General features: G+C 41.4%; 1 protein-coding gene and 1 long non-coding RNA gene across 3 annotated transcripts; one reads left to right on the top strand and one right to left on the bottom strand.

Moving 5' to 3' along the window:
• Nucleotides 1-67596: 67596 nt before the first annotated feature.
• LOC141983118 (uncharacterized) lies at nt 67597-83596 on the bottom strand. Its single transcript, XR_012638303.1, has 3 exons — nt 83094-83596; nt 71683-71815; nt 67597-68868 (listed from the first exon to the last, which is right to left on the bottom strand). It is a non-coding gene; the product is annotated as an uncharacterized LOC141983118 (long non-coding RNA).
• On the top strand, nt 83245-250882 carry NXPH1 (neurexophilin 1). Of its 2 annotated transcripts, none has more exons than XM_074945853.1 (3): nt 83245-83926; nt 84680-84841; nt 248812-250882. In XM_074945853.1, the coding sequence occupies exons 2-3, from the start codon at nt 84788-84790 to the stop codon at nt 249571-249573; spliced, it is 816 nt and encodes a 271-aa protein (XP_074801954.1). In that variant the 5' UTR covers nt 83245-83926; nt 84680-84787; the 3' UTR covers nt 249574-250882. The 2 variants fall into 2 exon arrangements, with proteins under 2 accessions (XP_074801954.1, XP_074801953.1); XM_074945852.1 differs by having other exon boundaries at nt 83618-83983; nt 248812-250881.
• Nucleotides 250883-288358: the final 37476 nt, after the last annotated feature.

Raw genomic sequence — 288358 nt, 5'->3', positions numbered from 1 at the left:
GAGAGATGCAGGTCTTTGCCCAAGAGAGGTGATGGCTGGGGAGCTAGGAGCCTAGAACAGATGCCCTTGCTGGACCATGGAGGGGAAATACAGGTGCAGATGCCCTGAACTATGACATAGGCATTAAAACTTTTTACCTTCAGATTCAGCCTCTTAATTCACTGTCTGAAAATAACTAACTTTCTCAACCCTCACACACACTTTTGTAAAGCTGATTCTAAATATCCACATCAGTTTCTGGAAGTATACTAGTTTGCCTTTTTGTTGGTTTAGAATCATAGAATCATAGAATATCAGGGTTGGAAGGGACCTCAGGAGGTCATCTAGTCCAACCCCCTGCTCAAAGCAGGACCAATCCCCAATCAAATCATCCCAGCCAGGGCTTTGTCAAGCCTGACCTTAAAAACTTCCAAGGAAGGAGATTCTACCACCACCCTAGGTAACGCATTCCAGTGTTTCACCACCCTCCTAGTGAAAAAGTTTTTCCTAATATCCAACCTAAACCTCCCCCACTGCAACTTGAGACCATTACTCCTTGTCCTGTCCTCTTCTACCACTGAGAATAGTCTAGAACCATCCTCTCTGGAACCACCTCTCAGGTAGTTGAAAGCAGCTATCAAATCCCCCCTCATTCTTCTCTTCTGCAGACTAAACAATCCCAGTTCCCTCAGCCTCTCCTCATAAGTCATGTGTTCCAGACCCCTAATCATTTTTGTTGCCCTTTGCTGGACTCTCTCCAATTTATCCACGTCCTTCTTGTAGTGTGAGGCCCCAAACTGGACACAGTACTCCAGATGAGGCCTCACCAATGTTGAATAGAGGGGAACGATCACGTCCCTCGATCTGCTCGCTATGCCCCTACTTATACATCCCAAAATGCCATTGGCCTTCTTGGCAACAAGGGCACACTGCTGACTCATATCCAGCTTCTCGTCCACTGTAACCCCTAGGTCCTTTTCCGCAGAACTGCTGCCTAGCCATTCGGTCCCTAGTCTGTAGCTGTGCATTGGGTTCTTCCGTCCTAAGTGCAGGACCCTGCACTTATCCTTATTGAACCTCATCAGGTTTCTTTTGGCCCAATCCTCCAATTTGTCTAGGTCCCTCTGTATCCTATCCCTGCCCTCCAGCATATCTACCACTCCTCCCAGTTTAGTATCATCCGCAAATTTGCTGAGAGTGCAATCCACACCATCCTCCAGATCATTTATGAAGATATTGAACAAAACCCGCCCCAGGACCGACCCCTGGGGCACTCCACTTGACACCGGCTGCCAACTAGACATGGAGCCATTGATCACTACCCGTCGAGCCCGACAATCTAGCCAACATTCTACCCACCTTATAGTGCATTCATCCAGCCCATACTTCTTTAACTTGCTGACAAGAATACTGTGGGAGACCGTGTCAAAAGCTTTGCTAAAGTCAAGAAACAATACATCCACTGCTTTCCCTTCATCCACAGAATCAGTAATCTCATCACAGAAGGCGATTAGATTAGTCAGGCATGACCTACCCTTGGTGAATCCATGCTGACTGTTCCTGATCACTTTCCTCTCCTCTAAGTGCTTCAGAATTGATTCCTTGAGGACCTGCTCCATGATTTTTCCGGGGACTGAGGTGAGGCTGACTGGCCTGTAGTTCCCAGGATCCTCCTTCTTCCCTTTTTTAAAGATTGGCACTACATTAGCCTTTTTCCAGTCATCTGGGACTTCCCCCGTTCGCCACGAGTTTTCAAAGATAATGGCCAATGGCTCTGCAATCACATTCGCCAATTCCTTTAGCACTCTCGGATGCAACTCATCCGGCCCCATGGACTTGTGCACGTCCAGCTTTTCTAAATAGTCCCTAACCACCTCTTTCTCCACAGAGGGCTGGCCATCTACTCCCCATGTTGTGATGCCCAGCGCAGCAGTCTGGGAGCTGTCCTTGTTAGTGAAGACAGAGGCAAAAAAAGCATTGAGCACATTAGCTTTTTCCACATCCTCTGTCACTAGGTTGCCTCCCTCATTCAGTAAGGGGCCCACACTTTCCTTGGCTTTCTTCTTGTTGCCAACATACCTGAAGAAACCCTTCTTGTTACTCTTGACATCTCTTGCTAGCTGCTGCTCCAGGTGCGATTTGGCCCTCCTGATTTCATTCCTACATGCCCGAGCAATATTTTTATACTCTTCCCTGGTCATATGTCCAACCTTCCACTTCTTGTAAGCTTCTTTTTTATGTTTAAGATCCGCTAGGATTTCACCGTTAAGCCAAGCTGGTCGCCTGCCATATTTACTATTCTTTCGACTCATCGGGATGGTTTGTCCCTGTAACCTCAACAGGGATTCCTTGAAATACAGCCAGCTCTCCTGGACTCCTTTCCCCTTCATATTAGTCCCCCAGGGGATCCTACCCATCCGCTCCCTGAGGGAGTCGAAGTCTACTTTCCTGAAGTCCAGGGTCCGTATCCTGCTGCTTACCTTTCTTCCCTGTGTTTATTTTTTGTTGTTTTGTTTTCCAATATGTAGGATCCACCTATCCTTTTACAGATGTTGCCTGCTAACTTTTGTTGGTTTCTCATGATCTTGTCAGTGATATGTATCATTTTAGTTTATCACAATAGGCTACTGCAGTGAAAGGTCTGTCAACATTTCCACTATCACTTCCTGTTTGGAGACATTTCTAATTCCTTCATTAAATCCCCATCAAAATAAAAATAAGCTTGCAGTATATATAGATATAGCTAGAGCTATTTTGTAGAGTTTGATTTAAATTGTTTTGAATTTGCAGATGTGAACTATATCATACTCCCACAAGTTTAATTTATTTCTTGCACAGCTGTAGAAATAATCCAACTGAATGGCAGAAAATAAAATATTTGGGGACAGATTATGCCTTTCAGCACAGCCTTGAGCAAAGGATGATGTGTAATCTGCACCACCCCAAAAACAGACCTGGAAGGCACTGTGCTTTTAAGACACCCTTCTGAGGCATAAATTACCTCCCTGATTCCTTCTAGCCTAAACCAGCAGCAAATTATGACTCTCGCTGCACTGGGGGAATGTGTCCAAGGCTCCCCCATTCCATTCTCCATCTTGTCGACTCCCTGCCCACTTGCTCTGAGCAGGGAATAAGTGAGAGCACACATACTCCTACATGCCTGGACCCAAGTGGTCCAAGGGGATTCTTATTCTCCCCCCCTCACTCCCACTCTGAACTCTGGGGTACAGATGTGGGGACCCACATGAAAGACCCCCTAAGCTTATTTTTATCAGCTTAGGTTAAAAACTTTCCTAAGGCACAACTCCACCTTGTCCTTGAACAGTACCCTGCCACCACCAAGTGATTTAGACAAAGAATCAGGGAAAGGAACACTTGGAGTTCCTGTTCCCCCAAAATATCCCCCCCAAGCCCTTACACACCCTTTCCTGAGGAGGCTTGAGAATAATATCCTAACCAATTGGTTACAAAGTGAACACAGACCCAAATCCCTGGATCTTTGGACTACTGAAAAAAAATCAATCAGTTCTTAAAAGAAGAATTTTATTTAAAAAAAAAGAAAATGTAAAAATCCCCTTTGTAAAATCAGGTTGGAAGGGTAACAAAAGATGCACAAAACAAAGAGGAACCCCCTCTAGCCTTAGTTTCAAAGTTACAACAAAACAGGGATAAACCTCCCTCCAGCAAAGGGAAAATTCACAAGTTGAGAAAACAAAGATAAACTAATACGCCTTACCTGGCTGTACTTACAATTTCTGTAATATGAGAGACTGGTTCAGAATGGTTTGGAGGACATGGATTGATGTCCGATCACTCTTAGTCCCAAGAGCGAACGAACACAGAAACAAAGAACCCAAAACAAAGCCCCCCCCCGCAGATTTGAAAGTATCTTTTGTCCCCATTGGTTCCTTTGGTCAGGTGCCAATCAGGTTATTTGAGCTTCTGAAGTAGGAGGAATTTTAGGCTACCCTTATGGTTATGACAGGAGTGTAGTCCCAAGTCACAATTTAGAGCCTTCGGTAACAGCTACTCTCCAAAGTAAAATTATGTTAGCTGTTGGTATAAACAAACAACTAAAGCTACAATTTACTGATCAGAAATCAGCTAGTGTTGTTTCAGAACTCCTTTTTACTACACATCTTGATTCATATTCAGTATGACAGATTGTAGGATTCATGATTAGTATTATTCTTCACCATGTAGAATCCTGCCAACTGGATTCCTGTAGCTTGTTACTATGTAAAGACGCTCAACAAAAGGTGTTGAGCCATTAAATTGTCACTTTTAAGAATTTTAAGGGACTGATATACAAGGTCACTTGGTCAATGGAAAGACACCCATTGACTTCAATGGGCTTTGGCTGAACTCTATACTCACTTCATTTATATCATCTCTGTCCAGTAGTCTACAAGTCCAATAGACTAAATTCAATCCTTGAATTTCAATGGAATTGCACCAGGGATGAAATTGTCTTGGTAGGTCAATGTAATGTTGCTTTCCTGATGAACTCTTTGAAACCAAAATTAGAGTTTAATTAAACTCTAAAAAGTATGAAAAAGAAGCTTAAACTAACCAAGCAAGATGTTCAGAGGCAGGCTTTTTTCAGGCCTGTGTGAACCCACAAAAATTGCATTTCTCTCACTGAGCAGGAAGGGCTACATGGAACCAAACATTCAGGTGGTATACTGGGCAGGATAGGAGAGTTTTCTCTAGATAAAATTCTTTGTATGAAGTTATATGGTCATAAACAATAAGGTGGCTCAAAGACATCACTATCCCCTTTAATAAGTTCTTTACTTATCTTTGTAAAGCATTTTTGAGATCTCTAGACAAAAAATGCACATAAGCACTAAATATGACTATTTTTAAAAAGTACTTGTGGACAAATACCAAAGATGGCTTGAAGAAGAATAGACTTCTGTCCTCTGTCAATGCAGAACAAAGCATCATTGTACACTGCCTCATAATCTGTGATCCCGAACAAGGACTTACAGAGGACAGCAGCACAGTCTTACACTATAATGAACACAAATAATATGCATTATTTAGATTTTCACCTTGTGGTGCATACTTAGAATTATTTCAACAAACCTGAGGGTTACCAAATGAGTTTTCAATCAATTAAATTGCCAAATTATTCCTTCCTTGACACAAAATTCAGTGCAGCTCTGCCACATACACTATGGGTCCTTGGTCACAGAATTGAGGGCTGATATACTGCATAATATACAAGGCCCTCAGGTGCAATATATAAAAGGTACATACATTGATACCCCTAGAGGGCTGAAATTACACAGGAAGTGTTATTTTTTCTATTCCAGAACATGATTTCATTAGAAAAACGTGCTTCAGTAGGAGAGAGAGAGAGAGAGCGAGAGCTGTCACTCAATGAAGTGATGAAAACCTCTGGACATTACCTGGGACTGCATGGCATGACAGAGGTGAACAGGAACACCAACCCTTGACTTAATCCCAAAATGGCTGTTGCATTTGGATGTTGTCAGACTTAATACAGAAGGGCTCCCCAAAAGGTACAGCAAAGGTGAAATCCTGGCTCCACTGCAGACAATGGGAGTTTTGCCCTTGACTTCAGTTGGGCCAGGATTTCACCCTAAATAGTAGATTATTCAGTATATCAGCCCCAGGTAGAGGACAGTGCAGATTCACCCTGTCCCAGGGTGCCTAAGTCACAATTCAGGGACAATCTGGTGCCACACAAAGTATGCTCAACTCAGTCCTCAAGGGATCTGTGCTGGTAACTCCATGTACATTTTGGGCCAAATTCTGCCTTTCCTTACAGCAATACAGTGGAGTAACACCACTGAAGTGAATGGATTTTCTCAGACTCGGGTATAACTGAGGCCAAATTTTTTCCATGGTTTTTAAGGATACCAGAGAAAGAGAGGCATGTCTTTAGTTTCTGGGTTTCCTATGTGGAGACTAGTGAAAAAGGAAAATATGTTTTGCTTTTCTAAGAGATATGCTCTAGTTCAGGGATCGGCAACCTTTGGCACATGGCCCATCAGACCAATGGGGCTTGCAGGAAACGGTGCAGGCCGAGGGATGTGCTGGCCGCTGCTTCCCGCAGCCCCCAGTGGCCTGGAACAGCGAACCGTGGCCAGTGGGAGCTGCAATCGGCCAAACCTGTGGATGCTGCAGGTAAACAAACCGGCCCGGCCTGCCAGTGGATTTCCCTGATGGGCCACGTGCCAAAAGTTGCTGATCCCTGCTCTAGTTGAAGCAGGAATTAATGTGGGAAAGTCCTGTGGCCTGTGTTATATAGAAGGTCAGACTACATGATCACAATCATCCATGCTGCTCTTAAAAATTTATGAATCTATGGGGGTGATTGGGGTGGGAAAGGAGAACTTCACATTAACCCCTGATTCTGAGCTAGGGACAGAATTGATAGGCTCTGAAAGAAGTCCTCCTGGCCCTCTTTGGCCAAGGAAAGATGCTGTTATATGGGAGGGAATTTGCTGCCATGCATGAATAATCCTTGTTCCCCAATGCTGATAAATAATCCCCAATGCTGGATTATTTAACTGCAAGTTGTTGTAGTTCTCTAAATACTGTTTCAATGCCAGCATATTATTATGGGCCTATTCTTGTAGCAGTTATATGTTACTTTCTCATCTACCCTTCCATTCTATATTAGCTTTGCAAGAAACAGTTAGGCCATTCTGATATGACCATAAAGATATCATACTCTAACCCTTTCCCTGGGAAGGATGTTGTAATATGCTTAAAGGAATGATTAACACTCATTGTATACGGCCTCTTTGAAAACATATCTGGCTAGCCTTATTCTGCATTAACACAGAACACAACATTATCTATGAGGACAAGCATCTCATCATTTTAGGTGTTTTCAATTAAGACAATAAATGTATAGTCATTTTTCTCCCCTGGATGGTATTCATTATAAGACCTGATAATTTCCAACTCCATTCTACTGAAAATAATTAAATTAGATCAACACCCTTATGTCCATTGGGTTGTATTATGCAGCTGATCTGAAAGGGATGCAAATATACAATTTCATAAGGTCTGCATTATTCAACTCATTGACCAGAAATATGCCAATGAGCTAATATTTTTATTTTTAGTGTCTGAAAGATCCATTAAAGGCACCTTAGAGATAAGGAGCTGGAATGAATGACTACACCGAACATGGAAGGAGAACACAGTGAAATGATTTTTAAATTCTGTTTGTGAGAAGTGAATGTTACTGAGACTGGAATCATGTTGTAACTAACTAATCAGTTTTACGGGGGTTGGATTGCTGCTTGTTTCCATAGCAGCTGTGTATCTGGTATAGGAATTGCCATGTGGGATCAAACCCAAGCTCAGTCTAATCCTGTGAGGCTCAAACTTTTCCAGTCGTACCCTGCTTACCGTTAATGGAATCTGTCCGCGACCCACCTCCATTACTGCCAAGACTTCCTCAGCAGTGGACCTTGAGGCTGAAGGTAGAGCAGGAGATGGGGGAGGAACTGGGGTAGAGGCAGAGACAGTCTAGGGGTGAAGAGGGACTGAGGGCAGAGCAGGGCCTGGAGGCAGAGCAGGACTGGGAGCTGAACAGGGTTGGGGGAGGAGCAAGGCTGGGAGCGGAGCTGGTCTGGGGGCAGAGCACAGCTGGAAGTGTGGCACTTCCTTCCCACCTGCCCCCCCCCCCCGCATGGGGATTGGCCCCAACCCCACTGTGCGCCCCCCCCCCAAATGTTTCTCCACACCCTCTTGGGCGGGCACACGCTGCAGTGTGGGAAACACTGGTCTAGTCTAGTCCAATATCCTGTATCCAAAAGTGGCTGAAACCCGCTGATTCAGAGGAAGGTGGAAGAAACCCGCAGTATCCAGGTATAGGATAATATGCCTCTCCTGAAGGTCTCATCCTAATCTACCATATTTGCAACCAATGTGGAGACAGGTGTAAGGGGAACATGACCAGCACCTTTTGAGGGAATTTGTGCACCCAGGGTACCCAGAGTGAGTCCCTTAAGCAGGACTACTTGCAATCATGTCCTATGTGTCCTACGGTGCAGGACAACACGAATCTGACAGTTTATGGTTCAAGAGCACTTCAAATGCCATTGCATCTACTAACTGATGATTAGACAATACAGCACTGAAGCACTTGCATAACTTCAATCGTGTGAGTAGTCCTGCTACATTTAAAGTTACTCACACGCTTCAGTGCCTGGAGCATGGGGGCTGGAGAAATGCTGCCACTCTGGATGGAGTTATGTATTACAATTCCTATGGCACTTGTGTTTTAAAAATATGAATATTAAAGATTTATATTGCCAGAGGCATCAACCAAGTTGGGGCCCCATTGTGCTAGGAACTAAACTGATACATAGTAAATGATAGTCCCCAGGTGTTTACAGTCTAAAGACAAGATATAACAGGTACATAGGCAAACAACTGGGCAGGTTGTCAGTGGTGCATATGGCTGGTCAGTGGTGCATATGGTTTCTTTTAGAATGATATCCAAATTAATTAATAAAGTCACTTGGCATAGCCTACCAAGAATCAACTTTGCAGTTGACAAATCCCACTCAGTTAATTGCTCATCTAACTTCCAGCAACTTTCATGAAAATCTAGGCTCTTTATCTCTTAGATAAAAAATGTATTTCTCTCTCCCCATCCTCTGGAAACCTAACTACTTGGTGGCTTAGTTGATAGGAGTTCATTGTTTTTCATTTGACTTTCAAAATATGCTGTGCAAATATTTGAGTAACAGTACCTCAAAAGGCAGAAAAGGGCAAAATAAAACATGGTTGTTTTTCCATACTCAACTTTCAAAATCATTTTCTTTCTTTGTGAATTTTTAACAATATTAAAGTTAGTAAAACAAGACTTTTTAAAAGATGTGATGGTCCAAGTATAAACAAACTCACTTTGTATAAACACATTAAAATACTTTATATTTACTCCTCAGCCATGTAATTGGTCTTTTTTTATCTGAAATCTGAAGAATATTCCCATCTTGCATGATAAACTATAATCTAGGCAGGGCTTCTTCTGAATTCTGTGCCATTGTTCTGGAATGTAACCAAGATTTTCAATGGTGAACACAAATCTGCTTTTCAAACACAAAACACAAAAAGCCAAAAATGCAATGTGATGGGATATCAAGTTATTGAAGAACCCTAAATATGCATTTATGCGCCAGCCCCCGTGCACCCCCCGGCTAACCTCGCCATGCTCGGGCTCTGCGGCTCCCGGGCACGTGAGCTGCCGCTGGGGTGCGGGGCTCTGAGCCCCCCTCACACTCTTATTCTATTCTGTTGGTTCTTATATCATGCTCAAAATTTACTATAGAAAATGGAACCTGTTTATATGGTTAAATGTTAGTGCCCTTGAAGCCAGCTTCCTTTGACTTCAGCAGCATTGGATTTGGTGTAAACTCTGTTTATAGTAAATTAGAATGGAAGTATTTAACTGCTTCAGTGGAATGTGCAAGTTATAATTCTCTTTCTATGGATTCTCCCCTTAAAAATGAGGTAGTTTTGTGAAAAAATTATAAATTGGTTCCATGTTATTCCTTCCATTATTAGAGTGAAATGAAAAAGAAATCATGGACAAAGTTTACCAGTACTTCATCAAAGATCTGAAGCAGTATTACCAAAGAACTAAATTTAAGAGATCAATATATTATAGAGCAGTGGTTGGATTGTAAATCTATTTGCAGCAAGTCATGAAATTTACTAGATTGTGTATTAATAATTAGTATTAATTATAGTACCTAGAAGCCCCAACCAATACTGGGTCCCCATTGTGCTAGGCACAATGTACAAACAGATAAGACAGTCACTGATCCAAATTGCTTACAATCTAAATAGACAAGACAGACAAAGGATGTGAGGGAGAAAAGAGGTACAGAGAGATTAAGTGACTTACGAGGTCACATTGAAGATAAGTCTCCTGAGTTCCAGTGCAGTGGTCTTTCCTCTAGAGTCCATGTTGTCTCTCACATGGTAAGGCCTTGGTTCTTTAAATTTGGAGTCTCTTGACTCTGCATCAGAGTAAATAAGAACAGAATTCAGCTGTTTTCAATTTTAAATAAGTTTTTAGCCTTAGTTTCACAGAAAATCTTCCAAATGCAAAGAACTGCAATAATTAGGTAGCACAAGGATAAGCCACTGATGAAAGTGCATTTTTCACTGGGAACACAGAAATGAAAAAACACTGATATATATTTAAGTGTGAAACTATCAGACTGACATGCACAATGTGAAAGTCTGAGTAATTAAATGCCCCTTTATTAAGGAAGGAGTAATTAAATGCCCCTTTATTAAGATAGTTGAAGCCACCAAAGCCATAGCCGAAGGCATGGACCAGTCTGGCAAACCTAAGTAGAACTGAGCCATATGGCCCAAGGGGTTTCCCTGGAGCTGGTGTGAATATGCAGGGGTTGGTTACAGCCGTCTGTGAGTGCATGTGAAATGAATGAGAAAGGGAGCATACAGCAAGACCAGCAATGAGAGTGTGGCCCTGGGAAGAAGCCAAGAGAGCTTCTTTTGCTCAGAGCGCTGGATAGAAAGACAGACTTGAAACTTGTGAGCAGGGAAAGTCCCAGCTACTGTTTGTGCCTACTGTGTTCAGGGAACTAGGACTTTATGTTCATCCTTTGTAAATAAATAGGATTGTGCCAAAGAAACACCTGACTCCTATAACCAATTTCTCCTCCCAATGAAGGCAACCTGGCAAGGCCCTGAATATTGGCTAGCCACTTAGGCCAAGGGGCAATAGTATTAAAGAAATAACATTTTAGTTTTTTGATTGAAGAAGAGTAAAGGATTCTGAGACATAGAATACAAAGGATTCTGGGATATGCAGTTTCACAAGAAAAAAAGGTGATTTGTGGGGTCTCAGATGAAGAAGGTTGAAAACTTATGTTTGGCCTTCGCACAGGTCCGCTAATGGAGAGGCTGCGAGGACTCTTCCCTTTCCTTTGTGCACACCGACTCAGGAGCCATCCACAGTCACATCCCTGTTCCCTAGAAGCACTTTCCCAGATGCAAACAACCAAAAAGGGGCTTAAAGCCACAGAGCTCATAGGGTCTGCTCCTGTTCCCATTGAAGTGAATGGCAAAACTCTCATTGACGTCAGGGGGAGCAGATTCAGTCCCACAAGGAGGAAGTTATATCCGATCAGTAGATAAAAGATGTAATATCTTACTGACAAGCAGACCAGGGGCAAGATAACCCCCCAGAACGTTGTACAGCAATGAGGCAACAAAACTCCCTAGTTGCAGCCTCCTACTGCCCTGTCCTGGGAGTGCGTTGTTTCTGCCCCCTCTGGAAGTATCACATGATACAGAAGACTATGTTGAGAGTGTATAGGAGTTGTGGCAGCTCTAAGAGAAACATCTTAGGGTATAGAAAAGGAGTACTTGTGGCACCTTAGAGACTAACCAGTTTATTTGAGCATGAGCTTTCGTGAGCTACAGCTCACTTCATCAGATGCATACGAAAGCTCATGCTCAAATAAACTGGTTAGTCTCTAAGGTGCCACAAGTACTCCTTTTCTTTTTTCTTTTTACGAATACAGACTAACACGGCTGTTACTCTGAAATCTTAGGGTATGTCTGCACAGCAAAGAAAAACCCATAACTGGTCTGTGCCAGATGACTTGGGCTCACAGGGCTCGGGCTGTGGGGCTGTTTCATTGCAGTGTATACTTCCAGGCTTAGGCTGGAGCCCAGGCTCTAGGACTCCATGAGCCTGAGTTGGCTGGCAGGCCAGCCATGGGGTTTTCTTTGCTGTGTAGACACACTCTAAGCAGGATGCGGAAAGATTATGTTACACCTTTGACATGAATAGTGCATTACAGTTTTATCTAGCTAGGATCCTTTGTTCATTATGGTCAGAGAGTCTAAAAAAGCTTATAGCCTTGAGTGTTGTGGTCAAGTGACTTGTGATGTATTAGAGAAGTTTAGATTGGGTATTTTGGAGCAATTCAGTGTGTCTGGATAGATCAGTGGAGTCAGTCCAACAGCAACAAAGATATGGTTCAGTGACTTACTAAAACTGAATCTTTAATATAAATATTGTTTTGTATTTACAAATAAGTATTTTCACAAGGTATATTTCATGTATCATTTAGCAAAATAAATAAAAACATAGAAAAATACTCTGTGAATATTGAGATAGAGCAGGGTTATGTTCTGTATTTAATAATCCAGGTTACTACTGTGGAGATCTGAGATCTCATACATGCAGAAAAAATGATTTCACCACACCCCTGATGCAATTGTGTAACACTAAATATTCATGTGAAGAGTATTAGACCCTTTTCAAAATGTCGGGTTACATTTTCAAAAGATTCCATTCTGTTTTGACTTCACAACATTGCATGTGCAGTTAGTGTGTTTGTGTAGGCACACATTCAGTTAGGTGTGTTGCTGCCTCTTTTGTGCCTGCAGAATATCATTTGGGCTAGATTCTGCAGTCAGTTTCACTGGTGAAAATCCAGAGTAACTCCACGGATATCTGTGGTTTTATTCAGGGTTTATTCAGGTGTACAGGAAAATAAAATCTGGCCCTTTGTGTGGAGCATTTTGTGTAGGCAAAAGTGGTGGCCAATCTATAAGTACTGACACTGTAATTGAATTTTCTGATCAATAATTTCTTCCAAGCTCCTCATTCAGCTAGTTATGGTCTGTTTCATGTGGCAGTTGCTATGGTAACAGATATTTAAAGATTGAAACCTGAATTAATACTTCTATATATAACCTGCTTTTGTAGCAGTTAACAATACTTCCACAAGTTCCTTGTAAGAAAATGATTGCCAATATTAATAACCAGATCATACACATTTTCAAGGAACTTGTCCCAAAACCAGAGAAATGCTATTTATATAAAGCAATAGTGGCATCTGGTGGCTATTTTGTTAATCACAACTCTATATATGGAGTATAAATTGAATTTCATTCTTTAAGATATGGCCTTTTAAATTTGTCCTAAACACTGCAAGGGAATTTTACTTTTCTAGCATTGTCTTCTGTTTCTTTTCTCTCTCTTATGTGTATACAAGGCTCTTTTGAAGGGATCACATTTCATTTCCATATATCATACAAAGATTCTTAGGAACAAGAGTTCAAAACTCAGACCTTCAGTTATCCCCCACTCCTCCCCAAATCTCGTATTCACAAACTTGTGCGTCAAGAACACATCTATTTGTTGGATAACTGTGCATGCCAAATGAACTACCTGATGTGGGTGCAAATGTGGGTTTTATACAAGCAACTGTGCATTATCAATAAGGCTAAGGTTTTGTCTTGGATATTTTTAGTAAAAGTCAGGGACAGGTCACGGGCAATAAAGAAAAATTCACAGAAGCTGGTGACCTGTCCCTGACTTTTACTAAAAATATCCATGATAAAATGGGAAGGGGCTGGGCAATGCTGGGAGCTTGGGGGCCCACTGCCTCAGCTGGCAGGGGTAGCTCACAGCTCCCTGCTGTTGTGGGAGGCTGCGGGACCCTGCAGCTCCCAGCTGTGAGGGCTGAAGTCACGGAGAGCGTTGGAAGTCACGGATTCCATGACTTCCATGACCTCTGTGACTAAATCATAGCCTTAGTTATCAACCATGTTTATTATGGTAGTACCTAAGGACCAACCAAGAGTGGGAGCCCCATTCTGCTAGGTACTGCACAAACAGAGTAGCAGACAGTCCCTGAAGAAGACAGATGCAAGGTGGGGGGGGGGGGTCAAACATGCAAGCAGAATGAACAATGTGATTATAGCAAATATCATGTTTGTTCTGTACCTATTGAGGCTCTCAGGATGGGCAGTCCGTCCACAGCTAAAGGCCCTCACTCTCATCCCAAGGGGAGGAGCTACCAGAACCAGGTCTCAAATGATTCTGGGGGACAACAAATGAAGAAAAAAACAACAGGACTGAGAGTGACGATTACAGGGACAAAATCAGAGATCCACAATGGGACATCGAGCAGAGAACTCCAGACAGTGCCCACTGCTCTTCGAAGGTGTCCATGGAGCCAGTGGAGATGGCCCGGAGGAACTCTACCTGGAGACATGACTTCAGTTTGTTCTGTAACGAGAATATTAACTGTATTGTACTATTTAGCCACTAGGTGGCCCCATGTGTAACATACCTTAGCTGTTCAAGGCCAAAACCTTGCAGTGTATTAAAGTGTCTTAAAGTTAATACATCTCTTTGGGAAGGAAGTTCTGTAGACAGTCCCTGTCTGGTACAGATTTCTGATCTGCTAGCAGCAGCCCTGTACCCCACCATGTACAAGGTGTACATGACGTGGTGTCAGAAGCAAACTAGTGCCAGAGGAGAATAGAAAAGAAGATAAACAGTGCAGGATTGAGCTCATCAACATGCCACTCTTCAATGCCCCAGAGCACTTTAACTTTAATGGTCCTTCAGAATGGTTGGACTGGAAGCAACTTTTTTCATTTCTACAAGACTCCACCAGGAAACTGGAGATATTCAGGTATCATCTTTATTTTATGCTATGGGTAAGCAGGCATAGCGTATCTTTTACCTTACTGAAGGCCGACAAAGATGTCTATGAAAGAGTTTTGGCTATATTTGATGAAAACTCAAGAAATGTGGTTTATGGGAGAGCATATTTTCAGAGAATTCAGGAACCAAGAAAAAATATGTTGAATCTTTTATAAGAGCTCTGCATGCATTGGATGAAAATTGATTTTTGGAACTGCAAAACATGAAAATATCAGAGACAGGCTGGTTACTGGGTTAAAAGACAAGAACCTGTCACAGCAACTACAATCAAAGACCGACTTAAATCTACCCAGAGCTATACAGGTAGCAAAGCAATCTGAATTAGACAAACAGCAGAACAAAAGGCAGGATAAACTTTAAAAACCTGAAGCTAGTTTAGAAGTGGGAAACAGATACAGCATGAATTCTAAAAGTCATTACCATAAAAGCCCTGAGGCTAATGAGGAAATTCCAGGCAGACTAAATAGCCTTTCAAACTAAGTATGCAAGATGGAAAAATGTATAGCCCAACAGTTGTATGTCCTGCTAACAGTGCAAGTTGTATAAATGTACAAAATATGGACATTTTGCAGCTGTTTGCTGTACCAAGGGGGTCAGGGAATTGACTAATATTATAGACAGACAATCAAGAGACATTCTTTCTGGGATCTATCATGTGTAATGACACAGAGCCTGCCTGGATAGTGAAACTGAATATTCATTGAAAGACTATTAACTTTAAAATAGACTCAGGAGCAGATGTGACCATCATTTCTGAAGGGGACTTACAATCACCTTCAACCCCTTCCAGAGCTGAAGTCACCTGACCCATAGTCTTGACTTCCCTGGAGGTATTCTGAACTGCATGGGCTAGATCACCACAGAAACAACTTACAAAGACAAAAGCTCTGCATTCAGAGTATAGGTGATCAAAGCCCAACAACCTTCTCAGCTGCAGTGTGGCAGCCATGACTGACCTAGTGAGAAAGGTGGAAGAACTCGATGGAGGATTAGGTGATATTGGCCTTTTGAGAGAAGAACCAGTATGAATAACTGTTAGAGACAATGCTGAACCATATAATGTACATATACCTTGCAAGATTATTTTCCTGTTACGTCATAAAATGGAAACAATGGATTGGCATAATCAAGAAAATTTGAGCCAACAGCATGGTGTGCCCCAATGGTATCAGTTAAAAAGAAAAATGGAAAAATACCAACGTGTGAATCTTAAAAGACTTAATGACTCTCTTTCTTGCGAGACAAAAATGTATCCTCCCAACACTGGATAACTGCCTCCCCAGTTTGAAAGGAATTACAGTATTCTCCAATCTGGTTACCGTAAGTGGATTCTGGTAGATTCCTTTAGCCCAAGAAAGTTCTAAACAACCTACATTTATCGCTTTGGGAGATTTTTGCTTTAGAACAGGGGTGGGCAAACTTTTTGGCCAGAGGGCCACATCGGTGTTCCAAAACTGTATTGAGGACCAGGTAGGGAAGGCTGTGCCTCCCCAAACAGCCTGGCCCCCCTCCCATCTGCCCCCTCCCACTTCCTGCTCCCTGATTGCCCCCCTCAGAACTCCTGACCCATCCAACCCCCTGCTCCTTGTCCCCTGACCGCCTCCTCCCGGGACCTCCCACCTCTAACTGAGCCTCCAGGACCCCACCCCCTATCCAAACCCCCCGCTCCTGTCCACTGACTGACGCAACCCCTATCCACACCCCCACCCCCTGACAGGCCCCCGGGACTCCCACGCCCTATCCAAACCCCCCTGTTCCAGAGCACTGGCGACATGGCGAGCTGAGGCTACGGGGGAGGGGCGACAGTAGGGGAGGGGCCAGGGGCTAGCCTCCCCAGCTGGGAGCTCAAGGGCTGGGCAGGACGGTCCCGTGGGCGGGCCATAGTTTGCCCACCTCTGCTTTAGAAGATTACCTTTTGGGATAATTAGTGCATCTGAAATTTTCCAAAGAAAGATGGCAGAACTGTTAACAAACACAAATGGAGTTGTAGTCGTCAAGGATGGTATTCTGATATAAGTCTTCAATGGAAGACCACAGCAAAACCCTCAACAACATTCTAAGATGAAGAAGAGCTCTGTGCAAGCTTAAAAGCTTGCTTCTCTCATCAACATAAGTTGGTCCAATTAAAAAAATATTACCTCACCCAGCTTGTCCTCGGACCAACACAGCTACAACAACACTGCAAAGAAGCTTAATCAGTCAATCTAAACAAGGAAAAGTTTATGGGACAGACAATAACCAGAGCTGGAATCAGTCTTACCCTTGAGAAAGTAAAAGCAGTTTGAGAATTGAATGTACCAGAACTGAGATGCATACTGGGGGACAGTAGATTACTTTGGTTGATACCTTTCTACAGTGACCAAACTAGTGAATGAACTGTTAAAGTCCACCATACCTTGGCTCTGGGGGCCAAATCAAGAAATTACCTTCAAAAAGGTAAAATAAATTATCTCAACAGCTCCAGTTCTCACGTCTTATGATCCAAACAAACCCACAATGATCACTGCAGATGCAAGTGGCTATGGCCTAAGTTGTGTATTATTGCAACAAACATGGCTCTGAGTAGAAGCCAGTTGCATTTTGTGCTCTCACACTCACAGAAGCAGAAAAATGATATGCGCAGATTGAAAAGGAGTGCCTGGAAAGCACATGGATATATGAAAAGTTTTACAGATATCTGTGGTATATTGGATTCTTTTACATTGAAAACAGAGAACACCTGGATCAAGTACTGCTGAGATGCCAATGTCTACTGATAAGGTTAATGTGATTTAACCCAATTGCTCAATATGTTCCTGGGAAAAATCTGGCCGTAGCAGACACTCTGTCATGGAGCCCAGCATCTCACGCAAACTACCCATGAGCTCAAAGATGGCATAAAGTTGTATGTGGATGCATACAGACCAGTGTCAGAAAACTGACTACACCAGCTACACAAAGTAACCTTGACAGATACACAACTCCTTGAAGTTGTGTAAGTTACACTATGGCCAGCTGGCCCTAATATCCAGAGGACACTAAGGAAGTGACAAGAGACTATTTTGCAGTACATGGACAAATAAGTGAGTCAAACAGACTCATGATTATAGGCAATTGCTTTGTAATTCCCACTGAAATGAGAAAAATCCTAAACCTCACCCATGAAGGACATCAAGGACTAAATGCTGTGAACAGGCCAACCAATCAGTGTGGTGTCTGAGGTGTCATGTGGGAGGAAATGCGGGATCACATGGTGCGGTCGGGCCCCCTCCCTACGGAGCAGCTGAGCCAGTGAGCTGCAGGAGGCAGGGAGAGGCAGAGGCAGGAGCGGAGGAACAGCTGGGAGCTGCATGGAGTGGCTGCTGCCTTCCTTGGGGGTGGGGGGTGGGGCGTGCTGTTTTTCGGAATGGGGAGGCTGACGGGAGAGTCGTGGGGCGTAACCTGAGCTGTTCAGAGGTTGAGCCCCCCCACTGTCAGCAGGCACCAGTCATCTAGTCACTGGGCATTAGCAAGGACATAAAGAAAGTATCTGCATATGAACATTGCGTAACTAATGGATCAACAACGAACCTTTAATATCAAATCTACCAGACGGACTTGGAAGAGACTAGTTACAGATTATGTAAATTCAGAGGCCAGCATCAGTACCTGGTCATGGTGGACTATTTTTCCAGGTATACAGAAATAGTGTACTTGAAAGATATAACTTGTTGCTGTGTTATAGAGAAATTGAAGTGAGTTTTTTTGCTTATTTCAGTGTGCCAGGACAACTAGTGACAACAGCCACAATTCACTGCAATGGAATTCAAAGAAATTCCAAATGAAATGTGATTTTGATCATATTACTAGCAGCCCACATTACCCAAATGAAGAGGCTGAGAGAGCGGTACAGACATCCAAGAAAACCCTATAGCAAGAAGACCCGTTCCTTGCTTTTCTGAGTTAGAGATAAACACAGATAACACCTACTGGATCTAAAAAATGGACATAAAAGAAATCGGAGTTATCCAAGTCCAAGGCTTTGAAAATATGGGTCAGAGCAATCATGCCTCACAGCCCCTTATTGAATCACCACCACATCATTATTTTAATGTCGTCCTTGAGGATACTTTATGCATGGGTCTATTGCTCAACTACATAAATGTCTCTAAAGACACTGGTAATATTTTACCAAGTGCACTCACTCATCCATAGGGGCAAAGGCAGAATTGTCATCACATCCACTGCAATCACATTTTCAGCTGAACATGTGGTAGGCACCTGTGGCTTCTTGGCAAAATGCTTAAATGCAGTGTGAGACTTCCAATTTCAAAGCTAACCCCTTGTGTCTGTGTTACCCTCTAGTTTCATTTGCACCTATGAAAGCTCATTTGGCTTTTTTAAAAAAAATATGCCAAATATGGAGGTGAAGCACAGAATGTAGTTAGGGGTTATTTGTACTGTAGGTATTCAAATAGCTAGTGGGTTGGGGGGAGAGGATTGAGAACCCCTTGGAGGTGTGAACATGGGATAAGAGTCCCTGGCCTCCCCCCTCATCTTTTAGTACCTAGCATAGCTGTAAGAAGAGAGAGGCTCTCTTTTCAATCTGGATGCGAGCGAGACCCTTGACTGGGGGCATGATTGGTTCCTTCTTTTACTCCTCTTTTCAAATTCCCTATGAGATTCCTAGGTCCTAGTCTTGGGGGAGGGTGGGGCTAGGAAACAAATGATCATGGACCCCATCCCTTCTTGGATGTGGGAGCTCCAGTGCTAGGGTAGGTTGTATATGTGCCATTCTGGGGGGGAATATGAGGCAAGGGTGGAGTGGGGAGAGTGCTTTTTGGGGAGGGGACACTATGCAGGATTGGACGTGTTTCTTAAAAATGAACTTTGTGGCTCACTCTGGAGTTTTTTACTTGGGTGCCAAGAGGTGGCCTTTCAGTGATCACTGAGGGTGGTCAAAGAAGGTGGAGCAGCACCAGCACAGGTAGGGGATATGGAGGCATCAGGTGAGAATTGTTAATAGTAAAGCCAATTGATTGGTTACACTTGTGGCTCATTATGAAATATGTTTGAGACAAATAACCAAACAGCCATTTATTTGATAAAAATCAGTAACAGTACAGTACAGGAAAGAGTCAATATGATACCAATCCTTCTGGGAAGCAGTTTCTTGCACCACTGTTCAGTTTACCTTACAGAGAAGGTGTACTCCCAAAGTATGACCCCCAAACTAGATCTATTTGTAGCAAAACCTATTTACAAGTTAAGAGCACGCTATCCATCACCCAAGACTAAAACTCCCCGATTACCTTGTTTTTGTGGTGCCATGGTGTACCCCTCTTAGCTCTTGTTTTGAACACAACACTCCAAATTAGCTGGGCCATGAAGGCAACCCCTACCGTGTACCTGGGTAGAACACATATGTATCTTGATTTTATTGGGATTTATATTCATTAGTGCCAAACGATATATTTGGCCTTGCAGGATATATATCTCTTGATGTAACTGAGCAAGAGTGAACCTAATAGCACAAAGCTATGGTAAGTTATAACATTCACATAAAATAGAATGTACATAATGTTAATGTGAGGTGCAATACATATTGATATAATATGCAATATGTATAACATATAAATTGGCTAACAGAAGGAAGAAGGGCCCTGGATCTTGGTGTGATGGTGGGCAGAGGGAGGCAAAAAGAGATAGGAGAAAGGTGAACTTAAGTGTAGGTACCTTGCCATGTGCATTTACCTATATCCAGGTGCTGGGCAATCAGTTACCTGACTCCACTAAGGAAACTTCCGAATCCCTCAAGGAATCGGCCATGCTACTCAGGGTCTCTTTTGGAGCATGCAGGGAGATAGCCAGCCCATTCTAGTGGTCTGCTCTCATTTGATCTAGTTGATCAATTCTCTGGTGAATGCCAGCTCCTCTTTGGCCTGTGCATGATACTCCTGTCTCAGTACCTGAAGTTCCTACAGCACTTCACAATTGCATCTTCTACACATGGGTTAAAGCCTCCTGGGGATGTGGCGTTGTGCCCTACTTGACAAAGTCTGGAGGCCTAGAGGCCTTGTGTTCCTGGCCGTGGTGGTATATAGAGAGATGTTGGATGGAGGTGACTATGCTGAAGAACACTGGTACAGATGTTGTTACAGGTGGTGGTGTAGTATGTTGGTACAGGGTGATGTCACTGAGATCACACCCCTCACTCCAATGGCCCATAAATGGGAGAGAATAAATACTGAGTGTGGGATTTCCAAAGCCACGGAATTAGAATGCACAAAATTCCCATTAATTTCTATTGAAAATTGGTCATTGAAATCCTTCAGATGCCTTTGAGAATTCCACACCTACTGTCTCCACACACAGGGTGTTGTCTCTCCAGAGCTATTTCAAGAGAAGGAAAGTACACATTTAACTACACATAGAACCAAAGGGTCATTAGGCAACTTTGTGCTATTTCTGCTACACAAAGAAATACAAAAGCCTATGGGAGTTCTCTGGTTCCAAGATTCAGCAGACCTTATTCCACTCAAAGGCCTTGAGACTCAGCTAGACCAATTATGGCTTTTCTTCACTTCAGGGGTAAGTTGACGTAAGTTATACTACTCCAGCTATGTGAATAACGTAGCTGGAGTCGATGTAGCTTAGGTTGACTTACCCTGGTGTCTTCACTACGCTGCATCTATGGGAGATGCTCTCCGGTCGACTTCCCTATCCGGTGGGTAGTGAAGACATACCCTTACTCTTCTCCGAAAGCTGAAGTACCAGGGTCCAGCACTGCACACTTCACTAGCAGTTTATGAGAAATCGGTTTAAACTACATTCACATCCTAGAATGGTTCAGGTTTTATTAAAAGTGCATCTCAGAATCAGCGTATTCTGTATTCCCTCAATCCTGTAAGAGAAACATACACTTTGAAGCAGTCAGTCCAATTGCCAAATTCTTAGAGGTGTCAATATCTTTCAGTTAGTACCCAAATAAAAGCAATCAAGTTATTATGTAGAGAAGGAAGTGTACTCCTGTTGTCTAAGGCACCGAGCTGGGGATTCAGGAGATTGGAAGTCAGATCTGGCACAGCCAATCTTGAGCAAATCACTTCGGGTGAAATTCTATGCTTCATCTTTAGGAGAAGCAAGAACGGGGAGCCCAGTTCGGAGGGGCTAGGGTGGCTTTCAGACCCTGAACCATCGTTGAAGCTTTTCCAACACCCCTTTGGAACATGCGAATACCACAACTGGACCCCGTATTCCAGCCGAGGACTAACTGGAGCTGCATCTGAAATCTGCCCGGATGATGAAGTTTTTCCATTTCCAATCTTGGGCTGCTATGGCAGTTGGAGAGGCCCCTGGAATTATTTGGTCAACCTGTCTATATTATGGTAGCCTCTCCAGGCAGCACTGCAGTCCATGGCACCGCCTTGGGATCTCCACAGTGCTATGTGCTGCAGACCCATCCCCAACATGTCCCTCCTGCCCTCAGTCCCATCCCAGCATACCCCTTATGCCAGGGCTTGTGAAGGAATCCTTGGAAGGCAGATTTATGGCTTTCTTCCACAGGGTCAGCACCAGGGCAATCCTTCACCACCTGGAACCTGGAGGTTTTAAGGTCCTTTTATGTCACTCTGGCCCTTTTATCTGGTTTAAAGGGGTCAAAGTAGAGGAACTCACCCTTAGTCTCATCTTGCCATGCCTCAGGACCCCACCTGAAAAATGTGGTTATTTCCTTTATCTATATTGTCTTTAGCTTGCAAACTCTTTGGGGAAAAGACTTTCTTTTACTGCATGTTACTTCAGGGCCTAGCCCACAGGGGCCCCAATCTTGGTTGGGGCTTCTAAATACTGATGTAAAATAAATAATAATTTGTTTGACTTTGTATTAGGTCATTTGTGACTTCTGAACACATTCCGTCATCTCCTCTGTTAGTTGAATGGCTATTCTGTTTAGACTAACTGTAGAATGCTGTAAGTGTAAGGTTCTATAACCTTTCCACTACAAACCCCTGCTTTTAGAGGCTTATAAGTTAGTGACAAAAGTTCCCTCTTAGCACACATGACTTTAGTTTGGGATTACATTTTATTCTCCTACCAAATTTGTCAAAGTGCACATTGGCAATTTTTGAATGAAGAGAACGTTAAGAAAATAATATCAGAGACAAGGTGGGTGAGGTAATGTCTTTTACTGGACCAATTTCTGTTGGTGAGAAACACAAGCTTTCAAGCTTACAGAGAGCTCTTCTTCAGGTTCTGAAGAAGTCAAAGGCAAAACTCACGGGGCTGCTTTGCTTTTTCATTTTTATAGCCTTCTGAACCATTAACATGTACATTTAATGCACATTTAAAACTTTGTGAAATCCCTCAGATCTGCAGATCAGACACTACAGAGATTGTTTCATTTCAGCACAATGGTGTGATCTACCCTAACAACATTCCATGTTATCTAAGATGTTGGAGAAGTTAGTGTATTGACTTTTTGGAACAGAAGGATATCTTGCATCTTGCCCCACTAAGGCTTCTGATTACATTGTCATAACTTCAGGGTAGCTGCATCTCTATTTCTCCCATGGGCAGTCAGGCCTTGTGCTTCTACCTTTCCTGGGGTGGAATCATTGGGGTTGTCTGACTGGGCTTGGCACCTATGGTTCTTCCCTTCAGGAGTTTGTGACCAGTGGTGAACAGAATAGACCAAGTATTGTTAAAACTTAACACTAGAAACAAAGCATTCAGAGAAAAGGAGTTTAAAACAACAAAGTGGACTACACGCACCTATCTCACCTAAAGACAAACCATCCCGTGATGATGACCCCAGCAGGCCTAGACTCTTCAGACCCCTCAAAGGGTGCTGGGTGTCAGTCTGAAGAGCTCCCCCCAAAATGATTGCTGCCCATCTATGGAGAGTCACTTTTAATCCAGCCAGAATTCCTTTGTCTTCTCAGTTTCTGAGCTTTGTGGGTTTGGTAATCAAACCAGTTTGTTGGGATCAGCAGAAGGACAAATTAGTTTCCTCAGATTCAATGGCTCTCCTATTGTCCTGTAACAACCCTCAAGTATTTGGTAAGGGGACAGTGTTACATCAAGCCATTATTTTGCTTTCCTGCCTGTTTCCCCACAGGCTTGGTGATTTAACCCACTATAACCATAGGGTGGCCAAGCGTCCGGTTTTGGACCAGAAAGTCCAGTTGAAAAGGGGACCTGATGGTGATGGTCAGATCTACTGACTGGACACCCCCAAATCTGGTTACCGTGGGCGGGGGAAGCATGGAGGCGCTGAGTCATCACCCGCACCAGCCCTTACTCAGCCAGGGCCACCTCCTACCTACATTGGCGGGCTGCAACTCCCAGCCCCAGCTCTGCAGGCAAGATCCTCCCAACCCATGCAGGGACGGGGGGAGAGGGAAAGAGGAGCAAATGCGGGGAGGGGCCTCAGGAGGAAGGGGCAGGGCAGGAATGGGGCCTTGGGGGGAAAAGGTGGGACAGGGGTGGTTCTGGCACGCCTGCTGGAATGTCTGGTTTTTAAATATTACAAAAGTTGGCAACCCTAATCATACAGTAAACATAACCACCACCACGTTAACATACAGTATTAATAAATTATTACAGCAGCCCTACTTTTGTCACACAAGTCATCCACATAAGCCAGGTTTTCTTAGAAAGGCCTGATCCAAAGCCCACTAAGGTCCCAGATCAAGCTTAAAGTTCTACTCTGAAAAGGGAATATGTAAAAACAGCACCTTCTTAGTTAGCACATGTCCTCAGGAAGGGGTCCACCGACCTCACGTGCACCCTCCTTGTGGCTGTGTCTGGGTATTAGCTCTCACCCCATCTGGTGCCCCCTTCCATTGGTTGCTCACACTGTGGCCCTCTCTCTCTCTGTGACTCAGGATTCTCTCTCTTCATGACTCATCCCTCTGACCAGGTCACTGTGTAGTTCTCCCTTTTGGGGTAACAATAACAGCCCACTGGACAAGCTCTCCGGACAAGCTGCTTCAGACAGTCTTCTGTTCCACATCTCCAGCTCCTGTGCCACCTTCCCAGGGTCTGGTAGGGGAACCCAGGCCCTCCCTCTGCACTGGGTTCCAGCCCAGGGATCCTATAAGCAGCTGCCAAGGTCTGCTCACTCCCGCTCCTTCCCTGGGTTTCTTCCTACCCAGACTGTCAGGCTCTTTCCAGTCTAGGACCCCAGGGCTTATTCTCCCAACTGAGTTTCTCACTCACCACCTGTCTGTACCCAGAGACTGACTGCAGATTCCCTCCCTGCAGCCTCTTCCTACTTTCATTTTCTGGTTTATAATCCTAACCCAGCTCCTTCCCAAAATGGGTTTCATCTGCCATTAGGCTTTACCATTCTCTGGTGCCCCTCCAGGTGTAACGTATAAGGCTAATTAGCCCCTTCTGGCCCACATTAACCCCAACGGGGCTTGTATGGGGTGTAAACCCATCAGAGTCCTTCATATGACCTAGAGTATAGTTACTGGACCTGTGAGCAAATGCTCCAGTGCTCTGCATATTCTCCAAGGCTTTCCCTATAGATTTTAGGACAGTCATAAGTATCAGAGTTCAGGGCAATTGCACCTGAATTTTCCCTTTATGGTCCACCTAAAGTACCCACTCTTAGGTTTCTGGATCCCAAGCTGTCACCTCTCTTGGGAAGAGACGTGTCTCTCTCTTTTAACCAGGATTTTTTCCAGCTGCTCAGTTTCCTGCCTACTCTGTGAATTCCCCAGCAAGTCATACTATCTAAGCAGGCCTGCTTTGCCTTCTCCTCAGAGCACAATTCCCCATGGATATAAGTTACCACACAGCCTTTTCTAAGCAAGCACATTTATTTGTAAGGTGAAATCATTACAGAGGCTGCAGATTAAAACATCCTAATAAGCTTACCATAGATCACCCCAGCTCCAACAAAGGCTCTGGGAGGAGTCAGTTCTTTAAACCCCATGAAGGAGGTTTTCTGTGGTTACAAGTTCATAACCGCCTGGCCTCAGAACAAGCACTCTATGAATCTGTGAGTCACTCCTTTATACAGTTTGGGCCTCTGATCCTGTCCTCGTGTGACAGGTGATCAGTAGACAAAGGTCCTCTCCCTAGGGTGAGGCTTCAAAAGGCCGAGTTCTTGCATAACTGGAGCAGGTACTTTGTTTCAAATAGTCCTTTTTGAAGGTCATAAGACTTCCCATTAGTTACGTCTCTCTCCTAGAGACATTACATACAGTTCCACAATAATACATACACATTTGCATTTTTAATACAATGAACTCCTAAAATACTTAAGCTAAATTCAGTAAAGTTTGTCCAGGATATTACAGGAAATTACTATATCTGTCACAATGGGTTCTATTCCATATAGGTTCTTATACCATGCTCATCTGCATAGTATCTGATTCCCTTACAGTAATGCATTAAGCTATCTGACTGACATCTGTCATTTGTTTGTTCTCCCATCCTCTCCTCAGAGGAAGAGTGTGCAGTGGAGTGTTTTGTTTTGAATTTTTTTGAATATAGTATGCATGTAAATATATGTTGATATATGTTTATATGTCCATGTTAGAGAAAGCAAAGTCAAAGAAATGTACCTTGTACTTTGAGTGGAAGGTGATATGTTTGTGATGGTCCTTAGTTCCTGTAGGAGATAATTTCTTTTACTTTAACACTGTTTCTCCTGTTAAACTGGTATTTCCAAGCCAAATCTCACAATATTTACCCAAGAAAAATTTCCACTGATTGTATCCTTAGATTGTATTTTCTGCAGCAGTATATCATGAAATGCAGAACTGACCTATACTTAGAATGGGCCAGATTGCACCCAGGTGCTGCATGGGTGCACAAAAGCACCAGAAAACTCCCACCTTCTCATTATGTCTTTCATCCATGGAGTGTTCCCACACAATTGCAGACCCTGCACTCCCACAAAGACACTCATCTCTCCTAACACCCTTAGCACTGTTGGTTGGCTATAGAAGGAAATACGCGATGGTGCAGAATATTCATACAACACATTCGTGCCCTCTTTAGGTACTGGAGGACCAAATAGTCTATGATTTTACATAACTCCATGAAGTATGAATGCTGATGACCTTCAGAAGGAGTTGCATAAATAAGCCCAATCTTACCAAGAGCTCCCTTCGGGAGTGGAGCTCTTAAACATTCTGAATACAGGTCTATGATTAATAAGCACAATCCGGTATATCAGTATTAACTAACTAGTAGTAAGTTGATTTCTGTATTTCCAATGGCCAATAATGATTCTTTCTGGAGTGAAATATTCAACATAGCCGAGTAATTATGCAGAATTATCTGGGATATCTTTTCAAGGCAGCAGCTCTTATGCACTGCTTTGAAAAATGAACCTCTGTATGTCTGAAAAGGACCATTTCTGTCAATTCACCACAGATTACAAAAGATTATTGGGTTCTAGTTTCACCCCATAACAGTTGTCTCTCTGAGCTGTGTTGTTTTAGAAGATGAAGCAGCAGAGTTACAGAACAGTAGTTCTAATTCATATCCACTCTACTTTCCCCAACAGCTCATTTACCTCTCTCTCCCCTTCCTTGCTGCTGCTGAAGGCAAGCTAATTAGGCTGTTCCCTCAAGAAATATTTATTCTGAGCTATAATAGCCACATCAGATAGACTGCTAGGATAAAACTCTCCATAATATAACCTTATAAGTGCCTATCAGCTTCTCATAATGTCTCCCTGTCTGCTTTCCTCTCATTCCTCACTTTGCAGGAAGAGTTGTCTCATCCTGTTTTCTATTTGAGTGTTAAGCAAATTCACTTCAAAAATTTATGAAATAGGTTTCTTTAAACATGTTTTATATTTCCCCCTTCCCCCCGAGCCTCCTTTTTATTGATAAAATTTCCAAGGCATGAAACATCAAATGTTAGCCAATAGAAATGCAGGATATATATCTATCGCTTTCTTTTTGTGAATGCTTAACCTTCTGTTAACCCAATATATTAAAATTCTTCAAACACAGAGTAGCAATGTTCATAATCTCCAGTTCATTATCTTAATTAGATCTGTCCTATATTATCCCACAATTTATTCTCATTACTTTAAAGGTGATCAGCCTTAGAAAGGCATGTGAGAAGAATTCACTGAATTCTATTGTGGCAGCATTTCTCTGATCTGCCTTTGAATCTTTCAGGTGCAATAATGATAATGCTACTGGTATGTTTAATTAAAAACTGCATTTGAATAATATGAATATTCATTTGGGGGAATGAACTCGGGATTAACTCAGGGGGTAAAATGTCTGTAATGGCCCAAGGAGGTGAACTAAGCTGGGCTCCCCATTAATATATAAATGAATAATTAAAAATGATGAAAAATCCAACGCATCCCACCCCACAATGCTTTGCCTAGGTGGAGTGTCTCCCCTCAGGTAACATTTTGCCTCATAAGCCATTAGTGTTCATCCCTTGATAACAAATTATACCACATGTACTTGACATACAGCCCTGCCCATAAGCTAATACCCTGTGCTAAATCTTCATTACATAATTAAGAAGGGTCATTGGCCTTTGAAAAATCTCAAGTCAAAGTGTTATACCAGGAATAGTCAGGTTCCCTTTAACAGCGTTCTAAGGAAGAAAATAGCAGCTAAGATTAAAAGTGGTTCTCCCAAAAGTTAATATGGCACACAGGAAACTACTCAGGAGGATATGGAAAGGAAAAGAGAAGTTCAAATCTTTGATAATGCAGCTTTCGATATCCAAATCCCTCCTGGGAAAACCCAGCACTTCAGTATTGTGGGCAAGGATGTTAACAACGTAGCTTCTTTTTGTTCTGTGAATAACACCAGCAAAAAATATCAAAATCGCTCCTGGTTGTTTATTGTCATTCTTTCTGAGCACAGGAAACATCAAATAATGAACAGCTCTTGTATAGCTTATCTGCCATTGCAGGATGCTTTTTTTGTTAAATAAGGCTACAAAACAAAGATAAAAGCTCTTTGGTATAGGAACATTGTGTGAAGTTTAATGGCCGTTTGCCAGAGAGTGTTTTGCCGGCTGTTAACAAGTTGCCAAGGAAATTCACAGGATGTACATTCTAGAAGATTTTCCGAGAATAAAATGAAGTCAGTTAAGGAGGCTTTGCTTGGAGTGGAAGTGAAGTTCCAGGCTCATTAAGTGGGTGGACAGAGATATCTGACTTCGTGTATACAACCACGCTGTGGGAAACATGCACCTCTCCTGCTCCCTCGTCACACCCTTGGCCTTCTGTTATGAAGTCTGTATCTGGGACAGCCTCATCCCCATATATGTTGTCTTTTCCTATGAAACACTGATTGTGGCCCTTTTTGCACAATCTCCTTGCAGTCCTACCACTGAATAGAAGTGGAAGCATCTCACAGATAGCTCTCCCATGTGCCTTCATTACCAGAGAGGAGATGCAGGAGTGAGAGGCTCCTCCTGACTCAGTCTTTCCTCACTGCTGCTGAAAAGGAGAAGTCAGAGGGTTGGCAGCTTCTATCAGCCACTCTATGCTCCAGGACAGGAGATGCAAGGGGATAGATAATCTTTCAAGACAGATTCTTCCTACACTGCAGCAAAGACCTGGGAAGGGGCACCTCAATTAACCTAATCCTCCTTGGCACTTCAATTGTCTTCATTTAAGAGAGAATTGCTTTCACTAGAGGTCTAACGGTGTCATTTTGAACTGTCCTATGACCTGAAAAAATACGATACATTTATGTAAATAAGGACAAGATGAAAAAGTAAATTAATATTTAATTAATTAGATAGTCCATTTTTTGCTTATTAGGCAATAGAGCTACAATATGTAAGGGAGAGCTTGAAGTCACAAGATATAGCATAAACACAGGCCAAGAATATCAAACGAGTGATTTTGAGACCCATCAAAAGTTGAGACATTAAAAAGAGCCTGATTTTCAGAGGGTGGTGCACAGCACTGTCTGAAAGATTCCTTCAGGGTATCTCAAGTTGGGCACCCAAATACTAATCGCGAGTCACTTATGAAAATCTTGACCACAGCACATTGGTGCAAATTTATGGCATGTGTAAACTCCACTGAAGTCACTGAATGGAGTGGCACCAGAAGTAAATTTATCCCAGTACTTCTTTCCGAGAGTGGCATAGTAGCCAATTCTGTGATACTACAGAGCAGAATACACCAATTCAGTGTTTTGTTGTGCTGGTTATGCTTTTTGCTGTTGATTGACTATTTTGGAGTTATTTTACATACGTTTGGGTTTAATGTGGGTATTTCACAATAAGATTTATCCTGCAGGTGCATCTAGTAGGTAGGCAGCTGCGGCTGCTTTCCTCCTCTTGCAGTTTCACCCCATTGTGGCATTGCAATGAGCTTGCATTCGTGCCAAAGATTTTCTTAAGACTTTAGCTGGAAGACTAACGTTCCATGAATAGATCAATGTGATTAATGGGCTCTGTTCTGGGAAGGGGCTGATGCTTGCTTTTTATACCCTGCATATGTTTTGTACATTTTTGTGTAGTCTATGTGCCCATTGCCTGATAGTTAATCCCAACTGTGTCATTTAATAATATGCAACAAACAGAGAATGAAGTGGGACATCCTGCCTATTATGTCCTTGGAAGAAGGATTTTATTCCCCATCAGATGCCACTGATAAAGCTCGTTGGCTTGCTTTCCTCAAGTGACAATTGCAGTTGTAAGAGTACAGCACAGAGTGCCACTTTAAAACCAAACATCTCAATTCACAAGTGAGAGAAGGATAAAGTTGTGCAGCTGGAGGATGCTATTTCTTTTCAGCAGCTGTCACTGAAAAGGCACGTGGAGGCTCTACATGTCATGTGTCACAAAAAGCTTCATCCAGGGTTTGTCACATGCTTGGTGATAGAATGAAAAGTGTTTGGCAGAAGTTTTAAATAAAGTGTAATTATTCAGGTGGCCAGATTTTGCCTTAAATTCTACTAAGTTAAAGTCAGTGGAAGTGAGAAATCGATGTACATGAGATCCAAATCCAGCCCTAGGTGTTTTGCGTCATTTTATGTCACTGAAAGCTACAATGCAGAGAGTTTGATGCTGGTGTGAAATCTCTTGTTACTGAGACATTTTCAGTGGCACTTTTCGTTTCATCAGCTTGTGGGTTGTTTGGTCTTAAGGATGAATGAATGTGGGGGTCATCCTGAACCTGAATGGGGAAAAACGGGAGCTGTAAAATTTGCCTGCCTATATTAATTCCGAATCTTTAGCTTAAAAAAATGTTATATGCAATGTCCTCTGTACACTATACATACAGGACACCCAAAGGCTTCCAGAGCCCAAATTCAACAAGGCACTTAGGCACACACCTACCATGTGGGTAGCCCGATCATAGTCACTAATCACATGCTTAATGGTAGGCTCATACTTAAGTACCTTGCTGAATTGGGGCTCAAAGCAGTATGGCTGAATTACAAAGCCTTGATGCAGTTGGCTACCAGAGGGTAGGCAGTACAAGTGAAGGCAGACAGAAATGTTGACAATGAGCCAGTGCTGAACAACAGGCTCTTAGTGATCATCTGAAGAAGAATCATGGTGGTAGCCAGAGATGGGACAGGAACTGCAGCGGGTTCAGTGATGTGTCTGGCCTAGGAGTTATGTTAACTCGCACTTATGGCGACATGAATTTCCCCCCAATGTCTTGCTCCCTTTGTTTTGGATTTTAGTCAGCATTCTCCATGTATTAGCCTGTCACAGGATGGCAGTTAGAAAGTCCAATTCCAACCTGCAGTTTTTGAAACCTATGTGAAATAAAAATGGATCCCCTGAAGAACACTGTTACCTGCTATTATGACAAGTGGAGATGTACACTAGAAACACAATGCTGTTAATTGATGCAGGGGCCACCAAACAATGCTTTGACACTGACATTTTGAATAGCATTCAATGGAACCAAATGGTGTGGGAACAAAAATCCCTAGCCATCAAGTGCCATGTAATTGTAGGTGAGTTTGAAGAATAAGAGATGACATCTCTGAATGTCCCAGTACATTAGTGCCTTTGCACAAGGACTCTTGTGATGAAAGGGAAGCCTGATGGCTGTGGTCCGTGGTTCATTTAATGAATTTTGCATCTTTTCAGATGGAGATTAAAAAAACATTAGTTACAGTGTGCCTCCCTGGATTGTGCTTATGCCAGATTTTATAAGGCAAATTGAGTTGGGTCTAGTCAGTATTTGAATGAGAGACTTCTGAAGAACTCAGGATTCTAGTGGAAGTAGTGTTGGTGCTTAGGAGGGGGAACTTATTCCCTCACAATCAGGATGGAATTAATATCCCAGCATGATGCTAGTGGTTCCTTGTGCTGCTATAGGTGACATAATTTAGATCAGAGATAAATCCAAGGTCTTAGCCTCTTAAAAATTAAAAAAAAAAAATTAAAAATCCCATGGCACTTTTCTCAAGAGAAGGGAGTTAACACCAGTTCAGGTTTCAGCAGTTCTTCAACAGAAAAACTTCGAGGGAAGGCTCCGACGAGAGACTGCTGAGTTGGAATTGATTTGCGGGCTGGATGCAGTTGACTTGGGCTTGAGTAGAGACTGGGAGTGGATGGGTCATTACACAAAGTAAAACTATTTCCCCATGTTTATTCCCCTCCTGTCCCCCCTGCTGTTCCTCAGACGTTCTTGTTAACTGCTGGAGGTAGCCCACCTTGATTGTCACTGCAAAAGGTTTTTTCCTCCCCGCTCTCCTGCTGGTAATAGCTCACCTTACCTGATCACTCTCGTTACAGTCTGTATGGTAACACCCATTGTTTCATGTTCTGTGTACATAAATCTCCCCACTGTATTTTCCACTGAATACATCTAATGAAGTGAGCTGTAGCTCATGAAAGCTTATGCTCAAATAAATTTGTTAGTCTCTAAGGTGCCACAAGTCCTCCTTTTCTTTTTGCGAACACCAGGTCAGGAGCTCACCAGTGCAGTTCACCTCAAACTGCAAAAGTTGTCACCCTCAGTCTGGTTCAGGTTGCAAATGAGATTTTGAAAATGGGTTTATTGAGATGCAAACCTTTTTGACCTTCAGGCCTTGGAAACCCATATAAACTGAGTTTCACACAAAATCACCAGCCTTTTGAAAAAAAATCAAACTTGGAAGATTTTTTCACCTCTTGAAAAATTATTTATTTTTCTCCTTTATTCAATCATTCGTAATGATGGATTTTCTTCACTTCATGTTCTTTGTATTCCGTTGTGAACTATTGTTGTGGCACAGTGTTAAAACAGCTGCTGAATTGTCCCTTCCTACTATCTGAGATACAGCTATATTTCGGTGCTTTGAGAAGCACAAATAGCATGTAAAGTGTTTTGGGATCACACATGATGAAATGAGTTAGTATAACTCAATTGCAAACTGAAGCTATATTTAAAGTTGAAGAGTTTTCATTAGAGATCTTTTTTGGTTTTGTTTTCAGTCAGTCATAGCTTCCCAAAATGCTCACCTTTTGGAATGAAAGTTTTCCGGCGTAGTTTTTTTTTTTTTTTTTTGAAGGTGACTATTTTTTGGAATGTTTGAGGGGAACATAGTTCAACTGTTTTCAAGTGAGAGAAGAATGGAATGGAAAGCACAACCTATTCAGAAGAAAATCTTAATCCCTTGCAAAGTGCCTCTTGTATGGTGCACATTGAATTAGGCTGGGTTCTGCAGAAGACCTTTATTAATTCATTGCATCTTGTATATAGGGGTGTGTCTACACTTTGAGCTGGAGATGTGACATAGCAGACTTACATGGATTCAATTTTCCTGGAATACATACAATAGTACACAAGATGTTTTACTTGTAGAATACATTGTATATTAATTATATTATAAGGTCAGGCTTGACAAAGCTCTGGCTGGGATGATTTAATTGGGGATTGGTCCTGCTTTGAGCAGATGACCTCCTGAGGTCCCTTCCAACCCTGATATTCTATGATTCTATATTATATTATTTGGGAAATAGTATCTGATCATCATGTAATTGAAGTTTATCATAAGAGGCAAAGTTAAGGTTGTACATTCAAACTTAGTTTTAGCATTTCCTGAATACTTGAGTACTTAACCATGCAACATTACTGATCTGTTAATGTGATGTTTTGATGGAGTACATAAGTATAAGATCAGCCTTCCAGATGAAGTGTAAACAAGCATTGACCATTTTGGCATTATATTTATTTTTATCAAAATCTATGGAGAGAAATTTGTACGGTGTGCACAGAGCATGTCCTGATCGGATGAAAAAATGGTTTGAGTTTCATGCAGGGGAAACATCAGGAAGAAATGAATGCAAAGATGATCGCAAAATGTCAATCTTTGGGATGAAATGAGAATGGACTACATTTGTATTATTTCCAGTACTCAGGTCTCATTACAGTCATTTTCCCAATGAATACATGAATAGTATGCTATTTCATCTCCTCATTACCATCTCTGTCATGAAAAGGAGGTTATCAGAATCTTAATGATTCAGTTATTTAAACCTTTTTGAAAGTCTCTGTCTTTTGAATGACCTCTGTGTTTCACCTCCTCCTCACAGGTTACTAAGGATGAGAGTGGGAATTGCCTTCAAATCAAATTACTAAACAATGAAAAGGTCAAAGTAGCACAGATTGCTATTATCTCTATGACAAAGATTATAACAAGAATGGGAAAAAGCCCCTATCTGAATCATTCAATAACGCCCAGCCTCCACCCCATCCAAAAGCAAATGACAGTAACTGTTCTGCAAGGGCTTGATCCAAAGATCACTGAAGTAAACGGAAAGACGCCCAAGGATCCAGATAAGCTTTAGACTAGGGCTTGGGATTCACATGAATCCAAATCAGGGCTAGGGGCAATGGCAGACAACTGCACTAATGTGGTTGTTCCCATGAGCATGTTCTCCATTTCATGCCAAAATATTTTATGATTGGCAGTTTGTGATAGCAGCCTCGAGCTGGAAGATAGACCTCTTCCAATTTAGGATCAGACTTTTAATTCAAACTGTGGTGGCCAGTTCAGATATGAAAATTCAAATCTGAACCAACCTTTGAATTTGAAAGGATTCAGAATTAGAATTGCTTGTTTTTAGCCCCTATCTAAAAGTAGCACATGACTAAAATAGAAACAAAATCAGCATCCTTAACCTAAATTCCATATAGAATGGCAAAAAAATTAAAAAAAATTTGGTGTTTGCATCTCTTAATTTCCTACAGCCACTCTAAAGGGTACAGTGAGGTTCTCAAACAATCCAAAACCTAGCAAAGAATTTACACTTTGATGAGAGTTGTATGTGCTTGGCAATTCTCAAAATGTGTCCCCAAGAGGTTTATACATAACTTGTGACAAACAACCTTTTATTGAGTCTTTCATAATCTTGAACAAATTATTTCATTTGCTTGCAAAGCAGCAAATCCTGTCCCCTCCTTTTTTGACCTGGAAGACATTGACCTTAGAGGAAGCTGTGAGGTTCTGTTGCAAAAAGCATGGGGAGGAAAGGGAGGGACAAAGCAATGGGACTACGCCCTATGAGCCAAAGAATTCTGCTCTGCAGGTGGTTCCTGGGCCTAGCTTACAAGGTGTGGGTAGAAAGGGGTAGAAACAAAGCAGGAAAGAAACATGGGTAAAGCCCATGGATCCAATGACTATATCAGTTTGCTGACCTCTCTCCCACAGTGGAAGACTACATTCACTACAGCAGCCCTGAGTGTCTGCTACAGGCTTGTGGCCTGGAGAATAGGGAAGGATTCCTTTGCTGCCTAACCCCTGCAGATTTCCTGAAGCACGCTGCTCACCCATTTGGGCTATATTCTGGTTCCAGGAATGGTTATTGGGGAAAAAATAAAAATTGAAAAGTATTCTATGAAAACAAATGTTTATTTTGCATCAGATTTGGAAGCTACCTCATTACATGGTCTAGCTGAAAGGATTGTCTTCTGCCAGGCGCTGTTTAAAAACATTTCTGAATGCTCTACGATGCTTCACAGACATTTGAGACACTCAACTGGGAACACTGTATGATAGAAGCTGAGATTAGGTATTTTCCAATATCGTTATGACCCTGCGTGTGTTCACTGACCATTTTAAATGGTAAGCACAATTCACAGGCATAGACCCTTCACGTTTAAAAAACTGATTTTTCTACGGTAGCCAGTAACATCGCATGAGAGCCTCATGAAACATGCCCAAAGAACAAATACAGCAAAGGATTTATCTACAAAGAATTTTTGAGTCTAAGGTGGCTGTGTTTACCCACATTCTCCCATCTCCATCTGAATAAATAAAGCGGTATCATGGGATATGCTGGAATAGTGATAATGAGTTTTAAACCCATTCGCCCTGAGAAGTTTCTGCTGATAGTTTGCCTATCAAATGGATTTAAAATTGTATTGTCACTGCATTGTTTTCTGCACTGATTGCTTTTGTATTGTAGTTCCATGCCTCAATAGACAGTTTGATTGTATATATCAGCCACATTGTTCACAGGAGTCTGTCTGTAATGACTTGTAGTCTGAAACCCTTCCTTTTAATAATAAAACTCCACATTTTCTTCTAAAATGATTTTTAACTTGGGGATGCTACATCTTAAAAAAGGATGTTTCACTTTCTGGGTTTTTTTTTCCAGCAACGTTGCATGTTAGGAGACACTCAGCTTAGTTTTATGAAAGAATATTGAAGAAAATATTTTAGAAGGTAAATACATGTTGTAGTTATAGCTGCAAACATTTCCATGCTTTACACTAGTATAACGTAAACCTCAAGTATCCTGTGTTTAGCTTTCTATTCTTTTAAGTTCATAATGCGCTCATCCCGACTCCTGAGGCAAAAATATGTTTCAACAGGTGTGGAGTCTGAAACACAGGAGTAGTCCCATTGGAGTCGATGGGATTACTAACAGTCTTAAAATGAATCACATATTTAAATGCTTTGCCTAACTGAGGCCTCAAAGATCAGTTTTGAGCCTCTTCATCCCGACTTTGACAAAACTGAGCCAACCTGTTTAAAATTTTTTATATATTCCTCTGCCAAAGGAGGCCTTTTGGGGGAAAGTTTGGTGGGGAGGCTCAAACATATTTTTGGGGAAACAAATATACACAGGTATTTTACTGTTTGAAAATTATCCTTTTTTTTCCCCCCAAAGTGCTCAGGCTAAAAACGCCATATTTTTGTTTTATTTAGCTGGCTTCCATGATGACTGATGCACCGGGTTAATTTTGGAAAGGCTGGGTGGTTACATTGAGAGTTCTGCAATTTAGATTTTGCTAACCTGAACAGCACTGCCTGGTCCAAAATGGAGATGAAAATAACTGCAGACTGTGTTTGTGGACATTCTAAGTTCTGAACAGACCGTGGGTGAGAGAGATCATGCAGGTGATGAGGGACTTGGAGCTAAGAATTTCTGTTCCTCACTCTGCGACATTGCATGGCCCCAATATATAGCCCTGCGATGGGGTGTACAAACCCCACAACAAGGGGTAAAGGAACTGCTCTGGGCTCAGCCAGCCCTGCCCTACCACATCTGTAGGAAATGCTCCAACTGGAGGAGGAGTGAAAAGGCAGGGAAGCAGTTCATTTGGTGGCAGACCACTGGGGAAGAGAGCAGACCTGCAACTCCAGGAGAGGTGAGGGAATGACAGAATCTATCTCTAAGACAACTGCCCAAAGTCCCCCTCCCTAAGGGAAGGGACGAGCTGCTACAGAGACAGCCTGAGAGGGAACCTTTCCCTCTCATATGGACTCTGAGTTTTGTTAATTCCCTGTCATGTGGCTGATACGCCTGTCACCCTTTGTGGGTTGGGGAAAGGTGCGTTACAGCCCTGCTGTTGAGTCTGTAGGGCTGCTCCCGCCCCGATCTTGGGGCTGCGTGGCACTGGGGCCTTAGTCAGTAGCCCAGCTGTTGCTAGCAGGGCAGTGCAGCCTAACAGCCAGAGTCAGCAATACAGCCCTTGCTAGCAGGGCAGGGTAGCCTAATGGCCAGAGTCAGTAGTATTGGTGAGCTAGGCCACCACGCCGGGGCAGGCAGTGGCCAGGATAGGGGGACCCAGGCCCACCATCAGCACCAGGTCCTGATCCAGGGCCCTGTTGGTGGCAGGGTTGCCCACCACCAGCTTGGTGGTGATCCTGCTGAAACACACTGTGCCTGTCTATGGTTCTAGAACCATTTCCCTGCAAAGTTTCCCTGGGACACTTCCTACCCAATTTTCTGTGGTTCGCTGTCTCTGGGTCTCCACGGTCTCTCCCTTCTCTGTGGCATCCTGAGCATTTGTGTCAGGGTCTGTCTCCGTAGGCAATCCTCCCCCAGGAGTCAGCAGCACACCTCCTTTCTTGCCAGCAGTCATCCCAGACTGAGCTGCTCTGCTGCCTTTTATATCCTGCATCCAGCTGGAGCATGCCCAGCAGAGCTGAGGGGGTGTGGCCTCCTCAGGCAAGAGAGAAGGGTTAACCCCTGCTGTACCAGTGCGGGGCTGTTACACTCCATCACATTCCCCTTTACTTTGTTTGGACTACCCCAGCAGGGGAAGGCCCTAGGACTGAGCTGTCCCAGAAGAGTGGTCCATGCCATGGGAGGAGGCAGTTGCCACCCAAGAAAGGAAGAGAACTACTGTCAAGGTTCCTTCCCCACTCTGAACTCTAGGGTACAGATGTGGGGACCTGTATGAAAAACCCACTAAGCTTATTTTTAATTTTTATTTTTAAAACTTCCCCAAGGTACAAACTATTTTACTTTTTGCCCTTGGACTTTATTGCTGCCACCACCAAGCGTCTAATAAATATATAACAGGGAAAGAGCCCGCTTGGAAATGTCTCCCCCCCCACCCAAAATCCTCCCAAACCCTACACCCCCTTTCCTGGGGAAGGCTTGATAAAAATCCTCACCAATTTGCATAGGTGAACACAGACCCAAACCCTTGGATCTTAAGAACAATGAAAAAGCAATCAGGTTCTTAAAAGAAGAATTTTAATTGAAGAAAAAGTAAAAGAATCACCTCTGTAAAATCAGGATGGTAAATACCTTACAGGGTAATCAGATTCAAAACATAGAGGATCCCTCTAGGCAAAACCTTAAGTTACAAAAAGACACAAAAACAGGAATATACATTCCATTCAGCACAACTTATTTTATCAGCCATTTAAACAAAACAGAATCTAACGCATATCTAACTAGATTGCTTACTGACTCTTTACAGGAGTTCTGACCTGCATTCCTGCTTTGGTCCGGGCAAAAACAACACACAGACAGAGAGAACCCTTTGTCCCCCCCATCCAGCTTTGAAAGTATCTTGTCTCCTCGTTTGTCATTTTGGTCAGGTGCCAGCGAGGTTATCTTTAGCTTCTTAACCCTTTACAGGTGAAAGGGTTTTTTCCTCTGGCTAGGAGGGATTTAAAAGTGGTTAGCCTTCCCTTTATATTTATGACAACTACCATACTACATGCAGCTGTCAGAAGATGCTGTGTGGTGAGTGGATACCCTTCAAGCTGCCTTAACCCAGATGATGACCTAGGAACAATCACAGGAGGGTGGCCCCGGGAGGGCAGCCTTAAGCATCCCCTGGCTGTCATATCACTGATAGCCCTCAAAGGGCCCTGGGTCGGAGTCCAGTTGACTGGGTTCCCCTACCAACAACCCCCCTGCGAGTCCAGGCCCAAGCCCTAATCAGTAGGTGATGCTACCATACCAACCAACCCCTGATCGAGGACCGTCACAAGCCCTCTTCATTCAGGAATTTGATAGCATTTCACAAACATGAATTATGTGTCTCATATACTGAGACACATAATTCATGTTGAATTAGCTGAGCGGTGGATATCATTATCTCCATTTTTGCAGATGGGAAAGCAGAGGCAGGGAAGTTAAGTAGCTGGCTGAAGGTCTCACAATGAGTCAGGGTGAGGATTAGAATTTGAAGTCACTGGGAGTTTTGCCATTGATTTTAATGGGGACAAATTTCACTCCTAGGGTATGTCTATACAGCAGCTGAGAGGGTGCTTTCCAGAGCAGATAGACACACTAGCTGTGCTCTGCTAGTGCACTAAACTAGCCAGGTGTCTTTGGTGGCATGGATGGCACCTTGGGGCGTAGCCACCCTTGTATTACCCACAGGGTTGTGGTCAGGTAGGACTGCACGTGAGCAGTTAGCCCGTGCTGCTGCCTCTACTGCAGCAGCTACCCTGCTGTTTTTAGCATGCTGGCTCAAGGAGAGCTGGTGTGTGTCCAGCTACCCGGGCTAGGAAGTACCCTGCCAGCGACTGTGGACGTACCCTTACTCTGTTAGAACACATTACCGCCTCTGCAAGTATTTGTTAAACTAGAGTTGGGGTTTGTAAATATGCATCACCAGAACCTTAACATGACACTGTAGATGTCAGCAACCACGAACCTTGACAGTGAAGTGACATTTAAAAAAAATCCACATTTGTACATTGGAATGTGAATGTGCACCAGCAACCTTTATTCTCAATTTTAATGCTCCCATTTTTCAATGTATGCCAGTTCCATGGTCAATTTAATGACATTTTTAAAATTAATTATAGCATATTATTTCTCTGTAAGCAGAGGAACAGCCATTCCTGTTTCTCTTTGAAATTACCATTTCTGTGTTTTTGTTTATTCTCCTGATTTTCCACTGAAAATACCAAATATTAAAGTTCTTAATACCAAGTGAGCCTGTTGATGTCCAACGAACTGAAATTGTACACATTAGTCCTTTTTATTTCTAAAGTGAGAGTGTAAAACTTACTAGTAAGAAGGCTAGAAAATGAGAAGAAAAATCAATAAATCACTTATGAGAAAGGATTACTTTCCCCAAATTATCCTAACGAAGCATTTATCATTTTTTAATCCTTCACTTTCTCCTCTAAACTGAATCCAATCATCTGTTTAACTCATGCTTTAGAACTTGCATTTTAGCTTGATGGCAATAATAATCAAGTGCGATAAATTAAATTAATATCCTAACAGATACAATTAGTTTAATAACTTTGCCAGCTCCTTTCCCTTATCATCCAGTTTATCACAGTTCAGTAACGTATTACAGTGCACCAAAGGCTCATTCTTTTTCTGTACCCACAATGGATCGATTAAGATTTTAAACATTGCTTGTTTTATTGCTCAAATTAAAATACTTTGCCTTTATATAGCACCTTTAATCTCAAATGGAAACTAAAGTGCCTTATATGAAGAGGAATATTTTTTGTAGCGTTGAAATACATGAACTGCTGGAGTAGAACACAATGTTCATTAATTTTCTCAACAACGTTGCTAACTGTTTAGGACAGGAAGTGAAGAATATTGTACCCACTGAAACTGCAAATAAATTTAATAAGAGTGTTGCTAGCACACTGGAGCTTACATTACATACAAGGTACATATGCGTACACAATTATTCATGCTTGTATTCACACAGGCTAAAATCTATTCTGCTTGTATAACCTGAGTATTTGGGCTTTAAAGAGGTGAAGTAGGAATTGGCTAGGGAGATGAAATAGAGCCATAGAGCCAATGAGTGGGGCCACTATTCCTATGGGCTTAAACAGCAGCTGCAATCCCTACACATCAGTTGCATAGGGTATGGAGGCCAGCAGAGTCCCATAAATGCAGATTTTATGATCCTTCCTCTAGCCAGCCTCCACTGGAGCCTTCTATTTTGACCTACATTAGGCTAGCACGAAGACCCTTCCTGCGATGCATAGGGAGTACACTGGCACTGCAGTGTGACTGCTCTGCCACCAGTTCCCTGTGCAGATGATCTTGCTCTCAACTTCTGCACCAGGAGTAAATTCCATCCACACAGAATAAGTTGCTTGAGATGAAGTAGATTCCAGATGCAGCTGTACTTCCAAGACAGTACCAAATGACAAGCTTTTGCATAGATTATATATTTTTTTTCTGTCCAGTTTGCTACTGAGCCAGTATCCTTCTGAACAAAGACCCAGCTGTCCTAGGGTTGGGGGTTCCACGACCACCGCTTCCAAGAGAAGGAGGTGGGTGGTGGTGGTCGGGGACTCTCTCCTCAGGGGGACTGAGTCATCTATCTGCCGCCCCTACCGGGAAAACTGAGAAGTCTGCTGCTTGCCAGGAGCTAAGATTCGCGATGTGACGGAGAGACTGCCGAGACTCATCAAGCCCTCAGATCGCTACCCCTTCCGGCTTCTTCATGTGGGCACCAATGATACTGCCAAGAATGACCTTGAGTGGATCACTGCAGACTACGTGGCTCTGGGAAGAAGGATAAAGGAGTTTGAGGTGTGAGTGGTGTTCTCGTCCATCTTCCCCATGGAACGAAAAGGCCTGGGAAGAGACCGTCGAATTGTGGAAGTCAACGAATGGCTATGCAGGTGGTGTCGGAGAGAAGGCTTTGGATTCTTTGACCATGGGATGGTGTTCCAAGAAGGAGTGCTAGGCAGAGACGGGCTCCACCTAACGAAGGGAGGGAAGAGCATCTTCGCAAGCAGGCTGACTAACCTAGTGAGGAGGGCTTTAAACTAGGTTCACCGGGGGAAGGAGACCAAAGCCCTGAGGTAAGTGGGGAAGTGGGATACCGGGAGGAGGCATGAGCAGGAGCGCGTGAGAGGGGAGGGCTCCTGCCTCATACTGAGAAAGAGGGGCGATCAGTAGGTTACCTCAAGTGCCTATATACAAATGCATGAAGCCTGGGAAACAAGCAGGGAGAACTGGAAGTCCTGGCACAGTCAAGGAATTATGATGTGATTGGAATAACAGAGACTTGGTGGGATAACTCACATGACTGGAGTACTGTCATGGATGGATATAAGCTGTTCAGGAAGGACAGGAAGGGCAGAAAAGTTGGGGGAGTTGCACTGTATGTAAGAGAGCAGTATGACTGCTCAGAGCTCAAGTATGAAACTGCAGAAAAACCTGAGAGTCTCTGGATTAAGTTTAGAAGTGTGAGCAACAAGGGTGATGTTGTGGAGTCCACTATAGACCACCAGACCAGGGGGATGAGGTGGACGAGGCTTTCTTCCCGCAACTCGCAGAAGTTACTAGATCGCAGGCCCTGGCTCTTATGGGAGACTTCAATCACCCTGAAATCTGCTGGGAGAGCAATACAGCGGTGCACAGGCAATCCAGGAAGTTTTTGGAAAATGTAGGGGACAATTTCCTGGTGCAAGTGCTGGAGGAACCAACTAGGGGAAGAGCTCTTCTTGACCTGCTGCTCACAAACTGGGAAGAATTTGTAGGGGAAGCAAAAGTGGATGGGAACCTGGGAGGCAGTGACCATGAAATGGTCGAGTTCAGGATCCTAACACAGGGAAGAAAGGAGAGCAGCAGAATACGGACCCTGGACTTCAGAAAAGCAGACTTTGACTCCCTCAGGGAACTGATGGGCAAGATCCCTTGGGAGAATAACATGAGGGGGAAAGGAGTCCAGGAGAGCTGGCTGTATTTTAAAGAATCCTTATTGAGGTTACAGGGACAAACCATCCCGATGTGTAGAAAGAATAGTAAATATGGCAGGCAACCAGCTTGGCTTAACAGTGAAATCCTTGCTGCTCTTAAATACAAAAAAGAAGCTTACAAGAAGTGGAAGATTGGACAAATGACCAGGGAAGAGTATAAAAATATTGCTCGGGCATGCAGGAGTGAAATCAGGAAGGCCAAATCACACCTGGAGTTGCAGCTAGCAAGAGATGTTAAGAGTAACAAGAAGGGTTTCTTCAGGTATGTTAGCAACAAGAAGAAAGTCAAGGAAAGTGTGGGCCCCTTACTGAATGAGGGAGGCAACCTAGTGACAGAGGATGTGGAAAAAGCTAATGTACTCAGTGCTTTTTTTGCGTCTGTCTTCACAAACAAGGTCAGCTCCCAGACTACTGCACTGGGCAGCACAGCATGGGGAGAAGGTGACCAGCCCTCTGTGGAGAAAGAAGTGGTTCGGGACTATTTAGAAAAGCTGGACGAGCACAAGTCCATGGGCCGGATGCGTTGCATCCGAGAGTGCTAAAGGAGTTGGCGGATGTGATTGCAGAGCCATTGGCCATTATCTTTGAAAACTCATGGCGATCGGGGGAGGTCCCAGATGACTGGAAAAAGGCTAATGTAGTGCCCATCTTTAAAAAAGGGAAGAAGGAGGATTCTGGGAACTACAGGCCATTCAGCCTCACCTCAGTCCCTGGAAAAATCATGGAGCAGGTCCTCAAGGAATCAATTCTGAAGCACTTAGAGGAGAGGAAAGTGATCAGGAACAGTCAGCATGGATTCACCAAGGGCAAGTCATGCCTGACTAATCTAATTGCCTTCTATGATGAGATAACTGGCTCTGTGGATGAAGGGAAAGCAGTGGACGTGTTGTTCCTTGACTTTAGCAAAGCTTTTGACACGGTCTCCCACAGTATTCTTGCCAGCAAGTTAAAGAAGTATGGGCTGGATGAATGGACTATAAGGTGGATAGAAAGTTGGCTAGATTGTCGGGCTCAACGGGTAGCGATCAATGGCTCCATGTCTAGTTGGCAGCCAGTATCAAGTGGAGTGCCCCAGGGGTTGGTCCTGGGGCGGGTTTTGTTCAATATCTTCATAAATGATCTGGAGGATGGTGTGGATTGCACCCTCAGCAAGTTTGCAGATGACACTAAACTGGGAGGAGTGGTAGATACGCTGGAGGGTAGGGATAGGATACAGAGGGACCTAGACAAACTGGAGGATTGGAGCAAAAGAAATCTGATGAGGTTCAACAAGGACAAGTGCAGAGTCCTGCACTTAGGACGGAAGAATCCCATGCACTGCTACAGACTAGGGACCTAATGGCTAGGCAGCAGTTCTGCAGAAAAGGACCTAGGGGTTACAGTGGACGAGAAGTTGGATACGAGTCAACAGTGTGCCGTTGTTGCCAAGAAGGCCAATGGCATTTTGGGATGTATAAGTAGGGGCATTGCTAGCAGATCGAGGGACGTGATTGTTCCCCTCTATTCGACATTGGTGAGGCCTCATCTGGAGTACTGTGTCCAATTTTGGGCCCCGCACTACAAGAAGGATGTGGAAAAATTGGAAAGAGTCCAGCGGAGGGCAACAAAAATGATTAGGGGACTGGAACACATGACTTATGAGGAGAGGCTGAGGGAACTGGGGATGTTTAGTCTTCAGAAGAGAAGAATGAGGGGGGATTTGATAGCTGCTTTCAACTACCTGAAAGGGGGTTCCAAAGAGGATGGCTCTAGACTGTTCTCAGTGGTAGCAGATGACAAAACAAGGAGTAATGGTCTCAAGGTGCAGTGGGGGAGATTTAGGTTGGATATTAGGAAAAACTTTTTCACTAGGAGGGTGGTAAAACACTGGAATGCATTACCTAGGGAGGTGGTGGAATCTCCTTCCCTAGAAGTTTTTAAGGTCAGGCTTGACAAAGCCCTGGCTGGGATGATTTAGTCGGGGATCGGTCCTGCTTTGAGCAGGGGGTTGGACTAGATGACCTCCTGAGGTCCCTTCCAACCCTGATATTCTATGATTCTATGAAAGTAATTGTGTTGCATCAGCACAATGTTAACACTGACAGTTTAAACCCCTTCATAGCTGTCTATTAGTATGTTTACAGAAGAGTTTAAAATATAGCTGTGAACTTTTCTGGCATATGTGTGGGCTAATTAATCATTTACCAAGGGTTATCAGTTAGCTTCTTCCTTCCACTTATCTATTCTACTGCTGCTGAGAATACCTACAGCCATTTCTAGTTGAAGCAATATTCATTATTTGAACAGCTAAAGACTGGGACACTGGTACCATGCTGTGTAGTGCTACATGAAAGAGTAACACATTTCACTTCATTTGAGAAGAAGGGTGATCCAGGAACTGGGGAGACCACAATTCAGTTTCCTGCTCCACCAATGACTTTGTGTGACCTTGGTCCAATCTCTTAATCTTGCTTTACATCTGTACCTGTAAAACATGGCGTATAGCACTTCTCTCTCACAGGGGTGTTGTAAGGATAAATACCTTAAGGATTGAAAGGTCCTCAGATAGTATGGTAGTGGGGGCCATATAAGGACCACAGATTTTTCAGGAGGCTTACTGTACCTGGGGGATTAACTGTAAACTGGACAAGGTCAAAGTGTGTGGCAAAGACTAACAATGAGACAGACAAAAAAGTTCATACAGGAAATGAGCCATACTGTAGGATTCCTTCCATTAGTGTAAACAGGTTTTACTAAAACCTTAGCATCATGATTCTGTAATTCTGATTAAAATAATTTTCAGCAATAAAAGAGAGGGGGCATCAAACATGTATAGAACAGCAGTAAGTTTAGCTCTAACATGAGGGACTTTTAAGTGTCATTGCCTTCTCAGTGCCTTAATTTCCCCTCGGATAAAGTAGTTTTGGGTTTGGCTCTCTAGCCAAACCTCAATAAGAGTCCCCGCCTGCTTTGGGCTTCAGCAGATCATGAATGTTGTTGATACAGGGGAGTTTCACACCTTCTCTACCTGTGTGGTAACACAAAACATCTTCATTAGCCTTACCTTTATCTGCCCCATTAATGTAGGGTTTCTAATTAATTTGCCTTCCCCTGGGTCTATCAATTGTCTTTCTCCTTCCTGTTTTTCCTAGTATTCACGATGCAGCAGGACTTCCTCCTACCCTCACCCAGCATGGAGCCCTTAAAAGAGGACTGCTACCATCTCTGGGTCTCCAGTCCACACCAGTATTATATTGCTCCAGGTCTCTTCCTTCGCCTACTTCAACCCTTCCTGGGGTGCTACTATGTTCTGCTTCCTCTCAATATCTTTCCATAGTGGCCTTCCTAGGATGAGTGCTTCCCTTCCTCAGGTCTCTCCATCTCCTCCTTAAGATCCCTCCAACCCTCACCTCACCCCTTACAGACCTCTCCTAAACTGAACCCAGAACAGCTTTTTTATAGCCTGGCAGTCACATGATACCTGTGTAACATGTATACCTTTCATCCATCTCTCCTGAGCACGACATATCCCAGAAATCTCTTGCCTTAAAGGGACGAGCCCCATTAACAGCTGGCTGGTGGTGTCAGCTCTTAAAGGCATCAGGATGCTCTGTTACAGGAAGAAGCTCTCTGAGGCTAAATAACCAGGGCTCAAATTGGTCCTCATTACATTTGGTTAGTTAGGGTATTTTTTTTTTGGACCTTGCTATATTATTCAGAATAGGAACTTTCATTTTTTTAAAAAAGTAAGTCTCCAGGCTTTATAACTGTAGAGAAAACCTTGAAAACATGAAGTGTAACCAGTGTATTGACTCTTTCCTGCATCGGCAGAGAGCCTGAAACAATTGCTGTCAGAGGTATGAACTGTTCTGTTCATTTAAAAAGGGATAACTCAAAAGTACAATGATGATAAATTAACTTATTTATTATCTGTTTCACTGCTGCTCAAAGCCCAAAAAAAGGAAAGGGAGGATCACAGAACTGCACACTGTCATTCTGGTGCCATGAGTGGATGGTGTTTGGGAGAGAATTACCATTCCTTTCCCGCACTCAATCTTATCTATGGAGACAAAAGGCCAAAAGGGAGGAGCGGAGCCCTTGAATACCGAGACCTGCCAAGACGGAAAGAATCTCAGAGAGCACAGCAAGACCTCCAAGGTATCTCACCAGACAGTCCCATGCCCGGAGCAGGGGGTGCTAATTAGCTTCTTTAACTCTAGAGGCTGCTGCTTCTCTCCACTAGAGTCTGTCTGCAGACTCAGACAGACGTCACTGCATCAGTTATACTCAAATCACATTTTCTAGCTTTTCTTTGAAACCATGAAACACAGTTTTGAAGAAAATGAAAGCTGAGATTCTGAGGTCGTCACATGCGACTGGGTCCTAGGCCCCAGGCCTGCCCAAGAGAGTATCCAAACCCCAGTTAGGGTGAACTAACTTGGGGAGGCCACCAGAGCCCACGTGATCACATTTTGCACATCTATACAAACTGCTGTGAGTGGTGCCTCGTTCTGGCATCTTAAGTGGGTGGAGCTTGTCTTGTGGGTGGAGCTGTTTTCCAGTTTTGGCCCAACAAATAATTAAGTGTTCTCCTGAGCTGTTTTTTGGTGACAAGAGGAGTAAGGTCTCTTTTATGATGTGGGAGCTGGAAAACTTAATTAAAAAATAACCAATGACATAATAGCTCTTTGCAGTTATCTATCCCCTTACCTCTGAGGATCTCAGAGTGTATTACAAAGTTCAGTTAACGTAATAACACCTCTGTGAAGCACATAACTAGGTGATACAGCCCTGGATAAGTTTCTGTGTTGCTGTTTTTGATGCGATATTTGGATCTCAGGCGCTTCCAATCCTACTGAGTCTGAGCAGCACCCAGACACTGTCTCTAAGTCCAGCCTATCAGGCACAATCCATGTCTGATACCTCTTCTTGGGATGGGGTGCAGCGACCCATCTGACTGAGGCCCCAAGGCAAGTACTGACCCCTTCAAGTTTCCTCATTGTCTTATGCATTTCTTCCCCAGAGTGCCACCCCAGATGGGCACTCTGTTTTACAGTTTAACCCTTTGAGGACTACATGGCAATTAAAGCTAGGAACATACAGGCTTTTCAAAAGACCTTATTAAACACACACACTTTACTCATGAAAAAGAACCAGAGATTTTACAGGTCAATGGAAAAATAACAAGCACTTGCATGCAAACCCCTCCCTCACCACCACTGGGAGTCTGGCTTTTGGTCAGTGTCCTTCAGAGCATTCCAGTCCTTCCTGTTCCCTCACTCCTCTTGCTCAGCCTTCTTGTTCTGACAATGGTGTGTCCCTTTGCTAGAAAGCATCTTTTAAAAACTAGTTTCTAACACCGGGTTTCCTTTCTTTCTTTCTTTCTTTCTTTCTTTCTTTCTTTCTTTCTTTCTTTCTTTCTTTCTTTCTTTCTTTCTTTCTTTCTTTCTTTCTTTCTTTCTTTTCTTTTTCTTCTGTTGGGGTTTTTCCATTTCATTCTTTGTAAGCTCACTGGCAGAGGATCGTTACCAGTTAATGGATTGGGCAATAGCCTCCGCTGTCCTGCCAGGGCAAGGCTATCTAATTGCTGATAGCCCTTGATGGCCTTTTTTCCATTTCTCAGACATTTGCTGTTTTCCACCATGAAATGGAAGATTTAATCCACACTGAAGGTTATAGTCAGAAATAGATTTCAATAAATCAAATGTCAGGTTTCAGAGTAACAGCCGTGTTAGTCTGTATTCGCAAATTGGTTAGTCTCTAAGGTGCCACAAGTACTCCTTTTCTTTTTGCAATAAATCAAATGGAATTCATGGGTTTACATAGACGTATTCCCCAAACCATCACACTAGGGCACAAAGAAGTTGCATAACTTGCTCAAAATCTTGAGATGAGTTGGTGACAAAGGCAGGAATAAAATCTAGGCATCCTTACTCCCAGACTCCTGCTCTGACCCCCAGACAACAGTCTCACTCTCAATATCACATTGTTATTTCATGTCATAGTTTGTATTTCAAACCTTTCATACATAAAAATGGTTGGTGGGTAGAAAGGAGAAGATGATACAACACTACTATGTTGGGCAGCTCCCACAAAGTGTCTCTTTTATCTATGGGCAGTCACAGAGCTTGATGGGTGTGATATCTGCTTTTCATTCATGCTAAAGGATGAGGGAGCAATCAGATGCTCTTTTGTTCAGTAATAGCTAAAACAATGGAAACTGGGACTGATAACAAATGTCACTGACCAAAGACTAGACTGAATGTCAGGACAGGGGCTGAGGATTAACTGGATGGAACTATGCGTGTCTTTCAGTCAGTAGCAATTAGAAGCAGCCAGAAAGTAGGCAGAGAGGACCAGGAAAAAATGAAGAGACAGCAAGAGAACCACTTGTAATATGGGCCTGAGAAAAAGCCAGGAGAGAGAGCTTTTTCGGCAGAGTTCCTGTTGGAAAGGCAGGCTTGGAATTGTAAGCTTCTTGTCTGTCCTGTTGTTGTGTTCAGGAAAACCAGGCTTTGTACATTCTTTTAAAATAAACAGGACCACAGCAAAACAAAATAAAACAAACAACCTCCCCACCCAAAAAACAAACAAACAAACAAACAAACCCCTGACTCTATCAACAATTTCTTCTCCTAAAGGCAATCACCTGCCAGACCCCAAATATTTGCTAACTGCTTGGGTCAAAACGGGTAACCAACACAATTCAGCAGTGGAATTCTCTAACTAGGCAGTAAAGCATGTTCTTCAACTGAGTTTTGAATAATAATTACATTTATGTTGCATGCCTAATTCAAGTTGCCTATATTTTACAAGGACAAAAAAAAATATTCAAGGGCCTGATTCTAAACCCATTGAAATCAACAGAAAGATTCCAACTGACTTCAGTGGACTTTGGAGCAGGCCTGTACTACCCATGCACTAAAAAACCTCCTCCAACTTACAATGAATATATGGAAAGAATCCACTTCAGAAAGCCTGAAAACTGCAAGTATGCAGCTTAGTAAGGAAGCTAGTATCAGTTGCCTAAAAATAGCGTAGATTTCACTATTCAAATCCAGATGCCTGACGGTGAAGGAGCTGCTGCCCTTGCATATTCTATCTAGTTTTTAGTGGTTTGAACATAAGTGGCAGAAGACTATGTTTAAGGAAAGACTATAAGTGCCTCCTTTTATCAAATGTTCTGTACACCAAAATGGAACTACTCAAGGAGTTTGATTTCATGACATTTTTTCAGTGAACTGTCTGGGGACTGATTTTAGGAACAGTACGGGGAGACTGATGAAATGATCAGTGAGTTAAATTCACTCAGATGGATCTATAAAAGAACCTGGTACACAGTCTAATATAGTGCGAGGGTTCTTTCTCTAATACTAACTGAACAGGGCCACTTGTTCCTGAAGAGAGTTAGGGCCATATTCTGTCCTCATTTACACCCATGTAAGCCCACCGACCCATGCAATCTTGTGAAATTCATTGCTGAGTAGTTTTATATGGAGGTTGAATTTGACTCTACGATGCTAGAGGCAATTAATGGGCTCAGTAGAGCAGAAGGTGGTTTGAAGCTCACAGAATTAATTGAGAAGTCTGAGGGGAAAACAAAATGTAGAGGGTAGAGATTTGATTGTGTGAGTCTGTGATGGGAGAAAGGCTAGAGAGTAAGCTGTTTGGGGAATCTGGAAGGGAGGAGAGAATTGACTAATTAAGGACAGAGGATGTATTGAATGGGTAGGGACCAGAGAATGGTCTGGAAGTGTCAGTGGACAGAGAATGGACTGATGGAGTTAAAGATGGACTGATGACGCTGAAGGGGGCACAGGAATCATTGGGGGCCAACAGGAAGGCAGAAGAAGATGATTGGGAAAAGAGATCTTTGATTTATTGATCTGGGGAGGCAGATAGTTTGGGGAGTTGGAGAAAGGGAAGAGGATGGTTTGGACAGGTATTATATTTGTGTCCTGAGCATGACATTAAATTGCATCCTTTACTGCCTTGTGGATACTTCCCGGTTGAAGAAAGGCTAAGAGATCTCACCCCAACAGAAAAGGTGCTCACGCTGAAACAGTAGGCAGTTAGCAGCTCTATTTAGGTTGCTCTCTGGCAGAAGCTACAATGTTTATGTCATTGAACGTCCAGACTCGCTCTGGCCTTTGGATTCTGGCTCAGTGTTCTAAAGGGGGACGGCAGATCTATGGCAGCCTCTGTTCCTCTATAAATTTGCCTAGGCATATGCACTGAAGTTCTCTGCAAGGTGGTCACAGGGATCTGAGAGAAGCATAAGGGTCCTGGGGGCAGCTACCAAGTTTTCCAAGCAGTCCTGTTTAGGAATGGTCTCGTATGACGGTGGCCTTAGAAAAGGTGGGTCAAACAAACCCTGCCTCATTGTTTACATCCTGGTTCAACTGTTTTTATAAACAGAATTGCTTGCTGGAATATTTGCACTTTGACTCCTGGATATGACTTTGAGGAAAACGGCTGTGTTTCAGAACTGATATTGCAGCTCTTTCAGAAACTTGGCTCTCAGACACAGACTTCATAAAGGAGAAAGACTACACCATTTACTGATATGGCAAACCTGAAGGAGTAAGGGGAGAGCATGGTGTAGGTTTTGCTAACTGAAATGAACTTATGTCATCATGTGAAGCTCCAATTGCAGTGTCCATACCTATCAGGACACTTCAAGTTAGTCTACAGAAGGGATTCATCAACCTCATCAGTGTCTATGCTTCAACTACGCAGGCTAGCAATGAGGAAAAGCGTAGCTTTTACCAACAGCTGGAAGAACTGATCAGCAGGATTCCTCAGAAGGAACCCATCCTAGAACTTGGAGACTTCAAGAGTTGGGTCCAATGCTGAGATCTGGCCTGGGATTCTGGGTAGGCATGGCACTGGACATATGAATGACAATGGTCTGAGAGTTCTCAAGCACTGTGCCAGTCAAGGCTTATCAGTGACTAACACCTTCTTTGTTGGTAACATCAGAAGAACAACTTCGTGGAGACACCCGAGGTCCAAGCACTAGCATCAGATGGACTTGGTACTGACAAGACGTACATATTTGAAACATATCTTGCATACATAATCCTTCCAAAGTGCAGACTGTAGCACAGACCACTATCTTGCCTGCTGAAAAGTGAAATTTCAAGCTAAGAAGATTCACTGTAATAAAACTGCCATACAACTTCATATTGACTTGTGCCAAATCAATGATCCTGTCAAGAAACGGCTTTTGAATGAAGAAGTAGCAAAGACAGCCAGAAAGAATGAAACTGCTTCAGATGCATGAGAAGTCTTGAAGACAAGTATATACAATGCAGCAATCAAGAGTTCACTGGTTCATAGACCATTCGGAGATACTGCTGCCACTCACTGAAAGGGAAAGATCTGCCCTGATCATCTACAAGTCTACTCCTACTACTGATTCGCTCAACAACCTAAGAGAAGCTTGTAAGGTTGTTCAGATAGGTTCCAGGAGGTGTGTGCAAGAATTTTGGCCAGGTCTCTGGAACAGCATCCAATAGGCGACTGACACAGGTGACAGTAGAGGGTTGTATGACGGCTTTAGAAAGGCCATTGGGCTGATAAAGAACAAGATAGCCCCGCAGAAAGATCTGGATGGCAATATCATAACTGATAAAGAGAAGCAACTGGAGATGTGGATTGCGCACCATGGAATGATATACTCAAGGGAGTCTGTAGTATACTAATGTGTGTTAGACAAATTGCCTGGGTTTGAAGTTATGACTATGCTGGATGCCAAACCTACACTAGAGGAACTTGAATAAAGCATCAAAAAGATTCCTAACAAGAAAGCTTCAGGATCTAACTGTTTACCTGCTGAAATCTACAAATGTGTAAACAAAGACTTGCTGCAAAGATTGCACGAGGTATTGCCACTCTGTTGGAAGGAAGAAACTCAAGATTTCCACAACATTTTAAGGATGCTCATTTCATCCAACTCTATAAAAACAAAGGAGACAGAAGTGATTGTAATAACCACAGAGGTATATCTCTTCTTAACATCATGGAACAGATCTTAAGCCATATTTTTTACCTAGACTTCGAACTTTAGCTGACAGAATCTATCCTGAGAGCCAGTGTGGCTTCCACTCGGGAAGATCTACCACAGACATGGTCTTCTCTGTAAGACAACTGCAGAAAAAGTGCAGAAAGAAGCATAATCCACTGTACATGTCTTTAACAAAAACTTTTGACATGGTTAGTCAGTCAGGGCTTTACACTGTTCTGAAGAAGTTGGGTTGTCTACCTACTGCTAAACATTATGAAATCCTTACACAATGGCATGAAGGCAACTGTAAAGTATGGAAACCAAGAGTCTGACTTTTTAACATCAACAATGGAGTGAAGCCAGGTTGCATACTGGCTCCTACATTGTTTAATATTTACTTCTCATTGCTGCTTGAACATGCATTCCGTGATGTTTGAGAGGGTGTCTATCTTAGCATTGGACATAATGAAGGTTTGTTTAACATTGCAAGGTTCAGAGCTAAGACAAAGATGAAGGAGATCATCACAAGGGACCTGTTGTTTGCAGATGAAGCAGCCCTTGTGGCTCACAGTATTGATGCCCTACAACATCTTAGTACCAAATTCTCTGATTCATGCAAAAATCTTTGGGCTAGTAATAAGCTTGAAGAGGACTGTTATTCACCAAGGCTTTTCTGAACTCTTTTCAGATATCACCCTTAGATGGTATTCGTCTGGATGTTGTTGACCAATTTTGCTCCCTTGGCTCTACTGCAGGGGTTCCCAAACTCGGTTAGCGGCTTGTTCAGTGTAAGCCCCTGGTGGGCCATGAGACGCTTTGTCTACCTGAGCATCTGCAGGTACGGCCACACACAGCTCCCAGTGGCCACAGTTCACTGTTCCCAGCTAATGGGAGCTGCGGGAAGCGATGGCTCGACCCGTGCCACTTCCCGCAGCTCCCATTGGCTGGGAACGGTGAACCACAGCCACTGGGAGCTGCGACCGGCTGTACCTGCAGATGCTTAGGTAAACAAAGCGTCTCGTGGCCTACCAGGGGCTTACCCTGAACAAGCCGTGAGCCATATTTGGGAACCCCTGCTCTACTGTTACCTGCAATGTAGTTCTTGATGCTGAGCTCACTAATAGAATAGGCAAAGCAGCCAGGAACAATAACAAATTGTCAACTAAAGGGAAAATCCCTATTTAGGAGACATGTGTTTTATCCACTCTTCTGTATGGCTCAGAACCATGGACAACTTATGCCAAACATGCCAAAAGATGAAACCACTTTCATATCGGATGCTTGCATAAAATTCTTTGAATAAGATGGCAAGACAGGGTGACATGTGGAAGTGTTAAATCGTGCTGGTATGTCATTCATGGGAACACAGATTAGTAAGAAAAATTGCCTTGGACATGTCAAGATAATGCCGGATTACAGAATCCCAAAGAGTGTGCTGGAAACTGACGCGCACAAAGGGTCTCGAAAGAGAGGCAGACCACTGCGCAGGTTTCAGGATGCTTGTAAAGATGAATTAGTATCCTTTGGAATCTCTGTGGATGATTGGGAAATGAGTGCAGAATGCTGCTCTGGTTGGTGGAGTCAGCTTGTAGATGGATCGAGGCGTTGTGACGCAGACTGGATCAAGCTTTGTGATGACCGGCCTCAGAGGAGAAAAGAATCTGCTGCTTGGATTCAGAGCATTGCTAGTGCTTGTGTGTGCCCTACGTGTGGACGGGACTGTCAGTCATGTAGTGGACTCAGCAGCCATCAAAGAACTGATAGGCACATACACCATGCACGACAGTGCCATTGAATTGATTGTATTTGTGTGATAAGGAACACGTAAATTGTGTGATGAGGATGCGTAATCACAATATAGTGAGTGGCAACAATGAACTCTTATAATTTTTTTTTGGCGGGGGGGCAGGGAAACTACGACTCATTGCCTTGTAGCATGGAGAAGTCGCTGCAGGGACTCCAGCTGGGTGACTCTTTTTTTTTTTCAGACAGCAACTCACATAGAAACTAACAGCAGTGCCCTTGGTGAGCACATCTGCGAACACGAAAAAATTACAGCACCCCCTATGCATACTTAACAATAGGGAAAAGAGATTAATGGATTGATGGAGCTGGGGCAGGGCAGAATATTAGATAAAACCACACATTTGTGTGCATGGTACCTTTAGATGAGGAACAATGTGGGGCTACAGGAATCCTGATGGTGGTTGAGAAGGGTCCTGGGAGTCTCATGCTCCCACAATCAGTTTTCTTTGACAGTCAGTTCAAGCACATCACATAAAGCCCTTACTGTGAACAGTTAAATGGATTAGGAGAAAAGTCAGTACAAACATTGATGAAAAAAATCCTTGGCAGATTCAAGGGCTCCATATCTCACATTATAAGAGTGTTGCAACAAACCTTACAAAGAGAGTGTCACTTCAAACAGGAAGTGCTTCTCATCTGCCAAGGTAACAGATATCCCATCAGCACTAAGGCTAACAATCCCTGAAGGTCAGGCCTACAAGAGGAGCAGAATACATCCAGACAAAAGTAGGAGGACACTGTCTCTATTTCTTGAGGACAACCAGAATGGTATTGACAGAAGTAACTCATGCTCGTTCAGGCACTGACAATGAAAACATATGGAGCAGCAAATCTAAGCTCAAGGTGTTGGATCTACCTGGACAGCTGAATACACAAAGTCAATGAGGTTCACAGATAGTGGTTATTGGCAGTTGCCCAGTCAGAGGCAGAATAACCCTCACTTTTGTCAAAGGTTCTGACCTCTGTCCAGATGTCTCTATTTGTGAGTTTCATTAATTGGCTGTGTTATTTGTGGTTGCTATTTCTGATTTGTATCTCACAGTAGCACACAACAGGGGTTTAACTGTTTATAACCTTGGTTGATGTGATGTGTCTGAGGCCAGAAAATAACCCTCTTGCCAGCACTCTTGGGCCTCACACTTTTATTAGAGAGAGGATTGGAAACCTCCAATCCCCTCACACCCCTCCCATTCCAATGGTAAATTTTTGTGTCATTCCCAGTTGCCAAGCTCTCTTTTTCTGATTCCATGGTGCTTGTGTCTGAGGACATGCTTGAGCTGGGACCATTCTATTTCTTATCAGTGTTCGGAGGCTGCATCTTCTCCTTCTATTTCTGTACTGTTCTAAGACCCAGAAGTTTTTTTCAGCAGAAAGGTGTCCTAGTATGTTTGTACCATGGTGAAATCCTATGTTGGTTCAGTATCCTGCTGTTTTAGATGGCGATTTTATCAGATCAGTGGGGAATTGAGCCAGAGCCCAGTGCGAATGCATCTGCTAATTAAAGCTGCAGCTCATGCTTTCCTCCCTCTTCCTGCCACCCCATCTTTCTATTTTTTCACATTCACAAGCTGTTGATCACAGAATCCCAGTGTTTACATATTCAGCTCTGCAGATCAAGGAAGCTAAGGCTATGTCTACACTACACAGCCTATGCTGGCAGAGTTATGTTGGCATAGCCCCCTAGAGCAGATGCAGCATACACTGACAGAAGGAGATTTTCTGCTGGTGTCAGAACATCGCCTCCCCCAATGTCATTAGCTAAGCAAATAGGAAGCACTCTTCCATTGGCATAGCTGTGTCTACACTGGGTATTTTTTGCCATAGCTATGTCGCTGGTGTGTGTGTGTGCCTTTTTCACTCACCTGACTGATGTAGCTAGGGTGTGTAGTTTTCTTCCACACCCTGACTGACAGAGCTATGCTGGTATAAGATATAAGTGTAGACTAGGCCTTAGCTGGCTCTGTGTGCATTAATCATGTTCACAGTACCCAAAGAGGGTGATCAAGTAGGTACATACCTGGTGTTCGTATAGGCACCCTTTAGGAACTAAGGCCTGGTGTACACTACTAGCTACATCCCTCAGGGCTGTGAGCAAATTTCTCTCCCTGAGCATCCTAGTTAGGTCAATCTAACCCCTGTGTAAGTACAGCTCGCTCGGCAGACGGATTTGTCTGGCAACCTAATGACCTCCTCTCAGAGCGGTGGATTAACTGTATTGACAGAAAAATCCCTTCCCTCAATATAGGAAGTGTCTGCTCTCCAGTGCTACCGCAGCGTGGCGCACAGCACAGCTGCAGTGCCACAGATGTGCCGCAGTGGTGGCTGTAGTGTAGACATACCCTAAGCTTCTGCAGCGCCAAAACATGTCACTATGAGTCGGTATTTTGGTGGGATTACATCATTATGTAGCTTGTGCTATGAAACATTTAACAACTGGTAGATGAAAAATAGTACATACAGACACCCACTATATGTTTACACAGGGTGGGCCTTATTCTTGGTCTCCTTTGATAAAAAAAAAATTAGACCTACAAGATGGTTGGCAGTGTCCCTTTGGGAGAAGGTAACTTTTTAATAGAGGAATATAAGAAGAAGCTGTATTAGAGAAGTTTGATTTTTCCCTTTATTTTTATTTTTTTAAATGGCACTTCATCCCCACATCTGTTCCTTCAGGGCAGTGGAATCCTGCCATAGGCTGAACCCTGTGTCCCACACATTCATGTGCGGATGCTGATAGCCAAGCTGAGCCCCAGCTACGGACTTCTCCTTTGTTCCAGACCAGATGTTGTATTTCTCCTTGGTAACAGTTAGCATGGTGGTACCTTATTATACATCTCTCTCTGGAAATTATGCCAGTGCTACTTCAGAATCGGCTAAGAGCTGTGCTGAATCAATGAGACAGCTGGCACCCTCTCTGGGGACTGAACATTTTACCTTTTGGATTCATGCAGTCTCCGCTTGCTGAGATGTAGGATGCCATGAATGATTTTTCTCAGAGACAGGTGAGAACAAAAGAGCTTTGTAAACCTAATTCAATAGAAGCTGGAGACATGATGGTCTATTGATTACAAAAAGCCCACATACACAGTCCAGTTGCATTTTCCCTGTAATTGATTTTTGTATGAGCTGGAGGTGGGAATTCTATCAAACAAAAAAATGCCATGTCAGGACTTTACTCGATATACTTGCATGTAAGTAGGATTTCAGCACATATCAATGTCTGTATGGTATTTACAAAACACATAAATGAGCTTTTTGATCATCTACAGACCATACAGATCATATCCAATTGAAACTGAAGGGGAATATGGATAGGCAGAATGTAATAATTACAGGTGGGATCTGACCAAGATACAGGAAATAATGCCCCCCCCCAAAAGTGGCATATTGTCTTTAGTGACCACAAGTAAGGAGCTCAGTTTTATTTTATCTGAAAGATAGCACCCTCGTCGGTGGGCTGCATCCTAATCTCATCCTGAGATAGTTAATTGATAGTGAAAAGAAAAGGAGTACAAGTGAGCTGTAGCTCACGAAAGCTTATGCTCAAATAAATTGGTTAGTCTCTAAGGTGCCACTAGTACTCCTTTTCTTTTTGCGAATACAGACTAACACGGCTGCTACTCTGAAACCCTTAATTGATAGTGTCTTTGATGGATAACTGCTACCTACTGAATCACCAGTATCTCTTCCTAAAGCCTCAAGATATGCCTTGGAGGGTTCCTGTGCAAATACTGACCAGGCTTAGCTTACGAGATATGACAGGATCACAGTACAAGGTAGCAAGGATGCAGCAGTTGTTTAAAGCTCCCTGTTCAAGGAAGAGTTATCCACAAAAATGTCTTGATTCCTTTTCCATAGGATCCCCCAGCCCATATAACTTGCATTTCTATTTGTAGAATACATACTTGTTTCTGCAAGGTTTCCTGGTGACTTCCATAGAATCATAGACTCATAGAATATCAGGGTTGGAAGGGACCTCAGGAGGTCATCTAGTCCAACCCCCTGCTCAAAGCAGGACCAATCCCCAACTAAATCATCCCAGCCAGGGCTTTGTCAAGCCTGACCTTAAAAACTTCTAAGGAAGGAGATTCCACCACCTCATTAGGTAACGCATTCCAGTGTTTCACCACCCTCCTAGTGAAAAAGTTTTTTCTAATATCCAACCTAAACCACCCCCACTGCACCTTGAGACCATTACTCCTTGTTCTGTCATCTGCTATCACTGAGAACAGTCTAGAGCCATCCTCTTTGGAACCCCCTTTCAGGTAGTTGAAAGCAGCTATCAAATCCCCCCTCATTCTTCTCTTCTGAAGACTAAACATCCCCAGTTCCCTCTGCCTCTCCTCATAAGTCATGTGTTCCAGTCCCCTAATAATTTTTGTTGCCCTCCGCTGGACGTTTTCCAATTTTTCCACATCTTATAGAATCATAGAATCATAGAATCATAGAATATCAGGGTTGGAAGGGACCCCAGAAGGTCATCTAGTCCAACCCCCTGCTCGAAGCAGGACCAATTCCCAGTTAAATCATCCCAGCCAGGGCTTTGTCAAGCCTGACCTTAAAAACCTCTAAGGAAGGAGATTCTACCACCTCCCTAGGTAACGCATTCCAGTGTTTCACCACCCTCTTAGTGAAAAAGTTTTTCCTAATATCCAATCTAAACCTCCTCTTCTTGTAGTGTGGGGCCCAAAACTGGACACAGCACTCCAGATGAGGCCTCACCAATGTCGAATAGAAGGGAACGATCACGTTCCTCGATCTGCTGGCAATGCCCCTACTTATACATCCCAAAATGCCATTGGCCTTCTTGGCAACAACAGCACACTGTTGACTTATATTCAGCTTCTCGTCCACTGTAACCCCTAGGTTCTTTTCTGCAGAACTGCTGCCTAGCCATTCGGTCCCTAGGCTGTAGCGGTGCATGAGATTCTTCCGTCTTAAGTGCAGGACTCTGCACTTGTCCTTGTTGAACCTCATCAGATTTCTTTTGGCCCAACCCTCGAATTTGTCTAGGTCCCTCTGTATCCTATCACTACCCTCGAGCGTATCTACCTCTCCTCCCAGTTTAGTGTCATCTGCAAACTTGCTGAGGGTGCAATCCACACCATCCTCCAGATCGTTTATGAAGATATTGAACAAAACCGGCCCCAGGACCGACCCCTGGGGCACTCCACTTGATACCGGCTGCCAACTAGACGTGGAGCCATTGATCACTACCCGTTGAGCCCGACAATCTAGCCAACTTTCTATCCACCTTACAGTCCATTCATCCAGCCCATACTTCTTTAACTTGCTGGCAAGAATACTGTGGGAGACTGTGTCAAAAGCTTTGCTAAAATCAAGGAACAAGATGTCCACTGCTTTCCCCTCATCCACAGAGCCAGTTATCTCGTCATAGAAGGCAATTAGATTAGTCAGGCATGACTTGCCCTTGGTGAATCCATGCTGAATGTTCCTGATCACTTTCCTCTCGTCTAAGTGCTTCAGAATTGATTCCTTGAGGACCTGCTCCATGATTTTTCCAGGGACTGAGGTGAGGCTGAATGGCCTGTAGTTCCCAGGATCCTCCTTCTTCCCTTTTTTAAAAATGGGCACTACATTGGCCTTTTTCCAGTCATCTGGGACCTCCCCCGATCGCCATGAGTTTTCAGAGATAATGGCCAATGGCTCTGCAATCACATCCTCCAACTCCTTTAGCATTCTCGGATGCAGCGCATCCGGCCCCATGGACTTGTGCTCGTCCAGCTTTTCTAAATAGTCCCGAATGACTTCTTTCTCCACAGAGGGCTGGTCACCTCCTCCCCATGCTTTGCTGCCCAGTGCAGCAGAATGGGAGGTGACCTTGTTCGTGAAGACAGAGGCAAAAAAAGCACTGAGCACATTAGCTTTTTCCACATCCTCTGTCACTAGGTTGCCTCCCTCATTCAGTAAGGGGCCCACACTTTCCTTGACTTTCTTCTTGTTGCTAACATACCTGAAGAAACCTTTCTTGTTACTCTTGACATCTCTTGCTAGCTGCAACTCCAGGTGTGATTTGGCCTTCCTGATTTCACTCCTGCATGCCCGAGCAATATTTTTATACTCTTCCCTGGTCATTTGTCCAATCTTCCACTTCTTGTAAGCTTCTTTTTAGTGTTTAAGATCAGCAAGGATTTCACTGTTAAGCCAAGCCTGCCATATTTACTATTCTTTCTATACATCGGGATAGTTTGTCCCTGTAACCTCAATAAGGATTCTTTAAAATACAGCCAGCTCTCCTGGACTCCTTTCGCCCTCATGTTATTCTCCTAGGGGATCCTGCCCATCAGTTCCCTGAGGGAGTCAAAGTCTGCTTTTCTGAAGTCCAGGGTCCGTATTCTGCTGCTCTCCTTTCTTCCTTGTGTCAGGGTCCTGAACTTGACCATCTCATGGTCACTGCCTCCCAGGTTCCCATCCACTTTTGCTTCCCCTTCTAACTCTTCCCGGTTTGTGAGCAGCAGGTCAAGAAGAGCTCTGCCCCTAGTTGGTTCCTCCAGCACTTGCACCAGGAAATTGTCCCCTACACTTTCCAAAAACTTCCTGGATTGTCTGTGCACCGCTGTATTGCTCTCCCAGCAGATATCAGGGTGATTGAAGTCTCCCATGAGAACCAGGGCCTGCGATCTAGTAACTTCCATGAGTTGCCGGAAGAAAGCCTCGTCCACCTCATCCCCCGGTCCAGTGTTCTATAGTAGACTCCCAACACAACATCACCCTTGTTGCTCACACTTCTAAACTTAATCCAGAGACTCTCAGGTTTTTCTGCAGTTTCATACTTGAGCTCTGAGCAGTCATACTGCTTCCTTACATGCAATGCAGCTCCTGCATCTTTTCTGCCCTGCTTGTCCTTCCTGAACAGTTTATATCCATCCATGATAGTACTCCAGTCATGTGAGTTATCCCACCAAGTCTCTGTTATTCCAATCACATCATAATTCCTTGACTGTGCCAGGACTTCCAGTTCTCCCTGCTTGTTTCCCAGGCTTCTTGCATTTGTGTATAGGCACTTGAAATAACTCGCTGATCGTCCCTCTTTCTCAGATCGTCCCTCCCCTCTTGCGCGCTCCTGCTCGTGCTTCCTTCCGGTATCCCACTTTTCACTTACCTCAGGGCTTTGGTCTCCTTCCCCCGGTGAACCTAGTTTAAAGCCCTCCTCACTAGGTTAGCCAGCCTGCTTGCGAAGATGCTCTTCCCTCCCTTCATTAGGTGGAGCCCGTCTCTGCCTAGCACTCCTCCTTCTTGGAACACCATCCCATGGTCAAAGAATCCAGAGACTTCTCTCCGACACCACCTGCGTAGCCATTCGTTGACTTCCACGATTCGACGGTCTCTACCCAGGCCTTTTCCTTCCACGGGGAGGATGGACGAGAACACCACTTGTGCCTCAAACTCCTTTATCCTTGTTCCCAGAGCCACGTAGTCTGCAGTGATCCGCTCAAGGTCATTCTTGGCAGTATCATTGGTGCCCACGTGGAGAAGCAGGAAGGGGTAGCGATCTGAGGGCTTGATGAGTCTCGGCAGTCTCTCCGTCACATTGTGAATCCTAGCTCCTGGCAAGCAGCAGACTTCTCGGTTTTCTCGGTCGGGGTGGCAGTTAGATGACTCAGTCCCCCTGAGGAGAGAGTCCCCGACCACCACCACCCACCTCCTTCTCTTGGGAGCGGTGGTCGTGGAACCCCCATCCCTAGGACAGTGCATCTCATGCCTTCCAATCGGCGGAGTCGCCTTCTGTTCCCTTCCCTCAGATGTATCATCTAGTCCATTCTCCGCATTAGTACCTGTGGAGAGAACATGAAAACGGTTACTTACCTGTATCTGCGTTGCTGGTACATGGACACTCCCCTTTCTTCTTCTGGAGATCACATGCTGCCAAATTTCTTCACCATCCTCCTGTCCCCGCAATGCAGCCTGCTCTGAATCTTCAGAACGTTCTGTCCGTAGAAGCATAACCTGACGTCTGTCCAGGAAATCTTCAGTTTCTCTTATGCAACGCAGGGTTGATGCCTGTTGCTCCAGACCTTGAACCTTCTTTCCAATATGGAGACCAGCTTGCACTTTGTACAGACAAAGTCACTTCTGTCCTGTGGAAGAAAGACAAATATGGCACATCCAGGGCAGGTCACAACAGCTGAACACTCCCATAGCTAGAGATTTTTGCTGAGCTATGACAGTCCGAAGACTCTGTCTATCTATGAGGTGCTGTGCGTTGGTGTGTCAGTGCAATGGTGCCCCCTCTGGCCAGGCATGGTGTGGCACCTGAGCTCACTCAGTCTGATGGTGCTGTTGCATAATGTCATTCTGTACCAAAAATCACACCTTTGTTTCTTTGTGTTTGTGACACCTTACATCCAATAAAGTGCCTTGTTTCAAGTTTAAAAAAACCCCAAACAAACAAACTAACAAAAAAATCTGAAAACTCTCTCTGCTTTTAAATCCATTGGAAGGAGGGGTGTTTGTAGGGGAACCCAAGCCAGCCCACTCCATTGGGTTCCAGCTCAGGGCCATCGAGCTAGATAAGCTGGATCAGCATTTGTTGACTCTGGCTGTGCGCTGAGCTCCTTCCTGCCTTCCCCCTGGGTTTCTGCAGGCTCTTCGGCTAGTTGGTCTGGTCGCCTCTTTCTAGAGCATTGTCCTTAGCGGCTCTTCAGGAGCTTTCTGAGAGGAATTCCCTTCTCCAGCCTGCACACTCATCTGGTAGCCACCCCAACCCTCTGCTTCCCCTCCCTCTTATCCTCCCAGCTGCTGTGAGTCTGCCAATGAGCAGGGGCCAGCAGGGTTTATGTTTACCCTTTAGTTGCTGGGTGGCGTGGGTGCCTTTGCACCCAGGGATGCATATGAGGATGGAAGAATGGTAAGTGACCGCAAATAAGCATTTATAGAGAGCATTTGTAAGTACTCAAAAGATGTAATAGCAAGTTAGGCAGCAAGAACAACAACAAAACCATATGGCTGGGTCATGTTTTATTGAATGGGATAGGTCCATGAGGGGAAGGATCAGAGAAAGAGTAAACACTTTCTGCATTCTGGTTGTGTTTGTCTTTTCTCTGGAAAGAAACCTGAGGGGCTGCTGGGCTGAAAGCAGAATTACTTTTCTTTTTTCATCCTCACATTCCTTCCTGCTTGACAAGATTTATCAAACAGCTTGGTCTGGGTGTCGTTTTTTGGAGCAAGTCAGGAAAAGTGTCAGTGCAGTGCGAAGGTCAGTTGCAAAACTGTTACTCAATGCTGCTGAACAGAGAAACAACTACAGTCACAAACCAAAGCTTGTTTGTCAGGGCATGCATTACTGATGAAGGGGAGCAGGGCAGGGGAAGGGAAACCGGAACTCAGGGCTGAAAGCCTGAGCCTGTCAAAATCAATGGGAGTTTTGTCGTTGACTGTAGTGGAGCCAGGATTTCACCCCAATGTTTCTTTTGGGGATATTTTATTATTATTATTTTTAAACTGCTTAATTTCCTCCTGTTGGATACTGCTTTTCTAGCATGCTTACCTCTGAATGATCATAATCCTTTAATATGCAGTTAGCACCCTATTTTAACTGCTATAAGGAAGGGTGGGCAGCATTTATAAGAACTCTGTAGTGCATCCTTTCTCTAGGAAGAACATGGCAGTAGCTTTGAAAGAGACCTTTTAAAATAATTGTTCAGTACTCACAGCAGTTACATTAAGAGCTTGAATGGTCTCTTTTACGCACACCTGTTCCATAAATTACGCATTTGATTTTGACTTCACTGGTAAATTTGTATAAGCTGCTGTGTTACTTGCAGGAGGCATTCATGTCTCCCACATCAGGTCACAATCATTTCTGAGTATCATGGGGAGAGAAAGGTGTATGTGATCACACTATTTCTATACATTCCATACAGCTGGAAATGGTCACTTATGAATACATTGCCTTACTTTGTAGATCTGTCTGCAGACGGTAGCATTATATTTCCGAATTTAAGGAGCACAACAGAATCTATACCTCTGGCATTTCAAATACATAGTCACCATTGAATTACACGAAGAAGAATGTGTTCTACACACTTCCTAGCAGAAAGAAGCAGGCACTGAAATAGCCAATGACAGATAAAGACAAGATCCCCTGAGCACCAGGACATAGGTCCAAAGCTCAGAGAGGGCCTCCAAATTTAGGAGTGTCGATCGTTCACCCCCAAGAAGCCACTACTAAAGAAGTAGAGGTAGCAGCTTACCCTGTTGCTCTCCCAGCCTCAGTCACTTAGGTTTGTCTACTTTCCAAAAAAAGTCATTTTGGTTAGCAGCTAGAGTTGAACACCAAGCTGCCTTGTAGACTTGAACTTGAGCTGCTAACCTGCGTTCAAAGCTGAGGGCATGTCTACACTTATCTCCGGAGTGATCGATCTAGGGGTTGATTTATCGCGTCTAGTGAAGATGTGATAAATCGATTGCTAAGCGCTCTCCCGTCGACTCCGGTACAGCACCAGAGCGAGACGCGCAGGCACAGTCGACGGGGGAGCGCCAGCAGTCAACCTACAGCAGTGAAGACACCATGGTAAGTAGCTCTAAGTACGTTGACTTCGGCTATGCTATTTTTGTAGCTGCAGTTGCGTAACTTAGACCAGCTTAGCTTGCCCCTCCCTCCCCCAGTTTAGATCAGGCCTAAGTTGCTGTGTCTTCACTGCTATTTTAACATGGGTTAATTAATCTGAGTTAAGAATGCAACTTTTTTTGCAGTGTACACAGACCTTATGTGAAGAGGTCAATCTTGAGCTTCTTTTACCTGAAGATTCTGGCAGAAAGCTGAGCCCAAAGTCACTAGGCATTTTAGAGATGCAAGGCTTTCTTCTACCCATGTGGGAGATATCAGTCTCCTCTCTTTTTCCCTCAAGCAAGTGAGAGTAGGGAGAAGGAACAGCTTAGACCCCACTATAGTGAAGCAGTGCAGGGAGATGAAATGGTTGAGTTGCCCACCACCATTCAGTGTGGGAAGCCTTCACCAAGAAAAAAGAATACAGCCTCACTGCCAGGAGATGTGGAAGGGAAGGAATTATCTCACCTGCTGCCTCCAGGAATGGGGATGGAGACAAGGAGTATGTGGGGCTTAAAATGTTGGTGGATCTAGGACCTGCAGTTGTCAAAGGACCAAATAGAAAGGTTGAAAAGATGAAAAATGACGTGCTACTCTTAATCTGATTTCAGTGTTATATGCAGGAAATTATTGACAGTAAAGTAGCCATGGTAGGTCTCCAGCAACAATGACAATGTAGAAGATTAAGCTTGTTGTCATTCTTTTGTCTCTTAAATATTGTGTTCTGAAATGACACACTGATGTGGGTAGCCATCTCATTTTGAGTCATGTGACCATCATCTTGTGTTGGACATGGAGACTCAAAGCCCAGCAGTTTTGCCACTGGGTAAAAATTAGGTCTTTTTCAGAAACCTACCATTATTTCAATGGAGTTTTGCAGAACAAGCAAACCTACTATCTATTACAGGTTTGTCAAGTGACACCTGGGGTTAGCATGAATCAAATCTCCTCACAGTTTCTATGATGTATCGTTCCATCTCTTCCTCTTCTTTGCTGTTCTGTGAGCTACTTTATCTCCTATGCGGCCTGGTACTTAGTCTCCCTCCACTTCATGGAGAGAGACAGGAAAATAGTCTGAGGGCTCACTTATTTTCTCCCCAGGGCAACACTGGGATCCAGACAAAGAACTCCATGACTCAAAAGTCAGTAAATGGTGACATGTAATGAGAAACACATGCAGGGAGCGCCAGCTAATGCCCACAACCTCTGTAAGACCATTGTAATGAAAAGAATCTTGCATTTGTCACAACCTGTAATCCTAAAATCATCATATTACTTAATAAAATGGAAATTTACATCAGCATATTTCTACTGAAGTTTCATATCTTGCACCCGACTGAGAACACAGAAGCATCCAGTGCATCACAGCTAAATGAAATTCATGGTTAAGACTAGGAAAAAATGCACCACATGAAAATACAAGCTTCATGTGTCTATGAAATCCCATTTCATGAAAATAAGAGTAAAAAGTATGATTTAATTAGTACAACTATGTTTCCTTGCTGTAGTCCCCCTTTTAAAGTAGAATATATCATCCAAACATTGATTGGTTAGTACAAGATTCACATTTTACTTAAATCATACATCTACCCAATAAATGCAGATACACATGAATGTTGAAGTGTAACACTGTGAAGTCAATGGGTTTCCTCTGTGTAATTCAGGAAAAAGTCATGGTACATCCATGGTGAATATCTTAAATATCTTAAAATGCTTACTTGTTTATTAGCACATTCAATTAGCTGAAAGGAGTATGGGTTGCAAAAATGCTAACTACATGTTCATTTTTCTCCATATTCTTGGCCAAAAGCACTCTTGCTGACAATTGCACTTTTCAAACAGTCCAGCTTCATACTTAGCATTATTTATGATTAATTTCACTTTACCTTCTATTGGGGTTCTGGCTACAACATCTCATTCTTATATCTCATTCAAGACAAGAGATGCTGCCCAGACTCCGGCTTTCTGTTTTGTATGTGCTCACATCTGTGTGCACTTGAGCTGGTCAAAAGTTTTTTTGGTCAAAATGAGTTTCCAGTGAAAAATATCTTTTTGGCCAAAATCAAAACATTTTTCAAAATGTGTCTGTTTTGACAAAGTTTCATTTAGAAAATAAAATGAAACAAAGCATTTTAACCAGAGTGAAATGTCCCATTTTGATTTTTTTGAGTTCAACAGACTTTTAAAAAAACACATTGCTTTTTTATATCAAAAACGTTTTTAATGTTTTAAAAGGTCAACATCAAAATGAAACAATTTGATTTGATTGAAATGAAATGTTTTGATTGACCCCAAATATTTTTTTTTCCAAAATGTAATTTTGTGGGAAATTTTGAAATTTTTCGGTTTTGTTCTTTTGGACTGGAAACTTTTGAACTCACAGAAGTCCGATGAAAGAGAAAATCTGGTTCCTGCCCAGATGGAGTGTGCACACTGGCTGCACTAATAATTGCATGCACAGATGATTGTTTTTGTACACAAAAAGTCCATTTATCAAAACAGATTTTGTGTGTGCAAATTTTACCATCTGCACATGCTGTCTGAATTGTATCTAAAGAAGCATGAACATTTGTCTGGAATTGTCTGTCTAATCTATCACTGTTCTTATCACTGCACTATTTGAGTGCCAATGCTGATAGTTGCTCATGGTTCAGTTATCCTCCATATGTTTACAACTTCATTCTTTTCATATTTATTCCAGTATTTTAGTAGGGACTTAAGCTAAGTGCAGGAGTGCTATCCAAAAGTAGCCACAACATCAGCTGGAAACAAAAGTGTTGTACTCAAGATGAAGCTGTGTTGATATTTCACTTTTCTTCCTCCCTAAAGTCTTCATAACTCCTTCAGCAGTTTGGGACTATTAGCTATCGTATTTCACAGGATAGCATCAGTGCCTGGACATCATCTTTTCCCATCATTATATGGCAAAAACATTTGTATAGAGCTTTTCTGTACTTCAGTTCTTCCTTGATCCTCTTCTGAAGCCACAATGATGTTCATTACACAGCGTTCCCACAATTATCTTTGTCTGTTAAGGAGCTGGTTAGCAAATGCTTTCCTGGGAACCCTGAAAGACTCTTGGCCCTTAATTTCTTACAGTCTTTTTTCAGCAACTACTTAAGTCTTCTCATGTGGAGGGATTAAAAGGTTGCTTTTTCTCTCAGATTTTCATGATGACGTACAGAGGTGAGTATTTTTCACTCAGTCACTAGGTCTTTAAGCAGTATACATACCTGAGGCTCTTCTTCCGTTCATCTTCCTTCCTATCTGTTTCTCCTGTGTAATGTCACTTTCATCTCAGTTTTTTGCTAGCAGCTCATCTAGCATCAGCTGGTACATAGTAGTACAGTATCCCATTTTCAAGAGCCTGATGCTGTACATAAAAGGATGCCTTTCATACTACAGTACTCTTTTTCATCTTTGTCAGTCACTGGTTCTAGTCCAATGACCTTTTCACTTATCTTTACAATATGCCTTTTCAAAATCACAAACAATTTCTTGCCACCAGCTTACTGCCTCTTCCATTTCCACTCTTTTCCTTTGCCAGAACTGTGTCATGTCACATCTTGTCACTGGGTTGTCACCGCTTTATTGAGAACTGATCTTGCATCTCGTTTTTATTTTCATTTCACTTGTATACTACAGTGCCTATAGCATCCTCATTTAGGGTTTCGAATTCTTGGCACCATTCCTTCCAACAGAAGAGAAAACAGGGTGAGGAGATATGAAGCTAAGCCAAATGACAAAATCCTACTACAGCTAGAGTAAACACTCATTATTGTGGGATCCTTCTTAAACACCTTAGTGCCTTGCTGTATAACAAGCTCACTTTTACACGGGACAGCATTAAAATGTTTGTATCTCATGATAAAATACTTTTATTATGCTAGGTACTAAATACAGCCATGGGTTGTCAATGTACTTTGGTTTCAGTGATGAACTGCAGGGTTCATGCATCTTTAATGTCAAGAAGGAGAACACTTACTGAAGAGCTGCTCAATGTGCTGTCCATGTTACTAAACATAAAGACTCAAAAACTAATTCAGAAATGTCTGAATGCCTTAGAATATAGGGATGTTGTGAAAGCTGTGATTTCTGTCAGAGTTTGTTTGGGGAAGGACCAAAGGGAGACAAAAGTAACATTTCTCCCAGCTTTGAACAATGAGTATAAGTAGCAACAAATATATAATATGACATAGCTGGCATGCAGGTCTTTTAATTTTTTCATTTTCTTGTCAGCAACTGTTAGATTTTGGGGGAGCCTAAACAGAGCCATTGCACTTCTGGTACTAACCCTCCTTGACGACAGGCCAAATGTCAAGTGAGTCAGAACGGCTGCTATTCTCACCCTCCTCAACTCCCCATCACTATAATCTTTACTCCTGTGTATAAGATCTGAGAAGGGGAAAGCCAACACTAAACGAACAGACAAATGTGTCCCCTTATAGAAGGCCTCCAAACTAACTCCACCCAGCAGAGTTCCGGTCGGGGGAGGAGTCACTTAACCCAGTCCGTTAAGCCCCTTATCTCAGAGACTTAAATCAGAATAACCCACTTTACAGTCAGAAAAACAAGTTCCTCGGGCCTAGGTTAGACTAGTGACCTGGGGCCTGCAGCAACCAGCATGACTTCTGATGCACTGTCTAACCCCCATCAGCATCCTTTTTTTCGTATATATAACCTAGCCTCAGGGCTTGATTGTGAGCACCAAACTGTCCCTTAAAGGGATAGCACACCCTTCACACCTTGTTAAAAATGGATGGGATGTCGTTTTAGCTAGAAGTAGAGAAGCACATCATGGGAAATGCATAGAGCAGTGTTTCCCAAACTTGGGATGCCGCTTGTTCAGCGAAAGCCCCTGGCGGGCTGGGCCGGTTTGTTTACCTGCCGTGTCCGCAGGTTCGGCTGATCGTGGCTCCCACTGGCCGCGGTTCGCCGCTGCAGGCCAATAGGGGCTGTGGGAAGCAGCGCGGGCTGAGGGACATACCAGCCGCCGCTTTCCGCAGCCCCCATTGGCCTGCACCGCGAACCGCGGCCAGTGGGGAGCCGCGATCAGCCGAACCTGCAGACGCGGCAGGTAAAGAAACTGGCCTGGCCTGCCAGGGGCTTTCCCTGAACAAGAGGCGTCCCGAGTTTGGGAAACACTGGCATAGAGGATAGGTCTCTGCCCCCAGGAGATTACAAACTAGGTGCCAGATTCTGCAACTTTGCTTTCATTGAATAGCACTTATACATGCGAGCAGTCCCATTGGTGAAGTCAGTTGGGCTGCTCCCAAGAATTCATCTTGCTCTGTGTGAGTAAGTGGTGCTGATTCAGGCCCTGCATGGGTAATGGTAAGTGCACCCACACAGAACATCTGAACAAGGTCTTTACTTCACATCATCTCTTAGACAGCTTGTTATGGCTTAACAGCTCATTCCCTGGAGATGAAAAAGCAAAGGGGCAGCTCAACAGCAGAAGAGGAATTTCAGATTGACGTCTAGGGCCACCTTTTTAAAAATAGCCTCTGCTTTTGCACCAACAATTAATTGTGACTAGTTGATGCATCTGCAGATGAAATCAGGGAGAAAGTTGTCTAAATGATATCATTTGCACAGGCAGTTAACTGCCACCACATTTTTGCATCTGCAGGTGATAGAGGGCCCAAAATTATGGAGTCAAAAATATTGAGCAAGTTGAAGTCCCTTTAAATATCTGGTCATCAGTGCTGACAACATGATTCAGAAGGGGTTGATCGACTGGACAGTTCCTCAGGGAGACTGTCTTTAGCAGCAGCAACATTGTGAATGTTTCCCTTCATTTTGGTTGATATTATAGGATCAGTAAAGCCTTCAGGAATGGAAGACATACTACTGGCTGTATCCACTGGTTCAACGATGCCCCAATACGCTCCGATACTACAGATTTACTTATGACTGTGAAAATGAATATATTGTGTTTATAACACTTGTATTATTTCCCTCAGGCACAATAGGGGAAGGTTCTGACAGCCAGGCCAGAAAGAAACACTGACCAGGAACTCCTGAGGCCCACTCCCGAAAGTCACCTATGGCCTAATCCTGAACCATTGAAGTCAATAGGAGTTTTGTCATGGTCTTCAGCGAGAATAGGCTCAGGCCATTAACCTCTCTGCGTCAGATACCACATACGTTAAAAGGGGATAATAATACTGATCTGCTTCAATGGGATATTGTGGGAATGAATTAGTAAAACTATGTACGTGCTAAGTATTAAAAAGTGCATGGAATTATTATATTGACTCATTTAATTAACAGTGAAGTTATAGTCCATTATATTAATTATATATATCTATGTTTAAATACATGTGTGTGTGTCAAATAATGGCTGAAGCTATATTGTGAGGGCTGTATGTTATAGCAAATGATTCAGCGTTTGCAATAAGTTTTCAGTGTAAGCCCTATTTAACCCTTAAAGAAGCATGGATTCCATTTATTTTAAACATATGCCCAATTCAGCATGGTTCAAGAAGGATGTCCAGCCTACCTTGCAATAAAATGCCACCTCAGCGTGGTTTATAGACGATGCCTTACAGGTATGTGTTGGCTTGGAGAAGGTGTCTGGTACAGCATGATGAAGAGAACAGTACGTTCATAGCAAAAATCCCATTTTGGAGCAGCTGTACGGAGCAAATAGTGTGAAATCAATTTTAACAGTGAATATTAAGTTTTACAGCATTATCAGAAAAAGATGCTATCACTAGTCCACAGATTTTACACTATTTTGTCTTAAATAAGGGTTCAACCAATTAGACAAGAAGTTACAATTCAAGCCTTTAAAATAAATATACAAATGTAAACTCTCTCTCTCTTTCTCTTTCTCTCCTTCTCTCAAGGTTATGCTCCTGCAAACATTTGTACACGTATATATTCTATGGAACTGCTCACATGATTAATGTTAAAGCATAAATGTTTGTAGGATCAGGATCAGCTAAAATGGCACTCTTTTCCTGCACGATCTTGCACGGAGGAGGGACATATTCTGCATAAATCGGAAACCTCCATTACAATAGAAACTTCGTAAATAGAAACCACCATTACTATACATCTATGCCACAAAGACATACAAAAGGATGATACCCACAAGGACTTTAATTATCTCTTATCTGCTTGAGGTTTAGTGGTGGAGTTTGTATGGTTGAGCTGATACTATCTTTGTTTATATTCCAGCAGTGCCAGGAGGCCTCATTCAGGCCTAGAGTCCTGTTGTTCTGAGCTTTGTACAAATACATAAAAAGCCATAGTAAAGTAGGCTTCATCATCGGATTGGATCCATCTTAATTACAGAAGCCCATTTAGTTAGTATTTATAGCTGAAAAATTTAACCATTTGATGATCACATTTTAAAAATAAAATAAAGAGTATGAATTTCCCAGTTGCCCCAGGGTAGGTATATTGATGTACCTTGTGGTGCTGAGAATCAGTAGAGTATGCCAGATATATGTTTTACTGAAGAGGGCTCAGTGCCACTGATCACTATAGGATGATTGAAGCCATGTAACACAGAATTAAGCTTAGAATAATACTGTAATAAAATGTTTTTGAGAAGTTGCGTTGTATTTTCACAGTGCTCTCCTCAGCCCACGGATGCCTCCTTCCTTCTCTTTGCAAGAGTGGCTACTGGGGTGAGTTCCTGTTTGAACTCCTCTGCTTTCCACTCTTCAACAGTATCCCCAGGTAGTGGATCTTCTCCTGTATACTTTGCATTAGCAATTTTCTGCTTCACTGCACCTCCACTATGAGACAAGCTTTAAGATTTAGTGATCTTACAGCAGAGTTGAGTAACAGCACTTCCATTTCCTTTTACAAAAATTGGCATCTCTCTTGCCTTGTGAGAGCCTTAGCCACTGTCACTCAGACGACAGAGGCATCTAAACAGAAATAGCAACAGAGAAATCCAAGGAAAGAGCAACATCAGCCATTTGAACAACAGACATTTAGCTTTTGTATTTCTTCACTATCCCCTGTACATTATGGAGTAATTTTGTGCTCTACATTTGAATCTGAGCATACATCAAATTGAATCTTGGAATTATGGAAATGGTATCTCAGTTCCTGTGGGTGCATATATATTGTATATACACATCTATCTAAGTAGTGTGCATTTGGTTAAGAAGCATAATTTCATTGAAGATGAGGTCTGTCCTTCAGGTTTACAGGCACAATTTGTGCCCATGAAATGAATGATGTTCACACATCTGGGTAGCTGCAGTCTTAAGGCAGGTTTCCACAGTTCAAATGTGGGTGTAAAAATGTGGACATAAGTTGTGCCCACAAAAGGAAAGGCACCCTTCCAAAAGCTTACTCCTAACACTTGATTTTTTATGAACTGATGATTTTATTATTGATGCATTGCATAAACTGAAGAAATTCAATAAATGCACAACATAGGACAACCTACTTGTGAAATAGTAGATGTGTTGGCGGTTTGCATGACTGACAAAGTAAATGATGGAGATGTAAGTAGGACAAGTGACTGACCCCCAGAAATGTGAATCTAAATTTTAAGGCCTGTTATGTGATGCTTGACTGATGCTGCATAATCTGATGAGACGTCAGTGGACAAAAAGGTGATGTTCATCTTTTTGGTTTGGGCTCATTATGCAATTCTGGTTTAGCAGCTCTGAAACCATTTTTCATTCAAAAGAGATCTCTTCATTTCTGGGTTGGGTGGAATCTTAAATGCATAAAATCAAATACCCTGATTCTCCTCAGTCTAATTTGTTATGTCCCCTAAATGTAAGGGGAATAGTTGTCTTTCTACATAAAACATACCTCCTTCATCATCAGATTTAAGACAACCAACTATTTAATTTCTTAAGGCCCTGCAGGCATGCACACAACCAACTTACCAACCACAGTTATTATCATTAATTATTATTTGTACTGTGGTAGTGCCTAGATTATAAATCAGTGCCCCTTTGTGGTAGGTGCTGCACAGAGCCACAAGCTTGATGACAGGTGAGGAGTAGACTGGATTGTACCCACCAAATATCATTTCACATAGCGTCTTGCAAAACCTAGAGTTGGCCATGATCTCCTTGCACATAGCTTGGGTGTAATAGTAATGAAGCACTGCTAAGCAGGCTAGGCACCTTAAGAATATGCAAAGTGAAACTATTGATTAGTTAGGGACCTATCGTGTCTTCACAGGCCCATGTCAGGGCCAGTGCAAAAGCACATCACCCCAGTAAGTGTTTCAGCAGACATTGTGTCTTAAACATGCACAATGCTTTCTGGAGCTCACTGGCACACAGGGAGCACATATCTGTTGATGCAGCATGAGGTCCCCACGGCAGCTCACTAACACTGCTGAAGGGCTTAGATGTGAGGAGTAAAGCCATGGCTCAGCCTTCTCTTCTTCCCCCCATCCCTTTATGGTAGCTAGGGCTGCTATCACTATCCTATCCTTACTCTCAGTTATGTATGGGTTGCGGGATGAGGAGGAAATCTTTGGCTACAAACATTCATAATGGTTTATGTTACCACTTATACTGTGACTCCAATTTTATTTGGAAATCAGCATCATATTGACATTAAATATAGGTCCTCCATGGATTTACATAGTGATGAATGTTGTTAAATTGGCAAATTGAGATTCCATGTTTTAAGCAAAAATTATAGCCCTACTGTATAATTACATAGCACGCTTTTGTAACAATGCTAAAACTACTCTATAAGGGTCTGATCCAAAGCCCATTGAAATCAGGGGGAGTCTTTCCATTGACTTCACTAGGCTTGAGATCATGGTTACCACATAAAAATTAGCCTTAGGTACAGGTTGGAAAAGAGACGGCTAAGGGGAGATATGATTAAGGTCTATAAAATCATAACTGGTGTAAAGACAGTAGATAAGGAAGTGTTGTTTACTACTTCTCATAACACAAGAACTAGTGGTCACCAAATGAAATTAATAGGCAGCAGGTTTAAAACAAATAAAAGGAAGTATTTCTTCATACAATGCAGTCAACCTGTGGAACTCCTTGCCAGAGGATGTTGTGAAGGCCAAGACCATAACAGGGTTCAAAAAAGAACTAGATAAATTCATGGAGGATAGGTCCATCAACGTCTATTAGCCAGGATGGGCAGGAATGGCGTCGCTAGCCTCTGTTTGCCAGAAGCTGGGAATGAGTGACAGGGGATGGATCTCTTGACGATTACCTGTTCTGTTCATTCCCTCTGGGCACCAGGCACTGGCCACTGTCAGAAGACAGGATACTGGGCTAGATGGACCCTTGGTCTGACCCAGTAGAGCCATTCTTATGTTCTTATGTTCAGTGTTTACCATCCTGTCAGAGCGAAAAAAGACCGTTTTGCTGTATCGCTGACAGAACACTGTTAAATGCAAAATGTGAGAAAAGTAGAATATCTAGTCTCATTTTAAACATTGTTCTAGCTCTTTGCCTGTTATTTTAAATTTATGAATAGCTGTGTGCATAATTGTCAGTTTATGCTTGGGAAATGTCAGTTTAACGTAGGATTTATATTGCAGTATTATATGAAAACACAAGGTGGCACTGGAGGATTGTACTAATGCACTGTAATTAAGTCCCCTTGTAAATCACATCATTGTCAAAGTCAAGGAAACCATAAATTTTTACATTAAATGATATAAACCATGAAAATTGGTCATTTCTCTTTCTTCTGATTTTGGCTTCACTTCCTAAGAATTTTTAGTAAAGTTTTGTCAAAAGGGAAATGGTGAGGAGGCAGTACATAGCACAGCCATTACAAGTGTACAGCAAAGTAATCTAACAAATCGACATTCCTTTGTTTTCAAAACATGTATTTGCTAACAGTGTTGATCCTACAGCTGTCTCTTTTTGTGCCACATGCCCATACCTCAGTGATGACTGCACACAAGAAGACACATTTATTTCCTCAATAATTTATTTGCTACATTGATTGAAGCTTTCTTTCACATAGGTGTTTCCCCACCCTTAAATCACTCTAAATACAAAAGCTTTAGTCTGCATTTGGTTAAGGGGTCTTCCGGGATTCACCTGGGCTCTAAAAAGTTTTCACAACACACAGATCAATCCCAATGGTCATTCTGATATTTCACTTTTGTTCTTCATCTTTGAAAATCATTTACCCAAGAAATTCATTATTTATCTTCTTACAACATATGAAATTTGGCAACTTTCCCCATCTACATAAGGCGTGGCCCCTAACCACAATCTAATTTTTCTATTACATCTCAAGAATACTAAATATATTGCTCCAGATTCTCTCTTGGGGTAAATTTGCATAGCTCCATCAACTTCAGTGAAGCTATGCCAATTTACACCAGCCAGGGATCTAGTCCATTGCACATATTAATGTATGTAGCATGTATAATTGAAGTGTCCAATGCAATTATATTTTTGCTTATGGCAATTTGCCATAAAAAGAACATGCTGTACATAAACAAATAGAAAATATAAATGTAACTTCAAAGGCAGACTGAAAAAGAACATAGTATAGTATAACCCTATGCCAGTGTAAGGTCTGCCCGTGTGGAGTCACTTGCAGGATTGGGGCCTTAGAAAAAAGACTGCCTAACTGGAACAGTGCATGTCATGGCAAAAACTATCGGATAAGGACCTCAGTCTTGCTTCAGTTGAAGGTAATGCCAAAACTCTTATTGACTTCAATGGGAACAGGAGCTGGCCCCAAATTGTATGGGGCATACAATGCCATCAGACTTCAAAAGTATTTTGAACTTGGAAGTTACTATTCCACACACGGTTTGTATTGTAATGAAAAACTATGTCAAGTCATTTTATGACTACAGAAGAAATAGTTCAATGAAATAACTCATCATTCAAGTGCCGTACATCATGTGCTGTCTGTTGAGTTAGCAGCAAAATCAGGATGCAGTAGGTGGAACTTAGTTCACCAACTCATCATACAGTAAAACAATTAAAAAAACCATGGAGTCTGAGTTTCTCATGCTATTTAGTATAAGGGCCATTTCCCCTTACCTGTACACACCAGTGATTGTACTAAACATGAAGGAGATTGACAGATGAACCATGCACTTAGTCTGTTCCCTAAAATATCTTTGTTCCTTTATTAGAGGCTCCCCTAAGAAAAAATTATCTTAAATGACTACTGGAGCAATTCTATTAGTTTACAGATCTGAATATTAACTTAGTAGCTGGCACAAAACAGTTCCTTTGCATATGTTAACAGTTGTATCATTAAACATGGGAACTGAGGCTGTTTGTTGCTCTACATAGAATGTGTGGCCTCTGTTCAATTCCCAGTGAGAAAGGGATCACATGACAAAAACCAGCACTAGTTTTCAGTCTTGCTCTCATGTGGATGGTCAAAAAGACAAGGACGGGATGGGCTTGAAGAATGATCTGTCCTCTCACCTCTCAAGATGGTTGTTTCAGAACAGAGCTAAGTAACACTGATGGGGCAAAAAGTGGAAACTTGCCCGGCTTTGTCTTTACTGTGCCTGTTTTGTAGATAAACAGGCAACTTCTGTCCCCAGGTTTGTAAGCCCAGCGCTATTCCTGAGCATGAGGAATTCCCGTGAAAAGTAATAAGAAGGAATGACAGAAAGAAAGACACTATAAGAGTTCTCCCCAATTATAGTAATATCAGGACAGGAAGCTTATTCTTCCATATGGTATGAATGGATGGCACTTGACCACATTCTTTGGGAAAAATCTGACATTATGGGCTATACTGTACTACTTAGGCACTACCCCCAGCAAGTACGGGCCAGAGCTGTGCCACCCTAACCTCAGGGAGGGATTTTGCCTCAGAGGGATACAATCTGTTCCCCAGCTCTCCACTGCTCAGTTACTCTCTATGGAGCAGCCTTCTCAATGGGGCATGCCTGGCCTGCTCCATGGATTGATATAGTGCAACACAGCACCTCCCCCCAACCATTATGAGGCAATGTGCACTCCATGTAGTACATGGGAGGAATAGTTCTTGCCCTCCCCCAAGTTCAGGGACTGTGATTTTCCTTAGCCATTGTATGGGGCATGCAAGGGCCACAAGGGATGGCTTCTCAACCTTTCTACTCTCCCTGTGCAGTCACATGAAACCCCAGAGACAGCTGGACCTGTTGATTCTCCCCTACTTTAATTCCTTCTGTAGTGCAATTTAACGCCTTACAGCTTCCTAACTGGTGCTATTCCTAACTGGTGCTATTGCTAACCACGGTTGTGGTTTTTGCACACACACTTTAAACAGAACTTTTGTTACCAAGTTTTCTGTCTTCAACACATTTGGTCTCTGGGGAGTTATCACTTAATAATCTCTAGCGTAACCATCCTGAAGGATCCCAGTACCTGGATATTAATTAAGAGGTTCACTTAGACAGACTTTTTTTGTTTGTTTGTTGTTGAAATCTTATTCTGTCTTTAGGAAAATCACTCAAGTCTTTGTATTTTCTGGACAGACTATGCTCACTACACACTTCCTTCCCATTACTTTTCTTTACGGTATTTCCTGGTTTTCTTGTGGGTGTAATTAAAACTATTGTATCTTTCAGATAGCCACAGTATAACACTTCAAAGATCTAATAAATGAAATATCTGTGAAATGTAAATACTAAGATTTATTACACAAATTACAGTTTAGAAAAAAAGGCCTCCCATGTCAAGAAGATTAAAAAGCTCTTTTACTTATTTTTATTCATGATCTTGACAATTATTTTTTCTCCTTGAGTTCAATGGTCTTGTTATTAAGCAACTGCTGAGCATAATCCTTGTTGTAAAGAAGTATACACATATAAATATACAAATTGCATTCCACTGAACTCAAGCTCACTGCTCAAGATTCTGATCATATACACAAGTGCAAATCTGGAATAACTCCACTGAAGTCCATAGAATCATACCAGATTTACACTAGCATAACTGCTATGAGACTCTGGTGCACCTTTGTACACTACAATCTACTCCATTCACAAGCTACTGAGAGCCAGCCACAGCTCCCACTGATGGCATGCCTCCTATTGAATTCAGTAGGAACTGGATCAGGTCCTGAAGCAGAAGGGGAAATTATAAAAATGTATCTCAGGAATTCAAGTCTTCTCTGTGGAAGTGGTTAAAATGTCTTTGTATTTTTATATAGAATGTAGCAAAGTGTCACTTGAATGGTGTCTCTGGCTGTAATCACTTATAGGTCAATGGAATAAAAAAACCCCTCACAACCATTTTTTATGAAAAGAAATACAATTACTGCAATAAAATCAAATCCTGACCTTGCAAGATTATATAAATAAAATGTAAACAAAGAATGAAGACAAGGAACTCAGTTTGTACAATAATTATAAAAACTTGGTGAAAATACGCACAGTTCCATGGAACAACAACAACAAAAAATCTATTAAATATGTGAAAGGGGTCTGTTTTAAATGGACCAGAGCATGGACATTCAGAGTTCATTTCAATGGGACTATTCGCATGAGTGACGTGAACAGGATTTGTCCCCATATACTCTGTAGTGCAAACACACAGAGGCAATGAAGCTAACGGGAGGCCACAATCTGTCTTTGTTGTGCATACAAAACACCAATTGTATTCTTCAGTAGTTCAGCATGCAAACTGATAGAAAGATAAAGACTGTTTTGGTTTTTCATTTCAAGACAGCCACCTTGATATACTAATATAGCTTTTAAAGAGATGGAGCAAAACTTCCATTGACTTTAATAAGAGCAGGATTTCACCCATGGGCACTAAGTGTAACTCTGGATCCTAAATAAGCTGAACTTTGGGGAAAATTTAGATCAGGTCCAGATCCTCTTCTGTGTAAATCTCTGTAAGCTCCATTGATGCCAGTGGAGATATGTCCATTTACACAAGGTCAGAATCTGGCCTCAGGCTCTGACCTCTGGCCCTCCTCTATTTTTTTTCCGGTGCATAGGTGTTTCCTTTATTTTTATTTTTGCAATGCTGCTTGACAGAAGAAAATAATCATTTGTGTGAGTTTTGTCATGAGGAACTGAGATCTACTTAGTATATACATTTCTTACACACTTATGCACATGAAATATAGTTTGCACAGCCAGCAGGTATGTTTAGGACAATACCTTGATAGTTATTATTAAATTATTATTGTGATTTTCTTCTAATACCAAAAGTAATTGAACTACATGACTATATGGACTAATCACTTGCCATTGTTTTAGCATTCTTTTTGATCTATTTGAGTCTTCTAAAACTATTTTTGTAATATCCACCCTTATAAACCCTTAAATTGGGATTTTTAATGGGAAAAACTCAGTGACTGAGAGACTGTCCTTTTCCTCGAACTGTTCTGCTAAGGACCACTTTATTAAACAGCATACAAATGGCTGCAATTAAAATGCTCTTTTGAAAAAATCCAATACTCCACCCAGGCTGCAGTACTCATATTATATAGACTCACATAAAAGTCAAATTATTTTGTAAAAAGTCACTTGTAGTTAATGTCAGATACTCAATAGCATCACATTTCATATGAAAAATGTCACGTGTGCATATAACAGGAATCCTTTGGAACATTTTGTTTTTTTAAATCAATCACAGCCAGCTTCCTACTTGCTTCTTTAGCATGCTGTTTTCCTTCCATCAACCCCTCTTTGCCAACAATATAGATAAGTGACATTAGAAACAGCCTTTCTGAAGTAAAGCCCAATTCTACTCCAACTGAAGTCAATGCCAAAATTGCCATTGACTTCACTGGAAGCTGGTTTGGATGAACAGCACCTGATCCAAAGTGGATTGAGGAGAGTCTTTCTATTGACTTCAGTGTGCTCTGGATCAGGCTCAGCATGTGTAGAAGAGAAGCCATTTCTTTCAAAAGTATATACAGCCAAAACCTCTCTCTTGTCCCTGTGATTAGACAACTACCCAGGAGTAGCCAGGAAGTGGAAAAGCGCATTCAGGGCCAGATCCTGCCCTTCTTATTCAGGCAAGACTTTCATTTAATTCACTCAGGGTGACATCCTGGCCCTGTTGAAGTCAATAGGAGTTTTGCCATTGATTGCAATGGGACCAGAATGTCACCCTCGGGCTTTTACCTGGATCAGGACTGTGGGATTGGGCCCTCCAGTGTAATATCCTCTTAATGTGCCTGATTTAACACACATAAAGAAGAGTCGTCCTCCTAGGAACCCCTTTCAGATTTCCTTGGTGCCCAAGCACGCTGGACAGAACGTGGCATGTCCGTCAGTGCTGGGCAGATGCTCAAAGAGCACAGACATGGTCACTAAGGCTCATAACCCCTTTCCTGGGGTCTGATCCAGGGAGATGCTGAGCTCCCTGATCTCCCATTTACTTAAGATATGGGAACAGATCCTTTGACAGTAAGTCTTAGTACATGCGATCTCTGGACATATCAATGCCCAGAATCCTCTTCCACAGCTCACAGCTATCTGACATCAGAATTTGTGGCCAAACACTTGGCCAAACTGAAAGGATCCTATGGATCTTTTCTGCCTTCTCTACAAGTCCGTTCTCCCTCTTATTGAGCTCCTAGACCTGCAAATGAGAGACAGAGGGCTAGATTCTGCCCCCTTGGTCACAATGAGTAATATTTTACTCTGTGAGTCGCCCCATTGAAAGCAGGGGGATTTATTTGCAGGGTCAGTTACTACTCAACTCAGGGTCAGGTTTCAGTGGTGGCCGTGTTAGTCTGTATCAGAAAAAATAAAAAGAAGAAGAAGAAAAAAAGGGGGAGTCCTTGTGGCACCTTAGAGACTAACAAATTTATTTGGGCAGAAGCTTACTGCTCAGTAGTCATACTACTGCTAACACTGGGAGAGCGGTGGAACCTGGCCCAAGGCAAGGGTGGGGGTTATAGGATGTGTTCTTACAACAGTAACTGGTTAGAGGCTGGGTGTGTGGGATGAAGCTCCTGCAGTAGAAGGCCGCACAATGGCGGTGCTAGTTCCAGTTGCCAAAGGGGCAGCGGTTTGCTTTGGGGTAGGAAGATTATGTGGCTATTGATCACCTGGGACTGTTTCCCTCCTACAATTTCATCCCTGTTGGGGAAGGTGGCCAGGGAGCTAGCTAGTCCAATGAATCTCTTCATCATTATTCATGTATATTACAGTAGCCTCTTGACCAGAAACCCAAGCCAGGTCTGGGCTACCCTGTGATGGGAACAGTTTCTGAAGTGGCAGAATATTGGGGTGATTTCTTCCAGGCTGCAAGCTTCATCGTCGATAACCAGAGAACCCTACATACACGGGGGCAGCTGAGGCTGGAACAGGGACCTCAGACGCCTTGAGGCGTCCAGCCTGTGGGTATCGTGAGGAAAGGACATTGTGCCTTACTGGCAGCGTTTATCTCAAAGCACTAATCACAAATCACCTTTTTATGGCCATGTTCCAAACGCAGCCCCCCCGAGTTTACACAACATTTTGCAGATCAGAATGGAGCCGTCGGGTTGCGGTATTAATCAGCGGGACGTGCTGGGGTGGGGAGCAGCAGGTATCTGGCAGGACAGCTGGAGCCCTGGCTTTTCCAGCCGACCATGCAGACAGGCTGGCTCTTGGTTTCCCTTTTGTCAAACGCTAAATCAAGAGCTTCGGCACGCGACCTTTGGCAACACACCCGGAGAAGGCCGAGGGCTTGGCTAGGGTTCTCCGGAGAAAACAATGCCCCTCCCCGCATTTCAGAGGACCGGGTGACATTTTTAAATAGCCCCCACCCCGTTTTTTTTGTCCCAAGACAAAGCCCCGTGGGACGATCGCTGCACAGAAGAAGGCAGACAAGGGCGATCAGACCTCGCTCCTAAGTCATGCCAGTTAGCAGCACCGCGGTGGGTAGCGGGGAGCCAGGCTTCCCAGCTCAGCCCAGAGGGGCTGCAGCGCCCGGGGCTGCTCCCGGCGCCCCCTAACGAGGAAACCCTCCATTAAATCCAAGAGGCTGGTGGGCGGCTCCCCCAGCACCTGTAACCCACCTCTTCGCCTGGCTTAGCCTGTCCACGCCGCCTGTCTGCGGTCACCCCACGCCCCGGCTCGCTGGAATTCGTCAGCCGGAAACGATCCACAGAACGAATCGTACCATTCAAGGGGGGTTGTGTGTGTGTGTGTGTGTGTGTGTGTGTCGGGGTGGGGGGAAGCCAGCGGCTGAACAATTCTTTATTGGCGTGGGATATTAATTGCTGCTGAAGGGGAAACAAATAGTCTCCTGGTGCTAATGCCGTTAGAAGGGCCGGCAGGCAGCGGCGTGTCCTGGCCGGGACCGAGGAGCCCGGGAGAGCCCCCTGGTGGCAGGGCAGGGCCAGGCACAGCGCCTTGGGCGGGCTCTGATTCGCCGCCCGCTTTGGAGGGACTGATGGGATGCTGCTAAACTCGCCTTTCTCTCCCCCCAGCAGGGACTCTCGGACAGTCCGCGGCTCAGACGCTTTATTTTAAAGACGCGATCGGCCAAGGTCTTTACAGCTAGGTTTGATCAGGAGTGAAACAGCCTCGTGCCCCCCCCCCCGCACCCTTCCCCCCCTGAGCTCCAGCCAACAAGTCCCGTGTAACCGAGACAAACAGCCGGGAAGGCTTCGCAGCGCGGCGGCCGCGGCGCCTGGCTGCCAGACGGGAGCTGGCGGTCCCGGCAGCCTCTCGCTTCTCCCCCTTGTAAGTTTCCTGCGACGGGGATCGAGTCGGGTCCCAGCCAGCGGCGTCTCCCTTCCCGCACGCTGGATTCACGGCGGCACCTGCTTCCACGGGACATCGACGAGCGTGACATGGAGAGGCGACGCGAAGGGGACCCCCGGTTCCTAGGAGGCTGCCAGCCCCTGTAGGTTTACATGGAGCATTCCTGGCGCGCCCTGGCTGCGGTCGGACCCTACAGGCAGTACGTATGGAGAGCAGCGCCGGGGCCCCGGCTTGCCCCAGGATGCGGTCCTCCGGGGGGCTAACTGGGGAGGGGGACACCCGCTTAGCCACATGTCTTCGGGCGACCTGCGGCACGCTCGGCTCGGGGCAAAGCCAGGCACGAGTGAGCAGGGGCAGAGTCAAGGCAGCTGCTTTCTTTAAAGTGGGCGGGTGGGCGCGTGTTTGGCTTGAACAGAGCCCGGTCGGGAGGCGAATCGCGTTGCCCTGATCGTAAGCGTCTAGGCGCCTCCTAGGTCCCCAATCCTGGGAGCTCCTGCCCCCCCTTTCCCTCCCTTCTCCAGCCTGCTGCTGCGTGGCGGTGGCGGTGAACTAGCAGCCGGCTGGAGCCCGGATCCTCCTGATATAAGACAGCCGGGCAGGTCTGGCAGCCAGTGGCACCAAAGACTCCTGCCCAGCAAGGGTGCGCTCCAGCCACCTCCCTCGCCAAAGGGCTCCGCTCCCAGGAGCGCCAGCCCCAGCAGCGCGCCAGCCAACCCCGGACCATGCGATCATTTGGCTCTGACGCTGGATTAACTCGATTTTAATCGTTATTTGTCCCCCACCCCTCCGCCTCTCCCTCCTGCTTCCCCCGCCCCCTCTTCCTCTCTTCCCCCCCTTGCCTCGAAGTCTAACCTTGTCTTGTGGTCATGGGGTCTATAATTTCATTTTTGTCTAGGCTGGTGAGAGCTCTGCTTGTTCTGTAAAGTGGATGTCAGGTGGATCTATGGTCTCGAAGGAACAAAGAGCAAACGAAGGGAAAGCCGCGGAAGTTTGAGCCGGGAGGATGCAGGCTGTGTATTGGTACGCGGTGCTTCTGCTGCAGCCTACTCTCTACCTGGTAAGTTTCAGAGGTCCTCTTATCTTGGGGGGGGGGGGGGGGGAAGCGGAGGGGGAGAGGGAATCGGGCATCACAGAAAAAAACAACCAACCAAAACTCATCACCCCACTCGGATCTCGGGCGGGAGCTCTCGGTTCCAACCGCGTTGTCAGGTTCCGGGGCTATTTCTGCTTTACTTTCCCTGCGTGTGTGAGTGTAAAGCCTGTAGGGTTTGTGCTGGGGCTGCAGCTGCACCTGCCGGCGACTTTCTGCTGGCGGGGGGGCTTGTGACACTAACCAGGAGGGGGAACATCTGCGCCGTCTCGCTTTGACAGCTTTCCCCCGGTGGTTTGGGGGGGGGGGGGAGGGAGTAGGGGTCTGTAACTTTCTCTCCGGATTGAAGTGTAGCTTCCAGAGCAGCCGATTCGTTCAGAGGACAAGTGTATGCGCTGCAGGATACTCAGAAAGTGTATAAAGCAGGCGGGGAATCATCGCCCCAGAACACGCCCCAAATAGGTAACGGCTCTAAAAAACATCATTTCCCCACACCCAGGAAGGTAATAAAAGCTCAGGCTTTCTATTCCGAATGCACATTTTCCGGGGCACGTTTCCCCCGTGCCTCTTCTCTGAAGGGTGTGCTTTGAAATACCCTCTCAGCGTGTCTTCCTCGCTCATTCTGTACGGTAGGCAGGTTCTTGTTTACTACTTGTTACTGCTGCTAGAACCCCTTCCGGGTGGGGATCACTGTCACCGAGCCACAACAGAAGACATTCCTTTGGCAATTGAATACAGTACCGTCGTGTAAACACTCAGTGACAAGCGCAGCTAGTGTTTTCTGTATGAGGTGTCATTGACTTCCGTAGCAAATCCCCTTTAAGATTACCAGGGGAACACAAGTAAGCAGGAGTGTTATCGCCTTTAACGCACACTTTACTCCCTATATAATCACAAAGAACAAAGCAGGGTAGACGGCATGTCTTCAGTTCGCATCCTTTCCTTCCTATGGTGCATAGCAGGCAAATCAAGCTCTGGGGATCCGTTCTCGGGTCGGAAAAGCAGTTGAAGCTGCTTCTAGGCTCAGGCTGGGTGAAAAGAAGGAAGAGCTGCAACCACTTAAGTGTATTTTCATAGCTGCACACTTAATGTTCAGATTGGACGAGAGGTGTCTTTAACCGGTCACAGGTTCAATGCAAGGGTTCCGGGCTGCTTTTCTGTGCGCTGCTTCCTACCCTTGCAGCATGTGTCCGCCGGAGGGCGCTGCGCGTCAGCCTCAGCCCAGCCCGGGGCACGTTGGGGGTAAGCAGGTCAGCAGAGGGGCACAGCTGAGAACGCACACGTCTGTGTGGCGCCTGCCCGGACACCCTCCCCAAATGAACAGCAGCAAGTCAAGAGGCATAGCTTAGAAAAGTGAAACCACCCCAGCTGGTCTCCTTCCTCCGCAGGAGGAAGCAGACAGCGGGGTGTAGAAGGAGGCAGGTCTGGAAGCTTAGAAACGGGAAATGGATAAGGCGGACTATGATGTAAAACGTAGACATGACAACTATAGTAGACGAGAGGGATGCTCGGGTACCGCTCAGCTAACCCGAGGCAGGACTCGAACACACACACTCCCGACACGATTCACGCCCCTCGCGTCACAGGTCGGCGGCACATCTGCAGCAAACGTTGCTACTTTCCGTGAATTTTATAGCATATGGCAAATAATCTATCAAACCCAGGCGCGAGATCGATCCGTTGTGCTACATTTTGAATGTGTTTGCTGGTAGTTAAACTGTTTTGCACTCATTACAACAACAGTGCTGGATTTATTCTAACGCGCCGCAGTCTGAACAACAAGCGCATTAATTCTCCTTTAATTGTAAACTGGGAGCATTTGAAAACCATTCAGTGTGCAAATTATGCTGATTCAATTACCGTTTAGTTACAGACTTCATTACCTGAATGCCTTTTTTTTTTTGCAGGGCTTGGCATTACAGAGGGAAGGACACAATTTTCCAATCTCCCTCAAAACAATGCAAAAATATGATACAATAAAATAGAGAATAAAAGACAATTTAGGGGGAGGGGACACTCTTCAGCCGGGTTGCATCTTCTGCCAAAACACTCAGGGAAAAAATAAATCCAAAGGATTTTCCCCCTCTAACCAGATACTTATTTCTATCATGTCTATAAATGTCTTTATACATTGATTCCAACATCTTGCTATAGATTTAACCTGTTTTATGAGGGGCTTTAAAAGTTCGAATTAGGCCCTCATGTAATAACAATCGGATAGTAGCAATGAAGCAGGACGTTTTGATTAAAACTTTAATGCAGTGTCAGGAACCAGCAAGATGCAACGTTGTGCTATGCCTCTCCCTTGTGTGTGTACGTGTGCGTGTGTATAAGCCTTACACAAACGCATACAACTGCATAGAGCAGTTACAACCAGGATTTAAATGTTCAGCCCCCAGCCATTTAGGATGTGAAAACAACTACATTCGGATTCTTACGTAGTTTGTTTAAAGTGCAGGGCGGATTTTTGGGGAAGGGTCGTATAGGGAAAAGAGTCTCCTTACATCTAAAACAGACAATACCCAATGACAGTGTACTTATCAAGCTTGGGCTGCACCAAGTTAAACAAATATAAATATTTGCCAGCCTGGACTTCAGCTCAAGCCAGTGTTCTCCCTCTTCTCCCCCCACCCCCCGCCGTTTCCAATGAAGTCTTGTAAAGTGCAGTTCTGTTTTTATGGAGATATATAACCAATATTCCATCCGGCCTTATGTCAAATTTATAGAGGTCACTGCTGATACAGATAAATCTTAATGAATAGGAATTTCAGGTGGAGACTTTCCTTGCGAAAACGGTTTCATAAATAAGGGGATACTCCAGATTTGAACAGACATATGTTTCTCTCTCTGTTTTGTACTATATTTCTGTACAAAAAGGTGAATTGCTTGATATGGTTAGATTTGATTTGCACAGTAGATGCGTTTCCTTTGGCCTAAAGGAGTACCTTTTTGGTGGAATTAGGATTTAGTCTTTAAGGGCACACGTTTCCTGTTTCCCCAGTCTGGAGGATATGATATGAGGCACATTGCAGTACAGGAAGTATTTAAATGCTACACTATTAGCCACGATTTTAACTAGCGAGCCTCAGGTTCACATTGTTCGTTCGAAAGCTTCTAGTTGCAATTTTCTGATTAAAGTTTTCTTAACTGATAGTGCTGCATCAAAACTCAAAATCGCCCCTGACCTATCACTAAATATAACTCAAGAAAGAAAACATCACGCATATATGTAGTCTTAGCACTTCTTAATTTTGAATGATATATATTAAAAGGGCATTTTAGCTTTACCATAATTGCTAAATAAAAAGCTTATTCTCATTTAATTCCTGCACACTTCCAATATGATGGAATAGAATAATAAAAGTCTAGTCAGACACTTTGTACTGAGTTGAAGCAACATGCTGTAGAAGTAGCGAAAAACAGATGGTTCTTGGCAAAGAGATCCTAAGTGGACTTATTTCTCAAGGATGGGCCAAAGAGAGGGGTCGTACCATTTCCACACAAATTGCTAAAGCAATCCACTGTAAGAGTGCAAACGACTGGAGTTGGTGATCACGGCGCAAGTATATCCACGGGAATGTTACATTCCAAATGGAATAACAACTTAATTATTATTAATAACTGGATTAGTGCTGGAAATGACCCACCTTGATTATCATGCGCATTATAAAGAGAGGTTTCAAAGAGGGATGGGCTATTACCAGCAGGAGAGTGAGTTTGTATGTGTGTCTGTGTGTGTGTGTGTGTGTGTGGGGGGGGAAGAGTGAGAAAACCTTGATTTGTGCTGGAAATGGCCTTCCTTGATGATCACTTGATGATCACTTTAGATAAGCTGTTAGCAGCAGGACAGTGGGGTGGGAGGAAGTTTTGTTTCATGGTCTCTGTGTGTATATAATGTCTTCTGCAGTTTCCACGATATGCTATGCATCCGATGAAGTGAGCTGTAGCTCACGAAAGCTCATGCTCAAATAAACTGGTTAGTCTCTAAGGTGCCACAAGTACTCCTTTTCTTTTTTCTTTTTACGAATACAGACTAACACGGCTGTTACTCTGAAACTTAATTCCTGTGCAGCAGTTAAAGGAAACACGATTGATTTGATAAAGTAAGATGACAAGCATAATTTCACACAATCAGCCTTTTAGAAGGCTTGCATGCAGGCAGTTAAACCATTCCTACTGGAAAATCTTTTTGTCATTCGGCGGTAGAATGATGTACATTCTTCCTGGAAATCTCAAACAGTGAAGGCGAAGTGTCTGTTGGTCGCAGGTTTCTATATACCTGTTTTCACAATGCACATCTGGATAGACGATCCGAGTTCGATTGTTTTATTGTGAACTTCCAGTGCTTTATATTAAACGAACAGGGTGTATTTGTTTCACTCCCTGGGTAAAAGTGACCCATATTCACTGCCTAGTTCTCATCTGGCAAGAGTAGCTGGTGGAGTGCTAAATACAATAGCGGCGCTGCGGTGGAGGTTGCTGGGAAAGGGAAGCGTATTGTCGCCTTTGCCAAGCTAAAAATGAAGTTACTCGCTACTGTTTTTTCTGTAAACTAAGCTTTATACTATTTTTGGTGGCCTTTGCGTTTTCCATATATTAAAAGTTACATAGCAAAAGATTTAAATTAACTTAAGCAGGCACCACCTTTGGGGAGAATTTTCTGGTCCAGAGCAGGAAGAAAACACTGGTAAATAGCTTGTTTGATGGGAATTCTTATCAGGATGGCACTTGTAAAAAAGAGAACTTGTGGCACCTTAGAGACGAAGAAATTTATTTGAGCACAAGCTTTCGTGGGAAGTGAGCTGTAGCTCACGAAAGCTTGTGCTCAGATAAATTGGTTAGTCTCTAAGGTGCCACAAGTCCTCCTTTTCTTTTTGTGGATACAGACGAACACGGCTGTTACTCTGAAACCTTAAAAAAGAGAGGAGATCCTGGCTTTCGCAAGACAAAGGTTCGCAGAAACCATTTATTCTGAGGAATGATTACGCTTGCAAATGGTTTTCAAAATGTACTGCTAGTTTGTCCTTCGGTGCTTCACCGGGTTTTTAAAATCATTCCCCAACATTACTGAAGTTTGGGGGTCTTCCGATAATCCGAGTGTAGCTTTCCTGGTGCAGATCGGCTGTTTAAAATTGTCCTCGGTGTACGTTATTTTCGGAGGGGGAGAAAACATGAACTGAATGGTTACAGAGTTTGTGTACCTCTCTGATTTCTATATGTGTCGCATTGTTTGCGGTCATTTCTGCCGGTTTAGTGAGAGCAATTGTTGCTGTGAAAGAAGATGTGGCTGTGAAAACAGGATGATTTTTAAGATAGGTCCTGATGTCCTACTTTTCCAAACATTTCTCTAGGCTGCGAAGGAAAAAAAAAAGATAGGCAGCATTGTCCCGCAATAACCACTCTACAATATTTTCAAAGGGGTATTTTGAGCTGAAAGCACCTGGGTATTGCTTTTTCAAATAAGCAATTTTCTGCCTTTGGTTTATTTGATGGGGGACGGGGGTGGGAGGGTGAGCAGAGGATTGGGAATGTTTCTTAGTGAGTTCACATCATCTTGAACTAGACTCTTTTCGTTTTCAAATGGCGTTTAAATACCTAAAATGCTGTCTTTTATATAGAATAGCTCCTCCCTGGAAGACACTGCACTCTGATTGCGATGGGAACTGGCTTGCTTGCAGTTGGCAGGTTTCCTAGTAAGTGAAGAATGGTGATTTCTGTCCAGGGCTTAAGTTCCTAACTCGTGAAGAGGCATGTGCAGCAGGTAGAAGTTTAAGGAGGTTTTCTCTGCACTTAAAAGTCCCTTTTGCATAGTTCTTAGCACACAGCTAACTCTTTTCAATCGCGGAGGGAAGCAGTTTGGAACAGCTTTCGCCTTTTAGGAAAGGCACCTGAATGTAACCCAATATCCCCGCCTCCGTGTGATTAGCCAAGTCAGTAGCTAGAGGTATCCATTTTAAGCTCCTTAATATTTCCCTGTCCCTCTAAACCGCCATTTTAATTAATAAAAAGACAATTTCCCCAGTAAATTCGAAATTGCAGAGAAGCTGGTTAGCAAATCAATTGCTCGGAATAAACAGCGCCTTGAGAAAATGACTCCATGACCCACCCTTCCTTTCCTAGGATTGGCTTCTGCCCTTCCGATTGCATTTTTGTTAAGTTACGATTGTGATTTATCAGATAGTTTAACTCACAGCTCGCTCTTCTTGTAAGTCAGCATTAAACCACCTCTTGGGTGCTTTGTAAATACGTCTGTCGCAATTTTATGCAGCAGATTGACATGTTGACGACTCTGCCTAAGGAATGTGACAATAAAGTGGGGGGGGGGGGGGAAGCCAACCCAAAGCTTGGCAAGCACTTCATCAAGGATAAAAAGGTTCTCCTGTAAGGATGTCACTCAATTTATTGTGAAAGTCGAATGAATTACGTTTAATGAAAGTGCTCCCCAGATGAATATTACCAGCAATTTCCTGAGTTGGCTCTGTCAGATTGATATGAGGAAATGCCAACCTATATCAAAAAAGATCTCCAATCTCAATTACTATGCAAGCTTTCGAAGAGCTGCTTTTATTGATATGCTATATATTGGCGGATATATTGCAAACTGCTTGCCGTTCAGCAGGACTGCACCCCCCACAGTTTCTTGTTTAACCCTGCGGATTGTTGGCTGTTGTTTAAACTTCTATCGAGTGCCCTGCCTTCGGAGGGGGAAAAACAACCCACAGTCCTGAAAAGAGGAACAGAGACAACAGCCATGTATTTTACATGGGGGTCACAAACAGAATAGATCTTATTCTAGTTTTAGAAGGTCCCTTCAGCACGCGTGGGCCTAATCGAAGGTCAGCCTAAAATGACTAACTTGAGCCACTGCAACACAACAGTGTCGGATCACCCCATTGTTAGTGTATTTATAGGAGACAATCCATAGCATTATAATATTTGTTACTATTCGCAATAGCAATGTTCCCCCTTTCTGCCCCGGCCCCCTAGGGCCTCTTGGGACAATTTAGAATTTCCTTAAACCCAGGAGGAGACAGAAAATCTCTTTTGTGTTGTGAGACGCTTTTCTGTTCTATATACTTTACCTGCAATGACAAAATGTGCTGCTTAGAAAGACAGTTCCTTCCACACAATCCATCTTGCTGGGTTTCTCTGTGATTCAAAGAGGGATTCAAAATGCCTCTTCCCTCGCACCACATCCTTTCAGTTTTCAACTCGCAGAGACTGAGCAGGAGGGTGGGGGGGCTGCCAGAGAAGGGCAACCTACTGATCTATGAACCACAGTCAAGAACTCCTGACAGCAGGGATCAGGGCCTATGGAATCTGCATAAATGGAAATTCTTAGCAGGCATTATAGAAGAGGCGGGGGGGGGGAGGGGAGATAACCGCCCACCCTTTCCCATTTCTGGTTATTTTTGATTCCTGATTTCATATTCTTTATCGGAGCCGGGGAAAAACTTTATGCAATGCAAGATGAAGCTACTTTTTTTTTGAAAAATACCCCCCCTCCCTTGGAGATGTTGAATAGAGCCGAAGCAGTTATTTACATCCGTACAGAAGTAGGGGCTGAGAGCGCGGACCAGATGTTTTACCTTCAAGCTTAATGGCGTGCACACTTACAAAAGTGACCTGGGCAGGCTGTTTTTAAAACGTTTGCCAGTCGCTGGATTCCAGGAGAGCTCCAAGCGTCCTGCCTTAGTTTTCAACCGGGAGTGGTAATTTGGAGCAGAAAGGGTTTTCACAGAGCGCCGGCCCTCTGGTAATAACTGGTGGTGTTGTATCGCCGCGGATTTCCCTCTTGCCCAGAGTTCAGCCGGGGACCAAGGCTGGTGGAGGTGGACTCTTGTCGTTCTTGTCAGTACCCTGGACAGACCCAGTCTGAGAATGGCCCCTCTCCCGCCCCCAGAACACACACACACACACACACACACACACACACACACACACACACACACACACACACACACACACACACACACACAGAGCTTCTGGGGCAGGATCCTTATTGCTTTTCAGAACATCTCCAGGACTTCCTTCACCTCTAATGGTTACTTGTTTCAGACACCCCAGCACTAGAGTCACTGGATGCCTGCTGCTTTTCAGTACCCTGGACAGCTCCTGGACACCCTCCCCCCCCCACCTCTGACCGCCCAAACACCCGACCACCAGTCACAGTTCGGGGAGCCAGACGCCTCCTGCTCTGAAGCACCCTGGACAGCTCCCCACTCCCACCCCACCGCCCTGGCACTGAACCAGCCGTCACCTCTAGCCCCAGTCCGCGCTACCGGAGCTGCAAAGTGTGGGCGGGGAGTGACAGCTGCTGTACACTGGTGGCTTCAAGGGGCAGCGCTCCAGCTCCATCTGACTCCAGAGTGCAATTCTCTCTTCCTCGCTGCGGAAACAAAGAGACCGAGCAGCTGAGATTGATGTCTCGTTAACGATCGATGCTACGTTATGCGAAACCACTTGACTAAAACATTTCTCTTTAAGGCTCCCCGCTACTTAAACGGAGGCACCTGCCTTTTAAATCACTGCTAAAAGGACGCGACCCCCAAACTGGGAACGAATTCCTTGTCCGAGTCACTTAAAAAAAATCCCACTTAAAATGACTCTTTACATTTTTAATTATTCCAGCTTTCAGAGGGGGCAGTGATTATTCACGGGTAACAAAAGAAAACGGCTTAGCAAGCAAATCAATATATTTACTATCATTACTGACTGGGTCTCTCTTAACTGATGCCAAGCCAGACTCATTGTTTTCTATGGCTAAACTGCCCAGGGTGAGGACTTGCGCGGGGGGGGGGGGGGGGAAGAGAGAGAGAGAGAGAGAGACCTTGAATTTATCATCATTAGATCGGTGGGAAAAGTAACTCATCTTGTTAGGAATGCTTTCATTTGCGCCTCAGTCTTGTCTCTTTCCAGCCATCGCCTCCCGCAGCACTACCTTTGGTCGGAGATATTCACGTTAAATGTATCCCAAATGGACCCTGGCACATTACTGATGTTGAGAAAACCACACTATAGCAAATCCACTTTGTGATTAATTAACAAAGGCACGTCACGTTCCTGCGGACCGACCTAGACTCACTCTTTTGTTTAGTCAAGACTTGATTTTTTTTTCTTTTTTTTACGAGCACCGCCCATTTGATTGAACTCTAAACTGTTTCGTACTTAGGGATTGGAGCAGAGCAGCGATAGTGCTGGCGAGGAAACTTTCAGTGTTTGCTCACATGTGAAATAAGCGATCGTGTGGAGCGCCCACGAGCTGCCGTCCTCCTTTAAGTAAGAGATAATCATTAGCTATGTCCTCTGATCGCATAAATCCCAACTTACTATTGACAGAGCTGTCCTCTAGGGGTCTGCTAGCTGAAAGGTGGTTGTCAATAAAACACAGAGTTGACAAGAAAGGTGTAACTGGATGACTGATGGCAAGCCCCTTCAGTAACGGGCTGTGACGGGAACTGCCTGGGTTGGAAAAGGTTTAGGTCAGTCTTGCATTGATGTTTGCACCAGTTAGAAGTAGGCGAAAGCATTTGGCGGCAGAGGCAGTCCCGCATCTGCTTAGAAGTGAGCCATTGAATTCTCCATGATCAAACTGTTACACCAGGTCCTGGGGACTGTATTGTCTGATTCGTAGAGATCGTTCTACCTACCAAATGCCATCTTCATTACTGTCTGTGTCTTGCAAACAATCCAGACACAGACAAATGTCTCGGGGAAGGGCGTCTGCTCAGCCCATTGCACCCATCTTCAGCCTATTGCATCCATCTACCGTCTCTTCTTCTTCAGACGATAGCTGTTTCCCCTCTCTATCGTATTGTGACGCAATTTGTCTACCAGCTGCTTGGCTTTCTGTTGATATGCCCTGTCAATTAGCACACGTGCCTGTCCAGCTTCGCCAGGGCTTGTTGGTTTGGCACCTCTCCTCTACCACTCCATCCTTAGATGGTTGGTTGACCGTCTGCCTGGAGAGATGATCTGCTTTGTATATTTACAGATTTCTGAAACGAGAGAAACTATATTGTTTTACATTGTATTCCGGACGTCTATGAAATGGAAAACTCTAGTGCTTTGCTTTCCTCCAACCTCACTTTCTCATCCATGCTCAATCGGTGCAAAGATTTTCTAAGAATAAAAGCCTGGGGTATTTTCTTTTTGGAGGGAGGGGCGTTCTGATTTTCTGTTGAACTTTTAAAATCCACATAATGCAAATATGACTGCACACTGTTTCTTTGCATATTTTCTAAACTTTTGCAGCTCCCTGGGAAATGATCCCTTGAGTCTTCCTTTTAGCAGCAGAGCTGACTGCCAACATAATGCCAGGAGTGCAGTGATCTAGTAACATCATTTCTTGGAACCACAACGCCTTTTAGAGCGTCTGTAATTACAATCTATGAGAGATATGTAAAACATATTAAGTGGAGTGTCTTTTAAAAGCTATATTTATGTAGCTTGCTAACAAAGAAAATTAAGGAAGCACTTACTATGTATGTTGTACAGTTTCCTTGATTCAAAAGAAAATGTACTGATTATTTAACTTGCTAGTTATAAAGTCTGAGGATTATGGACTTGACTCAAAACCCACTGAAGTAATAGGAGTCTTTCCATTGACTCCAAAGGGCTTTGGATCATGCCTTATATGCAAAGTGATACCCATAGATACCTATGTTAGACCCAATTTCAAGAAAGTTAAAAAATATTTATTGACTTCTAACTTGCAGGAACAATCTCCCTAATTGTTAACCACTGACTCTGAGTTTGAATGTGCAGTTGGCACAATGTTTTTAGCATCGGTCCTGGAGCTGCATGCAAATCAGTGGAAAGAATTAATAAATTCTAATATTTAGAATTAATTAATAAAGTAATATATATATACTTTATAAAGTATATATATTATATAATATTAATTATACTATTAATAAAGTAAATATATATATATACTTTATATATATATTAAATATAAAATTAATAAAGTAATATATATATATACTTAGATGGGTGATGAAAAGGCAACGTGTGTAGGACAAAACTGGGTTCTGATCTTTCAGTATTAGCTGAGGTAAAGTTCCTATTTAAGTCAATGGAAGATTTGCCTGTGCCAGGGCTGCAGAATTAGTCTCTTGCTGATCATGTAGAGCTATTTGTCATTGCAAATTTTTTGTTGCTGTTTAGACTCCAGCCTAAATGGAATGCATACTATACTAAACATCTATGCAGCTCTTAAAAGTTTTTAAGTAAAAGTTTTTTTATGACAAAGTCTGACAATGCCAACATATTTATCTTCATATTCATTTTTTTGTAAGTCTTTAATGATTGAACTGTAGCAAAACAATTCTTCAGTGAGGTTATCTTGTCAAGAAATGCTGTAGGCCTTCAGGTATATAAAACTGCTTGTATGAAGTTAATGGACTGCTTTGTATATTTACAATCTCATCAATAGTGTTTGCATGTATTTAAAATGGGAATAATATAATCTGGATATGCAGGATTGCTGCACAATCAATAGCAATATACTATAAAATTTTGAGATGTTTGAATCAGAGTGTTAGTTTGATAATTTAACACTAATTTAGAGTCATCCTTGGTGTCATTACTAGTTGCTACAGAATGCTTTCTCATACAGCAAAGTTCTCTTTTAACATTTATTTGGGGAATGGTTGACACATTCAAGAAGGTTTTATACGAAATATTACTAGGTAAAGCATAACAATATTATATTTTTATGAAGGATACAGCTTCTGATTTAAATGATCTTTAAAGATCACTGGAACTAAGATGTAGATGTAGAAAAAATAGAGAGATAGGACATAAAAAAGATGTGCATAGTAAATAACACAATAAACTCCTAGCCATTTGAAAACCATGGGCCTAGTTCTACCACCTTCATTCTTACTAGATATTACCTTACTATGGGATTCTGAGACATTTACTCACATTGAGTGGCATTTTACTCCAGAAGAAGTCCTGGTTACTTCAGTGGGACTACTCATGGTGTATGATACCGGTCATAGTAAGGGTCTAGGAATCTGTCTCTGTGTGAGTAACTCCATTTATTTCATTGGCACTACTCAGCTACGTATAGATTGTAAACCACTTTTTTGCACAGGTAGATAGTTACTCAGATGAGGAGTCTCATTGACTTCAGTGTAAGGGGTTCATAATCTGGACCTTAGTAAAGCAGTAGTCAGTGTTAGTAAGTGTAGCAGAATCAGACTCTAAACATTTATATGGGGTCAGGTTCTGATATCCTTACTTATATTGAATAGCAGCTTACTCTGAGAATAGTTTCACTGACTAATAGGACCATTCCATCATGTAAGATACTATTCAACATGAGTAAGAATATCAGAACATGGACCAAATAGTGTGTCTTTAATAACATTTGGGAACTATAGTACAGCAGATGTCCCGTAGAAGTTAATGGGTGGGTTCAATGCAGTTTTGTTGTAGCTGAGTTGGTCCCAGGTTATTAGCAAGACAAAGTGGGTGAGGTAATATCTTTTATTGGACCAATGTCTGTTGGTCAGAGAGACAAGATGTTGAGCTTACACAGAGGCCTTCTTCAGATGGTTCAAGGCTGATTATAGTGATACTTATGATTATAATGATACTTTTTAGTCTTTCAGTTTGTCATAATCAGAGTTTATAAACAGAATGTGTAAATGTGTGACTGGAGTAAGTTAAAGGCATGTATGAATGCTACTTATCTTCATCCCCACAATTTATAGATAGCTATGACATTGTAAAATTATAGCGTTGCATTCCTTTGCAGAGATTACATGTTGGAGAGAGGAAGGGTTTGACATCATGTGGTCATAGGACTATGAATAAATGTTAACAGCAGGAGCCAAGATCAACTATAGATAACAGGCTTTTGAGGATATAGGCCTTGAATCAGTAAGCACTTAAGAATGTGTTTGAACTGAAACACATATTTAAGTTAAGTATCTGCCTTTTTGGAGAAAGATGGGATTATTCATATGTTAAGGATTAAACATATTCTTAAATGCTTTGCTGAATTGGGGCCATATCGAATTAATGCTACCTGTGTTTTGCACTTTTACAGGTAAGTTAAAATATATTCTTCTCCCACCCCAAACAAAACTCCACCACATTTGCTATAAATCTAATAAGGTTACAATGTTGTAGAACAATATCCTTGCCGCAGATCTTGCTGAATTTATTGCCACCTGTTAAAATAATGTATTATGCGTTGCATACAACCTCTTATCCCAAATATATTCCATTCACGAGTAATATATAGTAATTAGCTTCTATTTTTGTAAAACACTTTTTCCGACTCATGAGCTGGGAACTGATCTGGCTGCCGATTCAACATCTTAAGAAATTTGCTGCTAAATATCTTCATCTTCTTTGAAATTAAATAAAAAAATGACTTTTCAAACATCTCATTCTGTTGCCTTTTATGTAATATGGCAATGCAACATCAGGGGCACCATCATTTACTGTTTCAGAAAATTACAAAAAGATGCAAACTGCGGCATATCTGAGGAAATCCTTCATGGTCAGTATACAGTAGTATTTCTCTGTTTTAGATTTGAAGTTTAATTACTATTGATGTAGAGATTTTTTGCTTCTTTCAGAAGAAATATGAGTTTGAATGATGAACATAGAAGGCTAGATTTTTAACCTTACTTATTCTAGCATAGGACACTTGCATATTGATTTAGGGCCTGAGTCTGTTCTGTTGAAGTCAGTGAGAGTTTTATCTTGTCTTCTATAGAAGAAGAATTGTGTCCTTAGCTTGAGAAGTATCTTACTTTTCAATGAACATTTTGGAGCAATATTTCATTGCCATTTTAGAGTCACATGCAGCTGAATGCAAAACAAGTCCCTAGGCTATTCTTGGTCAGAGTTGGAAGGAAAAGAAAAAGAAAGAACCTTTTGGCCTCTCTAACAAATGTAATAAAACAAATATACATGGGCATGAAAAAGCTTAGAAATGTTACTAATGGTAAACAGTGGTCAGTATGAAATCAGTCCCACAAGGAGTTGAGCAACCTCCGCTCACAGTGAAGTCAATGAGAGCTGAGAGTGCTCTAGTCTAGTCCTGTCTAGTTTATCCTTCTTATACTGCACACATCAATCTGGTAGTGAGTCTAGCAGAATCAGGTCCCAGCGTTGTTCTACCACAAGGCTCCTCTTTTAGAGCCCAGTCCTTTTTATCCTTCCACTGGTAAAGCTGCCATTGGCTTCAATAGAATTTTATCCTGAGTGAGGCCTTTAGTCTCAATCTCTAATTTTTCATCTTTTCAACTCTGAGCTTTACTTATACAATTATAATATTATGAGTGAATCACACCTAACGATACATAATGAATCGATGCTGCTGACAGCCAGTGGAGTGTTTGCTTTAGCTCAATAGCCTACAAAAAGCTTGACAATGGTTAGGCTGCCAGTGTGAACAGACAACTCCATATGATGCTGATCAATATTGTCTCATTGTTTCCTTACACTCCCCCATCTGTGTATATCCATCTGTTGTCTCTTGTGTTGTACTTAGATTGTAAGACAGGGAGCAGCTTTTTGTTCTATGTCTGATGGGCTCTTGGTCCATGAAAATGGCCCTAGGAGCTACAGTAACACAAATATAATAATAATAAAATAATAAAAGAAGCAGCTACTACTTTGTTAGCTAGTGGACTCAAGTTCACATATTCATTGAGGTTGAGGACTGATGGCCACCGGCACAGCTTACACTCATACAATTTGCACCTGCATTTTTATGCCCTCAGAGTAGATTGATCACTTGAGCTCCCTAACCTCCCGACTTGCAAAGTGCACTCAGGAAATTAGAGGCATAAGTGCACCAGCAAACAGGGACGTTACCCAGCTGAAAACATACTTCATAAAATATAGATCTTTGGCTCAATTGTGCCTGTTAGGCATGGCTGTGCTTTGGGAGTGACCTGATATCACTGCACTCCAGGCTAAGCATCAGAGCTATTCTGCTTCAGACTGCCCAGCATGTAGGGGGAGCATGCTTTCTCCTACACTCCTTTATGGGATGCAGCCTAGTCCCTTTCAGAGTCACACACTGACTGAGATGGGGCCATGACCCTCCTTATGAGTTCCCCACCACCTCTGAGGTGTTGTGCACCACCCAGTGGAATAAAGAGACAGCAACTCCTACATTCTGGGGAGCACAGGGATTGCAATTGTGCCCTGCCTTTATGTGGGCCATACAAAGGTTTTGGAAGAGTCCTTGAACCCATCCCCCTCAAAGCACACCCAAGCATGGGCCAAACTAATGGAGCCAAATTTGTAATGTATGATGGTAAAAATAAAAACTCATTAACTGGTATATTTTGTAACCACTTATTTATCCAGTACTAGTGTCTACCTATAGGCTGTGTCTACACTAGCCTTTTTCTCAACATTTCCCACCATTGCACTATCACTTGGGCAGGTCCCACAGTGGGAACCATGATGAGCGTACAGGTGTAGACTGGATGCAGCTGTTTTAACCCACCATGTTGCCTAGCCCTGCTCAGAGGCTGGTAGGGAAATGGTGAGAAATTCTGAGGAAAATACTGGAGTACAGAAAAGATCATAGGGCTCTTTACATCCCATATTCATCTCAGTAGGTACTGACCTGTGAGGGTTCCATAGACTCCCAAGGATATGCAGCCACCGAGACTGACACCCAGGTTGCTACATTTTTCACAGAAATAAGGCATCTGCCTGAATCTGAGCCATGCCCAGGGCCAAAGTCATGGACTCTGGCCTGCTTAGTTGCCACATATGATGACCAGATTCACAGAAATGATTTTAATGTTATTCAGTGTTCTAATGCTGTGAGCATGTGTGCGTGCATGATCTGTTCTTTCACAGAAAACTGATATTATTCAGCAGACAATGGATGCAAGGGGGAGTTGTGAATCCAAAATTGACATCATGCTTGTTGATCTCTAACCAAAGCAAAGAAAACAGCTTAGGCCCAAAGATTTCACCGTGCAATCAGATGGTGGTCAGGGTCAGTGGAGGAAGGAACCTTCCATGCTGGGAGAGGATCTCATCACACAAGTCATCCAGTCAGGGAGGGGGATCAATAACATGTGATACAGCTGCCCAATCACCCTATGAATAAAGAAAAAACACTTGTGATTAGGTGAAGCAAATGCTCCAGAGGCTGGAATATGCTTGCCTAAAGTGTTCCTTGGAAACCTATGAATAAATCAGCAGAAATCAAATACATTCTGAATGGATAATACATGAACAGAAAAATGGCCTTATTAATAGCAAACAATGTGTTTGATTAATTTATCTGCCCAGCTATAGTAAGATTTCAATTCCAGGCCCTGCAGGGTGGAAACCCTACCCAGTTGAAAGCATATCTATTTTTTATAAGGCTCCTGGATCCAGACATCCTTTGTGTTTATATATAGAGAACACAAGATGTCTGAGCTTGGCTCCTTGTCCAAGCTTCTTTGTTCATCCAACCCCAGTTCTTCCTCTGAACCCTGACTCCTCTTCACATCTTTCTCTCCTTCCACTCCCCTCCTTTCTCCCACTCCGCTGCACCTCTTTTCCCAGTCTCTTTGCCCAGCCAGACCCAGTATCCCTTCTGGCTCCACATTGTATCTCAGTTTCCATCTCTACCTTGTTCCCTGGTTTCCAGTCGTAGTCTCCTTGCCCAACCAATCCCTGTCCCTCCTCTCAACTCCCAGTCAAAGTTTCTCTCTCTCCAATGATGCCAGTCTCTAGTTCCAGTTTCCCCTCCCAGCTTCTATCTCCAGTCTCCTTGCCCACCTAGTCCCATTCCCTCTCTCTTCACTCATGCCAGCCTCCAAATACCAGTATCACTTTCCCACGCTCCTTGTCTTACTCTACTCGCCTGCCTTCTCAACCTCTCAGGTCTGGCTTTTATCTCCTCTGCATTTAAATCAGGTAGCTTCCTCCTCCACACTGTCTAGTCACCAGGTGCAGGGTCCACTGAGAGTACAGGAGAGACAGGGTCTCTGCTCTCACTTCTGCATTCCTGGGCTGGAGGGAGCAAACTCAGTCACTGTGTGGAGATGGCAGTGGGTAGAGCTATGAGGACCTGGAGCATGCTCAGTGCGCACAGAATTTTTGGAAATGTCAGCTGCCAAAGTCAAAGAAGTCTCTACTGAGCATGTGCAAACTGAGATTTTTGAAAGGTTTTTAATGTGGCCAATGTTAGGCAGATTGTCACAGGAAAAGCCAAAGCATGTTCTTGGCACAAAGGCCAGGCCCCTGCCAAATTTCAAGTCCTTGCTCCAGAGCTTGGGTGCACTTGGGCTTTTCTAAGAAAAGGTCATCAGTATTTTTTTTTTTAACATTGCAGAGCAACATGTTTTGTGCCAGCCTTGTTCGCGGAATTATTTTGGCTGAAATTTTCCACAAACATTCAGCCTGAGGTAGATACCCAGCATGGAAAATTTCAGCACAAATGGTGAAAGTTTGGCAAAGTTATAAGCAACTGAAAACAAGGTCTTAAGATGAGAAGAGTCAGGCAATTTTAATAATAGGCTGGGCTACCAGACTCGCCCATAGACATGCACATCCTACTGAGCATTCATTTGAGGGCAGTCTATATAATGACAGTGTTTTATAAACATCTCCTGTCCTTATTAACACTGTATCATGGGAACCACACAGGTGCTAACCGGACATGCCAAACCTGTGAAAAAAATGCCAAAATTGGGCTTGTTTTTGGCTTAATTGGTTTGTGAGTAGCTTGTTGGCTAGGTTTTGGCTTGTAGCTTGTGTGTTTGGCTTGTAGCTTGTTGCTTCTTTTTTTTGATCGGCTCCTGGCAAGCCGGGGCAAGGGGGGGAGAGAGTCAGGGGTGCACAGTGGGCCCACCACAGTCCCAGACTGCACGCCAGGGGGATCTAGTCACATAGAGTGTTGGGGTTCTTAGGGATTGTTTTGGCCTTGTTTTGAAATGGGATTAGCTTGATTTTGGCTTATTTACCATGTGAAAGTTGGCAACTGTGGTGCTAAGTAAAATGTGAGAAAAATGTGCACTCTACCTTTTTAATGTTTGCGTCAATGTAATTATTAATATAGTGATTATATTAGTGCCCACTATGTGGTAGGCACTTTCAGGAAGAATGTTCTCTGCCTAGAGGAGTTCACAGTCAAAGGACAGAGAAAGTGGACAGTGATTATGGGTGGGAAACAATAAAAATAATAGTTCAAAATACTAACCAGTGCCATTTGCTGTAGGCAGCACGGAAGAAGTAGGATTTTAAGAAGGTCTTAAAAGTGGACAGAGTATCAGTGTTATTGATCAACTATTTTCTAAATGTACATGACATGATCTTTGGAACACAGGCATTATGACATTGTTGATCCAGGTAAATATTACATAGTCTTTTATTTATCTCTCTCTCACACCTATAAGACCAGGTCTTTTTTAAACAGCCCACATGATTTAGCCTGTTACTGTAGCTGCAAATGTAATTAGTGACCAGTTTGTACATAGGAAGTTAAAGAACATAAGAAACAAAGTCTATCCTCATTGTTTCTTGTCTGACCATCATAGACGATGGGGATTTTTCTTCATCTGGAGAATGAAAATTGATCACTAGTATCACCAGACAAGGGAGAACTACACTGACAGCATGATGGAGAAAGCCTTGCTTCATTTCAGTCTTGTACTACATTTGACCTTGGGAGAGTTTAGTTATGCCTGGGGGCAAAAAATAAAAAATAGACGTTCAATTTTGTCGCAGTATCATCTTTCACCTTTATGTGGATTTAAAAATGTAAATAAAATTGCCTTCTGTAAATGGTATACATGAAGGTCATATTCATATTCTCCACCAGGATTCAAAATGCCATTTGACCCATCATCGGTTCAATAGACAATAATGCATTCTATTAGTTTCTAGTAATCTACTTTTTAAGCATTTTATAGGCCAATATTTTTATGCTTAGTTCCCAGTTTTGAAAATAAGAAATAAACGTTTAAGCACTTCACTGTAGATTTATTTATAGAATGAGCATAGAATGTGTATCAAACATTGACTTTTTAAAATGCCAGGCCTTCCTGGATGACATTCTTAGCTGCAAAAATGGCTATACTGAATATTAGCAGAGACAGGAGAAACCACTCAAAAGGATTTTAAAGACTCTCACCTACTTTTCTTTTTAACTTCACTGTACCTATCACGCTTAATTGTCTCATGGATCTTCTCTGCAGCATGTTGGGCATATTAGTATTCCTATAAAATTCAATACAAGCAAAAGCCAGTGTATTCATTTCTACAGAGAGTGTAGGTGGGTTGGATAATAGCAATAGGAGTTTGAAGATACTCATACCTTTTAAGAATTGGAATAACTGTTGGAGAGATTTGAATAGTATTGGACTATATTAGCTGCTCTATGGCGTTGTAATTTTGATGGAAAACACCTTATGTTAACTCCCCACTAAAAATCTGTGGGTACATAACAAGATTCTACCTTGCAACATTGCTTTAAGACACTATGGACCAAATCCTTAGGTGCCTTACATATCTGCAGAAGGGTTTAAAATCTGTGGATCTTCTTCACTGGGAACAGAAAGAGTGTTGACTCTACATCTCCTGCTTGAAATGGAGGCGACTTCTGTAGAGGGTCATCTCAGTTCCCCATGGAGAATATAAATGTTGACATGTGAGGTTTGCCATGGCAAGGGTATGGAGATGTGTAGATCCAGGTGGCCACAAACTCACATGTGGGACATCAGTGAGCAATGTTTCTTAGGTTATTCCATATATAGCAGTAGGTAGTCTGTGTGGGTGCTCCAGGTTGGAGTGAAGATTCCATTCTCCTCAACTGCCTCATAGTTCCCATTGGCAAACACTTTTTCTTGGTCTTTGCTTGTGGGCTTAGGGTTGGATCCAGTGAATATAAGAGGGACATGGGGGAACTTATATTTATGGAAAGTGGAATTTGTTTGTAACATTCACACTAAATATATGCTTGTAGAAGAGGGTGGGAAAGGAGCCATATGACATGATGCTAAAGGAAAACCTGTCTGTGTTTATTAACCTAGACAGAGTATTTTAAAGAGTGATTTTTTTTTGAGAACTGATATGTTTAAAATTAGACTCCTGTAATTTCTGTCAAGGTCAGTGAGATCTAAGGATATGTGTTGAATAACAGTGGGTGATAAAACACCATTTTGTTTTTTTTAGGATTGCTGTATGGTTTGGAGAATTACCTATGTATAACTTGTTTTGATTTTTTTCTTCTGCTTCTTTTGTGACATGTGCATTCTACTTTTGCATAGTTTTTGAGATATATATACAAGCAGAAGACAGCGCCATAACCCAAATTTTAAATATATATTATAAAAATTATGTGACTAAGGATAGCAAAGCACACACTAGCTGGTGATATTAATATTTCGGTGCATAGACCGTCTGATCCAAAGCTCATCAATTAAGTCTTTCTATTGGCTTCAATAAATCTTGGAGCAGGCCCAAAGTGTCCTTCATCCAAAGATTTCAAAGCTCTTTACAAAGGTGGATACATATTATTATTCCATCTTACACAGGCACAAAGATGTGAAGTTGTAAGTTTTCAAAAGGATCCCTTAATTCTGGGTGCCCAACTCCAAATCTCTATATCACTTGCCTAAGTGACTTGCTAAAGGTCATTTGTGAGCCTATGGTGAAGCTAGATTTAGAACCCCGTTCTCCTGACTCCCAGTCTTGTGCTGTAACTACTATACCACAACCAATAAAGACAAACAGCAATATAAAGACAAACTTGATACCAAAGCTCTGATGTCTCAATGTGAGGCAATTGTCCTATGTGCCATAAACAGGGACATTCATATACAAATAGCAATATTCCACCTAACGAGAAAAAGTAACAACTGAAGCTGCAGAGACCATCACAGAATAGAGCAATAGGGGACAGAAATACCAGGAAAAAGTATATGGATTTTTCACTAATGATTTTTAAAAATTGACTTTACTTTCTGCTCATTGTTTCATTTCCAATCAATTTTTTCTGTAATATTATGTACATTTGCAACTAAGTCCTTTAAAATCAAACTTGTTTATTTCACATTATGCTTTGAGCCAAGAGCAGAGTGGTGTGACAATGAACATAGTTGAAAAGAAAGCCAAACGAAACCAAATTCCCAAACGCTCCCCTAGAAAAATATTCAGCATTCATCACTGTTAATTAAGACTTCACAGAACAGTGGCAAACATCATTCTTTTTGGGTGCAGCCAGCTCATAAACTTTAAACAGCCCTAGACTCTGCTTTATCTAACCTTGCTTGCACAGCTGCACCAGACTTCTCCAGAAATCTTTAGACTTTACTCAACCCCTCCAGCCCTTCTTTTGCAGATAATGGCTTATGTACCAAAGTGTGGTAATTACAAAAGTCCATTGTGCTAATACAAACAAAACCAGTCTGGGATTTACTGTTAATTAATAAATTTTTCACTGGTTTCGGAGAGGATTCACTCAGTATTATTTTCACTGAGATGGAAACCACCCGCTACACTTAACCAGTCCAGCAAAAGCAATTAAACACACGCTTAAGTATGCAACTGGTCCTATTGACTTCAGTGAAGCTATTTAAAAAAATAAAGTTAAGCACCTGCTCAAGTGCTTTTCTGGCTTGGGGCCTATGTGCTGCAATGGATGCTGCGAGATCCTCAAGTAAATATAGGGCTAGATTTTGTGTATCCTTAAAATGGAGTCTACTATGATCCACTATTAAATGGAATTCCCAATTCCTGTGCAAATCTTCCTTCCTGAAATTTACCTTCTATCAAGTCCCTTAGGATGATGTGGTGCCATCTTCTGTATTATACCATGAAGACTAAATAACAGGGAAGTGTCCACATTCACAGTCAGAATACATTGCCTGGACAGCGTGCAGTGTACTTAGATGGGGGTTTAACTAGAAAATAGGGCCAACCAAAGGTAACTGTTAATTATTTTACATTTTTGTATTATATCTTGGTGATGGAACCCGCTGTATTCACATGTGACAGGTTAGGAATGTCAGTAATTTTGTATTGTATGGTAGAGAAATTCATCCCTTTGCAAAGTCCTTGCACCAGGCTTATGCCCTACTTCAAACAGGGCTTAATTAGGATGTCAGCAGTGAATAGGTTTAATATTGGCCCTCTATACGTTGCTGGATTTCACCCAGAGTTATTTTCACTGTGGATATTGGCAGACAAATTGAGCCCTGGGGTAAGTGGGTGAAACTCCATTGGCTTCCATAGGGTGACTCCACACCTGGCTTTGATGTTAAGTCTAATGTAAAATATTAATAGCATAAGAAAAGGAGAAAATGGTGAAGTGTACAGTTGCTGCAAATTGATGTAGACAATGGCTGTTGCATTGCCCAGCTTCCCAGATGTATTTCTGTTTAGATGTAGGCTTTGGATCAGGCCCGTGAAGCCAAACCTTTTACAGGGACTTTGCTCTCTAGTTCAGGACTTGGCCTTTGGTTCATGGAACTCCCATGAAGTTTTACATATATATATATATATATATATATATATATATATATATATATATATATATGTTATAAATGAATAAAAAACCCAACCCAACCCCAACAAAAAGCCCACCTCTCCCAATAACCCCCCCCCATTTGTTTCTTACACAATCACTTCTTTGACAGTAACCACACTTTGAGCAGATCCTATATTTTAAAAGTTCATTACCCTTTAAAGATTGAAAGGGCCCAGCCCTACTCTTCTTGAAGGCAATGGGAGCGTTGCCTTTGGCTTCAGTGAGGGCAGGACTGGGTGACTAAGCATCTTAGAAAAATGGATGAAAATTTTGCATCTGTCTGATCTATTTTTCTCTCTGCTATTTAAAAAGTAAACGAATGTGAAGATCATGACTACTAAAGAGTTAACACATGGGCCTAGGGTAAAGCTTTATCTGCCTATCAAGCTGTCATGGCTCCCAATAAAGAGAAGCTTCTCTTCTTATGCAAACAGTTTTAACAATTTTAGAAGACTTTGTAGGCCACTCTATGCAGGAAAGTTTGTATTGCCAAGTGAGAATCTTAATTTCAGTCATATGCAAGGCCTACAATGCCAACATTCATAAGCAGTTTATGAATAGGAATCAGCAGGAAATTACCTACTTCTTATCAACAGGCACTGTTTGTTCTGTCTGCCAAAAGGTTGGGGGAGAGTATTTAGTATCTTTAATACAGAAATTGCAAGTTATTTCCTATTTGAAGTGCATTTGCTATGTTACAGCACTAAAATATAACATCCTTTGCACGTAGAGAGCACAAAGACTATTATACCTTATAGTACTGCATACCATATGTAACAAAAACAATGTGCACTCACATCCTTTCAGATGCAGATACAAGGATCAATTGTGCTCAGCCCTATACAGGTGCATAAGGGAATGGAGGATGGGGCGTTGGAGAAGACTGAAGGAGCCTTCTGACCCCCTGCACAGGAGTCAAATGCAGACTAATGCTCAGTGCACAAGGAGGATTAGGAGAAGCATACGCTGGACCCTCTCAAAGTGTGTTCCCTTTGCCCTACCGAAGACCATTTCTTCCACCACAGAAGGACACTACCATTGACTATGTCAAGTAGGGCCTTTGGAAACACTGGGTCATATTCTCTTCCCACACTAATTTTACAATGTGCTTAATTTACACCAGTTCAAATGATAGACTCATTGTGCTTGCCCGAGGCAAAGTGCTTTCCAGCTCATTGCATTACTTCTTCCCATGGGTTGTGATTTTAAGCTGCAACCAAGCCCAGATAATTTTGCCAGCTAGGACAGCTGGTGGCTTCCTTATTCTTTGTTTGCCTGAAGAGAGTAATGAGCTGTAGTCTCCAGAGTGGCACCAAGTGGCTGCTTTCTGGCTGGAGGTGGGGAGCAGAGAATCTACCTCATATCATGGAACTCTCCTCTAGTGTAAAACTGGTACAAAGAGATGGTAGAGGGGTGACAATCTATAAGTAGCTATGTGGGGAACAAAAATATAATAAAGGCTCTTCAACCTACCAGAGGAAGGTATAATATGACTCAATGGCTAGAAGTTGAAGCTAGACAAATTCAGACTGGAAATAAAGTGTAAATTTTTGACTTTATCCAATTTATCCAATTATCCATTGGAACAATTTACCAAGGGTCAGGCTGGATTCTCCAAGCAAGATTCAACATTTTTCTAAAAGATATGTTCTAGGAATTATTTTGGAGAAGTTCTCTGGGGGAGGTCAGATTAGATCATCACAGTGGTTCCTTCTGGCCTTGGAATTTCCAAGACAGTGTAGCTGCCTCTTGTGCCAGCCCCACGCCCAACCTCCACTGTCGGGACATTAGAGGACTTGGGGGAGCAGAGCTCTGCTACAAGGAATTTCCCACTGGCAGGTCTCTTAGGGATCTTATGCTGGTGGCAGAAGTTATAGCTGCTCTTCCGCGGCTCTAACTTATGCCAGGACCAAACAGCACAGGGCCAGGGAACCATAACCAGCTCCAGCAAGCACCCGTCTCCTCTGGGCCTGAGCTCATCTTATGCAGGATGGAGAATCTAACCCAATTTGACTATATTTGCCAACTTAAAGGAAACTGGTTTCTTATCACAGAGACATCTGCTTCCATTCCAGAGATGACATTTTCTGGTTCAGCTGCTCAAGGCAGAAAATAAAATTGACACGATTTATAAAATCAGCTTTTTTCTGTGGCAAACTTGAATTTGTCTTTCAATTGGAGTCTGTGCAGTGCTTAACCTGATGAAAATGGCAAATTGTCCAGGACCCAATCTTCGTTTAACTAATTTCTTTACTGTTCAATTTTTTCTCTCTTAACTTTAATTTTTTTAAAGTAAATCTATTGCTGGCTTGACAGCAAAGGAGACTGAAACCTGATTTTATCCAGTGACCCATGGGCTAAAAGCTACTTATCACATTATCAGTCTCCTCAGCCGCCCAGTTACATGTAGCTCTGCTTAGCATTTACATTCTCAGTGGTTTTCGAAAACCACCATGGGAATTTGCAACTCTACAAAGTTACATGCAAAATCTACAAGACGTTTTTTATTTTTCAGCTCCTTGACTGTAAATGGAGATTCCATCTTTTGTAAAGCATTTTCAGTGCGTAAAATTACTTCTTATAAATTCCCAGTTTTTTCCATACCAGAGACTGACATACAGTGAGGTTAATCTAACCCATGAACTAGAAAATACAAATATGTTAAAATAGATTAACTATAATATACATAGATATTGTGACAGGGTCGGGCCAGATGGCTATAGGAGAGTAATAGAAGGCAGATATATTAGCCCCAGGCTAAGCAGGTCCCTTTTCCCTGGGTAAGGTAACAGGGAAGGTTCCAGAACAATCAGGAACCTTCTGGAGACAATTAAGACAGGCTGATTAGAACACCTGCAGCCAATCAAGAAGCTGCTAGAATCAATTAAGGCAGGCTAATCAGGGCACCTGGGTTTTAAAAAGGAGCTCACTTCAGTTTGTGGTGTGCATGTGAGGAGCTGGGAGCAAGAGGCACTAGGAGCTGAGAGTGAGAACGCGGACTGTTGGAGGACTGAGGTGTATAAGCACTATCAGACACCAGGAGGAAGGTCTATGGTGAGGATAAAGAAGGTGTTGGGAGGAGGCCATGGGGAAGTAGCCCAGGGAGTTGTAGCTGTTGCACAGTTGTTCCAGGAGGCATTCTAGACAGCTGCATTCCACAGGGCCCTGGGTTGGAACCCGGAGTAGAGGGCGGGCTCGGGTTCCCCCCATATCCTCCCAACTTCTGGTCAGACACAGGAGGAGTTGACCTGGTCTGTGGGTTCAGAAAAATGGCCAAGCTGAGGGCTGCCGTGAAGCTCCAAGGTAAGCAAATCCGCCAGTAAGCGCAAGACACACCAAGGTAGAGCAGGAACTTTGTCACAATATATAAACGTATAGCTACAGAGGTAAAGAGGCTGATATAGTTACATATAGATATAGCTATCTAGATTGCTTAATAATACTCCTATGGTGAAAATAAAATAAATGGGCTAGATGCTCCACTGCTTTGCATCTTGTGTTGTCACTTACAGCTATGCAAAATGAGTGGAAACTGGTGAAAAAACTGCGAAACCAGAGTGATAGTGTTTACACCTACTTTGTACAAGCATAAATGACTACATAAAGTACAAGCATGTGTTGGCTTAAGCCCAATGTCATCTCTTGCATTTTTATGGTTGCAGAACTGCTGATCATTGTGACCAAGACTTTCAAAATTGGGAACCTAAAGCTAGGCTCCTGAATCCATCTAAATAAGTAACCAGATTTTCAAAATTGCTGAGAACCCACCAGTTCCTGTTATCATCAACAGATACTCAGGGGGTACAGTGCTTTCAAAAATAGGACTATTGGGTCAGGTGTCTTTGAAAATTGGGTGCCTAAATAGGTTCTTAGGAGCCAAATTTTCAGCTCCTATTTTAAAAAAAATCTTGGCCTACTTGTTTTTCATGGTGTGGGATTAATCACTTAAGTCACACGGTATTGTTCCAGCTGCCTGGTTGGTTGACTGAAACTGTTTGAACATGAGAATAACAAATAATGAACAACTAATAAGTAGTAAAGCTTCAGCAATTTATTTTGTCTGCATATGGTATTTCTATGAGGATATGGTATTTTTATGCGGAACAGCTATCCCCAAAGAGTTGCATGAACTAAAAATCTGTTTGGGAAAATATTTGCAAAGAGGGAATAAAAGGAATGCAAACTTCGATGAAGAGAACAGCCATTCTGAATTAGAATGAAGTTTGGTGAACATTATTTTAGCAGTATTCATAGCTCACGAATACATGTGTCAGTCCAGTGGCACAGCTGTTTGCCCCATTCTTTGTTTTCTTGTCTTCTCCTAATTAAAAGAAATGTTGAGTTTGCTAACAGTGTAGAGGTTTAATTAGGACCCGACCTCAAGTGGTGCTGAGCACTCATAATCTCTCTTGAAATCAGTAGGTTTGGTTCTGAGTGGTTCCACTACTGGCCATTAGTGAAGACAGAGGAGTTATAACAAGTGAGATCAGAAACAGGCCCAGCGCTTTCACAGCAAGTTGAGGGCATTCAGCACCTTGCAGGATGAGGTCCTTGAGCCATATATAGGACCCTTGATTATCTCAGGTGATGTGGAAAAGATAGATCTTCCTTTTATATGTATTTTTTTTAATGAAAAGATATGAGAAAAGAATGATTGATTTTCAACATGTGTACAATTTCCATGTTTTCACAAATTAAAGTAAAACACCCTTCATGAAAACTATTGAAGATGTGATGAGCCTATTTATACTCTATTAATTTAACTCTGTTAAGGATGAATCACAGATCTTAAGTAATAAAACACAAAATTAATTAGATTGCTCAATAGTGTAATTACTGCTTGATCAACAGTGACAACAAATCGTAGTGCTAGAATCTTCACACGGTATTTGAAAGAGTGTCTGAAATTTAGGGCCAAAGCCAGTCCTTTCCTAATGGGAGAAGGTTTCAGAGAGGAGAGAGGAACAGTATTGGCTGAAGAAAGCCCCCAAAAGTCAGACAGCTAACATAGGGCAGGCTGACTCAGGGCAGCCAGGGATGGGGTGTGAACGTGCAGTAAGGCACACGTTACCGCCGCCCTGAAAAGGAATAGTATGCACCTGTCTGCTTGCGTATATTGCACAGGATAGCACACATTGCTGGCCCTCTGGGTTATGTCCTCCAACTGGCAGACCACAGACTTTGGGACTGTGACACATTAGTGGGCACTGTTGCAGGGCCCTCCTCTGACTGCTCCCTTGTAGGACAATGTGCTGTCTTGACTGCTAGGTGAGTAACCTTGCTGGGGCGGTATCTGGGTGTGCTGGGGAGGAGAGGAAGGAAGTGGCTTCCTGCAGCCTCGTCCCTACTGTGCAACAAAGGCCAGGATTTGGCTCCTAACCTGGGGAATGGTCTAACTGTGTTTGGATTTGGAGCACTCTTGCTTTAGACACGTTGGTACACACATATATTAGTGTTTTTTTTTGTATTCCTAAACTACTGACACCAGAGACCAAGGTTTTGTTCTGCAGCTGTGGCTGAGGAATGCGCAGCATAACTCAGGAGGGGGTGGGGGTGCTTTTAAATCACCCTTTATGCTCCCAAAATCCTGGGAGACTCTGTGCTGGGAAGGTCCCCTGGCACAAAGGTCCCAAGGGGCCATTACCATCATTGAGGTGAGGGGTGCTCTGGTCGTGACCCTTACTGCAGCAGCAAGGGGAGGGTGAAGATACCAGGGCTTTAAAACCAGGGCTTTAAAAAGCCCGCTCCTAAGTGACCAGAGGAGCTAGCGAACCGGAGTGGCTAACAGGGGAGTTTTGCGAGGGAGTTCTCCAGTGGGAGTGGGGCTAAAACTCAACATTCTTTAAACTTAAAAGTCAAAACCACCTCCTTGATATAAACAAAACAACAACAAAGGAACCAGCTGCAGGAGTAAAAAGAGAATGCAGACAGAAGTCCAGCAACAGAGTGAGGGCTACCCAGTTTAATGCACCTAATGCAGCACGTACGATTCCCTGCCTTATGGGCAAGTGGCGTGTGTGTGCATTCGGTTCAAGGAGCTCCTGACCCTCAGAAACCATGTACAGGTTTTGGAAACCAGAGTGGCTGAACTGGAGGAACTGAGGGAGACAGAGAGGTACATAGATGAGACTTTCTTGGTCACAGTAAAACAGTCCCACCCCCGGTCTGACAGCCTCTGTGCTGTTGAGGAGGATGAAAGTCCTAGGGAAGGAGAGCATCTAACTGGCACAGAGGGAAACAATCCCATAGTTGGGACCCTCCTTCCAGATGATGTTGTGGTATCCTCTCGCACTGAGGATACCTCTCCGGGGGAAGGAACTCTAGCTATTAGGAAGAGATAGATATTAGTAATGGGCGATTCGATCATTAGAAACATAGATAGCTGGGTTTGTGATGACCGGGAGAACCACATGGTGACTTGCCTGCCTGGTGTGAAGGTTGCGGATCTCTCAAGACATCTAGATAGACTTATGCGTAGTGCTGGGGAGGAGCCGGTGTTCGTGGTACATGTAAGTACCGATGACATTGGGAAGGATAGGAGAGAGGTTCTGGAGGCCAAATTTAGGCTGCTAGATAAGAGATTGAAGTCCAGGACCTCCATGGTAGCATTCTCTAAGATGCTCTCAGGTCCACGCACAGGGCCAGGGCAGAACTGCAGAATCTCAATGTGAGACAATGGTATAGGGAGGAGGGGTTTAGATTTATTAGGAACTGGGGAAACTTTTGGGAAAGGGGAAGCCTATACAGGAAGAATGGGCTCCACCTAAACCAAAATGGAACCAGATTGCTGGCACTTAACATGAAAAAGGTTGTGGAGCAGTTTTTAAACTAAGAGCTGGGGGAAAGCTGACGGGTGTGGAGGAGCACGTGGTTCGGACAGAGACATCCCTTAGGGGAGGATCTATTAATAGAGAATCTCTATGTCCTAGTGAGGACGAGAGGATGGAAAATGATAAAATACAGGCAGGGTCCGATCAGAAACAGTCAAATAAAAAAGAGTCCCATTCAATTACATCATATAATGGCAGACAGCTAAAAGGAGACAAGTTTTTAAAGTGCTTATATACCAATGCTAGAAGTCTAAATAATAAAATGGGTGAACTAGAGAGCCTCATATTAAATGAGGATATTGATATAATAGGTATCACAGAAACTTGGTTGAATGAGGATAATCAATGGGATACAGTAATACCAGGGTACAAAATATATCGGAAGACAGAACAGAACAGGTCATGCTGGTGGGGGAGTAGCACTGTACGTGAAAGAAAGCGTAGAATCAAATGAAATAAAAATCGTAAATGAATCAAACTGTACCATAGAATCTCTATGGATAGAAATTCCATGCTCTAATAATAAGAATATAGCGGTAGGGATATATTACCGACCACCTGACTAGGATGGTGATAGTGTCTGTGAAATGCTCAGGCAGATTAGAGAGGCTACTAAAATAAAAAAAACTCAATAATAATAATAATGGGGGATTTCAATTATCCGCATATTGACTGGGTACATGTCACCTCAGGACGGGATGCAGAAATAAAGTTTCTTGACACCTCAAATGACTGCTTCTTGGAGGAGCTGGTCCTGGAAACACCAGAGGAGAGGCAATTCTTGATTTAATCGTAAGTGGAGCACAGGATCTGGTCCAAGAGGTGAATATAGCTGGACCGCTTGGTAATAGTGACGATAATATAATTAAATTTAACATCCCTGTGACAGGAAAAACACCACAGCGGCCCAACACTGTAGCATTTAATTTCAGAAAGGGGAACTACACAAAAATGAGGAGGTTAGTTAAACAGAAATTAAAGTGTATAGTGCCCAAAGTGAAATCCCTGCTAGCTGCGTGGAAACTTTTTAAAGACACCATAATAGAGGCTAAACTTAAATGTATACCCCAAATTAAAAAACATAGAACCAAAAAAGAGCCACTGTGGCTAAACAACAAAGTAAAAGAAGCAATGAGAGGCAAAAAGGCATCCTTTAAAAAGTGGAAGTTAAATCCTAGGAAAGAAAATAGAAAGGAGCATAAACAATGGCAAATGAAGTATAAAAATACAATTAGGAAGGCCAAAAAAGAATTTGAGGAACAGTTAGCCAAAGACTCAAAAAGTAATAGCAATTTTTTTTTAAAGTACATAAAAAGCAGGAAGCCTGCTAAATAACCAGTGGGGCCACTGGATGATTGAGCTGCTAAAGGAGCACTCAAGGATGATAAGGCCATTGTGGAGAAACTAAATGAATTCTTTGCATTAGTCTTCATGGCTGAGGATGTGAGGGATATTCCCAAACCTGAGCCATTCTTTTTAGGTGATAGATCTGAGGAACTGTCCCAGATTGAGGTATCATTAGAGGAGGTTTTGGAACAAATTGATAAATTAAACAGCAATAAGTCACCAGGACCAGATGGTATTCACGCAAGAGTTCTGAAGGAACTCAAATGTGAAATTGCAGAACTACTAACTGTAGTCTGTAACCTACCATTTAATCAGCTTCTGTACCAGATGACTGGAGGATAGCTAATGTGACGCCAATTTTTAAAAAGGGGTCCAGAGGTGATCCTGGCAATTACAGGCCTGTAAACCTGACTTCAGTACCAGGCAAACTGGTTGAAACTATAATAGAGAACAATATTGTCAGACATATAGATGAACATAATTTGTTGAGGAAGAGTCAACATGGTTTTAGTAAAGGGAAATCATGCCTCACCAATCTACTAGAATTCCTTGAGGAGGTCAACAAGCATGTGCACCAAGGGGATCCAGTGTATATAGTGTACTTAGATTTTCAGAAAGCATTTGACAAGGTCCTCACGAAAGGCTCTTACACAAAGTAAGCTGCCACAGGATAAGAGGGAAGGTGCTTTCATGGACTGGTAACTGGTTAAAAGATAGGAAACAAAGGGTAGGTATAAATGGTCAGTTTTCAGAATGGAGAGAGGTAAATAGTGGTGTCATGTTCTGGGACCTGTCCTATTTAACATATTCATAAATGATCTGGAAAAAGGGGTAAACAGTGAGGTGGCAAAATTTTCAGATAATGTAAAATTACTAAAGATAGTTAAGACCCAGGCAGACTGCGAAGAGCTACAAAAGGATCTCTCAAAACTGGGTGACTGGGCAACAAAATGGCACATGAAATTTAATGTTGATAAATGCAAAGTAATGTACATTGGAAAGCATAATCTCACCTATACATATAAAATGATGGGGTCTAAATTAGCTGTTACCTTTCAAGAAAGAGGTCTTGGAGTCATTGTGGATAGTTCTCTGAAAACATCCACTCAGTGTGCATCAGCAGTCAAAAAAGCGAACAGAATGCTGGAAATAATTAAGAAAGGGACAGACAATAGGACAGAAAATATCATGTTGCTTCTATATAAATCCATGGTACGCCCACATCTTGAATACTGTGTGCAGATATGATCGCCCCATCTCAACAAAGATATAATGGAATTGGAGAAGGTTCAGAAAAGGGCAACAAAAATGATTAGGGGTATGGAATGGCTTCCATATGAGGAGAGATTAATAAGACTGGGACTTTTCAGCATGGAAAAGAGACGGCTAAGGGGAGATATGATTGAGGTCTATAAAATCATGACTGGTGTAGAGAAAGTAGATAAGGAAGTGTTGTTTACTACTTTTCATAACACAAGAACTAAGGGTCACCAAATGAAATTAATAGGCAGCAGGTTTAAAACAAAAGGAAGTATTTCTTCACACAATGCACAATCAACCTGTGGAACTCCTTGCCAGAGGATATTGTGAAGGCCAAGACCATAACAGGGTTCAAAAAAGAACTAGATAAATTCATGGAGGATAGGTCCATCAATGGCTATTAGCCAGGATGGGCAGGAATGGTGTACCTAGCCTCTGTTTGCCAGAAGCTGGGAATGAGCAACAGGGGATGGATCATTTGATGATTACCTGTTCAGTCCCTCTGGGGCACCTGGTACTGGCCACTGTCAGAAGACAGGATACTGGGCCAAATGGACCTTTGGTCTGACCCAGTAGGGCCATTCTTATGTTCTTATGATAATTTAGGAGCCGTTACCCTGCTCTGTGCTACAGGTTGTTCCCTTGCATTGGAATGAACCTTCCACTGGATGGCCATGCTGGCCTTAGGCCTGCTTTGCACTATTGGTGTAGCAAGAGCATTTCAGGTACAGCTCTGGATGGGGTCCACATAGTGACTGTCACACATGGATTCCTTACAGAATTAAGGAAAAAAGAGGACTTTGATCACATCGTAAACACAAGAGCGAAAGTTCTCTCTGGTCATGTTAATGTCAAGCTGGTTTCCATTTATTTTTTAATCCAAGTTGTTTCTATACAACAATGAAAATCCTTATCCATAAATAATGGAGCATTAAGTGGCTTAGTATGCATTCCAGATGGGAAGCACTTGTCTTTTAATTTCAGAATATTTTAAACCTGCATCTGGTGGTTCTGCCCTGTAATGATATAAACTTTCCACAATGGAGACCTTTCTACAGTTGCTTGTTCTCTACTCAGGAGATGCTGGGGATGGCATGTTCCTGGAGGATTAATTACCACAAGGAAGATTTCTCATGGGTTATGGTTCAGCTCATCAGCAGAGCAGGGTGGGAAAGTTTGTACTTGGGCTGCCTGAAGTGCTGTTGACATGTAGTTAGATGGAGTCTAATTTTCAGTATCCTGCTACTAGATCAGTAAACTTCAGAAGTTTGTAGTTTAGCAGAGGGTATAGGTAAAGCTCTGCAGAGCAGGAGACACTGTACAATACCAGTTCTAGCTCCTAGCAACATCACCCATTTCCATCCCAATGCTCTGTTCCCTCTTGTGACAGACGTACAAAGAAAACATTTGATGTAGATATTTAACATCAAAATTTGCTTTATAATTTCCCCAAAGTCAGTGTCATTGGCCATTTGATCACTGAACTTCCATTTTTCTTGGGATTACTAAAGCCCTGCATGTAGATGCGACAAATAAAATATACAAGCAAATGTCTTTAGTGTGCTTTCAGCCTGCAGCTTCTGGACTAATGGCCAAATTCTCCCCAATCCAGACTAAAGTCTTTGACTGAGTAGAAAAGCAATTTCTATGGGCTATTCTTAGGTGAGTAGGATTTCAGGAGATTTTTTTTTTGCTGCATGAAGGCTTGACACCATTCACTGCATGTCTCAGAAAACAGGGCGGACTGAGGTTTTGCAGAGCTCCTGGCAAATTCCAATATGTGGGGCTCCAGGGAGGATTGCCAGAAGATGCACATCTTGGTGAGTGAAGGGTGGCGCAGAGGTGTTTTCATTGGTTAGGTGGGGAAGCTGCAGAACATCAATGGAGCAGACACCAGTGCCCCCAACCCTGATACCATACACTGAGTTGTATGAGAATTTAAGCTCTGATCCTGCAAACACTCATGTACACATGAACATGACTAAGTGTAAGCATGTGTCTAAGTGTTTGCAGGATCAGGGCCATAACAATAGACATGCATGTGCATATGTATTTGTGTATGTACCCACACCCCTGTCCATACTACTAATAATGATTGATCTGAAATTCTCATAAAGTAGAAATAAACAATAATAGAGCATTGTCCCTATAGCTTTTTGTTTTTCTTTCTTTTCCATTTCTCTTCCTTCACTTATTTTTCTTCTGTATCTTGATTAATCTTTCCCACAGTCTTTATCAGCATCTGTGTTTTCTGTTCTCTTAATTTCTCTCATTTCATGCCTTTGAAATGTCATCTTCTCCCTTGAAAACTCTTTTCAAGGCATTTTTCCTTTCCTAGTTCTCTCTCTTTCACACCAGTTTTTCTCTTTTATCTGGTGTTACTGTTTACACCTTTGTTTATTCACTCTGGCTTTCTTCTCTTCTCTTTGTAGAACTTCTCTTTTTTTTGGTCTAACCCATACCAACCCATCCTTTCCATTTTCTCCACCAATTTGAGCCCTTCTATTTATATTTCTTTCCTCACCCCTTTGTGCACTCTGGCCTTTATTCTCCACTCTGGGGATACCGGCTTCTCCAGTCAGCTCAACTAAACAAGAAGGAACAAAAATAAAGTCTCCCTGAGAAAGCACAACATGGGTAACATGCTCTGTGACATGCTCCATCAATTCTGCCTTCCAAAAGGGCAGCTGGAATCAGCAGATTCTAGAAATTTAAAGGAGCAGTACACCAAAAACAAATGCTAGGAGTTATATAGCTATGTGTTCCATAGAGCAAAGTCCTGGAATCTGCATTCTGGTTAGGGGAGCAGGAGTTAGCAGCCATACAGTGTTACATACTCAAGATAGCAGCTGTATTCCATGATGTGAAGCTAGGTTGTAGAGGTCTGATTGGCTTTGAACTACTGACCATGTCAAGCCCAGATTTGGCCCTACATATAGGGGAGCAACAGAGGCACCAGACTGGATGGAAGGGGATTCCATAGTGATGCAACTCTCAAGGCAGGGAAGGGGGAGTTAAAATGGCTTTTGCAAGATTATTATTATTTGTATAACAGTAGTTCCCAAAGGCCACAACTGAGATTAGGACTCTGAGCTAGGCACTATACAAATACATAATCAAAATGGAATTAAGTTAAAGCAAATTAAGCGTGTTTATACATCAGCTTGCACTGGTTTAACGGAATCAGTTTAAAAACACACCTTTAGTTAAAGTGGTGCAAGTATTTGTGTAGACATGGCAAACATAGGTTGGGAGGGGAAACAGAGGCACAGAGAGGTGAAATAACATGCCCAAAATCACATAGCCAGTCAGAGGTGGTGCTGGGAACAGCACACTAGTCTCCAGATTGCCAGTCAAGTACCCTAGCCTCTAGACCGCCTTCCAAATATGGAAGCCACTGTCTGCTAGGTGGGATATCTGTAAATGCCAGGAGAAGACCACAGATGCTAATATTCTGAGCTTAGACGTTTTTATACAAAAGTGACTAATCAAGCCTTATGGAAGGATGAATTACAATCTGGCTTTGTTTGTAATCAGGCTTTAATATTGAATCACACAATTTTGTGACAAATCAGAAGTGTTTTGACATCTGATAAAAACCGGTGTTATTTACTGCACTTTGTATACATACCTATAATTTGTGTGTAGCCCCTCCCTTAGGGTGTGGCTCAAAGCTCGTCCCTGGCGCTTACTAATTGGAATGGCTTCTCCCCCTCCTCATCCTGGGTTATTTAGTTCAGCACCTGGTGCCACCATCCAAGGTGACTCCTCTCTGTGCCTGGGACACAAAGGGTGCTGTCCCCTGGGAAAATAACCAATTCTACTACTTTATTCCCAAGGAATATACTCGAATACCCAAACAACATAATACATTAATTCAAACCCAACCAAAGAGATGCCACACTAAAACCGAACAATATAACACAGGGTACTTTAGTAGGGACAGGAAACAAAGGCTTTAGGATAGGAAAGTATTAAGATTAAATAAATCACCAGCAATATAACAAATCCCCCACCTCCCTGCATTTCCCACTGTACCCCCCCAGCTCCCTCCCTAGCACCTTTCCAGCCCAATTTCAAAAGTGACAGGCACTTAGGAATCCAAGTCTCATAGAAAGTCAATGAGACTTCACAGCATTTGAAAATCTGATGTAAGTTCCTAAGTGACTTAAGCACTTTTGGAAAATGTCCCCATAATTTCTCTGTGTCTCAATTGTAAATTGTGTCTTGTCTCCACTATGTTTTATTGTAGGATAGCTAAGGTGCATTAGTTATCCTGCAGTAAAATCACTGGTTTTTTTTTTTTACACAAAGCTTCTAAGGGTTCACCTGATTCTGCAACGTGATATTATTGGTGATAACGATACTTCCTTTCTTCCACCCTGGTCTGTCTTTTCTGTTTAGACTGTAAGATCTTCAGGGCAAAAATTGCCTATTGCTATCTCGCTGTATAGCATGCCTAGCCCAAAGAAGGCCCAGTTTTAGCTGGGGACTCCAGGTACGAATGTAATAAACATGAAAAAATCCCCACCAATCTGTTCTGGAACAGGCTCTAGAATAAAAACAAAGATGTACAGTGGTCCATTATCCAGCATAATCAATCATCAGAGTTTTCCAAAACACCATCAATAGGGAGCTGTGTCTCACAAGAGCCAAGTGTAATTACTGTTGCCAATATGGAAGTCCTGGAACCTAGGATTTTCATGGTTTTTAAAATTGTATCCTGGACTTCTAGTATATTAGGCTTATTTTCAGGAGGACCTCCACACATATGCATCCAGCACTGTGGACACACACATACAGTACCCAGCCTGAGACAACGTTACACTTGTGCACTCATTTGCACTCATGATGCACATTTTAGAATTTGCACCTAGAAAGTGGGGCAATTGTTCCTGCACATGCGGGTGGGTCTGAAAACATTCAGCCTTTTGGGATTCTTGAATGCATGTGTGTGTTTTTTGATGGGGGGGGATCGTGAGTTAGTAGCTGAGTTTAAGAGAATGGTTGACGTCTGAGTCCTATTGAGTCTTTTAGGATTGCAGAGGCTGGGGTCCAGTAAAGAGCAGGAGATGAGAGACAACCCTGTGGGGATGCAGACGTTCAGAATAGATTTGTCAGGGGCTTGTGGTCACACTGTGACCATCACCACTAAGGGTTTTCTGGTGGTCTAAGAGCAGGTGCAAATCCTCAGCACATTGCAGAATCAGGTGAACCCTTAGAAGCTTTGTGTAAAAAAAGAAAGGTGTGATTTTACTGCAGGATAACTAATGCGACTTAGCTATCCTACTATAAAACATAGTGGAGACAAGACACAATAGTTTTACCACAAGATAAACGAGGTGACATCAACTCCAAGGGGGGCATTATAGCGTTGACCTTGCCTAGCTACCTCATAGTAAGCTTTTCTCCACTATGTGCATGACTATTCTGCACTGGTTTTGTGCAACGAAATGCACCACGAAACCAATGATATAAGTGAGATATGTTGATGATATTTTCATCCTCTGGATTGACGACTTAAACTCCCTGATAGATTTCCACCACAACTTCAACAATCACCACCCGTCCATTGAACTCTCTCTAGAACACACCTACACTACCACCAGCTCCCAGGACACCACAATCAGCTGCAACAATGGAACCCTCCAGACAACTACATACAAGAAACCCTCGGATCACCACACTTATCTTCATAGATCCAGTAACCACCCTAAACACATTAAGAAATCTCTTATCTACAGCCAGGCACTCAGTTACCACAAAATATGCTCTGAGATACACACCATAACACACTCAAAACTGCCTTTACCAAACAAGGACACTCCACCAGAGAAGTAGATCACATTATGGAACAGGCCACCCAAGTACCCCGAGAGAACCTGCTTCAATACAGAAATAAACCCCACTCCGACTGCACACACCTAGTTTTCACCTGTCACCCCACATTGGAATCCATAGAGAGTGTATCATCAAACAATTACAACCCATACTCGATGGGGACCTCCCCAGCCTGAAAGATATTTTTCTTGAACTCCCTCTTCTGGCCTTCAAACAACCCCTGAGCCTCTCCAAACCTGTCATCAGAAGCAAGCTCCCCACAGACCAGGACACACCAACTCAAAGCGGCACCAGGCCCTGTCAGAACAACAGATGCAAAACCTGCTACCATGATTAGCATCCCCCACAAAAACACCTTTCAAGATCCATGGGTCCTACACATGCCTATTACACATATGGTGTACCTCATCTAGTACACTAAATATCTCAATAGCAACTATGTGGGTGAAAGTAGACAATCACTATGCTCTCAAATGAACTCGCACAGGAAAAGATAAAAGACAAAAACACTTGGGTGAAAACTTTTCACAAAGCAATCACTCTATATCTGACCTCTCAGTCCTCATCCTTAAAGGAACCCTGCACAGCAGTTTTAACCCTATGATTACAGGGGTGTTAATGGACCACTTCACCTTGAATGGTCCATTGAAATATATGTTAACTACTTATGCTAAACTATCTGCTTGATCTTGTATTTAGCTGTGACACTCTAAGTACCTTTCCCAGACCTGAAGAAGAGACCTGGGTAAGCTTAAAAGCTCGTCAACAGAAATTGATCCAATAAAAGGTATTACCTCATCTACCTTGTCTCTCTAATAACTATTGTGGCCTTAATTATTTCACTGTAATCAACTCCCTTTCCGCCCCCACCTGCAACCTTTTTTGCAGTGAGGATAAAGCCAAAGTGTTCATGACAACAAAATAGTGATTGGAACATGGTTAGAGTTTTCTGATATTCTAAGTCTCTTTGTTAGTTTAAGGAGATGAACTTTAAAGAGAGATGAACTATAATAGGAGGAAAGCAGCATCTACCCTCTAAAGTTCCTGGGGCTGGGCCTACTAATCTGAATAATGTATAAAACAAGCCTGGACATTTTGCCTTTGAATTTTTGTTATAATGTTCAGGATTTAACAGTTTTACAATGGTTAATGGGGAGGGAGGATAGCCTGGTGACTGAGGCATCAGCTGGGAGATGGCTGACTTGGGTTCAATTCCTTGCTCTACTACAGACTTCCTGTGATTTTGGGCAAATTGCTTAGCCTCTCTGTGCCTCCTTTCCGCATCTGTAACATGGTGATGATAATGCTTCCCTACCTCTCAGGGGTCATGTTGGGGAAACTCCTAGTACTGCTGGGAGGAAAGCAACCACCCATTGAAATTTCATGAAATGATGCTCCTGCAATTGAATCAGTCATGTGAAAAGAAATAATGATCCATGACTTTTCAGAACTTACCGTGGTGACATTACAGCCCTAAATCATGAGCAAATGCATCATAATGATACACTCTTTCTTGATCTTATGCAGAAACATAATACATACCATTCAGCAGAGCCCAACCAAACAAATTTGTAATTAAAGTTGTTAGATTCTAAGAGTTACAAACAACAGGTTTCTTATGTCCCAATTATAAGAAGATCAATGCAGGCTAGTGCAGTCTGAAATTTTTATGCCATAAAACAAAACCAACTTTTTCATAATTTATAGCCTCTAGTACAGAGAGCTTGTAATAACTGAATGCATCCGATGAAGTGAGCTGTAGCTCACGAAAGCTTATGCTCAGATAAATTTGTTAGTCTCTAAGGTGCCACAAGTACTCCTTTTCTTTTTGCGAATACAGACTAACACGGCTGCTACTCTGAAACCTGTAATAACTGTATAGTGTCTAAACCATCTAACAAATAGGATTAACTTGAGCCTATTGTTTAGGTTTACAAATCACATAAAAAACAGAGGAGATGGAGACATTTTAAAAATTAAGGAAGAATTTTTGTTGAAAGCCTTTTAATAAGGTATGAAATATACATTTTCTGATTTGCTGGACTCTGGTGCATTTTACTGCAGGTCTGGTTAGGTGTGAACTACATCATTAGTCTTAAAAAATGGTCAGTTACTGGAAATTGCAAATTAGCTCTCCCTGTCAGTTTTTCCAAACTGAAAGCTTTGTTAATCTACAATATATGAAACAATAGAGGAACCTAGTGTCATGGGAATCTCTAAAGCAGCTAGGAAACAAGCATATCTATCTTCAAAGAAGACCAAGCTTATGGTGCTGCATGCCAGGGCAAGAAGCTTAAAAGGGAAAATGAGTGAGCTGGAAACCTTAGCAATGGGAAAAGACCTTGACATAATTAGCAGAGCTGAGAAAAGGTTCAACTAGAAACCAGAACCCACGTGATTCCTTGTGTTCTAGGCAAATGCCTGATGATCAAGCCAAGGTTTATGAATTTACATAGACCGGTGCGCACAGCTCATATGCCTAACCCCCAGGTGACCACCCTACCAGCTACCTGCATCCTTCAGCTGCTGTACCCACGTCCTTGCAGAGTTATCTTTGCTGTTTTCAGGGGGGGCGGTGATCTGATAACCACAATGTTGTAGCTGAATGGCCCAATCTGGAAGACATTAGGGGGCATCTGGTGGTTGCTCCCCACATTTTCTATCTTCAGGAGACAGATGTCCCTGGGAAACAGCACTGACTTCCCACTACCCTAACCATGCAAAATGTTTTCATGGGATCAGAAGTGTCCTCAGTCAGCAGAAGTTGTAGGGAAAACACTCCTGGCTCCTGCTGTCTTTGCTGCTAGGCTACCCCCACTGGAGTTCCATAGAAGCTTTATGTACTATGCTAAGTCTTGTGGGCAGCTATGTCTGTATCATTTAGTGTAGCCATGGCTGTGTTTTTTTTGCTTCTGTTGTCTATTAGTGTGTGTGTGGGTGGATTAGCAAACACTTCCCATCTCCTCAAATTCTGTTGCGCAAGGGATACAGCTGGCTCTAGACAGGGGTGGGTGTCATGCTCAAGGACAACCAATGTAAATTTGGGGTCCTAGAGATGTTTGTGAGAAGTTATATCCTGAATGGGGAGACAACTGGAAGGATGGAGGAGTGTATGTGTGCATGTGACTGAGGAGTACCTTTGGAACTTCTGCCTGTAGAGGTTAGCCAAAGTAACTATATCATATCAGCATAAATCCAACTGACTCTCCTGGTTTCAGTGGAGTCTCATAGACTCATAGACTTAAAGTTCAGAAGGGACCACTGTAATAATCCAATCTGACCTCTTGCACAATGCAGGCCCCAGAACCTCACCCACCCACTCCTGTAATAGGCCCAGAACCTCTGGTTGAGTTACTGAAGTCCCCAACTTATTTGTTTAAAGAGTTCACATTACAGAGAATTCACCATTTACACTAGTTTAAACCTGCAAGTGACCTGTGCCCTATGCTGCTGAGGAAAGTGAAGAACTCCCCAGGGTCTTGACCAATCTGACCTGGGGAAAAATTCCTTCCAGACCCCAAATATGGTGATCAGTTACACGCTAAGCATGTGGGAAAGACCCACCACGCAGATACCTGGAAAAGAATTCTCTGTAGTAACACAGAGCCCTCCCCATCTAGTGTCCCGTCTCTAGCAGTTCGGGATTTTTGCTACTGGCAGTCGCCAATAGGCCACATGCCATTGTAGCTCAGTCAAGCTCAGTCTTAAAGCAAGTTAGGAGTCACTGCAGATTTACACAGATGTAGTTAAAATCAGAATTGTGCCTGACAGGAAATCTGAAGAACTGTCAAAGGTATCAAAACAAATACTGATGAGTCCTTTAAATCCATCAAAAGTAGGGCACCTGAGGGAGAGTGAGTGGCTCTCCCAGACCCCCCAGGCTTCGAGGGTGTACTCAAGAGGGCAAGCAGGAACATAAGAATAGCCATACAGGGCACGGGCAGAGTTTGGGGGGGCATGAGGGGTGTTGTCTCCCCAAACTATCTGTGTTGACAGTGGGGATTGACTTGAAAGTGGACTGCTGAAAGAGTGGTGACTGGTGATGGCCCCAGCCCAGGGCTGGATGAGCCCAGTGCCCCTGGCAGGCAGCAAAGGGCAAAACAGAACCACCAGGCAGTGGGCAGAGGGCCAGGAGAAGGGGCCGGCCTTATGGGTGGGTGCCACCCAAGGTGCTGTGGTCTGGGGGGGCCCCTGTGGTGAAAAGGCAAGGAGTGGGGCAGTCTTGGAGTGTGAGGCCATGGAAAGGAGCTCAGGGCAATGGGAATGGGGAGGCAGCAGGTTCCAGGGGGCAGTGGGGTGGGTGGGGAGCCTGGGGAAGCAGCGGGTGCCAGGGGCAATGGGGGGTGGAGGCAGTGGGGAGGCAGGGGTGACGGGGGGATGGATGGAGAGGTGGCGGGCCAGAGGTGATTGGGTGCATAGGTGGGAAGCCCAGGGAAGCAGTGGAAGTACAGGGACACGGAGTTTGCCCCCCCCCACACGTGCCCCCATTGGCCTGGCTGAAGCTGCCCCCCCAAAATAGAAGTCAAACTACGCCTATGATACTAGGTCTTCCAACAGTGGCTGGTGCCAGCTGCTTCAGAAGGAATGAACAGAACTGGGCAATAAATATTGAGTGATTCATCCCATGTCATCCCATGCCCAGCTTCCCGCAGGCAGATGTTTAGGGACACCCATAACATGGGGTTATATCCCTGACCATCTTGGATAAAAGCCATTGGTGGACTTATCCTCCATGGACTTATCTAATTCTCTTTTGAACCTTCACAACATCCACTGACAATGAGTTCCACAGGTTGACTGTGCATTGTGGAGACTGCAAGAGATTGCATAGAAACTAAATGATTTTTAATTGATCTATAGCACAAGGATAATGGGTAAATATCTGCCCTAGGCTTGGTCTTTACATGAAATGAAAGCAAAGCACTGTTACAGGTAACGATAACGCCTCCAATCAAAGTCAATAAGTCAGTGGGAGCAGATGACATTCTGTAGAACTAATGATAACAATGGTAACGTGAACAATGGAAAGTTGTAACTTATCATTAAAAACAGCTGAAATCTCCAGGGAGGCGTGTAGTGCGTCCAGTGTTATACACTTTAACATAGACTGGGAAACATTGCTTCAGTACCTGGCAAAAATAATAGAGTTACTACTGTAGATGAGTATAAAACTGGTATTGCTTTTGTAAGAGTAAATGGTACCTCTAAGCTGTTAGAATTCTTTGAAAGAGTAGTTCTAAAAGGCTGGGGAAAGGAGAACTGGCTGACATAAATTAGGCTTTCAATAGACCTTTGATAAATACTTTCACAAAAGGCTCTTGATGAAACTTGGTAATTCTGGGGTGAGAGGTAAAGTATCGTCATGGATTAAAAACTGGGTTTAAGATGGAAAACAAAGTAGGAATTGTCCTCCGTGTGTAGTGTGTAATAAAGAGGTGATCCAGAAATCACTGGTAGGACCACCGAGGCTTAACATATAGCTTAATGCTCAATTTGCACTTGAAATGAAAAGGCAACGCATTTTAAACAGTTATGGTAACATATGTTTTGTGTGTATACGAACAAGCATCTATCTGTCTTGGTTCTTAGAGGATGCTCATCCCCATAGGATCTAAGTGTCAGCAATTGCACTTGGTTGAAGAACATCTACAGTGACTATGACATGTTTTATGATGTAAATTAATCACCACAGAAAAACATCGTTCCTAACCCCAGTGGTGTAATTTACCGGGGCTGGATTTTCAACTTTCATTTTGTATTTGACATGATATATAGGCCACTGTTGGAGGGCTGCTAAAGAGACTTGATGGACCATCCATCTGTTCTGGGATGGAAATTCCTGTAGACTTAGGACTGCATTTCTAACTGTAGTTTAGGGGCCTCTGAGTATAGGGATAGTAGTAGCTCCCTGCCTCACAGGGACGTTGTGTAGCTAATTTGCATGAATAGTTGTATAGTGCTGGACATCTTCTGATAGAAGGTTCTAGAGAAGTTTAAAACATTAGTATAATAGAATGTGTGCAGTTGTAAAGCAGAATAAAAACTCTCCTTCCAATGTTCCAAATGAACGGACCGACCGCCCCTCCCGAATCCAACCAGTATGCGACACTCACCATTGCATTAGCTTCCCGATATTTAGGATCGGTTACATGACGCTGAAGCACCGTGGTCTTTCTAATGATGAAATGGCAGGACTGAGTCTCTTTCTGGACAGTCATGCAGCTAGCACTATCTTTGCCTGCTACCTTGCTAATTAACTGGACCAAAACAGACTGGGCCAGATCTTCAGCTCGTGTAAGTCAGCATAGTTCTATTGAAGTGAATGGAGCGCTGTCAATTTATACCCTCTGAGGATCTGGCCCTAATGTGAAAGCAAGAGGAGTGACTGCATTACTAAGTCACTGGCCCATGGTGTGGTGCCAGTATTTTAAGAACTGGAATTTTCTCCCTTAGTCTGGCATAAGCCCTGTCCCAGGGGCCATGTCTTTGCAGAGAAGGAGGGATGATGGACTAGGGGGAATTTATTCATTTTCCTATTTAAACAAAAACACTTTCTCATAACACCAAGGCAATAACATCACTTGACAAACAAACTCCTACTATGAAGCTGCTCAGGAACTATTAATGCTTTGTCCCTGGAAAATATAGAGGATATTGAGAGCACAACAGAGCATTTTACTTGTGTGATTGGGAACAAGGGCAAAGACCTTGTATAGGGGAACAGGGCTATCATCATCCAGGACATTAAAAATATATATAAATCCTGATGCTTGATGCAATCTGGTGCATTTGAAAGACAACAGAATTGCTCTTCCAGAGAGCCCAGGGAATAAGTCACCTCTGGTAGGGACAGTTTATTGATATCCTCCAGGGGTGTGTATGAATGGCATCAGAAGCAGGGGCAGCAACCCTGCTTCCTTGCAAGTGGTATTTTAGCCAGTGGTGCCCCTCTCAAACACCCTCTAGCACATCACGGTCTTAGCCGCAACTAATCCTCACTAGCCTACTGATGCGAGTGGCAGTGAGAGCAAGATGCTGTGTGAGTAAGGGTCATTAGTCACCACAGATTCTCATTTGTCTAATGGAGGCGGGCAACAAAACTGAAATGCTGCACGATCCATGCAACTGGATGCAGCAAAATGTTGGCAATCTGATGGGGAGAAGCTGCAAATGCATATGAAGCAAACTGCAGTGATTTTTGCTCTTAGTTAATTGAATCCTGTATAATTTAAATATTTATTTTGCTCTTTTCCTTACCATTCTGATGGTCAGAATGTGTACCGTTCGCTTTCATTCATTCATTTATTAATTATTATTATTATTTGCCTAGAGGGATTGGGACCTTAGTATATTAGGCATCTTGGGCACGTGTATGAAAAGATAGTCTCCAGCCTAAAAGTGCTTACAGTGTCAGTGCGTGGATAGAGACAACATGTAAATACAATAGCTGGGGGAGTACAAGGTGTAACAATTAGGATCAGTGAAGCAGCCGTCATGTATCTTTTGTGGTGGAAGGAGAGGAAAGCTCCTGAAACAATTCCTCTGTATGCAAACACAAGTGCAGGGAAATTGCTGTTTGCCAAACATTCTAGCAACAGAGCTACTCTCTACCAAGAGTCAGATTTTGATCTCAGTCTTTTGACTCTAGTGGAGTGATTCTGGGTTTACTCTGGTGTAACTGAGATCAGAATTCAGCCCCTGGACTTTTAAAACATGGCGACAGGCAGGGATATGTATTCAAAGCCTAAATTGTTGAGTGCATTGCACCGAGACATTGTTATCCATGGTGACTGTTTGTCTACACACTGTTGACAGAATGATGTGGACCTGACATTGGTAAGCATGGGTTATGCCCTTGCCCCCCCTGCAGGTTGTAAATGGCATGTCGACAGGAGTGCTCTGACTTAAAAAACAATATTGCTCTCCACTTTCTCTCACTGTCCCCCTCTCCCTTCCCCCTCCATTTCTCTCTCACGGTTTAACTTGTAAATGAACACTTTTCTTAGACACTCACGTGGGAGGCTTGAAAATCAGTCTTAAATGATGCTGGATTCAAAATAACACCTTGTGCTTTTCCAAAGCGTAAGGCAAAATTCCACTCATTTGGCGCAACATGCTCTTTCTAATTTGCGCAGCTATGGCACCATCCTTCCAAGGGTCCCAAAGCAGCCTGAAAGCATCAGGGTGAAAGATATGCCTGTACAGAAGCACAAGGCCCATCACAACCCATTTAAGTCCTCTGCACAAGGATGCAGGTCACTCCTATGAAATAGACATGATCTCTGTTTTGCCGATGTGGAAACTGAGGCAGAGAGGCTCAATGTCATGCCCAAAGACAAACAGGAAATCAATGACAGACCTGGGACTAGAACTCACCTCTCAGTCCTGCACCAGAGCCACAAGACTAATCTCCCTTTCTTTGCCTTAGGTGTGATTTACTTTGAAAGTCAAAAGTCATGGTGTATTACTCTGAAAATGTAGCAGGATAATAAAAATAATGAAGCAGATGTTTAGAGGTCTAAGGGAGCTTTGTTTGAAGGCTACCCCACCATGAACTCTGGTTTCAGTCTCCAGTGAAAGTGTCTATTTGGATTTTAACATTTTAGCAAATAGAACTATCGTTAGCTACCTTAGTATTCAGCTATGTGATTAATTGAGGGACCCAGCAGTTAACGGACATCTCATTAGCCAATTCATGTAGGCATGCGGTGACTATTCTGGATCACATAGCCACAATTCAGATTGACGGCAGAAACCCAATTAAAAAGTAAATGCATTCTGATACATTTTAGCTATGGCGTTGTCATGGGGCTCGGCTTTTTCTTTTCTTTCATTTCCTTTTTCTCATTTTAATTATGTACTCATGATTGTGACAGGTTTCAGAGTAGCAGCCGTGTTAGTCTGTATTCGCAAAAAGAAAAGGAGGACATGTGGCACCTTAGAGACTAACCAATTTATTTGAGCATAAGCTTTCGTGAGCTACAGCTTCATCCAATGAAGTGAGCTGTAGCTCACGAAAGCTCATGCTCAAATAAATTGGTTAGTCTCTAAGGTGCCACAAGTACTCCTTTTCTTTTCATGATTGTGAGACACTAACACGGCTGTTTGGAGCCATGCTTAAAGGAAAGTGCTGGGTAAACTTCCCCACATTGCTCTGCTTTTTCACCACAATTTTGCAACATCCCCTGCTATTCCAAGGCTGAGCCTCCTTGTGCAAAGGTTGTTAATTGTGCCATGTTGCACGGTTTTATTGGGACGGGAAGATGTATTAATGTAGAACTATGCTGGGACTCCAAAACTCATCACATACGATGTAAGCCATTGATCTATCTGAGTTTCCTGGGGTAAAAGTTATGTCCATTAAGATACAATGAAGCACAAATGATGTATAACATTGACGATCAGAAATGCCAGATAATAGATTTCAAAAGCATCACATTTTAGCTCCAACATCAGCTTTTTAATGGGAAACCTCATTCACTATCATCAGCATTTTGGTCAGCCAGGCATCAAATGCTAGTATTTCAAATGATCCACGTGAACAGTAGTTCGAGTCTCTAGACTATGTGTTCGGTCACATTTTCTAGTTATAAATATATGCATTACATAGACAGATACATATTATAAAACAAATACATGCTAGGAACCCAAAATAGAGAGAGAGAAATTAATCCCATGTATAACTCCACCAAAGCTGGTTCAGTAATACTGTCACGATTAGGCTGCTCTAATTGCACCAAGACTAGGGCACAGGGAGCTGTAACTGGCTCCCTGGCCATCCACCTCTTTACTGAGTTGAACACAGCGGGGGGGGGGGAGGGAATGTGCTTCACTCTTAGGGGTCCCACATACTCACATGGCCAGTTAGCTGGTGCTGGTGGGGCAAAGGCATGATTCTGCCTACTCCCTGCCCAGTTACTTGCTTCTAGGTACCATCTAGCACACAACCCCTGAGCTCTCTCCAAAGCCCTGGAGCTAAGATCTGGGTTGCCTTAAAATGGCTGTGCAACTGCAGGGAGTCCTTTGCTCCTTAATGTGTGGCTTCATTAGGGCTCACCATAACCTGGTCTAGATCTGCAAATTGTGGGCTAAACAGCTCCAAGTGTCTCCAAAGAAATAACAGATGGACTACTGCTTATAGGAGTCTTCTTTGTTCCTAATGGTCTAAAACATTGTATATGAATATGTATTTTCTGTGCTTCCCTTTATATATCTAATTTCCTTTCTCCAAAGGCACTTATAAATGATAGTATTTAATGCCTGCCTATTGGACTCAGAGAATGTTTCTGACACTTGAGTATCAAGGAGTTGGGCAATGAATCTGAGTGGACTAAATCTAAGTGGCTTATACAGTCTTTAGATTTCAGTGAATAGTAGCTAACAATTGCTGCAAACTAAAGCTCCCAGAAGCTACTGTAGATCTTTATTTAATCTACCCATCTATTGTGTGAACTTGCAACCTATATATTGTATCTGGAAAAATGATTCACTAGGATTTGTACACTTTAGAGAACAAGTTTTTTTCCAATCAGTCCTGGAAATTAAAGCCTCTTTTTGGTAGTGATTTGTGTAGCGTTTGCAATTTGTATCCTCACATTTAGGCGTTGCCAGCGTGGTTGCCGCTTCAGTATTTTTGATGTTTCATGGTCAGCTTCTTTTATCTTCTTTGCAGTTCAATTACTGACAAAAACTGCACATAAGTGCTTTGGGTAGTAAAGTTCCATTTGTAAATCACCATACAACGATGAGGCAGACATGTGTACTGTGACCAAAACTTAATGAGATACAGTAGGCTGATTCATTGACATTGATGGAGATTTCTGAAGTTCCAGACTAACTAGCGTTTTCGTCAATGTCTAAAATAAGCAGAGTGTTACTCAAAAAGCTGTATAGATTAAACCAAAAGGTTATTTCTTTTTAACTTTTTATTTTTGTCATTGTTAACATGCATGAATTGAGAAAGATATCATCATTTAAATTATACAGATGTTTATCCTTATTAACATCAACCTAATGCATTATCAAAGGGTTTTATTTTTACAAGCCATGAAGTATTTATTAAAACCTGGTTTCCTTGAGTTGTACTGAGTAGCAAACCTTCTGTAACTCCCTGGAATTCATTTAGGTAGCATTTATTCAGTTTGAGTAGTGATTTGATCTGTGTAGTAGAGATAAAACAAATGAAAAAATATTCATCTGCCTCTGAACTATTTCTTGCTCTTATGGGGGAGGAAAAAAAATAAAACAGGTCATCAAGAAATTAAACACATAAAGATCAGAGGTAAGATAATGAGATCATTAACATTGCATTCAGGGTTTGTTCTGAACTTTAAAACATCATATTGCAGAGAAGTCAACATTTAAATGCTGCAATCTAAATTAAAGACTAAACCAAAATGGGCTTCTTTTTCATCCTCTAACAATTAGTCTCTAGATGGATCCATGTTAATGCTTTTTCAGCTGATCTTTCACTTTGTCACGAAGGCGAAGTTCTGAGTTTTAGACTGCTTTTCATTTGTGTTATACACATATAGTTTATTGCTAGATGCTTGAACACTTTACTGTATACAGTACTTAACAGAGTGTACTGGAACTGTCAGAGAGATTTTGGACATAAAACAAAACTGTTGATGTTTGACATTTCTAGCAGCTGTATTTGCTTAAAAACATTTTGTGTTTCTATTGGTGCAATTCAGACCTTTGCTTGGTGTAAATGAGGCCTGTGCTGCCCAACAGATGGCTAGAGGTGAGGTGACTGATTGTGAGGAAAAATCTCCTGTCCAATCTGCACAGCCATTCTTGAGTGGTATTTTCTAGTCCTTCGCAACTCTTACTGATGGCCAAATAGAGAACAAGCTAGTCTGATTCTCAGTGGAGACTGGAAAGAAGCAGCGATACTCTGGGCTAGGTTGTGGCTTTAGTGTTTGCCCGGAATAAGGGACGTCATGAAACTGCACTGCCCCAGCACCAGACCAGAGAACAAACTGGGACTCAGATTCCCGCCCCCCCCCCCGCACTTGCTCTGGGAAAGGATAAAGTTACTTTATTTCTTTGTGTGGGACAGCTTTCTGTCCCCAGGCACTTGACCAATTACTCTGGCCAGTGAGTAGGGTGGGAATGGAGTCAGGGCTTTTCCCACTCTCCACCTCCTGCTGCCCACTTCCTTGGGTGAGCCCCTGCTCTCCCTACCATGGCTAGAATCACAATCTGAGCAAAGGACTGAGGGTGGTTGTTGGGGTCTTACTTCCCTTTATTTCCCTGCCCAGTTGAGTAATGGCAGTGACAAATGAGCCCTTTGTGATTAGTGATGGCTCAGCCATATGATGATGAGCCTATGGAGAGGGAAGGAGTTTGCAGATGTAGCATGGTAACCTTCTGAAATAGACAAAATTGCTTACACAAAATCAGCTCAAGTAGCCACATGTCACTTGGGTTTCTGTGTTGTTCTGTTTGCAATCCCTCCCTCACGCTGTACAAGGGTAAAGTTATATTCTTTTCCAATATTTAGGTCAGAGGTTCAAATCCAAGTTGCCAGTGGACCTGATCCTCTCTAAATAGCATGTGCTTGCTTTGTGTGAGCCATCAAACCAGTAACGGTGTGTGCAAAACTGCATCCACGTTTTGCAAGCACAAAAGTGGAGGGAGATATTAAAATTTTTGACCTAAATGAGGAAAGAGCAGCTGAGATTAGATTTTGCAGAAAAATCCTATGGAATCTATGGAAAACTCCTCTGATAACTGTTAGATACTTGTGTGCTGTCCATTGAATGTAACCAGCCAAACAAACCAAAAAATAATCTTGTTTGGTGCAGACCTCAGTGCTGGCACCTAAACAGCACCTAATGTGCCAGCTGCTGCTTTGTTTTTTGTTTGTTTGTTTCTTGCTGTATTAATGGATTGGGCATCACTTTCATTCTCTAGTGAAAAATACGAAAAAGAACATTTAGGAGGACGTATCTATGCAGAAATAGTGGGGTGAGATGGGGGAATTTGGCAGGGTGAGAGCTGCTTGATGGAAGAGGCAATCTTTGCATATTTAAATGAACCTATACAACCCCATAACTGTACTGGGTGAGTGTGAAGAATCCACTGCAGAATTTGTACGCATGCTCCTTTTACATCTTGCATTTAGTCTCTAAAGCAGCCATCACCATTACAAGGAATAGTAGAGGTCACGCACAGCCTTCATGATCCATTTCCTGCCCCATGGAAGAGCCGTGTTTCCCCCTTGCCTTCAGTTATTCCAAAATTGGTAGTAAGAAGATTAAGGAGGAGAAGGAGGAGGAGGAGGAAGGTGTGTGTAAGTTCCAGTATTTGTATTAATGTTTCATGTATTTCTCTTTGCTTGTGTATTGTTTTCAGTGGCTATTTGATGAATCCTGGTGCCAAGAGCTGGTCTTATCATAATCTTTCATTCTTGGCTGGTAAAATACTGAGAGAGATCAGATACCAGATTATTTTGGCTCCACAAATGGCTCAGTGGGACACAAGTCTATGAAAATAATAAACATAAATACCAAGGTATTTAGGTTCCTTCTGATCTAGGATGCATACCCCTAGTGGTGGGACATCGTTTGCCTCCCCAGGTCCAATTAGCAATAACACACTCTCCTCAAAGCAGCTATGGTTTTTAAAACTGATTTTAAAAACTGTCCCTGAGCTATCATCATGATTATTGAATAACTGCGAGTGCAAATGACCAGTTATGGGTCTAACTGTTGACCACCAGTTATAGCCATTTATGCACAAAATTATCATGACTGTGCACATAATCACGATAACTTGCCATGTACATTATGTACCGAACTAAATGTGCATGGTTGCATATGCAATCACATTCACAGGGTTTAAAAAAAACCCCATCAGGCTCCTACCTGTTCGAATGGGAAAGTAAGAAGCCTGTCGAACTGTTTTCTACCTTGCTCAGACAAAAAATCCATTGTATTTATGCTACAAATCTCCTAGAATGTTTTGGCATTTGGGGAGTATTTAGCTGGCCAGTGCTTATAGAGCACTTTGAAAATCCCTGGTTAAGAACTGTAAAGATCCAGAGTTTTCTACAAAAATGTCAATAGTTTTATAATAAGAAAAAGATTTAAGGATGTAAGAAGTAAAAAGCATGTAGCTTGACAATCCTAGTAATTTAATCAAAACTACCCCACCCTCTTGTTCTTTAACTTTTAAGTGAATATATTTAATGAAAAAATATTGGATGATTATATTCACAGCTGATAATTACACATCCACAGTATTATTCTTTATAAAGTGCATATATAGATGTACTACTGCGTATTGTTCTTTTCCATAAAAATATCTGCGTGCACACACACAAGTTTGCATAATCTTTTTTTGATGTGACAGGATACAGCACTTTTAAAAGCATTTTTACCAGTGTTTACCACTTGCTTTGTTTCCAGTCTGCATGGCTTACTGCTTATTATAATTTGAAAAGATTATCTTACTAGGGTAATGAACAATAAAAAAATTTGTAATTCATCCTAATAAGCTTGAACGGTAACCCACATGCCTTGGACATTTCCAGCCAGGCATAATTTATCCCCATCTTTGGCTGGGAGACAGTGTGTGTCTTCTTAACTGAGTCCCTGACAGATGGTTTAAGCTTTTTCAGGACTACATTTCCAATCATTTTGCCCATATTGCAAAATTGGCCTTGAAAAAGGGTAAAGAGTTGTTATGCTGCATTAACATCCCTTTTGAATTGCTTGCTGTGAAGGGCATGAAAAAAAGAAGGAAATCAAAAGAGTACTGCTTGAAAACTGTGCTATTGAAAGTTCCAAATGTTAGCCATATTGATGATCTTATGTTATATTAAAAATCTCAATTGAAATGTGAAAGTGGACACATTAAATGCAATAATCAAAACACAAACATTCAATAACCTTGGTTCATAAGTCATTCAGATCATATGGGAAGTGTTAAAAGTGCCGGAATTTAGGAGACTTCCTATAGTCTTAAATCCTACTGATATGTACCACCGCTGACTATTAGGTGAACAGAGATTTTCCTGGCACCTTTCAAGTTTTGCTACCAGCTCCTAATGAAGGCACTCAAATATCTGCATTCATTTTCCAAGAAACATGAATTGATCACCTTTACTATGCCAAATTTCCAGTTTCTTTTGCAGCTTCAGCTGACTTCTTCATATAAAGTGCTGTTCTTTTCTTCTTGCCTCCTTTTAGTTTATGATCAAAATCAATGAGGACTGAAGCTTTCCACAGCCATTTATAAAATGCAATTACTGTATACAACACACAGTAAAGCTCCTGTGGTGTATATGTTGAGACAATTTATGCCACTTACCTCCAGAGAGTTATTGATCTTCCTCTGTGAATGTCTTACAAAAGGGCCCCTGAATGCAAGCTCAAGGAAATATGTGGTTATTGGGCTTGATCTATAATTTGATTAATAATGACCTATTTCTTGAACTCTGCTCCTTTTCACACTGCTTTTTGTGACCTGGCCTCATATCTTTGATTTTTCCCCCCACTGATCTCCTTCAGATGAATACCTTGTCTTGCTGCCTCTAGGCTCCATCATCATAGTGCTCTCCAGGGTTCAGACCAATGGCACCACAGCAGGCGGCTGCAATAACATGGCAGGGTTCTTTTTTAACAGAGATGGAATCTAGGAAGTCTTTGCTAATCCTGAAAACAAGAGGTTGTACAGTAGCTGCAACCATGCATGTGACTTGATCCGTTTCTTTTAAGCAATTTCCTGCCACCCAAAGGAATACAAAACAGTTCCAGATAAAGGGCCCACTTCTGCCCCTTGACACATAAGCTGAGGCTCCCCTTAACTTGATTTAGCTCCTGTATTTCAGGGCCAGAATTGGGCCCCGGAACAAAAGGGAGAGCCCATCAACTGAGCATAAAGTGGGGGATATTTTATTTATAATCCTTTACAATTCTGGTGGCGGAATTACTGAACAGTAAAACACTTTGTCTGCAAAGACCAGACCTCTATTACTTGACCTCTCAGTACCTAGTCTTAGGTAAATTCCTCAAATAAAAGAGCATCTAGCAGAGTCACTAAACTGACAGTTTCCATTTCTAAGTTCACATTCCTTGGAACTCTGCAGGACCGTTAGTAATTTGCTGTATTGTGTGAAAAAACATTGTGTATTGAACGAGTGAGGATCCAGGAGAATTTAATTCCCTTTGGGCATGGACCTGTGTGGCAATGTAAGCTTCGCCATTATATGATTACAATAAATTGTTCAACCTTGTTCTGAAATAAATGCCGTCTTTTGGGATTAGGTAGAAGTTAATTGCCTATTTTGATTACCTTGTAGGCAACAAATGCTATAGTGTGGCCGACAGCATAGTACAATAACATGCATTGGAAATGAGAATGATGGTTTGTTCAAAGGACATCGTCAGTATCATTTGGTCCAAAATTGTCCAAAGCTAATTAATGATAGGATCATTTGAATGGTTTCTATGACTTCCAATGAAAAAAAATGTTTTGGTCATTTAAAATATTCCTTTGCAAGGCTGTGAACCAAGCACAACAGAGCATTAGAATCAGACTGTGGAGCTTACTAGAACTTTAGCAAAACCAAAGTATAGATAGAAAATATAAGAAACAGATAAACAGAGTAAAAGGCGAAATCCAATTAGTTTTCAAAGTGGTTTTCATTTTAATAATCTAAGGTATTATAGTAAGAAAATTGCATCAGATGGGGAGTCAGCACCCTGGGCTGAAATCCAGGGCCCATTTAAGTCAATGGGAGTTTTGCTCTTGAATTCAATGGGGCAGGGATTTCACCCTGATTCTATTCCCAGCACTGGCAATGACTGCTTGGGCAAAGTCACATCACCGCTGTGCCTCAGTTTCCCCGGTGGTTGTATTATTTTAAGTGCTTTCAGATGTTCATATGAAAAGCTAAGTATTATTATTATTACTAATAAACAGATAGGGCCAATTAACCCCAGGAGAACTCTGCTGAAATCAGCATAATATAATGGAGGTGAATTTAACTCACGATTTTTATTGTTACAGCAATCCGTGGAGTAATCTGTTGAAACCAAGAAACTAGATTGCAAATTTAGTAAGAGACAATAAAATCCTGGACAGTAGAGAGGGAAAAGACCTAAGTCTGCCAGTTTCACTCCCTTATCAATGCAGGACTGTTTCCTATCATATATTTTATAGTGTTTTGTCCACTCTAATTGTAAATAGATTGTCTAACATGTGAAGTTTATGGACAAAAAAGTTCACCTGAGAGCTGAATATGATAAACTCTTCATAAAGCAGAGTGTGATTTAAAGCACTCTCCTTCCCCATGCTACAGTAACTGTGTTTTTAAACTCAAATGGCCTAAATCTATCCTTCTTTACACTTGTGCAACCATACTGACTTCAGTGGGGTTGTATGGGAATATAAAAAAGGCCAGAATTTGGCCCTAGGTAAAGAACTGAAAGAAACCCTAAGCTGGAAAATTCAGTGAATGTTTGATTGTATTAAAAGTATCAGGATCAGCCTGTGGGTCGAGCTGAGCTGTGCTTGGTGCAGGACTGGGAAAGGATAGGGAGAAAGTGTCTGAACATCACCTTCGATATTCCAAGGCCAGAAGGGACCACTGTGATCATCTAGTCTGACTTCCTGGGTAACACAGGGCATGGAGCACCACCAAAATAATTCCTAGAGCGTATCTTTTAGAAAAACATCCAATCTTGATTGAAAAATTGTCAGTGATGTAGAATCCACCATGACTATAAATTATTCCAACGGTTAATTACTCTCACCCTTAAATATTTATGCCTCATTTCCAGTCTAAATTTGTCTACATTCAATTTCCAGCTATTGGATCATGTTATAGCTTTTTCTGCTAGATTGAAGAGCCCATTATTAAATATTTGTTCCCCCTGCAGGTGCTTTATAGATTATGACCGAGTCATCCCTTAACCTTCTCTTTGTTAAGCTAAATAGATTGAGCTCTTTGTGTCTATCACTATAAGACATGTTTTCTAATCCTGTAATTATTCTCCAGGCTCTTCTCTGAGCCCTCTTCAATTCTGATGAGGGCCAAGTCAGCCTGAGGCATAAATTAGAGTAGTCTGAGGGTAACAACCCTGAAGGGGACACTATACCAGCCAGCAACTGTCAGAGCAATGCAATGCTCTGGCTACGCTTCCTTGTCTCAACATGCACCTTATGCTAAGACCTCAGGAGTGGGTATCTTAGAGGCTATGCAAGCTCTATGCTGTCTGGGGATTGCCCCACCTGGATGAATTCTCAGATAGCTGATTAGGAAAGTTTTCTGCCCTTTTTGAGCTGCTGGAATGGGATCTGTCTAATCCTCCTTACTCTAAGGAGTTCTGTTTCTTTGTAGAGTAATACATAAATTTATGTTTGGCACATTTATAAGATACTATTGTTACACAATGAATGTGAAACACCTTTGACTCACCTGAGCTGACAATTGAAAGTTGTATTAATTTTTAAATAGGGATCTTTAGGAACTAAAGCCAAGATGTGGACTGGTAACAGCAGCTTGATCTAGCTTGGGTGACCCGAGAGGGATCAATGAAAATAAGTGGTGTTTATTCTCAGTTTGGCAAACAATCCCTATGCTTGTGCCTTTTCATTGTCACAACAGCCCTTGATTGACACTGAAAAACTGAATTATAATATGGGCTTGATTCTCCACTGCGCCCAGTCTGAGTGTAGAGAGAGTGGGGGCTGTCAGGCAGCCAACTGCAGTTTCCTATCAAGCCTGGATGTAACTTAAATCCACAACTGTAGGACCTTATAGGAACAGAGAATTAGGTGTAACGGAACCTCACTCTGCCACAGTTCCTCCTCTCCCTTCCAGCCCCACACCCCAACACGTGCCCTTCCTTCCCCGTATGCTGAGTCTGGCAAAGGAGGTGGTGGGTCTGGCTCAGCAGGCAGTGGAGCTGCCTCTGCCAGATTTATGCCAGAGGAGAATCCCCCTATACAGGGGAAATTTTCTGGGTCACTCTTTTGCTGCTTTAAGTTCACTTTGCTCCATTTATGTGAGCTTGGCAGACGGGAGAATCCAGCCCTACACCTATATATTATATAATGCATCACCTATAGTATATATAATACTTTATATATATTAACTTAAATGGCTCTGACATTTGCTACAAATTACGCTAGGGATAAAAAATATATCAATAGCCTTTGAAGATGAAAACATACCACAGGCTAAATCATTAGAAAGCTTCCTGAAATCACAAGCGTCTCAGGAAGGACTTGTTTTGGTGACCCTGAGGGCAAGTCTCTGACATTTTCTTTTTCTCTGCAAAGGCACCTGACAAGCTTCCGTAATTTTGTGATGCTGTCAACCATGTACTTTTCCTGTCCTTGCATCACATAAAGTTCAACTCCTTATAGTATTTGTCAGTGTCACTCTATTAAGGTGGGTGATGCTATTTGGCTTCCTTATGGCCTTTGGCTCCTGCATTCTTGTTCAAAGGGACCTATGTCCAGTCACTTTCTATCCCCTAGTTGAGGAGCAAGAGCTACATTGATATGAAGTAGGTTTTCTAATGATCAGTGACAACAGGAGACCTTGACTAACTTCTGAATCCACATGTACATGAAATCGGCTGGCTGGATGGCTCTTTTGATAGCATACCATTGCAGGCGCTTTTTATATGACAATCTTTTGTGAAAACAAGGCCAGAAAGCCATGCAGATATGAAAGGCCTTGTTTCTTGAGAAATCATCTCTTATGCAGCAAAATTTTGTCTAACATAAACAATCCCACTTGCTGTGCCCATAAGAACTCCTAGCACATGTCTGCCACAAATAGAGGAATGCAGTATATTTGATTTGATCACAAATGCATATGCAACTAGGAAGCATATTTTCTTTTATCAGGTTGACTCAAAGGAAAACAGTAAGGGAGCTCAGCAGCAGACGGTCCCTACTCCAGCCCAGAGGCTGTTCTGAAGCCTGGAGCAAAGCCAGGGCAACGGCTATAAAGGAGGCCACTCACAGATGCAGATGCCTGTGCTCAAGAAGTGTAATCCAGATCTTGACAGCTGCCAGACTAGCCCCCAGAGTGGCCAACCAGTTGGCTCTTTTGAAGGAGATGACAGGAAGTGGCCAAGGGGACCAGTATGGCAGCCCTCCAATTGTAGGACTATAGCAAAGCCAAGTAAATACCGTGGTTGTATTGAGGAGTTCAGAAAGAGAGGTTCTCCCGTCAGCAGAATCCTAATCTGTGTACTGGCTGCAGCTGAATCTGTGTAACGTGAAGGGTTTTAGGGTGAATGTAGGAATAATATGAAACACTTTTGCCTCCCCCCACTTATACCCAACTCCACAAGGGTCCAGGGCAACAGGAGCAGGATTATAAAAACCCAGCCTTCCCATCAGGAACCCACGGATGTCAGTACAGGCTTCCCAACTGGGCTGAGCATTATAGCCCTGTAGGATATCAGGCTTTAGATTTGTTATATTTTTATTTCTAAAAAGGCTATTTTAGGTTATTTCTAATGATTTTATGGCTCCCATTGAGCCCGGCAGAGCTGGCCTTATGTTAATGGTGGCACTTGGCTTCATAGGCAAAAAATAGTCCCAATAACTTATTTTAAAAAATTGTCTAAAATCTTGTTTGAGGATCTGCATAACTCATTCATGGCTATGCCATTCATAGGTAATGCACCCATCCCAAACTCATGCTAATAAAAGCTTTATACACACCACAACATCGCCTCGTCTCTCTTTTATATATAGACACACAGCACACACACAGAGGGAAAGTTATAACCTTGTTGGTATCTTGAATTGGGGCACCACATGTGTATAGATTCTACGAGCCCTATACCTTCCATAACACTGTCATCCCTGCCTAGCAGTGATGCCTAAGCAGCATTTTTGTGGCCCGGAGAGCGGCTGGACTTTTCATATCCAATGGAATTACTTACATGCATAAATTAATCAGGTGTAAGTACTTGTGGGATTGGGGCCTAGGTTTTCCCCTTCGATATGATTTTACATAGAAGGGGGTGGCATTATAGAAGAGGAAGGTATTACTATTATTTTTACTACAAGAATGAAAAATGAGGTTTCCTACCTAAGGTCTTGACTGTGCCTGGTCTAATACAGTTGCATAAAAGGTAGAAAGGAAATAGAAACCTCCAAATTATACTCTCATGGAGTGGCTGGACACAATGCCAGTCATTGCAATAACATGAACCAACTGCTTTGGGCTAACACAGTGGCCAGTGCTATTATTATTAATAATGAACATATTTATTACCATCGTGCCTTAGGACCAACCAAGAATGGGCCCCATTGTGGTAAGCACTGTATAAACACAAAGTAGTAGCCAATCCCTGCCCTGGAGAGTTTACAATCTAAATAGACAAGACTGACAGAGGGTGGGGGAATGGTTCCAACACAAGCAGAGTGAACAATGTCATGGTGGCAAATGGCATGTCAGTACAATAGGTTTTTTGGGGGGTGGTTGGTTTACTTAGGAAGGGGATAAGGGATAGGGAAAGAAAGATATATGAAGAGGGGAGTCTGAAAGGAAGGAGGATGAGGGGGATGGGAGGGGAGAAGAGGGTGGGAGGGGCAAGTGTGCAGTGAAGCTGAGGTGAAATGACTGCTCTAACCTGCTCCCCTCCTTCCTCACAAACAGTCAATCAGCACAGGGCAGAGAGAGTCCTGTCAGAACTGTAGAAAGTTCTCTGAATGTCCAGAGGTCCCTGCTTTGGCTGCTTCTGCAGCTGCTCCTACCAGCTCTGGAGTCTCTGGCTATTTCCTCCCGGTAGTTTTCCCCCTAAGGCCACATGATGGGGAAAGAGGGAGAGGATGCGCCCACTTCGGTTCTAGTTTCTCTAGGACAGACGGGGTCTCCACAGCACAGTTCTGGATGCATGGGTGGGAGATGGGGTAGGGGAGGTGTTGGAGGGAGAGATGGCTCCTGCTGGGCTAGCTTCCATAAAGTGGTTGGTGTTTTGCCCCTGCACGAAAGCTGGCCCTGTATAGGAGAAGTGCATCTTGCGGCTTGAGGAAGGGTGATGAAATAGTTGTGTTCCTCCTCCACTCCTGAGATGCTATCCTACCTGAGGCACAAGGCCTTCAGGAGATCCTGTTGGTGCAGTGCACTTCCATGCCATCTCCAAAGTACCCAGTGGCTGAAGAATCACAATCCAGCCTTAATCCTGTTAGCAGTTGACTAGTTCAGTGAGCACTGAAATGGGACGTACTTAATGGGAGAAACCTGTACCATTTATAACACCCAAATATCTCCTTTTTGCTGCTACTTTTCTGTTTTCTTAAAAGAACTGACATATCTGGAACATGTTAGCCTTGCTGTCTTAGTTTGTCAGACAAATGGTTGAAACATGTTTTCCCATTTATACCCAACTCCACAAGGATCCAGGGCAACAGGAGCAGGATTATAAATTTTTTTTACTTGGAGGAAATAAGTACAGTTACAATGAAATCACCTTGAGAATTCCCACTGTGGAGCAGACTCTGGAGCTTCTCTCTTTTTACATCACCAGAAGAATTAGTGGAAGCAGTTGCTCTAAGCAAAGGGAATGATGTTGCATGAGGACTCTACCTTTGGTAATTAAAAGGTCCAGTCCTATAAGGTGATAAGAGTCTTCTTCAACTCTCACTGGCTTCTGTTGGAGCTGAGAGCACTCAAATCTTTGCAAAAATCAGACCCAAATATTGCAACAGTGAAGTAAATTTTCCATAGCATAGTGGCTATTACGCTGAGGCAAATTAATTTAATCACTGCAATATTAAAAACAGAGCAGCTAAAGACAAATATCTGTTGTAACATTTGAGGGTTTTCTCCCTTTAACTAGATATTCTCATATTTGTATTCATGGTCCTTTCTTTGGGTCAGACACAGCTCATGACATTTACAGCAGCTCTGGATCTGGCTTATTTCTGTTTATCATTTGAATGCATATTGCTGATAAAATTAAACAGAAATTAAAAGCTAAAAAGACTCACTCCCCAGCCAGGACCATCAACTACGCTTGAAAGAGGTTTCTGTTGGGTCCTCCAACGTCATTATCAGAGCAGCTGCTGTGTTTTCTCTGCAGTAGGAACACTAGAGATAGTTTCCTCCTGGCTCCAGCAATTTCCTACAAGTAATAAAATCCCAGGTAAATGGGAAATCTATTTACATTTTCCAGCATCAGTCTGATATGCTGAAACAGGGAGCATGGAGAATGTGCTTACTTGTCCCATTTTTTCAAATGGTGTCAGCAGGTCTTTAATAACTTTTCTTGGCCATATTACTGTTTGTTCAAAGGTATTAAATAAAGAAACACTGGGGATGTGCATGAGATGTTGATGAGGGATGATCTCAGCTAGTTTGCTTCCAGACTACTGCGGTAATTGGAATCACAATCTGGCCCTCAGAAATTGAAGACTTGACTCTCTGAACCTTCTACATGAACCTTCTACATTTCTTATTTAGTCATTTCCTTGCCATTGCTGGGGCCTTGAGCACTGGTGCACCTTGGTTTCTTCTGTTCTCTGCCTGTGGCACATTATAAGGTAGTCTTCTGTGGGTCTCATTTAATTTGATCTAATTTCGGACGTTGGATTTAGTGTGTGGGTGCTGGTTGCCTGTGATACACTGAAAGTCAGATTAGATGATCTAGTGGTCCCTTCTGGTCTTAAACTCCATGACTCTAAATAAAAAGAACCACAAAGCCTACAATAAAATCTGTAAATATCGATATACTGGTGAGCAAAGTTTAAAAGCAAAACAAGGTGAAACAAAATGCTCAGCAGTGAGAGGTGGCATTGACATAATGGGGATTTCTAAAACAAGGGGAATGACAGCAGTCAACAAGATACTGTAATACCTGGTTATAAGCTATACATAAAGGGTAGATGAAGTCACCAAGGTGGTAGAATGGCACTATACCATAGAATCAAGTGATATACATTTTCTGAGTGGAGACAGTAGAATCTGTCTGAATACAAACCTGAAATCATGCAAATATACTATAGGGATTATACTATCAGGCCTCTTGATCAGGAAGCATATATTACATGTGTAATGTTAAGAGGCAGCTAAGTAAAACAATAATGGGTGTTAGCAAATACCCACATATAAACTGGTCAAAGTGGCACAAGGCTTAGAGATGCAATTTCTCAACAGTTTACATGATTGCTTCTTGAAATATCTAGTTCTATAGCTCACAAGAAGAGAGAATATTCTTAATTTAATGCTATGTATGACACAGAAGTTGGTAAAAAAGTAACTATGGTAAGCCACTAAATACTAGAGACAATAATATAATTAAGTTTGACTCACTAAGCTGGTTTGGGGTGAGAAGCTGATTATTGTCATGGATTAGAAACTGGCTAAGAGGAAGAATAAAGGTGAGAATGAATGGACAATTTTCAATATTGAGAAAGATTGTATTAAGACTGGTGTTGTTTAATGTATTTATTAATGATTTGGAAAAGGGGTTGAAGAGGGAACTGGAAAAATCTGGAGATGAGAAAAAATTATTTAGTTGAGAGATTAGAGCAGACCTAATTATAATAGGTTAATAGACAACACAATGGCAGATGGAATTCAGTGTTGGAAAAAAAAGCAAGATAATGCTAATTAGAAGGAATACTTTGAACTACGCGTATACATTGCTGGGTTCTAAATTAACTATAACTACTCAGGAAGGAGACCCGGGTGTTACTAAAATTTTAGTTTGAATAAATAATACTGTAGATATTATAATGCCATTATTTAAATAAATGGCATATCGTCATCCGAAACCATGTTCAGTTCTTGTCACAGAGTCCCATACAAGATATAGCAGAAGGGGTCCATGGGGGGGCTATGAAAATAATCAGAAGCATGAAAAGATTTCCATATGGAAAGAGATTGAAAAGACTGAGACTGTTTAGAGAAAAGAGGAAACATGAAGGAGGAATGGTATAAAGAAAGTGAATCGGATGCTTCTATTTGCTTTCTCTCAGAATTTAACAACAAAGGGACATTAATTGAAACTGAAAGAAAGCAAATTTAAAACTGATAAAAGGATATACAACACAATATTTAATTAACCTGTGTAACTAATTGCCACGGGATATTACTGAGGCCACGACCTTATCATCATTCAAACAAAAGATTAGACATTTTTATGGATAACGAGAACATCCACAGTACATTAGGTAGGATAAAACAAACAAAATATCAGGGATATAAACTCTAGGTATAATTCAACCATTGCCTGGGATTGGAAAAAACTTCCCCCATGGGCAGGTTATTTCATAATTGCCAGCTATGGCTATCTTTTTTCCTTCTTCGTAAGCATCTGTACTTGTCCACTGTCAGAGATGGGATACTGGACTACCTGGGCCACTGGTTTAACCCAATATGGCAATTTTTATGTTCTTACATATCAGCAGAAGCCGCAGGAAGTACCGTATACTGTGCAATCTCCTTTTGATCTTTGACATCTTGAATTCCAATTCTCAAAGCTAACTGAAATTCACAAGGGAAGATGCCAAATACTTTCTCATCACACACCAGATTTACTTATGAACGCAGAGTTTTCCTGTCATAAAGCAAGTGCTGAGACCAGTGGGACAGAAACTGGTTGTTTTGTATCTGGCTAGATTGACCCTTGAGTGGTGGGTGAGTAAGATATATTTTCTGACATCTGCTGGAAAAACTGCAATTTTCCAACACTAAAAAGAAAACAAGTGAGGGAGGTTATGGCAGTTCTTTAATGCATCCCAGACTTTGACAAATGTACTGGGTTTTGAGGATTCCAGTTGTTCTTTGCAATGATTTACAACTAATGTGGCATCAGTGAACATGTCTTTTTGTGCACAGTTGTAACCTGTGCAGCATGGGTAGAGAAGGGCAACAAAAATGATTAGGAGTGTGGAACAGCTTCTGTATGAGGAGAGATTAAAAAGACTGGGACTTTTCAGATTGGAAAAGAGACGACTAAGAGGGAGTATGATAGAGGTCTATAAAATCTTGACTGGTGTGGCTGCAGTTCACCATTCCCGGCCAATGGGAGCTGCAGGGGGCCGTGCCTGAGGATGGTCAACATAAACAAAGAGTCTCACGGCCCACTAGCAGATTACCCTTATGGGTCGCGTGCTGAAGGTTGCCAACCCCTGCCCTAGCCTCTGTTTGCCAGAAGCAGGGAGTGGATGACTGGGGATGGATCATTTGATGTTTGCCTGTTCTGGTCATTCCCTCTGAAGCACCTGGCATTGGCCACTGTTGGAAGACTGGCTACTGGGCTGGACGGGCCATTGGTCTGACCCACTATGGCTGTTCTTATGGCTTATTTGTATATGTTTTTATGATATTTGTAGATAGGAAGATATTGTGAGGTTTGGTTTGGTGTTTTAATGCTGTTAAATTTTCATGGCCAAAACCAAATGACCATTTTCAAGTGTGAAGAATGTATATTTTTAAAAACTGCTCTTTCTGCTTCATTTTAAGAACCTATTTTAAGGTTCATTTTAAGAACCTTCATTTTAAGAACTTAGTACATGTACACACCCTTTGAATCACATAGCACTCTAGGGTTAGACTGGACCTGCATGGCTGCGCAGAGGAGCAAAAGGGTGTAAACCTCAACTCTCCCTTATGGCCAGATCCTGAATCTGGTTCTGAGAGGTTTTACAGGTCTGCTACACAGCCATGTGAGCAAGTGGGTGAGGTAGGGCGAGCTTTGGCTATTTCCCTTCATTGACCCAGCCAGCAGAGCTGAGCTGATGAAAGGTGTGTGAGAGAGAGAGGTGGGGGAGGGAAGTAAGATGTATACTGTTAAGGGCTGCAGTACCTTGGAAAAAGTGAGGGAGCAAGGAAGGAAATGTGATACAGAGAGAGCTCCTGTTGGGGTGGGGCAGCTTGGTTCTGCCCTTTACCTGCAGCTAAGAAGAAATTCTCAATCTAGCCATTAATTGAGGTGTTATTCTTATTTTACAGTGCCCAGAAGCTTCCTAGGTGCTTCCCAGTACAGATAGTCACACATGGTTTCTGTCCTAAGGAGCTGCAATTTATTTTCACACTTGGCACTACATGTGGGATAACAAAACAGTGGGTTGGGGAAGGTCACAGCAGTAAGGGTATGTGGTTTCTCAGCAAAGCCATGGGCACAGCGAGTTTGAACACCTTTGTTTTGCATTTACATCCACTTTAAGTGTGCTTTACACTGCCAGAGTGGTGTAGAGAGGCCTTGCAAATTGGAGTGAGGCCCAAATGACTTAGTGAATAAATATGTCTTGGTTGACTCACATGTTATGGATATCATAAAAAAAGTTGGTCTTAAAGAGGGGTTGAATGATAGGTGGATATTGGCCTGGAGAACTAATTTGGTGAGGGAATTACATGTTGCTAATGGGAACTGTCTCTGAAGGTATTTTATTCTACTGTTGTCATTCGTAGACAGTGATGTTTGTAGAAACCCACCCCCACCTGCCCTGCAACACTGGCAGATTGTGAAAGCATCCAAAATCATCAGAAGTACCATCTTGAGTTTCTGTTGCCATAGACTGAAGTAGAAGCATACTGGGTGTGGACTTGGACATATTTCCAAAGCATATGTTAACATGGTTATTGCATTTCAAAACTGACATGTTTTTCAACACAGGACATCTGTGCTGATAGACAGTATCTGTGAAGTGCACACAAATATGGAATTAAATGCACAATAAATATACTCATGCAGGCAATGCATTTCAACATTGCAAAGGAGAAGAAGACATGCATGGTGACCTTCTACTCCTCCTACCTCCTTTCTCCACACCTCTCCTGCCCACAGACAACCATCAGACCCACTAAACAGCTCACAGTGCTCGGAACTGCTCACAACACTGTGGTTCCTGATGCTGATGGGAGCTACCCCTTGTTGCTATTGGGACCACATTCCCTCATAGTCCTAGCTCCAATACACCCCTCCTCTTGTCCCCTGGTTGCTGGAGTTACCTGCTCAATCCATCCTGCCTGGAGGATGCTGGGTTCTTCTCAAGGGCCATTATTCCTGGGGAAATTCTGTGGAAGGCTCCACATGGGGAGAGGTGAGCTGCTCAGGCCATGTGCCCCCACAGAGATGGCTTTGCAGGGGTTATATATGACACAGTGACCACTGTGATGGGTACCCCCCAGGATGCTACCTGGAACTGGGATACCACTGATCCTCCCTGACCCACCAGCCTGGGCTCCCTTTACATGTACTGCTGTGACCAGCCTGCCAAGTCCTCTCCTAGGCTTCAACCTGCACTTTTACCAGCACACATACAGGTAGGGACACACCCAGCTGCAGTTAGATACAGACACTGTGATCAGCTCCGCATGGGGAGGCTTCAGCTAAGGAACTTCCCAGCTACTCAGGCATGCAGCTCCCCTCAGAAGTGTAAACCCAAAATTATACTGTCTTGTGCTGCACAGGGGACTGTACAGTGTAAGCTCATGAAATTCACCCTCTCCCTCAATGTAGAGAGGAAATATATAGCAGTTTTCTGCCCCAAGTTATGATTTCCACACACACTGGTTTTAGACAAAGCAAAACAAGTTTATTAACTACAAAAGATAGATTTTAAGTGATTATAAGGGATAGCAAACAGAACAAAGCAGATTACCTAGCAAATAAACAAAACACACAAACTAAGCTTAATATACTAAAGAAATTGGATATGAATAGCAGATCCTCAGCCTAAGTGATGATACCAGCAGGCTGCACATTTTTAAGGGGAAAGGTGCACTAATTTACAGCTTAAAATCCCCAGGTGTTCCATTCACAGTCTTAAAATCCCTTGAGCCTGGATCCAGCACTTCCTCCAGTTCAGTCTCTCTGTTCCTTACGTGTTTCCAAGAGTCTCTTTGAGTGGGGAGTCTGTGAAGAACCATGATGATGTCACTCTACTGCTTATATAGCTTTTGCACATGGTGGGAACCCTTTCATTTCAAAGCTTGGTTCCCATGCCAGCCAGTGGTATCCCAAGCTGGAGTCTGGCACCAGATGACCTGATCACATGACCCTGTAGTGTTACAGCAGCCATGAGTCAGAGGCTGTTTGTAGTGTCCTGAGGAAGACTCCCTCGGTTCAGGAAGATAAGCTTCTTCTAAGTCATATTGTTTTCCTAATGGCTCATTAACCTGAATGGGCCCTTCCCAGCCAGCCATGTAGACTGAGAGTCTTTTGCCTTGTGGTTCCCCAGGTTTAAACACATTTGTAATACAGATATATCGTCAATATTCATACATTCAGATACAAAAATGATACATACATACAAATAGGATAATCATATTCAGTAAATCATAACCTTTCCAATGATATCTCACATGACCTATCTTGCATAAAATACAGCATCAGAATTATGCCATAATCATATTATAATAATATCACTGTGAAGAATATGGGGTGCAGTGTCACAATCACATTTACTGGAGCTTGTTAATAGGCCCCAAAAGCTGGTTATTACAATATTTTGGCTGATGAAGATCACCCTATACAGGTATATCTCAATCACACTGCTCAGATGGAGGCTCTCACACACTTGAAATAGTAAAACTTCAAATCCTGTACTTTCAAGGTTTTAGCATAGAATGTTTTGAACATTAGCCTATTATTCCTAGAATCCTATTTTGAGCTTCAAGATTCTTTCTTTAAAGCTTTTTAAAATTAAGTTCTCTTTTCCTTGATTTCTAAAAATAACTACAGGCAAATCCAGATTTTATGAAGGTCTTGAGGGACAACTAACACCTTCATAAAAATCAGGGTTTAGTTAAAAGAAATTTCAGATTTGATACACATTTTGGATGGTGGGATGGATATGAATTTTGGATCAGATGGACATTCGCGGTTCACCTGCACATCCTTTCTTTGGACCAATAGCAGTGGTTATTCTTTCAGAGGTTAAGCTATTGCGCTTTGTCCAGTGGACATTCTCTTGACAATAAATATTATAACAAAGACCTAAATTCTCCCCTCCCTTTGGAAGGCACAGTGGGGCTGAATGACAGAACTTGTGATTTTGCTGCATGTAGAGGTTATGGGATAGATAGCCAACAGAGAGCTCCTGTAGAAATTCGGTGGAGACCTGTATGCTTGGAGCTCTGATCTTCATGGTCTCCATCCATTGTAACATGGGAGGGTGCTTAGGGGCTGTGGAGAACTGTGGCTAGTGGATGCAGATCCACCAACTAAACTCGTCACAATGTGTTTGTGCATTTGGGGAGGGGGCAATGGCCACACAGAATATAGCTGTGGGCCTCTGCAAGAGTGTAGAAGTCCACGTTGTGGATTTCAGTGCAGAGTCAGAGCCTTAGACATATTTTTACAGTCTCATAAGGGTGGTAAAAAAAGATAATGCCTGACAAGTCTGTGTGAATTCATTAGTAATTAGACTGGATGTCTGGTATGCATTTGACACTGGATCACTCAGATATTGATTTATAATGTTGGAAAACATAGCATGGGAATGATCTATTATAAGGGATTCAAAGGTGCGTTAGAATGAGGAAAAGAGGACTGGTCAGGGATGGGAAGCTATAGCAGGTAGGAGGACACAACAAATCTCAGAATTAGAACCACTTCAGTTTATTTTGTATATTATAATGATAGTTGGTGATGACATAATGTGTATACATAAACTGACCTTGAGGAAGGATTTAACTTTAAAGGTAGTTACATATGTTGATAACCAATTCCGTAGGATCAATAAATGCCGAACAACAATTGCAAAAGAAATAAACGTTAAGGAACCAAAACACACCAATGCTGATTAGAGAAAAAAAAGTCAATATTTTCAAATTGGCATGGGTACGTTTAAGCATCTACATTTATAGTTAGGCAATAAATAAAAGTGGCCTGATTTTAAGAGGCTGAGCTTGGTTTCAATAGGAATGCCAAGTGTTAAACATATTTATATCCCTAATTATGGATTTTGAGGCCAAATCTTGGTTAATGGAAAATTTGCCGTTGATTTTAAGGGGATCAGAATTTGGTCCTATGTACTTAACGGTAGTTACGCACTTTTGAAAATTTTGGCCTGTATGCATGTTGTAAATAAAAGTTGACAAGGAAAGAATATCCTTAGTTTGTGTTCACGTATTCCTCTCCAAGCAAAAAATTAACTAAGTCCAGAAGTCCAAACCTCCTTTTGGTCACTCAGAAGCCAGAATAATCAGTGTCTGGAGCATGGATAAGATTTCATGGGGCTGAAATTCTGAATTGTTGATTTCTGAAATTTTGAGTTGATGAACAGGGGTGGGAAATATAACTGCAATGCTGGCAGTTTAAAGATGACCAGAAGGCAACAAAAGCAAGTCAAAAAGAATTAAGAGATGGCATGATAATTTCACAAAAGAAGATCAAAGCAGCTTTAGTAATGCTAGTGAGGAATTAGCTACTGATGATGAATGATCTCAGATCAGAGATCAAATCTAGCCAGCTGGAAATGAAAACGTCTCTGGAACACCAGATGCAAACTATGCAGAAGGATATGGAATTACAGTTACAAACATCCAGACTGGTCTGGTATATAAATCAAAGAGGTAAGCAACAATTTAACTGACAGACAAAGCTTTCCAGGATATGATTAAGAGCCAAAATCTTTGCTGGCCTTGGAACTTAACAGAGAGGACTTAAGTACCAGGGAAAATACCAGGAAAAAAAAATCATAGGTCTGCAGAATATTCTAGAAGTTTACAGGCCAGATGAAGAAGCAGAAAAGAAAGAGGCATTGGTAAGACAAACCTTTTGAAAGACTTTTCTACTCCTATTGCAACTCACAGAGGCCCAGAGAGAAGAGATTAAGCTATCCCTGCTTGAGCAATGGTGGGAATATATTATGGAAGGCTTCTTTGGTCCACTTGTCTATCATATCTCAAATGAATTGTTGGGGAGAAGAACAAAGTTTTTAGCATCTAACTTAAATGTGCCAGCTTTGCTGCTGCTGCAGAATTTATCCTCAGAAAAAGTGAGTTGTTATCCAGCCCTTGGTTGTCCACCCCTGTATATGTCATTTGGAGCCAGAGCTCATCTAAGTCCAGAAGAAGGAAGAGATTACACCTGATCTGTCAGAGGACCTGAGGACATTGGCATATCCAGCATTTCTAGATACCAACATAGGAATCCAGTATAAGTTAGCAATGAACATATTTATTTATGTCCAACTGGACTTGGATTTGCAAATTAAAATCTATGAACAGAACGTGAGAAAATGTTGTATGACTGTGGAATTTGCGGCAACGCTGGAATCGTTCTGCTCATTTGCTCATTTGCACAGCAAAAAAAGATAGCAGCCCTTTGTGTGAGAGGTGGAAGCAGCGGTGCAGCCTGAATCCTGTAAGTACAAATGTGAGTCAAGTGCTCACAATGAGAAAACGGAATGCTAAATGGATGCATTAAATGTCTGAGATACATGAAAATAAGTTAAATGTAATTGATCGTTCAAGGAAGAAATATACAAAGGAAAGGCTCCTAAACCTCCAGGTCGTAACATGAAAATTTGGCTCAAGCTTATTAAGGTGTAGCCAGGGCCACCACAGAATTTGAAGAAGTGTAAGTGTTCCTGGTTGTCCTGCTAGAAGAGTAGAAACAATTTTACGAGGGGTGGGGTGGGGACTCGGGGGGAAGGATGAGCGCTCCAGATCAGTCAAAGGACCGGATTCTCCTCTCAACAAACCAGTTTTTACACAAGTGTAACTCCATTTACTTCAATTGAGTTACTTCTGATTTACCCTGGTGTAAATAAGAGGAGAATTAGGCCCCAGAACTGTACAAGTGAGGATCTTGATATTGAAATAGTGTGTGACAGGCCCAGTGATTTGCTGCCAAGATTTGAACAAGGGGCTCCCAGAGGACCCCAGAAGGGTTCCATGTCAGTGAGCTAAACGTGTGACATTTCTTGGTGAGAATAATATTGTCCATTAACCCTCTCCAGATCAGATCTAAATTAATTATGTGCTTTTGCTGCTACTTTTCAATAAGTCATTTTATCATGAATCTATCTACACTGACTTTTCATATCTCATGAAAAGCAGAGATTAATATCTCAATAGACATATTTTGAAAGATATGATGAATTTAATACAAAGACTGAGAAGGCAATGTTCAGATCTGGATTCAGATCTAGATTAGGTTTAGTATGGGGTTTAGAGTGTGGGTTAAAGGGGCTACGGCTCGGATTTGGATTAAAAAAACCCTACAAGCTTAAAGCTCCAGTGGTGGAAATCTGTTCTTACGGGATTTTCCTTCTTTTGGGGCCCAAATCTTCCAAAAAACTCCCACTATTTTTGTTTTGTGAAATCCAAAACAGAACTGAAGAACAGGCCACATCTGGCTTTGAAGTCGACCTGGAACCAAAACCTAGAGGTGGTTTGAGATCTGGGAATTCAAATCCAGTCACCTCCACAATGAAATTTGAAGAGGGTCAGATCTGACATTCTTTGGCCCAGCTCTAGTTTCATGTGACCCTATCAAAGATCACTGTTTCTCATGCTCTATTTTATTGTGGAATGGGATGGTGTTTGATTTTTATTGATATTGTTGGTACCTGCATTGTTTCTTATGGTTGCTTTCATTACCGTTGCCTGTTTTTAAACTGTAAGGTGTTACAGTACTTGTAATGTACCTTGAGGTATAAGTAAATATGGAAGGCAGAGATGACTTAGGTGGGCCCACCCAATACCAATGAGAGTGTGCTCTACTGATTATTTTGTGCACAGATTAAACTATGCCCATAGATGATCACCTAAGGAAGCTATAAGCAAAGTGCTAAGTGAGTTTAGCAGGGCAACATCCATTGAAATCAGTGAGAATCATGTTGCTAGAAACCCACGAACATTTAAAAGTGTAATACCTAATTTGCAACGAAGATTTTACTCGCACTATGGAAAATTATTTAAACTCTCAAAAATATAATTAACATATTCCAATCTAGCTGTGTGTATTTTTAAATCTGTTTTCCTTTGCTAGTGAAAATGGCACTCTTCTAAATTCTCAGCGAATGATCCTGTGATACCAGATTTGCAAATGTCGTGATCACATGGCAGTATTCTGTGAGTTTATAGGCTGCCTGTGAGACCATAGTAGCTGCTCCAGCAGAGGTAAGCAGGGAGCAAGGTAGAATGCCAAATTGTATCTACATCTACTGGTGCCTGAGGTATCTAAAAAAATGTGAAGGAGCCAGCATGAACACTCTTCAGAGGGTTGTGCTTGCATTAAGCAGCATACAAATTCAGGAAGCGGAGAGAAATGAACAAGTGGTGTTTTCTGCAGATTTTTATTATTTGTTTGATCATAGAGCCTCGGAACTCTTAGAGCCAGATTCTGCGAGGGTGGCAAGTATCTTCAACAAGAGTACTCAGTACCGCTGAGGACTGGACTCTGATGGGCAGATATGCTAAACCTTGTGTTGTAGCTGTTTACTCATATTATCCCCTGTAGCATTGTTCTGATTAATATAAACAACAATATTTTAGAATTTATAGGTGAAACATTGTACAAGCAACTTAATGTTCAAGTGGAATATATTTCCCTTGCTTGCCACACTAATCAATAGGTTAATTAATGGTCAGTTTACAAAATACGTATATTCTATACTATTGATTATTTTCATAATTAAAACACAGAAAATTCTAAATATCAACAGTTTTAGATCAAATGGCATCATTAGCATGCAGCAGAGAACATACGCCTACATTGTTGATACCATTTTTCTTCTTTAATCCAAGGCAGCTAAGCTAACTGGCAGCACTTAACATGATTATGTCAAGATCTCACACAAGTTAGCTCACAGCCAAGGCCTGACATGTAGAGTCAATACGCCAGGGCTAATTATGTTGATGTAGAAAAAGTTACCTTTCTCTGTGAATGATAAATGCTTCAGGTAGATAAAAGCATGTTTGTGTGTTTTGGATTTCACTCTAAAGATTGCACTGAAAGGTCAGCAATCTTTGATGCAATTTAATTACAATATTGTTGATTATGCATGCCTTGTAATCTAATACTCTGATCAAAGGACAAAGTATGGGGTTTGAAAAAATGTATTATGACTCTTAATCACCATTTCAGCTCAATGATGAAGTATGGAAGTGCTAGTAAGGTCCACCTGTGAACTCTTGAAATGAACGCTATGGCTACATTCATTCTACTTGTTTTTATTTCTTCACAAATTGAACACATTAGCATATTCTTTTCTCTGAGATTTTGTTCGATTGGTGACATATGAACTGGATGGGGAAAGTGGCTCACTGAGATTATTGCCAAGACATAGGATGCAATTTTTTAAAAAAAGTAAACAAATGCTAATTAAAAAATAAACATTTCCTGGGTTGCGCTCACTGTTCTCTTTCTGACCTTGCTCACTGAGGCTGTTTCTGATTTCATTGTAGCACCCATTATTGATGGAATAATTGTAAATACTCCAATCATGCTGCCGCATTTCTTTTATTTTCAGTTGCTTATTTAGTCAGATGAGTAGGTGCTTTTTAAACTGCATGAACATGAATTTAAGCTCACGGGGAAATTACTGTATTGACAGCCCCGGAGACTGACTTCTTCTTTTAGTGTAATGGGGGAACGTTTCAAGGTGCTACTCAGCGTGCCTCCTTGCTTAGCCTGTTTCTGTGATCCCTCAGTCACACACATGCCCAGGCTGCTTCTCTTTCACCACATACACCTTTATTTCTCAGTTCTCTAGCAAACAGAATATCACACAGGTATACTGCAGGCAGAGACTTCTACACAACTGGATGTCTGAGCTCCGCCCCTTGCTTCCTGTTCCTCCCACTTATATCCTCCCAGCTACTGCCAGTTGCATCAAGAGACGAGTAATTACCACCTAGGTGTCCCTAGTCCCCTCAATAGAAAGTGCTGCTGAGCCTGCAGCCTTTTCTGTGCTGCAGTGATCAGGGTGTTGCTGCTAGCACTCTGTCACAAGGCAGCACAAGCATCCCCAAAATTCTTATATGCATAGGCCTTAACCTACAGGAAGGACTTTCTCTAGAAGTAGTACTCCATGTCCATTCACTTTTCAGCTGCTCTTCTTAGACAGCCCAAATGGTTGCCTGTGAGTACAAGCTGTGGTGGTGAGAAATGTGTTCATATTAAAACACCACTGACTGTCCCACAAACACTTTCTTCCCCTCTGTTAACATGACTTAATTCTGAGGTGGAAATACAACTTCTGTAGGTCAAGAAATGACATTACAAAGTTAGTAAATTGGTGGTTTTTGTTTCCATGTAGTCACAGTATAGGTGTTGTCCTCACACCTCCTGGAAAATACTTCTTTGGAGACTGACTCTGGATAGCATGCTGATAGTGCCTTGTGGGTAAAGGCACAGGTAACCACAGTGACGTCAGCTGGTAGGTAAATCCTGTGATTGGTGGTACATGAAACCTCACAGAGCTTTCTAGTGAGTTTTCGGTTTACTTTAGATGAAAGGTGCCTGGAACCCTGGAAATTCTTTCAAGAAAATACTGTTTATCCAATATAAGCTTTGGCCCATCTTGAAAATTGTGACTGAGAAATGTGAACTGCTGTATTTTCTCCCCAGGACTGACAAGCTAACTTTAAAAATGTCTTACTGAAAAAGTGTGGTGTGCACTGTTGAGTTTCTTCAGGGTCCACCCCACTCTTCCAAGACAGATTTCTTCAGTAATGACAGTTCACAGAATAACTCCCTAGGGGGAAATAAAATCTTGGCATCTGTACTCCTTTTAGGAACAAGTATTCTGAAGAGCTATCCTTGTTGCCTAATGAACCAAAGACCCAAATCTTGGATTTCATTACTGTTATGCTTCCTTATCCCAGTAGAGTCTCTTATCAGAATGTGGACTCATTAAATGCAAGAGGCACTGAGCATCACTCCATTAAAATGTGCTAAGCTAACTTGTTGTCTGACATAAGGTGAAATAAAATATAATTATTTCAGAGTCATTACTACTAGATTACAGAGAACATCACAGGCAAGAAAGTGTGTAAAACGATTTGGTATTCTAAGACCCAGCTTTGAATGTGTATGCAGGCTATTTGGCCCAGGGTCTTCTAGTAGACTAAGCATAGGAGAATTAAAGAGGAACCCTTGAGGTATAATCCTGACTCAGTCACTACTTTCTTGTGTGGCTTTGAGAAAATCACTTAGGGTCAGTTTCTGCCTGGTCTGTGAACAAATGCACAGGAAGGACCATTTCTCCACTGTTATGCCCCACTATATGTTGTCCAGGCACAACATCCGGTGCCTGTGCTTTGCTAAGTAAATTATTTGTCCCTGCTAGTGACTGCTCCGTGATCTACAGCATGATACATGTTCCCTGGCAGCCAGAGATCAGGGAAGTTGCAGCCATGCTTAGGAGGTAGCAAACAATACAGTAGCCCCCAAGAAGGTTTTATATTTGCCTGCTCAGGGATAACAGTTTTGGACACTGGGGCGTGGGGGGAGGGAGAAAGGAGAAACTAGAAGTCTCATGTTAAGTTATGTTACGCATCTTGTCAGCATATGATGGGGAACAGCACAAAAGAATGGGTGGAAAGTAAATGAGCACTAGAATGGAGAAAGGTTTGGATTTCAAATCTTTCAAAGGTTTGCAAAGAGATATTATTTCTTTTTGGACTAATACTTGAAGAGAGCTAAAAAAGCACAGTAGATCCCCCTGTTAAGTATGTTCATGTTGACCAAAGCAAGTCACAGGATACTTAAATAATCCTTGAATATTTCAGCACATTTAATCCCCAAGTTTCCCTTTAAGATCTGTCACAAGGTTGATACAGCTGCACGATGAGGTTTTTTATGTACAAGAATTAATTTGAATCTACTCATGTCTGATAACTTCACTCCTATTTAACTTAAACCAAATGATTTGCAGGAAAAACAGCAAACTGTAGAAAAAATAATGATTTGTAGAAATCTGCAGGAGGTCCAAGTCCTAAGTCCAAATGTGACATTGCTTACAATTACATAACTAGTGTTCCCAGGCATTTATCCCAGCAATCACCAATAGCTAGTAACAAATTATAGATTTACACACAGAGGTTTCTATGCAGGACTTTGTGTGAATAAAATGACTATAATTTTTTTCTACCAAAAGAAAAGAATCCATCAAATCCTTGTGGAGAATATAATTTTCTTCCATCTACTTTTAAATAGTATTAGCACAGCAATCAGTTGTTGAGGTGAAAGATAAACACTTCTGGACCTGAGTCTGAAAACGTAAAAAACACTGACAATAAAGAGAACAGCTCCCTAGCCTTTGTATTTCAAAGGGCATTAACATTTTGCTGTACAGACTTATAGCTTCTCAAACTGTTTCCCCCCTCAGTGACCTATTTCATTATTTAAAAACCTGCTACTTGTTCTCATTGAACATTTGGAAAAATCCCAAATTTTGTTTTAGGTTTAAGCCCGAAGATTTCATCATATTATTTCTCTGTCACCATACAATATTACTATTTGATAATTGTTTCTGATTACCTTCCACAGATTAAATTTCAGGGATCATAGTAAATATATAACATTTCAGAAAAAATAGTCCAGCTCTGTCAGGAAAAAGGGAAATTTAGTATCGTTAATGCTTAAACTACATTTGGAAATAGCACAGAGAAGTCAGTGTCCTGTAATTATAAAAGAGAGCAATAACAGTGGGATAAAGACAATCCCAGGTGGTCATCTCCAATGCTTAGAAAAAGGAAACCAAGTAAATATGGGCAACAATCCAATTCTCAGCAGCGAAGGAAGCGTCTGCTGGTGAAGAGAGTAGTTGGTGGAGGCTGGCGGGGGGAAAGGGAGAAGTGACGGGTTTCCACAGATGTGCCAGTAGGAGAAAGATGGGTAACGAAGGAAGATGTGAAGATCTGAATAAGATGGTTGAGTGCAGTCACATCACACACTGTGTTTCTGTAACATTTGGGTTTTGAATGCTGTGTTGTAGATTTCATTAGTCTATGTTTGTAGAAAGAATGGCTTCCTTTTTGTCAAGGTAGAGCACTGACGTTGATATGAGATCATGGCTTCTGATTTAATTGGGGATTGGTCCTGCTTTGAGCAGGGGGTTGGACTAGATGACCTCCTGAGGTCCCTTCCAACCCTGATATTCTATGATTCTATGATTCTATGATTTGCGACTTTTGTCTTCCCATATCAGGTCAAACCACGTATACCAGGGGTGGCCAACCTGAGCCTGAGAAGGAGCCAGAATTTACCCATGTACGTTGCCAAAGAGCCATAGTAATACATCAGCAGCCCCCCATCAGCTCCCCCCTGCTCCCAGAGCCTCCCGCCCATAGGCAGCCCTGCCAATCAGTGCCTCCCCATCCCTCCCCGCACCTCCCGATCAGCTGTTTCGTGATGTTCAGGAGGCCCGGAGGGGGAAGAGGAGGAGTGAGGGCATAGTAGGCTCAGGGGAAGGGGTCGAGTGGGGGCAGAGCCAGGGGCTGAGCAGTGAGCACCCCCTGGCCCTTTGGAAAGTTGGCCTCTGTAGCTCCAGCCCCGGAATTGGTGCCTATACCAGGAGCCACATATTAACTTCTGAAGAGCCGCGTGTGGCTCCGGAGCCACAGGTTGGCCCTCCCTGACATGTACAATCCTTTACATGTAAAATGCCTTTGACTGTCAATTTTAAAAAGAATGATTAAAAATAATGCAAATATAGTCAGATCTTGTGGTTCCTACAGGGTTCTTCAACCCTTCCTTGGAAAATCTCCTCTTCAGTGGGAATTTCACTGAGTAAAAACTGATAAGGACCTTGGGATTTGGCCTTTAATTATTACTACAAGAAAAATCAATGGTCTTAGATTCATTTAAACAATAAAAACAGAATACATTGAAAATTGTTAGGAACACAGGAATTGCAATATTGGAGCGGATTACTGGCTCCACTAATCCAATATCTTGCCTCTGATGGCTGCCCATATTTGAGACAGCCGGGTTGATTTATTGCTATTTTATTACAGGCAAATTTTTAAAACGATTCCAGTGAAGACAAAATATAACAGCAGCTGCTGCTATTATTGACAAGGGTACCTCCAGTTAGACTAAGAAACAAAGTGCCTAGAAGACTAGTATAATGGATTGGGGGAGAGCAACCCTGTAAAGGATGATGTACGAAACACTTAGTCCACAGAGTTTTGAATGTATGTGGCCAATCATACCTTCGCTCACATCTGTGCTACAATGCAACCTAAATAATGTATCATTTAAGGCTAGACTGTATCCTTACAAACTGTTCTGAGTAAGGAATGGCTCACAGCTGCACTATTCTTGGAGCAGACCACAGAACAATTCCTCCCTGCTTTCTCATTGCTTGGGGAAAGAGTGAGTTACTTCACCCTTTTTCATGGAACAGCTTGCTCCCGGGTAAGTGCCTGGTCTGGCCCATGAGTGTGTATGTTTGAGTGGTGTTTTCCCCACCTACCCCTTTTCTCCCCCTTGTTGAGTGCAGAATACAAGGCAAGTAGCCTCTGCTTTCCTCCCACAAATGGAGTTAAAATCTGAGCAGAGTCAAGCAGCAGAATACTTACTCCTCCTTACTCCCCAGCATAACTGAGAAAGGTCTGTAACAATCTAGCCATTCATAAGCACTACACAATATTGTGTTCTGCTATTTGCCTCGTTTGGAGTCTCTCTCTCTCTCTCACACACACATATGCTCGCCTCTTTACTGTTATGTGTTATTTCCTTCCCTTTCCCTTCTACACATTTATTTGCTGTCCCTAGCTGGTATAGTCTTTTCTCCCCTGTGCTTTTGTGGTCTGTAGTGTATCAAGAAAAAAATAAATAAAACATTCAAATGAAAACAACATGAAGAACACAGAAAGAATCACACAGAGAGGACCTGGATGTGCTGTATCTGGCTGTAATACACTTGAAAAGTCTGTAACATTTATGTGCAAGAGTCCACACTTTGCTTTCTATGCATAGCTGTAAATGGTCCACGGTATCAGTGGAGGAAGAACAGGAAGGGTTTTATTTATAGTACTCAATGTCAGAAAAGAACTTGACACAGAACTGAAGTTTTGCAGTTTATGTAGGTTATGAAAATGCACTTTAGCATACATAGTGCAGCTATCAGATTCTGAAGATTAGCAAGGAGGAGGAAACTAACCAAGCTGGAAAAGCAAACATCAGAATTTAAATATAAAGGAAGAAGACAGGGCCATTTTTGTTAAAACACCCAATAGATTTGCATGTTTGTATTCAGCAGAGTAAAATCTTTTGCCAATGTTGTCACATTGTTTTTAGCTGACATTTTGAAGTCTGTATCTTTGATAGATGTGAAAGAAAAATAGCCTGTACTCAGATGATAGGAGATATTATTAGATCGTGAGCAATCCAGATCCCTCAGAACAGAGATTATGTTGAGAACAGACTAAGATGTAACTAGACAGGTTGTGAGGAGATTAAGATTTGCAGGATGGAAAGATGTGAACTGGTTGCACTGCCTGACAAGTGCTTCTAAAACAGACTTTCCTCCCTTCTCCGAGGAACCTTTTTCAAACACTGAAAGATAATTGCTCATGATTTAGTCAGGGCATACTGGGGTAGACGTGGAATCTTGCATCCCTGTGTATAGATTAGGTCATGTAGATGAGTAGCTGCAGGGCAGAGCACCGTGATTATGATATTCACAGTGACAAAGTGGAACCAGGTGGACTGGAGAAAAGGTGAGGACAGTGTTACCTAACACAATAAACACTGATCCTCAGCTGGTGGAAATCCACGTAACTCATGTGCTGATTTAGCATTTAGCTTGGAGTCCTGACAATAACTACTGGATCCTCCCCACTCTTACATAGAACATAAATGTTCTTGCATCTGTATGGAATTCCAGCATTCAACATTACAAAAGATGTACCAAAAATCCTGGTGTTCAGAGCTCTTCTTTCATCCTGAGCTTTAAATCCAGCTAACATTTTCCTTTTTGTCTTGCTTACTTTTAACAACACAGCCCTGGGGTCTCTTTATAGCATATTAAAAACAAAAGGTCAAATTCTCTGTTGGTGTAAAAGAGTACAACTCTATTGATTTCAATGGAGTTTTACCCATTGACATCAGACAAGAATTTGGCCCTACCCTGTTCTTCACTTGACTAAATATTTGGGCTGGTTGAAAATACTCTGTTGAAACTTTTTGGATGGAAAACTGGGTTTTTTATTCAATTCATTTTTTCATGAAAAGTGTCTTTTTTCCATAGAATATATTGAATTTTTGTTGAAAAACTGAAAACTTTTCAACCTAAAATTTTGGTTTTCATTTTTTTGAATGAAAAGTCAAAATTTTCTGCAGGAAATAACAAAACAAAACAAAAATCTGACCAGCTCTACTAAAAAGCTTTCAGCTAATAAAAATTATTGGATTATAAGATGATATATTCACTCTGGAAACATGTGTCTCTACCACAACCTTTGGATCGAATCCTGAACTCCTTTCTTACTTGGTTTTCATGGCACATAACTGTCATCCCAAGAAGTTTTATCATTGGAGATGGAGTAGGAATCACATACCATTCCTATAGCGGACACTAAAATGAAGGAATCAAGGCAGAAGAGATAACATATGAAAGGAAGCAGAAGGAATTATTGCCGCTAAGCTTTCAGAGCAGGGTGTCAAAATGGATTGACTTCAATGTGATTTTTCCTCAATAACGACTTAGTTACATTTATTAGTTAGGACCTCAGGAATTTGGACCATGCTTTGATATTTCCTCAGTAACTTTCCCTGTTACTTAGCATGAGTAAGTGTGAGAATTAGACAGTATCTGAAATAGTTTTGCTGTTAAGTATTGACAATTCTCTGATTAGTCTTGCTTTTTTAAGGCACTTCCATGGTATATATTACTGTCTTCATCCTTGGATTGTTGATAGTTACTTTCTAATATTTCTCACAGCTCTAGCAATCCATTTGACATCTTCTCTGAAGGCTTTGTGGCAATGATTGCTTCCCTAACATCTCTTTAGCATATGACATTATCATCAAGAGCTTATCTGGTACCAACTGGAAAGCATTGGTAGTGATGGATGTAGCCTGAGCTTATGTGAATATAATGTGTTTTTATAAGGCCACCAGTGTACTGGGTGACCACAGTAACTTGAATATGACAAAATGAATAAAACACACACTTGAATATTAAAATGTATGTAACCCAGGTTAATTTTATGGACTGCACCCCAGAAATGGGAAAATCAGTAGGTTGCATTGAAAAGTTTGGATTTTATTAGTCTGAATGCATAAATGCAGGCTTAGCATGATTATACGCTGATAAGTGCCTATGTAAAAATATCACTTTGATACATCTGCTCCCTGACTGAGTATCATTTACTCATTTTACTGCTCAAAAATAATTATTCTTCTTGTTATCACTGTAGGGTTGAAATCTGAAAACAATTTAAACTCACCTACCTTGGGGGTTCTGCTCCTAAACCTTGGTTCAGGTTTGCCAAGAGGTTTATGAATCAAGACTGAGTTTCTGGGGTTTGAACTCTCCCTTCTCTCCTACACTCCAGTTGCCCCTCTTTACAGTTAAAGTCTTCTGGGGAGATGGCCTGGTAACTTGGATCTCCATACCTGCTTCCAAGCTCTTCAGGACCACTGTGTGACTGCTCCGTTCCTGCCTTCTTCCATGTTCAGGGGAGCTTTTCATCCTTGTTCTGTCTCCAGTCCTGCTCTTCTTTGGATAAGGATTGAGAGACAATTTCCCCTCCCACATCCTGCATCCCCCCATCCTGCAAACATACATCCTTCTCTCACTGCCTCCACTAGCTGGATGAGTCTGGACTCTGAGAGCTATCCCAGGTTTCTTATAGGGATAGCCCAGGGAATACGAGGTTATTTGTACTGTCTCTGGGATATCCTTGTCTATTTAATTCATCTGCCAGCAGCAGTGGAACCAGGAGATATTCTTCCTCTAATTCTGCCCTTAAGGGGCAGACTCCTTGCCAAGACTCTAAAGATGAGGGCCTGTCAGAGGGGAAGAGAGTGAATACGATGGGAGGGAGGGATTGTTGTCTTTACTTGAAGGAGATCCTTCTGCAAAAACCACTGTCCACTGAAACAGGAGGTCTGAATACACCAGCCAAGGAGGAATGGGAATCTGTGTGGAAGTGCTGCTTATCTAGCTATCTTAGGTATTTATATAGTCCCAATCACAATAGTATCAGAGCACTTCACAACCTTTAATGTATTTCACCTCATAACACTCCCATGAGGTAGGGAAGTGCTAATATTCCCCATTTTGCAGATGGGGAAGTGAGGCACAGAGAATGACTTGCCCAGACCACACAGCAGGGACTTGAGCATGGCTGTCCAAGTCCTTGAAAAGTGCCCTAACCACTGGATTATCCTTCCTCTCACCCTCACCCAAGCCAGGGAGAGCAGGGGGAGCTGTGCTTCCCTTTGCTACCCTTTACTTTAACCTCTGGCTTTAATCCCCCCAACCACCCCAGCTCAGGTGTGCACTACCCACTTGGATGGATGTTTTTTCGTGATGTCCATATAGCCATGGAAGAGCAAGACAGATTGTATTCTAGTTCTAGCATCCTCCAGAAACCTGGCATTCAAGGTTGATTGGTAAAATCTTCATCACTTTATTTATTATCTTTACAGCATAAAAATCAGAAAGAACACAGCTTTGTTTTCAGATCTCAGGCTGAGTTTGCAGGGTTGGCAGCTGGAGGAAAATAATCTCTTGATTTATAAACTGAGCAAATTTGATATAGAAGTCAATGAAAGTGAATATATATTGAACCACACAGAATCACTTTTATGTAACCAAACTTTATAATCCTTTTCTACGGATAAGGTTGCAAGGAAACTTAATTAAAAAACATAAAGACCCACAACTTTTCACTAAGCGCTCTTCCTGCTACACTCAATGTTTGGGAAGTAGCCAGGCTTTTCTAGGGCTTCAGCACTCTTGGATGTTCATTCTCTGTATGCCCTACTTTGTAAGTCATGATGCATTAATTCCTTACTTGCCCTCATAACATCACCTCTAGCTTGGTGGACTTGCTTCTCAAAACTGTGTAAGCACAGAAAGTTCTTAATTAAAATAAAAGGATCATTTACAAAGCATAAGCAGATCCTGGCTCCTGCTCTGGCTGCTTATCCAGATTGCTGGGAGGGTTTGTCCCCTGTTCTGGAAAATCCTATGGAGCATAGCCCTGCTCTAGCAGTCCTGATGCCGCCCCCTGGCAGAAGTCTGGTAGCAAGGGGATGTGGTGGAGATGCCCTTCTGCTTGGCAGATCCTGGGGTGCGAGAATGGCCTCTTGGGGCTGTGACCAGTCAGGCATAAGCTCAAAGAGCTTTGAGGCTGCACAAACTTAACAGGAAACAAGCTCAGACCCCAGTGGTCCCAGAATCAGGGACGCGTAAAGGTAGTTAAACACCACTTTTCCTCCCCTTGCTGAACTGGGCTCAGCTTAGCTGGACTCTAGGTTCTAGGGGAATATATATTTAAAAGTCAACTAAATTTTTTTCCTGAAAAAATAATAAAATCAACACATTATCTGTGGAAGCTAGAGGGCCAAAGATGACAACTGCAAAGCATGGCATATGTAGCTGGTGTGACAGAACTTTAAAGAAGCAACATTTGGAGCTGTGGGGACTCATCCACCCGTCGTCTTAATCCCAGAGCATAATACATTTGTCAGTACCTGATTCTTATTATTGGCAGGAATTCTAAAAATATTGCCAGTTATTGTGGTACCTCTCTGAATGATCATCTGAGCCCAGCTATAATCATAATTTCCTCTACTCAAATAAACCTAATGAAATGGGAGAAATAGTACAGTTGGATAATTTGTGTAGCAATAAATTAAAGTGCTATCTGGACTGTCTACCAATTATTTCCATGTAAGGAAATTCAGGACAGATCACTAATATGAGATTCTTGTTCTGAAGAGTCCTGTTTGATTGTGTTTTCTCTCATCTTTAACCAACATCTGAGACCAGCTTCTCATTATCAGCATTCATATCTGAGTCAGCAGGTATGTGAACCTATATTTGCTTCATATTCTTGTGGCTTGGCTCTCACATAATTACATAAATGGATAAAATGATCATTCCCCTCCATTGTTAACCCTGCTCAGGTCTTATTGCTTCCTACACTTGTGGCACCAAAATTATCTTCTGGATGAGCAGTCACCCTTATTAATAAGCACCATAGTTGTGGAGGGGACTTTACGGAGATTTTTTCAAAAGTCAAGTCACTGCCCCAAGAAGTTTACAGAATTACAAAAACAATCTCCATGTTGACTTTAGCTGTAAGAAGTTTAGTTATTCCATTTTCTTGAGATCCAGGCTTATTCTTCATTAGTAACTATGGCTGGGATTTCTATAGCAGCCTGAAGAAGTTAGGAACCCAAATCCCAAATGAAAAACAATGATATATGGATGCTTAACTCCCTGAGGTGACTTTGAAAATTGCAACATTTCCCAGCTGCACTCAAAACACATTCTGAATAACTGCTAGAAGGGGAAGGAGACCAGCCTGAATGCTTGACAACACCTATAGTCAAGGAGCACTTTCTGTTAGTGAATTGCAGTGTAGTTTTAGCTGTGTAGGTCTCTGGATATCAGAGGGAGAGAAAGTGGGTGAAGTAATATCTTGTAATAGACAAACTTCTCTTGGAGAAAGAGACACGCTTTTGAGCTGCAGAGCTCTTCTGGCCTTAAAGGCTATGAGTGTATGAACAGAAGTTGCTCCAATAAAAAATATTATCTCACCCACTTTGTCTCTCTCATTCTGTTAGTGATAGATTTTTTAAAAGAAAGAGGTAACATAAATTACACCTACAATTATTATAATCGTACATGCAACATATGTATTTGCATGTGCCAATGCCACTTTGCCTACACAATTGCAGTAACCGTGTATGTAAAAGCACATCTGCTAAAGCATATATATTTATAGATCTGAACCTCAAGCATTAAAAAAACAAACCTCTGGTGTTTAATTTAAAAAAACCCTCAAACCTATGCAGATTTCCCCACATTCTCATGTTACAATAGTGAACCTTTCTGTGCTGATGTTACTACAGATTTATTGTGCTTCCCTGCTCTTAGCCACAATTTAAAGAAGAACCTGCTGGAAGTATTGGAAGAAGCAGGTAACACAGCCTCATCCATCTCTCCCTTTTTCAATAGACTGTGCTTCTATCTGCCTCTTCCATCAGCATCTTTTAATCTTTTACTTAGAGTAGGCAGTGGGACTTGAATGTTCATCTTAAACTGTGGATCAACTAAGGCAACTGAGATGAAATAGGGAGACCTTCTATTGGAAATTCTTATGTCCTGGTCACATTTATTATATGAAATATCCATCTAGATCAAAGTGGATGGACTGCTACTGTCCTTTTCAAAATTGTGCCTTAATGATTTCAGTACTTCTCAGAAGTCAGCTGAGTGTGGGTATTATTTGACAGATGCCAGCTTGACTTTTGCTGACATAGTGTGGCCTCTGACAAAGGTTGCAAATTATTGGGCAAAAAATTTCAGCAGCTTCTCTTCTCCATGGTAAATGTATGTGTCTGTGAATATACCCCTGGTCTTCTGCTCCTCTGCCAGCCTTCACAGAATGTACAATTTATAGCTTCCCCTTTTTGATTTCAGTGAGGGAAAAACATCCTTACCATGTTGTTCTCTAAGGGTCAGACTCTGCTTGGGCTCTAGGCGATCGGGCAGTGAAGTGGAGGATATGAAGAGCAAAAAGGTCAGGTGGAAGGGCAATCTCTGTGTTCATGAGAGTGCAGGGAAGGAGTTCCTATTCTCCCAGTGGTTCATGATGCTCAAAAATGAGCAGGGAGGGATGGGGACATAAGGAGGAGCAAAGTAACAGGAACATCCCTCCTGCAAGCTGGGGTATTCAGGGATGCATTCTGCCATTCTGAGCCTGGCGAAGAATGTCTCTAGGTATGTCCACTGTGGGAAGGGCTGTGCACTGCCTTTATTTTGGGCCTGTCTAACGCTGTTACATGATTTTACTTTCATGGGAACATAGTCATGCTTAATAAATCTGCAAAAAATACACACGAAATCCGAGACCTCTGAAAAGGAGTATAGCATAAACACCAAAATCATGAAAGTAAAATATAATTCCAACAGCAAAAGTGGCCTTGTAACAAATAAATGCTTCCCTTCCATATTTACAATGTACCATTTAGGGCTGAAACTGAGCATTAACAAAAGTGAATGTATTTCATTGATCTTCATTGTGCAAGCTCAGAGGAGCACAAAAAATAAGCAAAAAGAAGAAATAGTGATAAGTAAACACATCTTTAAAAATTCACTCTGTTTTAACAATCCTAGATGTTTGTTGTCAGTAGCACAGGTAAAGAAGTGTGTTCCAGTTTTGTTAAATACAAACTTGAGAAAAATGGCTAAGTCACTGCAAGTACAGTAGCTGAGACAAATGTTGTTTGGAATGACACCAAATGATCTGGAATACTTATGATATGTATCAGTTATGAAAACATATTAACACTCTGTTGCAAGGCTAGTTTAATGTTCCCCAGAAATGCACAAATGAGATAGTGTGCAATTGCTGGATAAGTATGAGGTGGTACTTCGTATTTAACGGTGCAAAACAAAGGCTGAAAGTAGCCAGAAAATTCTGCCAGTTTCAGCTTGCATGATTTTGGGTAGGCTTGGTCAATAATTTTTTTTCTAATGAAACTGCATTTGACAAAAACACTGAGACTTTTGATTAAACAAAATTTGTCCTGAAAATTATCAGCTTTCGGTGGCAAATTTTTATCAAAAAGTGAACATCAAAAGCCAAAATATTTCCGTTTGGAAACGCCCTCTGGTGTTTCATGGACATTACAGTTGATGGAAGTTTCATGCCCCTATTCTTCTCTGTGGGCCAGGTTCCTGAGCCAAACAACACCTCCAATGATGCACTACTGCCAGGAACTCTCAGGATTTACCGCGGTGGCTCCATAAGAAGGGAGGACACAATGCATTATGGGAGATGTAATATAGCCTGGGAACCTGGCCCACAGAGGAGAATGAGGTTCCATAGTGAGATTTTTAAATCACAGTTGTTGTTTTATTCAGCTGAAAGCTTTTGGCTGAAATTTTTCAGGTTTTGATTTTTTGCTGAAAAATTTCATAGAAAATTTTGACTTTTTTTTCTGTGGGGGAATATCATTTTTTTCCAACCAACTCTACTTCTGAGAAACTTCACTGTTATGTTAATTTAATGAGTTTCTTCTTCAGTTTTGGGTCCATCTGACGCAGGGATAGATTTAAGGGTCAGAGCATGGTCAGCAGACATACAGCATGAGGGCCAATGGTCATGTCACCTTAGGCTTTTTTAAATATAAAAAGTTTAAAAAACTCATAAAATAAAAATCACAGGCCTAAACAAAAGTCGAATCTCACCCAAATTGTGTTGGCTTGTGTATTTTCAGTTACTGGAACCTTGCACCTCATCAGCACTTTTTCTTGGCAAATTGTCCTATGATGCTGTACAGCTCCAACCTAGCTGTCTCATCTGTCTCAATTGCAGGGAGAACAAGGTCACTCAGCTGTGTCCATGACAGTGTTGAATGAATGTAATTTTTGATATGTTTTTATGTGCTCATTCAGCACTAGCTACTCCACTTGGTCTGGTGAGAAAGTGTCTCCACAATATTTCCATTTCTGGTAAAACATCATCAAGAGAACATGACACTATGAAATCCAAGTAGCTCTGGACTCCGAGTGACAAATTGAACACCTCTGTGTTATTGGTAAAATCTTGAAAGACATAATCTTGTGAACCAAGTCTACAGGAAAAAACATGAGTGTTTCCCCATGAGTTTAAGAACTTCCTCCTTTGTCTCTTCTAAAGTTATATCTTGAAGTCACCTGGGATGGAGGAAACTGAACAGAGTAGCTACCTTTTGAAATCCCTCACATTGAGATTTTAGTTTCCTGATCATATTGTCTAAGACCTCAAAATATTTCCTTCAATGGTTTTTTTTTTCTAACACAAAATTGTGTGCAAATTCATCATCCATGCAGTATACATGTCTCTTCCTGTGGCTTGGATAGTTTGCTTTTTCAAAACCCATTGCTTCCCACCTGTTCTGAGATTCTTTTATAATTTCCTCAAACTTTTCTTCAGATCTGAGTTTGCTGAGCTCATTCACTGTGCTCTCAAATGTCCAGATGACTTGAAACAGGTCAATTTTCTTTAACTGAAGGATTCCAGAGGCTGCAGTCATGATAACTAAGATCCTATTCCACCATAACACATTGAGGTAGAACATCTGATCCATCAAAGACAGGTTGCTTTTTGCTCAATGTATGTGCTTACTACTGCTGCATTCAGCAACAGTTTCATCTTCTAGGCATTCAATTATACTCTGAAAATTTACTGTCATTGCCTCAGTGACTTTCATTTGAGCTGCCCATCTAGTTTTGCAGTCTGCCTTTAGTTGTAAAGGTCTCCTTCATTCTTCAGAAGCCTGTTCAATTTCATCTGCTGCATCTATCCTGTCAACTTCTTCAAGGGCCTAAAGTGCATCACCAAGTTCCTTTTCCCTTTGCATAACTGTACTCTCTCAAGCAAGAGTTTGAAGATAAAGATTATTTTTAGACTTAAAAGCAGCAGAGTCCTGTGGTACCTTATAGACTAACAGACGTATTGGAGCACAAGCTTTTGTGGGTGAATACCCACTTCTTCAGATGCATTTTTAGACTTAATCATTAATGTTTCCCATTGATGGCTAGAGTCTGCAAAATAGTTATATATTTCCTGAAAAGTTGTGAAGAAAACCTTCAGGTCTGGAATGGTCTTATTTTCAGCAGTATGAACCAAAACTAGGTTAATCTGAGGTGGAGGTATGGTCCATACACTTTGTCTGCCTTGCCTGACAGATAGCTTTTTTTTTGCTTGAAGTCCTCCACAAGCTCTGGCCATACCACTGGCTCCATCATATTACTGTCCAGATATGTATTTGGGGTCTAATTCATACTTGAAGAATAAAACATAGGTTAACAGGTCACACAAGAATGGAGCATCTACCTCACTTACTGCCACAAAGCTTACAAAATGCTTTTTTGATATCTACTTTTCCTTCAGTTTGATCAATATTAACAAAGCGATGCAAAACGGCCATTTGATCAAATTGGCTAATATCCATGGTTGCGTCTGCAATGATAGTAAAAAAGTAGCTTCTTTGAAGCTATTAAGTATGCATTTCCTGGTTTCTGATGCTAAAAGATTTGTAAGTTCATCAATAATTGTCAAGTATTTGATTCTCTTGGTGTCACTGATATATTGGGCAACAGTTGTATTATGTCTGGCAAGTAGCTTAATGATGCTCAAGTCAATATCACATAGTTGCTCTCCAACACTTTATGATGGCTATGGAAGAGGAGGCGTCAACTAATTAAAATTTTGACTGTGTCAAGCAATATTTGTAATACTTCTTGCCATTTTTATTTTCAGATGCTTGTTTATCAAAACATGCACTGATAGTATGACACTTTGCTAACTATACAGCTACCTCATATGACTGCACATGTTCTTTGCTCCTCCCATGAACAGACATTGACTTTAGCATATTCTTCCAATCATTGAAACCTGTTGCCCATGTTAATTTTCAAGTTCCTGTATCCCTGAACAACAAACAAAGGTGACAGTATGCATAAGCTAAAAGATATGAGTATACTAGCCCTGTGATATGCAAATCTTCATGTGGTACATTGTTTTATTCCATAAAATGAAGATGAAAAATGGTGGTTTGTAGGAAAAAAAGAAACTGTCTATGTGGAATATCACTTTCAATGAGCTGGCGAGGACCAATCTGTTCAAGCATATGCAATTGAATCTTGAAAGTGATTTTTATCAGATGGGAACTTCAAACCTATTTCAGCAGGAAGACGGCTCTGATGTACTACATTGTTGAACTGCTTATCTACAGGACCTTTGGTTTTGCTCCATTCAAGTTCATCTACAGGTCTTTGGGTTTTTCAGCTTTAAGATCATCTATGGGAACTTCGGCTTTGTTGGTATGTAGCTCAGCTTACAGGGTCTTCAGTTGTGCTGGTTTCAAGCAAAGTTTCTCTAGAAATATCATCAGCAACTGCTACAGGTGCAACTTCAGAGGTACAAATTGTTTCCCTGACTTAAACCTTGACACAATGACAAATTCATGCTTGCTGAATTGAGATGAAGTTCTTGACTTTCTACTTCAGACTGCAGGCACTGATCAGAACATTTACAAAAGGATAGTTTCTGCTGCTCAGGATCTTTGGAGGCAATTTGTAATAACAAAATCTCTCTTTCTTTTTGTTTTTTAAAACCAGGCTTCTATTTGTATTTATGGTTTTCATTTTCAGATACCTGCTGGCTCCTCTAGGAAGAGCAATGTGCTGGTCCCCACATTTCAATTTGCCTGGGAAGGGAGCCTCCAAAACAGTGGCTGTGCCATGAATTCTGGGGAATATTGGGACAGGCAATGGCAGAGCCTCTGTTTTGGTCGGAGGCTCCTCCTCCCCTCCCATTGCTGGGGCAAATTCAAATGAGGGCAGCAGGCATTGGCAGGCTGCTCTTCTTAGCAGCTCTGACTCTAGCTCTGGTGGCAGCAGCAGAGGTCGCTTGCAGCTCTGGCTGCTGCGACAGCAGTTCTGGCTTTGGCGGGAGCAGTGGTGACGGCTGTAGTTGCAGAAACATCGGTGCAGGGCCCAGGGAACAGATGGCATGGCACAGAACTCGACATGGGGGAGACAGGTGATGAGGCAGGGAAAAGTGTGTGTGTTGGGAGGAGGGTGAAGGAAGTGAGTGTGCATTTGAATGTGGGATGTGTGTGGGGGCCAACAATAAAAACCTGCACCATGGCCCATCTTTTTTGTTCTCCTGCTTCTGGCAGATGGGAGAAGGAGATGGGGTCCGGACTAGGTGGGGCCTAGTCAGCATTTTCTGACCTCACTGATTGTTAAATCTGCCATGGATCTGACTCCAAAACCTCAAGATGGACATTCCACTTAAAATAATGCTTAACATTCCTGTAGTATTTTATATCTGTAAAAATGCTGGACAAACTTTGAGCAGGCGGATGGGTCTGATAACATTTATTTTACAGATGGGGAACAGATAGTTAAAATTGTTTGCCCAGGGTTACACAATATTTTAAGGGAAGAATTGGTATCAGAGCCCAGAAGTTCCTGTCAAATCTGTATCCTGTCAGCTAGGTCACACTGCTGCTTTCCTTTGTGTCCCCCCCATACTCCACACAGTCTTCCCCCAGCATGCCAGGTCTAGTAGGCTCACTGACTCCAAATGTTATTTTCTTGCAGGTTGGAGGCTTGTTACATAATCAGGAGAGAACTATCTGGTCACACAGAAAGCAGATAAAATGGCTGCCGGACCTCCCTCCAGTGAGATAGGGAAAGTGATAGAGTTTGCCTATTTCACGAAAGGGACATGATGTGTCAGAGAGAAGCTCGAAATGTGTCACTTCTGGGCTAGAAGTACTGATTTTTGCCTGGTTTCAGCCTACATACAGCCCCCAGAATATTTCCCTTACTTCTAAAATCTTTTAAGGGCCACAGCATAATAGGTTTCCCCATTCTTTAGATCATTAGTCAGATAAATTCTGCTACTGTTTTTACCCAGTCATGTCCATTAGGCCAAACTCAGATCAAGATTGGGCCTAGAATTTAGCCCATCAATTGTAAATATAAAAATCGCAATGGAGAAAATAGCACTTAAAATGTTTGGGGCCTAATCCATGAGTCTCACCTTTCTCAGCAACATTTATTTCTGCATATGGACCAGTCCTGGTGTTTGGTGACTTGGATACAACTGGGTAAGTTCTGCCTAGTTCTTATGCAAATGTGCCAAATGACAGAGGGAGTCAGGGGTCTCCAAACACCTTCCCTTTATAGGGGTTCCTCAAGGGGAGCAGTGCCCCAGAATGGATGAAAAGGAGAATGAAGGGCAGAACCTTGGTTCCACCCCTGTGTTTCAGCCAGTGTTCCAAACTTGCGGGCGGAGTATGCAGCACCCTCCCTGTGCGCTGAGGAACTCTGGAGAGCAGACTTCCTCCAGTGCTGCCCTTGGGGTGGTGTAGCACTGCACTGCCCCTAAGTCAAGTCTTTGCCTAAATGGCCTGGTGCTTTTAGGCTCATTTTCCACAAGCCCAGCACACAAATTTGTAAGTGTGGAGGGAGATCTCCATTTGGATCTGCTAAAGCACTCGTTGTTGCTGATAAACAGATTACATTTAAAATTAACTTGAAGCAAGAGCAGATGACAGCTTTGAAAATGTTGTTAAATTGAAATATGAATGGGAGATATGCTACTGTGGGGGGGAAAAAAAGTATGCTAACAGAACAGTTTAAATAGCAGGCTTCTCCTTCATTCCTTTTCTTCCAAGTGCTTGTGGTAAATTACTGGCTTACTACTCAGACGCCAGCACATATTTCACCACCTTGTTTCATAAGTCTCAATACAGCGGTTAGTGGGAGGACAGCCTGTAATTATGCTGTAAGTTATCAAACAAACTGCAGATGCATAAATGGGAGGGTAGGGTTAGAGACTTGGTTTTGAAAGGGAACTTTAATATTAAACAAACGTGTTCTTTTTGGAAGGGGCAAAATGGAAAAGTGGGGCAGAATGTATTGTGGGTCTGACTGAAGAAACCAAATCTTTCCCCAAAGCTCTGCGTATTTAGAAAAAGCACTAAGATATCACAACCATAAACATTGCCTTTCATTTAAGCAAAGGACACTCCTTTTAAAAATAATTCATCTTATGATATAAAGCATAACACGCACATAGCCAGTGAATGGTCAGATTTTCAGTGTGATGCAGACACAAAAAATTGTGCTAGCACATTAACCAGACATGTGGATACACTACAGCTAACCTGCACATTCAGAATTTGCATGCATATATGGTAGCTATATGCAATCAGTTTTAGCTATCTATCTTTGATACCTCCTCTAAAAAGACTCAGACTTTAAGGCCATAAGGGACCATCATGATCATCAAGTCTGATCTCCTACACATTGCAGACCACAGAACATCACCCACCTACTCCTGTAGTAGGCTCATAGCCTCTGGCTGAGTTACTGAGGTCCTCAAATCTTGATTTAAAGACTTCAAGTTACAGAGAATTCACCATTTACTCTAGTTCAAACCAGCAAGTGACCTGTGACCCATGCTTCAGAGGAAGCTGAAAAAGCCCCAAGTTCTCTGCCAATCTGACCTGGAAGGAAATTTCTGTAGTAACTCAGCATATGGCAGTTAGTTAGATCCTGAGCATGTGGGCGAGACCCCCAGCCAGACACCTGGGAAAGAAATTTTTGTAGTAACTCAGAGCCCTCCCCATCTAGTGTCTCATCTCCAGCCATTGCAGATATATGGTAACAGCAGTCGCAGATGGGCCATATGCCATTGTAGGAAATCTTAAAACAAGCTCAATCTTAAAACAAGTTAGTTTTTTTGCTCCAATACCCCACTTGGAAGGCTGTTCCAGAACTTCACTCCTCTGATGGTTAGACACCTTTGTCTAATTTCAAGCCTAAACTTATTGGTGGCCAGTTTGTATCTATTTGTTCTTGTGCCATCATTGACCCTTATCTTAAGGTGATAATCCCTCTGATGTATTTATTGAGAGCAATCATATCTCCCCTTAGCTTTAATTTTCTTAGGCTAAACCAGCCAAGATCCTTAAGTCTCCTCTTGTAAGGTAGATTCTCCATTCCTCTTATCATCCTAGCAGACCTTCTGTGCACCTATTGCTGTTTGAATTAATCTTTTTTAAACATGGGAGACCAGAACTGCACACAGTATCCCAGATGAGGTCTGACTAGTGCCTTGTATAATGGTGATAACACTTCCCTATTTCTATTGGAAATACCTCACCTGATTCATCCTAGGATTGCATTAGCCTTTTTCATGGCTGCATCACATTCCTGATTGACCAGTACCCCCAGGTCTTTCTCCTTCTCTGTCGATTACAACTGATATATCACTACCTTGCAGCAAGATTTCTTGTTTTTAGTCCCTAAGTGCATGACCTTGCACTTTGCACTATTAAATTTCATCCCATTTCTATTACTCCAGTTTTCAAGGTTGTCCAAGCCTTCTTGTATGATATTCTGGTCCTCCACCATATTGGCAATACCTTCCAGCTTTGTGTCATCTGCAAATTTTATCAGCACTTTCCCATTTTTTGTGACAAGGTCACTAATGCAAATGGTAAATAAGACAAGTCCCAAGATCAATCCTTGCAGAGCTCCACTAGTAATCTCCCTCCAGCCTGACAGTTCAACTTTCAGCATGACCCATTGTAATCTCCCCTTTAACCAGTTCCTTACCCACCTTTAGATTCTTGTATTAATCCCCATCTTCTCCAATGTAACTTATAATTTCCCGTGTGGAACTGTGTCAAATGCCTTACTGAAATCCAAGTAGATTAGATCTACTGCATTACCTTTATCTAAAAAATCTGTTATCTTCTCAAAGAAAAAGATTAGGTTGGTCTGGCATGATCTAACTTTTTAAAAATCATGTCGTACTTTATCCCAGTTACCATTTACCAATATGTCCTTAACTACTTCCTCTTTCAAAATTTGTTCTAAAACCTTGCATAAAATTGAGGTTAAACTAATGGGTTTATAGTTTCCCAGATTACTTTCCCAGATCACTTTTTAAATGTAGGTACTGTATTTGCAGTTTTCCAGGCACAAGATATGACCCCCAAGTTTATTAATTCATTAAAAATCCTTGCTATTGGGCTTGCAATTTCATGTGCCAATTCCTTTAATATTCTTGGATGGAGATTGTCCAGGCCTATCAATTTAGTCCCAATAAGATGTCTGAGTTTGGCCAAGATCCTCAAATTAAAAACTGAGGCAAAGTATTCATGTAGATGTTAGGCCATACCTAGATTATCTTTGATGTCCACCCCATTCTAAGTGCTTAGTGGTCCCAATTCTTCTTTCCTTGCTTTGTTTTTATTTACATGGCTAAATAAACTTTTGCTATTGGTTTTAATTTCCTTTCCTAGGTCTAGCTTTACTTGGTTTTTGGCAGTTCTAACTTTTTGTCTTATATTTTCTGACCTCTAAGAGGTAGCTTTTCTTTCTGATTCATCCCTTCTTCCATTCCTTGTTTCTCTTAATAACCGTTTTGAGATGCTTGTTCATCCAGTTTGGTCTGCAACCCTTTCCTATGATATTTTTCCCACTTGCTTGGGATGCAGACTTCAGATAGTTTCTGTAACTTTGACTTAAAGTAATTCCAGGCCTCCTCCACATTCAGATACTTGAGTTCTTCAGTCCAGTACACTTCCCTAAAAAAAAATCATCAGGGAATTAGTCCTAATTCCCTTAATTTTTAAAGTTTGGTCTTAGAAATCAAGGACCCTAGTTACAGACCTATTTTTATTTATCCTTCCATTTAGTTTAAACTGAATTAACTCATGATCACTTGAACCAAGTTTGCCGTCTACAGCTAGTTCTTCTACTTACCAGTATTAAATCTAAAATGGCATCACCTCTTGTTGGTTTGGTGACTATTTGGTGAACAAATCTGTTGGCTATCACATCCAGGAATATCTGGGCCCTACCATTATTATTAGCTTTTGTCCTCCAGTCTATATCTGGGAAATTAAAATCTCCCATAATCACACAATTCCAAGTAGTATTTGTTACATTAAAATATTAAAGAGGTCGCTATCCAGATTAGATCCTGGGGGGTCTGTAGCATACCCCAGGCATTATACCAGAGAAGCCTCTGTTATCTTTCTTTCCCAAAATGTTTTTGACCCAAACAGACTCTGTTTTATCTATTCCATCACTTCTAATTTCTTTACAGTCTACCTCGTCATTAATATACAATGCTACTCCACCACCTTTACCTTTATTTCTGTCTTTTCTGAGCAGCACATATCCTTCAATACCTGTATTCCAGTCATGACTACTATTCCACCATGTTTCCATTGTCCTTATAATATCTGGTTTCACTTTCTGCACTAGTAGTTCTAATTCCTCCATTTTGTTGCCCGGGCTCTTTGGATTGGTGTACAGACATCCTAGCTGTTTCTGCTTTGTTTCACCCAGATTCCTCATCTGATTAGGCGCAGTCATTTTACTGCCTTCCTGACTTTTACTGTCAGTGATACTAGCACTATCTTTCCTATTGTTGTCCTTTCTCTTATCCTTTATTGGTCCTTTCTCCATTTCTGTATTCTTATTTACTTGATTCTCCTCCCATTCATTATTAGAATCAGGTGTGGAGATTACAGGAGCATCTCCCAACCATCTCCCACAAATTCCTCATCTAAAGCTCTTTGAATCAGTTGTGCCAACCTCCATCCCAGAAGTCTATTTCCCTCCCTACTCAAGTGGAGTCCATCCCATGAGAACTGGGGATTGGTAATCTGATTAAACAAAAATCTGAGCTCAGCCTCTGCCGAAAACTTAAAATGGACGCAAACCCAACCCTTTTGCAGGGTTTTGTATTGTACTTGTTTGCTTTTTGACCATATCCTTGTTCCAAGCAGGACTAGAAGCAGAAATGCTGAAATACCATGAAAAAAGCTGTTCTCTTTGTATTTCTAACTCAGCTCAATGCAGGAAATGCCAGGGATCTCATCTTCGACTCCACTTCTACAGATCCAAGAGGTCTGGATCATTCATACAATTTTCGGATAAGCATCTGGCCATAGGGGTACTTGTCTGAATGGAATGAACCTTCTCCAAGCCTTTTAAAGTTCACCCATCCATAATGCTGTACCAGTAAATCTGAATGTGGTGCTGCTATTGATATTATACAGTGAGTGTGCTCTTTATACAGTTAGAATAAATGTTGTGTCAGCCTTAAGCTTAGGAGGAGATGGTTGAATCGTATTTGTCCAAATATAAAGCTAGGCAAATTTGGACCTTTGTGGTTTTACAAAACAAATTCAAACCAGTGGATTGACTAATTTAATGATTATAACCAGTGAACAAATGGGAGGCTGTGGGTTATCTGTCAATTATCCCACATTGACGTGCGGTGTTGATACTGGCCACCCAATTCCCTAGTGATTGATTGGATGCATTTGTGATAGTCTATACATATTTGAAGGATGAGGGAGGAAGAAGAGAACAGCGAGGGTAGAACTGTGAAGAAGCAGCTTGGTATCAACAGAACTGGGGTAGAGAACAAAGAGCGAGTGGGAGCGAGGAGGAGGGAAGCAGAAAAATCAGACGCCTGTTGTCATTCATATGACCCTTAGTGGGGAGACTGTCTAAAGACCAGAGGAGGTAGAAAATGGAGGCAGGGAGCCTGTTCGTAACTCTCACTGGAGGTATTTTTGGTATGTGCTTTCTGCTGCAGTTTGACCTTTTGTCTGAATGTGTCAGCTTGCCTGCTGTGGAACCAGCATCCAGGGCTTGTATGGTTCAGAAGGCCAGGGATATTTCATGCTGATCAGGCACTTAATACATTGTCTAATACATAAGGCATGCAAATTGTCATTACAGCCATCTGCAATTTTCTACAAAGGTTAATGCCTTTTAAAGGAATTTCTTTTTCTGATGAATCCATACCATGCCAAACAACTATAGCTCTATTATTGCACTAGCACTGAGCTCACTTTTAAAGGATACAGGTGATCCCACATGAAGCACATTAGTATTCTCTTCCTTTTCATAATCATAACCAAGGAGTCTGGTTAAGTGTAGTTCTCAGTACGTGAATGTGTTCATTGTTTACAAAACCAAGTACCTAAAGCCTAGCCACAACAAAAATTCATTACTGAAGAGAACATTTACTTACATCTTCATTATACTCCTGTTTATCCAAAACCCTATTAACCAAACATCCACATTATGTGAATCCCCTCCTTGTTCCCCAGCATGAGATACATGTCCCCCACCATGACTGTGAGGAGGAGGAGCTCTTGGCCATGGGGGAAGCCACCCAGCTACTGAATGGCTCCCGCAGCAGTGCATGGAGCCCCCTGCAGCCCGGCTGTTATGGGACTGCTCACTCCCATGACACCAGTCCCTGCAGGTGGAAGGTGCAGGGTGGTGGAGGATGCTGTGGTCCTGGCTGGGAAGAACAGATATCCCCCCAGCCAGGTCTGTGAGGAGGAGGAAGCCACTCTACTGTTGAATGGCTCCTATCATCTCGGTTATCCAAACTCCCAATTACCCAAATAAAATCCATGTCCCCCATGGTGTTTGGCTAATTGGAAGTATATACTGCACTGCTTAACACGTGGATTGAATGAAAATTGACCATATGAAATGACTCCTTCTCACTTGAGAGCTCAAGTGATCATGTTCGAAAGATCAAGTGACTGCTTATACATGCCAATGTCGAGAAAAGCGTCTGTTAATAATCACACATGCTTGCTTCACTATCCTAAGTTTTTACTACCTTTGACTCCTCCAGCTATTGGAGAGTGAGCTGGATTCTATTCTGCTACAGGCTACACCGGAAGATCTGTTTGATCACATTCTGATTGCTCATTTTTTATTAGTGACAATTCGCGCGCCAGACAGTATCTGGTATGTCCAAGGCTGAGGTTGCAGGGCTGAGAGTTAGGGGGAAAAAAGCCACCCTTTCTTTTGTATTAGTAAACTCAGCAGGTTGATCTTGAAGTAAGCTGGGTCGAGAAACAATACCATCTTTACTGTCATTTTCCAGAGTAGAATTATACTTCAAGTTTTAAAGTAGACCATAATTTGCTAACCTGAACTTGATTAAATGACACACTTTACAATGAACATAGAAAATCAATGCTCTGTCCTCACTTCTCAGCAAAGAATTATTAGCACAGCCCCATAGCAAAGTCTCTCCATTACTAAGTTTCCAGTATTTTTAAAAAACATATACATTACATTTACAAACATACTAGTATTATAAAAAATTAAAACTGAGTTTCAATTGAAAAGCAAGTGAACAAGAACACTCTGTGATATATTAACTTTGCTTAATATTATGTTTGTTCATTTAGGTCTCAGTTGGACCTATTGAAGTTAATGTCAAAGCTCTCATTGGTACCAATATGCATTGGATTAGCCCTTAAGGACCTGATCCTGTACCACTGAAGTAAATGGAAAGACTCTCTGTGACTTTAATGGGTATTGGATTGCATCCTTACTAACCTAGGGCTAGATTGTGGCATTTAGCTACAGCCTTGAGTAAGGAATGGCATTTAAGTCCTGTTGTATATGAAGATGTGTTAGAAAACTGGCACATCTTTAGAAATACTGGTATATATTGTTATTTATTTTTGCATTATGGTAACACGTAGAAGCCACAACAGAGACCAGGATTCCACTGTATTAGGTGCTGTACACACACACGCACACACATAGAGAGAGAAACATTCCTTTCCCTAGTTAATCTTTTGATCAAAAGACATGATAAGAGATGGTAGAACATCTATTTGCTTTCATTATATTTAAAGAGAGGATATAAAGTCAAGTATACTATATATTTTGATGGCGGGACACCTTTTTAGGTTCTGTCTTCTTGAAAACAATGAAACTTGGAAATATTGATATATTAGGGTCTGATCCAATGGAAGTCTTTCCATTCATGTCACGGGGAGCTGAGTAGTTAAAGTACAACCACACTCTTACACAAATAGCCTGAACTGGCTGAGCTTCAGGGACTACTCAAGGCCTACCTCTTCACCTAGGCTTAGTGTAGTGAGGGCACAATGAGGGAAGTCTTTTCCAAGCCTTCCCTCAGTTACATCCAGTCATTTTAAGTTGCAGTTACATCCAGTCATTTTCAGTTTTCAGAATGGAGAGAGGTAAATAGTGGTGTCCCCCAGGGGTCTGTACTGGAATCAGTCCTATTCAACATATTCATAAATGATCTGGAAAAAGGAGTAAACGGGCAGGTGGAAAAATTTGCAGATGATACAAAATTACTAAAGATAGTTAAGACCCAGGCAGACTGTGAAGAGCTACAAAAGGATCTCTCAAAATTGGGTGGCAACAAAATGGCAGATGAAATTTAATGTTGATAAATGCAAAGTAATGCACATTGGAAAGCATAATCCCAACTATACATATAAAATGATGGGGTCTAAATTAGCTGTTACCACTCAAGAAAGAGATCTTGACGTCATTGTGGATAGTTCTCTGAAAACATCCACTCAATGTGCAGCGGCAGTCAAAAAAGTGAACAGAATGCTGAGAATCATTAAGAAAGGGATAGATAATAGGACAGAAAATATCATGTTGCCTCTATATAAATGCATGGTACGCCCACATCTTGAATACTGTGTGCAGATGTGGTCGCCTCATCTCAAAAAAGATATATTGGAATTGGAAAAGGTTCAGAAAAGGGCAACAAAAATGATTAGGGGTATGGAACAGCTTCCGTATAAGGAGAGATTAACAAGACTGGGACTTTTCAGCTTGGAAAAGAGACGGCTAAGAGGAGATATGATTGAGGTCTATAAAATCATGACTGGTGTAGAGAAAGTAGATAAGGAAGTGTTGTTTACTACTTTTCATAACACAAGAACTAGGGGTCACCAAATGAAATTAATAGGCAGCAGGTTTAAAACAAATAAAAGGAAGTATTTCTTCACACAACGGACAATCAACCTGTGGAACTCCTTGCCAGAGGATGTTGTGAAGGCCAAGACCATAACAGGGTTCAAAAAAGAACTAGATAAATTCATGGAGGATAGGTCCATCAATGGCTATTAGCCAGGGTGGACAGGAATGGTGTCCCTAGCTTCTGTTTGCCAGAAGCTGGGAATGAGCGACAGAGGATGGATCACTTGATGATTACCTGTTCTGTTCATTCCCTCTGGGGCACCTGGTACTGGCCACTGTCGGAAGACAGGATACTTGTCTAGATGGAGCTTTGGTCTGACCCAGTAGGGCCATAGTTATGTGCTTATGTTCATTGAATTCAGACAGAATTATACTGTAAGGCATGCATCCATTCTGTGAAAAATCCAATTGATCAGAATATCTTTTGCTGCATAGGGCTGGTAACAGCCATAAAATTTATCCTGTTTAACACATACTTCCAGCTACCTAATCACTGAGGAGCAAATAGACAATTTACAGCCCATGAGTCCGCAAGTGAGGCAACTGGGTGACATTAATTCCTATAACCAGTCTTCCAGTAGCTACAGGGACATTTAGCATGTGGCCCACTTGCAGTATGAGTGTCTATAAGTCAGACTGAGATCACATTCCTTAACAATCCTCATGAGAATGAGATCAATAGCAACCATATGCAATTACCACCACTAGTAGAGACAGACAGCTCCGCTATCTCCTGGTGTTATGAGGAGCAACAGCTCCATGGTCATATCAGACAGAATCCTAGAGGAAAAAGAAAGAGTAAAAGGTTCTACCAGCTGAAGGAGGAGTGCAGGGGAGATATAATTACATGTTTCTACTAATACAGGATTAACTGCCGCTCTTGCTGCTATATACAATGCTATAGTTGCGGATAGCAGAGAAAAGAAACAGAAAGAGAGAAGGTTCAGCTGTGGCCATGCTTTGTAACCAACATCTATTCCTATGTTGTTCTGGAAGAGACGGGGAAAACAGACGCTATAGAAATAATAAATGGAGGCCGGGCTTCTGTTGGCAAAGAGAAGTTCTCATTCCACTTCAGAGGTCTGCAAGGCATGGTCTCCAGGAAATTGAAAAGCTGCTAGTGATGCACCAAATAAGCATTTTTTTTAAAGCTAAAAGTATTTTGGGAAAAAAGATGTCAGGCACTGTGATGACTCGGCAGCTGCCCAACAAAGAGCAACTAGAAATGTGCGGATCAGCATTTGAGAAAAGTTTGGGAAGAATGAAGTTGCATCTGCTTTTCAAAAATAGTTTACTTTGCTATTTGTCTTCTGCGGTTGCTGGGTGGAGGGGAGAAATCTGTGCTTTGTTTGTGGCTTAGCGCAAAAGAAAATATTGAAAACATTTTTTCTTGATGCTGGGAGTTATAGGACATTGAAATACTAATGTTTATCAAATGCAGTACTTATCCTGTTACAGCTGGGACTGTAGAAACTGACACCAGGGTATAGTTTGCCTGTGTCTCAGACATACAAAACCCATGAAAATGGCTTCTGCACTGAAATAATTCCATATGAACTCCCACTGGCTTCATCTTGCACCTCTGAAGTCAATGGAAGTTTTGGTATTGACTTCAGGAAGCAAAACCAGACCCTTTGTGTGCTAGAGGACTACAGATTCTGGCCCAAGGCAGTTATATACTTTCTAACACTGATAGTATTGTAGAAACATAATCCAGTCTCACGCAAAAGGAATTTTCTAAAAATCCACTGAAGGGAATTTAGCTTTCCAATATCATGTGATGTGTATGTGGGAATTTGAAGTTTCTAAGAGAACCCAAAGAGAGCAAAATAGCACATCATTCTCCCCCCGCCCTTCACTGCAGGCCACATATATTTTGTTCTTTATTTAAAAAGCAAAGGGAGAGATTGGAACATTTCAGATTTAATGAATATTTACACTGGAGAATCAGCCAATGGTTTGCTTCATGGGCACAGAAGCCTATGCCCTCATTCTCCAAGCCTTTGTATTCAGCTGTAGACCTTTGTAAGTAATTCACAGTGAGTAATTTAACCAACTAATTTAGATTTAACCTCTCTTTCTGGTTGCAGAATGTCCACTAGCATGTTGAAAACTCCTTAAATCTTTTTGATATTCCAAAGTATTAAATTATATTTTCCTCACCTTTTTGAAAAAAAAGGTTCTTTAAACTGTGAACAGTTCTCTGAAGGAATTTGAGTCTGGATTTGTGCTGGTTAGTTGTGATTGGCCAGATACGTTACATGGTATTGTTTCTATTCCATGTTAGGATAAGGATGTGAGTATGAGCATGTGTGAAAAATGTTATTTCTCCAAATGCACATTTGACTTTGAAATTCACTTTCAGCAGGCAGTCTTGCCAATTTCATGAAGTTTATAGAAAGCAAATGCAATAAGGACACAAATAGGGCAGAAAAAAACCATTTAAAAATTCAAAAGATATTCTAATATTTTGTGTGGTATCCACTCCCCTGTATCATGGGCAGAATTGATTCTGGTATAAACAGGGCAAATTTTCAATTTTCAAATGTTCAGAAACCTGAAGGCCCACAGACTCTGCAATTATAATATATTTGCACGTGTAAACTGGATAGTTGCCCACTCAAGATGGCAGATTGTGCAGCATGCAGAATTACCCAGCATGGATGTGTTCCAGTTGTTTTGCTTAAGCAAATGGAAGTGCAAGCATATGAGTGCATTTTTGTAGGTGCAAGAGGGACTCCACTTTTTTGAAAACTTGATCCACTCTATTTACCTAGCCTCTCTCAGCTGTTAGATCACAGGAATGGATTTTCCATGGGATTTGTGTTCCTAACCAACTTAGAAAGTTCTTTTGAAAATTCTACCATCTACATTTTGAATGTGATCTCCTACACGGCAATAGAATGTGTGTAAGGTCTGAATCTGGAAAACGTGAGGACCATGCGACCCCATGGAGTTTGTGCACTGCTCAGCATCTCTTCAGAGGTGATGATTAGCACTTTGTGGCATCAGTCCCTTGTTGTGTGACAGGCAAGTGGTATTTTAATGAAAGAGAGAAGTGTGTCTCAAAACTAAACACACTTTAGCTTTTACAACTATTTTTATAGTTTGTGTCAGTCTTCCAGAGCCTTGGGCAGTGCAGGCAAAACGCCAGCCTTGGCAATCTTTTGAGATACTCTAATATGCCAAGTTCTGGCAGCCTCACATTGTTATCAGAATTGTTTTCTCAGCCTTAGTAAATTGCTCCAAATATTGTTGATGGCTCTTATGGATATGGCATCCAAAGAGACCATAAGTTTTCTAGTGAAACGTTGCAAAGAGAATAGAAAGAGTTAGTGTCACTTCTGATTCTCATTACGCTTTTTATCATGACAATAGATTCATAAGAGCTCAGTTTCTGCTTTGCTTATAGTCTTTTCCATAATAATACGGTATTAGAATCCTAGTGCTTATCATACTCAATGACATATTCCATAGTGTTACAAAATGTAGTGGAAGTACACATATTATTACATATAGTATAGTATTACATGCAAAAAACTGTCAATGCAATATCACGAGGGACACTTTACATGCTCAGGAGAGTCAGGAAATTAAAAGTTATGATTCCCACAGCAATGTTAACTTGGCCCTTTCACATACAGAGAAATTTTCACTACAGTGTTTGGTGATTACTTTTAAGCCAATATGTAATGAGGATGTTTTGAGTCCTGTGGGAACCATAACTTTGAATGTCCTGACTTTGGGACATGTAAATTATCAACCATAATGCTGTATTAACATTTATATTCTTTTCAGTATAATTTCATTGATTTAAAAACATAAATAAAAAGGAAAAGAAGTGAAAATAGTCCCTGATGCTATTTAAAAGCTCTTTAAAATGAAAAACACTAATTAGTTGCATGTGTTCATGCAGATTTGCAAATTCACTATCTAATCAGGATTTTAAATACATCTGTGTTTATTATACCGTGCATATACTGTTAGGGCCCAATCCTGAGAGGGGCTGAAGGCCCACAAATCCCATTTTCTTCACTGTGAGCTGTAGATGCTCAGTACCTGTTTGTCCTGTTTAACATATACTTCCAGCTACCTAGCCACTGAGGAGCAAATAGACAATTTACAGCCCATGAGTCCACAAGTGAGGCAACTGGGTTTCATTAATTCCTATAACCAATCTTCCAGTAGCTATAGGGACATTTAGCATGTGGCCCACTTACAGTATGAGCATCTATTAGTCAGACTGAGATCCCACTCCTTAACAATCCTCATGAGAATGAGATCAATAACATCCACATACAATTACAACCACTAGTAGAGAGAGACAGCTCAGCTACCACCTGGTGTTATGAGGAGCTCAGTACCTTTCAAGATCAGGCCTTGTTATGCATTTAGGGCGCAATCCAATGCCCAGTGAATCTTTCAATTAACTTCAGCGAGCTGGATCAGAACCTTAAGCTTGACCCAGGAAAGCATTTAAACATGAGTAGACCCACTGACTTAAAAGTTAGGTATATGCTTAAGTATTTTGCTGGCTTGGGGCCTTAAATCAGCCAGGAAAGTGAAACTCTTTGTGGGACAGACCATCATTTTGTTCTGTGTTTGTACAGTACCTAGCACAATGGGGTGCTGGTCCATGACTAGGGGACCCAGGCATTATGGCAACACAAATAATAAATAAATAATTAAATAAAATGCATTGTGGACCAGATCCTGCAGTGAGCTAAGCACCCTCAGTTACCACTGAATGTAATATCTTGTTGAATTAGGCTCTGTACATTGTTTTCACACAGTAATGCCTCTGTTTCTCATCCGGTGCTTCCAAGGGCTTGTCCATCTGGGGACAGTGAAGAAAGTTAATCCAAATGAACTTTCAAAATGAATTAGTTAAACTGCATTAAACTGTGTGGATGCTCTGATTTAGAATTAAAGTGGCCTTAATTCCATTTAGCTTAATTCACTTTGTGAATACAAAATTCACAAATTAAGCTAAACTGAATAAGGCTACTTTAATTCTGAATAAGAACATCCACACAGTATTTTAATGCAGTTTAATTAATCTACTTTGAATTCACACCTTTAGTTAATTTGGATTAATTTTCCTGACTGTCCCAGGTAGGCAACCCCTAAATTTGGCAAGCTATGCATTCCTTCCTGGTGACTAAACACATGTAAAATTTGAAGTTTGCAAATGAAATCTTTTTGGAGTCAGCAACGCACAAAACTACCAGAGCATTTTCTCTAAAATTCAAAAGACACCTTTTTGAAAGGAAAAGCTGATCAAGTTAAATTTTATTGTAAATTCTTCACCAAAAATAGTAAATTTTGGACTAAAAACATACATGAAAAAATTCAGTCCAAATGAGAAAATCTTTCAGAATATTATAAGCATCTGTAAATAGACTTTAGAGCAAAAGTGCCTTTCCATCTAAACTGTAGCTTCTCAGTTGCAGTAACAGAAATCTATAACAATTTGGAATATTACACAATTTTTCACACTGGGAGAAGGCTTTTCTGTTCTGGCTCCTTGGATCATGGCAACCTTCCCTTTACAGAAGACAGTTTTGGACGTGACATGATTTCATCTGGTGCAAGGCACCAGGAGTCTGCCAGCCAGAGTTAGAGAGATAGCAATTTATCATTCCTTAATGGATTAAGCAGTGTTGCTCCCAGCTCTTGCTGACCAGGTATCAATCAGAATCAGATACTCACTCCTCTATGTTAGGGAATTGCACTGGCACAAGGCAATAGGATTACCCAGATATTGCGCTTTAATGAGCTGGCTCTTCTTTTCTCCACAGGTAGTCAAGGGATGTCTAATAATGCTACACAAATGTTGCAAAATAAAAAGTACAGTACACCTACTATACCACAAAACCAGTATAAAAATATGCAGCCTTATTCCCATGAGAACAAGAGAAACAACGAAACATTGATGAATTGCAATAAAATTCTATTAATACAGTGAAGTGACACACATAGCAGTCAGGCTGCAGTTGTCACACTCTATACTGAAGTGAAGAGCAAAGACCTCTTTTATGCCTGTAATATTTTGCACTCTCTCAGATGTCACTGATTGCTAGATGACCTAATTTTGGAGCACCACTGGTGACAATCTAGTCAGAAATTGACATAATTATTGTGTTTTTCCCCTTGGAAATTAAAACATGGGTAAATTATTTCTATTTAAAAAAGGAAATGTTTGTAGTTTGCAAAAATGTTTCCTATCGGTGCTTGCAGAATTGCTTTCGGAAGTGGTATTATTTGTCATTTTTGAAAACTGCTCTTAAGATGCAGAAGTTGCTAGTGGAATCGTATAATTTATTAGTAATATCAGCTTCACAAATATACTGGCCCTAAAGACAGAATTAAGGGTTGATTAATACGCGTTGTGTGCCTTTCATATCACATTTGCAAAATTAGGATGATATTAGCAGTTTCCATAGGAAAGTCTTGCAGTAAGTAAAAAGGTTCTGTGCTTTTGGTGGTGGACATAGTGTGGTAACTGAGAAGTTTCTCAGAATACACTCTCCTTTTTTAAGTGATCACACGGGGATTGGGTTGTTGAATATTTTGGGCAGGATGGTCACAGTCTATTCTGAAAATATCTTTCCTAGAGGGGGTTCCCCCCCAAAAAATTACTTCTGGGAAAAATGGCTTTTTAACTAACTGGTAATTTTTGTAGAACATTTTGATTTTCATCAAAGAATTTTTGTGTTTTGTGCTTTTTGGTTTATTGACAAAAATCTAAAAATTTTCAGAAAAAAATGGACAAAAATGAAAAATGTTCATTTTCATTGAAAATTTTTGTGCATTTTTCTTTGGTGGTCACCTCCAATCTTTCTGATAATGCTGGTTTTTCACTAGTTATTACACTTCATACCCATTTTGGTCATTCCACTAATAACTCTTTATGTGGTCTTATTTATTCAAGCTGTACAAAAGTAAAATGGTCACCTATTCAAGGCGGTAGGTGCCCCTGCCATAAATTACTAAATCAAATCAAAGAGCCTGCAGAACACAAAACTCCCCTCCCAGTCCCAGATGTATCCTCTACTGCTGTCATTATGTTTCATCAGCAATTAGTGATGTGGCAGAATTGTAGGAAACAGCATTTCTTAAAAATATTCTGAGAGGCCAATGTTTCATGCTGCCTCAGCTTGCATTCCTGAGCCCTTGGTTCCTCTTCACCAATCTCCTGAAACATGACCCCCTTTGTACAATACTGCTTAGCATATCTAGACTGTTGGATCTAGACTGTTCTCAGTGGTAGCAGATGACAGAACGAGGAGTAATGGTCTCAAGTTGCAGTGGGGGAGGTTTAGGTTGGATATTAGGAAAAACTTTTTCACTAGGAGGGTGGTGAAGAACTGGAATGGGTTACCTAGGGAGGTGGTGGAATCTCCTTCCTTAGAGATTTTTAAGGTCAGGCTTGACAAAGCCCTGGCTGGGATGATTTATTTGGGGATTGGTCCTGCTTTGAGCAGGGAGTTGGACTAGCTGACCTCCTGAGGTCTCTTCCAACTCTTATATTCTATGATTACATAACTCCCATGAAAACCCTCCGCAGCAGCCGGCACAAAGAGATGTGAATTGCATTGTGACCTGAAATTCACAAACTCATGAGAAAGGAACTTGTTCCAGAGCTAAGAGCCACAGTAGAGAAAGCTGTACCACCAATCTCCTCTCTTTAAAGCTGAGGGTTCCAGTTTCAGTGTCTCTGATGTCTGGCATGAGTAAAGAGAGGTAACTCTTAAGAAGCATAGTCCAAGGTTATTTAGGGAGGGCTTTAGAGGTTAAAACTAACAACTTACATGTATTGTCCCACGTTTAAATATAATCAGGCATACATGTTCCCCCAAAATTCTCATTTGAAGTTATCTTCCCAGATATTGTAAGGCATGTCTGTACAGTTCCTGGAAAACTAGATTGTGAAGTACATTGGCACTTGAAAGGGTTCTTGCTGATATAGCACCATTGAAAGAGTTAGCATATGTTTTTCATGGAAAATACGACCAATATGTATCTGAGTGACCAGGAAGGAAATCTTTGAGAATGGGGTTGGGTGGAGGGGTGAGGAAGACAGAGAGAAAGAGAGGGCACAAAATGTTTTCTAGCTAATGTTGGTAGTAGTTCTTTCACTTTCCAGAACAGTTGAGGTTAAAAGAAATGTGTTTCGGTTTCTTGCAAGCAGAAACGTGAAAAGGCTGTTTATGAAGATTATGAAGTTTTGCCTATTTCAAATATAGGCAAGAGTTTGTTGTTTAGAGTTGATGGGTGAAATCCTGGCATTCCATCAGAGTCAAAGGGAGCTTTGTTATTGGCTTCAATGGAGCTGTGATTTCACCCCAGGTTTGGCAGCCTTGAGGACCCAGTACAATGTGTATTTATTTGGTTTGGCTTTTGGTTGATTTTTGATCAGTTTTGTAGTTTATCCAATGACTTGGCTACAGTAGTGTTTTTGCCAGGTAAATTTTGGCTATGTCTACATTGAGAGCTGGGCGTGTGATTCCCATAGGGTGACCAGATGTCCCGATTTTATAGGGACAGTCCCGATATTTGGGGCTTTGTCTTATGTAGGTGACTATTACCCCCACCCCTGTCCCGATATTTCACACTTGCTATCTGGTCACCCTAGATTCCCAATTTGCATAGACTTACCCATACTAATTCTCCTCAAGCTAAAGTGCTAAACATAGCAGTGTAGCCACCCATATTACCCTACTGTTTATTTCCATACCCCTACTCAGTTTTGTTGCCTTTCTCTGTACTTTTTCCAGTGTGAATATATCATTTTTGGGATAGGGCAACCAGAACTGCATACAGTAGTCAAGGTTTGTGTGTACCATGGATTTATATATTTTCTGTCTTACTATCTACCCCTTTGCTAATGGTTCCTACCACTCTGTTAGCTTTTTTGCTTGCTGCTGCACATCGAGCAGATGGTTTCAGAGAACTAGCCACAAAGACTCTATGATCTCTTTCTTGAGTGATAACAGCTAACATAGTTGGGATTATGTTTTCCAATGTGCATTACTTTGCTTTTATCAATGTGGAATTTCATCTGCCATTTTGTTGCCAGGTTACCCAGTTTTGTGAGATCCCTTTGTAACTCTTCAGAATCTACTCTGGACCTAACTATCTTGAGTAATTTTGTATTGTCTGAAAACTTTGCCACCTCACTGCTTACCCTGCCCCCTTTTCAGATCATTTCTGAATATGTTGAACAGCACAGATCCCAGTACAGATCCTTGGGGGACCCCACTATTTACCTCTCTCCACCATGAAAACTAACCATTTATTCCTGTCCTGGAATCCCCAGACTGTAGCAGTGCATGGGAGTCAAAGTCTGCTTTTTTGAAGTCCAGGGTCCTTTTCTGCAGAACTGTGCTGCCCAGTACAGCAATCTGGGAGCTGACCTTGAAGACCGAGGCAAAAAAAGCTTTGAGTACTTCAGCCTTTTCCACATCATCTCTCACTAGGTTGCCTCCCCCATTCAGTAAGGGTTCCACACTTTCCCTGACCTTCTCCTTGCTGCTAACATACCTGCTAACATAACTTTATAAATCCTTCTTGTTACCCTTCACATCCCTTGCTAGCTGCAACTCCAGTTGTGCTTTGGCCTTCCTGATTACACCCCTGCGTGCTCGAGCAATATTTTTATACTTCTCCCTAGTCATCTGCCCAAGTTTCCACTTCTCATAAGCTTCCTTTTTGTGTTTAAGCTCACTGAAGATTTCCCCATTAAGCCAATTTGGTCGCCTGCCATATTTGCTATTCTTTCTGCACATCGAGATGGTTTGTTCCTGAGCCCTCAGTAAGGCTTCTTTAAAATATAGCCAGCTCTCCTGATGGAGTCAAAGTCTGCTTTTTTGAAGTCCAGGGTCCATATTCTGCTACTCTCCTTTCTTCCTTTTGTCAGGATCCTGAACTCAACCATCTCATGGTCACTGCTGGCCAGGTTTCCACCCACTTCTACTTCCCCTACCAATTCTTCCCTGTTTGTGAGCATCAGGTCAAGAGGAGCATGGCCCCTAGTTAGTTCCTCCAGCACTTGCACCACGAAGTTGTACCAAACACTCTCCAAAAACTTCCTGGATTGTCTGTGCACTGCTGTATTGCTCTCCCAGCAGATGTCAGGGTGATTGAAGTCCCCCATGAGAACCAGGGCCTGTGATTTGGAAACTTCTGTTAGTTGTCTGAAGAAAGCCTCGTCTACCTCATCCTCCTGGTCTGGTAGTCTAGAGCAGATGCTCACCACGACATCACCCATGTTACTCTCACTCTAAACTTAACCCAAAGACTCTCAACAGGCTTTTCTCTATTTTCATACTGGAGCTCTGAGCAATCATACTGCTCTCTTACATACAATGCAACTCCTCTACCTTTTCTCCCCCACCTGTCCTTCCTGAACAGTTTATACCCATTCATGACAGTGCTTCAGTCATGTGAGTTACCCCACCAAGTCTCTGTTATTCCAATCACATCATGACATGATGAAACATGATTTCTCTTTACAAAAACCCTATTGACTCTTCCACAACATATTGTGTTAATCTATGTAGCTGATAATTCTGTTCTTTAGTATAGTTTCAATCAATTTGCCTGATTCTGAAGTTAGGCTTACTCGTCTGTAATTGCCAGGATTGCCTTGGGAGCCTTTTAAAAAAATCAGTGCTACATTAGCTATCCACCAGCCATCTGGTACAGAGCTTGATTTAAATTACAGGTTACATACTACAGTAGTAGTTCTGCAATTTTATATTTGAGTTCCTTCAGAACTCCTGAATGAATACCATCTGGTTTTGGTGACTTATTACTGTTTAATTTATCAATTTGTTCCAAAATGTGTTCTGTTTATTTCATCAATTTGTTCCTCTGAGCACCTAAGTATTTATCCTCAAAGGAGATTATATTTAGAAGGTGTTGATTTAATACAGTATGATGACATGTGTGCCCTTTCTCAGTATCTTACCTTTGTTCTCTTAATTTGGCTTTACAGAATGCTACATCACTTACGGAAATAAATAATAAATACCATGCCTCTTGATGATTGCATAGATTCACTGGCTATTTTAGAGAGCTGGTTCGGACATCCAGATCATTCAGAGTTCAGAAGCAGTATGCCTGCCTGGCTTTTCTTTACATAATCAGCCATTTTGTTGGGGATGATGTGGATATGCATCTATATATTTATTTTGCAATATGCATTCAGGATCCTTTTTGTGCATTATGAGAGGAGCACTTTCTGGTTTTATGTTAGGCTTGATGTTGGGTGAAATTTTTTGATTAAAACATTTTTTTGGTGAAAAAATGCAGATTTGGGTCAACTGAAACATTCTGCAAATCAGTGTTGATTTCCCCTAATTGTTTCACACCAAAACAGAACAAACAAACAAAATAAAATAAAAAATTGAATGGTTTCATTTAGAGATTTTCAAAACAAAATTTTTCAATTTTTCAGTTCAGGATGACTTTTCATTTTGAAATTTCCCTCAATTTTATAATAAAAATAGTAAAATAAAATAAAAAGCTCAAACCTGAAACCAAATGTTTCATTTTGGGTCAAACAAAAGGTGTAGCTCAACTGAAAACCTCTATTTTACTTTTCCAGTTTGTGGATGGCTGAACGGCTTAGATTGCTAATGCTTTTTTCTTTGTCCCAGTATCATTTGTCCTCAGTATCCTAGCTTTTGTTTGATGTAATTTCCTTAGGTAGCATAGCAGATTGCACATTGTCCATTTTTGTGGACAGTTCTTCAATCTTTGTGTTGATATCCTGCACTAGAGAGCTCTAATAAGGTTCTCATTCCAGCTGTGCTGATGTAAGTGAGGATGGCCTGGAGCACGCTTTTGCTTTGGTAGCATTTCCAATTGTCTACATCAGACGTTCTTAACCTATTTACCACTGTGGGCCACATCCAATTCTACCTGTATGGCCCTGAGGATGTCACACGGGCGGCAGCTTTGTGCTTATTGGGCCGCAGGTTGAGAACCACCGGTCTACATCTTCGCTTTTGGATATAAAGAAGTTTTGTGCAGAATCTTATGGTATGGCCTTTTCCCTGTCTTTTTTGTAAATGCAAAAGATTTAAATATTCTTAATTTGAAAAGTGCCCTCCAATTGTGTGTCCACAATTTAGAATCTAGAAATAACTGTAGGAACAATTTTTCATGTGAAAATAATTGCAGCTACATTATATAGCTCTTCGCCTGATTGCAGTTTTAATCTCTTTCCCACAGAGCTTTGGTGAAGTGTGTATTGTGTGCGTCTCGGTCTCCATAATAGTGTTTCTGAGTTTCTCTCTGCATGTTTTTCATCTGACTGTTACTGAAGATCATACAGTACATCGTATTTGGTGGTTTCATTAGGTTCTTCTCTCTTTTTAAAATTAATTATGTTTATTATAGTAGTGCCTGAGGACCAACCAAGAATGGAGCCCCATTGTACTAGTAGTAAAATGTAAACAGACAAGACTCTGGTTGTCAGTATAAGTGCTGGGGCTGGAGGTAGCAAACTCGCATCTCCTACCCTTCCTAAAGATTACTCATATTTTCAAAGTGAAAAGCTGGGACTGCAGAAGTGAAGAGTGTCCCAGGGAAGTGTTTTAGCAGGGATGACAGGCTGCGGAATTCTAAAGAAAAATGAAAAAGAAAATCCTGAATTGGCCCCACAGAAGCCTGTATTCTCTGTACAATGAATCCTCCTTCTGCTGCCTGCAGCTTACATACTTTAGGGACTCCAGAGGCTAGAGGATGCAGAGAGCATGTGGATAGAGCTTTATAGTCTGACTCTGTGGGCTAACCTGAATTAGACCCACAGAGGCCCGAATTCCCTTCTTCTGTGCCTCCTCCCTCTGCTCCCAGCAGTCTCCATGCTGCAGGGCCAGGTGTCTTTGGAGACAGCCAGGTGTACTGAGATGAAACAGCTCTAGTCCATGGGGCTTCTCCAGTAGCAGCAAATAGTACTGCACCCTGCAGGGTGTCAGTCATACTACATGGCATATGTAATATAGCTCAGCGCTTCTCAACCTTTTTATTTCTGAACACTTCCCCCAACATGCTATAAAAATTCCTCGGCCCACCTGTGTCAGAACTGTTTTTTTGCATATAAAAGCCAGAGCCTGCATTAGGGGTAGCAAGCAGAGCAATTGCATGGGGTCCCATGCCACAGGGGCCCCCACGAAGCTAAGCTGCTCAGGCTTCAGCTTCAGCCCTGAGTGGTGGGGCTCAGGGCAGCGTGCCTTCGGCTTTCTGCCTTGGGGCCCGATGAGTCTAATGGCGGCCTTGTGTGGCGGCCCCCCTGACACCTGCTGGCGGCCCCGCAGGGGGCCTCGGACCCACGGTTGAGAACTGCTGAATAGCTGATAGCTGTAACATGACTGGACTCAAATGGCCAGCCACCCCTACTTAGATGTTTTCCTTTGGTTCATCTGTTTCTTAATTTTTAAAACTCTTACCTGATTAATTTCTCAATGTTACTTGGTATGTCAGCTTTCACATACTCAAAAGATAGCCTTTGTTGTAGATCTCTGGTTTGATTTATTCGGTAGTGTTGGATATTATAACAATTACTTATTGAATAAGTATTTATTGAGCTTACCACCAATGTCCTATCACATTATTCACTTTTTTATTCTAGTGATAATAAGCTGAGTCTTTTTCAGGCTTTTGATAGGATTATGAATTCTAAACTATCAGGTTTTTATTCAAATTTAGTGCTAACAGCCCTAATTAATTTATTCAAAGAACCAAAGCTACTGGGGCCAGTTTGCCATGAAAGGTAGCGTGCATCAAGCCTCCACTTGTGTGGAGATTCAGGAATTGTGTTTATTTTCTGTTGTTAATATTGTCTGTATGCAGAGTGGTTACTTTCTTGTTACTTATATTCGTGACCCATATGACTGTTCAGGAGTACATAAGAAAGGATATCTTTTGCCATTATAAATATCATAAGAATCTCCTTCACACCTGGCTGTGTTCATTCTTCAATCAAATTCACTGCCATAATCCCTTTGCTTAAGATAGCTTCCTTGGCTGAGGACAATATATTGAATTATTGTCACCTTTCCAATTTGCCTTTATAGACATGAGACTGAAACTGCACTGTCATATAATTTTCCAAATAATAACCTTTGAAAGTAAACATGATCTTTTTGATACATTTCAGTCAGAAACAGGACATGGCTGTGGCTGGCACTAAAATGACTCTTTTGAAGGTCTCCAAAGATCTTCTTGTTGGCAATGGATTTCGGCGCCTTTTTGTTACCTGGGCTTTAGTGTTTCATTTATTAATTGTATTTGACACTTCTTTCATTGCCTGGATTTCTACGGAATTCAGTTATCCAGTTCAGTGCTTTTCCTTTACATTTTTCTAACTTTTATTTATGTACCATATCATACTTAGTGGTCACCATTAGAAGTCAACATTTACCAACAGTTACTACACAGTGGACACAGTGATTTTCTCCTACTTGGAAAAGGCAATATCTGTGGTATATCAGATGCCATGATATCGGAGAGAGTTAGATGGTATTAATTTGGCACAGGCCTAATTGTGTTGGGTTGGCAAAGAGCTGCCCTCCTCTAGGCTGAACTCCTGGAGGGAATATGCAGTGGTACATGCTGTATCACCGCTTTGGATGGTGTAGCCTGCTGTCCCATCCTGGCATGCCCAGTGCACTCTGTAGGGTAGTGCAGGGTAGGCATAAGGTCTGGGACCATCATCTTCCCAAACCTTTTTGAGATGATTTATGTCCACAAAAGTGCTTAGAGGGGCCAGTCCCTGTGTTACTGTAAGTGCAGGGACACCTATTATAACTAGCCCCTGCATGCATCTCCAGAGCACCTGTGCTAGGGCAAGAAATTATCTGGCTGTAAGTGTGGGCAAATGTTGATTTTTTTAAAATAGAGATCACTGTATGAAGACATTACGGTTGTTTCTTAGGCCCAAAGGACACCATGCCAAAATAATCCATGACCTTGTCCCTGAGACTCCTAACGAGGGTGCAAATTAGTGTCAAGTGGTGTTTCTTGTGACATAAACACCTGTCTGCTAGGAATCGGGATTGAGGATACCAAATCCTTTCACATGCCACCAAATTTCCTTTCAATTCTAACACATTTGCTCCTTTTTGGGCTACATTTGAACCTGTGACCCATAAGCACATGGCATGTGATTGTGAATATCATATTATCCCTCCCACATCAGGCTGCTTTGTGTTAGTTCTCAGTGCTTGGCATGATTTCTGCTTTCAAATGTAAATGTATATCTATTTTGTCTAATCTGGTTCATTATTAACTACAGGGCCTAAGTTTTAGTAATATTAATTGATGGAATTCCTTAAGATACATGGGAACAAAAGGGCCATACACATTTATAAAAGTGTAGTATGGTGGTGCTTATGTGTCTATTTTGGCACAACAGAATGCCAGTTGGGGGATGGCAAAGGCTAATACTCAACAGATGGCAAAGTCCTAAAACCCATAATAATGGCTGCAGTTATTTTCATTACTGTCATTTGATGACACATACAATAGTGGGAAAAGACTTGAACTGGGTAATCACAGTAAATATACTCAAAGGGACCAGATGCACTTCAAACTATCAAAATGGTGATGGATGTTCAGGCTGAGTGCCACTTCTGCTCATATGCTAGGTACATTTATTGCTAAGGATTAGAAGCCGCATTGCTTGTTGTCATAGACAGCACTGGCATTTCCCCTTTCTGTAATAACAAAGGGGAAAATTGGCATATGTTGTAATGTATACACACTATTCTGCAGAGTTTGAGTCTGTGTATCATCACACATATAAATTTAGTTTGCAGATGTTCAGCATGAGTGATCAAAATACCCATTTTTGACAAAAATGATTTGTTGTGGAAACCTAAACACTTTTCAGAATAGATCCTAAGTCTCTCTGAATAGTACTGATTAAAATAGCATTAGTTTAGGGAGAAAAGTCATCAGAAGACTGCATTTCAGAGTTTCACAAATTTAAAGAGATTTCCCCCCCTTTACAGTTCATGAAGACTATGAACTGTTTGATATTTTTCTTATAATTTGGAGTTTTTCTGATTTTTCTCAAATCTGGAGGATAAAATTATGATAATCTCTGCTCTGACAGAGACATTGGCTTTCTAGAAAATTAATTAGATCATATTTGAATATTCATATTGCTGCTTTGCATCTAACTCTGTAAAAATAGTTCTTGTTGATTGCCTGGGGATTTAGGAATGACCTACCATGACCCAATTAAAAAAATGTACAACAAAGCAGTCCTTTTTTCTGAGCTGTTCATTATAGACTCTACCATTGTTATATGTTCACAGGTTTTAGCTCAGCTTGTGTTACAAGGCACTAGGGTGATCCTTTCATGTTTACAATATTTTTCTAAAATAAAAAAAATCCATGTTGCTTAATTTAACAATTCTTTACCAGGATCACAAACTGTACAACAAAGCTGGGACATTTCACATCTGCTGTTGGTGATTTAATACTCTTAATATTAAGACAGCTCCTGCTGGGACATATTTTAAACGGTCTCTTCCCTCTGCTGGGCTAACAACATAATAGGGATCAAGAAAATAGTTCCGAACATGGCACTGCTAAAATCCCTGCAAGAAATTCTAGGTTAAGTCATCGTTCTGACCCTACTTTTTTGTAACCAGTGCAAAGCAGATTGAGAAAACCTGCAGAAAAAGGCTAGTTAAACTGGTCTGCTCTTTTGTGAGGTGCTGTCGAGCTACTTATCTGGGGTCTTTGGTGCAAATCCTGTTACATTTCATGACCTGTATAAAGTAGAGCATTAAACCTCCCCATAAACAAGGGGAAATCATAATTCGACATGAATGGGAAATTGAAATTATAACAAGACTCTTACAAATCTGCTAATAAGATGAGACAGATATTTGCTTATGTTGCAGCAGTGACAGCTAAAAAGAGCACAAGCTTATTGAAAGGATTTTCTTATTTTGCAAATGTACTCTGTGTATATTTGTGCTGCAATTTCAAAGTGTGCTGTTTGCATTGCATTCAAAGCCCACTGTAGTCTATGGGAGTCTTTCCAATGATTTCAGTGGGTTTTGGATCAGGCCAATAAAGCATATTTAATTTATTCAAGCCTCATGCACAATTAAGCTGGACACCTTGTGACAATAGCCTTTCAGGCTGATTTGGGACCAAGCAGGAAACATGGGCTATACTGGGACTCATGAATTTTGGTTCAGTTCCTACCTCTGTCCCAAATGTCCTGTGTGAACTTGGGAAGGTCATTTAGCTCTAGATTGTGATTTTAGGCAGAGCCCTAACCAGCTGCAGCTGCACTATCCCAGGAATAGCTGAGACATAGTGCCTCAGAGACAGACAGCTCTTACTGTCCATCCCCTGCTTCCTCCTTGCTCTGGGGCCAGGAGGGGTATTATTTTCCAAATTACAACATCCTTGTACAGGGCAGCTAGTAGAGGGATGAAGCCAAAGGTCGACCCATTTCTCACCCCTTCCTGACCACTTGCTCTGCAGAAGAAGTAAGTAGACACATTTTGCCTGCTTACCCCTATGTACACAGACCCTCGAGGTCCTGGTAATCCATGCAGCATTGTAAGGGTTTCTACTCCCCTTAATCCATTTCATAGGTGCATAGTCCAATTTACAATCTAGATTTAATATCTCTGGGCTTGGTTTTGCCATCCTTACTCAAACATCTTACTCTGCATATAGACCCACTGAACTCAGTGGCACGTAGTGAGTAATAAGTCACTATTCAACACAATTAAGGGTGGCCAAGTCAAGCCCTCTGTGGTTCCATTCTCCATCTATAAACTGGGGATGATCATATACCCCTATTTTAAAGAGGTGTAGTGAAGTGAAAATAAATGAACGATTATGAAGGGGTTGAATACTATGACACTGAGGGGCATATTAAGCAGCTAGATACCTAGATAGACAAGCTGAAACAAAGTAGTACAGCAGCAAAAAATATGAAAAAATAACAGTGAAAATGTTATTTGAACTTATTTGAATCTCAGAAATGTTCTGGTTAGAGTTCCTACTTGACCAATACAGCATGTCTCTTATCAATAAAAATTTAGACCATCCAGGAACATTGTCAAGTAAAAGTAGCCATTGAGGCACCGATACTTAGCTTTATGAGCTGATTTTTTTCTTAGATTGAAATCTCTCCTGGTCTCTGTAATGGGTCATGCTAAGTCATGGCACTATATAAATATTTATTATTAATAATAATGACTATTATGGAAAGAATGCTGACCTTTTGGTCCTGAGTTTTATTTGAACTTCCAATATTGCATGTACAATTTTGCACTTCCGGTTAAATGTAGGGGTGAACGTACAGGGACAATGAATTGTGATCCCCGTATTGGAGGTCATTTTTGAAAATGCAGATCTCTGTCTTGATACTTTTAATATTTATTATACAAAATATTGAACGAAATAGAGGTCTGAATGAGGTAGAAATTGTGGCAATGTAGTGCTAGTTTTGTTCAGCTGGTCCAAAGGTGCTTAGATATTACAATAATGTGCTGTGGTTTTTTTCTAAATGTTAATCAGTATTGAGTAACCTAGTGCTGAGGTCTCACTCAGGAACAAGACAGTAATCTTTCCAGGAAACATAGTACTATATTTTAAAGACCACAGTCCTGCAACAAGTGTGAAGACGAACCAAGTGTTACAGCAGATAGTACTATGGTTCTTAAGCTTTTTGCTGTTGTTGTTGTAGATGATTCTTCTTGCAGTGGAAGGGTGGGTAAGTGCCCTACCCCATAAAAGAGAGGTGAGGTGGCGTGATCAAGGTCCCCAGCTGGTCAGTAGCAGAGTTAAGATTAGAATCAAGGTTTCCTGAGTTCCAGTACACTCCTTGATGCCCTGGAAAACACTGTCTTCCTACCTATAGCTGTATAAATACTTTTACAATGAGGATGGAGTAGGCACAGGTTGAAGCAGATTTCTCTGATCCCACTTCTACACTCCTCTTCATTGCAGCTCCTGTAAGATGATCTGGTGCCCCATCAGAACCCACCACAAAGCTGTCTTTAAAGAACAGATACCATTTTTAACTTTAAATAGAAGTGCCAACAGAAATGATGACACCAAGTGCCTTCTTTTTTTTAAATAGCTGTCTTTGCTTCAAGTCAGTGTTTGGGCAATAACCCTGAAAGCAATTTTTAATTATGAAAATCAATTAATGTTTTCATTCCAGCTACTGCAGGTGTACAAACAGTTTAATGTCAAAATTCTCATCAATTCCAAAGTGCTGCATATAGAGGGAACTGGAGTTCAAAACTCATTGAAATAAATCAGCGAAACAGTTTATTTATAGCATTTCCTTTTGAGTCACACACTGTATGGCATTACTTATACTGTAGAACTGATACTCAAGATTAATTTCAATAGCATTCTATTGACACTTTCTACGTTTGACCTAGGCTAAAGCTATTTAGCTGTAAGATAAAGCTTTTGTCCCTATTAACCAAGTTTTTTCTTTCTACTCTAAGGAGGAATTTCTGCTCCCAACCAATTTGGGCTTGATCGAAATTCCATTGAAGTCAATGGGAGTGTTTCCATTGACTTCAATGGGCATTGAATCAGGTTCTTTGTGAGCACCTAGAAGACAATAGTATGATTAGTAGGCAACATGGACTAATCAAAATCAAATAATTTTCCAAACTAATTTCATTTATTTTTCAGTAGATAACCGTTTTGGGCCTGCCCCCGTTGAAGTCAGTGGAAAAACTTGAAACTCTTTGTGGATAGAATAAACACAGAGAATACAGTGGCCCAAATTTTAAAGAGTGCTTTCTAATTTTGGGAGTGAAACATGAGAAACCTAGGACCTGATTTTTAGAGGGAGTTATGAGAGCTCTTTAACCTCTGAACTATATACCCCTAAATGTGTCTAAAGCTGGGTACCAGAAAACGGAAACCCTGAAACAAGAAGCCATTTCTAAAAATGTGTTCCACTGTATCACAAGTTTACTAATGCAGTGTAGTTGTAGCCATGTCGGTCTTAGGATATTAGAGAGACGAGGTGGGTGAGGTAATATCTTTTATTGGACCAACTTCTGTTGGTGGGAGAGAGACAAGTTTTCGAGCCACACGCAGCTCTTCTTTCTTTCTATCGTGTGGCTCGAAAGCTTCTTTCTCACATAACAGAAGCTGGTCCAATAAAAGATATTACCTCACGTACTTTTTCTCACAAGTTTAGTAAAGTATTTGGTGCATTTTTATAGGAAAATTAGAGATAAATGTATGATTGGAGTTACTGAAAGGTAGTTACATAGCTGAGAAATCAGAGAGTGTAATTATCAATGTGTCAATTTCAAACTAGGAGGCGGTTTGGATGATGGAGTCCCACCTAGTTCAATATTCTAATTACTGACATGTGGAGGGAGTTTAGAGTGTGCATACACATAACAAAACCTTTAGAAATAGAAAATACCCCCATGCGTCTTTATATTGTACAGAAACTGAACCTTTCCAATGCTTATTTAACACAAAGTGTTTTAAAGCATGTAGAGTTGATCCCCAAAGGATACAAACAATTTGCATAAAGCATAGAAAAGAGCTCACAATGAATTATTGTTCTGAAAAGATAGATTTTAAGTCCATTATTTGAAAGGCCCTTTTATCATCTGTGGAGTGGTGGATTAGCTCTTTAACAGAAAATAGCAATAATTAGTTATAATACCTGACAGAACTCAATAAATATTTACTGTTTCAGGATTATTTATTATTTGTATTACAGTAGTGCCTAGAGGCCCCAGCTGAGATCAGAGCCCTGCTGTATTATGCACTGAGAACAATGGAATCTTGGTACATAACTAGGGCTCCCAGGCACTGTGATAATAAAATGAATAAATAATAAATATCTAAGATAAGACAGTCCCTGCCTCAAAGAACTTACAGTCTAATATAGGCAACACAAAGAAAGGAAAGCACAGAACCAAAGTGACTTGCCCAAGGTCACAGAACAAGTTAGTGGCAGAACCAGGAATAGAACCCAGGTTTCTTGAGTATCTGTCTAGTGCCCTCTCTGCTGGACCATGTTGCTTCCCAGTATAACCTGTCTATATTTAAAAAAAAAATTCAAAACAGATGTTAGAAATATCTCTCATTGTTTCTGGCAAACCCTTTGAATCCCTCCACTAGCTCCAGGGGTGCTGGAGCAATTTGTATAGTGGGGATACTGAGAACCATTGACTAAACTGGAAACCCTGTATATGATAGGAAACACTTCAAGTCAGGGGGTGCAGCAACACTCCAGCACATCTAGTTTGAGCACCTATGACTAGCTCCCCATTACATCAAGCTTAAATTTCTCTTCCTTGCCTTCACAGCCTTACACAACTCCTCCCGTGTATACATCTTCAACATTGTCTTTTCCTGCATCTTCTCTGCGTATTCTTAATTTCCTTTGAACTGGTTCATTCATCCATACTCTCTCTGGGCACAGTGCCTAAGCATTTCAACCAGTAGGTCTTCTTACATTCTACGGTATCTCTTGGCTGCCAAGAGCTTTCATTCAGTCTCTTCATCTCCCCTCCCCTCTCTGTTAAGTGTCCTGTAAGCCCTCCTGCCCCCATTACTACTCTCTTTCCTCCCTGGCATCCTCAATCAGTCCTTTACAGTTGGGTGCCAGTATCTGAGTCAGATGGGAGTCTGTGCTTTGCTGCAATTTTCCAGTCAGGAGCTGAAGTCTTTAGCACTGCAGTCTGCATATTAGAGAAGTAGCCTGCACTGCTTTGTCCTTTTTATATTGTATTTTCAGATAGCTGATCATCCTTGCCGCTTCCTTCTTGCTCATTGAAAAAGTGATGGAATGGACAGTGAATGAACACATACCGCAATGAGGCAAAACCAGCAAAGCAACCATAACACAGAATGCATTAAGCATTTAGCTTCTGATAAATTCCTTTTAAATAAAGGGAATATAAAGAAGAGCACATATTCCTGGTGAATGCAGCTGAACTGGTGAAGTCCCTCTGTGCCGAGCGAGGAGAAGGGGATGGATGCTGAAAGCCTGGAAAGGGGGATCCAATATCACTTACAACACACTGAAGTGTGCTCTGCAGGGACTCTATCTCCCCTACTGTGAAGGCTACACTGGGGGCAGCATAAAGCGGGACGCAGAGGCGTGGGGACAGGGTCAGTGGATCTAAAAATACGTGGGATGGATTCCCTCCATCACTTTTTCTAGGCTGTCTATAACCTGAAGTTTAACCTGACCTCAGTTATTACAACATAGTAATATCACAGTGCGGTTGTGCTGCCTGTTTCCTACTTCAGTAGTTCTGAAACATCTCTAAATTCCTCAGTTCAGTTTCTGGCTTGGTTTGACAAAGATCTTCAGCCATCCACGGTGGTGAATTTTAGTGCAGTACCATGTGGGATTTCTGCAGATGAGCCATTATTGACTGATGACCACTGTATTTTGCATGGACATGAAAAGATCTTGTCCTTTTCATGACAGTAGCCTCTTGCCAGGTGTCTTTGGCCCAAACTTTCCCCTCCTCTTATGGTTGGGCATTGCTCAATGTGTGGGTTAGTTACTGCTCTTCATCCCCATTTTATAGATACTAAATTTATATAATTGTAAAGCGTGGTGGGATCTTTTGGGATTTACCGTATAGTGAGAAGTGATGCACCAATTAATTAGCTGGAATTTTCAGACTAGTCTTTGGGTGTGTCTTCTTCAGGCTGAGCTGTAAAATTAAAATGACAATGGAATTAAACCAGGGCCTAAGGGCTTTGGTGATGTCAGAGCGTGAAGCACTCTCTTGATGGGAAACCATAAATGCTAGAGGATTTCACAGATGGATGACATAATTCAGAGTAAAAAGAAAAGGAGTACTTGTGGCACTAGAGTACTAGAGACTAACAAATTTATTTGAGCATAAGCTTTCGTGAGCTACAGCTCACTTCATGGGATGCATGAAGTGGAAAATACAGTGGGGAGATTTCTATGCTGAATGTTCCCTACTGTCTGGCTAGCGGAGGTATTCAGGATATATTTCTAGGCTTAATTCCATTTTAGCACTTCAGTTCACCTTTAACCGTTGTATGTGCTATTCTAGAGTTTGATCTTGAAGTCATCTGGAGAGACAGCTTATTTGAGCTCAGAGGGTAGTAGATGCTTTTGCAGAGATGTTTGTACAGACTCTTGCCATTTTGTAATCAGCTCATGCCTTTTTTGCATTAGGTGTGTGACACTGTTTCTGCAATATAAACTGCACATTGACAAGTCAAACTATACACTGTTGTCATCTGCCAGAACATGATAGGAATCTATTTACAGTTGAGGCACCATCTATAAGATAGTGAAATGAAATTCTCCAGCTAAAATAAAGACATAAACTGGCACTGAATTAATATCAAAGACAAATTTCTCCTCTTCAGAGATTAGACTCCCAAAAACAACATTGCTTTTTATTTTTGGCAAGAAAAACAAAAACTCAAAAGAAAATAAGCTGATTGTATATTAAATCTAAAGTGCCACAAACATCATTTTTAAAAAACATATGAAGACAATGTCCCTGCTCCAAAAAGCTTACTATGTAAAGCTCTAGTCCTGCAGTTGATGCTTTGTGGCTGCATCCCTGTACTAATGCAGAGCCCCTTGAAGTCAGGCAAGTTCTACATAGGCATAAAGGTGGGTCTGTGCTAAGTTAATTGAGGGATCAGGGCCTAGGGTTAAGATGAAGAGATAATAATCAAACAGAACTATGGCTATGATAAGAGAAAGGCTGGATCAGTGGTTACAGCACTAGCTTGGGACACAAGAGACCTATGATCAATTCTCTGTTCTGCCACATACTTCCTGTGTGTAGCCTCGGTCACGTCACTTAGGGCCAGATTTTGAAATGTATTTAGGTATCTAAAGATGCAAATAGATGCCTTGGGGGATTTTTGAACGTGCCTAGTACCTAACTCCTATTGATTTGAAAATTCCACTAGGCACCTATTTTAAATTTATTTATCACACAGTGTTGTCTGAGATACCACAGATTTCCTCCTCTGCCTAGGGACTATAAGAATAGGAAATAGCTGTGGCCTGAGATAATATTGTATGGTAACTATTGGCAAATGTTTCTTTTAAATAGCCATCTACTGCTGTATAGAGTGCCTTTCATTTCAGAATCTAAAAGTGCTTTATAGTCATTAAAGCAACACACAACATGGTAGTTTCACATCCCAGGATTTCATGCAGATATTTCCGTTCATTCCATCTGAGTTAGCAACCACAAGTTACTTTCTGCGTTTCTGCTCCAAATCTCAGACTGAAACTCAGTTGAAACTGGCATATTTTTGCTGGTTTGGAACAGAAATCATACCAATCTGTGAATTTTCCATTATTTTAATGTAAACCTTTAGGGCCATACTATAGATGATCCTTGTCAGAGAGTGTGGAAGGAGGTCTCTTTTCCAGCTTGAACCTCCTATTTCAGGATCAGCCAAACAGCAGTCTCTGTGCTCAGAATTGTGCAGGGCCTATTTCCTCAGGTAGCCTGAGTTAAATCACCTTGAAAAAGTTGGGTAGGGCAAGAGGGAGGTGGGGGCCAACGCCTTATCACCCTCTGTACTGGCCCATGAAGGTGGCTGAGCAGACAGCGGGGAGCCTGTTGTACCATCCTATGGGTAATAAGAAGAACTGTGAAATGCACAAGGTTCAGTCACAATTCAGAGTGTGTTGCAAGGTTCACTTTAAGATCATGAACCTTGGGTGCCAAGCTTGGCCCAGTTCCAAGTGAACTGAGGCCCACTTTTGAGTTGGCTGATTTTGTGTCAGATGGTGTAGCTTTACCATCCAAGGAAGAATCCTGAGAGGGCACTGTGTCTCCCAGTGCTCTCTGCCCACCGCACACTTCCTAGCAAGCCTGGTCAACACAGTCTCCTCTTTGCACCTGGCCAACTTACCTGGCTAGTGACGAGGGAGAAATGAGCTATGGCTCTAACTCATCCCCTTCTTTTCCCATTCCATTTGGGGTGATTTAGACCCCAATGGTTGATACTAAGGAAGGAGCAGGTCCTGTGCGCCCCTGAGAATAGGCACTGTTATTGTGCCTGGCCCCTGTTGTACTATCACTGGATGTTCAGTTAACAGATTGATAAACTGAGGCACTTAATGAATTTTCTCAAGATTACACAGTGACTCATCTGAAAAGCTGGAAGAGAACCCATGAATCCTGACTCCCATCTCTTTGTCTAAGCAGTAGAGCACACTTTCCTCAGCATATATCTCTTCAAAATTGTGTTCCACAGATTTTTTGTGTGTGTGATTTAAAGTTTTAATTATAGAGAACAAAAGGAAATGTACATAACAATTTCAATCAACATCTTGCTATAAAACATGTGCTGGCTTTTTCCTTTTAAATATTATTTCCATCCATTACTTCCAAGGGGCTTAGAGACATGAATCATTCAACTGAACTTAATTTGAAATTGCAACAATTTACTTGTACAAATTATAGGCAGAGATTTCTCTGTTATCCACATATGATTACACATTGACCACAATATATCTGAGGTTTAGAGTAGAAAGTTTTCATGTTGGCTGGAAAAAAGGGACTGGCAGTGGGATATATTTAAGTAGCAGCCTCAGTGCTGTTTCCTCCTAGTTCAACGAAGGTTCAATACTTTTCCTGATAAATCAATCTTATAATTATTTTGTGTGTGCATATAGATATACCCACAATCTAGAAAAACAATATGAATACACAATATATTATATGCATATTTTGCAAATAGATATTTAGAAACCTTGCTTTTAATTATATTGTACAGTGGTTGCACAGACTATACCCATTTACATTCTATTTCAAAAGTCTTAATTTGACAATTCTGCACTGACAAGCAGCCTATAGTGGGCAGCCATTTCTCACTGTTTACAAAGATTCCACATACTGCTAGGTATCTAATTGACATTAGACACACATCTAGTTGTCAACACACACAGCGCAGTTTAATGAAATGATATAGCACTGACAAAGAAACAACAGAAGGCAGCGTGATGACAAAGCATCATTGTGGGCACGGAAAAGATGTAGGGATGTGCTGATGCTGTGTTGTAGGAGGATATTAGAACAGCGAGGTGGAGAGAGAGACAAGCTTTTGAACTTACTCCGAACTCTTCATGTCTGGGAAACATACAAATTTGTATCAGCACAGCTGTGCCACTGTCTGTCGGTGAGACCTCGTAGCTATTGTCAGCGGGAGAAGCTCACTGTCTAGTGCTTTCTACATATGGGGATAAGGTCGGTGTGACAGGGTGCTGGCTAAGGAAATCTGAGCCAGTCCTCTCTCACACCAGCTCCAATCAAGAAAGAGGAATTGGAGCTGGCTGACTAAGCCCAGGCCTGATTGGCAATTGTGGAACAGCTGCTGGCCTCGTTAGCCAGGGACTATATAAAGGCTGGCTGGAAAGAAGCCAGGAGGGAGAAGGAAAGGGAGGAGCTGGTGAATTAGAGTGAGTGGGAACTCTTCTCTGCTGGCTGTACGAGCTAGCAGTCCCTGATGCTGTACGATTGAAGCTGTTTGTAGCTAGACGGTGGTGGGAAAGGATACTGTAAATAAAGAGCATGGGTGATTGCACCAATGCAGACATCTCTGGCTGGTTTGTAGGCACCGCAGGGGCAGAAGTGAGGAGGGCACAGTGACACCCTGTTACACTTGGTATAACTAGGTCGCTCAAGGATTTGGATTTTTCACATCCCTGAGCACCATAGTTATACTGAAGTAAGTATTTCATGTAGATCAAACCTCACAGTGTCACAGCTAAATACAAGGTGGAAGAGATTGTTTAGCATAAGTAATTAACACATATTTTAAGGGACCATTCCAGGTTAAATTGCCTGTTAACACCCTTCCAGTCACAAAGAGGAAAAGCAAGTGGGAGGGGAAGAGCAGCTGAGTGGGGTTGCTAGAATTCTTTGAGGTGGAGTCAGCAGAAGAATTCTTTCACAACAATGACAACACCACTCACAATTACTACATCCCCACTGACAATCATAAGGAAAAAGAATCATCTGACTGGACACCAAGAGAGGATGAAACCTCATTCTTGATAATTACATTGATTGCTTTAGTAAAAAATTGACCATAAAATCCTTAAACATCATTTCCACCAGAATATCTCCACCACCGAGAGGACAGCTATACAATCCCTGAAATCTAACCACAAGATAGTGATCAAACCAGCACACAAACGGGGCGCCATCATAGTCCTTAACTGTGATGAGACCATTAACGAGACCAACTGACAACTCTGGCACCACCTATAATAAAGAAGTCAAAGACCACCCCACAGTTTACCCAGGAATTTAAGGATATCATCAAATCCTTTCCCAAATAACTCCAAGAGAAACTCTACAAACTCATCCCCCATGAACCCACCCCAGAGACCTTCTAGATGCTTCCCAAGATACACAAACAAGGGAATCCAGACAGACCCATCATATCTGGCCCATGGTACTCTCACTTAAAGAATATTTGGACTCATAGAAATCATCTTCAAGCCACTCACCACACCAGCTTCCTCCAGGACACAACTGACTTCCTCTACAAACTCTGAAACATTAACAACCTCCCTCAGAACACCATCCTTGCCACCATGGATGTTGCCACCCTGTACACCAACATCCCTCAAAATGCGACATTGCTGCCTGCCTCAAATATTTACAAGACAATGGACAACTTTCATATATATATCCTAAACTTCTCCATTTCACTCTGACTCATAACAATTTTACATTCAACAACAAACATTTTGTCCAAACCATGGGAACAGCACCAGGTACTAGGATGGCTCCCCAATCTGCCAACCTCTTCATGGGCCTCCTTGAAGAAGAATTTCTGGACAAATGCACCACAAAACTAGTGATATACCTGAGATACATCGATGATATTTCCATCCTCTGGATAGATGACTTAAAATCCTTCATAGATTTCCACTACAGCTTCAACAACCACCCTGCATTCAATAAGCCTGCTCTGAAACACTGCTCTGAAACAATAGGCATCACCTTCCTGGACACCACAATCAGCTGCAACAATGGAACCCTACAGACAGTTATATACAAGAAACTCTCGGCTCACCACTCCGACCTTCAGAGATCAAGTAACCACACCAAACACAAGCCAGCCACTCAGTTACCATAGAAAGTGCTTTGAAAAGAAAGTCTGGCATATATAATATAACACACTCAAAACTGCCTTCACCAAGCAAGGACATTCCACCAGAGAAGTAGATCACATTATGGAACAGGCCACCCAACTACCCCAAGAAAACCTGCTTCAGTACAGAAATAAACCTCCCTTCAACTGCACATGCCTAGTTGTTGCCTGTCACCCCAGACTAGAACGCATACAGGGTAGCATCAAACTACAACCCATACTCAGTGGGGACCCCATCCTGAAAAAAACCTCTTTTATGGCATTCAAACAACCCCTCCCCCGCCAGCCTCTCCAAGCTCATCATCAGAAGCAAGTTCTCCATAGACCAGGACACACCAACTCCAGGTGGCACCAGACTCCGCCAGAACAACAGATGCAAAACCTGCAGACATCTTTTCCACTGCTACAATGACCAACACCATCCACAACACACCTTTCAAGATGTATGGGTCCTACACATGCCTATCACAACATGTGGTGTATCTCATCCAGTTCATTAAATGCCCCAATAGCACCTATGTGGTGAAACTAGTCAACACTGTGCTCTTGAATAAACTCACACAGGAAAATGATAAAAGACAAAAACACCACATCACCTGTGAGTGAACACTTTTCACAACGCGATCACTCTCTATCTGACCTCTCGGTTCTCATTCTCAAAGGAAATCTGCACAACACTTTCAAAAGATGAGCCGGGGATCTTAAATTCAGTGGACACTGGATTTATGGCTTATTACAACAATCTATAACCCACTAACAAACCCCTCTCCCCAGCTGTTTGCCCCTCCCCTTCTTCTCCTCCCCATGACTGAAAGGATGTTAATGGGCCACTTCACCTTGAATGGTGCCTTGAAATATGTGTTGACTACTTATGCTAAACAATCTGTTCCACCTTGTATTTAGCTGTGACATACTCCGTAAGTTTCTCAGACCTGAAGAAGAGCTCTGTGAAAGCTCAAAAGCTTGTCTGTCTCACCGAGAGAAGTTGGTCCAATAAAAGATATTACCTCACCCACCTTCTCTCTCAAATGTAGGGATGGAAGCAGTTATAGAACCTATGATCTGTGGTTACAATTTTTAATGTTACACCCAGAGACTGTAAAAGTAGAGTCTTTTTCAAATTTAAGACTAGACAGAAATAAGGATGTTAATGATGGTTTGGAGCAGAGTTACGGTTGTTTGAGTTACTTTATTTTACACTCGGTTTGTCTGTAAACCTTAACTTTGAATTTCTAGGCTCTCTTTCTAACATTGGTAATTTTTACAAAATTACAATGTCCATTCAAGGTTTTCTTTGGTTTAAGTAATAGATTCAACCTTAAACCTTGGTTAATGTGGTTGTTTGCCTGGGAATGAATACAGTGTCCTATGTATGTACTCTCTTGACTGCTATTCAGCTAGTGCAGGTCACAGCTGCTAGTTTCCATAGAGGTGCTTCTCTTATGATGTATATTATAACTGTGCTCAATAAACGGCATTCTGTCTGTTTCTGGATGCTGTTCAAGGTGTTAATTTTCATCATTAAAGCCCTATTACAGTTTATATTCTGAATAGCTTAGAAATCACCTTTCCTTATGGACCAGCCTGACAGATGAGATCCAATGTGATGCTCTTGTTAGTGGTCCCCCAATCTGAAAATTGAAGGATTAGAATTAAAGAGTTGTCATTTTTTTGGGGCGGGGGGGCACTTGAATCCTGGAATTTACTTTTCCTGTTGGTCCAACAAAGCCCATTTTTTTTGTTTTCAAGGCACTCTGCAAGCTTTATCTGCTTGTATTTATCTTTGTTTGAGGGAGGTGGCCTGAAGTGGTCGAATTTAATTTTGGTATTTTGAGAGAGTGCTCACTGACTTGACTTTTTGACAGTTTAATTATTTAATTTATAATTTGTTTGAACTGATTCACGTTGGGCAGAGATGCTGTGATGGGCATGTTTTTAACAAATTGCAAAATAAATAAAATAACCAACACACAGATCTCTTAATGGTGAAATCTTATTCAAGGAAAATTTTTAAAGATCATTACTCAGTCTTAGATAGGGCATTCTATCTTCAGCAAATCTCTTGATTAAGAAACCTACCTATAGTATGCAAAAGGACAGCAGGGCAAATTTTCTCTCTTGGACAAATCTTAGAATAATGAAATGCTGACATACTGAACAAGAATCTCTAAACCCCAAGCTTCTCCAAGGTCTCTGACCTTCTCATCCTTCATTTGGATTGAAGATGACAATTTGAAGCTTTCGTATCCCTTAAAATTTCGGTATTCAAAAGGTGGATTAAGAGGAAACTATCTACACCAAAGTTTTCAAATCTCTGTTGAGACTGTCATCTGCCTCATCTACTAGATTTTGAAATAACAACATGACTCATCAAATCAAAAGTGGTAACAGAAGAACTCAATCTAACTGAATATAGCAACTTCCTAGGGTGATAATTATTAGATGAAGAGGAGGGACATGAAGTAGTCATTGAAAACAAAAATGATCCAAATAGGTAACTTTAATTAAATCAAAACTGAATAAAGACAAAGTATAGTTGCATCCACATAAATATGAAAATCACCCATCAGCAAAATTCTCATGTAATGAAGTACAATTCCAAGTCAAGTCTGACAGAAATTCAGAAAAGTACTTCAAACAAGATATGGCGGCCCTTGGGACAGGGCATAAATAACAGTAACAAAAGAAGGACTAACCCAACAGATAAATAGCATGGGCCTGATTGACCACTGAATTTACGCTTATGTAATTTCACCGATTTCAGTGCTGGTTCACCAGTGTAAAACTGGAACAACATGCTGGTGAATCAGGCTCAAAGTTGTTAGGGGGCTTATTCCTTCACCCACTTACTTCCCTGGTCCTTCTCGCATGAACAGAGAGCAACAATACCCGAAGTCCAAAGGTGCAAACAATTCGATGTTTATTGGGGTGAACTTCCAGCAAGCATGATTCCAGTTTCCTTCCTTAGTGTCCCCCTTCCCAGCTCTGACACCACAGAGCCTTACACCTGTTTCAGAGTAGCAGCCGTGTTAGTCTGTATTTGCAAAAAGAAAAGGAGTACTAGTGGCACCTTAGAGACTAACCAATTTATTTGAGCCTTACACCTGTGTCCCTGTTCCCATTCCTGCCCTTAGCCAAACATGATTCCAAATTCCCCACCCCCATTCCCTGTTCCCATTTCCCCCTTTAGCAAAACATGATTCCAATTTCCCCACCCCCATTCCCTGTTCCCATTTCCCCCCACACCCACCCACTTCCTGATTGACTGCAGACTATATAGTAAAACTTGAGTTCTGCTTAGCTATACCTTAACCAATCATTTTACTAAAATTTAACTAACCAACCCTAACATATTGTAACATGATTATTTAACCAATTATATCCCACCACCTTAATTAGTTTATACCCAGCAAAGTTAATTATACAGCAGACAGAAACAATCACAGAACCAGACAGAGATTATACAGACAAACAATGGGGAAATGGGGACTACAGTGATAGAACAAACACAGAAATGAGGATTTCACATCCCAGCTATTGATAAGTGAGTTCTTGCCAGACAGGATGCTATCAAACTAAGTTTCCTTATACATCTTCTAGGCACTTCCCTTTCTCTGGAGGTGATAGACATTATCAGGACAGGATTGTATTCCTAACAGCCCAATAGCACCTTATTTCAGTGTGACTAGTTTGGAATGTGAGGTGGTGACTGGTTGCTTCCCAATTTATGGCTGCCTCTGTTGCTTAGCCAAAGGCCTTAGCCTAGGAACAGGGCCTCAGACTGTCACAGTAAGAGGAGGCCTTTACACTGGCAGACAGTGATTTTGATTCTTTCTTTTATACCTCTAACTAGCCAAGTGATAAGAATACACCTAAATTCTTAGAGTATAGGCCTTTACAGACAGGCCTGAATATCTATATCCTAACAAAAGTATTCAAAGAACTCCCAAAATTTAAATAACTCTTGTACATGTTTATCAATAAAACAGGACTGCCATCACATTTAGCTGTGGGTAGCGATAAATCTAATACTCAGGCTGCAGTGAGGGACATAAAAGCATGATTAGCTCAGCCAAGTTTCAGTAGTGTCCAAAATATCAATTCAGTGACCTAAAGTGAAATTATTAATTATTATTATCTTCAGATTTCTACCATTTTGTTCTGGCACATGGAGTCTACCATGTCTGTGGTTTTCGATAAAAATCTAAACCCTGAAATATGACTTTGGCATTGTGCAGATTTGAATCTGAACATCGGTACCACACAAAGGCTCGATTCTTCTCTGACTCAGATTAGAAATGTGAGTCATTCAAGTCAATGGAGTAATGCCAGAGTAAAGGTTGAGAAAAATAGCCTTTTTTAGAATAAGCTATTCTGCAGTGGCTATTCCCTTGTGGACACTCTTATTCCACAAAAATAACGAGGAGTCCTTGTGGCACTTTAGAGACTAACAAATTTAAGGTGCCACAAGGATGCCTCGTTATTTTTACTGATACAGACGGCTACCACTCTGACTCTTATTCCAGAATAAGAGTGACTTTTCTGAGTTAGCTTAATCCACTTTGGAAATACATAACACTGGTACATATGAGACAAGTATGATGCCAGGTAACCAATTGTCAGGAGTGTAATTTTTTGAATGAAACAGAGTAATAGTGTATGTCTTCGCTCAGAGTTAGCAGAAGCAGCCTGTCCTGTGGCAGTTACTATACCAGATTACATTCCTTTCTTACTTACTTTTTCAATGTCATAGTAAAAGCTCAGAATAAAACTTATGCAGGTTATGAGCATTTTTTGTAAATTAAGGCTATATTCAAACAGCTTGACATTTTATACCTTCTATTTTACTTCTCCCTCTGCTAAAATGAGTGCTGGTAATGCATATATTTTGTGTACTGGAACAGGTCATGTCCCTTTCTGTCACAGTCCACCTTGTTTTGTGATTGTGCACCCTTGGATGCATAATGGAGATATGGCCACTTGTGCATAAAGAAGCATAGGTTAAATGAACTGTAAAACGTTGTGCTTTATTGGACAGCACATTTTGGACTTTTTTCCACTGAGTGAATTATTCAAAAGTCCTGCGTAAATGGTGCGTAACTTTAAATTGGGTCCATGGACTGCACATCAGATATTTGATTCTCCTCTTTAACTTCATTTATCACTTAATAACAATATTGCTTTGTCTTTTTTATTAACTTTTTATATTTTCAGTAATGAGCAAATATTAGAAAGTAGTGCCTAATATCTTAAACTGTTATCTCAGATTTCCTCCTCTCATTTAAATAATCCTTCATGCTGATTTGAGAGGTCATTTCTTGCTGATTCAGAATGCTGCTGCAGGTGAAGGAGTGTGATTGTGTTAGGATAGAAATTGAAATTGATATTGATATGAGACACATTGAAACTGATATTAGATGGGATCAAAGCTTATTGTGGAAAGTCAGGAAAAGTTAAAGAGGATATTCTGAGAGATTAAGATTCTCTTGAAAAGTATGCAGGTTTCTTCTGAACGTGGCTTAACATTTTTAAGATGGATCTGTTTGCTTTTGACAGGATTGATTGAATGAACTTGGAGGGAATGTTTGCAATTGATGGATGGAAATAGAAGAGCACTCTTCCCCCTCACTTCCCCTGCCCCCGCCCCCCCCCCCCACACACACAAAAAGAAAAAGAAAAAGAAAAGAAAAAGAAGATTCATACATTTTTAATGAAGGGAATATTTTTGATAGAATGGTGTGTATGTGCACATTCTCCTGTGGATTCCTGTGACCTGTTCAGCATACAATATTGGGTTTAATGGGGCAAAATTAGATGCAAACAGTGTGGAGAAGTGGAGTTTCTCATAGGCTGCATTCACATTGTTCTTCCCTTTCAATTATTTTTCTAAATACTCTAGTGTAAAAGCCATAAAGGATTGAGTTTATGTCAGAAGAATAATCTTAAATTAAAGGGAATCTTGTGATTAGATCAAGATGCGATACTGCCTGGAGGAAATCAAAGAGGAATAGTCAATGTGCATGTGGCTTCACCACAGAGCCAAACCGTGCTAACAGCTCAGAGCTGCACCACTCCAGTGGGAGCACAGGGAGGCAGGCTTGCCAACTCTTGCGATTCTCTCGTGACTGTAGTAATTTGAGGGTGTATTTTAACCTGTTTCATGCAAACATGATGAAAGGGTGCCAATTCATGAATTTTCCCATATTCAAAATGGCCACCATCTGCTATCACTGCCAATGGGGCTGAAGCCTGAAAGGTGGCAACCATGTCCCTACAGGCTGTCTGCATGTGGAAGTAAGGCCACCGTTAATAAAGTTGGAGGCTGTCTCCCACTATTTTCAATTAGATTGAAGCCAGGCCCAGAGGCAACATGGCTGTCACTCTGTGGTTCAGGGTCAGGGAGTTAGTCAGGGACACAGGGACTGTGAGGAGCAGAAGAGACACTCTGAAAGGTGGATGAGAAGAGTGAGGGGAGCAGGAGCATGGGAATGAGGTGCAGGGAGATGGGGGAGGGAGGGATGAGAAGTGGAAAGACAATCAGGAGGAAGGGGGTGTAGGACAGAGCAGTGAAGGGGAGGGAAGTGGGGTGAGGATGGCCTGGAACAGTGGGAGGCAGGGCAGAAGGAGTGCTGCCCAGTCTCAGGCAGAAAAGTGGAGGCACAAGGAGGTGGGGGAGGGTGGGGATGGAAAAGTCTGGGAAGTGTTGCTTCCTTCTTTTCATCAGCGGAAATAACCTAGGAAGGGAGAGAGTCAAGATAGAAATAGGGAATGGAGAGGTTAAGTGAAGGCTCCATCTGAGCAGCCAGGGATAGGCTTACTTTTTTGTAATAAAGGTTGACTTTTCAATCTGAAATTCTCATACATATGTTGGCAGAGGAGTAGGGGGAGTAAAGTAAAAAGTAAACAGAGACTAAAAATATTTTTTGATTTTTTAAAAAATCTCATGATTTTGAGAGGGAATCTCAGGATTTTTGGTCTATTGCTGTTGGCAGTACTGAGGAGGCATTCTGCCACTTTGTGTTGGGGGACTGCTACTCTCCTTTCAGGGGTGCAGTTTATTCCTCCACAGAATAACTGCATATAGCTCTGCCTATACCCGAATTGTCTCTGTCCCTTTTGTCTCATGAGTTGTTCCAGTGGATGGAGAAACACAGTAATAGCCCATGAGGTTTGCTGAGTGTAGAGGCTACAGTTCAAGGCCTCTCTTCAAAAAGTCTAATCCTAAAAAGCATGTGAATGTTTGTGCCTGCATTTGCATGTAGAAAAATCCCACTATTCCAAATACAAATTGGGTACACATGTGCAGAAAATGAGAAACTGCCTGTGCAATTACGTGATTTTCTACTGTGGATTTCATGTGTGAATTTGGGTAGATCTAAGGTATGTATACATGCATTATTTTGCAGCTGGAAAAGGCATCTTCCTTTAAAAAATATGTAGCCTTTATTAGAAAGGAGATAAAATTCTTCTCTAGATGACAAAGGGTGAAATCAACTGAATATGACTACTCATTGCAATGCTGATCTAAAGTAATTGCTATATTGGTGTACATTAAAACAGAGATTTTAATTAAAACAGAGAATTTAAATGTCAGACCACAAAATAACTATTCCCCTCCTGTGCAGAACTGGTGAGGTAATGTCTTGAGTAATGCATGAGTTTTAAAACTATCAAAAGATAGTTCAGTTGGTCAGAATATGAAAGGCAAGGAGAAAAATTAAAAGTTTAGGAAGTATTGTCTGTGGAGGGAACTTAATAACTGAAGGGTGGAATATTCTCTCCCCCTCTGCCATGCACACTTTGAGATCTGCACACAGAAGGGATGTTCCGCTTTCTACTCAAAACAGTGGCATGTTGTCTCCACAACATCATCCCCCCGTCCCTGTTTAATGTGGAGGGAAGAGCACTCTTTGGGCTTGCTTGGGGATCTGTGCACAGAGAGGAGGGGGAGCAGTGTATGAGAACAAGTATGCTATGAACTTTATCCTCCCAACAACACCCCCATGGCAAGAAAAAAATACTTTCTTCTCCACAAGGCAAATGCTTGAGGGAAGTCCCAAGAGCAGTGGCATGTGTAGTCTCTAATAGCATGGCACCATTGGTTTGCACCACCTGGTAGTCAGAGAGGGGAGCAGGGGACATCCTGATCTAATATGGACATATAGTGCCTTCAGGGGGATGCCTCACTCGGACTATGAGGAGACTCCATGAAAACCACAAATTCCTGATTGTTCTTTCCCAGGAGATGGGGAAGGAGAGACTTGGAGGGGAAATGAGATCAAACAATGTACCCTTTATGGAAAAATCTGATGAAAAATCAAATGCTCTTCTCCCATTGTTTTTCTCCTCCATGTTCCCTTCTCATAGGTTTCTCTGTGGAAAGGGTGATTTGGCCCTTAATTTGCGTGTTCTCTAGTGAATGCTAAATCCATTTCTATTGTTTTAATATAGCACTAAGTGAAGACAAACTTTTATACAGCTTCTTGACATATATGTGTTAGGAACTAAGAGGAAGCCAATAGTTTAGGTCCATATTAGAATATGATAGTTTAGAAGTATAATGTATACTTCAGAGGTCTTGCAAACCAGGTTTGAGACTCTAGGAAATAAGACAAATGATTAGTCCTTGAGGGCAGTTTTCACAAGTGCTACCTGTCACAATTGGGACTAGGTAGATAATGGAAGAGTGGAAATGGCTGAAAAGCTAGTGCACATGATAGGATTTATATTTCTTTGGTGTCAGGGCTATTACAGAAGAGGGAGCAAATATATGCTCCATTTGGGAAGCCTGTGCCTTACCAGAAGGGTCACCACAGCAGTAACGTAGAGGACAGATATAACAGTGTCGGGAAGACATTTTTAAGCACTGCATATGAGAAACAAGAGGTCCATAAAAAAAAACAGTAGAAAGAGATTAGTGTAATTTATTGATGGAAGCACTAGACATTAAATTAATGATTTGCCTCAGTGTTCACAAAGGAGGATGGGGGACAGATGCTGGAAACAGACATAAATTTCCCAGGAGAGGAAGAAGAAATACTGAGGGAAATTAGGACCATGCCAGGACAGATGATCAGGATATTAGAATGTCTGAAGACTAACAAAGCTCCAGGGCCAGATGGAATCCATCCCAGAATTCTGAAGTGGCAAAAGAAATAGAAGAACCTTCATAGGTGTATTCAAAACCATCCTGGAAACAGGGAAGGTGATGATGGACATGAAACAAACCTTATACAGTATTTAAGGAAACTAGGTAGAAGATGGGAAATTACTGATTTATAAGCCTAATTTCTGCAATAAGGGACAGTGACAGCTAATCAGGCACTCTCTAAAATGTTATGATTTAATTAAGGTCAGCACAGATTCATAAAGGGAAGACTTTTAATATTATAATTGGTTGAGACAACCAAATTAAAAGTTGATTGTGGGGAAGCTTTAGACATAATTGCCATGGACTGGAAGAAAACTTTGGCTACATAAAAAGCAGATCTTAGTTTGTTAAACTTCTTGGGACAGGGACAATGTTTTTGCATTTCTTTTTATAAGGACCTAATTTTCCGAATTTCTGACTCCTTGCAACACTCACCGAGCTTCAGGAGGGCTATGGGAGCTGTGCACTTTTCAAAATCAGACCCCTGGCACAATGGGGTCCCAATCCTGAAATTAATAATATATTCTGATCATAGTGGTAATAAATGACCAATTCAGTAATGCTGGTTTAGTTGGATGTCGGGAGGAGATGATGAACGTCAATAAAGATAATACTTAGTCCTATCTTGAGGGCAGGGGACTGACTAGAAGACTTCTTGAGGTCTCTTCCAGTCCTACGACTCTATTAAACATTGAAAAGGCTTGGATACTGGAGCTACTAGTTACTGGGAGTCCTAGATGAAGGAAAATGATTAGTGTTATTCTGCCAGTGTCAGTATAATGATCATTTTTGTTTATTTTAGCAATATTTGGAATCAGGAACACAGGCAATGTGGTGGTGCAAAGTGATAATGATTCAAAATGATGAGGAAGTAGTTAATATGAAAGAGGTGGGCAATACAATTCACAGTTCCTTTGGAGAGCTCAGGAACATTGACTGGCAAATTGTTTCTACAATTAATTTAGAGAAATATAAGAAAATTAAACCAGAAGGGGGAAAAAACAAAACAAAAACCCAAACACCTCACAGTCCTGTGAAAATGACTAATCCTTCAAAAGCCACATGCAACAAAACACTAATCAGGAGAAGGATCTAGAAGAAGTAGAGCTGGGTATATAACTCACTTCTCAACATAACGTTTAACAATAATGAATACAGCAAACAAAATCAGGATGTATAAACAGAAGTACTGAATATCAGTCAGAGGAAATTACTGTAGCATCCTATAAAGAACCAGTAAATCCACTCTGGGAAACTGTTCATTGTCTTTGTCACTTTTAAACTCATATTTTATTGGTATTTCAATACTGAAGAGAACATCTTTGTACAAATATATAGCCCAATAATTCTACAAAACAAAGCATATGGGTCTGCATGTATTATTGGAATAAAATTGATTCCTAGGAAGATCCTGGTCTGTCATCAACCAATGAGACAGTTTTGCTAAATGTTTTATAACTAACCACTTTCCCAGTACTGCATGACATTTTGATTAAAAAGACTAGACTGATATAAAATTAACATGGCACACATTAAATGGATTAAAAGTTGTCTGATAGGTCTCAAAATGGGGAATCGTGGGGTACATGGGAAATCATCATCAAATGGGTGTGTTTGCAGAGGGGTCCTGTAGGGACTGGTTCTTGGCCCTACACTATTTAACATTATTATCAATGACCTGGAAGAAAACAAAATCCTCACTGACAAAGTTTGCTGAGGACACAAAATTTGGGGACTGGTAGGTGATGAAGAGGGCAGGTCACTGTTAAAGAGTGATGTGGATCGCTAGGTAAGCTGGGTGCAAGCAAATATATGTTTAAACACAACTGAATTAATTATACACATCTAGGAATAAAGAATGTAGGATGGGGAACTCTATCCTGGGAAACAATGACTCTGAAAAAGACTTTGGGGGTGGTGGTATACAATCAGCTGAACATGAGCTCCCACTGCAATGCTGTAGCCAAAACAGTGATCCTCGGATGTGTAAGCTGGGGACTCTTGAGTAGGAGTAGAGAGGTTCTTGTACTTCTGTATTTGGCACTGGTGTGGCCACTGCTGGAATATTTTGTCCAGTTCTGGGGTCCACAATTCAGGGAGAATGTTGAGAAGCTGGAGACAGTTCAGAGAAGAGCCATGAGAATGATTAAAGGATTAGAAAACATGCCAAATAGCGATAGACTCAAAGATCTCCATCTATTTAGTTTAACAGAGAGAAGGTGAAGGGGTGACTTGAGTACAGTCTATACGTACCTAGATGGGGAACAAATATTTAAAGGCGAGTTCTTCAGTGTAGCAGAGACAGTATAACATGATCCAGTGACTGGAAGTTGAAGCCAGACAAATTCAGACTGGAAATCAGGCATGCATTTTTAACAGTGAGGGTAATTAACCATTGGAACAATTTACCAAGGTTCATGGTGGAAATATTTAAATCAAGACTGGATGTTTTTCTAAAAGATATACTCTATTTTGAGGAAGTTCTATGGCTTGTGTTATACAGGAGGTCAGACCAGATGATCACAATGATCCGTTCTGGCCTTCGAATCTATGAAATGTATAAGAATCATTATGAATAAGGGAAAAGGACCCAGTATTAACATTCTGTATGCATATGAATAATTTTTTATAACGTAAAGAATTAAGAATACAACTCAAGACAAAGCAACTTTAAAGGGGCCCAGAGAACTGCAAGGCTCAACAAAAACCACATTAAATTATTACTTTGGAGTTACAAGCTTCTGTCTTTTCCTCTGTAGTACAGTGCTGACACCTGTTAAAAATAAATCTGTGCCTTTATAGACAATGTCCTGTTTTCTCCTGGGAGTTGCCAAGTTTTATTTCTCCCTTCCCCCCTCATTGTTAATAAAAAGAGCACAGAATCATGGTACAGGTATGATAACCATCCTGCCCCAGACACAACAATTTGTCATTTATGTGTTCCATAAAAGTGGGGTCTTCTTTGTGGTTGAAGTCTGGCATCTGTGGTGTGTCTGCAGGTAAATTCCAACAGATTAAAACCTTTTTAGACCCGTCTGTAATGCCATGAATGTAGTGTTTGCCCCATTTCTAGTTTTCTAATGTGGATCCTCCTTTCAAGATCCACAGTTTTTAACAGCATTGATTAGTAACTTGAGACCAAAGTCCACTGAAGTCAGCGATCCATCAAAGTTAATACAAAAATTTCAGTGGGCTTTTGATCAGCCCATATGTTCTCTGGCATTTTGGACCTTCAGCTTTTTCCACATTCACTGGAAATGATTTCAGTTGTTTCCTCTGAAGAGGGCAAGGCAGATTAATCGGATTTCATCAAGGAGAAATTATTTTCTCACAAGATATGGATCCTGTTTGCTGAGTCAAAGATTTTGAGGAATCTGGAAAGAAAGTGCTCATGACACTCAAGAGGGAATGTGAGTGAGAGCTGAAAAGATGTCATGTAATTTTCTATTCCATTGCTTTGGCATTTTAAAAGAGGCAGAAGAAAAGCCTCCATATTTTCCAGGAAGGACTGAGCATATATTACAGTACCTGAAAGTGACCATCAGTGCCCACTGGAGTCATTACTTGATACTGCTTCATTAAGATGGGTAGCAGACTGCCTGCTTATTATCCCTTGAAAGTTGGAATGGCCCTTGTGTGGATGGGGATGGTGGTTAGGACAGTCGGGAATGGGGAGAAGTGACTTCCTCTTCAGATGAAGGACTCTGCCACTAACACTCAAGTTGATAAAATCCACAAATTGCACCATTTTTAGTGCTGCCTCTACTAGTGTTGTTGCTGGACAAACGGCTGTTGCAGTTCCCTTTAAACATCATCCTTTTTTCCATTCCATGTGTCAGCCCAAATATCATGAGTAGTTTGATACTCCAGGTGCTAGACCTGCACCTTATACATCTTTTGAGTCAGATCTGCTTAGACCAAAAAAACAATTTTTTTCCCCCCACTCAGCATTGCTGAGCCAATACATATACATCTGTGGCAGAGCAAGCTGCATTCTATTCTGTCTGCTGCACCATCATCATCAAATTGCTAGTGAAAGTATGATTCAGGTATAACAGTGTAGGTGACGGTTGATGTATGAAGTAGAAAGAACACATCTTAATTTGCAGATCTGAATTTGAGCTAGCAAGGATAGCAGACAGGAAAATCTTGTTTAGATGTGTAAACTGTGAGAATTTGACATGAAACCCACTAATGAAAAATAAATATGGAATGCCAAAATACCATTGATACAGTCAATTTTCTATCAAGAACAACAGCTTGTTCCCCCCCCACCACATTCCTGTACTTGTAAATGTTCACTGTCTCCTTTTATACAGATGTATTTTATTTCTTGTTATTTAATACAGCTGTGTGAAAAATGTCACGTCTCAACGATTTCACACAATGGTCACCATTAAAAAAGTCAACATTTCCCAACGGGCACCACGGAGTGGTATTTGAAGCATCACATTTCTATTTCTTACTCCCATATAGAATGTCACAGAGTGTTAACGGTGGGCCAACGTTAATTTTTAAGTTCTCAATTCAGTAAAGCATCACTATTCAGGACAGCACTTCAAAATGTGCCTTCGCCCCTTTTTAGTACATATAAGTTGTCTGAATCGGGGCCTAAATGATGAACAGTGAAGGAATCAAAAATTGTGTTGTTTTGCTGTGCTTATGAAAACCTGAAAGAGAGGGCTTTTTTGCCCCACATTTTTTGGAAAGGCAAAATAATAAAAATAGCCCAAACATTTTTGCTCATTTTGAGTATTTGGTCAAGGTGTCAGCTGCTTATATACCATAGAGAAGGATGCTGTAAAAACAGAGAGAGAGAGTATTTCAAAGCAAGGGACCAAATTTCAAAGAGCAGGTTTGTCCTGGTTATTTTTTAAACTTTAGACTGGCAAATAGAGTTAAAAATGAAGCAGTAATAATATTGCATTTCACTAGGTATAGCTGTTTACAGCAGAAACTCTATGGAAGAGCAATACACGCTGCCATTATTAGGGGTTTTTTTGGCTAGGAAATTTTATGGATCCCTAGTGAAGCACAAAGTGACTTGCTGAATTTTCTGTCCATTAGATCAACTAACAAGGCCCAAGCGAGTATAAAATGGTGTGATTTTATGACACCGTAGGGAGGGGAACCCTGGTATCTTTGGTGGCCTAGTGGGGTAAGTATCTCAAAGTACGTTTGCAGCTGGGAGTTTGCCTTTAATGAAGCCACTGTGTATGGTAATATAGATAAATAAATAAGGTCCCAATCTTGGAAGCCCTTTGCAGGTGGAACTCATATTGTGTTCATTGGGTGTTCTGGACAAGGAGGGCTTGCTGGACAGGGTCCTGAATAAATATATGTTTGCTATTGTGTTATTAGTTCCTGAAATTTCATACCAAGAAAGACTCTCCATGTGTGAGTAAGGTGGCTTGAGGCATGTGCAGGCTCCCCAAAATGTGAGTAGCCCTAAATTGTTTTTGCTGAGAGGCACCTCTGATCATTCTGAACTCCCACTTGTTTCTGTTGACCAAAGGAAGCACCACACCCTGGTTTAGAGGCATCCGGGCGGTATGTGTAAGATTAGGACCTCTGACACTCAGACACCCTTGGACACTGCTTACATCTACTGGTGTAGCAAGGTAGTCTCTTTGGTGTCACTTACATGCCAAGGACCTGAAAGTATATAAAGGAGTCTAACAGAGTGGAGTGGGGTCGAAATTACAGCACCAAAAGTGTCACTTCTGAATCTAGCCTTCTGTCTCTAGATTTCTGGGTGAATGGGCAAGGAGCCAGCCAAAAGACCAGAGAAGGGCTCACATTTGGCTCCCAAAAGGGCCCTTGCTTCTGTACCAACCATAAATATCTTTGTGTGCACCTCTGAGTTATAAAACAGTAAAGCAATCCCCAACCCCATCCTCCTTCTCACCGCCTGCAGCACTATCCCCTTCTTCCTTCCTTCCCAGCACTTCCTCCAGCTCAGAGTGGAAAACTCTGAACTACAGCAATTGGGAAGAAGGGAATGATTTTGAGCGGAGTGATCTGAGAGGGAGGTTGAGGGAGCTTTTTCTTTTCAGCCACCTTCTTCTTCTCCTTTAAAGATTCAAAGCTATAGATGGGCACTCCAGCAGGGTCCCAGGATGTTGCTGGAACATCCAGCCAGCTTGCAAACTGGCTCCCTTCGGGGCTAAGTGAGATGAGGCAGGGGAAGGAGTTCTGCATGTCAGAGAGGTAGGAAGGCAGCTGGTTGCCTTAGCATGACTGAAGGGTTGTGAGATCAGAGACCTCTGGGATCAGGGCAAGTAAGGCTTGGAGAGGCCTTTAGCAGGAAGCTGTTCTTCCTTCATAAAGCAGCAGCTCAAGAGAGAATGGGAAAAGGGAATCAGTATGTGCCAGCAAAGTGCCTGTATAGCATACTGCTGTGAGGGCCAGATCCAGAGTCCACTGAAGGTCATGGAAAGGCTTTCATTGTCTTCAATGGGCTTTGGATCAAGCCTCTGAAGCAGCCCAGTTTAAACACATTAATCACTATTGCCTCTGTTGTGCTCAATTTCTTAAATTTCAGTTAACAGAAGGAATTATTTTCAAGATTTATCTCACTAGTTGTCTGACTTGATTGGTTTCCCATTAAAAGCTGGAAACCAGTTGGGATGCAGAAGATGCTTTCATGATGGAGGAATCACTTAAATGGGAAACTGTCAGTGCAAGGACAGCTGATGATTGTACACTCTTTTCCATTGATATAGTTGGCTATTTTCTTGTTCTTACAGCACAAATACACCAATGTGTTGGCTATAAAGCCTAGCTGAATTTTCATTTTGGCTGCAAACTTGTGATCATTCTCAACTGATCTTTAAAAAGGGCATTTGCTCTTCCCTTTATTTGATTTCTATCTGCAGTTATAAAATTAATCTCCCCACCCCCTGCTGCAATGAGCTGTATAAATGAGAGTTCAGTTTCTCTTTTGGCATAAAAAACTTTTTCACAAAGTTACAAGCAGTTGAGTGCATTTCTTTATTTATTTTAAACAAAGCTCTTGTCGTTTTGTGCATTTCTATTTTATCCATGTCATTTTGGTTCTTTTGTTTTATACTTCACATTTTTTCCACATTCTTTTTTCTTCCCTTCAAGCCTAGTTTATAGTCTCTGACAGGATTCTTTCTATGCTATCTGCCAAAACATCTGTTCCTTTCCTGAATAAAAGGCTTCCTTCTCCAGAAAGTGTCACATAGGTCCACAAAAACGGTAAACCTTTCTTTCTCAAGCTGACTTTGCCAATGTTAGACCAGTATTTAGAAGCTTTATACCCTCGTCTGTCTTGTCTCATTTTTCATTATAAGTAATTCAGGGAGTTTATTGGAAAAATGACTTTGCATCTTTTGAATTTCAACATACACATTCATTTTCAAGACCCAATTTTAGATATTTGTACTTTCTATTTTTAATCCTGTTTTTTTCCCTGCATTACTAATCAAAGCAGACTTTTTTTAGTATTTTAAATACCCTTTGTATTCTGAAGTCTATGCCTAAAACTGATCCCAGATAAACAGACTTTTGTTTTATACTATCCGTCTGTGTTGGTAGGACCACTTTTATATTAGAACTTTTTTTGAGCAGCTTCTAATATAACTGCTTTAGTCACATCTTTTGGGCTGATTTCTTGATGATGCTACAATTTTGCCTATTGGGCAGCCAGAGTAGGTTTGCTCTTGGATTCTATCTGTGACTGACTAGTTGGCCTGGGTCAAGTCATACAATCCTTCAGTGCTGCGGTTTTCCCATCTATGAAATGGGAATAAGAATTGTTGCCGATCTAACAGTGATGTTGTGAGTTTGGTTTATGTTTATAAAATGCTTTGAGAATCTCAGGAAAATTTGCTCTATATGAGCAAAGTAGTAAAGTTTTCTCAACCCTCAGTATGTTATTTTTAATAAATAGCTGATATCTGCCTAGTGCAATTTAAATATTTTTATTTCTTCAATATATTGAAAAAAATCCATCCTTTTCTTTTTATTTTACACAGTTGAGGAAACCAGGACATTTTTATTTGCGTTGTTCTGTGGCCTGATTGGCTTGTAGCTTGTTGTTTAGAACATTGCCTCTTGAATATATTGGTATTTATTCTATAAAGAGGAGGGGTTGCAGGTGGATTTATTTCAAGTTCCTGCAAATAACTAAGGCCTAATAATGTAAATAGTCTGGGGGTAGATGTCAGAAAGACTGTTCTCCTAAGAGTAGCTGTGGGGGTGTTTTAGGCTGTGCTGAGAGACATTTCAGTCTTCTGAAATTTTCAAGGTATAAAATTCCACAAAATTAACTGATGAAAAATTCTGTGCGAACTCTGATTGAAAAACATCCACAATTTCATCCACCTTATTTCTGGGAGAAGTGTGTCTCCATTCTAAGATGGGAAACAGTGGTACTGGGGTTTCCCCGTGGAACTTCACCAACTCATCAACCTGTAAGAGGGCAACCAAGTTTCACTACATTCTCTCATATAATGTCAGGGCTTTTCTCTGTCCCCAGCAACAACTGGTAAAAACCACCTGCTTCATGAGTAATTTTTGTTACTAATGGAGAAAAGTCCCAGTATAACAAGGAAGCAGGGGAGGAAAGATCCCAATACTGATGAGAATGGAGAAGGTAATAATGTGCATTTCAATATAAATTGATATTGACTGGGAGATTCAGAAACCATACGGCAGATTTAGGTCTTGGCCACACCAGTACATTATTTTTAATTAAACAGTAGAAAAGGAATGCTATCTTCCTTGTGGCTGGAGCTGATATCTAAGCAGTCTTTAAATGACCAAGCAGGGAAGTAACTCCCATTTTAACCTTCTATGTGGGAAACTAACATCTATCCCATGGGGAATCCACAGACTTTTAGAAACGTAGTACTGTATCATGCTATACATTGTGGGACAATAATAAGTAATCTGTCACAGGATCCTTTAGAAATTTGTCGGTCTATGTATATATATGTATATATATATATATATACATGCTGCTGCAACATGCCCTCTCATGACTGCATGTGGCATTGCAGCAGTTGTGTCTCAGTTTCCCTCTTGGATTCTTTGGCCTATTCTGGCTATTGGGGTGGCCTGATCCTCTGACCAAGACATCTTAAAGAGTCTGACCCCTTTCTCCACAGGGTCACAGAGTTCTTTAACATTCCCAATAGAAATATAAAGACAACTGAATCTTCAGCCCTAACCAGGCTCAGCTGGCCACCCCTCTTCCTCATAGGCAAGCCTCAATTATAATGCAAGGACCTCCTATCTGTCCTCGGGTTCCTGTGCCTCACCCCATCCCTTAGTCTAAGGCTGGCACAGTTCTCCAGTTTCCCATGGTTTCAGGCAGGCCTTCATCCCTCAGCAGCTCCTGATCTTCCCTTCGGCTTCAGGCTCACCTCAGGAACAAAGTGTCTGCTTCCTGCCCTTCCAGACTTATTGGCCTTCTATTAAGACCCCTTCCCAGAGAGAGGGAGCTCACTACATCCTCCCCCTGGATCTCCTCTCCCAACTGACCTTCTCTCTCCTTTTTAAGTCCATCCCCTCCCCTTCACCTGAGCATGCCCTCCCTTGGTGCAGTCAGTGAGGTTACTGGCATTCTCAGGCTCCCTTAAACCTTCTGATGCCTATGCTGGGGTTAGATATCTCACACATACATGTATGTAATGGCAGATTATTTACTAACTACTAACATATATGAAAATACTAAAACCTGAACTCTGTACCAGCTTCTGCTGGCCATTTGTGAGATGACATCAATTTCCTAGTTCCTAAATTCTGGTTGATCTCTTATTATTATTTAAATTTGAGATAAGGATAGATTATGTGCTCTGTAAGGCTAAGCAGTCAAAGCAGAGGGAATCTGAATTAACTTCTGAGGTCATGTAATTAGAGCCAGAGACATGTCTTTGAGAAACAGTGGCTGTTTTACAATATCTTTGCAACATGAAGGAGTAATTGGATCAGATCAGGGGCAATCATGGTTCAGAAAGACTGAAGTAAGGTGTATTACAGACTTAAAATTAGTTACATTTACTAAGATGCCTGGATTTCTTTCTAGAAATGATGCAGTCAAGGAGGCAGGGGGAAGAATAATTATGGAAGTCGTGTCGCAATCACTGTGTTATAAAATGAGGATATGCATTTGAATGCTAGGACTTTAACCTGCTGCATGTATTTTATTCCTTTAACCTTCTATCTTCTGCTTGAATGGGAAAGAGAAAGCATTTTAAATTGGTACAATCTAGTAATGTCCAAGGTAAGTCAAAGAGAATCAAAATAATCTTGATTCTATTTATTTGCCTTTTAAAGTCCATTTTTAGATCAAGGAATATTGGCAACTAGAGGCAAAGTGGACTTTTGACCACTAGTAGATTATCTGCAGTGGAATATCTACAGAATTTTTCCACTGGATCTCACGATATACATAGGTTAGGAGGAACAAGCATCATTGATTCCAAAGCCAGAAGGAACCATTGTAATCATCTGGTCTGACCTCCTGTATAACACAGGCCATACAACTTCCCTGAAAAAATTACTAGAGACTCTCTTTTAGAAAAACATCCAATCTTGATTTAAAAATTGTCAGTGATGGAGAATCCTCCCTGATCCTTAGTAAAGTGTTCCAGTGGTTAATTAGTCTCACCATTAAAAATGTATATCTTATTTGCATTCTGAATTAGTCTAGCTTCAACTTCCAGCCATTGGATCGTACTATATCTTTCTCTGCTAGATTGAGGAGCCCACTATTAAATATTTGTTCCCTGTGTAGGTACTTTATAGACTGTAATCAAGTAACACCTTAACATTCTCTTTATTAAGCTAAATATATTGAGCTCCTTGTGTCTATCAATATAAAGCGTCTTTTCTTATTCTTTAATAATTTTTGTGGCTCTTCTCTGAACCATCTCAAGTTTATCAATATCTTTCTTGAATTGTGTGCACCAGAACTGGACACAGTAGTCCAGCAACAGTTGCATCAGTGCCAGGTAAAATAACCTCTCTACTTTTACTCAAGACTCCCCTGGTTATGCATCTCATGCTCAGCTGTTGGGTTGCCACCAACAGAGGTTTTGTTCAATAGAAAACTAAAACCAAAAATGCCTAATTTTGTAGAAATTGATAAAAATGACTTGACTATATATAAAAAACCTGAACAAACAAAAACTGTTAAACAAAAAGTTTAATATGACAGGGGGTCATGAGAACTTGAGTGTTTGCAGCAACATGATCATGCCCGTATCTATGATGAAAAACTTGGTCAAAAAAGGCAGAGGTCTCTTGTGAATTGGCTTCTAGGTCCTATGAGATTGTCACTGCTGAGGGACTGACATATAGACGGAATAGGAGACACCTTCAACAAATCCCAGGCTGAAGGGAAGACAAGGAGACAAGTCATGAGATAGCAAGAGAGGAAGAGTTCAAGTCTTCAGCGATGGAAGAGCATGGCTGGTACTTAGCATCACAATGTAGAGACTGAAGCAATGACATATAGATCCATGAGACCTAGCAGGCACCTCAAAGACTAATAGAAAATTGTTAGTGCATTATTAGGTTTCTTTACTTGTATATATACTGTTGTGTATTATGTTTTTTCATGTTTTTTTGGAAAGGAGAGATGTGAGGAAACCTTTTAAAGAGAGCTATACTTGGGCTCCACCGAGTCTGACAGAGCACAAGGCGATGCCGTGATACAGAGAGTCTCACAGAGAGCAGTCAGACTTCATGGATAGTCTAGGTCTTACAGCTAATAATAAGCATCTACCTCAGCTTTGTCTAAGTATCCTTCATAAGAACCCACAAATATTACAGTTTACACTAGCTGAGGATCTGGTCTCACTTATTTAATTATAAAACATGCCTATTTACAATTTTAGGTTGGGCTCACCTGAATTGCAGGTCACTTAAAATAATCTTTAAATGAAACTATTAGAGGTCTAAGGTGATGATTTGACATCCCTCATCTTCAGGTCAGTTCACAAACAGGAAAAGCTCAGGAAGTACCAGGGCAAATTTCCAACGTGTGCTTCAACCATGAAATGATAATTCTTAATCTACTCTTGAATGGGTGGCAATCTCAGTGCCAGTTCTGTTCGTTCCCTCGCTAAACAGATTACCAGGAAGGGAATCCACTGGCAATTTGGTGTTTGTGATACAGAAAGTGTCTATTAGGAAATGGACTGTGATCACTAATTGATTTCACATATACTACTACCCATCAACCAATAGACAGTTGATCACTATTGACCTTTGCTGGATTTGAACTAGAAACCTAGAGCTAAGGGTCTCTAAATCATTATCAAACATCCCTGCCACATCCCCCGCTATGCAGTGTTGTTTTTAACCCTACACTGTCGACAGGAATAGGCTCAGAAATGCTAGTGTTAATTAAAATCGTTGGTTGATATTTTCAGACTAAATATGGATACAGCTGTCTTACTACAGGTGTCCAAGTCTGAAAACCTGGGCCTACTCTTCCAAGACCACCAGATGAGCATTCTGACTTGAAGCCAATGGCAGTTCCAGTCATCAAGGGATTATAAGATTAGGTTGTTTTACTGACAGTTCTCTCATTGGAAACAGAGCTTCTGAATCTTGCCAGTTACAGTTTTTAGGAGGCTCAGTGAACGTTTGTTGGTTTCAGCTTGTATAAAGTTCCCACCTCCTAAGTGCCAGGAAAATCCCAAACAACTCGAGATTTGCCTTGTGTTGGGTTTTATTACAAAAGTTGTACATATGATTAACAACAAAATGCTTTTGCCTCCATGTGAAGTTTCAGGTTTCTGTGTGAAGCACAGAGAAGCAATTTTCTTTTAGTCATTCCTGAATATGTTTGTCTTGTTCTGGGCTTACAGTTTCCCTCCCTGACTCATATTGTTCTTAGATAAATACTGGCAGCTTTCAGGCTTTCATTTAATCATAGATACCATTGTGATGGGTGTCTTTTATTTGCAAATATCAGTCTACCCTGAGCTTAACAGGCAAAAAAACAGGATTTTACTACTAAAACTATGCAACAACATTCTTACAAAACTCACACTTGGTACATATGTGTTTTCTCTGACCGTACTTAACATTACATAAAACAATACGCTACCTGGTGGCTGGTAATCATAGTTAAATTGGTATTAACTTGGAGAAAACAGTTTCTTATGGATATGACAGTTGAGTAGGTAGGTTCATATCCCCAAGAGAGGGGTGTGTGTGTGTGTGTGTGTGTGTGTGTGTATATACACACATATATATATACACATACATACATACACACATACATTCACATACACACCCCTTGGGGATATGAACCTACCCACTCAACTGTCATATCCATAAGAAACTTAACTGGTTAATGATGCTTAAGATGCATGTATACTTAGCTTGTTCATTTACTGTATCAAAAAGCTACAGCTTTGCTTTATTTCTTATAATAGATGGTTTGCAGATATCAGATACTATTTTTTAAGGTCCAGTTTCTATCCATATTGCCACTGATTAAGTTTATCTAAGATAATGAATTTGGTTTCAGTTTTGAGCCACTTTGCTTAGGAAGTTGGATATTGTGAAAAAGGTTAATTTACAAGAAACCAAATAGCTTTGTTAAACAGTATTATTGCAGGATTCTGAATCTCTTGTGTGTGTTGACAATGGGAGGTTGCAGCCCACATTTTAAATTTTAAAGGGAAAGACACATGATGGGAAAAGTTTTGTAAAATGTTTGATTCTAGAGGTTTGAGGCAAATAGAAATAGAGTTTCCTTCAATGCCCAGTTAGTTCAACTGGAGTCTTTCCCTCGACTTAAGTGGGCACTGGACTTGACCAATACATGTAAAAAAATAAAAGCCAGAAATAGAAAAACTTTTTAAACTGACCCACTTTAAAAACAGCAGATTAAGATAAAGAACTCTGGGCTTAATCATGCTCACCTAACTTGTGTGATTATTTAAAAGTCAATGAAGTTAGTTATGTCACCAGGGTGAGAAAGATTTAGTCTTTTGTCTATATTTGCAGAAATCAAATTCAAGTTTGATTAAATACATGACAATCCAGTGGAAACCCTGGATGGGGGGAGGATTGCAAATGGCACCCCCATGAGCAAGCAAGGCACACTACACCCTTAGGGGATTGACTTTAAGGGAGGGCAGATGGTGTTGGCAACTATGGCTCTTTGCATGGCTTTCAGCTGGGGGAAAATCCCTGAAAACTGAAGTCAGAGATCCATCCCCAGGGCGTGAGCTAAATCAGCAGCTTGTGGCTGCTCTGGCTGGTTTTCTGCTCTTTTTATTGCCACAACTTGCCTCTGGGCTGGCTTTCTGACACCAAAAAAGCTTGTGACTTTTCCAGTTCATTTAATCTGATTTTATACCTCTGCCAAATAATTTAATGTACCTCTTTTTCATGAATGAACAAGACAGTGTGATCTATTGTGTAGGGCATTGGATTGGGAGTCAGGAGATCTGGAGTCTATGCCTTGCTCTGCCACTGTCCCGCTATGTGACTTAGGGCAAGTCATTCATATGTTTCTCCTTCAACCCTTTCTCTGTCTTGTCTATTTAGACTGTAGCTGCCTTAGGGCAGACACTGTTTCATACTGTGTATTTTGCAGTTACTAGCACAATAGGGTCCTGATCTCAGTTGGGGCCTCTAAGCTCTCAAATAATATAAATAAGAATATATACCATTAACTATTGTTAATGAAAGAGACAATAGCAGCTCTTCTTCACACCAGGCAAAATGGACTGCTAAGCATGGCTATTTAAAATGTTGTTTAGAAAATATATTGTAGTGAAACTATAAGCGTAGGAGTGAGGTTTTTAATATTTTTTCAAAGCTATGTTTTGTATCAGTGGTTGGCAGTGACAAATGAAATTTTCTTGCTAAAGTAAATTTGTTTTCCATGGCTGCTCAGCCACAGAACTATAGCAGATGAGACCATGAAAAGATACTTCTTGCTTTTGAACAGATATAGGAATATATCGATAGATTATGATCTTCATCCATCTTTGACTAGGTAACTTGAATGTTTATTCTCTTAAAGGCAATCAGCCAAAATCTGGAATGATTCACTGCTGTGAAATCCCATGCGTAAAAGTGGCTGGACAGCTGTAAGCATAGACAGAGTTTACCCAAATGACTTCAACACGGCCAAACCGGAGATGGTCAAAATGATCTGTGGTCAAATAAAAATCAACTCAAACATGAAGTTGTTTTTTTGTTTTTATTGTTCCAAAAATTCTGTTTTCTCCTTTTTCATTTGTGAGGACCTCTGCACTTCCTGGTTCCAGGTGGAACTGCTATTCCACAGGAAAGTCTGAACTTGTGGTATTTTCACATCTCCCCGGCATGCTGGAGATCTAATCTCAAAGCTTTGTTTTGTGAGAATTCCAGCTTAATTTTATGGATGCCTGTGGTTTTCTAAGGTTCAGATAAGCCTCTAAATCCCACACATTTTGTGGGTTTCCCAATAAACCAAATATTGGCCAGCATGAAAAGGCCAAACACGTCCCAATTTGTTTTACCCATGTGAGTAGCCCCTGTGAAGTCAGGTTTGAATACCAGATTACCATCCCCTTCCCCCCTCTGTTTTTCCTTCTAACAGAAAAAGTGAAGAGTGAAGACACCACAACTTTATTAGGACAGAAACAGCATTTGCTGAAAAATATATAATCTTTCAGTCACCTGTCATTTGGAGGAAGCACTTAGGACTGGGGCACTCCTCTTTAATTTACTCCTCTGCACCAAGATTCCTTAGGTCACATTGTGTCCAGTTGCTTCATGTGTAAGAGGAGGGCTCAAGAAGTCTCCCCCTGTTGTTTTGCACAGCAGCTGAGTACAACTCAAGTAACTGCAGATCAGACATTTGGAAACCTTTTCTGTAGAATTTAAAAGAGAAAATATGAAGAATTTATGAAACTTGTGCTCAGGCTTTGATAAAATCTCATTCCCGGATTCTCTGGACACATGAGCTGTGCTTGGCACAAGTTTACAAGTATAAAATGACTGTGGTATTTGCCAACACAGATATTAAATAAACAGTATTTAACCCATTGTCAACCACTTTGGGATAACTTGAGAATGAAATGCCCTGTATCAAACTGTTATGTTGCAGGCACACACCAACCCTGACAATTATGCTTACTGTCCAGTAGCTGGATGTGCTGAGACAATGTTCATATATTTCCCCTTAAGTTTTTCCTTTCATTGGGAACAATTTTTCATAGAACATCCTCCTTCAACTTGTGTGTCAATGCCCTAAGGCCTTTTTACTCATCTAGATTTAAATTAATGACCTCACTGATGGCACCAGCAATTGAACCATCGCTCTCAAGAGCCAAGAACTGCATATTGAATTTGATTAATACTGCTGGCTACTAATTTTCACTTTTAATTAGGTATGACACTATTGTAGGAAGAAAATACTGCAGTGCATAAAACAAATAGCATGCATCTGCGGCAGCATTCTACTGTATGTCCCTAACCTGTTTTATTTAGTTGAGCTGCTACTGAACGTTCTTCCACAACATCCACTTGGACTGATAATGAGAAAAATACCACAAGCCTAAATATTTACCTGTTAAAGTTTAAGGATAATCTAATGTGAAAAAGTACTTTGTCAGACAAATGTTATTAGATTATATGATGCATGTACACGTATCTAATGACATTGGGTACTTTCCTTTATCTCTTTGATACATTTACTGGATGAGTGTCATGTGACAATAGTGAAGAATCACAGAAAGATCAACATTCTAACCCAAGAGGTGGTATTATCCCTGAAGCTACTCATGTCTCTGCTTCACAGTAGAGGTTCTGCTGAGAACCATTCTTTGCCCCTCTGCTGCTTGGTTTCTTGTTAGGGCATTAAAGAAACGGCACTCTTGTTCTTTCAGTGGAGTTTTGCTAGCTTTTGACATCTACACACCAACTGAGCAAGTAGAAAGCAAACATACTTAGCAAAGAAAAAAATTGCCACTCCTAATTACATCCTCAAGGATTGGAAGATTGTGCTGATAGTGTTCACAAGCCAATATAGCGGGAGTATTGTGTACTCCCAAAGGGAGACATTTTGAAAAGCACATAGAATTGAACTTCATTGGAAGTTAGGCATACAGCTGCCCTTTGTGCCTTACAAAAAATCTCCCCTAAAGTATTGGAGGGGTAGCCGTGTTAGTCTGTATCCACAAAAACAATGAGGAGTCTGGTGGCACCTTAAAGATTAACAGATTTATTTGGGCATAAGCTTTCGTGGGTAAAAAACCCACTTCTTCAAATGCATGGAGTAAAAATAAATATATTGGCACATGAAGAGAAGGGAGTTACCTTACAAGTGGAGAACCAGCATTGACACGGCCAATTCAATCAGGGTGGACGTGGTCCACTCCCAATAACTGATGAGGAGGTGTCAATACCAGGAGAGGGGAAATTGCTTTTGTAGTGAGCCAGCCACTCCCGGTCCCTGTTCAAGCCCAAATTAATGGTGTTAAGTTTGCAAATGAATTGTAGCTCTGCAGTTTCTCTTTGAAGTCTATTTTTGAAGGTTTTTTTTTGAAGGATGGCTACTTTTAAATCTGTTATTGAATGTCCCGGGAGATTGAAGTGTTCTCCTACTGGCTTTTGTATGTTACCATTCCTGTTGTCTGATTTGTGTCCATTTATTCTTTTATGTAGAGACTGTCCGGTTTGGCCAATGTTCATGGCAGAGGCGCATTGCTGGCACATGATGGCATATATCACATTAGTAGATATGCAGGTGAATGAGCCCCTGATGGTGTGGCTGATGTGGTTGGGTCCTATGATGGTGTCGCTAGGGTAGATATGCAAAAAGAAAAGGAGTACTTGTGGCACCTTAGAGACTAACAAACTTATTTGAGCATAAGCTTTTGTGAGCTACAGCTCACTTCATCAGATGCTGTAGCTCACAAAAGCTTATGCTCAAATAAATTGGTTAGTCTCTAAGGTGCCACAAGTACTCCTTTTCTTTTTGCGAATACAGACTAACATGGCTGCTACTCTGAAAACTGTCATTAGAGTAGATATGGGGACAGAGTGGGCAACGGAGTTTGTTACAGGGATTGGTTCTTGGGTTAGTGTTTTTGGGGTGTGGTGTGTAGTTGCTGGTGAGTATTTGTTTCAGGCTGCAGCGTTGTCTGTAAGCAAGGACTAGCCTACCTCCCAAGGTCTGTGAGAGTGAGGGATCGTTTTCCAGGATAGGTTGTAGATCATTGATGATGTGTTGGAGAGGTTTTAGCTGGGGGCTGTACGTGATAGCCAGTGGTGTTCTGTTATTTTCCTTGTTGGGCCTGTCCTGTAGTAGATGACTTCTGGGTACCCGTCTCGCTCTGTCAATCTGTTTCCTCACTTCCCCAGGTGGGTATTGTGGTTTTAAGAATGCTTGATAAAGATCTTGTCTCTGTCTGAGGGATTGGAGCAAATGTGGTTGTATCTTAGGGCTTGGCTGTAGACAATGGATCATATGATTTGTCCTGAATGGAAGCTGGAGGCATGTAGGTAAGTATAGTGGTCAATAGGTTTCCGGTATAGGGTGGTGTTTATGTGACCATTGCTTATTAGCACTGTAGTGTCCAGGAAGTGGATCTCTTGTGTGGACTGATCCAGGCTGAGGTTGATGGTGGAGTGGAAATTGTGGAAAACCAGGTAGAATTCTTCAAGGACCTCCTTCCCGTGGGTCCATATGATGAAGATGTCATCAGTGTAGTGCAAGTAGAGGAGGGGCACTAGGGGACGAGAGCTGAGGAAGTGTTCTAAGTCAGCCATAAAAATGTTGGCATACTGTGGGGCCATGTGGGTATGCATAGCAATGCCACTGACTTGAAGGTATAAGTTGTCCCCAAATCTGAAATGGTTGTGGGTGAGGACAAAGTCACAAAGCTCAGCCACCGGGTGTGCCATGGCCTCATCAGGGAAATGTTCCTGACAGCTTGTAGTCTATCCTTGTGTGGAATATTGGTGTAAAGATCTTCTACATCCATGGTGGCCAGGATGGTGTTTTGAGGAAGATCACCAGTGCACTGTAGTTTCCTCAGGAAGTTGGTGGTGTCTCAAAGATAGCTAGGAGTGCTGGTAGTGTAGGGTCTGAGGAGAGTGTCCAAATAGCCAGATAATCCTGCTGTAAGAGTGCCAATACCTGAGATGATGAGGTGTCCAGGATTATGGATCTTGGATAGCAGATAGAATACCCCTGGTTGGGGCTCTAGGGGTGTGTCTGTGTAGATTTGTTCCCGTGCTATAGCAGGGAGTTTCTTGAGCAGATGGTGTGGTTTCTTTTGATACTCCTTAGTGGGATCGGAGGATAGTGGCCTGTAGAATGTGGTGTTGGAGAGTTGCCTGGCAGCCTCCTGTTCATGATCCGACCTGTTCATGATGACTACAGCATCTCCTTTGTCAGCCCCTTTAATTATAATGTCAGAGTTGTTTCTGAGGCTGTGGATGGCGTTGCGTTCTGTACGGCTGAGGTTATGGGGCAAGTGATGCTGTTTGTTCACAATTTCAGCCTCTGCATGTCTGCAGAAGCACTCTATGTAGAAGTCCAGTCTGTCAACAAAAAACTTCAACAAAAATCTTCCAAAACAGACTTCAAAGAGAAACTGCAGAGCTACAATTCATTTGCAAACTTTACACCATTAATTTGGACTTGAATAGCGACTGGGAGTGGCTGGCTCACTACAAAAGCAATTTCCCCTCTCTTGGTGTTGACACCTCCTCATCAGTTATTGGGAATGGACCACATCTGCCCTGACTGAATTGGCCGTGTCAATGCTGGTTCTCCACTTGTAAGGTTACTCCCTTCTCTTCATGTGCCAATATATTTATTTTTACTCCATGTATCTGAAGAAGTGGGTTTTTTACCCACGAAAGCTTATGCCCAAAAAAATCTGTTAGTCTTTAAGGTGCCACCGGACTCCCTAAAATAGACATCTATTTATACACAATAGGTAACTGCAGATGAAAACAGATGATTGTTTATAACAGGAATACATGGGCTGGCCATAGAACTGCCTCTTGTGTATGCGCCTGTTTTCATTTATGCATGCCTAAGATGGTTGCACAATTTAGGTGACTATTTTTTAAAATTTGTCTCTCAATATCCTTGACATGAAAATGACACATTCTATCAGCATTAGTGGCTACTGTAACCTTATCAAATAGCAGTTTTGTGCTACTTCATGCAACTATGAATAATCCATTTATCAAGCGGATTAGTTATATGAATATTCTAATGCTTCTCTACAAAAAATATGGTGCAGTAATAGACTACTCACATTGACTCACAAACAGCAGTAATGGTCTACTCACATTGATATTAATATGGGAGCTTTTAAATTTTATTGATTTATGGAAGAGCTTAACAATGAAGAATTTTCAGCTAAATGTGGATAATTAGTAATATGTTACTAGAGGACAATGTTTTGCACATTAGAATACTGTCATCTGCTCCGCTCAATCAGCACAGAACTGCTATTTTCTTGACCGCCTTAGAGTCTTTTTCACCTTGTTCATCCTAACTATGTGGTTATTCATTTATATGAAAAAGGGCATCTTCTTGAACATGGTGGGTATATATATAGCAGACGACAGCACAGATTTTTATTAAAATATTGCGCTGTGACCTTTCAGCTATATTCTAATTTTATTTAATATTTCTTTCTACATGTATGCAGAAACTGGCAAGCCAATATTAATAAAAGAGGGCTTACAGGAGTGTAGAATCAGAGCAATAGATCCTTGACAAAAGTTATTTACCTAGCTAGAGTTTCATTTGAAAGTTAACAGAACTCTGTGATGCTTGTATAAAGCAGTGGTCTTAAAACTCTGTTAGACATTTTAACCCACTTTAATTTATTCCATGAAAATTTAATCCCCTGCTGAATGGAGCTGGTGTGAATTTTCAAAAGTCATAATCCACTGAAGTGAAAAATCTTTAATGAGGACATAGGCACCAGGCTTCAAGGGTTTAGTTTAAATTCTCTCTAAAAATGTAAAACAGAGGGCAAGAGTTAATAGGATATTTCATACAGTTACATTTCAATCCTCCTCCAAATCTTTATAAATTCACTTGCACCTCCACCATTAGAACCATTCTGGCTGAATTTCTCACACTTCTGAGGCAAAAATGAAGAGCTGTAAAATCGTAATGTGTGGAACTACGCTGTGTATTGTAACTCTGTTTTCTTTCAGATTACAGACTATTATATTACACATGATGGCATAGTGTCTTCTAAACTGAAAGAGAAATGACATGGTTTACAAGCCAAACAGCATACATTCTGACATAATTATTTTATCATGCAAGAAAATGAAAACAAACTACACAACCTCAGACACTTTTCTGGCTCTTCTGCTGCTGTGGAAGTTTTGCCATTGAATTTAGTGGGGACGATTTGTCCCTTAAATTGAAAAGTTATTAATGCTCTCTGTAAAATTGTTCCATAAAAACAATTGTAAACATATTTTTACTTACTCAGTGAATTTTTTAAATTATATTATATGACATAATACCTGTAAGAGTCACTTGGGGCCAGATTTTAAAAGATCTTTAGGCACCTGGATATTAAGGATGGAAATAACTGTTGACATGACCATCTGCATTAGTACTGTATGTCAGATTTTTTGATGAAAACTAAACGTTTTCTGCACAAAGCAGACACAGTTTGCAAAAAATTTTGTTCCATCAAAAATCCAATTTTCCACAGGAAAACAATTTTAATGGAAACAATTTTGACCAGTCCTGCCCAAGATATCTCTGACCCTGTCAGCAATGCTCGGACAATATTTTCACTAGTATGGATGACTGCACATTTCCAATGTGCAGTAGTTGGCATGGAGGGCATTTCTCAGCCTTAGGTCTCAGAGTATTTTCATTTTCTTATTATCTTTCAAGTATAATTTTTTATGCTTTTATTTTATTTTCCTCTCATGGTACATCAAGGCAGAGAAAAAAGCCCAGATTCTCTTCATGCCCTTTTGTTTTCTAACCTCTTGATTATTTACTTAAGAATTATAAAACAACTTCTAGAGCCAGATCCTCAGCTGGTGTAAATGGAGCTATGCCATTAATTAATCCAAATGAGGATCTGGGCCTTAAAGCTTAGACACCTTCTGCATCCTTGTTTCTTAGGGATCATACTGATCAGTGTTCATATGAGAAGAACAAGAAATGTGCCCTTTGTTTTGTTTCCCGGGAAATTGCAGTGACATCAACAGCAGAGGATGTTCTAGTGGATTCAGCTGATCATGTGCGCTGAGAACTGGAACCTCAGCAAAGTAGATCAAAGTACAACAGGGTCCTAAATCTTCAGATCTTCCCATCAACCAACCAACCAACAATAATGTTTATGCATAGACATTGGATCTAGGTGAGAATTCTGAGTGCTTGTGTCTCGTCATTAGAGTGCCATTTAGACCTATGTGGTGTTCATATTCCTGTACTAGCAAAGTACCTGAGGCATCTGGCCAGGGAGTCAGAATACTGTGTTGCTCTACACAGTGAATATGCAAACACTGAGCTGACAAATTCCTATTACGGTATGCCAGCCAAAATTAACTTGGGTTTTTTTGATTAGTTATTTACCTGAAGAGAGAAATTTCCTACCTTGAGTATTAGATTGTTTGTTTGCATTTCCATTTGCCCTCAAGTATTCATACACTTAGAGGAATAAATACATAATTTCTAAACCAATACTGTAATTACATATAATGAACTGTAATAGATCTACAGTATAATGAAAGACTAAGAAATCAAGAGTCATTTTGTACCACTTGGATATTTAAAAAAACGTATCTGATCTCAAGCATCCAGGTTTGGCCTACGGTAGGTAATAGGTTCATGTGCATGAGGGATGTCTTTAAATTGAACCCCAAAGGCTTTGAGGTAAATGAGTTACCCTCTCTTAGGGAGTCTTAAATGAGACAATAATACTCATGAAAAACACATCTAATGAAGTTAATGTCTAAACAGTGAAATATCACTGTGAAAATGTCTTCAGTCTCTAAAAGGATCAGACAAAGACTGGAGTGTTTTGTTGAAACTCAGTGAAACTGGACATACAAATCAATTCCATAGTCATGAAAATATACTTTGTCTCCATAATATAAACTTCATATATTATTTTCACTGAAAGCACTGTCAAAAATTACAAAAAATATATTGAACAGCAATTTGTCATTATTCATGGGAAAAGGATGACCAGACGACAGTGTGATTTCTGATACCAAGAGGGTCTGGTGACTCTATCTAGAGGAAATATGCATTCTCCACCTAAAAGGCCAGGACCAAGGCCCATTGTACTCATTGTGAGTCTTTCGGTGAGCTCTGTGGGCTTTGGATCAGGCCCCCAAATATCTTCTACTCTTTGTTGTAGTTCCCTTCTGAACACCACCTTCCACCATTATACTCATTTAAAAATTGAAAGCATTTCTTTGTTGAAGAAAAAAAATCATGCATTGTAGTAGGTATACCCGTCAGCATTTCATACTTTACCTATTACTATTTGTATTATGGTTGTGCCTAAAGCTCCCAATGAGAATCAGAGCCCCTTTGTGCTAGGCACTATATAAACCTATAGTAAGAGACAGTCCAAAGAGCTTCTGTTGATAGAAACTTAAATCATAGTACAGATTTTGGAAATGTAGTGTACAGTACAACCCAAATAAATCTTGACATTTATTATCCATGGTAGTTAAATTTACTGTGATGTTTATGTAGGCCCAATGCTAATTATAGCGAATACTACAAATCCCCCATCCTGCAAAAATGTACTCAAGTAACTTTCCATGTGAGAGGAGTCCCACTGAACTCTACTGCAGTATGGTAAACAATTCAGTGCAGAACATATCAAGAATTAAATGGCACCTGATATATATTCAGTGAGATGGGGGAAGAGAAAGCAAAATGGATGTTATAGTACATGTATTTTTGAACTGTGTGTACATGCTCTAGGGATGAAGACATTCACAACTAATTGAAATACTTAATATTTTTTGCATATCATTGAGTATTGAAAATTGGTCCTGTTTTCATGATATTTTTATGCTAAAATGGGATCATTTTCAAGTGCAATAGTTTTTGCTCAACAAACATGCAAAATGTCATAGGTTTGGATGTTTTCTTACAATTATATTACAGTTTCTGTGACAGTTTTGAGATGGTTGGGTAGATGTGAACACAGATATAACAAAATCATAAAATAAATCCTGCTTTTCCACATGGCTGTATTAGCCAAACTATGTACCACATGGCGCGCACATGTGGGGGGATATATATGTATAGTTACAATACAACACAGTAATAGTATGGGAAAAAGCTATAGGGTTAAAAACAGGATACTATCATTTTGCAAATAATACTACTTTGATGAGCAATGAATTGTATTGTTAGCCCTTTTGGGTGCTCTTGAACTGTTTAGTCAGACTCTTTGCTTAGATGCCTGACTAGGGAGGGCAGGAGCAGGTCTTTAATCATGAATGCAGCCAGTTACCCAAATAGAAAATCACAAACAGAGGTCTCAGGGCCAACTGTGTGACTAGAAGCTCTTAAACTATTACAAAATCAATGAGAGTAACAATCAATTGCGTTTGTTAGGTCAGATATGAAACAATGTGTCTTGCTTGGAATTTGAAGCTTCCATTTAAACTTGAGATATACTAGCTTTTAAAACACTCATGATTTGTAGCCAACAGTAAGTATTTCAGAAATATCCACTTCTTCTCTGGGGTGCTTGGTTTTATGTAGTCTAAAAAAAGAGCTTTTCTTTAAAATGAGCTTTATGGTATTACATCCGGTTATGTGGGAATTTGCTGTTTAATCCTATGAAATGTAACTCACTGGAACACAAATGTTTTTTAAAAAAAGGAAGGAGAAGAAAAAGCAAACTGACGAGAGTAAAATATGACAATAAGCAATTTATTTCCTACCTTCAGATTGCAGGTACACTAAATCTGCTAGTTAACTGCTTAGATTCATGCTAGACTGGCACATTTCTTTTAACCACATTTCTCCTATTTTGCTCTCACTCCTCATAAGCCTCTGCAAAATTATGTTCTAAGTCTCTCTCCCCATGATATCTTCATTGCTGCTTCATTAAGTAGTTCTCCTTCAGAACATTTCATTACAGCCTCTCTCCTTGCTCACTGAGTTGATGCTAAGACACAGATACAAACCTCCTATCAAATGCTTGGCAGTATTTATCCTTCCTGCCATTCAAAAGATGGAAAAATCATCCAAGGGATTAATCCTAAATAAAGAGCACATTCTATTTATTTCTTCTCTCTGCCCTGTCCCCACCCCAACTTGAAAGGCATTGGTGCTATTCTGCTAATACTCTGACTGACTTAATATTTTTTTTAAAAGGCTGTCATTGTACCTGTTATCCCTTCAAGATGTTCAGTTTCCATGTAGCATGTCTGGGAAGGGGCTTAACTACCCTGGGAAGAGAAATCTGGTCAGCAACACAGTTCAATTCCATGTTTATCAGGACATGGAAATATCTTTGTTATATTTGCTGCCTTTTAATACAAATATCTCTAGATTGCACCAGCAAGAAGGCTTCACACTATACGTGTTATATTGTTTCCACTGAATTTCAGGGAGTGGCGATATGTCCAGTTAATTTTGATAAAGGGAGGAGGCATTTATAAAAGCAAACAGGATAAAGGGATGGCTCCTAAAACACCCGTATGATGAAAGTACCAGCGAGGGCTGCTGTGATGCTCATTGTAGCCAGGCAAAGGAGTTAAGAGCAGCGTCGGTCCACTTACAAAACCAAGACTATTCAGCTTACCCTTCAGATAGTATGACAATGTGTACTTTATTTTTAAAGCTAGAAGGGAAAAATGAATATGGCTAGCTTAGGTCTTTTTGCTCTGGTCCTGACAGATGTGAGAAATTGGCCCTGACGTTTTTAGATTCCTCAGGATTTCAGGGCAAGGTTTTCATGATTTTATAAAACTTTGATCTGTATTTTTGAACTGTTCATTTCACTTAGATATTCACTTTTGTAATCTTCACTTTAGGAGTCAAAACACTCACTTGGATTTCAATGCTGTATAATTCACTTGGGACTGAAATATGGCTTGGGCTGCACAGTGGTACAGGGATATCAGGCATCCCCTCTGCAGAGCTGTTACATCCTCTTTGCCTATAGGTGGGGGTGGGGGGAGAATTGGGCAGAGCCTTGGCTTTGCCCCTTCTCATCCTTAAAACTAATTTTAACTCTGTTTAATTCTGAACTATAATCTCTTTGGCCTCAGATGGGAACAATGGGTTTTGTAGGTACCTATCTCAATCTGATCTCTTTTTTCCCCCCCCCAGGTCACATGTGCAAATTTAACAAATGGCGGCAAATCAGAACTTCTAAAATCAAGCAGCTCCAAATCCACACTAAAGCACATATGGACAGAAAGCAGCAAAGACTTGTCCATCAGCCGACTGCTATCACAGACTTTTCATGGCAAAGAAAATGATACAGATTTGGACCTGCGATATGATGCCCCAGAAACATATTCTGAGCAAGATCTCTGGGATTGGCTGAGGAACTCCACAGATCTTCAAGAGCCTCGACCCAGAGCAAAGAGACGGCCCATTGTCAAGACTGGGAAATTTAAGAAAATGTTTGGCTGGGGTGACTTTCATTCCAACATCAAAACTGTGAAGTTAAATCTTTTAATAACTGGGAAAATTGTTGATCATGGCAATGGGACGTTTAGCGTTTATTTCAGGCACAATTCCACTGGCCAAGGGAATGTATCTGTGAGCCTGGTACCCCCAACCAAAATAGTGGAATTTGACTTGGCACAACAAACGGTGATTGATGCCAAAGATTCCAAGTCCTTTAACTGTCGCATCGAATATGAAAAGGTCGACAAGGCTACCAAGAACACACTCTGCAACTATGACCCTTCAAAAACATGTTATCAGGAGCAGACCCAAAGTCATGTGTCATGGCTCTGCTCCAAGCCCTTTAAAGTAATCTGTATTTACATTTCCTTTTATAGTACAGATTATAAACTAGTACAGAAGGTGTGTCCTGATTATAACTACCACAGTGACACGCCCTACTTCCCTTCGGGTTGAGAATGAACAACATGTGTCTGAGACTCAAGCCTGAGGAATAAAAGAGGTCATATGACAGGGCTGTTACCTCAAAGAAGAAGGCTACCCCTATTGCCTGGAATGTGTCTACACTCTGCTGCTGCTGTCAACTGGCTGAAAATATGTTAGTGGAAAACAATCTAATGTAATTTCTGCCCAGTCAGCTCCATGTATCAGTCTTGTTGTAAATCACTATGGATTCGAAATAAAACCGCACAGACATGCACTCTTTTCAGCTCACCTCTATTAAGATTCCTGTTAAGAGGGCTTTCATTATCTGATACGTAATGTTTCAGGATAACCTATCATCAAGCCAAAAGGATTAACTAGACAGAGAATGGTTTCTAATGCAAACTGTTTTGGAAATCAACGTTAACGTCTTGAATACATGCCAATCAATAACCCCCACTCATGCATTCTACTGCTTAGACTAGCTGTACTGGTAAATAATACTATAGGAGTAAATGCTGGTTAAAATGGGGGTGGGGGAAGTGTGTCTAGAATTCAGTATTCCTCATTATATGAACACAGCAAAGTATAGTGACTTTTTTCCAGCATACAGTAGGCACATTCAAGATGGCGTTAGGTGGCTCTTTTTCTGTGGAGGGAGCCTATTACTAGTAAAGATAAGCAGACATTTGGAATTTACATGTGGGCAGACATTATTGTTACATATTTCTTCACTGAACATTTAAAATGGCAGAGTTGAGACCAGCTGAGCTACTTAAAAACTCTCCAACTGTTCTGCAAGAAGGAAAATGCCTGATAGACAACATGTAAGTTATAAGTGGCTGTCTTATCTTTATTACAAATATTGTAACAAATTCAATATCCTAGTCTTCATTTGTATGAATGGTTTGTATTGTACATAGTTTAACCAGTGTTATTTGAGCTGCTTATTAATATTAACTTGTAATTGTCTCTCTGCTTGTTATTGGTTAAAAACAATCAAGGAAATGAGGAATCCATTTTATCAATGTAGCTGTAAACTCCATTAAAAAGACAGAATAATGTACAAAGCATTTATTCAGCTAAAGTATTGTTGAGAGCTATACATATACAACATTACAGTCTGTCTGTATTTAGATATTTTATTTCCAGACAAAAAATGAACTGTACATAAAAATAAAATACCTAAAGTTGAGTTTCAATATGTACTGTGTAGATGGTGGTTTAAATGGTCCAACAAGAAGACTATGCTCAAACTCCATCACTGTTTTCAATCTCCTGTCTTCAAATTTGTGCAGAATTATCCCAAGCTATAGCACGCAGGCAGATCTCAGTGCCGTCATAGGGCCTTGTTGACTTCAGTGGGAGCCATCCCTCAAAGAACAATTTGCAGGAGCAGGGCCTAAATTATTATTAGTCATAAATGAAAGCAACTTACCAATTTAAAAGTAGGAAAAGTTGTTCTCTCTGTGTGTGCACAAATCTGCCTTTGCCTTAATTATAGCCTAGTGTAGGCAAAGACCTCCTTGTATGTAGTGGAAGAGTTTTATCCCTCTAATAGGAAAGCAGTTGATTGTGTATCTTTTTTGTATATAGCGGCACACTTTGCCCCCCAGCTTCCAGCTATCCAACCACAATAACTTCACTGGTATGTTTACACCTAATTGAAGGCGGCATGGAAAGCATCTCAGATTCCCTCTCATTTCTCTTAGGATTACCATTTGTGCCCACCCACACATGAATTTTATCCTTCGCTCCTAGATGGCTGCCAAAGCTATGCTGAGAAAAGTCTATGCAGGAAACAAAGAGAAGCCTTTCCAAAGCCCAAACATGCACTTCTCTAATGCTCCGGAGATTCAAAGGTCTAAGAAGTGAGAAATCAGAGACCACGTCCAATCCCATGTTGAATTGTCTGGGACTTAAATCAAGATCCCAGATGACTCTTTTGTCACCTTAACCCTCTTACTAAAGAATAGTATGAAAATGAAACAAATGAATAAAACTAATGACAAATGTTTCTACCATTGACTATAAGTGAAGGAGAAGCTTCCACAATATCAAGTCTCTAACTCCTCGGAAACAATATGATAATGGAAATTATTCCTTCATAATACGAGGGGACAATCTTATCACCCTGGATCTGTGAACTCTGCACAGTTTTGGAGAAAAAGATGGTCCTAGCCATAAAGTTCAGATTCTGATCCACATTTCCACAAAGTCCAGGAATACGCAGAGCCAGGATTTTACTTCTGCTCCACCTCTGCTAGTAATTGTGAATAGACTGCTCGTGATTCATGATTTGTGTTCTGTGAAAAGTATCTGTTCTGCATATTATAATACATAAAGTTGAAATACTCCACAGTAAGGACGGGCTCCATGTTGAAGTCAATGGAGCCAGGATTTCAGCTTAGGAGTGTGTAAAATACCAGTATTAAACATTATTAGTAACCATTAGAATGATTAATAACCTTTTACACAGGGCATGAGCCTCCACTGACCTGCGCTTTTTGTAGTCATTTATATTTGTGCAAAGTGGGTGTAAAACGTTATCACGGGCAGTAATTTATATCAGCTTTGTATGTGCACTCAGTGGTCACCATTTTTCAGTTTTTCCTACTCCTTTTTTAAAAAAAAAACACTTTCCAAATTATGCAATATATACATGCTTGCTTACTATATACCAATAGCACAACCACTATCAATAGAAAAACAAACCAACCAACGGATAGTGAGTGAGTCAACTCCTTCTAACTATGGAAACTGTATTTTTTGCTGCTTCTGTCACTCTCATTAATACTATTTTCCTTAACTGTTTTTTTTTAATTGACTACTGTTTTTCATGAACTTACTTGACTTTGGACTCGGATTAATCCTTTTAGTTGATCTGGATGTGAATTAGTGATGTGAGTATGAATTATAACTCAGTGCATTGCTGAGATACCTAGTTTCTTCACAAGACTCTCTTGGGGAATATTGCATGTGAGGTAAACTTGCTGAAACATGGTTTTAGTTTTCCCATGTGAAAACTGAATCTAATGAATGTAAATACATAGTACCCTGGCTCTGTTAGACAATGTACTTCGGGGTAACTGGGTCTGTGAGTCAGTAGTGCTTAGTTAGACCAGGCAACTTTGGAACACAAATCTCTGGTATAAGAAGATTTTGGGTGTTGCACATTTTCTTTCTAAATATACATATTTTGGAATTGAGAGGGGTGATGTTCGGTTTTTAACAAACCAGGCTATTGAGTATTTTCTTTGTTTGCTTCTTGTTTTGTTTTAAAGTTTCATAGAATATCAGGGTTGGAAGGGACCTCAAGAGGTCATCTAGTCCAACCCCCTGCTCAAAGCAGGACCAATCCCCAAAATTGTCTCATGCTTTTTATCATTATTTTACTATGTATACAAGGAATAGTTTGATAATGGGGTATGGGACTCCAAAATATTTGCTACTGACCAATCATTATTACAAAGTGACTAAAATGGCACAAGAATGTATGCTATGATTCACAGTATGTATGTATGACACACAGCATCCTCATATAAATAAAAAATCCAAGATGGTGAGGCAGTGAATGCACTAGATCAGATGGTAACGTAGTCAGCTATGAGCTGACTGGTTCAATGCCAAGGCACTAGTGGCATTAGTGACACTAGAATGAAGAGGGGAAGTATGAAGACAGGAAACAGGGATACACAGAAGCAGGGCTGGCTTTACTTTCCAGTGCTGGATCACAGTGCTAAACTTTTAAGGAAAATGGGAACACCTTCAGTTTATGTAATGACAGTGGATATTTTTGTTAATCTACGTCAGAGGCAGAATATCCTTCTTAGTCTCTCCTTGTTGAGGCTTCACTTGTACGGTTGTAATATAGCCTGGCCCCCTCCCAACCGTCAGAGATCATAAGCAAATTAGCAATTCTATGTGAAAAGTAGCTCTTTGAACTTTGCTTAAAATGTGTGATGTTCCAAACTAATGGAATTCAATGGGAACTCCTTATAATGAACGGAGAAATAGCAAAAATTCCATTCACGGTAGAGTGGAATGGAAGTCTCAGATTGTTTCAGTTCATATAACTATGCGGATATATATTTGTTCATAGTGATGTTTTATATAAAAAAAGTCTTCACTCTAAGAAGGTTATATTGTAATTCAGTGGGTGGATCCTCATGTATTCGCATTCAGAATTCTATTCTCTAATTTGGAATTCTCTAGGTAACCCAAATTGCTATGAAAACCATCTGTTAGATGACTGTGTAGGCAAACATGCATTGCAATGAATCCTTTGTTCTGACTTGGACAGCCACCAGAAATGGACAACCTCCTTCCGCTCCCTTTAACATTTTGACCAAAGGACAGTGCTCGCCAGATAATATTGAATTGCAACTTCAGCACTGCATGTGACATCCATGCCCTTCTGGATCATACTAAACAGAGTCTAAAACTTGAAAGGAATGTTCCATCCCTAGTGAACTGTATTTGATTCTGTATCTAACATTAGTATGGATTTTAGGTCAAGAGAGATGCAGAGGAAAAGTTTCTATAGTTCATTAATATGATCATGTCAAAACACGGAGGAGTCAAGGGGCCAAGATTCCCATTGACTTTAATGGGAGCTGGATTGGAACCAAAAAACTATTGCATGTAAATAAGACAAATTGAGTTCAATTATGTATTAAATATTACACAACGTGTAAAAATCCTAACTCCACTCTTTTTTCAGATCAGTCCTTGAAAAGAGAGCAAATAGTGAACATTAAAATTGTCAAGCCATTCGGTCTTCCTTTTCTAAATTTAACCACAGATGATCCATATGTTATCTTCATGACATATATGTATCCTGAACCTCCTTAAAAAGTTGCCGTTTCATAGAATCATAGAACTGGAAGGGACCTTGAGAGGTCATCTAGTCCAGTCCCCTGCACTTGTGGCAGGACTAAGTATTATCTAGACCATTTCTGACAGGTGTTTGTCTAACCTGCTCTTAAAAATCTCCAGTGATGGAGACTCCACAACCTCCCTAGGCAATTTATTTGAGTGCTTAACCACCCTGACAGTTAGGACGTTTTTCCTAATGTCCAACCTAAACCTTCCTTCCTGCAATTTAAGCCCATTGCTTCTTGTCCTATCCTCAGAGGTTAAGGAGAATAATTTTTCTTCCTTCTCCTTGTAATACCTTTTACATACTTGAAAACTGTTATGTCCCCTCTCGGTCTTCTCTTTTCCAGACTAAACAAACCCAATTTTTTCAATCTTCCCTCATAGGTCATGTTTTCTAGACCTTTAAAAATGTTTGTTGCTCTTCTCTGGACTCTCTCCAATTTGCCCACATCCTTCCTCAAATGTGGCACCCAGAACTGGACATAGTACTCCAGTTGAAGCCTAATCAGAGTGGAGTAGAGCAGAAGAATTACTTCTTGTGTCTTGCTTACAACACTACTGCTAATACATCCCAGAATGATGTTTGCTTTTTTTTGCAACAGCGTTACACTGTTGACTCATATTTAGCTTGTGGTCCACTATGACCCCCAGATCCCTTTCCGCAGTACTCCTTCCTAGGCAGTCATTTCCCATTTTGTATGTGTGCAACTGATGGTTCCTTCCTAAATGGAGTACTTTGCATTTGTCCTTATTGAATTTCATCCAATTTACTTCAGACCATTTCTCCAGTTTGTCCACATAACTTTGAATTTTAATCCTGTCCTCCAAAGCACTTGCAACCCCTCTCAGCCTGGTATCACCCGCAAACTTTATAAGTGTACGCTCTGTGCCATTATCTAAATCATTGATGAAGATATTGAACAGAACCAGATCCAGAACTGATCCCTGCAGGACCTCACTCATTATGCCCTTCCAGCATGACTGTGAATCCCTGATAACTACTCTCTGGGAAGGGTTTTCCAACTAGTTTTGCAACCACCTTATAGTAGCTCCATCTAGGTTGCATTTTCCTAGTTTGTTTATGAGAACGTCATGTGAGACAGTATCAAAAGCTTACTAAAGTCAAGATATACCTCGTCTACCACTTCCCCCCTAGTCATAAGGCTTGTCACCCTGTCAAAGAAAGCTTTCAGGTTGGTTTGACATGATTTGTTTTTGACAAATCCATGCTGACTTTTACTTTTCACCTTATTTTGTTCTAGATGTTTGCAAATTGATTGCTTAATTATTTGTTCCATTATTTTTCCGGGTACAGAAGTTAAGCTGACTGGTCTGTAATTCCCTGGGTTGTCCTTATTTCCCTTTTTATAGATTGGCACTATAATTTTCCCTTTTCTAGTATTCTGGAATCTCTCCTGTCTTCCATGACTTTTCAAAGATAATTTCTAATGGCTTAGATATCTCCTCAGTCAGATCCTTGAGCATTCTAGGATGCATTTCATCCGGCCCTGGTGACCTGAAGACTCTAATTTGTCCAAGTAATTTTTAACTTGTTCTTTCCCTATTTTAGCCTCTTCTGATCCTACCTCATTTTCACTGGCATTCGCTATGTTAGACATCCAATCACCACAAACCTTCTTGGTGAAAACCAAAACAAATAAGTCATTAAGTATCTCTGCCATTTCCACATTCTGTTATTATTTCCCCCGCCCCATTGAGTAATGGGCCTACCCTGTCCTTGGTCTTTCTCGTGCTTCTAATGTATTTGTAGAATGTTTTCTTGTTACCCTTTATGTCTCTAGCTAGTTTGATCTTGTTTTGTGATTTGGCCTTTCTAATGTTGTCCTTATATACTCATGTTATTTGTTTATATTCATCCTTTGTAATTTAACCTAGTTTCCACCTTTTGTAGGACTCTTTTTTGATTTGTGAAATCTCTAATGAAAACTTGCTCAGAATAACTGCATTCTTGTCAAAGATTGTGTGCCTTAAAAACAGCAAAATAATAATAATTTTATTTAACTTTTAAATTGCAATAGAGTCTAGAGGTCAACCAGGTCAGGGTTCCATTGTACCAGGCGCTGTACAAGCGTATAGAAAATAGCTCCCTTCCCCCAAACAACATACAATTTTCAAGCCACCAGACATCAAAGCTATTGTAAATTGTGTATACACAATTTTAGAGGTATGATTTACACAATTCTCTATATTTTTTTAAAAAAATGTATACATTTCTCAAAGATACTCCAAACTGCTATCCAATATTTGCGAATATTTTAGCTTAAAAGCCTTCCTGACTTTTTGTAAAGGTTCTCTTCCAACTATAGCAGTGTTGGGTGCACCACAAAAGGTTAAGAGGTTTGATCGATTTTGCAGAAGCAAAAGTTTGAAGACTTGAGTTTCACTTACACTTAAGGCCCTTTTGTGAGTCAGAACATTTCCTGCAATCTTTTAAATGTACTGCCATTAAGTGTCACTTCCAAATCCAAAAACTTTCAGTTACATCATGCAAGTAAATACATGAGGGTCTCATACTATTGGCTAAGAGAAAATAAGGGCAATTTTAAACCATAGTTTTCTCCTACTGCAGTGATGCTAAAAACAACAAATGGGTTTATTCTCAAAATAATTTTGAGTACATCCATATTTACAGCAAAGTTTAACACCTATCTTTTTTTGTGGCTTATGAAATGAACACTTGCTAAAATTCAACAGCCACATTTCTAAGGGGCAAATAAATTCCTGGGACTGTGGAAATGTTGCATTCACTTGGGTATTAGGCACCTGATAGCGTCTGCTGATAAGTATAACAGCGTCTCTCCAAAAGGGTAACTGCTTCCTCTGGGCAAAATAAAACCTTTTCATTACTTTCTACTTTTCCTGCTAATTAACTAAAATGTTATCATTACCCAAACTAACAAATAGATCACCTGTTCTGTGAAGGAGTTTATTTTTTTCTGATTAAAATGTTAAACGTTTCTCTTCAACTTGTTTATTTCACTTGTGCTGTACAGTTGGCAATTCTCTAGTTCAACTTAGACTGTCAAAGGAGTGGAATAAGTGATGCTAAATCATTTATCTTAGTCATTGAGAAGAATACAAATATATTAAAAAAAATCTCAGATACTTGTGATGGCTTCAGAGCGGGACCAGACCAGCTGCTCACTGCAACTCCAGTCCTAATTAACAGCAGAAAAAAAAATCTACAGGATGATTAAGTAAAGTTAAAGATGTGAGACAAACTGACAAAAGCCAAGGCAATTACAAGTTAAACCTGACACTCCATTCTGCATTCATCTCCATTTTGCCTGGGTATTGCAGTACAGATGGCATGAAAATCAGTGTAAATCATAACCCCTCTTTTGTTGGTGTGGGATGCCTGGTAGCAGAACCAATTTAGTTCCTTGCCAAAGGCAGATTTTGGGAAGATGGGCTACACGGGGGGCATACATCCCTTACATAAAGTGAAGCAGAATTTTATGGTGGCTCGTGTGGGATATCGCAGCACAGATGCTATGAATGTTGCACTTCTTCATCTAAGTTATTCAGTTCCTGGTACAAGATGCATAAACCTCAAGCTGAGCAAAAATGGAAGTGCCAGTTATCGGTGGAGAAGGAATCTGAAACAAAAGTATGACAATACATAATAATTACCATGATTGTTGTAAAGCACTTTGAGCTTCTTGTATGGAAGGAACTATTTAATTAGTAACACGGCAGGAAGGTATGGGGGCGAGGCTGGGAGATCTACTGCTAGGTGGTGTGGTATGTGCTAAGTACAACTTTGCTAACCATAATGGTAAATACTAAGAGCAGAAAGAGAAACTGCAGAACATCCCCATTCTGTTCCTGCAGAGATAGAGGACTGTGAAGATACCAGGAGGCCTGGTGGGGAAGAGGTTTCCATTCCCTTCCAATGGCCCCATTACACAGCCCTATATTCAAGCTGTGATCTTATTGGGAGGATTTGAGCCTTACTGATCTAAGACTCACACTCTGTCTACTAAAGGCAAAACAGGTGGATGGTGGTTCATGTTAAACTTTACATTTCCTTGTCTTTGTCATAAATTTAACAATTTATGTAAAAGCAGATATTTTATACTGCAAGTGTCAATTGATTTGTCTTTGTTTAATGGTAGCTTCTTATTTAGGGCTACTATACAAAATGTGTATTCATAAAAGATTCAACATCAGAAGAAAATTTCAGAGTAGAGATACAGGTTAAGTATATAACTCCCTTCCCACACCCACACATTTCCTAAGATCCTTTTACCACCCATGAGTTCACAGGCATTCACTTTGCATTGGAGTGATCAGTCCCTTTCTAGTTTTGATTGATGATTTTTTTCCAATAGTATATATAGTAAGAAAAGTTGCTAGCTGGCACTTAAGTTCTGAACCCAGCTGCTCCTTTCAAGCCATATTTTATTTGTTTGCCAAAAATCAAATAGTTTTTTGTATTGACAGCACCCCAGAAAAGCAAAATTTATTCATCCAAGATCAACAGTATTGCCAGCTATACTCAGATTGCACAGTGGTTGTTGCCGATTATGAGTGAAGCAGAAATAACACAGCTTGTCAGGAACCATGATGATCTTGAAGAGATGACGGGTATAGTTTTGTTTTGTTCTTCAGTTGCGGGTCAGGGAGAGGCAGATGCCTAACAAACTGTCACCCTAAATTTCCATCTTTGAAGCCCTACATCATAGCTATCATGATCCTGCTATGGAGGACTAGACAGGATTCTCTGTAGTAGCCAGCAGCTTTGCTCCTTAAATCCCTGAAAGGGGTTGCTGTTGTGCGATGCAAGTTACTCCTCCAAAGAGGAAGAAACCAACATTTTAAAAATTTGGGTGGGTGAAATTAGGCACATACGTTTTTATTTCAGTAATAACCTTCAGGCAACTCAGTTTTAAAATTTTGCCCTGGGTATGTTGTGTCAGCATTGCTGCTGGCCCATGGATAAGAGTTTGACAGCTCGATTCCAAAGTGGATCTTCCACAAGGTTGTGCACAGCACTACCATTGGACCAAACAAAACAAACAAAAAATTAAACCTTAAATGTAACCTTATCTGAAGATGGTTAGGTTAGTGAGCCACAGAGAACAAAAGTGATATCAATAGTTGCTGTGTAACTAAATGTTTTCACTTTGGGCTATGTCCTTATAACACTATTTCAATAATCTCATTGAAGTAGATGGGACTACTTTGCTATACAGCCTGCATAAGTGTATCAGAATCCATTCATTTGAGAAGACCCAAAACACGGTGTGGTGGTATTTTTATTGTTTTTTTTTTCTAAATATACTAACCGCCACTGCTTTAATCAAAGATATTATAGATAGAATTTCTATCAGATGCTCTAGTCCATCTCTCTACCAATGCAAGAGATGGTTTCCTACAATACATTTCTTGGTGTTTTTGTCCAGTCTCATTCTAAAAGTCCCAAGGAAGTGAGCTTCTGTCTTTTTCCTAAGGAAGACTATACCACTGTCTAATACAGCTGACTGTTGGAAAGCTTTTTCGTCATGTTAAGCTAAAACATTCCCTTTTCCAGTTTCATTCTTTTAGTTCTAGTTACACTCCATGATTCACATTAAGTTTTCATTGTTTCAACCCTACAAACACTTGTAGACTTACTGTATCTGATCTTAAATTATCTAGCCAAACTATCTGTATTTCTGCCATTTAATCACCTTTCCTCAATCAACTCCTTCCAGTGCCCTGATCATTTTTGTTGCTTTTCTTTTAACATCTTTCTGGTAATGAGATGCCTAAAAATGAATGCAGAATTCCAGGTGCAGTCCCACCAAAGCTGAGTAGGACTATTACCTTCCTGCTCTGTGATTAAATGCCCCAAGTCACATTGAAAGCTCATGTCATATTGGCTGTTCACAAATCACTTCTAAACAGTGGTCCACTGTTGCCCAGGTCTCTTCCTCTTATTCAGTATCTATGTTTTAGATTAGTTTTTCCTCAAGGGCATTAGCAGACATTTTCCTAACTTGTTACTTCCTGCAGCTGTTTCTTCTCTGGAGCCCCCTTTCTATTATACTTCTGTCACACCTCCTCCTTATATAATGTCACCTGTGAACTTCACTACTGTGCTTACTCTCACTTTCAAATAATTGATTAAAATGTTAAACAAGACCAGTCCCTGCAATGATCACTCCTGTTCCCCATTGGCCCCTCACCATAGCTTGATACATTGCTGTTTATTATTTCCCTTCTTTTAAGGTCATTGAGCCATTTTTAGTACACACAATAGTATTTTAATCTAGGTTAATTAGGATTACTTTTCCACATGAGAGTTTGAGAGATATGTAATCAACTGTTTTACTAAACTCCATCTAATAGGATGAATGCATCAACTAATTTTGTAATGCTGCACACCAAGAAACATCAATGTTACATAAAATTATTCCTCATCTGAGGATTTAAGTGTAATCTAAAATGGGGGAGGGAGGTTCCTAATCACAATGGGGAAACAGCTACAGAAAAGCTAAAGACCAGATTTTCAAAGACAGTTAGGTGCCTAAAGATGTAACTATAAAGAACCTCAGTGATTTGCTCAGTGTCAGAGCAAATCAATGACACAGTTGGGGAAGAAAACCCAGAAATTCAGATTTCCACTCCACTGTTAACCACTAGATGCATCTTTCTTTTGCTTCACTGGTATCAGCTGTTTCCTACCTGTACTCTGCCTCAGTCAAGTGAAAACATAACAGGAAGTTATAACACAGAATTTCAATAGCCAGCTTGTGATTTCTTTCCCTCTCCTAAAAGAAAATGCCCTGAGGCTCCTTTCCTGTTCCTTACTCTTATATGGTTCAGAACACCTGGTGGCGAGTTACCAACTGAAGATAATTAGCTGTCACTTATCATCAATTATCTTTTCACATGTCTCATTTACAAATTTCTGTAACTTTTAGTTGGCTCATCTACCATATCCTAAACCTTCTCTCCCTCGCAGAAAATGGGGAAGTAGCCATTCCACTAGATACTAACCTTTCACCTGCCAGCTTTGGTTATGTTCCATCTATCATCAGTGTGGGACATATTGCAGTAAATACACAGGCTGTCTGTTGTGCTCTCTCATTTAGCTCAATTGGTTCCTGATTCAGGACAACTTCACCTCATTGTAACACGCAAGCTGAGCAAATCTGCTATAGAAATTCTGATGGAGAATACATACGAAACACCAAACCCTCTAAAACACAAGTTAAATTACCAAATACAAATGATGGAGATTGCCTCCTTTGTAAATTTTAGCCTAGTGGCTATGGTACTCAAGTAGCATGTGGGAAACCATAGTTCAATTTCTTTCTCTGTCTCATAAGGCAGAGGGATTTGAACAGGGGTCTCCCACCTCTCCAATAAGTGCCCTAGCCACTAGACTATGTGGAGGGGTCCATCAATCTCTCCCGTTGAAGCTGTTCCACTGTGTATTGCTAATTAAATATTAAGTGGGCAAGAGTGATAATGACTGTATAGTCCAGTGGTTTTAGTACTCACCTGAGAAGTAAGAAACTACTTTTCAAATCCCTTTTTCTCCTCAGGCAGAGTGGGGAATTGAACTGGGGTTTCCCACATCCTAGGTGAGTGCCCCAATACAGTGGGCTAAAGCGTATAGGAGCACCCCCTAATCTTGCCCTCCCCCTTGAGGATTCTGGCTAGAATATCTATCAGAGACAGGATTAGAATCCAGGTCCCATTCCCCCCCACCCCAACTTGGGCTCTTTTCACTGACCTCTATACAGTCAGAAATAGTGTATTTGATTGGCCAGATTTAAATTCAGATCTCTAAAGATGACTTATTGCTAATATAGTAACAATGCCTGAACTCTTTTTTTTTCATTTTTGGTTTCCAAAAATATATCCATATCCCTCCCTTTTCCACCCAAATTTACAACCCCAGCTCTCCCCAGTCTGTAACAATCCTATAAATCAGCTTAGGCCCACACAGGTGGAGGCTTAATGGTGCAACAATTACCAAACTGGCATTTTTACAGTGGCACTTTTTAGACCACAGTCACACAGTTTAATGAAATGAATATGTAGGGACTAAGCAGAACACTGATTACTGACTAAACGTGAAAACTGTCATGTATCAAGGGAACCAGTGATTTTTTTTTTCTTTTGTCTGCTTTGGGGAAAGGAAAGACAGAAACTTTGCTTTTGTACTCGAGTGGATTTTTGAGCGTAAATTTGAGGCAGAAAAGTCTCTCTTTTTGGAACTAGTTACTACTAGTAAAGGCCCAGTTCTATGCCACAAATAGTAACAAGTGAAGTAATTTTCCAAAGGAGGAGGAGATCCGCAGTTTCTTTCAGGTTCGTGCTTCCAAATCCTTATGGATTAGAAACAACCCTGTGCATTCCTGCTGCTGGCAGGAATACCAGCATTGCCTGGATTATGGCACCACAGAGGTCCCAATTTGCCTTGTTTTTACAAAAGCCATTTCCTCAATCTCCTACATTGTAATGGGCATCATATGGCTAAAATAAGCTATGCATGGCTGCAAAGGATTTTAATCTTTTCATCAACACAATGATTTTGACCTTTAAAAATGTTTTTGATTGCGGTCTCTAATTTTAGGTCATTTAGTTTTAAATGGAGTTGCTCCTTGTTGATAAGCTTTTAAATGCAAATATATGGATGACAGAAACCTACCTGAGGCTACTTTTTACATGGTTTTATTATATGTTAATATCTATCTAAGGCACTTGTATGGCCTCTATTACTGTCATATCTGAGAGCCTCACAATCTTTAATATATTTATCCTCACAACACCCCGGTGAGGTAGGGAAGTACTATTATCTCCCTTTTACAGATGGGGAATTGAGGCCCACAGGCCCAGATCCTCAAAGGTATTTAGGTGCCTAACTCCCATTGATTTCACGCAGCACCTGCATATATTTGAAGATATGGGCTTAAGTGACAGCACAGCAGGGACTTGAATATTCATACAAGGTAGCACTCACTAGCTGCAATCAAAATGACAGCCCCATTGTGCAAGATGCTCTGTAAACCCATACAAAGGCAAGATCTCTGCAGTCAGGAGTTTATAATGTCAGAGAAGTGACATATGGAGAGGGAAGGATGCAATCAGATCAGTACAAGTTTATATACATATTTTTAATTTTATTAACTCATAAAGTACCAATTTTTGTCATGTGCCCTCAGTCTGGCCATCATAAACTGGCTCATTTCCTACAGTGTCTGGGCAGAGATGGGTCCTTTTTCTCTTCAGTTGTTTATATTTCAAGTTCTCTTAGGGCCAAATTGTGGCATTTAATCAGAGGCCCAAGTCAAGGACAGTGTGAAGCATTATCATCCCAGGCAAAGCTCTGTAAAGGATTGTATCTCAGGAAGGAAAAATGCCTCTTCAAGCACCCCAAGATGCAGTGCAACTGCCCAGGCCACAACCTTTAAGATGGTACAGTCTGATCCCCCTGATTTTGCCACCCATGCTACAGGAGATGGCTCTGCCTCTTCCCTACTCCCTTGAGCGAACTGGGCATTCCTGTGTGGGCCTGCACAAGCAGAAAAAAGGCTTCTTGCATTTTTCCATATCCCCTCCAGCCCCACACTATGCGGTCGTGTAAGGGTCTGTTACCACAGACTTTCCTTTGTTGCACATATTCCATTTGAAGACAAGCTGCTCTTCTAAGAGATGACAACACTTCTCCATCTACAGTTCTAGGACATTGCTTTGAGGTTTTTGAAAGGCACTATTGAAGAGTGTCATTATTGCCAATCTTTTCTTTGCAGGTTTGAACTATCCAATGCCCTCGCTATATCACAAAATAATATATGGACAATCTGAATCACACAGAACAGTTCTGAAGGTCTATGGACTGAAAATAAATTGCTGGTTATGAGAGATTTGGCTGCAGATTCTATTTGTCTGTCAATCATTTGAAGTAACTGAACTGGACATGATCTTGAAATGGGTACAGTGTGTTTGACTTGAGACCGTGTTTTTCTGCTGTGTATATTTTCAAATATGGCATCAGATATCACCCTCTATCATTTCACTTTCCAGTGAATGTTACATTCAGTTACACTCCTAATGATTTAGATCTTGCAAACATTTGCAATCTTCTTATTGGGTCAGTATTTGGCCACTTTTCCTGCTATGGGAGGAGGGTGAGGAGAATAAAAAAGGACTAAAAGAGCTTGGATTGTTTAGCCTACAAAATGAAGGTTGAAGTGATATGATTGCTCTCTATAAATACATAGAGGGGTAAACACCAAGATGGGAGAAAAAGCTATTTAAACTAAAGGACATTGCTGGCACAAACATAACTGGGTATAAACTGGCCATGAGTAAATTCAGGCTGGAAATTAGAATAAACTTTCTAACCATCAGATGAGTGAGGTTCTGGAACAGCCTTCCAACAGGAGTAGTGAGGGGAAGAAGTCCAACTGGTTTTAAAATGGAGCTTGATAAATTTATGAACGGGATTATATGATGGGCTGCCTGTGACAGCAGCAGACTGGACTCAGTGGCCAGGAGGTTCTTTTCAGTCCTATGTTCCCATCTCTCTCCATGCTAAACATTGTGGTAAATATTTACAAAAATATCAGTTCAGTACTAAACACTCAGTTTTATCCAAATCCCTAATCTGAACCCAAATCTGACTGCATACCCTACTCCTTTAGGGCATGAGCTCAAGCCAATTGAATTCAGTGACAACACTTCCACTGAAGTCAGTACACTTTTGTTTAGCTACACAATGGCTGCTACTCCTGACTGCCATCCATCCTAGCTCAAACGGTTGGCTGATTTAGCGTGGGCGTCACAACAGAAGTGGGGTTGAGAATGTACCTGAAGCAAGAATGTCATAGGTAGGACCCTACCAAATGTAAAATCTGGTCTCCCCCCGTGACTTTTGTGTGCTTTTACCCTATACTATACAGATTTAACAGGGGAGACCAGTGTTTCTCAAATTGGGGGTCCTGACACAAGAGAGAATTGCAGGGGAGGGGTCACAAGGTTCTTTAAGGGGGGGTTGAAGTATTGCCACCCTTACTTCTGCGTTGCCTTCAGAGCTGGATGGCTGGAGAGCGGCGGCTGTTGGCCGGGCGCCCAGCTCTGAAGATGGTGCCCCGCCAGCAGCAGCACAGAAGTAAAGGAGGCAAGACCAGACCATGCCATCCTTACTTCTGCGCTGCTGCTGGCAGCAGCTCTGCCTTCAGAGCTGGGCTCCCATCCAGCAGCCGCCACTTTTCAGCTGCCCAGCTCTGAAGGCAGCGCCTCCTCCAGCAGCTGCGCAGAAGTGAGGGTAGCAGCACTGCAACCACCCTTACAATAACCTTGTGATGCCCCCACAACTCCTTTTTGGGTCAGGACCCCTACAATTACAACACTATGAAATTTCAGATTTAAATAGCTCAAATCATGACACAAAGGAGTACTTGTGGCACCTTAGAGACTCACAAATTTATTTGAGCATAAGCTTTCGTGAGCTACAGCTCACTTCATCAGATGCATGTAGCTTATGCTCAAATAAATTGGTTAGTCTCTAAGGTGCCACAAATACTCCTTTTCTTTTTGCGGATACAGACTAACACGGCTGCTACTCTGAAACCTATCAAATCATGACATTTACGATTTTAAAAATTCTATGACCATGAAATTGACCATGAATTCGGTAGGGCCCTAGTCATAGGTGAGTATATTACTGGGAACCTGCTGGAAATTTAATGGAAACCTGTTAAGTGGGGTTATCAATTAGGTGCATTTTGATGGGATAGAGGAGGTAGAGAAGACCCTGATGTGTCTGGAGACTTGGAACAAGAAGGGCTATGAAGTTCAGAGAACCTGATGGAAGGAGGGTATCTTGGGGATATAGTATCATGATGAACTTGGAGCCTTTTTGGAAGAAGCGCAGTTTAACACTTTACAGTATAACCTTACAGTTATCTCTGGGAAAGGCTACTTTGGAGTTCGGCCTTTCTGGGGATTTTCAGAAAAGGATGATTTTATGGGAGGGGTGATTATGGGAAGTAAGGAGCACTATTTTCTGATGCACAGAGAAGAGACTGAAAACTGAAAAGGTTGAGGTTCAGATATGCTTAAGATATGCAAACAGACAGTCCAAATTAAAACAACTCCTCTGCTCCTTTAGACCTTAGCCCACCACTAATTAGCCTTTGTATTGGTAGAATGTCATTTGTCCGAGATCTCTTTTACATATGTTTGTAGAAATTTGATGCTCATGCAAGTGAAGGTCTTAAAGCCCCTGCAGTACCAGAACCAGACATGCTGTATACAGGCTGGGACAACTCAGCCAGATCACCTCTTAACGTTGTACAACACTCCAGTTATACTTGCTCATCCTTAGCACAGACCATAAAGCACTATAAATTGTGTGATGTATCAGTCATTAAAGACTTGGATGAGCTCTCCAAACTCATTCACTCTGTAGTTTGAGATCTGAATTGAACTTGAGAAGTCAGAGGTGAAAAGTTAGTGCCTTCATTCCATATAATTTAGCTCCCAAAAATATAAAGGCAAATTCAGCCCTACTGTAAGCAAGCATAGATGGATGCATTGATCTCGGTGGAACTCTGACCATTTACAGCAAGGTTGAATTGGCCCACTGTGAGAAATTCGGGGGAGGTGATATAATGCTTTGGCATCTTGTAATATTTGCTTGTTTGTGGGGATATAACCTGTCTGCAGCAGATCAAAAAAGAGTCTTAGCCATGGTCCAGGAGATTACATCTGAACAGACTTTACCAGAAATATGCTCAGTATGTAAAAAGAATAGCAGTACAGCTGACAATATTCATTTATGTCAAGAGTTAACTGTTTATGCGTTCAGTGAACAGAACTTACAACACTATCTTTAATAGCACCATCTGGTGACTTCCAAAAGTGTTTCACTGCGAAGATGTGGAATTAAATGGCCACATAGCTTGAAATTTCATAAGTGTTGCAAGTTTCAGAGTAACAGCCGTGTTAGTCTGTATTCATAAAAAGAAAAAAGAAAAGAAGTACTTGTGGCACCTTAGAGACTAACCAGTTTATTTGAGCATGAGCTTTCGTGAGCTATGCATCCGATGAAGTGAGCTGTAGCTCACGAAAGCTCATGCTCAAATAAACTGGTTAGTCTCTAAGGTGCCACAAGTACTTCTTTTCTTTTTTCTTTTTATAAGTGTTGCAGTTAGTCTATAAGTAGGAAAAATGCTATACTACATGAAAGGGCTGATGGAACTTTTTTTTCAGATCAGGTATCTGCTACCAGACCTGCTATCTTTATTTATTATGACAGACAGAAGCTGCATGAATTGATAAGCAACTTCTGTATCTATGAATGGCTGGATACTGTGGTTCACTGACTACTTGAGTTATACTTGGGTAATTTGGCACATATCATGCAGAAAACACAGTAAACTCCTCACTCATGGTTATTCTGTTTTGTTTTTTTTTTTTTTTTTTGCAGAGCTATGTCATTTTGTTTTCTGCATGCACGCCACTCATACTAAACTTGTCGTCTGTCATCTAGCTCACTCCAGCGATTATCTGAATTCTTTAGTGCATTTTGGGAGCAGAAATCATTATGGAGGCTGAAAACATTTCCATCAGTTATGTACATCTGGACAATTTTAAGTGATTTTTCTTTTTCATGGGCCTAAAGAATATATTTGACAGGCTGCTTGCCAGATTTTGACAAGAGTCTAATTTTGATGGGAGCTGAGAAGGTTTACAATGAATGGGTGCACTGTCAGTTTGGTAAAAGCATTCAACAGAACGCACATTTGGCTACGCGTTTCATATTCAGTACCTAAATAATTCCTTTCCATTAAAAATCAGCTTTAGAAAACATATTTTAGTTCATTTCACACTGTGTTAATTGTGTAACACACTGTAACCATTACCTTTTACCAGCCACAGTTGCTCATCTAATGGAAAATGATGAATTTAACAAGGAATTATTATAACTGTTTGATCTGAGAATGCACATGTGGACAGTGGGGGCTGCTGGTTGGAACATATTCTATTTTCACCCCCGATGAATACATAATTGAATTACAAGCCTCATTTTAGCAAAAATGTACAATAAACTGATGAGCCCTCTGTTTCATAGTTAAACATGTTGAGTAATAAATATATATTTGAATTCACTGAACAAATGCAGACAATTTAGGGTGGCTTAAAGGTTACTGTGAAATATACTGTATATACTGTATATAATACTGTATATTATATTTGTATCTAGATGCAAAACTGAAGGGCAAATATCCCTTTTTACTATACGTTAGAAGAATTTTGCACCAATTTTCATGAAATATAAATCTCTGACTTTGGGAGTCAGCTTTTATCTGTCTCACTGCTAACAAGAGAAGTAGGCGGTATACATGTCAATACAGTACAAAAGAGTTACAATGGAAAACATAAGGAGTACTTGTGGCACCTTAGAGACTAACCAATTTCTTTGAGCATAAGCTTTCGTGAGCTACAGCTCACTTCATCGGATGCATACACAAAAAAACCCAAAACAAACAAACAAAAACAAAACAAAATGACATAGCTCTGCAAAAAAAATGGAAAACATAGCACAGCACTGATAAGAATGGTGTTTCAAGTTCTGCTTAATTTGAACAGACAAGGGGCTGAATAGTAGTGTTCCTCCCAATATTTTGGGGCTTTTTAAATTATATTTTTATCAGCTTAGTGCTAATGAAAGTGATCAACTTTTAGTTTTGGTCTGAGTAAGATGTAACACAGATGCACATTAGGCAAGTCTAGTATCCTTCCCTTTTCAGTGGCCAGCAACTAAGAATTCCAAGTAAGCAGAACATGAGGGATGTAATGATAAGTCATTTTGGTAGCGCTTCAGGTCCCAAATAAGACCCCATTTCGTCACTCGTTATACAAACACATAGGGTGAAATCCCAGCTCCATTGAGTCAATGGCCCTTGGTTACAATAGGACAGGATTTAATCCATAGTAAGAGATAGTCCACACCCACAAAAGCTTATAGCCAAAATAGACAAGACAGACTAAGGATGGGAGAATGGAAATGCTATTAGCCCCGTTTTACAGAGGGCAAACCAAAGCACAGAGGCATTAACTGTCTTGCCCAAAATCACACAAGAAGTTTGTGGTAGAGCTGTTTATTGAACAAAATCTCCTGAGTCTCAGTCCAGAGCCTTCGTTCGTCCTCTCAAAATAGCAGCTGTTTGCCTTGCATTCAATGAATACCAAGCAGAAATAATTTCAAAAAACAACTAATTTGTGCACACCCTCATAAAGGGCCAGAACGTGGAGCCCTTACTCATGCTGCTGAGCCCTTACCCGTGGGAGTAGTTCCATTCTGGTCTGTGGGACTACTCGTCTGAACAGTGGCTCACCAGGATGAGTGAGGGTTCCATGTTCTAGGTCCAAATGTGTTTCAGCAGTGCTTGAAAACCAGACCTATATGGAAATGATGAATGGCAAAAAATGATTATCCTAGAAGTCTCTTTTAAAGATCTGAACTATGATTTACAAACATGTTACTGCCTTCAGCAGAGTTTGAATTGCTGCAGCAGACCTCAAATGTCTACAGCATCCATTTTAGATTTGTGGTGCCTTTTGGTATTGTAACAATATAAATACGAATGCAAGAATGAAATAGACTACTCATTGTAATCCATATTCCCTCATGGCCAAATTGATCAAATTTGGATGACTAAATAAGTGGTCGGATTCTCAGAAGTGCTGCACTCACACCCACGTCTCGATCTGTGTTTGAAACCATTGACCTTCGGCCAATTGTGCAGTGTCCTACAAAAGGAAGCCCTTGACATTTCAGCAGACTAATTCAGTGTAGCAGCTGTGTAGTGAAGTTCCTGACAAAAGGCTCATCCTCATTTAAGGTTATCAAGTTAGCTCTTTGTTCTGTACCTTCCAGGCTATCCCATGTCATCTCTTGAATATAAAGTCAATACAAAGCCAATGCTTAAACCAGTAAGCCTGTTTCCCTCTGACTGAAATTGGTATTATTTTGAATTCCAATTTCCATGACTGCACTGGGTCTGGGATTCATTGCCTCTTAGAATATGGTGGCAAAAAATTTCATTGCATTGCTGTGCAGCTTAAAGGAAATCTTTTTTCTAATTTTGATTTTTCTTCATTACACTGTTATTTATTTAGCTTATATGATGGAACACCGATAAATTGGACCCTGCTCATATTGCATATCATATTGGTTTGAATTACAATGCTTAAACCTCCCAGTAAGTGCAAGCAAAACTGGAGAGATTACATCTTTGATAAGATTACAATCCCCTCATGTAAGTAATATTAAAATTGACTCTGAATATAATCAAGAATTTGTCCTGTTATCTTTAATTGATCTTCCATAGAAGGATAGTGCCAACTGTAGATGAAATTGCAGCAAATCACAAATCAAAGGAATAATGTAAAATATGACAGTAAAACAAAATGGGAATTTGTGCCTATCTTGGACCTTAAATATTATAAATTGGCTCACGCTGACAGGAGAGGCCATCTGACACTTTTGGAAAGAGTATGTGGCAAAACAAAGACAACACAAAATAATATGCCCAATTTTTAAAGAAATGCAGGTTCACTGAAACTGAAAAAAAGGTTTTAGCAATTTTAACATTTTTACTTATTTATTTACTTTGTTTTTTAAGCAGTTAGACTAACACAACGAATGGTGAAAAGAGGTGGATGAAAAGAAGGGACATATCTCTCATGATATTTTTCACAAATATTTTTCCTGTATTTTGACCAGTCTCACTATGAATTCGGCAAAATCAAATTTCTTTAACTGCCAACTGGTCTTTATTTGAGTTCATCTAATTGAATACTAATGTAAACTTCATCCTGCATTTTGCTGAGCACTTTCAAGTAGGTGCTGAAGCCACAATTTTAAAATATAGGTGCCTAACTCCTTGTTTTTAGAGTGGCTTGGAGGTGTTGACGTCAAAGGCAGTTGTGGGTGCTAAGCAGTTATGAAAATTAGGCCACTTATTTATGTGGCTAATTATAGAATTAGGTATAGAATTTAGGCAACAGATACTATGAAGCTTGAACTAGGTCTTGGGGGTGGGGGCAAGATGGCTGTAATCTGCCATTTTTATACCCTTTCAATCCTGCCACTGTTTGCAGGCTGGTTGGACCCCTGGTGCCACTTGGAGCAGATTCTAGCCTGCTCTAAGTTATGAATAACTGCAACAGCTCCCAGTGGGCTGTTCTGACAGCATTCTGCCCACATCCCTTTCTTTGGCCATGCCCTATTCTGCAGTCACACACCTACTATGCTGGGGGAGGAGGCTGTTAGATAATGGGTTATTCTGCTGGAGACTGCCAAGAAGTGACAATGAGGTAACCAGCTTTATGAAATAGCTTCCATCCCCACTGAACCACTTTATACAAAAGCTCTTGTGTTTTGTATAATTCCTCCAGTACTAGTTCAGCCATACAGTAGACAGTTTGAAGTTAAATGTATAAACAGTTCCAATACATTTTGGTGGTGCTTAGGCATTGCCTTATGTGGTTACCATTTTGTATAACTTGTATATTCTGAAATTCTTTTGCTTCAGTTATTGTCTGTCTTTCTTGTATGCCATATGTTGTGTATTTGTGTGCATAATGTATGTGTATAAGAGCATAAGTTAATACCTGCATGTACAGGTTGATGTTTTCTGTACTTTGCACCTCCTTTAAACATAATGTTTTGCCACACACTATTCAAAACATTAAAAACCTTTGGTTAATGTGCCTAGCCTTTGAACAATAATAATAACAACTAAGATATAGATTGCTTTTTTGCTTTGTGTTAACTATGACTTTTTTTACTGTCACTTCTCATTTGTTCCCAAAGTGGAATCACTGCCCAGTGTGCTCACACAGAATATAAAGCACAAAATAACAGTAATAAATAATTAAATATCCTCTATTCTTTCTCCTTTCCCGTATTAGACTTGTGATAGTTGGAGATTCAGTAATGAAACACAGTGAGAACTTGTCTTTGTTTTAGTTTATAATATACTGGCTACTGTGCATACATTCTATCAAACTCCATGGGGTATAAAATCGTGTTGTCCTCTACTGGCTGACCTAGAGAGATTAGCTCTAATACTACTAAAGCACGGATTATTCTTTACTACACTTTAGTAGGTAGGGACTTGGGGGAGTTTTGGACCAAAAGTTTTATTGCTGTTTAAGACTGTGAAGCTCATGAAACCATGTCATGTAGCATAGCTGGCAACAGTGAGTATGTATGTAGCAAGGGGATTGTTACAAGCTCAATATGTGACATAGTAGTGCAATGAAATCCGTGTCTGAATGGCTGACAGCAGGATGTCAAAGAGAGTTACCGTTTGTCTAACAGGAAGAGTGGTCTCAGAGGCAAGGGGCAGCCTTTACAAAGGTTTTTATGTGCTTCTCCTCCAGGATCCATTACAAGGGGAATTGCACACTATGAGAGCTAGTCAAATACTCTTTGACAAACACATAATTCAGTGAAAGTTGCTGTTTCTCTTTGAATCATTTAGGAGACAAACAATTTTTCATAGTATTCAAATAGCTCTATAGCTGGTTTGAATATTTCTTAGAAATAAATTTGAGATATAACAATTTTCACTGTGCAAAACAAAGAAAGACGCAACTCCTGCTTTGAAGAGCTCACGATAGAATATAAAATGAGCTGCAACAAGTGACTGTAACAAAGAAAGGAGGAAGGAAGGGGAGAAAGGACAAAAGGGAAGCAGGTTACCTGGTTACGCAGGCTCACTACGTACACAGCTTAATGGTTGCAAGTCTTTTACAAGTTTTGTTTTCAGTCAGATTATTTGCTTTATGTGCATGCCTAGAAGATTCACTTGATGCCAGTATGTAAGCAAGTACACATTATTTTTTAGTCCAGAGGTTCCTGTATTTCAGTGGTTGGTGGAACAATTCCCCACACAGTATACAGAGTAAGTAGGCTGCCTATCCATTTATTAAGTTTGCAAAGCACCTGGTTAGATGGAACCTTTTCAAAGGTTTCTCGGTGAGGCCATCTCATAATAATTGAAGTATTTATGTAATGCCATAGATGTGGCTGGTGTTTTACAAAACAGATGACGATGTTTTCCTAAAGTACTTCAGACTGAAGAGCCATATTCTGCATCCCTTAATACAACTAATATCAAGTCTGACCTTACATAAAGGTGAGACAAAAGGGGGAGATGACAATATGGGAAGGGGGAGGGAGGAGGCAGAATAGAAATAATTACTAGGTCACGTGGGAGGCTAATGCACATGTTTTGATTTGTATAATTCTGTTTAGCTATCTGATTAGCATGGTGGATGTGGTCAAAATCCGGGTCAGAAAGAGAGTTCCAGAGAGAGATGGCAATGTGAAAGAATACACAGAGATAGGTGTTGGAAGAGAACACTAAACTGAATCCAAATGAATAACTTGGTCTGGTTGATAATAATAATAATGGCACCTGGTTCTTCTACAGCACTTTTCATCTGCAGACCTCTGAGCACTGTACAAAGGAGGTCAGCTTCACTACTCCCTTTTTACAGGGGGTAGATTGAGGCACAGGGAGGAAGGTGACTTGCCCACGGTCACTCAGCGGGCCAGTGACAGAGTCAGGAATAGAACACAGGTCTCCAGAGGCCCAGTCCAGGGCTCTACCCCATAGACTGAGTAAAACTAGAGAAGAGCAGGAAGGAGCTAAATTGTAACCTACTATTATTAGTACTAACTCTTATGGAAGTATTTCCATCCAGGTTATTACCATAGGCTCTGATTCAGGCATCAGATTAATTACAAAGATTAATTGTCGCCTTGGATGGAGCTAACAAATACTATCTCAACAGCAGGTCTGAACTCATGTCTAATCATGAGTTATTATTTGTTGATGCCCTTCAAAGTGAGATCATGTTTGCTGCTTTTATCACCTACAAGAATGCATGTGAGTTGGCATTTTTCCTACTTGTGTTGGTGGCCCAGATGGGCTGCCTGCGAGAAATTTCTCAGCCTCTTAATGACCCACATCTTTGGTTTAGGCTAAATAGCAGGCAGCGCATGGTGACAAAGTGTATGCTGTGCTCCTCTGACCCTGGGTGGCTTGTGCTAGACCTAGCTGGTCCCCTGCCCAGTGAAGACACAAAGTAACAATATAACATCCAGGGATCTGTGGGCATATTGAAACCCTGGTTGTCCCTTTGTCCCCTGGCCACAACCCCTTAAGGGCCAAATTCTGATACAGTTCAACATGAATAAAGGTATCCTACTCCATGAACGGTCCAATTGAAAGTCATGGGATTACGCACACAGTATGCGAGTCAGAGCATAAGAGTTTAGCCCTATAACAGTACTAGGTGATGTTGTGAGAACAGGGTGGGATGGTCATAAGAGCCACTGCACCAACTCTACACTACTGGAGGATCCTATTACTTGGGGTGACTGCCCCATGTAGGGGGATCCTCCAGCAATGTACAGCCGGTGTTGTACCTATGCCAACTTTACAATCAGGCTCTGCTGGTGGTGTGGCCCTTGCTGGACCCAAGAACGTGGTCCCATATTTTCACTCAGATACTCTGAGACAAGCCAAGTTCTAAAGATGTTCAGACTTCTCCGCCCAAACTTTATTCTGCAAGTCTGTCTTCTTAATGGTACCTTTAGTTCAAAAAAGAATGTCTATGTCCATTCAGGTTTAGCTGCGTTGCTGAGAAAGTTGTTTACACACATCTGCATTATTCTAGCCTTCCATTCCATAGGGGCAATTTATCCCTAGCACTGTCAATATCACACAGCATGAACCTAAGGCTCATCACAAGTCTTGTTTTAATTACTCTGCTTGGCTCTGTATGGCCAGTTAGTATTTGCGATGGTTCATTCTTCCAGTTTTATAAAATAAATGAAACCATTCTCATTGGATTAATAACCTGTCTTTGATTCTGTCCATCTATTTTTGAAAACATTCAGTTTTGCTTTAAAATCTAGATTTTCAGTGAACTGTCTACATAATTACTATTGTAATGGAGTTGTGAGAGACCTTGCTGGGTGCATGTTAATCGCGCTTGCCCAGTATAAGTTAGAGCTGCCTGAAGGGGCTGATAGGGCAGATATAGATCAACAGAGCATCATGGTACCCAGCCACACCCCCTAGTCCGGCTTTCAGGATATAGTATGGCATAGGGTCTCCTGAGACAGGTGATTCTCCTAGAGCTATAACACTACTTTCAAGGCTACTTTGCACCTGCACAGAGGGCACAAAATCAATGAAACTGGTGAGCCACAAGCTTATGTTATTGTCACAATGAGATCACAGAATTACAGGAATCAGAACTGGAAAAGATCTAATAAGTCAACTAAGGCCACCCCATTTTCCTCATAATATGGCAAAACCCAGACAGATTTTAAAAGGCACTAGATGTAACATAGAAAAAAATGCTGGTTCTAACCAGGGAGGTGAGTAGTAAATTTAGGGTTTATTTAATATTCCACATACCACTGTGCATATTCCTAAAATGTCAGTGCACATTTTAAAAAATTCACTGCACATTGCAATTCTTTGAGGATCCATAGCATCATGTTATAATTCTGAATATGGTTTACGGTTTATGAGAGAAGCTTGTAGTTAGACAGGTTACTGTGTCAGAGACAAGAGGAGGAGGGAGGAGAGTGTGAAGGTGAATATGAAAAAATATCACTATAAAATGCTTTAATTCAATAGGCAACCTGGATTATTTCATAGCAGCATTTCTCTTTCCCTATGCCACCCCCGCCCCCGCCCAGGAACTGGAAGATAAAAAGAGAACAGGAGTGGGGATTAATATCTCACAGCAATTGAAAGGAGCTTGCCATGTAAACATTTATGAAAGACAGCCAAGTGGTGCAGTGGATTAACACTATACTTTCCTGTCAATACCGGAGACCCGAGTTCAAGTTTGGCTTGGATAAGCAACAAAGGGAAATACAGTTCATAGAGCTGCAATGGTCTATTTGAACCTTCCCCATGGGGATGGGAAGATCTGTAAAATAATGATTCACCAGCCCCACCCCACACTTACTATGCCTCTGGGGGATGGATGAAACAGGTGTGAATTTTTCAATCGTGTTAGCTCAACTGGTTTAGCTTACTATGACTGAAAAGCTCTGTTAAGATGCAGGCTAACATATCTGAAGCTGTGTTAGCTGGTCATATTGTAGCATAGGATCTCCCCTACACTTACTCTCTAGGCTACAACATGGCCAACTAACAGAGCTTGAAACATGTTAGTCTTTCAATGACGCTTTTCAATCGGGTTGAGCTAATGCTGTGGAGCTAGGACCATTGACAAAGACAATTTTTTGCCTGCCAATACAGGGTCAGTGTGCTGCACCACTTAAACCCTGAGTAAAGGGCTTTTGCAGGACTTTGGCACATAGGTGAATTTCACCTCCTCTTTGCTGAAAATATATGGATATGATGCTGATTAATTGTATTCAGGAATATCTAGTAAGAAGTAAAATTTGTTTTAAAAATTAAGCTACAATGGAGAAACTTTAATTAAACCCCTTGAAGCAATAAATCAGCAACAATATATTAGACCAAGTGAGATACACTCATTTTCCTATAGATGCCGGTATCTTTTCTGTGGGATGTAACAAAGATATTATATCGGTGGAAGATAAGGAAATGGCACTTTTAAAATTACAGCAGTTCCTCACTCTATGAATACATATTAAAACAAATGGGTTGTTCACTGCACTCTGAAAATGATAAACCTTCAGAAATAGCTGCCCCTTAATTTCAAGCAGCATTATCTCGAGCAACAATACTTCAATGATTTTGTTCTTATTTTTAAATGACCTAAGCACAGGGTAAGTGACTGATAATGTTTGCTTCTCAGAATTCTATTGTAAAATGATCTCTTCATTTTCCATGATAGATTGGCTTGAAGGAAATCACATTTCGGAGGTATCTAGTAATTACCAGCTTTTCCTAGATACATCTAAATTAAAGCACATATCTTAGCAAAATTCACATTTGGAACATTTTAAATCAGAACTATATTTTCAACAGGAGCAGAGGACCTTCTAACTTATCTGTGGATTAGTATAGTGTCATCCACATAAATCTTATGAAAGATAGAATGAGTCTTCAATAGTGACAATAATGATGATGATTGCAGTTAGATTAATTTAGCCAAAGAAAAATAAGGAATTATATATGTTGTATTTATTTCTCAGATCTACACTTTATGTTACAGTTTAGTCTCTAGGTTTGAATGTTAAATCTTTCCCCCCATAATTTAAAATATGGATGATGGTTTTGTGAAAGTTAAGAAAATTATTCATTTTAGGCTTCACTTTCATTTTTGTTGTATTTGTATAGCACCTAGCATAATGGGATTCTGGTCCATGACTGGAGCTTCTAAATACTACAGCAATACAAGTAATAAATTAATTATTATTATTATTTGGAACTTAATTCCCTGCCAGGGTCATTGTTGAAGCTGAACCATATTATGTGGCCAGAATGAACTACTGGGAATTTATTTTTTAAAAATCATTCTTTATTTTGAAACATTTCTTATTGAAAAATATATAAAGCAAGCTCTTGGAAATATGAAACTTTCAATGCTTTCTATCATGCAAAGAAGTCAAGATAACTGTAATTTAAGTATCCATATCTAAACAAGTGTAATTTCATTTATCTCGAGATCAGGGGCTAATATTTTCTGGAACCTTGCATACTTGTACAAAGTAGAGTTATACCAATCAAACAAATTTATATCAAAGGCATCTGGGATTTTACTGAATAAAGATTTCCCCCCCATGTACATACTACAGACACCTGTGGTACCTTTAGCTAGCTCTGTAAGAACAGCTGAAGATAGTATTGGCAGTGTAAAAGCTGATCTCACCAAAACTGACAGGCTCAGTGAAATAAATTTGCATAAGTAGAATTGAGGGGAAATTTCCCTCTGCTAAGAAATTGAGAACAAAGATCTAGAGTGAACTGGAAACATGGGGACAAAATGGAGATAAAAGAATGAGATCATTAGGTCAAGTCCTTCAATCAGCTAGTCTATTTTTCAGACCCAGGCTAACTCACTGACAAAAGTACACTATTACTCTTCAATCACACCTCAAGTCTGCAAATCTCTTGATGTCTAGAAACTTTGAATTGTTTTGCATGATTTATGCAGTTACATTTCAACTTAATAACTTTAGTTTCCTCTGCATACAGTACTTTGCAGGGCAGTATACACTAGGGTTAAGGTAAGATGTGTCATTTTATTTTTACATAGATTTTTTTAAATGTCTGCAGTCTAATCTCTTTGTAATAGAGGTAACATTAAAAATGCTACACGAAAAATTATGTAGACAGAGCCAAATCTGCATAACCAAATTGAATTAATTAGAAAAAAACCTTTATACCCTGCCACTAGGATTTAATACGAATTTGAGGAAATATAATTTCTGAGAGATGACAATTTTGAAAATACGAGGATGATTTTCTGGTTTGAATATATAACCAAAGTTTATAAATAATTCCTGCCACCCCCGCAAAATGACAGTCACCTAAATAGTAATATATTTGCACATACACTGGGTAAATGCTGCAATAAGGCCCATCACAGATCTATTGTCCACTCCTATTAGTCATCTCATTTGGCAAACTGAACATGAATCATTTGTGTCTAGCAGCCCTTCTGTAGAAAAGATCACAGAAATAATATAAGATGTTGAAATGGCGGAAAGCCATCCTCCCAGGAGGGTTTTGCCAATTAGGAAAGAGCTGAGAAGCTTGAGATGGAACAGGCAGCCTAGCATGGATCAGGATCAGAAATAGGAAAGTTGGAGGGGAAAAAAGAAGAAGGAAAAATTGTGTAAGTGGAATTAAAAAAAAAAGAAAACAAAAAGAAAACCAGAGGTGCAGCTGGTAGTGTGAAATTAAAATTTAGAAGCTGCTTCAAAATGCTTTAGCTCATAGAGTCTGATCCTCCACAGCTCTGCACTTTGTGTATTCATTTACACCTGTACCCAATTGAGTGTAGTGCTAGTCTGTGGTAGCATTTTACATTCACATTGTACCCATGTAAATGACTAGACAGTGTAAAAGGCAGTGGAGGATCAGGCTCAGAAGGTGGGTAGCATTTTGATTTTAGAATGTCAGTTTTGATAGGGCTGCAGAGGGCTATATTGGAGTAATTATTTTAAGCCAGAATACGATGCCTCGCTCAACATGACAAAGCTGATATTGGACCTGGGTTTTATTGTACAATGAGAAACCCTTCTCATTGGGGGAAAGCACTTCACAGAAATCCAAAACAGGAAAAACCAATCAATCAATGTGGCTGAGGATTCAGCATAACATGTAGAATCAGCCCTTTGAGTATGTGGCCAAGGTATATAAAGCTTTAGACAATGACCATGGGGTAATATTTGGGGAAAGGATAATCTCTGCATGGACAGTTCTTAAAAAAATGTCTGATAAATGGATAATAAATAAATTTTAAAAAACCCATCCACACAGATAGCTTAACTGAGCCAATGACAAATTGTCAAGGTGCACAGAGGAGAACTTCTTCCTGTGTGTTTGCAAGTGGCGCCTTCCAATTTTAGAATCGTCCATGGATTTGTCACCCGAACTTGCAGTCGCCATACACATCACCTTTGTAGGAACAGGCTCATCCAGGATCAGGCTCATGATTACGCTATATTCAGCCAGGCTGTTAATGAAAAATAACCCCACATGTGCTGTAGCAACCAATACTAGCACAGAATTACTATTAACACTTTGTCATGTATATTGGAGTAGCGTCTCAGGGACTCAGTGAGATTGGGGACTCATTGTTATAGGTGCTGTAAATATAAATGGGAAGTTTAGGTCCCTGCTCTGAAGATCTTACAGGTGGAACAGACAACATACAAGGGGAAATAGGGGCAGGCAGGGACAAAATGATTAGCCTAATGTCAGACAGCAGGTCAGTGGCAGAGTCAGGAAGAGAATCCAGGTCTGAATCCTAAGCTAATACCCTAGCCATTAGACCACATTGTCTTCCATTTGGCCCTAAAAGTAACATTTCTCTGTTATGCTTTGAAGTAGCAGTATGCTCAGACTCACTCCCGGACACTCACTCTGGCAGTGTCCACATGTGACATTGCACTCTGGCTTGCAACACTCTGTGTTGACAAGCCCTTAGTTTCTAATCCTATAGTCAGCACTGTGAAGGTGGGCCATTGTACGTATATGGGGCCTCACTGATTTCAATATATGTTTAACACCAAAACTAATGCACTGTCTCACGGAGGCACAGATCTTGCAACAAGCCAAACATGGCCAGACCCGTGCACCATGGGAGCTCATTATAGCCCTGAAGCCTTAGTATGAGTATCCAACTAGACACCTTAACATCGCCAGTTGCCTGTTCCCGCTTTAGCAGTCAAGTACTATCCAATCAAAACTACAGAACAGTTAACTAGTTGCTATTTTTAATGAATTTTCATCATTTTTAAATGTACCATTAGAATAAAATTTTTCCTTAAATCCAGTGTTTTTCTTTCATGTTTTTAAAAACTAAGACACAAAACTGTTTCCTCCAGAGGGCTCAATTGTGCTTAAAAACGAAGTTTGTAGTTTTCCTTACATCCATTGGAAATATAAAGGATTCTCTTGTTTAATAAGAACACTTGTTCCTTAACTGACAAAGGAAAGTTGAGTCAAAGAGCTGGCTGAACAGCATAGAAGTGAATTGTGAATATTTTGTGAAACATTGCAGTGAGTTTCTTCCCTTTTCTTCCTTGTTCATTAACATGTAGAAGATTAAGCTGTGAAAATATTTGTGAATCCTACAGCCTGAAGGAATTTGAGCAGGAATGAAGATGCCTGTGTAAACTCCTACCAGAGGAGTATTCTCAGTTGTCATTATTTGCTATTCTTCCTTTGCTAGTCTTCTGTTTCAAAAGTTTCAATCTTCCAATCAGGGAGCAGAAACAACACCATATGACACAGATGACAAATAATTGCATACCATAGATATCAAATAAGAAATGTAAGATGTAGTTCACAGGCAAACCAGAGGCTGAAATTGATTCATACAGTGAATTCAGTGAATACTTTTGAATAGAAAGAGTATGCTTGGAAAACAGGATTAGTTCATGAATTCTTCAGAAAATCCACTCACCCAGTCCATAGCCAGGTTTCCAGGCTGCAGCAAAGACTGCTCCCATTCTCTCCTTGGCCATCCTTCCAGCTTAGTACCTGGAATAGATGTTCCAGTCTCTTCTGTGCTACTTACACAGTGTATTAGAGCTTCTGGAGCTGTATATCTTTTAGCCCTTCCCATGAACCATCCCCGTCACTGCCTTTGATGGGCAAGGCGGGTCCATAGCATCCCTCCATAGTACTGTATGCATAAGGTGCAGCAGACCCTTTGCACATGGCAGTTCCCCTCTCCTCCAGGAAGCCTCATTCTGAGCCAGGGTGGAGGCTCTTGTTCTTACCATCCACACCAGTGGGTACTTCACCCTTAGCTTCCTTCCTCACCCTTAATTTGAAAGAAATCTGTTTAGCCATTTTTTAATTAGAAAACCATAAAGGGAAAAGTAGTCAGGAGTTTTAAGATGCATTTTCTATGAGGTTAGTGATCTGTGAACGAAAAAATTCTCTTAGCAGCATTGGTACGATGAATTGTAATGGTTCCCCTAGGGCTATTAAAGAATCAGATCATTAATCGGTGGACTTCAAATTCTTTAAATATGCCTTGGAACATATTGATGGGCTCTGAAGGAGCCAGAAAGACAGTATTTCTCAGGTCCCATATATACATAGGTATTTTTCTAATATGCTCAATTTAAAAAAAATGCTAATTATAAATTTGCCTGATATACTAATGTGGCCCTGATTCTGCCACCCTTACACATGTGGAGAAGTGAGTAGCCCCATTGAAGCCAGGCAGAACTGGGCTCAAAATAAGGTTGAAACTTCTCCTTTTTCTCCTAAGAACATTTGGCCTGATCTGTGCCAAACCAGGCAAAATGGGCCAATTTCAGACCTGATATCAGGGGAGGAGCTGCTGTTTGTGCTAGGTCTGAATTTTGATCTGTGCATTTAAATGTCTGGTGAGTTTAACCCTCTCTCCTTACAGACCATCTATCCATAACAGCAGAAGAATAATTCAGAATAACATGAAATCTCCCATTCACCGCAACAACCACAACTGATATTAGCTGAAGCTATCAAAATTACAGGACTGATGCCATTCAGTCCTGTAATTCAAAATTTGAACAAGAAAAGTTCAAATTCTCCATGTTTACTTCTTCTCATCAACTACTGGAGTCTTTCACTTTACCTGAAGCTGATTTGGTATTTCCAAGGTATTGGAGTTCTATATTTAATTTTCACCCATTTTAATTTGTTTGGAAAGAGGAAAATGGTATATATAAGCAAGCAGTGCTATAATCTATTTTTTCTAGAAAATAAATTAAATGTTTGCTGGAACTAGAGCTGGTTGGGAATTTTTCAGCTAAATTTTTTATTAGAAAATGTTGTTTTGTTTAAACCAATTTTTTTCATGGACACATATCAGTTTCAGCAAACCTTTCATCAGGAATGATTCTTAGTTCCTGGATGCAATTCCTGGTCAAAATGTAAATGTGGGTGTTAGAGTTTGTATAAGAGTGTGTGTGAGAGAGAAAGAGAAGGAAGCCCCACCAAAGGATAGTTAGTAGCTTGGTGGTTAGGGCCTTCATCTGGAATGTGGCAAATCCAGATTTAAAACCCTGCTCTGTCTGATTCAGATACGGGTCTCCACTGTCCCAGATGAGTGCCCTAACTTCTGGGTTATTAGCTATTCTGGAGTGGGCTCTCTCAGAATTTGTCAAGAAAAATGTTGAAAGGTCTGGTTTTTGTTCCAGCGCAGAATGGAAACAAATATTGAAACAGCAACATTTTTTGTGAAATGAAATTCTTGTTTTACATTTAGCCCTAACATATCAATGGAATTACTATAGGAATAATTATCAGTAAAACATCCTGCTTTCATGAATCATATTGCAATGTCCATCCAGTATTTTCTAGTTTTACATTGTTCATCAAGGAGGTACAAGCTTACTGGTGCGGGGAAGTAATCTAGTAAATTCAAAGAAATATTTGCTGCAACTGCGAGGATTCATTCAACCTCTCCAATGATATCTTTAAAAATGGCTAGACTATTTTCGAACTTGTCCACACTTGCCTACTCTTGCGGCAACATGTAGGGTATCTGTAGCTACATGCTGTAGGGAAAGGCAGGCTCTGACCTGTGCAGCTACATGCGTATACACATGCATTAACTCCAGGGTAGGTGCCCTGCCTGTCTCTCTACACACCCAAACAATGCCTCCCACATCTACACTGCAATTTTTAGCAGTGTATGCCTCCCCCCTGCCAAAGCCTTTCTCCACCGCCAGAGTCTTTCACTGTGGTGGAGAAAGGCTCCAGCAGCGGGATACTACACTGCTAAAAACAGCAATGTAGACATGGGAGACACTACTTGGACATGTAGAGAGACTGTCAGGTATATACCCTAGGGTTCAGTCATGCAGGAAATTCTTCTCTACACTACTTGCCTAAGCGGTGCCTCTTTATCTACTCTACTATTTATACCTGTGCTAGCTGGACACCCAGTGCCTATACTCTACACCCCACTGAAAGTGTAGACCTACCCTTTGTGGCAGGGTTTGCTAAGTTATAAACTAGCTAGTGTATTTGTGTACCACTGCCTTCTGTTGGATGCTCAGTTGTATGACATAGGCCCTATCCTGCTCACAGCTTGTGAAGATTCTAACGGCTTGTCTGCACTAGAAAGTTGTACCACTTATTATATGGATAGAGTTAAAGCTGTAAACCGTCCCTTGACCCACCCCAATGTAGATGCAGTTATATCAGTATAAAGGTGCCTTATAGTGGCGTAACTATTCTGTATGGAAAAGGGATTAATTATGTTGGTATAAGCATATCAGTATATATCCGTATAACTGTATTCACATTAGGGCTTATACTGGTAACAGAGGCGATGTGTAACTGTGATGGGGTGTGTGTGCGTATTTTGAACCCACTCCTTGTAAAAAAAAAAAAATATAAACAAACTCTGGCAGAAATCGGGGGATGGGGGGACACATGACTCCACGTGTTTCCCCCCACATCACTTCTGCCGGTATAATTACATTGGTGAAAAATTCACACCCCTAACCCAAATAGTTATACTGGTAACACTTTTAAGTAACACACCAGGCCTAATGAAAATTCAGGTGGTAGGGGCTTTGTATTTAGAAGCAGAAAAGTGTAATTTCAACCATTCTGTTAGCATGAAATAATGAATGACCTTGGTATGCAGCATGGTGACAATGGCTGGTCATGGATACTTTTTATCCAATTTCAATTTTGGGGGGTGGGGGTGAATGTAGAGGACAAGGGCAATCTGATCACCAACAGTACCTCCATTACAAAAAAAATGTATGCATTTTGCTAGTAGCTCTATCTTACTGTGGATTCATCACCATTAGGTGTTACACACAATAGAATTACCATGGTAGACCCTTCTGTTTTGAAAATAGGCTATAGAAAAGCATGCAAGAAAGGGTCCTGATGTTATATACCTTTGATTCCTTCAGACATTAAACTGTCCGTCTAATCAGAACACAGCTATTCTTTGTATAAGGGGTCCTGTCACTAGTGAAACTATAGGATCATTTATATTTTGGATCAACACGTACCAATTAAAGAATCTCTGGCGTATTAAGCGGGTTTATTTGGTCTTCCTTCTATTGTTGTTTAAATGCCAGTAACGGCCAATTGTTGGCCATTGCTGGCTCCTTGTTTTTAAATTGACAGCTCACGGCAGGAGGGCACTTCAAAATGTCTGGCAAGCTCTTTGCTCCTCATAACTACTGCTGTGCTCAGCTAACTGAGATTTGTGGTAGCACAAGCCTTTGAATGGCTGACAGTGTACTAAGCATCAGGTACATTAGCTTTTTCGTTACCATTTTAACTTTTCCTATCACAAACCTCTCTCATGATGGATTTTCTGTCAACTGAATTAATAACAAACCAAACGGGGGGAGCTATTTTTAAATGAAAATTCTTACCACAAAAACTTTCTCCTGGAGGGATTGTCTTCTGTAATAGGTTACATAACATGGAAATATATATTTTTAATTGCAGGTTGTCCCTCCCCCATCTCAAGCCCTATGCAGGAGACAAAATTAAAGTAAACCAAAACATCAAACCCTCAATTCTAGAATAACATTAAGGACTCTTGTGCCAAATCTTGGCCCCGGACCATAGTCTCTTTGTGCAGTGGTGCAAAGGGGACATAAAGCTGGCTTTACAAGCTGGCTGAGGAATTCTTTCCCATTGGCTGGTATACCTGTGGCATAGCTGGATCTATGCCACTTACTCTGGCAAAGAGAGCATGTCAGAGGTATGCTGGAGGCAGGGAATGTGGCTGGAGCACTCCAGCTGGCATGACAGCCCATTGAGGGTGGTGACCAGCCAGCACAAGCTACAGCAGCTGCTCTGGTTTGTGCTGGGGCTCAAACAGACTGTCAGTTTGCCCCAGGAACAGAGGGAGCATAAAGGTTAACTGTCTTTCCCCCCTGGCATATTACACCATGCACAGCTCTACTAACCCCAAGACTGGACCCATTGGCAGCTTCCCTCCTATTTTTTTCAGAGGTGGCTGACTGACGCAAGAGGAAAAGTGCTGATAATTAAAATAACAAGCAGAGAAACTAAACTATTTTCTTTTAACTTCAGTTTCCAATATCTTTACATTGGCTATTACAATATTGAAACAATAAGGAATGTACATTTCATTCAGTAACCATAATAGAGCCATGCAATACAGTTATGGGTCTCAGAGTAGCAGCCGTGTTAGTCTGTATCTGCAAAAAGAAAAGGAGGACTTGTGGCATCTTAGAGACTAACCAATTTATTTGAGCATAAGCTTTTGTGAGCTACAGCTCACTTCATTGGATGCATTATGGGTCTATTACAGGAGTGGTGGTGGGTGGGGGGGGATGATGTTCTGTGGTCTGCAATGTGCAGGAGGTCAGACTAGATCAGAGGTGGGCAAACTACAGCCCGTGGGCCACATCCGGCCCATGGGACCCTCCTGCCCGGTCGGCTGGTCCCTGGCCCCTCCCCTGCTGTCCCCCCACCCCTGCAGCCTCAGCACGCCACACCGCTGGTGCAATGCGCTGGGCGGCCGGGCAGCGCAGTTGCAGAGCTGCAGCCTGACCCGATGCTCTGGGCAGCGCGGCTGTAGCGCCACCAGCCACCGGTGCTCCAGGCAGCTAGGTAAGGGGGTAGGGAGCGGGGTGTATAGAGGCAGGGGAGTTCGGCGGGGGTGTGGATAGGAGTCAGGGTGGTCAGAGGGCAGGGAAGAGGGGAGTTGGAGGGGGCAGTCAGGGGTGGAGGGTCTGGGGCTGGTCAGGGGACAGGGGATGGGGCAAGAGTTCCGGGGGGGCCAACAGGGAACGGGGGGGGTTGATGGGGTAGGAGTCCCGGGGGGGCCATCAGGGGACAGGGGTGTTGGATGGGGCAGGAGTCCCAGGGGAGCCGTCAGGGGGCAAGAAGCGGTTGGGGGGGGGTCGGATAGGAGCCGGGCCACACCTGGCTGTTTGGGGAGACACAGACTCTCCTAACCGGCCCTCCATACAATTTTGGAAACCCGATGAGGTCCTCAAGCCAAAAAGTTTGCCTACCCCTGGACTCAATGATCATTATGATCCCTCGTGGCCTTACAGTCTATGAGTCTCTATGTCTATTTGGCTCAGAGCTCCAGCAAACTCAAAACCAGCCTTGGTTACAGTTCAGCCTATATTTACAAACCAGAAGTGGTTCCCTTCCACTTTCTTTAGTTTCTGCAAACCCTCTGCTGAAACTAGATGTAAGTGGGGGAATAGTCCCGCTATTGTGGGGAACTTTCCTGGCTTCTGCACTACCAGGGTGAAGTGGGTTAGCGAAAGGATCTGAGTCCTCACTCCCACTTCCTTTACCCAGTGGCCTCCCTGCCCTTGAGGACTCCCCTTCCACTCTCCTGTCTGGCAGAGTCCTCGTAACCCCAACAAAGCTTGGCCCAGGATTCCTGGGGGGCTCGACCCCCAACCCTGCTGTGGTCACCTAGGACAGGGGCTAGAGTGTCCCCACTCCGGGGTACTCTCTCTGCACTGGGCACTTCTCTGAGTCACTGACCATTACATACAAGTTAAAGCAAATGCAAGTTATTTAATCAACAATTAATTTTAAAAAGAATAAGGAAAAATGGGAAAGGTTAAAGGAAACACATCACCCCGCTCTGTGGCAGGGAACATCACAAACAGTGTCTCTGGAATGCCAGGGCAGTTCACAGTCTGTTCCTTGTAAGTCCCAGGCCTTCTTCTCAGGCCTGGCTTTGCTGCAGGGATGCTGTGGGTTGGACACTTGCTCCGGTGGTGGCCACACGCTCTCAGGCTCTAAGTGGTAGGACCCTTCTTCCCAGTGTTGCCCCCGCCCTGTCGGGGTTATGATCCAAGCCTGGCCTGCAGAGCCTCTTGGCTGAGGTGTCTCTCTGTGCTGGGCCCACTGCCCAGGGTCCCCCTCGCTCTCCCCAGCTGCTCACCACACCCAGCTCCAGACTGCTCCAGCCCCAGCTGCACCACTCGGTCTCTGCACTGCTGCTGCTGCTCTGCCTCCAGCTCCCTGGGCTGCTTCTTTGGCCCCTCTGGCTCTGGCTGCTACAGCTCTGCTCCCAGGACAGGTCTGCTCTGCAGGCTGCTTCTGTGACTCTGCTCCCAGCACTGACCTGCTTCCTGGGCTGCTTTTCTGGCCCCTCTGGCTCTGGTTGCTGCAGCTGTGCTCCCAGGGCAAGTCTGCTCTCTCTGGGCTGTGCCTCTGGCTTTGGGGCTGCAGACAGGGTCTGCTCTCTCTGGGCTGCTTTTCTGGTCCCTCTG

Source organism: Natator depressus, chromosome 2, assembly GCF_965152275.1.
Source record: "Natator depressus isolate rNatDep1 chromosome 2, rNatDep2.hap1, whole genome shotgun sequence".
NCBI lineage: Eukaryota > Metazoa > Chordata > Testudines > Cheloniidae > Natator > Natator depressus.
This window is presented reverse-complemented; position numbering and strand designations above follow the sequence as displayed.

Coding starts and splice junctions, on each gene's coding strand:
- NXPH1 (XM_074945853.1), top strand. CDS start 84,788: ATGCAGGCTGTGTATTGGTACGCGGTGCTTCTGCTGCAGCCTACTCTC. Junction 84,842..248,811: donor TGCAGCCTACTCTCTACCTG/GTAAGTTTCAGA, acceptor TCCCCCCCCCAG/GTCACATGTGCAAATTTAAC.